The following is a 233,936-nucleotide window of genomic DNA, read 5'->3' as shown; positions in this document are numbered from 1 at the left end:
AAGGATAGGGCTTTGTGTGGGGAGGGAGTAGGCGGATTACAGACTGTGCCTTTGGTACAAAATGTTTGTGAGGGTATAGGCTGGTTAGAGGTTATGCATAAGGATTCTGGATGTGTGCATTTGGGGGAAGTTATTGGAAGTTTCTAGGGTGTACCTGGTTTACAGATTGCATGTAGCAGAAATGTTAGAGGGACCAGTAGCTAAATTACAGGGTAGATGGGTTCTCAGTAGATGGATTACAGGGTGCATGGTTGGGAATGTGTGTAGGGAGTACCTGGGTTACAGGGCACAGGAGTTGTGTGCATAGGATTGTAGGTAGGTTACAGGAAGAGTAAGGGATGTAGGTGGGTTACAGGATGTTTGTGTGTGGGAACAGGATGCATTTGGGCTGTCGGTGAGTTACAAGGGGTGTGTACAGAGGGGTTGTAGGTGAGTTGCAAGGAGTGTGGAAGGCAGATGATATAGGTGTTGAACAGATGGCTACAAGGTATGATATAGGTAGGGGCTGCAGAGATGTAGACAGGCCACAGAATGGGTGTGTTGGGGTAGGTGCCATAAAGGACAAGGATAGGGTGGGGTTTGTGGGTTGCAGGATGGGAGGGCCTGGGGTGTAGGTACATTGAAGCGCTGCTGTAGGGGTGAGGTGTGTGTGTGTGTGGGGGGGCACTAGCAGGGCTGAAGGATGGTGTAGGGTCAGGGATGGGTACATTGGGATTCAGGTGGGAGTGGGGTAAGGGATGTGTATGTTGATTGCAGGACAAGAGCAGAGGTGGGGGATCTGCGTGTGCAGGTGAGTTGTAGGGCAGGGCTGGCAATGAATATGTGGATTGCAGGCTGGTGTATGTGGGTTGCCAGAGATAGGTGTGGAGAGTTGGGATGGGTGTACCACAGTCAGTGTAGAGTGACGAGGGTGTGTGTGGTGTGGGCAAGCGGCAGGGCGGGGTGAGGGCAGGATGGCTACGGGTGGGTTCCAGAGTTCGCGTGGGGGTGAGAGGCGCGCGCAAGCGAGAAGCGCGCGTAGGCAGGCTGCACAGTGGATACAAGGGCTGTGTGTGGTCGGGGGTGCCGGCAGGTACCAGGGTCGGTGTATGCGGGGTAAGGAAAGTGGAGGGCCGTGCACCCGGGGATTGGCTAGTCACAGGCTTTGCGCGCGCGGCGGCGGCGGCTAGAAGACGCTGAGTGCGGAGGAACTGCCGTCCTCTGTCCCCCCTCTAAGATGGCGCCTCCAAGCCGCCGTTTTCATGGCGCTGGGGGAAATCGGGCGCGAGGCGGGACTTCCTCCGTGCCCCGCAACTCCAACTGCTTCCTCAGGGCGCGCCCGGCTAGGGGGCCCTGAGCGACTGGCAGAGAACGTCTCTCGCCGGCCCACATCCGGGACTTTCCTCCTCCCCCTCCTCTCTCCCACGGCCGGAAGTGACGGCAGAGCCGGTCGCCGCGTTGTTGGTGCACGCGGGCGCCAGGTGTGACCACGCCCCCTAGTCACGCACGGCGGGAATCGGCGCTCGGTAGTTGCGCCTGTTGAGCGGAGTAACTGTCCTCGGTAACCGCCCCCTCGCGGACACCACATTGTGCTCAGCAACACCCGCCTTTGCGGGAAGGGAGGGACGCGACTCGCACGCGCCCCAAGGGGAGGAGCGCTCAGCCCGACCCCACCCCGCGTTCAGTGAGAGACAGGTGCGCTCCCCTCCTTCCTGTGAGGGAACCGAGTCTCCTCCCACCGGCGCCGGGACGGGGTGTCAGTCATGCGGTGGCCCCGCCTCTTCCGGGCCTCTCAGGCTGGGCCGCCGCCTCCTCCTCTCTCGCTCGCTCTCTCCCTTTTGTGAGTTATAGCAACCGTTGCCTTGTGAATCAAGCGCCATAGTCACCGTAGTCCTGGCGACTGTTACCCATCAACAACAACCGCTCCTCTCCTCCTCCTCCTCCTCCTCCTGCTGCTGCTCCTCACCCCCATCCTCACCCCCTTCCTCATCATCACCCACAACAACAACAGCCACCAGCAAGAGCAACAACAACAGCAACACCACAGCCCTGCACAGCCCAGGTGACTATGATTGTTCCGTGCATTCCGGGTCCCCGGGCTGCGCTGCCTCATTGATTGAGATGTAGCCAGAGGGTGAGGCTGTAACGCGTGTCTCCCTGCTGGCTGGTTGTCCCACCCCCCTTGGTTGTACTTTGATGGTGGATGGGGAATGTGGTGTTGGCTGAGGGAAGGAGGAAGGAAGCGCGCGGGGGGGGGGGGAAGAGTCACGCTTCTGGTCTGCGGGACGGTTGTGGAGGGGGTGGACAGGTATCTCCTTGGTCTCCGTGTACAATAGAGGGGAATTGTTAGAGGAGAGGAGATGAGGTGTTGATGAGCCCTGTCTGAGAGTACCTGCTTTAGCGAACACCCAGGCATGGATTCTGCAGCATACCAACAACCAGGGAATGTTTCTCCTCTTCCCTCTTAGGGGCCTTGTTCTGGGGTTGTGAGACTGTTCAGATTTAGATGTTTGTGAACTTTTTATCTCCTCTGGTGATACTCACACATTCCCTCGCCCTCTTCTGTGCAGCCCTAATTCTGTGGCCAGATTATTTCCTCCTTTAATCATCATTAGTTTAATTGTTTGTTTTTGGGAAAACTGTATTTTCTTTGTACTGTAAGTTTTTTTTCTATTCACCCAGTAGTCCCTCCAACCACCACCACAGACAGAAGCAGTTTTGCTTTGCGGTCCAGCTGCTGGGAAAAAAATATATATATTAATGCTGTTTTTGTACTTGTGATTTAATCTGGATACAGTGCCTGTGTGCTAGTTGGGTTTGTAGTTTATCCACAGTATGTTATCTTCCATGTAGTGATGTTTGGGATAGAGGATCCATTTCAGTTTCCTTAAGTTTCCCACAGTGAAGGGAATCTTAGTTATTTTCATTATGAATGTGAGACTTTGTGTACATCAGATAAATGAAAGAGAGAGGAAAACATTAAGAAAACTTGCTTTGCAATTGTATTTGTCAAAGCTACTGTAGTTTTAGAGGATTTTTCTTGGTAGGTCTTTTTCTGCAGAGAGCTGAAATTTAAGTCAAGTTGTTCATAAAGAATGTATGAATCTTCTGAACTTGAAATGCATGTCTATTTCATCTTCTTTTTGGTTGTTAAGATCTAGGGATTTGCCTTCTGAGCATATACCATCAATGTATTCACTTGTTTTTCTGGACATAAGGTGTGTATTAGATACCTCCGTGGGGTATCATGGGGAATTTCTTTAACATCTTTATATCCAGTTCTCTTCCCCCCTCCCAACCACCCCATGATGTCAAATCAACTCCCAGTTAATAAAATGGTCTCTAGAATTTACAAGTTTTTTTAAAATACAGATGATTTTAAAAGTGTTATTTCCTCATTCCTGTATTTAATGTAATTCATAGGAAAATGGTAGTGTTTTACAACAAGATATTTTTGTTGATTTTAATTTTGAAGATACTTTTTTCCACCTTTACATTTAAGCCCTGCATTGACTACAATCTTGTTCCTCGTAACAACGCCAACAGAAAGATATTGATTTATTTGACAGAGCAACCTCTGAAGAATGTGACAGTGTCAATTATTCTGGGGATTGTCAAGTGCAGAGGAGGTTAGATAATTAATGCATTAGTGATACTTATATTATTTTTTGAACTAAGGCTTATTATGTCTCTTGCAGTTTTACTTTCTAAGTATGTTTTCGTATGCAGTCCGTGTAACTGAAATGATACATTTCAATGAACCACCAAAGGTCTCAAAATTCTCATTTGTGGTCTTGTCAAAGTTTTCATCCTGAACAATAAAACAATCATCAGTAATACAAATGTTATTTTCTTTTAACTTAATATACTTTATATTGAAAAGGAAGAATGACTTATTTTCCTTTCTCCTAGCATAAGTACTGTGATCAGATGAGTTCCAAATACATTAAAAATTACTGATATCAAAGAAGTCAGTTCATCACTGTGTGTTCAGTATGTTATCTAGTAGAGTTGTTACATGTAAATCTTAGTAAATTAATTTCTAGAATATAACAATTATTAGTTTTTGTTAGGGAGTTTACTTTGTGATTCATTATTTGTTAATTCATTCCACGTGTCTAATGTTGCTTGTAAGGTAATGCCCCAATTCTGCAAGCTGCACAGTGTGGGTTGGACTCCCTACACCAGCAAAGAGCCCCACTGATGATGGAGTTCTGGATGGGTCTAGAGATCTGCATGGGTAGAGCAGCTTTCAGGATCAAAGCCTAAATTAGCAAAGAAAAGTGAGCTGGCTGTGGAAGCAGAAAGCTTTATCTTTTGATGGCGGGGAAAGGGGTACAGTAGGTTCTTTTTTAAAAGACTGTATTTTAAAAAGTGTGTTGTGTTGTACCACAAAAAGTTTTTAGTATTACTCATCACATTTACTTTAAAGGAGCTGCTGCATGAGGTAATTAAAAATAGTGCCATGTCACATCAGCTAGCATCATAGACTTTTACAAAGAAAAGCAGAATTAACAATTTGTTCCCACCTTAACGTTTTAATGTTTCATAGATGGGATCTTCATTATGCATTTTGATTCCCCAGTGCCCTCAACTATCAGAATACCAGATGTTTGCGATGTCAGACAGCCTTTTGATAATAAAATGGTTTGTGATTTTTATTCACGTGTTTGTGGTTTAGAGTACATAGCTGAACAAGTGTGATTAAAAATGCATTTTAATGCACTTGCACATGGCTTCATTGAGTCTTTGTGAGTTCTGTGCTCTGGTGTGTTAGCTAACTTGCATTGGGCTGGAGAAGACAGATTTTTTTTGGCGATATATTCAAAAGAAATAAAATGGGAATCCATGACCTGCCATTTTTATGTAATTTAAAATCATTTGTTTTCTTCATCTCCTAGGATAACTGGGCCTTGTTTCGTTACTACTGTATATTTTCTTCTCTTCCTAAATTTAGCAGTTTGTTAGTATAACAATACAGTTCTTAAAAATAAAAATGTTACTATTTCTTTTAACTTAATAAACTTCACACTGAAAGGGAAGGATGACATATTTTTCTTTGTCCTTACCTGGAACAGAACCAGGTATGCTTAATATGGTTAAGGAATCTAAAATGTTGTACAGTTTAATCATAGTGGTTGCTTTGTGGCCTAGTGAGTGTTACTGATTTTCAGGTTTTTTTCCCACCTCTTCTGTCATTAAATTACTGTATTGCCTTTTCATAGTCAAAATTGAGTGATGTTTCTTATGCAAACCACAAAGGAGGCCGACCAGCAGCAAACATTGACATGTGTGATATTAACAAGGGAACAGGCTTTTTCAACATATAAAATATATTCTGTTTATTTTTTTAAAATTTGTTTTGAATTGAGATTACAGGTTGTGAATGCAACACAAATATACAGAAAATAAAAGCAAACTTTCAAAGTTATTATAGAGCTAGAGAGCTTGTAGTTCCATGTCAGATGAATATAGACTCTAATTAGAATGCCAAGAAGTGTGTTTTTAAATAATGAATTAAACTATTAATTTTTCAGCTTCTTCTTAGTAAATAGACTTTCAAAAATCTGCATGTTTAAAAGGGCATATTTTTCCCACCAATTCTAAGTTTGGCATTATTTATATGTCTTTAATAAAGGTGGTGTTAACAGTGGTTGTAGTTTTTCTGTGCTTGCAAGTTCAATGTACACACACATTTTGGAAATGTAAGATTAAGTGGATGGACTGATTTGACTAAATTTAGCTTGTTAGGGACAGATGGCTGCTTTAAACAGGTGTCACTTTCATTTCTAGTGCATTGTGCTGGGACTTCCAGTGGCTCACAAAGTCCTGTCTAAAGCAGGTGGCATCTTCTGCTTTTGTCATTAGCAAAATCTACTCTTTTATAGGTAATTATTTTCCCAGTGACTGGGTACATTATAATATGTGGTATAGTTTATCAGAGTCTTAAATGGCTCCTCATAACACATTCATATATTACATTTTTGGATAATCCGCTTATCAAACTTTTAAAGGGGGGAAAGGAAAGCATTATTAAGCAATATAAGTTAGCAGCTTTTGAATACAAGTAGGTGGAATAATCCTAATAGCTGGCTTGCAAGACAAGTAGCAAATTGCAGCTTGAAGTAAAAACTTGTTTTGCTAGATAACTGACCTGTAGCTTTTTAAAATCTGAATTGTTATGACTTAATTTTTATACCAGTGAACTATAAGTAGGAACATTAAATACATTTTAAGCTTCCATCTTTTATTTACAGTTTCTCTTGATCTGTGGGACATCTTTATTCTTTTCATTGTATTTAATATTAACTGTTACAAGTTAAAATATTCTTAACTTTAAACATTTGGAAAAAGAAAGAATTGGGGTATGAGAACTAGAGCTTTTTAGTTTTTTACTTTCTGCACCAGTGTTGAGAACAATGACTGGTGCCCATTCTTAATCTGTTACATTTCCTCTATCAGATGCACCAGAGGGTGCTATGCTATTTCAAACACAATAAGAAAAAAAGCTAAAAAGCACCGATTTATTCAAATACATAGATTAACTATAACATTTATATTTTTCAATTCTTATTGTAAGATCAAGATTTTTCTGTCTTTATTCTATGCGTCTCCATATAGCAAGATGTTTTTTCTCTAAATACTTATAGTAAAGATTTTAAAATAATAGACTGTTCCATACAAATATGTAATTTACATGGTATACAGTCACAGTTTACTTAAAATTTAAAACATAAGTATATATTTATTAGCGGTGCTTGTATAGCAGATGTAGTTTCCACTTTTATGTATTTGCTTTATATCTTTACATTTACTCTTATTTAGGTATATCACTGCTAATCTCAATAGCTGAATTAATGATTTGGCTTAGGAAATTTTTAGTGTGCTTTAATGTACTGCCATTTCAGTTTTAACTATTACTCATATTTCATTTGGGTTGTTAATTATTTTACAGCTGAGTTTTGTTTTGTAACATATATTACCTTGCGTTTTTGTTGGTCGGTTGTTTTATTCCTTGCTGCAAGTCTTGCTGGAAGAAACTGGGGGTCAAAGCAGATAGAACTAATTATTCTCTCATAAGTAGCAAAGAGAGTACAAGAATCTAGTGGACTGGAACGCTTTTATGTACTTTATCCCCCTAATTACTGGGACTGATGGGGTAATAGAGAGGCAGTAGCCTCTTCATATTAAAGATAACAGCCAGGTTCTTTTATAAATACACTATTGTGGGTATGTGTGACTGACAAATTAGGATTTCTTTTTTTACCAGTTTCATAGCAAAACACAGAGTTTTTGCATGACTAAAATTAAGTATACAGTTATGGTAAAAATGGCAAAATACCTTTTAAAATTTTTTTACAGTATCTTTGCTTTTCATACCAATAGCAAAATTGTGGAATGCAGTTTTTTTACCACTTGTGTAGCTTAATAAGGTCTTAGGAATTTTTTTTGGATATATGATCTAATAATGTACTGTTTGCAGCACATATTGAGCCTTCTTGAGGAGATGTGTAAAGTGGTGAAACTTTAACTCTGCTAAACTTACACTCACACACACCAGTAGATGGGTGAAAGTAAGGGTGTCTAATTCAGTGGAATTGCCATGCTGAGGAGCCACAAAAAGATGTATTCTGCTTTAACTCACATGTTCTTACTCCTTTCTGTTAGTTGCTTTTTTTTGCTCTTCTCCTGTCTTCTGGCCACTCTGTGTGAATTACACCATGCTAAGAATCAGTGAGCCAAATTCAGAAATGAAGTATTAGATGTGTTTGTAAGTTGCATGTTGGTAAGGGGGTCTAAACTTGTGCAACGTGGATGTGAGGGAGCCAGAAAAGTGTACGTTATACCAATTTAGACATTCTTAAACTTATAGTAGTTTACATAGAATCTTTATCTAGCTAGATTCTTATATGGTATCCATCACTGTTCTAAGCCAGTGCTGAACATTATACACTAATCTCTGAATTTGACCCACTATATTCACTTATATTTTGGTAACTTCTGCCTCACTTGTTAATGATTGGGAAAAACCTGTTTAGCAGTATTTTTAAAGCTTGCTTCCTATTATTAATAAACCCAATACATTGGAGGGTGGGTGCTTCCTTAGTTCCACTGTCTTTGAATGTACATGTAAGGCAATCATCACATTGTACACAACGCTACCATGTGTAACTATGTAATCTACTATCATTCTCTTGTACCCTCTTATTGTTACTGTCACTTGTGCCTTGTCTCAAATTAGATTGTAAACTCTTCAGGATAGGCCATGTCTTCCTGTGTTTATAGTGCCTGATTGGGCTTTTGGGCACTACCCCAATACAAATAAATAACAACAGTGGGTCTTGCTTGCTATGTACCCGCGAAGCAAGTGGCTTCCCTCTTCTGCTTTGTTACCTCAATGTAACAAAGTTAGCTGCATTTCTCCTTATTTATCATGTCAAAGGCAATTTCTAAACAATGAAACACACACTATTCAAGGCAACAGTATAGAAGTGCAAAATATAGGGTACCAATTAGTACTTCTCTAAAAGGTGCCATTTGCCCAATTCACTGTACTTAAGCTAAAGCCCTACTGTTCGTTTATCTGATTTCTGAGTTGTATTTTTTATAAATAATGAATAATGCAATAATTCGGGCCAGGCTGGGGGATTGGCTTTTTTAACTTTTAGAATTTAAAATTAATATGTAGAAATTTCAGTGGAAGTAAATTTTTTAAAATATGTTTTTAGTTTGAACAAGTTAATTCACTTCATAAGCTGAATCTTCAGTTCGTGTTCTGGAATGTTCCTTCAGTTAAGTCAGTACTGATTTTTTAAGAATATTTACCTGAGATTTTATTTTTCTTTGTTGTGATTGTGTTGAATGCTCAGTGGCCAATTGAAGATATTTTACTTACAAGTGGGTTGATAACCAGCATTGAAAATTTGATATACTGGCCTTCAGCATGGCCAGTGACATATCATTAGCAAACACCCTAGGTAAAATGGAGGATGGCCACATGAGCACAGTTAGAAATGTTGGGTTTAATTTTATTTGTCATAATTTACAATATTATCTGGGTTACTTCCTGCTCGGTTCACATTCTGCATCACTAAGAGTTGAAGACCAAAATAATACAAGATGAAAGTGCAAGTCTTAGATGAACAGGTCTTGAAAATTTTATCAGTCACCTGCTAACCAAAGGACTAAATCTACTAGCTAGAGGTAAATGAGGGTGAGACAAGATTAGCAAGATCCCTGGGCAATACCCTAGCACGAAATTCATCTGCTGGGAAGGGGGTAGATGCTGGGATTGCTATATGGGTGTGCTTTCATATCAGCCTCTGACAAGGAGGTGTCATATAAACTTAAAGCTCCACCTCTCCTTTAACAACTGGAATGATAAAGGAGCTTTTTGTGTGTTCTCCCTCTTCTTGAGCCTCCTGGCTGATTTGTCATAGTAGGGTCTCTGCAAAATTCTGAATGACAGGTGTAAATCTGACCAGTCCTGTTAATTTCACTCTGTTGCTGCTTTGCAAACCTGTGGTATGGGCAGAAGCAGAGATATTGTAGAAAGGGAGCAGTACATTGATTTACACTAGGTTCACATTTGCAAGGGCCAGAAACTTCATGAACGTTTAAATTCTGCAGAAATCGATGATATAATGCCTTCCAGCCCCCCATTCCAACTACCACTACCACCATGCTCCTAAGTGAAAGTTTCCCACTTCCCCCTGGCAAGTGTATATTTCAAGCCCTCTTAGACAGAATATAATGCCACATATGAAATTCATCGAAACATCATGTAAGGTCACAGAGATTGGGTCAGTTCATACATTTGACCAGTGACTGTCAGGGCCCAGTTAAAAACACTTGAAAGCATCCAACAATAACAATGCAAGCAAGATGTGGGGGGTGAGTGGGGAAACACAGGTTGGAGGAGTGTCATCTGGGGTTAGCTAATACCTCACATATGGTATTAGATAATGGTTAACAGACCACTTTCTTCTCCTGGCTCGTAAACAAGGTGTGCAGTTTCCAGGGTTAAGGCCATTTACATTTGTTTTGTGTTTTGTTGAGTGTCTTCCTGTCACCAGAGGAATTGATGAATATATTGGTAAAATGAAGCAAAGAGAACACAGTAGGTACATTTCCTTTTGTTTTGGATGAAACTTAAGAAGTGAAATTCTGCCCCCATTGAAGTCAATGGGAGATTTATTCTTTTATGTTCACCTGCACATCTACCAATGTGATATATGCCATCATATGCCAGCAATGCCCTTCTGCCATGTACATTGGTCAAACTGGACCAACTGGTCAAAATTCTTTTCTACGTAAAAGAATAAATGGACACAAATCAGACGTCAAGAATTATAACATTCAAAAACCAGTTGGAGAACACTTCAATCTCTTTGGTCACTCGATTACAGACCTAAAAGTTGCAATTTTTCAACAAAAAAACTTCAAAAATAGACTCCAACGAGAGACTGTTGAATTGGAATTAATTTGCAAACTGGATACAATTAACTTAGGCTTGAATAGAGACTGGGAGTGGATGGGTCATTACACAAAGTAAAACTATTTCCCCATGTTTATTCCCCCCCCCACCCCCCCACCGTTCCTCAGACGTTCTTGTCAACTGCTGGAAATGGCCCACCTTGATTATCACTACAAAAGGTTCTCCTCTCCTCTCCTCCCCCCCCTCCCCCCCCGCTCTCCTGCTGGTAGTAGCTCACCTGAAGTGATCACTCTCTTGTTACAGTGTGTATGGTAACACCCATTGTTTCATGTTCTCTATGTACATAAATCTCCCCTCTGTATTTTCCACTGAATGCATCCGATGAAGTGAGCTGTAGCTCACGAAAGCTTATGCTCAAATCAATTTGTTAGTCTCTAAGGTGCCACAAGTACTCCTTTTCTTTTTGCGAATACAGACTAACACGGCTGCTACTCTGAAACCAAAAGAATTCTATTATGCATCTCTTGTAATATGAGCCATGCACATTAGTGACATATAGATCAAAAGGGAAAAGTTTGTGTCATCCTTCAATCAAATCTCCATAGTCCCGGAAAGCATATTACACCTGTTTACAAAATTAAATGAACACTTCCATGTGTTCAGATTATTCCTGTCAGAAGTCATGATTGTATTCAGGTTTGTTTTAGTGATGGTTAATGAGAGTCAATTTGACCACCTACATAATAGCTGGTTTACCATATTAAATGTTATATAGAAGATCAAGTTGGCATACATTAGCTAACCAGGCACTAGGCACTTTAAGGTCACACTACCAATTCAACCATTACTGAAAGGGAATGCTTTTTGCTTTTTATTTAGTAACTTGTTTCAGTCCAACCTGAACTGGTTCACTTTACATCAAACCATTTCAGTTGAGCTACAAGTTGTGTGCTAACTGGTTAAATAATTTTATAGATTCACTTTATTGCAATATACTAAGTTCAGTTATATGAAGAAAATGCAAAATCATCTGACAGTTAAATTTTAGACTTGGTTTATAAGTAAAATTAATAGTGTGGTAACTTTTCCTTCTGCTTAAGGATGATTCTTTAAAAACTTTCTGTTTATATGTTCTTTGGGTCAAGGGAATGGATCTTATCCCTTGACCCAAAACATCCCTTCTGCTTTTTGGATGGAGGGGTTAAAATCTTGTTGGATTAAAAATAGCGGAGGGGGCATGCAGCTGAGGAATGTCTCCTTCACAATGTCAATTCCTGATTCTGTAGAAATCCTGCTGTGTGTGCTTTGTGGTTTCAGGATCAGTCAGGTGTGAAGGGGTTGAGGCAGACATTCTCCATGGCATTGTCTCCTCTCAACCTCTTGGTCGTTCCCTACTGGAGTGAATACAGACTATATCAGAATAATGTATGCTGTTGTTTCTCTCTAAATGCTCTGAACCCTCTTTCCCCAACAGGAAGGTTCTAGGAGTCAAAACCACCTGGCAAACTCATGGTAGCTTTGCTGTGTTAGAGCCATGTTAATATGGAGGTGAGAGCTGGGAGGCATTAGGCCTCAGCGTAGTTAGTATAGGGCAAACCACAGGTTTTAGGACTGCAACCTCAATCCGCTTCCCCCTACTCTCCGTACCCCACATATTTGTTACTTCTCATAAAAAATGGTGTAGCAAATTAGAACCTTTTTAGTTTCTGGAAGAGTGTAAACTTCACATCTCCTGGGACGAATGTAACATTGGGTCATCGCTTGAATGCAGAGAGTTAGTTTAGTCTAGCCAGATGAAGTCATAAATAATATTTGTTTTATGGTGTTCATATTATGATTTTAAAAATCTGGTTTTATAATATTGTCACAGGGAGGGGGATAAGCACAAGAGGGTTTTGACAACTAGGCCGTTGCTTTGTGGTTGTCTATCATAGAGCGAAGGATACCCAAAAGCCAATTGTGATCTGAGGAGCTGCAGGATTTGCAGTGTCTCTATGTGCATGACATAAGTACCTTGTACATCAGTAAGGAGGCCAGCAGGTTATATAAGCTGGCCAAGGACATTAGCAGCTGGGAACAGAATTCCTTTAATGTAGACTTGAAGGCACATTGGACAATTGTAGGAAGAAAGGAAAAGGTTGAGGGGCTAGTTGATTATATGTAAAACCTTCAGTTTAATCGGCTGTGTCAACTCTATAGAGTGAACAATCTGGACCAGATGTGACTTAATTTTATGTATAACCTTGCTTTCCACTTTCCAGCTTCCTACTCTTTGTAAACTAATATTTTCATTTTTATTTGTACATTTGCTCTACATGGATTAGTCATTGTATCATATATTTCTTATGCACTGATACAAAAGCTGCCTACATTCTCCTACTATACTGCATTTGTAAGATTTAACCTGATAGAATAGTAAGTAATAGACCTGCAACAAACCCAAAGTAACTGTTCAGTTTGAGAGTACACAGAACTGTGTATCGAGTTGTAAAGATCACCAAGGTGCATAAATTTCCTGAAAAATATAAGAAACATATAACAAATATTTCCATGGGGCTAACAACCATCTATCAGGGTACAAACAGCACTTGATTATTAAATAATAAAAATATTGTATTAATTGCTTCCATGTAATTGACTGTCAACTTCTAAATCAGATGGATTCCCCAGGGTTTCTCAAACTTTTTCATATTGGAAACCATAGTTTAATACAAACGTTATGTTGCGGACTGCCTCACCTCCTATTAACAAGTGTAAAGAATACTTTCCCTCCCATTTATGATCATATAACATTACTGTGGCACATAGTTTTCACATACACAATTGCACTAATTACAATAGAACCTCAATTTTATGAACACCAGTCTTATAAACAACCAGTTATACGAACCATTTTTCTTAAAGTGAGGGGGAAAAACCCATGTAACGAAAATTATGTTGATGAACAACAAGTAAATGTCCCTTCACATTCGCATGCCTTCAGTGCATTAGAAATCTCTGCAGTGGTTTGAGGGACAAGAAGGAAGGGATGCAGTGCATCGTACTGCAATTTACGCATTGTACCTACTGTAATTTTGAGGTGTTGAATTTTATGAACCTCTCAATTCCTAATTAGTTTGTACAATGGGGTTCTGCATTAGAAACAGATTTACTGTGTTTTTAACTTGTTTTAATGAAATTTAGCAGCTAGAAACAAGAAGAAGTAGAAGTAGTGTCATGTGACTAACCAGGTCTCCATGGACCCTCAGACAGTAATCTGTTGACCACCAGTGCTCAGTTTTACAGCAAGTTTTTTCCTGTTGCTGGCCAAGGCTTCTGTTTTAATTCCTTATTACTACATTTAAAACTTGACCTATCAGTGTAAGTGAATAAGAGAGGGGACAGCAGCTGGAGTTTGCCACACAGAACAGGTGTTTTGTGTTACAAAGAAGCGGGATGGCTGTGCAATACATAATCTCTCCTTGAGAATAGAAAAATACTGTTTAAATGTCTCCCCCCCTCCCCCCATGCAGTGTATTACTAGTTATTTTTATTCAGATATTTTATACTTTGAACTTTGTAATCCTTTGACCACAGACTGGAAACTGTATGTGTGTTTATTTGTAAAATATTTTACTAGGAGACCCCTCGAGGTACGGGATTTTATTTTCAGTGGAGTCCGGAGATGACAAAAATAGCAGCAATATGAAAAAGCATACACTAGGGAGAGAGAGAGGATTCTTTAGGGCTCTTCAAGGGGGGTATAAGTAGGAGGAAAAAAATGCTTGGTCTGAATATCCTGGGAAAGAAAAACTTAGCTTCCCAATGATGCGGTATTCTAGGTAGTCTTGCTTTCCAGATCCGTAATTCAGAGTACTACATTTTCACTGCAATAGCTGAAGGGACACAGCCAAGACAAACCTAAGGTCAACATAAGATTTTCCATTAAACTTCTTAAAATACTAAAAGAAACAGCAACCCAGAAACTGAATGTGAAATTGAGTAGAAGCTTACTATAAACCAGAGTGAAGCTAACCAGTAGTGTTGGCTTAGTGATTAGGGTATGAAAGTTAGGTAACTTTGACTGCCAATACTTCATTGTGCCTCAATTTTCCTCATTTGTAAAACAGCGAGAGTAATACTTGCATTTCTAACAAAGAATTTTAGGATGAAAAGCAGTAAATGCAAAGTACTTTTTTGTGTTTTTATAACTTCTTCAACTTTAATGATAATGGGTTGGATTTTCAAAAGTGCTTTAGCAGCATAAATCCCATTGACTTCCAGTGGAATGTGTGCTCCTAAGTCATTTAGAAGCTGGTTTGAAAATTCTAAACCAAAGGCTTTTCAAATAACAGATAAAGAAATTTTAGTTTTTACAATACAATTTTGAACAAGATAGTGTCCCTTTAATGAAAAACATAGCCAACGCAAGTTACACTTTTTTCTTCTCGGCATTTAAAATTAATGTCTCAGGGACAGTGATCCCCTTGTATGTAGAATCTTGTTTGGGAGAGGTTGATTGAAGCTGAGCAAAATTCCATATTTAGCTAGTTGCCCCATGACTTGTACATAAAATCTTAACAAGTAGAGAACAATAAAATCTTAACAAGTAGGGGGGAGGGATAGCTCAGTGGTTTGAGCTTTGGCCTGCTAAACCCAGGGTTGTGAGTTCAATCCCTGAAGGGACCATTTAGGGATATGGGGCAAAAATTGGGGATTGGTCCTGCTTTGAGCAGGGGATTGGACTAGATGACCTCATGAGGTCCCTTCCAACCCTGATATTCTGTGATTCTATGAGAAGGTGCCTAACTGAGAACTTGAAGATTTGTGACTTTTTTGTCATGGGGATAATTGTGAAAATATTTTTCCTTGTGTGGGTTAGACTTTCATTAACTTCACTAAGAGTTGGATTGTGTGGCAAAAGGGAGAACGGTGTAAATGACATATTTCTTGAGGACATGCAAATAGCTGCTTTAAAGTGGAGTTTCCAACTTTAGAAAAATTGTGTGGGCTATAGGCTTGTGAACATTTATACTGCATAGTTCTGATTGATTGCCATTGAACTTGCTTGAATATGAGTAATTTTACCTGGTGTCCCATATTCAGCACAGGGAAATATGGTCACCCTAACTTTAGAAAAACTCTGTGGGCTATAGGCTGTAGGGTTGTGCATTGTACTGCACTTTATACAGTTGCAAATACAAGGCAAAGGGGGAATGATGTGGAATTTTATCAAGGGAAAAAAATAGCCTCTGAGGAAGTGTTTGTGTGGTGACTCTACATCATCGCTGAGACCAGCTTCATATTATGCGATTAATTGCCTCCAGGGATTGAAGACATTTTCATGGCCTATTCCTTTGGCTGGGTCAAATCAATGTAGGGGAAGCCCATTCTCAGAAGCCTGAAGTCCTCAGCAAAATTAATGTTGCTCTTTTACTCATAATCAGAACTGCTCGAGGGATGCACAGACTCATGTTGTACATATCACCAATTGTGATAAATAGTGTTTTAATAATCAAGACTATATTAGGAGCTAATCTATTGTATTCAAAGGCAGATGTTTCTTTGTTGCTTGAATCTAATTAAATGATCAAGGCATGAACAAGTAAATACATTATACAGAACCTACATTTTAGTTACATTCAAAACTGACTTCAACTTGCCTCCATCAAATCCTGGTAGTTCAGTAGAAAGGCACATATGACTTACTAAGGTGCTTTGCAGTAATGCTTTTTATATAGTTTTACCAGTCCGACTGAACAACAAAATGCACAGTAAAACTTGTCCTAAATGATCGAGTACTGTAACAACATGACTGTCTCTTTTCTCAAAGTCCCATTATTCTCTGTTTCTAGCTTTAGGAACATCTTAGCCCAGTGATGCTGTATGTCTGATTTTTTTTTCTTTTAATGCACATTAGGGTTTATACATGTTAGAAACAGATTAAAATGTATGTCAGAATTGGAATGTTATAAAGCTTATTGAACCAGACAAAACATTTGAACAAAATAACTGAAAGACAAGTAAAATATCACTGTGTGAAAGTATATAGCAGTATTCATAATATTTAAGGTAGTTGTATATTTACTGTAATTTAGAGGGACACTGTCAGGTTAAAAAAATCATGGGCAGTGTAATAACATTACTTTTAAAGTAGACCAGTTATTTGAATGATTTCCTATTTTAAAAAGTTATCTTTGTTACTAATAACTTCTTAGATAGTTAAAATGTAAAATATCTTATTTTACTAGTTTCCAGTTTTAAAAATCTAGTTTACTTTTTCGATGGTTTACTCTTTATATATCTTATTGGAGAATATAATTAGACTGGTCAGTTTACATTCAGTTTTGTTTTCTGGTACTTTTACAATTACAAGTTGAAGAGATTGTAGGGGAATCTCAAATACAGTTTTCAGTAAATGAGAAGACTTGAGCTAATATTACGTTTTGTTAAGCCCTCATTTAAAAAAATTGTCTAAATTACCTGGCAGTGTCCATTTAACAATAATTTCAAGATTTGTCAGATTATGTGAAAAATTCAGTTAAAAATGTTCCACATTCGTTGATATTAATAGGCTTACATACCTTCCACATGCCACTTTTTAACTGATTAAAAGATACAGAATCATATCTGTGACATAATTGAGATGATACATTTCCTGACATTCAATCTCTGTCGTAATTAATACCCAGTACTACTACTATAATAATAGAATCACATATAACATAAATTTCAATCTCATTCAGTTTTAGTTGAATCCTGCAAATTCTGTTCATTTTTATGTGGCTCTTCTGTTTTAAGACAATGGACGTTCCATCCATGGTGCCCTTTAAGTTTACATCATGGTGTCTTATTGTGTATTCATTACTTTATTTGTGTTTATGTTTGATCTGAATCACCTTTGTGATATTACATTAGTATAAAAATCATAGCAGAGGATCTCCAGGATTAAGTGGGCTAACCTGTTTTATGCAAACTATGGTGTGTGCGGTCTAAATAGAATGCATATTCTGATGTTTCAGTTATAGAAGTTGCATTTATTTTTTTTCTTGATTTTATATTTTCGTATGCTTTTAGTGGAGCTGAGGTATGTCATAGTCAGTAAGGTGAGTGAAAAGAATCCACAGGCTTCTGTATGTATCCACAAGCCTCTGCTTTTCTGGGGAAGGGTATGGTTAGATACAGAAGATTTAATAACATAGAAGACTTTATAAATCGTATGTCATTAAGAAATACAAATGGAAACTGTTGTTCCTGTAGGTCACGCTTGTGGAACAAAAACACAATATTGACATCTGTACAAGTTGAGGCTTGCCCAGGCCAGTATCTTTTAAGTTGTTGCAGCACAGTTAACTGAAAAAAGTCAACCAGGAGAATGCATCCTCTATGAACTGAATACACTTCACTGCATAGCAACTAAAAGCAATGTAGGCAGTTACGCACTAATATGTTTAGTATTTATCTTAAAGTGGTGGTAGTGGTGGGGGGAGGTTTGAGTAGGGTGATAGAGTCAAGATGTGACTAAAGTTATGTTTCTTTTTGTGTATAATCATTTTCTGTATATTTTTAATTTAAATTATTTTAGAAAATGCTGTGAGGCCAGTGTTGATTTTTGTTTTCTTCAACCTAACTGGAAATAAGGGAATTCTGAGCACAAATGTGTCTAAAAAGAAGCTTAATTAATTGAAGCAATCATTTCTTTAAAAAAAGATATAAAAGATTGGAAGCTCAAAGGTATCTTGATGTTATGGTAGTCTAGGTTGTGTTAGTGAATATGAAATGACATTTGTAATAATTTTCCTATGGGAGTATGCTTTTGTCACTTGTTCTTAACCAGATAAATCCCCTATGGATAAATCTTTCTTGAAAACTACTCCCATTGGATTTGGCCTTAACTTGAATATTAAAAAAAGCAGTATGATAAACAATGGCATGATGAAACGTTAGTTATCCCTTGCACCTTTGCTAAGAAGTTCCTTGTCCGGTGTTATCAATCTTAATCCTTCAGTGGTTCTAATTTTCTCTGCTTTATTAGTGCTGTTCCATTTGAATTAAAGCAGTTTTTCAACTAGAAATTATATTAATTGATTTCATTTTGAGATAACTGTAAAATAGTCCATGATTATTTACTTTTAGAATTATTATACTTTTGAACTTGTGTGGCTTCTAATCCATGAAATGGAAGAGGAAGTGCTAAATTTTTTAAAGGAGATTTGGCAGTCAGCTGAAAGGACAAAGTATTAATGACACCTTCAAGACTTTAAATGAGCATACGGTAACTCTTTCAAGATGCTTTTGCCAAAGTAACCAGATACCAGATTACTAATTTTGTAGGCTATAAAAAGGAAAAATCTAATGGAATGTGGTCTTAAATATCTAATTACTAATTTTATTTTAATTGTTACTAAACAAGGATTAAAATTGAACATCTATTCTTAAACCTTTTTTATTTTAACATCTTCTGTACTTACCCAGTTAATATTTTAGTGTTGCTCTGGTTTCCGATTATGTTATCACCACTGGCAGCAATGTATTTTCATACACTCTTTGTGATTATTGTTCTGTTTCTGATATTTGCTGAAACCTGATTCTTGTCAGCCTCTATTTTGGGGCCTACTTTTTCTCATTTATTTTTACCACCTCTTCCCCATTCATACATATTTCTCTGCTGCCTGAATTCCATATGTTTTAGTAGTTCACAGTTTACCTGAGAAGATCGGATGTGGCAGGGTTTCTAAATGTCACACATCCGGCAGTCCTGACACACATCCGGCTTCGCTGCCAGGATAGCCTGCAACTACTTTTGCCAGACTCCAGGGTCTGCAATGGCATGTTGTTGCAGGCAGCCATGCAGTCACTTTGCCTTCGTTTGCTGCTCCTCAGCTTTCTTTTGAGGGGGAAACCTTTTCTGTTTTTTCTCAACCCCCCAAATGATTGGTTGTTGGTTTTTTTGTTTAAATATTTGAGAGAATTTTCCTCCATCAATTTTAAATTAGTGCAAGATGGAGCAAAGAGACACTCAGAGTATGTCTACAGTATCGGGTGTGAAAAAACACACCCATGGCCGACATAAGTTACACTGACAGAGGCGCTGGTGTGGACACTGCTATGTCAGCTGGAGATGCTCTCCTGCTGACATAGCTACCGCCACTCGTTGGGAACGGTTTAATTATGCTGACGGGAGAGCCCTCTCCTCTCGGCGTAGAGCAGCTACATGGGAGACCTTACAGCAGTGCAGCTACCTCGTTACAGCTATGTCGCTGTAAGGTTTCTATGTAGAGATAGCCTTAGGCCTGGTTTACACCTAAATCTTAAGGCATGGCTACACTTGCAAATATAGAGCGCTTTGCATTAAACCAGCCTTCATAGAGCGCAGTAGGGAAAGTGCTGCAGTCTGTCCATACTGTCAGCTGCAAGCGCACTGGTGTGTCCACATTTGCGGCACTTGCAGCGGCGTTGGGAGCGGTGCATTGTGGGCAGCTATCCCACAGAGCACCTCTTCCCATTCTGGCGCTGTGGCTTGTGGAAAGGGGGCGAGGGGTTGGGGTATTCTGGGTCCTGTCCCAACGCCCGTGATGCATCGGTTCGCATCCCAGCAATTCCTCTGTTTCTGTCCACAATTGGTGCCATCTTTCAACGTTTTTTGTACTGCGTCTTCCCTTTTGGTCTGCGGGAATGGAGCCTGAACTGCTGAGGAATGTGCTGATGAGTCTCGCCAGCACATCACGTTAGGCAGTCGAGTTACTCCTTAAGATCCAGAGTGACAGTGAGGACTCTGACGATGATATCGACTCGCATAACGCATACAACACGAAATTGCTTGTGGCATTCACAGACATGCTCACCTCAGTGGAATGCCGCTTTTGGACTCGGGAAACAAGCACTGAGTGGTGGGATCACATCGTCATGCAAATCTGGGATGACGAGCACTGGCTGCAGAACTTTCAGATGAGAAAAGCCACTTTCATGGGATTGTGTGCTGAGCTCGCCCCCACTTTGTGGCGCAAGAACACGAGATTGAGAGCTGCCCTGCCGGTGGAGAAGCAGGTGGCTATGGCAATCTGGACGCTGGCAATTCCAGACAGTTACCGATCAGTCGCTAACCAGTTTGAAGTGGGAAAGTCGACCGTTGGAATCATGCTGATGCAAGTTTGTAGGGCCATTAATCGCATCAGGCTCAGAAAAACTGTGACTCTGGGTAACGTGCATGACATTGTGGCTGGCTTTGCACAAATGGGTTTTCCTAACTGCAGAGGGGCGATAGATGGGACGCATATTCCAATTCTGGCACCAGCCCACCTAGCCTCCAAGTATGTTAATTGGAATGGGTATTTCTCTATGGTTCTCCAGGCACTTGTGGATCACCGTGGGCATTTCACTGACATTAACTCAGGCTGGTCCAGAAAGGTGCACGACGCACCCATCTTTCAGAACACAGGCCTGTTCAGGAAGCTGCAAGCCGGGACTTTCTTCCCAGACCAGAAGATCACTGTAGGGGAAGTCAAAATGCCCATTGTGATCCTTGGAGACCCCGCTTACCCTTTAATGCCGTGGCTCATGAACCCCTACACAGGGAGCCTTGACAGCAGCAAGGAGCGGTTCAATAACCGGCAGAGTCAGTGCAGAATGACTGTGGAGTGTGCTTTTGGCTGCTTAAAGAGCCGCTGGCGCTCTCTGTATGGGAAGCTGGACCTGGCCGATGGCAACATCCCCACGGTTATATCCGCGTGCTGTACCCTCCATAACATTTGTGAAGGGAAGGGTGAATGATTCACTCAGGCATGGAACTCGGCGGTTCAACACCTGGAGGCTGAATTTGAACAGCCAGAGAATAGGTCTATTAGAGGGGCCCAGCGCAGGGCTGCAAGGATTAGGGATGCTTTGAGGGAGCAATTTGAGGCTGAAAGCCATCAGTCATGTTTGCTGCCCTGCACGGGAGTGAAGTGCAGTGGTTCCAGTGTTAGTAGGAATCTGTGTTTGCTACACTGATATGCTGTGCCTGTTTCTTTCCTGTGCTAAGGTATCTTTTACTTTATGCAATAATAAAGAATGTTTTCACCGCCAAAAAATCCATTTATTGAAAAGAAACACAACTGCTTGGGAAACGGAAAGGACAAGGGTGTGGGGTGGAGAACTGTACAATCACAAATTTGCGTATGTCCTGTTATCATACTCAGCCTTCCTGTCTGGAGTGCTGCACAATGAGTGCTGCACTTCTGGCTGGCTATACTGCATGGTGATGGAGGTTGAGTGCAGTGGGTAAGGGTCGTAGCTTTCAGGGCTGGAGGGTGAAGCTACAGGTGTTGGAGGCAGCTGGTGACGATAAGAACCCGGATGTTGGGGAGTGGCTTGGAGGTGACATGGGGGCACAAGGGAAAGAGTTTTGGGACAAGGGCTGCGGGGTGGTGGGGGGGGGCAGGCGTGGAAGTGCTCCGCCTGCATTGGTACAAGCGCCTGTATTGAGTCCGCTTGGCACTCCATAATACTTAGCAGCTGCTCTGTGCTTTGGTGCTGGCAATCCTCATTCTGCTGGCGGACCCTCCTTTCACTGTCCCGCCACTCCTGCACTTTTTGATTTTCATTAAGGGACTGCTGCATTACTTCATGTAGCATGTCCTCTTTGCTTCTACATGGCCGCTTCCTAATTTTTTGGCGTTTTCCGCTGATAATAACAAGGATGACTGAGATCTCAAGGTTGCATCTGTAAAGTCAAAATGCGACACTTAACAGAGGCAGCATTGTTCACACCAGACAGAGCAATGATTCGGCCATACTTAAAGTAGACAAGCACAGTCTACACAATAGCAGAAATTGCCCGTCCAAAAGCGAGCACACACAACCCACAGGAGCCCCAAAATGGTGAGTAAGCACGGGGCAAGGGGGGGAGCCGTACTGTCTTCTGGGGTTCTGTGCCTTGGGGAGAGCCAACAGCTGCAGGGGGCCCCTAAACTGAACACTGTCCCCACATTTTCCACAGGAGTTTGTCCTGGAAGATATCTCGCTGTTGAGTGTGACCTGGGAAGCAAGGGAGGGTCTTCTACTACAATGCGGCTTCCGCCGTGGCCCATGTGCAGCTTGCCTGTGTCCGCCCGCCCCTCACGGCACAGTGGCGCAGACATGTTAGCCTTACTGGGACAAGGAGCACAGTAGCTTTGCTAAGGAACCTGCGCAAGCGGATTGCACAGCTTCTGCATGAGACCTTTGAAAAGATCACTGAGGCCGACTACTGCAATGTGAGAGAGCACATCAACGCCCTGTTCCACATATAGGCATGCATGCAGCTCTAACCCTCCTCGCCCCAAGAGCCCGCACTGAACAACTTCCTTCCGAAAATAAAAGCTGCTTACCAGGCATCTTCTCTGGTGTTTGTTCTTCCCCAAGCACCAGCCGCCGCGACTGGCTACCTTCCTCCTGGCTTGAGAACAGCTCCTGGCTGCATGGATCTAGGGATGCTGGGCTGTCCCCCTCCTCCTCAGCACCCTCGCTCCCACTTTCCTCCTCCTCCTTCTCCTCCTCCTCCTCCTGCCTTGTTGAACTGAGCTCTGAAGCGTCCATGGTGGTCTTCGGAGTGGATGTGGGGTCGCCCCCAAGTATTGCTTCCAGCTCTTCATAGAAACGGCAGGTCGCGGGGGCAGCACTGGAGCAGCTGTTTGCCTCGCGGGCTTTGTGGTAGGTGTTCCGCAGCTCCTTCACTTTAACCCTGTACTGCAGTGCATCCCGGTCATGGCCCATTTCCATCATGTCCCTTGATATCTGCCCGAAGGTATTGTAATTCCGACAGCTGAAGCGCAGCTGGGACTGGACAGCTTCCTCTCCCCAAATACTGATGAGGTCCAGCACCTCGCCATTGCTCCATACTGAGTATCGCCTGGCACATGGAGGCATGGTCACTTGGAAAGATTCGCTGAGAGCACTCCACGCCTTGCTGAGCAAAGTGATGACCAGAGTGACTAGAATAGGAGTTGTGGGACACTTCTGGAGGCCAATCAGAGTGCATTAGTAGACCAGGGTATCCACACTGGCGCTCAGCGCTCCAGCAGGGGCACATCAAGCGCTATGCTTCTCGTCGAGGTGGATTACCAGGAGCGCTCCAGCTGTGGAGTCCGAGCGCTCTACATGCTGTACCAGTGTGGACGCATCATGAGTTAGGGCGCCCGGAGCTGCTCTAATGCTCTCCAGCTTGCAAGTGTAGCCAAGCCCTAAGTGAATTGTCCCAGGACAACTCACCTGCTTAAAGTTAAGCACATAAACGTTTGCAGGATCAGGTCTTAAATATAAAGTCGGTGGTTATGAAGGCAAAAGTTAAAGTTCTTATATTAATATTAACTTGTTAATGCTGTATGTAATATGGTAAGTGTCTGGTGATAATGATATAGGCATTAGCACTTTCATACAACCCCATTATCATATGCTTCTCACTTGCTAAAATAAATACTTTCCAGTTGCAAGTTTTCATGTTTGGCTTCAGCCATGATGTGACTTTTTGTTTAAAGTTTGAGCAATATTCTTTCAGAAGTTTTTCAGTTGTTATTTAAAGGTTTTTTTTTTTTAAATAGTAGTTTAATTTTAATATGCTAGTTTTCTCAAGATAGTTAAGTTCAAAGGGGCCCCACTAAACTGGATGACTGTCAAGAAAATGTCAGATGAAATTCAGTGTTAAGTGCAAAGTAATGCACACTGGAAAACATCCCAACTATACATACAAAATAAGCTGTTACCACTCAAGAAAGAGATCTTTGGAAACATCTGCTCAATGTGCAGCAGCAGTCAAAAAAGCTAACAGAATTTTAGGAACCATTAGGAAATGAATAGGCAGCAGGTTTAAAACAAACATAACAAAGTGATTGTGCATTGTGTAAATAAATAATCTGTGGAACTCATTGTCAGTAGATGTGAAGGCCAAAACTATAACTGGGTTCAAAAAAGAATTAGATAAATTCATGGAGGATAGGTCCATCAGTGGTTATTAGCTAAGGTGGTCAGAGATGCAATCCCATTCTCCAGATGTCTCTAAACCTCCAGCTGCCAGAAGCTGCGACTGGACGACAGGGATGGATCGCTCAAAATTGCCCTGTTCTGTTCATTCCCTCTGAAGCATCTGGCATGGTCCTTTCGGAAGACAGGTGCTAGGCTAGATGGACCATTGGTCTGACCCAGTATGGCCGCTTTTATGTTCTTATGCTTTCCCCTACCTCAGGAAAGACTGAACTTTATATTTTGAAATTTTCAGATTGACTAGTCCCCAGTTAATATTAGGCCCTTTTATACTCGGAAAAATAAATTAGTTGTAAGTGTATTAAAGGCCAGTTTTGTATATGAGCGTGGCTGTGCTGGTTCAGGCCCTTAATCTTGATATTAATTGTATACCATAAATACACTGGAAGTGTATTGTGACAGAATGAGTTAGTATAAGAAGTTAATATTTTTGATTTTCTGAATTCTGAGCATTTAAATTCCTATCTGTAATATTATATGAAGGTATATTTTTTATTTTAATATATCATCCACAAATACAGAGAAGATATGTGAAAGGCTTATTTAGATAAATAAAAGTCATATTTATGGAGGTAAATTGCCTCATTCTGCTATTTTGACAAATAGATTGTCATGCTGATATTTTTAGAATGGGACTTTCACTGTTCTAATGTCAAAATCATATTTTCCATTTCACTACAGTGTCAAACAGTCAGCTTTCTTTGCCAGTCATCCATTATAAACTGATGTTATTTGAGACTGTTTTACTGTATTGGAACATGTGAAAGAGATACAAAATCTTTTTATATAATTCAATACATATTGATAAAAACCTTTTAAATAGCCTTTTTAATTTTGCAGAAAATATTGTTTAGTAGCAACTTACATATAGTTTCTCAAGGCACATTTATGCTGATGTATTCTGCCTCTCTCTTTTTTTCTTTTTAAAGCCATTCCCCCCCACCCCCCCGCGCTTTGGTCAGTGTTTCACAGCACTTTGCCTCGTGTCCACCTAAAATCTCTTATTTCTGAATATTAAAATTGTAGTTTTTATCTTGAAAATGTAATACTTACTGCAAATATAAATGCCACAGTTGGACACATTAATGCATTTCTTCACCTATTAAAATTTTATTAGGTATTGGGAAGGTACCACATTTCAATAAGAATAGTAAATCAGCAGCAATTTATCCAATGTTACCAAGTCCTTCATTTTGAGTGGAGTACAGTTTGAACATATATGTTTATATATACAGTTTGAACATATGAATTAGCGTCTAGGATTAAATACGATCTTAGTTCTGCATGTATGTCATATTCTCTGCATAAGAGTTACACCAATGACACCCACAAAGTGCCTATTTTGTTTCTGTAAAGTTAGTGCATTTACACAGAATTGTGAAGAAATATACAGGTCAATGATTTTAAAACAAAAACATGGAAAAGGGAATCTTTTAGAAAGGCAAGAACCACTCCTCCGTCTACCACTGCTCTATGTATCCTCAGTTAAGCAGGGTATATTATCTGTCTGCTGTGTCCCTCCCACCCCTCTACTTCTATCTTCACTCATCCCTGGCTCCTGTCACTCTGCATAAGCCACTCTTCCACCTGCTCCTCCCCGCTTTTTCTGCGCCTCTTTCACTGGCTTCACTGGCTCATACCCCTGTTCCCTTTCTCACTCCTCATTAATCTGTATTCAAATTAGGCCACTTTCTTCTTTTCCTCTGCTGCCTGGACACTAGCAGGGACCATTGAGAGCACAGGAGAGACAGTTTCCCAGCTCTCCGTTCTTGTACTCTACACCTCTGTGGCTCCCAGGAGGAGCAATTGTAGGAAAAGTCTTGCTCAGCCCTGGCTTGTTGTATGCTTACTTGTTCTATGGTTTGGGCCGTGTGCCATCTGGTCAGTCTGTAGAAGCTATGAGGGGATGGTGCATATTCAGTGCAGACAATCTTCAGAGATTTTAGCCAGTTTAACAAGTCTCTACAAGGGATGTGTAAAATGAGATTTTTCAGGGTTTATAATTTGGCTAAATTTGGGCAGATTTTCATTGGGCTGACAAAAAGCACATCCCTGACACGAGGATGGACCTCCTTCTGCCAAATTTCAAGTCCCTGCTTCAAAGCATGGAGGTTTTAGAGCTTCTCAACAAAAAAATCGTAAGGTTGTTTTTTTTTTTTTTTTTTTTTTTAACATGGGCAATGAACATATTTTTCTCTAACCCCATTCTTGGGAATGGCTGAACCATTTTAGCTAAATTTTCAAAAAAAATTCAGCCTGAGGCATACACTTGGCATGAAAAATTTCAGCCTAAATGGTTTACATTTGGTAAAGTCATAAGCAACAGAAAATAGTGTTGGGATTCCCTCTGAGACCTCTTTCCACTTGGCTTCTCAAAAATTCAGTTCAACTCCAGATTTCTTCACTTAGTTATCTTTATTTGACATACAGAAAAACTACGCTGATTTGATCAGAGTCAGGCTCAGGGGATGGGTATAGGGCATATCCTATATCCAAAATTACACAGAAAACCTCTTCCTTTGTATACATTTACACATTACATTGCATTTACTATACATTGCGTCACACGTTTTGGGATAAGCTTGGTTACTTTGTAGGAACAAATCCCTATATAGCATGCTTTGCTCATGCTCTGTTCATGTATAATGCTGATCTTTACATTCAAGCTTGCTAGTGGTAGGTGGCTAATCAGTTTGGAATTGGAAAATCCACTGTGGGGGACCACTGTCTTCCAACTATGCAAGGCCTTGAAGAGTATCTTGCTGCACAGGATTGTGACTCTTGGCAGCATGAAGGAAATAGTGGATGGATTTGCAGCAATGGGGTACCTGAACTGCTGTGGGACAATAGACGTCACTCATATCCTTATTCTGGCGTCATCCCACCTTGCCTATGAGTACATAAACAGAAAGGGATACTTCACCATGGATTCACAAGTGCTGGTAGATCACTGGGAACACTTCACTGATATCAATGTGGGCTGGTCAGGGAAAGTATATGGTGTTTGCATCTTTAAGAATACAGGCCTTTTCCAAAAGCTGTAGCAGGGATACTCTTTCCCAAATGGCACATTCCTACTGGTGATATTGAAATACCAATTGTGATTTTGGGGGACCCAGCCTACCCCTTGCTCACCTCGATCATGGAGCTGTGTGCTGGCTACCTTCACACCACCGAAGGGAGATTCAGCTGTCAGTTCAGAAGGTGCAGGATAACTTTTGAATGTGCGTTTGGTAAATTAAAGGGTCACGGGCACTGTTTACTGATTGGATCTCAGCAAGACAAATATCCCCATTATTATAGCTGCATAATATCTGTGAGACGAAGGGGGAAAAGGCTACCGCCAGGGTGGAGGGGCAAGGTACACCATCTGTCTGCTGAATTTGAGCAGCCAGACACCAGGGCTATGAGGAGAGCCAACCGCAGAGCTATACTGTTGTGGGAGGCCTTTAGTATTTTAACAGTCAGCCACAGTAGTATGTGGTGTTTTTATGAAATACTATTGGCTCCCCTTATGAATTTTGTAATACACTTGAGTTTCCAAAAACAGAACTTTATTGCGTGCCAAGAAACAGAAAGCAAAATTAAAGTGCAAGTACACAAGGTTCAAACATTGCATTAGCCCTGTGAAAGGCTGTACTTTAAAACAATAAATATTTATATTTATGTATTAATAAAATACTACAATCTTTCAGTCTTGTTACAAAATGTGTCGTGCATTGTGGCTGGTCCTGTAGTTTTCACAGGTCAGTATATATGTAGTTGTGGTTCTCCGTATTTTCCCCTTGTGTGGAGTTAAAGGGGTAAGAGTTCATATTATGCTGCCACCTGTTACACTGTGGGGGGGTATAGGGAGCAGTGACTATGGAGTTTTCCATGGATTGGAAATTGTGCTGTGTCCAGAATCTTTGGGCATGTATCTCGAAAATGCTCTTCAACATCTGTGTTTGTTGCCTGAGTAAACCTGTGATGTCCTGGCAATCCCTTTGTCACTCTTGTAGCAACCACTTTCGCCATTCTTGGTCTTTATTCCTGGTCTTGGACATGTAGCCCTTCCAAGTCCTGTGTTCATGGTCAGCATTGGTGGAGGATTGGAGGATCTCGCAGAACATATCCTCCCTGGATCACTTCTTTCTTTACTGGATCAGAGTCAGGTATTCAGCAGTCATAGAATGGAACATTTCAAGTGTACCATGCCAGAGGCTGCTGATTAAAACAGATACACCATTAGATTTACAGTTTCAAAGGAAACAGAAAGATTAAGTCTCAAAACTCCCTTACATTATTTCCATAAATACCTTTAATAAGAAATGCCTATTGTAGCACCTTATTACCGCACCACTAGGCAGCTCAAGCTATGGTGAGTCCTACCCAGTGGGGTGAGTCTGTGTTGGTTAAATGGAAGATTTATACATTGGGTGCCCTTGGGTATGAGTATAGGGAAAGTACATTGAATATTGCTTCTGTTTTAACAGGCAGTAGTGAGTTTGGCTGGTATCTCACTCCTAAGGGCGATAAAGGCAGAGCTGCTAATGGCATCCCAAAGCTGCCCAGGTGCTAGCCGATTTACTGAAATGATACCAACAGAAGTGGTTGCAGACTAACGTGGAAAAGTCTCTTCTGTTACAAAGGAAGAAACAAGGCCGCCATTCCTAGAAATACTTGGGAGAGGATGGCAGAGTATCTCCATGAAAGTTTTATTGATATTGTTCAAGAGGATAAAAAGGTCATCCCTGTTCAGAAAAACAAGTACTCCACATCAGATGTATTGTTGTCCCTGCTGCCTGGCCCAACTAGGCAAACAATGGAATAGTGGGCACTGCCTTTGCTGCTGCTGCTTCTTTTTTTTTTTTAAATCTCTGAGTACAGGACATTGATATGATGTGGACTATGTAAATCAGACTGCCATACTAATTTTTTAAAATTTATTTTCTAACATATTACAAGTAAAGTGAGCAATCAGACATCAATGCTTTTGTTCTGTAAATGCACAGACGTGGTGGGTGCCATTTTAATGGGGAAGAGAGGGAGAGGAAGTTTCGGTAACAAAAAGGTAAAAAATTCTTACAGGGAATAATATGTGTACATGCTTAGCTGATCTCAGTTTCCCTCAGTTTCACGCAAGTGGCAGGATTGTCTTGACTCCAGTGGAGTTTCAAACAGCACCTAGGTCATTGCATGGTCTGCATTCCCCTCCTTGTCACTGTCTCCTGCCCACTTCCTCACTTACACTGCAGCAATGTCTACATGAGGCTTCCGCAGAGTGTCCACAGTTGTATGCGGGGTGCTAGTTGGGTCCATGCCAAGTGTGGCTTGCAGTTCGTTGTAGAAGTGGCAGGTCTGCCAGGTTGCCCCAGATTTGTTGTTGCTCTCCCTTGCCTTCTGATATGCCCACTGAAAGTTCCTTCACTTTCACATAGCACTGCTGCTCATCCATGTTGTGCCCCAGTTTCAACATCCCCTGTGCACTCTGCACATAAATGTCTATATTACTTCGGCTGTTCCTTCACTGTGCTCGCCCAGTTTCTTCTTCCCACAGGCTGAGGAGATACATGACTTTCCTGCTCCAGGCAGGAATACGTCAAGTAGCTCTCTGCATGCATGGAATGGGCATGATCGGATACTCACAACAAAGGTGGGTCAATAGGTGTGCTTGCCAAGGTGAGCAGTTAGGAAAAAGCATTTTAAAAAGATGCTGGAGATTTATAAGGGGGTGGAGGGTGCTTCTGGTGGTTGTGACCCTTGGGTAATGGAGTTCAGAATTGTGATAGGAGGACCACTGTCACAGGGACCCAAGGGCATTATGGGACAGCTACTGGAGGATTGTTAGGGTTGATAGAAGTAATGCAGTGTCTACACTCAGGCTGCATTGACACAAGAAGGTTGACCGTACCTGTGCGTCGTTCAGGGAGGTGGCGTAATTGTGTCGCTTAAGTCATAAGGTGACAAATTCAGGTGTAGATACACACAGAACTAGGTTGAAATCAGTCAACTTAGATTGATCTAACTTTATAGTGAAAACCAGGTGAGGCCATCAACTCTCACTGAAGTCAGTATGAATTAAGGGTGTTCAGCAGCTTGCAGGAGACATATATCTCATTAGGATTGGGCTCTAGGCCTATGGTTTTGTATTTTAAAAGCGTGCTCTTTTGCTGAAGGTAAAAAAAAGTCAGTTTTGCTTTCACTACTTTAACATATTTCAGAGTAACAGCCGTGTTAGTCTGTATTCGCAAAAAGAAAAGGAGTACTTGTGGCACCTTAGAGACTAACCAATTTATTTGAGCATAAGCTTTCGTGAGCTATCCGATGAAGTGAGCTGTAGCTCACGAAAGCTTATGCTCAAATAAATTCGTTAGTCTCTAAGGTGCCACAAGTTCTCCTTTACTTTAACATAAAAACACTCCAAGGCTTTAAATTCAGGAGAGGAAAAAAGGATCTACTGCAAAAGAGTCCCCTTTCCTTGGGGCCCTACCAGCATCTCCACAAGAAGAGGATTTGTTCTTTCAGATTTCAGAGCTTTTTACCTCCACAAGTCTTTATAAACCTGCTACTCTGAAACCTTTACAAGCCTCACTATTTCTAGAGGTCCTTGGAAAATCTTAACCAAGCAATCAACACAGAGTATGTTAGCAGAGACACAAACTCTTTTCTTCCAATCCTTTTGCCAATTTTTAGAATCCATTCCTAGGCAATGGTTGTTTTGGTTATCCTAGACTACGCTATGACATACCTACCTTAAACTTTCCCATCCCTTTTTGGGATTGTCTTTCTCTTTTTCTGTTGGTGGGATTGATTACATTGGGGGCTGTTAGTATTAGAGATAGTGGAGAATGGCTATACTACCCAGTTCTACTCCTTGCCACCTTTGAGTTCTTCTCTAATCAATTTGCAACGGTATAACTGAAGACATAATGTGAAGGCACTGGGATTGCATAATTGTCACTAGGTCTAATTTGGCCAATAGAACCTTCATTACTGGTGATGATACACAATGAGGAAAGAACTCAGTTTGACACACACATCTTAGATTGAGTTCACAGGGCTGTTAGACAAATTTGGCATAGAAATCATTGGGAGACAGTAAACTTGAAACATGTGCCTCTTAAGTCATTTTTTCAGAATTGACTTATTGCCTTAAGGTTCCAAGAGCAATATTCATTCAATTGCCTTACATATATATAGGATTTTCTATTCTTTTTTTTCTTCTTAAACACATAGCTTAATAAATTGCTCTATGTTGGTAAATGCATAGAATGAAACGTGCTTTCTGTGCAATTGTATTAACTTTGCTGTTGAAACTTTAACTTTGGCATTTCCTGCCTTTTTGAGAGTTTTTAACTATACAACTTTAATGTTGGATTGAGGTATAGGAGTTTGCATTCAGTTAGAATGCTGTGGGGTTAATATGGACAGGTTTTGAATAGTTTTCCTGTTTTTAAATTTATTTGCATTGTTAGAATCTGTCATTGTTACTTCTTTATAATAAGATATGTCCTAAATTGAGTGCTGACTATTTAAGAGTTTTAAGCTCTTTAACCAAGCAGGTTGGAACTGTAGAAGGAGGCCTACAGGTTTATTAACGCTGCTTATCCTGAAAGCACAGCATACCTTTTCAGGTTGCACAGCAACAGACTCCTAGCAACGATAATAGATTGAATTTCCAAGAGTGACCATGCCGGATGTAATAATAAAGCAAGAGTACAAACAGTTGTCATGGTTTTCTTTTCACAATAAACTAGTCTTCATTTAGGGAGCTTTAGTCTTTCAAAAATGGTCAACTCCTTGTAAAACTAAGGATATTTAAGAATAGTTCTGGTACCAAAACAAGTCTGCTTAGAAAGAGTGACTCTCATGTTTTTAAAAAGTGAAGTAGTATTAAACATACAGAAAACAAAGAAACATTACATGGATTATCAAGTAAGGAGGACACTTAATACCTACATAAAAAGGTTTGTCATTCATAACTTGTTCTATAAGTTGATCCATACTAGGACTTTATTAAACGTGGTGTTGAACAAGTAAAACAAGAATTTTGGAAGAGATAGAAATAGTCATGTTTCAGGGCATAAGGCACCCTTTAACTAATACAGGTTAGGAACAGACTTTTCCTGTGAATTATCCCATAACTGCCTACTGTAGGACTTGTTGCACCTTCCTATGAGACAGATGGTGTTAGAGACAGGATACTGGTGTGATCTATTCTGACAATTCTTATGTTCTTATGCATGATCAGTGTTTTGTTGCCTTTATTTGTTCAGTTATCTCCTCTTGGTTCAGCTAGCATGAATCCTGGGCCAGTTCATTCTAATTTATTTTTTTTCTTTTTGGAGACACATGTATGTTCATGTAAAAATCAGACCATATTAAAAAGGTTTATTTCTTCGAAAAAGCACAAGAAAACTGGATCATTTGATTCCCTAGAAGTCTTTTTTTTTTTTTTAAAGTTTGTAAGCTAAGTGTTGTAAAGACATTTGTAGGCAGTGACAATAAATAAAATTGCCAGTAGCTGCTGGACAAATTTATTTCAGTGTCATAATAGTCTGTCAGAATTTTCTCTTGTCAAGTCTTATATGTGTGAAAGGTGAGTATGTGTGGGTAGGCAGGCGGGTGGTAAGTAGGGTAAGAGAGAGGAATCCTTCTACAAAACTAAAATACAGAAATCTGGATGCACCTGTCCATACTGTAGTTACAAATTCTGACCTGGCTAATTAAGTTGAGATTTGAACTGCAGCTTTTGACAGCAGTAAGATGTAAATGTCAGGGTGGATTGATCTTTAAATCACTGATTTTAGTCATAATTTAAATCAGCAAGCAGGAAACCTTGACTTAAATCATCAATTTTAAGTGTTTTACATTTGTACTTTTCAGTTATTTTCCTAAAGAAACGTTTATTCTCATTGGTTGGTAATCATTAAACCATGATGATTTGCAAGTAAATACAGCCTTCACACTCAATTTGGTGCTTCTTTTTGATAACTAGGAGGATACCTATATCTCTATTCATTTATTTAAGCAATTATGTAGCTTAACTAACATTTATTTAGTCTTAATTTTTACATTTGTATTATGTTAAGAAATTCATCATTTACCATTTTATTTACTAGATTAATTTTTTACTTGCAACATGTGTCAATCTCTATTTGGTGGAAATTCAGATTCAATTTAAAATGCACAAAAACGGCATTTTAATTTTTTTAGTGAATAAACTACCTTGAAGCTGGATACATAAACTTCTTTTCCTCATCAAAATATTTTGCATTTAAAACTACCTTGTTAAACAAAGGAAGTTAATGAATTGAACTGATTGCTTCTGTTCAACGTGTGTTTAAAGATTTTAGAACTAGAAGATCTCATTCTCACACCTAATTTTTATTCATATATTGGAAGAGGAAAACATGCTTTTCTACTTTTTCAGCTACCATCTGGTTTCTTAACTTTGAATGAACTAGCCATTGAACTGCACTAGTGGAATAAACTGCAATGAAGAAAGTTATTCTCTCTGCACTTGCAAAAGAAGGTATTGCTGTCAAAAGCTGGTTTAGCACTTCAACAAACTCTGGTGCAAAGCACTTAACCAGGGACTTCCACCAATTCAGTGGTTTGACATTTTAGAAAACTTGACAGCAAACATGTACTGTTCATTATCATTTTTGTATTTAACTTCAATGTTTTTAATAGATTATAGTAAGTTTTTATTCCTTAACATGGGTTGTCAATTTCAAATTTAATCTTAAATAGGTTTATTTTTAAAAAATATACCTATATTTAATTTAAATTAAAAATTTGATTTAAATTTTAAAAATCCGGTTTTAAATTTTTTAAAATACATTTTCATCTATTCTGGCAAATATAAACATGCCAATACACGTGCTAATATACATATGTTCAGTTTGTGTAAGTGTTTGGAAAAGCTTGTTAGAATGGTAGCTTATACTAAAGACCACCAAATACAGTAAAAAGAAATTATGTATCATTGTTACATTTTTTTAAAAGGATTTACATTGGAAAATGGCACCATTCTGATTAATTGACAACTGTCCTAACATGGTATAAAACACACAGCTTCCGTTCATGGTAAAAACAACCACTCCATAGAACTGAGCAAGGAAATGATATAAAAATATAAACAATTATAAAAAATAAATGTGACTTTTAAGTTGGGATGTTTTACTGGATTCATATGTTACGCCATCATTCTGCAATGACTTTTCCCAAGCATAGGAGTTTGTCTGGGAAGAACTCATTGTGGGACTGTGTCCTTTTTTTGCATTCCTAAAAGAACTTTGTTAAAATGACATTTTAGGCCAGGCTGTGATATTCTTACTCTTGTTGGATAATACGTTATACTGTGAGTTGTTCTATTTAACTCAATGAAATTCTTTTTGACTGAAGTACTAGCTGAGATGAGTAAGGATATTGCAGTCTGTCCCTCTGTCTTTGACATTTTTAATTCACCTACTAAGCATCTTGGGGTGTCTACACTGTAGTTAAACATCTGCAGCTGGCCACTGTCTGCTGACTTGGGCTTTGGCTGCCTGACCTGTAAAATTGCAGTGTAGATGTTTGGGCTTGGGCTGGAACCTGGGCCCTGGGATCCTTCCCCACTCCAGTTTGAGCCCAAACATCTATACTGCAGTTTTACAGCCCTGCAGCCAGAGTCCCATAAGCCCAAGTCAGCTGACATGGACCAGCCACAGGTGTTAATTGCAGTGTAGACATGCCCTTAATTTTCACTGCTGTGGATTGGTATTCTAAGATTTATCAAAGACTTTTGTAATAGAAGCAGTAGAGTACCAATCTAAATGATTAACTTATGTTTGCAAATTATGTAAATACTTTTTACACAACAATGCAGTGCTTTAGATAAAGCCATAATATTATGTTAATTTACCTTAACGTTTTTAACCGTAAACTAGAACAAAAATGAAACAAAGGGACATTCAAATAGAGGGTCTGAAGCTGATCTCACATAACACTTGTTTTATACTGATACAGTAACTTTGACTTAAGTGATTTTATGGTATTGTTCCACGATCTGAGAGAGAAGGTAGGTGAGGTAATATGTTTTATTTGACCAATTTCTGTTGGTGGAAGGGAAAAGCTTTTGAATTTCACAGAGCTCTTCTTCAGTTCTGGAGAAAGTAACCAGAGTGTCTCATCTGAATACAAGAGGGGAGAAATTGGTAAGCATAAGGGATTCATGCATGCTGTAGGAGAATACTTAAAATGACATAGGTAATTGAGGGTTACCAGGCAGTAGTGTGTGTTTTGTTGTAATGAGCCACAAAACCAGTCTCTGTAAATTCCGTATTTTTTAGTGTCCAGCAGTTATGAATTTGTTTCCAGGCTCATCTTTTAAAGATGTTGTGCATGTTTATTTTGAGGATGAAGACAAAGAGGTTAGATATGGAATGATCGCTTTGTGAAAAGTGTTTGCCCATGAGTGATATGGTGTTTGTGACTCTTATTATTTTTCTGTGTGAGTTCATTAGAGAGTTCAGTGATTGTGTGGTTTCACCCACACAGTTGTTGTTGGGGTATTTGTTACATTGGATGAGGTGCACCATATATTGTAATAAGCATGTCTAGGACACATGGATCTTGAAAGGTATGTTGTGGGGGATATTGATCATTATAGTAGTGGAGATTGACTGCAGGTTTTATATCTGTTTTTTTGGCAGGCCCTGGGTGCCGCTTTGAGTTGGTGTGTCCTGGTGTGTGGGGAGCTTGATTCTGATGTTGAGTGTGGTGAGGCTGGGTGGTTGTTTGAAGTCCAGAAGATGGGGTTCAGGAAATGTTTCTTTCTTGATGCGGTCCCTATCAACTCCGAGTTGTAGTTGTTTAATGATACCGTGTATAGGTTCTAGTGTGGGGTGACAAGCAGGGATGTTTAAGCACCTTTCCTGATTAGGGGTGCTTTCCTTGAATCTGGACTTACGTTTATTTAAAATAATAGTTCAGTATCTCAATATTTATTACTGTACTAAGAAGGGACAAATGTGTTATAGTATTGCACTCTCAATGTGGTGAGCCAACAACTACTAAAGAAACTGGATGGCTTAAAAGAAAAATTATGGAGCAAAGAAGAGATGGATTTCAAAAATATATTTACAGGGGACTTGAGATAGAGAAAGGAAGGGTTATAATTTAGATAGAGGGATGAAGATGTGAAGATATAATTTTTTTTAAGTGATGGAAAATGTATAAGGAAACGGAATATGAAAATGGGGAAAACTGCAAAGAATAAAATTGTTTGAATTTGTAATTTAGTTAACATTTCTTAAAATAGCTCCTGTAAAGATTTTAAGTAAAATTGTTTGTTAGTGGCAAAGTACAGCATTTGAAATTTTCAAAGCAGTGAAGGGGACTTAGACACATCTTCCATTATAAGATTAATTATAAGAATGTGTCTAAATCACCTAGACTGCTTTCCAAATCTCAACAAGTATGCTGTTGTCCAGAATCATCTTAATTATCTTTAATAAACACACTCTTTGTTTTTACCAAGTACCAGGATCTCTCGCCACATTTGGTATCAGTATATATTTTTTCATTTTAATAAAAGCTTTTTATATATTTACAAAGAACAGGATGCTGCACAATGTAGTTACTCTTCCATTCTTTCCTTACTGAGACAAACCTGTATAGTTAGGAATGCAGCATCCAAGCCTGACTACCTGCACTGATGGCTCTATGAACGTGGGGGAAATTGGAACACAGGTAGTGCAGTATGCCAGACATTATAGCAATGGAGGGTAAGTATCACAGCTTTAATCATTTGGATAGTATCATTGGAGAGGAATTCAAATGATTATATCTGAAAGAGCACCTTGCATGTCTTTAAATTATTTATGAATAAATATTTTAAAGAGGAGTAATGGTCTCAAGTTGCAGTGGGGGAGGTTTAGGTTGGATATTAGGAAAAACTTTTTCACTAGGAGGGTGGTGAAACACTGGAATGCATTACCTAGGGAATCTCCTTCCTTAGACGTTTTTAAGGTCGGGCTTGACAAAGCTCTGGCTGGGATGATTTAGTTGGGGATAGGTCCTGCTTTGAGCAGGGGGTTGGACTAGGTGACCTCTTGAGGTCCCTTCCAACCCTGATGTTCTATGATTCTATGACTGATTCTATGATTTGTTTTTATAAAGAGGAGAATAGAGAGGGGACAGGGTAGCTGTATAAAAGAATGAATAGAAACCAGAATGATAGAACAAAACTCTTTGTAAAGAAATGTCATATCCTAATAAAAGAAAAATGTTGAGCGAGGAAAAGGTAAATAAGTTAAAAAGAAAATAGAACATAAGTAATATATGTTCTTAAAAGAATTGTGGATTTATTTAAAGCAAATTAAGAGAATTTCCAAAGTGTTTCTAAGTATAGAAAAATACTATAGAGAGAGCAGACTAAAGAAGTAAGAGAGAAGATAGTAGAAGAGAAGAACACAGTGAAAAAAAGATTGGTAACAAATAAGAAAGGTGTGGCTGAAACGGCATGCGATATAATGTGTTATGAGGTCATATTGAGTGTTTGTCAAAATCAGTCTTTGAGGGTTTTTAAATTACTGATGTTGGTGTGTAAGGCCTGTGTCAAATTTACTTCTAAAATTCTGTTTGCAGACAGATATTTCCAGGGAGATGCTTAGCCCAGACCATTATTCACTTTTTTTTTAATTTAAATGTATGTGTTTAAAATGTAGAGATGAAAATGCTATTCCACTCATCTGTTCTAAAAAAACTTCTCATGTGTCTTACTCTTCCATGCTTACCTTAAACCAGTTCTTTCATAGCAATGCTTTCCATTTGATTCTTTTGCAGATCAGGGCAAAAAATAATTAACGTTATACTATTTTAGTACTTTTTAACATCGTTTAAATGGAAAGTAGACTCATTAGCTGTTTTTAAAGTTACTGTATTGACTCATTTTAAGAAAAGACTTTTAAATACTAAATGTTCCAAGTAAAAATCTATATGATGAGCAACATAGTTGTCCTCTGAGTGAATATAAGACAGAATTAATTTTCCTGTGGCTCAGCTGCTATAATATAATACCCTGCTAGAGCATATATGATATCCTTCTTGAATGAATTCACCCAATATTCAATATACAATATTCACTCTGGAATCATATACTGTATTTATGGCACAATCTGCCAATATAACGAGGAAAATAAATGAGCCATTTTGATGCTTAATTAAATACTGAGGGTCCAATTCAATGGGTGTACATCATATTTATGTACACCCATTGCATTTAATCAGAAATAAATGCAGAATGATGTTTTCCTAGTAAATAGAAAATATCGTTGAATGTGTCTTTCTCTTTTCATAACATCCTACAGGGGATTAATATTAAAATAGCTTATATGGAAATACTAAAAGCACTGATGTAGAGGATGAAACACAGCATTCCTATGACTCAATCCTTTTAAAAATCCATTGGATGAGAGAGTAGGAAAATAATCTTTATGGCCCTTTTAAGAAGAGGGTGCAATATTGAGATCCATACATTAGTCCGCGTCAGTTCCAAAGTCATTGGTGATCATAGGGTTAGAAGGGGGCCACAAGGGTCATCTAGTCTAACCCCCCACCAAGATGATGAGAGAGGGAAGAGGGAGGGGCACCGCAAAATGGAATGATGGTAACTTGCATATGATCCAGACCTTCATGGGAGCATCTGAAGAGGATGCAAATTCCAGCATGCTTTCAAAATTCATCTTGATAACCAGGAAATGTTAGAAGTTTACTTCTAAAATGAGATATTTCATAAAATCATTGTTAAGGGAAACTGTTTCCTCAACCCTCAAAGTTAAGAGATGTGCAGCACAATCATAAACAATCTCTTGGAAAGTGTGTTCTGTGTGATGGTGGGTGAATCCATAATAATCTGTAAATCCAAGTTGCATTTTCTGTTCACATTCATAATTTTTGTTTAATTACAGAGATGCACAAGGTTTTTGTCTTCCAGTGGATTTGAACTCAACATTGTTAATTGTTTTGTAGCCCTCAGCCTGTTCTTTGCAGAGAATTGACTTCATGCTAGAAAAATCCAGTTGAAGCCAAGTAGTTAGTATTGGATTATAATCTTGAAGAACCATATCTCATGAAATAAAAAGTTTTAAACTTTTATATTTGATGAATTATCACACCAAAATTATGAAAGAGCAAAAAATGATTGTGAATGTCAGATATGTATTATTTGGAGAAGAGAGAATACTGCATATACTCTGATTTCAACAATATGCTGATGACAACATGTTTATCTCACTTTCCAAACTAGTGCCATCACAAGGACTTCACAAGGTGTACAAGGGATCAGCACCTGAATGAAGAGCAGTACTTCAAAGTTCATTTAGGCAAGACTAAAATGATGCTGGTTAGATGGAATTAACTGTGACACTGAATTCTCCTTTCATACAGGGCATCTCCACCCTATTTATTAAAGTGTTAAAAAGCAGCATGATCATCTTACATGATTCATTAATCCTAACTAGGGTTGCCAGGTGTCCAGTTGTCAACTGGAACGCCCAGTTGAAAAGGGACCCTGGTGGTTCTGGTCAGCGCTGCTCACCGGGCCATTAAAAGTCTGGTCGGCAGGGCTAAGGCAGGTTCCCTGCCTATCATGGCTCTGCACAGCTCCCAGAAGCAGTGGCATGTCCCATCTCCAGATCCTAGGCATAGGGGCAGCCAGGGGGCTCCATGCGCTGCCCCCGCCCCAAGCGCCGGCTCTGCAGGTCCCATTGGCCAGGAACCGCAGCCAATGGGAGCTGCGGGGGCGGTACTGTTGAACAGGGCAGCGTGCAGAGCTGTCTGGCTATGCCTCCACGTAGGAGCTGGAGGGGGGACATGCTGCTGCTTCCAAGAGCTGCTTGAGGTAAGCACTGCCTGAAGCCTGCACCCGTGACTCGTCCCGCACCCCAATCCCCTGCCCCAGCCCTGATACCCTCATGCCCTCTGAACCCCTCGGTCCCAGTCCAGAGCCCCATCTTGCACTCCAAATCCCTCATCCCCAGCCCCACACCAGACCCCGCACTCCCAGCCGGAGCCCTCAATCCCCTGTGCCCAACCCCCCTGCTCCAGCCCAGAGCCCCCTCCCACACCCTGAACCCCTCATTTCTGGCCCCACCCGCAGCCTCAGCCCGGAGCCTCCTCCCATACTCTGAACCTCTAAGCCCGCCTCCCCAGCCAGAGCCCTCACCCCCTGGGCCAGTCTGGTGAAAATGAGCGAGTGAGGGTGGGGAGAACGAATGATGGAGGGAGGAGGGATGGAGTGAGCTGGGGCAGGGCCTTCGAGGAGGGGTGAGGAAGGGGAGAGGCCTCAGAGGAGGGGCGGGGCAAGGGTGTTTAGTTTTGTGCAAGTAGAAACCGTAATCCTAAAAGATAGATAGCATTGATGGACCCCCTGCCCAAAAGCCTTCTACCTTTAGCTTGTTATGAAACTCTGCTGCTTCCTTCCTGATAAGGATTTTAGCACAGTGACCTTTGTTTTTGTTACCACCACACTGGAATACTGTGATTTGCTTCCACAATCAGCCCCAATTATAGTAATGCAGAGATTGTAGTTATTTTAGAATGTCTCTGATTGCCACCTCCATAGTTCAAGCCACTGTGAGCATATGACCGCTGTCCTCTATTCCCTTCACTGGCTCCCAGGCTGATTCTGGTGTTGTGTTAGGCCTTAGTTTTGATTTTCAAGGCTGCTAGTGGATTAGAACCCAACTACATCCGTGATTAGATCTCCATTCCAAGACAGCTGTACTCCTCTGGTACAGTGCAGCTCACACTTGGGCAGAATGTATGAGAGACAGAGAAAGTGGGGGGTTTTGAACTAGCTGTGGAATGAGCTTTCACAGGAACTTGGACTAATCTGAATTTTAACTACCTTTAGGGTATGCTGTATGATCCTCCTCTTTGGGAGAGCTTTGCCACCATAACAAGGTAGATAACATAAAACCCAAGCAAACAAACAAACAAACCAATCCACTAGCAATATTCAACCCAAGCAGAGTCTCCTCTATCCAGGAAAGAAAAAGGAGCAGAAGGCTCCATGAAATCCACTAGGGATCTCACTATGAGGCTACTACAGGGATTGATACTATTTAAAACCCTAAATTAGATAGAAGGTTGGTACCCAAACACAAAAATAGAAGGAGATTTTCAAAAACACCTGAGAGAGAGGTGCCTGACTCCAACTGACTTTCACCTGACTCCCATTAGTGCCTTTGAAAATCTCCCCCATAAACTATTGAAAATTTTACCCTATGTCTCCATTTTTTAACTTCTTAAAGTGCCCAACTGACTTTGAGCACAAGTTCCATTTTCAAAAATTTGTCTGGCAGTTTGTGAATCACTGTCTCTTAACATCTTGTTCTTCTTCAAGTGATGGTCCCTATGTGTATTCCTCATGTGGGATATCCATTCACACCATACGCCTGAGTCCGGAAATTCTTCAAAGCAGTGTCTGTTGGCTTGCACCTGCACAGTAGCTCTCCTCATGCTCCTATCCATGACGCAGTGTGTGTAGAAGCCTCTTCAGTTCCTTCTTACTGCCGCATGCCTGAGTTGGAATTGTCCTCCTTCACGTAGTTGCATGACCTGTAATGAAACCATTTATAAATAGTTATAGTCTTAGATTAGTAGTTAATAATTACATTTTAAAGTATAGTATAGAATATTTCTTTTCCCCAGGTTGGGGAACCCCTCCCCGGTTCCAGGACTATGCATAGAATACTGGGATTCAAGAATTGTGTTTCCTGACCTCAGTCCTTCTCCATCAGTGATGAACATCAACATTGCCTGTATTGCCTGGGTGAAGTGCATATCTTTGTGAAATGCAGTATCTGTCACTCTTTCCCACCCAGAACTCGAGAAGTCCAGGGGTTTCGCCTATGGATGCACCTGTTAGGGTGTTATACCAATAAAATAAAAACGAGCAGGATCTTATTAAAGGGGAAAGGGCAAAATGCCACATTTATTGTGAATACAGAAAGAATCATAGTAAACAGTTAGTCATAGCTATAACATTCCATTCAATTTCATATTTATTCACACATTCATTCATATACACACACACACACAGGTTCTGCAAGGTTGTTATCATAGTTACCAGCCTTAGAGTTGCTCATGCCAAGCCACTGGCCAGGTGGCCTGGACATGAGGAGGGAGCAGGGCCTTGTCAGATGCTCATCTGATTCTCCTGGAAGTTGGTTTGCAGAATCAGACCCCAAAGTTCTCACTTTCTAGAGTCCATTTTTATAGGAATTTCTTCCTATGCCAGTCTGTGGGAATTGCTTCATCATGCTGTTGCTGAATCAGTCAGCAGATGGCATATTCCTGACGACTCCGTGCTGCCAGATGTTATCTTGTTCTTTGGTTCTCCCATTCTTGAGGCTGTTGGGTGGATTCCAGTCTGCCCTCCGGGGGTCCTCTGGTTATGTCCACTTGACGCCTTCTTCAGCCGATGGACACTGGATTCTTAGGCTGGCACCTCCCTGATCATTCAGTTATTATCCACACCAAGCATCCATCCACATACATCCTCTATCTCTATTTTAATCACAAGTGTTAACAAAGCGAGATGGATACAACAAAAGGGTGGGGAGTCTCTGTGTGCTGTTTCTGTTATTAGAGTATTGCTTTGAGTCTCTCTCTGTGTGAGTAGTTGTTGTTACAAAGAATTGCTTTGCAACAGACTCTGTCTTAGAATGTACTAACACAATTAGCAGCTTGCAAGTTTCACACAAAGAGGGAGAGAAACAGTACCAAAAACCAAGAGACCTCTTAATTAGTAATACTCTGGAATTTAAACTATGGGGAATCAAACTCATTTGTGATTTTAATACAGAACTTCTTTAATATGATCCAACATGGGAAGGCTATGAGGTCCTTCTCTAATCCAGGCCAGGGAGAACTCCCCTGTAAATCGGCCTCAGCTGACCAATCAAACGTGTGCCTTGGAGTGGAACCCTCAACATCTAAGCCCACGGGCTCTTCTTTCAGGGCTCCACATGAGAGTAAAGGGGACTCGCATGGGTGCAAGGATAGATCCACCATTGAGGACTCTCCATAAGAAACGCACTTCTTCCCCAAGCTTGTCCAGGTCGGGCAAGATGTTGCATATGGAACCTAAGGAACTGTTTCCAATGAAGACACCCTCTCTCCCCCCCCCCCCCCCCCCGATCGGAGGGCAAAATGTAAAAAGAAGGATCTGCTGGTTTCGTCGGTCACCTTGGCACCGAAGCGCAAAGATATATGTTCCTCAGTTTCGTCTATGAGTGCTGGTAGGTAGAAGGGCCTTTTCCTTCTGAAGACCATCCAGTCACTGCAGGAGCACTGGATGCGTCAGACTTAACTGGGGAAACCCCTCAGGGACCAAGGTATACTGAGACTTATATAACACAGGAGGGTATATTCCTCTCTTATCCCCAGTCTTCATTTCTTTCTGGCCCAGCTCTCCAGAAGGATGTCCTTACTCTGGAGGAGAGTCTACATCACTGTCCCAGGAGGCATCTCATCTCCAGCCATGTGGCAGGAGTGCCGTGGTACTGATGGCACCGCTCCTAGTGGTGGAGCAGTTCTCAGATGAATCAGAGGAGATGGCTGCACCAATATCTCCGTGGAGACAGTTGAGCTGCGATAGACAGTAAAGGGGATTATGCTCACCATTCTGCTGGGTATGACCCCCTCCCCAAGAAAGCTGGTACTGATTTTCTTGGGGTCCCTTGCAACTGATCAGTCCTTCTTTTTGGCTTGATTGGGTTCTGTGGGATCCGATGGCAGGTGTCCAGGCGCCCTCAAGAGTCGTACTGCTCTTCTTTCTCTTGTCAGTGAGTTCTGTCTGTGTAGAAACATGTGGAACTGAATCTACAGGTACTGATGATTCTGATGGCTATCTCTTTATCATCCCTGGATGAGGTGGTCGCTCCTTCTTCACTTTCTCCACCGCATGACCGCCGCCATACCACGAGCTGTTACAAGGAGTTGCCAGTGACCTGCATCTCCCATTTGGACATCTTGTAGCTGCAGGGACCGAATAAGTTAGCCCTACCCATCAGTGAGGCCATACTAGAACTGGCTAAAGTGGTATGGCACACTCCAACATCCTATGCCCCTACACCAGAAAGGGCCGAGAGACAGCATTTTGTTCCTGCTAAAGGGGCTGAATTCTTATTCTCCCATCTTTCCTCCAACTTGCTAGCAGTTCAGGTGACTGCTGAAAGGGTTCGGTCGCACTGTTGATGGGCCTGTCTGACAGATAAAGCCTCTAAGAGATTGGACCTCCTGGGGAGAAAAGTCTTCTTCACAGGCCTGCAAATTTGTGTCACTAACTACCAAGCATAAGCAAAATATTATTTTAATACCTATCCCACGCTTGTAGACTTCACAGACAAGCGTCCTACAGAAGACAGGACCCAATTTCAATCTCTTTTAGATGAGAGGAAGCTAGTGGCAAAAGCAGCCCTCCAGGCTGCAGTGGATGTGGTGGATATGGCTTCCAGAAGTTTACCCACTGGTCTAGTCATGAGGAAGGATTCCCAGCTGCAGTCATCTAGGTTTCCTAGGGAGGTCCAAAACATCCAGGCTATCCCTTTTGACAAGTCGAATCTCTTCAATGAGAAAATGGATGAGCTCCTGCACTCATTAAAAGTCTCGAGATCTCAACTCTGCATTCCCTGGGAACTTATACTCCAACCCTCTGGAGGAAACAGTGGAGGCAATCCATGATCGAGGCCATCCCCTCCCCATGCACCTTATTACCAGCGCATGGCTGAGCCTCCGCACAAACACCAAAAGATTCAGAGGCCTCACTTCTTGGCTCCCTCTTCTGCTACAGCCTCTAAGCGCTCTCAACCTCCAGTCAAGAGCCACTTATGGCATATTGGTAGAGACCTGTGTACCGCCACTGATGCCAACTGCCCCATCCCCTATCATCTTTGGGGACTGTCTTACACTCTTTGCCCACAACTGGAACAAGAGCGCTACAGACAGCTAGATTCTGGAGATTCTCTTTCCCACCTCATAAACCCCCTTCCCAATACCCCTTTGGGGACCACTCTCACGAAGTTATTCTTTAAGGGAAAGCAGAATCCCTTTTACACCGAGAGGCAATAGAGTGTGCCCTGTCTCATTACTGTGGGAGAGGGTTCTATTCCCCATATTTTCTAATCCTCAAAAGAGACAGAGGGTAGAGGCCCATCCTGGATCTTCTGCAACTCACCATCTTCATTTGAAAGCTGACGTTTCGAATGATTACATTGGCATCTGTAAAACCCTCCCTTCAGGAAGGGATGTGGTTTGTGGCTCTCAACATGAAGGATGTGTAGTTCCATGTGGATATTCACTCATCACACAGGAGTTTCCTGCGTTTTATGGCAGGCCTGGAACACTTCCAGTTTCAAGTCCTCCGCTTTGGGCTGGCTGTGGCACCGAGAAGATTTACAAAGGTTTTATCTCTGGTCGCAGCCCCAGTGAGATGATAGGACCATACGGTATTCCCATACCGTGACAGTTGGCTCCTGGTAGGCCACTCTTGTCAGGAGGTCATATCAGCAACAGCGTTTCTCATACAACTTTTAACAGCCCTAGACATTTGCATAAATGAAGAAAAGTCTGTTTTTGTTACCTACAAGATCAGTGAACTTTATAAGGGCAAAGTTGGACTTGGTTTCCGTGAGAGCATACCTCCCCTCAGAAAGGTTTTGTGCAGTTGGCAACCTGATTTCACACATCACCCACAGTGCACAAGTACTTTTCACTGTTAGGCCACATGGCCACATGCACCTATGCTAGACTTCACTTGCAGTGCCCGCAGGCTTGGCTTAATTTGATTTATTGACTAAGCAAGGACCACATCAACTCCAGGGTGGTCGTTCCCAGCAGAGTTCTCACCTCCCTAACTTGGTGGTTGAACCCAGAAAAGGTCATGGTAGGAGTTCCCTTCAGCTCTCCCACCCCAGGGCCACCATTGTGACAGATGCCTCCTTTTTGGAGTGGGATGCTCACCTGGAAAACCACGCTATTCAGGGAACCTGGATCCCATGAAATATAAATTTACTGGAACTGAGGGTGGTCTGCCAAAGGCCTTCCTTCCTTTTACATGCTCAGTCCATGTACAAATAATGTCAGACAATATCACCATGGAGGTCTATGTAAATAAACAGGGAGGAGTGTGATCTCATCCCCTCTGCCATGAAGCCATCAGGCTTTGGAACTGGTATATCAGAAACAGTATCATGATACAGGCATCGTACCTTCCTGGTATTCACAACTCCCTGGAAGAGAAATTAAGCAGAAGTTTCTTGATAGATTTGGAGTGGGAGGTTCGTAACACATCGTAAGTGAGATATTTACACAGTGGGGTGCACCACTATGGGACCTCTTTGTGTCCCAAATGAACAGAAGTCTCTCCCTATATTGCTCTAGGGGAGCCATAGTTGTGACTCCCAAGGCAATGATCTGCTGATGTTCTGTATTAATGGCCTCAATATGCCTTTCCTCTCATTTCCCTGCTTCCTCAGATTGTAGGGAAGATGCATCACAACAAAGCCAGCATCATTCTCCTATCACCCTACTAGCCAAAACAGTTCTGGTTCATGAACTTGGAACAATGTCTGCATGCCTACCAATCAGGATCTTCCCATTCCTGGGTCTCCTAACCCAGGGTGGGGTGTGGGGGGAGAGACCAAGCATCCCAGTCTGGTCTCTCTCCATGTCAGGGCCTGGTTTTTGGATGGGCGTCAGAGATAGAATGTCCATGTTCATCCCCTGTTCAGGTGATCCTTAACCAAGGTAGAGAAGAGTCTACTAGAACTTGCTATCTTGCCAACTGGAGACACTTTTCAGCCTGGCACGATTACACCAACATTCTCCAGATACTTTAGGCATCCCAGTTGTTCTAGGCTATCTCCAGTCCCTGAAGACTTCAGGTCTCTCTTAGTTTGCTAAGAGTACACCAAGCAGCAATTAGCGTCTTCTTCCCTCTGGTAGAAGGATATGCTGTCTTTAGTTAGCCAGCTACAGTATGATTCATGAAAGGCCTGATCAGGACCTTTCCACCAGTGCTTAAACCTACCCATCAACGGGACCTTAATCTTGTCCTGTCCAAACTCACTAGTTTGCCTTTCGAACCCACAGCAACTTGTGCCATGGCCCACCTGTCCACAAAGTGGCATTCTTAGTAGCTCTCACCTCAGATAGGAGGGTCAGCAAGCTCAGCGCCATCATGGAGGACTCTCCTTCTACCGTGTTTCAAAAGGAAAAGGTTTCTTTTCAACACCAACCCAAGTTTCTCTCCAAGATTGTTTCAGAGTTCCACATCAATCAAATTAATACTTCCTGTATTTTTCCTGAAACCCCATGCTTCCCCTGAAGACAAGAGATTTCACTCCCTCAGTGTCAGGCATGTATTCACCTTCTACCTGAAAAGCCCATTAGGAAATCATCGAGACTCTTTATCACCATAGCAGAGAGATCATGTGGACAAGCCATATCCTCCGAGAGGATTTCTAATTGGGCCTTGTGATGAATCTTATGCTATGTCTACACTTTGCAGCTTACAGTGGCACAGCTGTGCCACTAATGCCTTGCTGCTGCTCTTTGTCAGCAAGAAAGAGCTCTCTTGCTGACAAAATAAAACCACCCCCAATGAGGGGCGGTAGCTTTGTTGGCAGGAGAGCCTCTCTCGCGGACAAAGCACTGTCCACACCAGTGCTTTTTGTCATTAAAGTTTTTGTTGGTCAGGCATGTGTGTTTTTCACACCTGACCGACAAAAGTGCGGTGTATACATAGCCTTAGAGTGCTACAAGGTAGCAGACATCCCCTGTGGGTGTCACATCTCACTCCATGTGAGCACAAGCTGCTTCCATGGCATCCCTGTCAGATATTCCTCTGCAGCACATCTGCAGAGTGGCCACCTGAAGTTTGATCCACACGTTCAAGATGCTCTACATTGTAGTACACGCCTAGGCTAAGGATGCAGCAATGGTATTGGCAGTATTGGAAATATCTTTACTACCAGCTTTCTCGCACCTGCCTCCAGTCTGAACACTGTTTGCCAATCATCTACGTATGGAATATGCATATATACCATCACTCTAAGTAGTGGACGTTGCTTACTGTAACTGGAGGTTCTTTGAGATGTGTGGTCCCTATCTGGATTCTACTACCTGCCCTCCATTCCCTCTGCTTTGGATCCTATTGGATTTGCAGTAAGAAAAGGAACCGGAGAAGCGTCAACCAGAACTTCCTCTTATATTCTCGGTTGGGAGTACAAGGAGAGCTACTATGTGTGCACGAGCCAACGGATGCTGCTTTGAAGAATTCCCGGACTCACATGCATGCGTACCCAATGTGTGGAGTACAGATAGGGACCACACATCTCAAAGAACTGCCAGTTACAGTAAGCAATGTCCACTATTTTGAGTGATGGTACGTACGTTTATGTAACCTCCACATTTTGAAGCATTCTAGAACAAGAGGGTCTTCTGGATTAGAACTCAATATGAATGCATATCTGTTTGGATTATATTGTGAATATCTTTGAGAAAGAGAACTTTTGCTGAGGTTACTGAACTTAAAGCATTGGGACTCAAACCCCATAGTGTTGTATGCAGGCAGACATTTTGTAGAATGGAATGGACATTGATACATATTTAGAAATGCATAGGGTGTGACCAGATTTATTTTAACCAAGAATTAGAATCATGATTGGTAAGGAATATAATGATTAAAGGGAATATCTGCTTATCTTAATTGAAATTCCATTTTTGAGATGATTTTTTTTCTTGATATTTTGATACTTTATATAGTTACATTAAACTTTGGAGGAACGGTTTTATATATTTTGCTTCTAAAAGAAGCTTCCCTGAAAAGATTGTCCAGTCAGAAGGACTGTTGAACAATTCAGCCTTAAAATCTGGTTTTACAAGTTCTTTTTTGAGCAATTGCACATGTCTGTTCCACTGTAGGAATGTGTGCGCCCAATGCACAGTTGTTGGAGAGTTTCCCCTCAAGTGACTTGAGTGCCCCCTGCTGCCTCGTGCTACTATGGAAAGGTATAAAGGGTGGAGCTGCCCCTGACCCCACTCGGTTCTTCTCTACCCTGGTTGTTGGAGGTGCTGTTCTTGATTTTGAAAGTCCTTTGTTTCTTCTTGTATATAGTACCTGTTGGTTAGTTTATAGTCTGGTTTTAAGGCTGTTTTTTTTTTTCTGGCATAGTTTAGATTTAGTATTAGAATTAGGTTAGTAGTTGATAGTTTGGATTGGATGGTCCCCTCTTCCTGGATACTACTGCTGGTATCAGAGTCATGCCTCTGTGTCTGGGCTTCATGTTCTGTCACTCTTGTAGCAAATGAATGCCTGTCACTGACCCCACCACAGCTGTCTTAAATGCTTGGGGGAGGCCGATGTCAGTGACAAATGTAACGTTTGCAAGGGGTTTAAGCCCTGTTCTGAAAAAAGGGCAGCCAAACTCAAGTATTTGATGTTGGAGTCAATGCCCCATCCGCTGTTGGAACCTTCTCACTCAGCAGGTGCCGAATTCATCCATATCAGTTAGCAGTGCTCCTTCTGGTTTGGCTGAGCCATGAGACAGGTCTGCATAGCCAGTGCTGAAGAAAAAGCACCATAAGTCTGATAAGAACTTGGTACCAGAGACTTCAAGATCCTCAGCACAGTAGTTGAATGCACATAAGAGGCATTCCCTGATGCAGTTCTCAAATCATAAGAGGTAATTGACTCTGGAGTCTAAGTTGGCGCTGTTGAGACAGACTCCTGAGTTATCAGCCTTGATGTCTTTAGCACAGCTATCGATACTGCAGGATCAAGAGTCTTTCCCAGTGCTGTCTATGCCCAAAGCTTAAGTGGCAGCTCGTGAGTTGTTATTAACCCTGTCAGCACCTGTTTTCCTGGCTAGCCAGGACTTTCATCTGGCATCCGCGTCTGAGGTGTCAATGTCAACTGTTCCTGCTCCAGCTCTGACTGGCTGTATAGTAGCGTCGGACCCAACAGTTAAAGTGACTCTCAGCTCAGTACCAACTGGAGGGAAATCAGCCATGATTTCACCAGTACCTTCATCCCAGCCTCTAAGCCTGTCTCTGCTGGGGTCAGCTCTCTTCTGGATGGAGGAAGCAGATTCATCATTGGATTCTGAGGTCGTTTCTTATGTGTCATAGCCTGGACATGTACAGCAACCCTGTGGAGTACCGGCCACTGTCGCAACATGACCCATCTCTCAAGGACTAATGGCCCAGATGTATCAGTGACCTTTCTGGAACCCTTGGGGTTTCTCTCTTCAATCTAGGGCCTCACTGCACTCTTTACCTCACACTTCTTCAATTGGGGCATTGTGAGCTACTGCATCAAACTGAGCATCTACCCACCCTTGGTACAGGGCCTGGTACTGTACATAAGAACGGCCATACTGGCCATACAGACCAAAGATCCATGTAGCCTAGTATCCTGTATTCTGACAGATGCTTCGGGGAAATGAACAGGAACAGGTAATCATCAAGTGATCCATCATCCCCTGTCACTGATTCCCAGACTCTGGTAAACAGAGGCTAGGGACACCATCCTTGGTCACCCTGGCTAATAGTAATTGATGGACCTATCCTCCATGAGTACATGCAGAGATTCACTCTCAAGAGTTGCCCTTGTAGGAATCAGAGGAGGCTCCACCTCCTTCTTCATCCTTTGACAAGGCAGTGGTAGCAGATTCTGTTTCTCCCCCACCTGATGGCTGTATAGTTGTTGAGAAGGATGGCTACAGCTCTGGATATTCAGCCAGAGAAGGTCAAGGAAAAGTCACACAGGCTGTGAACATTTTAGTCTCAGTGGGACCCTTCTAAACTAACTCTCCCTATTAATGAGGCTGTCCTTGCGTTTGTTAGATTGTTATAACAGACCCCATCTTCTCTGCCCCCTAATGCAAAAGGAGCAGAGAGAGGAGATACTATATTTCTTTGCATGGGTTTGAACATTTCTATAACCATCACCCTCTGGGCTCCCTGGTAGTCTCTGCTGCTAATGAAAGAGAGAGATGGGGTCACGAGGCATCAACAATGAAAAGTTAAGAAACTGGTCTTATTTGTAAGGAAGCTTTATTCTACAGGAGGTTTGCAGCTTAGAATTGAGAACCAGCAAGCTCTGCTGGGTTACTACGATTTTAGCCTGCAGGATAATATTTTAAAATTTAAGGACAGGCTTCCAGATGATGTGAAACAGGAATTTTGCTGCGATAGTGGATGAGGGCAAATTAGTTGCCAGATTGGCTCTGCAGGCTGGTCTAGATGCAGAGCAGTGTCCTTAACCATCACTATGAGGCAGTGTTAATGGCTGCAGTCATTTTGTCTCCCTCCCTCTGTGGTTCAACAGACCATTCAAGACCTCCCATTTGAGGGTCCTTTGCTCTTTCTGGAAAGACTGATAAGAGGCTGCATAGTCTCAAGGATTCAAGAGTGACCCTTAAGTTTCTAGGTATTTATGTGTTGACATCAAAAAGAAAGCCCTTTTGTCCGCAGCAGTCCCAATGTTATCAGAGTTTCAGACCTAGAACCTGTCCGGGAAAAAGGGCAGAAGTTACAGGAGAAGTCCGCCACCTGCCTCTTCTTCTGTAGTTCATCTAGGCAAGCTGGATTCTTGAAACAAACATTTTGATATTTTGGTCAAGGGCAGACTGCCTGTCCCCAGAGTGCCATCTTTTTTTCACACAGCCCCCCCCCCCCATTTACTAATCACCTATCCCACTTCTTAATTGCTTGGTGTCATGTCAACACGCATGGATAGATCTTTAGCACAGTGGAACTGGGATACACCCTTCAGTTTATTTCTATCCCCACTTCTAGCCTTCCTTTCCGATCTCTCTTCAGGGACCTCTCTCCCAAGGTCCAATCTCTTCTTCTCTGTTGTTCAGGGGAAAGGGGATTTATTCCTGCTACTTCCTAATTCCGAAAGCAAAAGTGGGTCTTAGGCCAATTTTAGATCTAAGAGATCTTAACAAGTTCCTGAAGAAAATGAAATTGCGGATGGCCAATCTGGATTCATTTATTCCTTCTTTGAATCCTGGGGACTGGTATGCCACTCTCAACTTAAAAGGTGTATTTTCACGTAGGAATTTTCTGTGGCTCTGGTGAATTGCCAAGTTTCATGATCAACAGATCCTACTATCAATTTGCACTGCTAGTCTTTGTCCTGTCAGCAATGCCTCTTGTGTTCACGAAGTGCCTGGTGGTGGTAGCAGTGTTCTTGCAGAGGTTATGTGTCCACGTTTCCTTACCTAGACAACTGGCTGGTGAGAGGCCAGTCCATGTCTTAAGTACTGTCCAGCGTGGCCATTATCCAGTCCACTTTTGATGCATTGAGACTGCTAATCAACACAGAGATGTCGATCTTGACTCACATACAGAAAACAGTATTCATTGGAGTGGTCCTGGACCTTCCTGCCATGGTTGAGATTCCAAACAATGTGAGCCATTGCTCTTAGACTTAAAGGCACATCCTGTCACTACAGTACAAAACTGCGTCCAGCTTCTAGGGCATATGGCACAATACACTTATGTAATGCAGTATGCTCTTCAGAAAGCTACACGGTTGATTAGCCTTGGTGTATTTACCAGTCCATCATCAGATGGTGGTTCAGGTACCAAATCATGTCCCTGGACTGGTAGACAGAACCCTTGAATATTTGCACAGGAATTTCCTTTATTCCTCTGCAACAGATGCTCACCCTAGTCACAGATGCATCAGATCTATGTTGGGGGGCTCGCTTGGGTCTCCTGCAAACACAGCGATCACTTAGGTCTCCTTCAGACACAAGGTCTGTGGTCTGCCCAGGATCTACAGCTACATATAAATGTAAGAGCGTTATGAACCATGTATTTGGCTTGCATGACATTCCTTGTAGATATCTAGGGAAATAATTTGTTGGTGCTAACAGACCAGCCAGGTTTTACATGAACAAGCATTACATTACAGCAGCCATATTTTACATGAACAAGCAAGGGGTAGCCTGATGGATGCAACTGTGCCAAGAGGCAATTCTGCTTTCGGATTTCTGAATCTCCAACTCTGTCCACCTGAAATCTGGCTACCTTCCAGGGATATAGAATGCTCTGGCAGACTACCTAAGTAGGTTGTTCACCAATCACCATGAGTGGTCTCTTCATCCAGATGTAGCCAGATCCATTTTCCATTTGTGGGAAACTCCTTAAGTGGACCTGTTTGCAACAGGGACGAAAGAAAATGTCATCAGTTTTATTCCTGAGCGGGTCACAGCGCAGGTTCTTTGACAGATGCCTCCCTGCTAACATTGTCAAATGCCCTGCTGCATGCCTTCCCTCTGGTTCTGCTCCTGCCCAGAGTTTTGTCCAAAATCAAACAAGACCAGGCTTATCTTATCCTAATAGGCCCAGAGTGGCCTTGTCAGCACTGGTTTACAGCTTTATGAACCCTATTGGTCAGACCGCCACTATCACTACCACTAGAAGTAGACATGATCTCCCAGGACTGCAGCTGCCTTCTCCATCCCAATCTGCAGGCCATCCACCTGTTAGCCTGGGTGTTTCATGGCTGACATGTTTGATGGGGGTTTGTTTTAAGGAAGTACAGGAAGTGCTTCTAAATAGTGGAAAGTCCTTTGCCTAGGAGTACTTACCTGACTAAATGGAAAAGATTCCCTGTCTGGTCCCGACAGAAAGATGTTTCCCTGGCCTGGGCTCATATCCAGTATGTATTGCACTGTCTCCTGTTCCTGAAATAATAAAAGTTAGCCATTAGTTCCATCAGAGTACACATAGCAGCTATTTTGGCTTCCCCCCTCCTGTTGGTAATCACTCACTGTTTTCCAATCCTATGTTTATCAGATTTTTGAAAGGTCTGGACAGGCTATAACCATAAGTTCAGGAGGCTGTCCCTCCATAGAACTTGAATCTAGTTTTAGCAAAGTTGATATGTTCCCCACTTTGAGCCACTGGCAACCTGTTGCCTGCTATACTTTTCAGTGAAAGTGGCTTTTATGGTTGCTATTACCTTGGCCAGGAGAGTGGGGGAATTGCAACCTCAAGTGTCAGAATTCCTGTATACAGTCTTCTATAGAGACAAATTTTACTTTCACCCTCACCTGAAGTTTTACTAAAATAGTTTTTTCTGTTTTCATATTAACCAAGCAATCTATTTACTGACCTACTTTCCAAAGCGTTATACTCATAATGAGGAAACGCTCCGTACTCTAGACATTAGAAGAGGTTTGGCTTTTTACCAGCATCAGATTAAACCATGTAGGTCTTTGATGCAACTGTTCAAAGCATCACAGAAACGTATGACTTGCTGGGTCCTCGATAGGTCACCTAGTCCAGTCCCTTGCACGGAGGGAGGACTAAGTGTTATGTAGACCGTCCCTGACAGATGTTCGTCTAACCTGTTCTTAACCTCCAATGATATATATTCCACAACTTTCCTAGATTATTTGTTGCAGTGCTTAACTACCCTTACAGTTGGGAAGTTTTTCCTAAGGTTTAACCTAAATTTCCCTTGCTGCAGTTTAATCTCATTACTTTTTGTCCTGTTCTCAGTGGAGAAGAACAATTTATCATCCTCCTCTTTTTATAACAACCTTTTAGATATTTGAAGACTCTTTTCATGTTCCCCGTCAGTCTTCTCTTTTCCAGACTAAACAAACCCAGTTTTTTTCAGTCTTTCCTCATAGATCATGTTTTCTAGATCTTTAATCATTTTTGCATTTGTCCTTATTGAATTTTATCCTGTTCATTTCAGTCCATTTCTCCAGTTTGTCAAAATAATTTTGAATTCTAGTCCTGCCCTCCAAAGTGCATGCAATCCCTCCCAGCTTGGTATCATCCTCAAACTTTAGAAGTGTACTCTGTGCTATTATCCATTATTCACCACTTTTCATCAGGACTGCAAAGAGAATGAAAGGCTATCCAGTGTCTTCCCAAAGGATCTCCTCTTGGATATCCAGTTGTATTTGATTATACATACATACATGATTGGCTAACATAATGTCCCGAAGTAGAGTGGTGGCCTATTCAACCAGGTCTCAAGAAACTTCTGGCTCATGAGTTCAACTTGAATATTTATAAGGCAGCAACCTGGTCATTGTTTCATATGGTTGCGTCTCACTATGCAATCTCTCTGTAATTCAGAGGCTATGCAAGGTTTGGATGAGTAGTCCACCAGTTCCCTTTTCAAATAGACTCTGAGCCCACCTCCAGTTCGATCTGCTTGTGAGTCACCTACAGTGGCATGGACGTGTGCAATCACTTGAAGAAACAATTACTAACCTTTTTCTGTAACTTGTTCTTTGAGATGTGTTGTGCATATCCATTTCACAACTCTTCCTCCTCCTTTGCCTTTCAATCTGGTAAGAAGGAACTGAGCAGGGATTAGATGTGGTTTCACCCTTTATATCTGGGCACAGTAGTGTGAGGCAGCAGAAGGCTCTCTAGTAGCCCTGACAGGTATTGTAGAGGGAAAAATCTCCAACTGTGCACAGGGTCTGCATGCACCTACAGTGGACTGGACATGTACAACACGTCTTTAAGAACAACAGGAAAAAAGTTAGTAATGGAAACTTCTCACTGAATCACTGGGAGAATTTTTACTCTAAAAATGGCTTTTCTGTTAGCAGTCATTTCATGTAGAAAAGTCAGCGAGCCAGGGCCATTATTAATTTAAAAAGCCATCTTACAGGGTTTTTTGGGTTTTTTTGTTGTTGTTGTTTTTTTTACACACTATTATTCAAGCTGGATCCTGAATGTTTTCCAAAGAGAAATAGTCTTCCACTTAAATCAGCCTATTTCTTACATTCCTTCTTTCCTCAGCATTCCTATAGCTTGGAGAAATAGTTACATACACAGAGTATAATCTTTGCAATGAAGAAAACCTCAGAGGAAATCTGTCCTATGGGAACCAAACAAGGGATGCAAAGCATCTCAGTCAACTCTTTTTAGGTTGACAAGTCAACTCTTTTTTAGGCCTACAGTTGATCAGTAAAGAACTCACTGTAGGAGTAAGGACACACTCTACCAAACTAGAAGGCTGCCTATTGGGCAGAATAGCAAAGATACAACAGATCTCATCATGAGATATATCATCTTGGTGTATCTTTTGTAGTGCTTAGCAAAATAGAAGTTTTTGTTTCATTCACTTTTGGATGAAAAGTCCTCCAGTCTTCTCTTGGTATCTTTCATCAGACACTTATTAATTTTTGAAGGAGAAAAAAGGGTTGAGAGCTTTATTTGGTTTTGGAATAGTTTTCCCCCTTCTCCCCTTTGTTGGAGGATATTTGCTGCTTTTTTTTCCTCCCCATCAATTCAAGGTCTCTGGAGCAGCAGGTACTCATGTGGATAGAAAGGGAAAGTAAGTTTCCCTTATCTTTAATCTTATCTTTTCCAAAGTGTGCTTCATCAGAACCTACTTTGTGCATTTTATTCTCTGTTGTATTTCATTGATTGGACATGCATAGGGGTATTCTTCCTAGTATAAACATTTGATCTGAAGAGTGAGGGAGAGAAAAAAATGGAAGGACTCTTAGTTTCAAATAAAAATCTTTCTGCCTGGGTAATGTTTGAGTAATGATTTTTCTAAAATAGACCTTAGTTCTTTGTATTTCCTCAGCTATGGTAAGATGCCTAATGTCTGAATATGGCTGTATTTCTTTAAGCAGGCTAGCAGGGGAATTTAAGAGAGATTGTCAAATTAAAAGTCACACTTCTATCAATTATTTTTTAGTTCAAGCTTTCTCAATCACAAGAGGAATCTCATATATTACCTCTGGTCCTTGAGGAATAAAGGTAGAAGACCAGTATGAGACTGACAACAATGGGTACACACTTCAGAGAAGGTGAAATTATGGATAAGGAAAACTAATTTCACCTTTTTTCCCCTCTAATCTCTTTCAGTTATATAATCTTAAATGCTTCTTGTAATAATGATAGATTAAAAAATTCACAAAAACGTAGTATTTTAAGTCGGTGTTCCTTTTTAACTATTTTGTTTGCTTAGTATCCTTAATGATTACTAAAACTGTACTTACTGATTTGTATAAACTGAAGATTTCTTCAGTTGAAGTAATCTAGCAAATGAAATTCAAATAATCTTACAAAAACCATTACTCATTATAGGTCCAGTAGCCAATCAGGTACTATCCATGCTTCAAATTTTCAACTATATTAAGAAAAATAATAGTTTAAAAGTGGTCAACATAGTTCATGTTACAACTTAAAAATAACATTTTACAGATGTGTTAAAGTCCTACAAATATAATTTTGAACACAATTCTATTGTACACAGTTTAGTTGTACTATGAATAGGTCTTGCAGAAAAATTGTATTAGTTTCCCGTAATGCACATCATTATTCTGATAAAATAAGCACTTGCAACATGGTTCAAAGCAGGAAGTAAATGCTCTGTTTGTTTGCACAAGCAAATACATTCAGATATGTATACAGTTTTGTATTTATGTTACCACAAGTATGTTCACCTATGATATTTGAACTGCAGTCATGTAGGGCTTGTCTTCACTGCAACAGTTAGCTAGAGTTAGTACACTCAATTACTGCACTGGAGTTAGCTTAGCTTGAGTGAGAGCGACCACGCAGCAAAACCACACTAGAGTTACACAGTGATTTGATTAGCAACACAGAATGATTGGATTAGTTTCTGATGTAAAGGGTGGCAGCTCAGGCTAGCTGCTTTAGTACAAACCTGCCTGGATCCTCGGGTACATATTCAGGTGGCTAACCTAAGCCACCACCTGCACTATTGTTCTAGATCAAGCAGAGCTAATGCGTGTCTGTTTATTCGCTCTGGGAAGCATGCTTACAGCTACAGTGTAAATGTATTTTTAGTTTATACTTTGTTTTACTACTCTGTGAAGACAGAGGAAAAAAAGACTTCCAATAATGAGTGCACTTCAATATAAGCAGGACAATGGATACTTTATTGCGTCCTACGATTCCCTGCATTAAAAAGCATATCCAAACTTGTTTCTGAAGGGTCGTGAGGGTGTTCTGTCACAGTTGTAAAAATGGAGTAACTTAACGTGATTGTGCAGGTTAAGCCATATTAGCATATTTTGAAAACAATTTAACTTTGTGTTGTTATGAACACAACCTTAGAGTTAAAAAAAATTTTTTTTTATTCCTATAGCCCAATGTTTGAGGACTCCCAAAATTGTAATTTTTTAAATCATGTCTTTATTTTCTAAGGCAATATCCTGGTTCTGAAGTGCTTTCTTATCTTTATTCAGGGCAGCAAACATTATTATGTGCTGATGCTCAGTTTTCAAGATCTATGGTCACCTTTTCATTGCTTTCAGTTTCTCAGATCACAACAGGGGCCATAATGGGGGCTGTCGGACCTAGTGGTTGATGCCAGGAGTAGAGTTGGGTTGGGGTCACGCCAATGGTCAAAGCCAAAGTCAGCAACTGAGGTCAGGGCAAGGAAGCAAGAACCAGGAAAAAGTTGTGCTGAGAGGGACAGGGACGAGGCATGGTAGTAGGAACAAAAAACATGAAATAGCAAGAACAAGGAGCCACAACTAGTTGAGGAATCAAGGACTTGGTCTCAGAGGTCTAGGCAGTAACAGGCCTAGTGATTAGATGCTCAGACAGGGTGTGGGACAGGAACAGGAAGCTTTATACCCAGTGGTGTCCAATCAGCATCTGCTGTCAGTCATCTGACACAGCTGAATAAGCAGGTGTTGCTTCTGGTAGTTGAATATTAGTAGCAGTTCCCTTGTCAGTGCTTGCAGGTGGTGAGTATAAGACTCCTGCTTGGCAGCCTCACGGGCCTAGGTTTTAGACTGATGGTGCCTGACAGATCAGTTCTCTACTTACTAATTTTTTTTAAAGATTCTTGCATAAACATTTGGTTATTTTAATTGAAGCCTCTTCTGGATGTTGGTTATACTCCCATACTTACAAAATTTAACAAGAAAAGAAGCTTTACTGAGGTCTGTGGTTTCTCAGACACTTGTGGTTTAAAAATGTTCTTTGTGGTGGATGTTGTTTCCTTTTGCAATCTTCACCTCTTATCTGGGTGGATTATATTAACAACTGAATATCTTCCATCAAAAGTGATATCAAAGTCTGAGAGAGGAAATAACCAACAAAATTACAAACAAGCCTCTTGCAAGAGGATATCCACTCTGCAGCTCAGTTGTGCACACTTCTATGAATTTTTTATTTATTTTAGATTATTTTAGAATTACATCTCTTTTAATGCCAAAAGTGGTATGAAGTTGAGAGCAAATATGAGATTTAGTGTTGGGGATTCTAATGGCTTTTCTACTTCATTATGAAAAGCCTTGTTTTTCTTCTCTTCTGTATGTTTGGCTTGATCATTAAAGGAAAGAGTATGGTTATTAATCTTGGCTACAGTATATGCATAAAAGGAAACAAATAACAGCTATCCACAATATTATATGGTTGTTGGTCAAATGACCCACTGCTTCAAAAAGCCCACAGCTTTCTGGCTCATAAGCACTTACCTGCTCCCCTCTCCCCCTCCCCCCCAACCTTTCAAGAATTAAAAGCAAAGGCCATCATACTGAGTTCACTAAAGAGCATTTGCAAAAAGCACAAAAGAGAAAGGTGGATACTTGAGGAGAAAAATTGCTTTAAAAAGGAGAGCAGTGGAAAGAGGAAGAGGGATTTGTTACCCTTTAAAAATATCATTTTAAAAAAATTGTCCCCATCACCTTTTAAAACAAAACACCGAGGAAATGTGTAGCAGACGCTCTGTCTGTAGAAAGGCAGGTTGATTTCTTGTGCACGTGGTTTCTGGTTTAATTAGCATTTATCAAAACTGCTTTGGCTCAGTTTTATATAAAAACATCAACTTCTAATTAACTTATACTTTTAAAATGGAAGTAGCCTTAAGTAAGAGCTATTGAAACATTTAATAATAAGGCCAGATTTTCTTGAGTTGAAAATGAGATTGGAGTGTTATTTCCTGACATTAACATCTAGGTATGGACATTCTTTGATCCTAGTTGAGTTAGCAGGCATCTCTTTCTTTCTCTTTTATGCCTCTCTATTCCATGTCAAACATAGGGCCTTCACTACTGCCTTCCATCTTTGCCAGCCTCCTGCTGCAGTCTTAGCTTCTTCCCATGTCACTGTGAGCTTTCAGTTCTACTTTATTGTGTGTTTCCCTGTTATCCTTGGTCTACCTCTGCCCAGTGCTTGTCTTATGATATTCAGTTCTTTACTCCATGTATGTCGTAGCCAGCTCTGGTTTCCTGTCCAAGGTCTAGAAGCATTTCTGGTGAAATCTTGTCAAGGCCACTTGCTTTTCCTGTGGCTCAGTGCTGTCTCTGCTTCCTCAGTGGCAAAAGGCTGTAAGATGTCTTCCTCAGTCTGAGGTGGGGCCAGTCTGTATCTGCACCATTTCCTCTTTACTGACTCCTCAAAGGGCTTGTTCCTGCCAATCCCTGCTGGCTTTTGTTATTTTACTTAGGTGTGTGGTGATGCTGTTCAGGGACGTTTTACAGTGACATATAGGTGGTGGTTTCTGTGCTGCTCCATACTTCCTTATGAGTAACCATGCTTTCCTGCTAGACCTTGCCATATTTATATCAGATGCAACTTCTCCCAGCGTTCCATGCGACAAGCATTGAGACTGACACTGAGGTGTTTTGCTAGGACAGGAGTGATGATCCCCATAACAAACACTATCCCAGTGGAATTATAGAAAATCAGACTGGAAAAAATACTCAGAGCTGACCTATGAGTATATATTGTGCATACTGCTTAATACCTCTGTAGAATGGGTAACATAGTTATCTCTGTCTTGTATACTTTGTGGGACTATATAACCATGTATGGGCTGTTATCATTCCTAAGTGTCGTCCAAAGACAATGTTGTCCAAACTGTTGGGACTCAGTGTGTTCCAGAATGAGGCTGAAAAGCCAATGATTGGGAGGTCCAAAAATCTTTGATATCAAATCTCTATTTATTTTAGATACTTACTACATCACTGTAGTACCTGAGCGCCTCACAATCTTCAGTGTGTTTATCCTCACAATCCCCTTGTGAGGTAGGGAAGTGCTATTATCTGCACTTTACAGATGGAAAACTGCGGTGCAGAGGCTAAGGGCTTGGTTACACTTGCGTGTTAGAGTGCATTAAAGGAGCCCCGGGCGCACTAGCTCACTACCCGTCCACACTGGCAAGGCACGTAGAGTGCTCTGACTCTGCCACTAGAGCGCTCCTGGTACTCCACCTCGGCGAGTGGAATAACGTTTAGTGTGCCCCCGCTGGAGCGCCACGGCACCAGTGTGGACGCCCTGTTCTGTTAGTGCGCTCTGATCAGTCTCCAGAAGTGTCCCACAATGCCTATTCTAGCCACTGGTCAGCACTTTGAACTCTACTGCCAGACCCGCCCTTTAAATCTCTGGGAATTTTCAAAATCCCCTTCCTGTTTGCTCAGCCAGGCGTGGAGTGCTCTCAGCGAATCTTTCCAGGTGACCATGCTGCCACATGCCAGGTGATCCCCAGTAAGGAGTGCTGGCAAGTGCTGGACCTAATCAGTGTGTAGGGGGAGGAAGCTGTCCAGTCCCAGCTGCACTCCAGCCGTAGGAATTACGACACCTTCGGGCGGATATCAAGGGACATGATGGAAAGAGGCCATGAACGGGACGTATTGTAGTGCAGGGTTACAGTGAAGGAGCTGCGGAACGCCTACCGCAAAGCCCGCGAAGCAAACAGCCGCTCCGGTGCTGCCCCTGCGACCTGCCATTTCTACAAAGAGCTGGACGCGATACTTGGGGGCGACCCCACCTCCACTCCGAGTACCACCATGGAGACTTCAGATCCCAGTTCAACAAGGCAGGAGGAGGAGGAGCAAAGCGGGAGTGAGGGTGCTGAGGCAGAGGAGGACACCACGGAATCCCTAGATGCATGCAGCCAGGAGCTGTTCTCGAGCCAGGAGGAAGGTAGCCAGTCACGGCGGCCGGTGTTTGGGAAAGTGCAAACACCAGAGGAGGTTCCCGGTAAGCGGCTTTTATTTTGGGAAGGAAGTTATTTGGTGTGGGCTCTTGGGGCGAGGAGGGTTAGGGCTGCATGCATGCCTAGATGTGGAATAGGGCATTGATGTGCTCTCTCACATTGCGGCTTCAGTGATCTCTTCAAAGGTCTCATCCAGAACTTGGGCAATGCGCTTGCGCAGGTTTTTCGTGAGAGCCACTGTGGTCCTTGTCCCAATAAGGCTAACTTGTCCGCGCCACTGTGCCGTGAGAGGCAGGGAGACCATCGCTGCACGCAGACAAGCTGCACCAGGGCCAGGGTGGAAGCCGCATTGTAGTAGAAGACCCTCCCTTGCTTCCCAGGTCACACTCAACAGTGAGATATCTTCCAGGACAAACTCCTGTGGAAAATGTGGGGACAGTGTTCAGTATAGGGGCTCCCTGCCACTGTTGGCTCTCCCCAAGGCACAGAAACCCAGAGGACAGTACAGCTGTGAAACAATCAGTCATGCTTGACCCTGTGCTTACCCACCATTTTGGGGCTCCCGTGCCTTAAGTGCGCTCGCTTTGGGATGGGCAAATTATGCTATTGAGTAGAGTGTGCTTGTCCTTAAGTACGGAGGAACCATTGCTCTGTCTGGTGTGAACAATGCTGCCTCTGTTAAGTGTTGCATTTTGCATTTACAGATGCAACCTTGAGATCTCAGCCGTCTGTGTTATCACCAGCTGAAAGACTCCAAAGAATCAGAAAGAGGCCACGTAGAAGCAAGGAAGACATGTTGCATGAAGTAATGCAGCATTCAAGTAGTGAAAATCAAAAAGTGCAGGAGTGGCGGGACAGTGAAAGGAGGATCCGCCAGCAGAATGAGGAGCGCCAGCACAAAAGCGCGGTGCTCCGGCAGCAAAGCACGAATCGCTGATAAGCATAATGGAGTACCAAGCGGACTCTATCCAGGCACTCGTAGCCATGCAGGCGGAGCACTACCGCGCCTGCCCCCCCACCCCTGCAGCCCTTGTCTCAAAGGTCTTTCCCTTGTGCCCCCATGTCACCTCCAACCTGCTTTCCGTTTCCCAAGCAGTTGTGTTTCTTTTCAATAAATGGATTTTCTTTTCAATAAATAGATTTTTTGGCTTTGAAAACATTCTTTATTATTGCATAAAGTAAAAGATACCTTAGCCCAGGAAAGAAACAGGCACTGCATATCAGCGTAGCAAACACGGGTTCCTACTAACATTGGAACCACTGCACTTCACTTCCGTGCAGGGCACCAGACATGACTGGTGGCTTTCAGCCTCAAATTACTCCCTCAAGGCATGCCTAATCCTTGCAGCCGTGCTCTGGGCCCCTCTAATAGACCTACTCTCTGGCTGTTCAAATTCAGCCTCCAGGTGTTGAACCTCCGAGTTCCAGGCCTGAGTGAATCATTCATCCTTCCCTTCACAAATGTTATGGAGGGTACAGCACGCGGATATAACCGTGGGGATGCTGTCATCGGCCAGGTCCAGCTTCCCATACAGAGAGCACCAGCAGCCCTTTTAAACGGCCAAAAGCACACTCCACAGTCATTCTGCACTGGCTCCGCCTGTTACTCTGCACTGGCTCCTTGCTGCTGTCAAGGCTCCCTGTGTAGGGTTTCTATGAGCCATGGCATTAAAGGGTGAGCGAGGTCTCCAAGGATCACAATGGGCATTTCGACTTCCCCTACAGTGTTCTTCTGGTCTGGGAAAAAAGTCCTGGCTTGCAGCTTCCTGAACAGGCCAGTGTTCCGAAAGATGCGTGTGTCATGCACCTTTCTGGGCCAGCCTGCGCTAATGTCAATGAAACACCCACGGTGAACCACAAGCGCCTGGAGGATCATAGAGATATACCCCTTCCGATTAACATACTCGGAGACTAGGAGGGCTGGTGCCAGAATTGGAATGTGTGTGCTATCTATCGCCCCTCTGCAGTTAGGAAAACCCATTTGTGCAAAGCCATCCACAATGTCATGCCCGGTATGCAGAGTCACGGTTCTTCTGAGCAGGATGCAATTAATGGCCCTGCAAACTTGCATCAACACGATTCCAATGGTTGACTTTCCCACTCCAAACTGGTTAGCGACCGATCGGTAGCTGTCTGGAATTGCCAGCGTCCAGATTGCCATAGCCATCTGCTTCTCCACCGTCAGGGCAGCTCTCAATCTCGTGTCCTTGCACCGCAGGGTGGGGGCGAGCTCAGCACAGAGTCCCATGAAAGTGGCTTTTCTCATCTGAAAGTTCTGCAGCCACTGCTCGTCATCCCAGACTTGCATGACGATGTGATCCCCCCACTCAGTGCTTGTTTCCCGAGCCCAAAAGTGGCAGCTCACTGTGGTGAGCATGTCCGTGAATGCCACAAGCAAACTTGTGTCATATGCATTACTTGAGTCGATATCGTCGTTGGAGCCCTCACTGTCACTTTGGATCATAAGGAATAACTCGACTGCCAAACATGACGCGCTGCTGAGACTCGTCAGCATACTCCTCAGCAGTTCAGGCTCTATTCCTGCAGACTGAAAGGGAAGACAGAGTGCGCAGTACAAAAAACGTTGAAAGATGGCGCCAGTTGTGGACAGAAGCACAGGGATTGCTGGGATGCGAACCGATCCATAACGGGGCGTTGGGACAGGACCCAGAATGCCCCGTGCTGCCCACCCCCTTCCCACAATCATCAGAATGGGAAGAGGTGCTCTGTGGGATAGCTGCCCGTAATGCACGCTCCCAATACCTCTACAAGTGCCGCAAACGTGGCCACGCCACAGTGCACTTGCAGCTGTCAGTGTGGACAGACTGCAGTGCTTTCCCTACTGCGCTCTCTGAAGGCAGGTTTAACTCAAAGCACTCTACATCTGCAAGTGTAGCTATGCCCTAAGTGATTTTTACTCATAGTCACATGCAACGTCTGTGATGGAGCAGAGAATTGAACCTGGCTAGGTCTCCCAGGCCTAAACTAGTGCCCTAACCACTGCACCTCTCTAAATTAAGGGTCTGGCCTGTCTCGCACTATTCAGCTGTGACCTAAAAAAGAATCCAGTCAAATGATATCTTCAAAGATACATAATTACCAATGAGTAATTTAATTGCTGCTTTATGGTCATCTCTTGAAATTGATAAGATTAAGTGAACTATTTTCTTGCTCTTACAAATTAGTCTACTTTTATATTTTCACTGTAGTTGTCCAGCATGAAATTGTAGTCATTAGACATGAAAAAGCCACTGTGTCCATTCTACTGGAATTTTACAATTTGCCTTTCTAATAGAAGATGTATGATATGATATCTAAATCTTTCTCATATAAAGTGATGGAAAAATGCAGGTGTATTGATAGGTCAATCAGATTTTAAATTAACTGGTTAAAGTAGTGTCAGCCTGAGCAGTCTGAATCTTTACAAGTCCAATAAATATCTCCTTCAGTAATGTTCATTTTGTGGCTGGGTGGGTGGCTGTGGTTTTTGGGATCTTGTTGCATGGCATTTTTGTAACTTGTGTTTTGTCCCTCTCCAACCTCCCTGAAAAATATGTAGAGCTCTAGATCTATGTTTCTAATCCCCAAAGATACTGTTGGAGTTGACTGATAAATTTAAAATTTAGTTGGCAGGTTAGTTAATAATCAAGAAGTTTCCCAGGACAAAGGGACAACCACAGAAGGACATGCTCTCTAGCCAGCTGTCTCTGTATTCAGGAAACTATTTTTGCTGTTCTTATCTGGTTTGAATTAGTGAGGTGTAATTCAAAACATTTCTTCTTTTTTTCTGGTTGATGTGCACCTATCAAAAAGCATTTTATCAATGATTTGTTTGTAATAATAAAAAACCCTAATATTTCTGTGGCATGTTAACCAAGGGGATTGTAATGTGTAAATCCTAATGTGAGCTGTGCTGTATGATTGACTAAGTAATTTCTGATGTCACAATTGCATCACCCAACAATGAGCTAAGCACCAGCACAAAATCAGGATTCTAATCCAAATGAGGCATTTGTTGAATGGCCCAAAATTCTGTGTAAGTAATGCTCTCTATCAATAGTTGTAAGAAAGTGGCCAAGGAATGAGACTTGCAACTAATTTCATAGAGGTATGCGCTCAGAATTGTAAACTGCTAGATGTGAATATTGCTCCTAACAGAAGATACAGTAGATCATCAGCTGGCACTAAGGAAAGGGGTGTTTGATGTAGCATCTTTTCTTTAGAGTCCTGTGTTAAAAGGGGCACAGTTTTGAGGAGTGGGGTATTTCACTATTAGTATATTACACCTGTTCTCAGGATCTGCACTTGCTACCTATGGGTTCCTAAGAATTTGAACTCTGGTTTTTGACCCCGTAAGCCCTACATGATTAAAGCCTGCTTGTTTGGAAGACTCTCTCCATGTGCTATTGCCAGGTTATAGCACTTAGCTACTACAGTGCTTAGCACTTTAGATCAGTGGTTCTCAAACTTTATTTTTCGCAGATCACTTGAAAATTGCTGAGGGTCTCGGCGGACCACTTAATGATCTTTCCAAATGATGTTTGTACTGTTAGCTGACTATTGTAAAGCGCTTTGGATAAAAGCGCTATGTAAAAAAACCCATAATACTTAACGTTTTTTTTGTTCTATAAATAAAAGCACACAACTCATATTTTAATATCACTAGTCTTACCTTTCTAATGCGATGGATGTGCCCTCTCTCCCCCACTGTGGCAGCCCCCGAGCTGAGGCTGGGAAGGAAGGAGGGTCTCTACCCCGCCACAGCAGCCACAGAGCTGAGGCTGGGAAGGAGAGCCATCTCTCCCTGGCAGCTGCAACCCTGGAGCTGGGGAAAGTCGCCTCTTTCTCTGGCTGCCGCAGCCCTGCACATCCCAAATTCCCCCCCCCCCCTTCTCACCCCATTGCCCCTTCCACCTGTCCCCTATTCCTCCCAAGGACACCACCTCCCCTTACATGTCCGTCTTCTCCAGGGTCCAGGTACCTAATTAGTGGAGCCATGCCTCTGGCTCCACTAATTAGGTGGGTGGCCCTTCATTCTCTCGTGTGGGCCACCCAGGTGCACACCTTAGAGGGAACTATCCGTGGAACCTCTGCTTTAGATAATGTAAAAAGTAAATTACAATCAGTGGAGGTGCTAGCTCAGGAACTCCCTCAGTTTAAAAGGGAGGAGCAGCTGGCAAGGAGTTGTTCGTGTTGGGGCCTGACTCTCTGAAATTCACTCCCTCACCTCTTTACCCTGAAATAGCCCAAATCTGTTGATGAGGGCATGCTGCATAATCCAATTTTGCTCAGTTTTCTAAGGAGGAGGAAGCTGGAGGAGAGCTGCTCTTTCTAGGAGAGGGTAAGGTTAAGATTAATCTCTTTGGTTGATTATTTTTGACTTGAAAGTGAAGAAATGCAAAGTCTACTCACCTGTATAATAGGACAACTATGTAGCGAGTACGGGAAAGATTAGGGAATTACCAAGGTTTTTATGTTTTAAAATTGTACTTGTTTCGTGTCTGCCTGTTGGTGCTGGTCTGTATTGTCTGTTTAGATTGTAACTACGTCTGGTCAGGGACCATTTTGTGTTTGTGCAGTGCCTGGCACAATGGTATCCTGATTGTAGCATTTAGACACTAGTGAAATACAAACAATAATTAAATGGCAAAAAACTTTGTTCATGTGGCATTAAGGTTGCCTGGTGATAATTTGTTCCATTCCAGGACATTGAGTTCAGGAAAACTCAGGCTTCTGAAAACCAGAAAATACAGAGTTGAGGGAAACACCCATGCAACCTTAACTTTGCCCCCAGAAGCTGGCAATAGTCACTAGGAATGATCTACCTGCACTTCAGCTGCATTGACTATGTTAGTTGTAGCTGTATTGAATGGTGGAGGAATATTTTGGAGCAGCTTGGAAGAGCTGTGATTGTGATATAAAAACATCTGGGGATTAGTTTGAGGAGCATCATAGAACTTTGACTGTGATATGAGGAGATCTGGGCCTGAGTCCCTCCTCATGTGCTGTCAAAAGAAGGAGATGGATGTGTACTTTGAGGTTCTACTCTGCATCATTTCAGTACAAAATTGCGTAGGTTGTGTCAGTGGCAGGACACTAGGGCTTCTTGCAATGAGTATGGTCAGTAGTGAGATGAGATATGAAAGTAGTCTCTGGATTAAAAAGTGTGGTATTCTGTCAGAGGAGTAGGCTCAGTGTTTTAGTGAAGGGCAAGTAGCACCTATCCATCATAATGAAAAGACAAAGTGTATGTGTGTTGTGGGCTCCCAAAGAGGGCAGAGTTAATGCTGTGTGGACATTAACCTTAACTCTGGATTTCTTAGTTTTCAGATATTTGAATTTTGCTGAATTGGATGTTCTGGAAGAGCATGCACTATTACTGGCCATGTTAACTTTGCATTAATGAACTTTTTTGCCATTTAATTTATTAGGTTTTCAAACAGAAGGAAAAATGCTTGTTGGTCATTTAGAAAGTTATAATTCTCATCCAGGTTTGTAGCTGATATGCTACTGTGGCTAGGTAAAAAGAAAAGGAGGACTTGTGGCACCTTAGAGACTAACCAATTTATTTGAGCATGAGCTTTCGTGAGCTACAGCTCACTTTTATATAACTTTTTCAGCAGTAGATCTCAAAGAACTTTACATTATTATCTGCATTTTAGAGATGGGAAACTGAGGCGCAGAGAGCTGAAGTTATTTGCCCATAGTCACCCAGCAGGCCAGTGGCAGAACTAAGAATAGCTCCGGGCCAAAAGCGTTTCCACTTCTAAGCCACTCAATTACTATGTGTTTTCTCTGTGCTCCGTGCACCTCCTGTACATTTTATTATACTGGAATGAGGATAATGGCCATGCTTTGCAATGTATAGTTCCTAACAGGGTGGGAGAAATCTCATCCATGGTCTATGTCCAAAAACCTTGTCCGTTTTATTACATGATTGTTGCAGTAACTATAAGCATATGAGAGAAGACTGGTGTGTCTCTCTCCTTCTCCATTCCCTACCCCACCATTCCCTACAATATGTAGCCTGCCCTCCAAAATGTCCAGCTCCCCTACTCCTTCCTGCCCCATAAAGCCATGAATTAGGGTTATAGAAGCCATTAACCTGTAAGACATTTCTCTTTGCTGTCTCCTGCGGCTGCCCTATCTTGCTATTGCATTAACCATAGCCCAAGCCGAACACTGAGCTGGCCTCTCACTCCAGATGTGATTCCTGACCCTGATTCAGCCAGGCATGCCCAGGTCCAGTCCACCCCTCCTCCAATCCAGGCTCTTCCCCCGCACACTCTGTGAGCCCCATCATCTCACACCAGGGTGATGTGTATGTTAACAACTTACTCTCTGGATTTCAGATGTTTAAATTTCTGTTACTTTCATTAGCTCCATGCCAGATCTCAGCTTGGAGGGAGATGGGCTAGGACACCCAAAGAGGAGCAAGTGTTTCCCAGATCCTACAAAAGACAGCATGCAGGGAGAGGGGCTCAGACCCCTGCAGAGGGTGAGGACTCCCCCAGGTCCTAGTATGTACACACATGGAAGTGGAGATTTTAGTGACAGCCCATGACACTCATAAACCCCTAATTTCTGCTACCGCTCTATTCTTCAACCCCTCCTGTCTTCTCCTCTCCTAGTTCCTCCCCTCTCTGCCTTACCTGAACTCTCACAACTCCCTCTTCCCTCCCTTACCATAATTTATCCCCCCTCTAGATCCCTCATTGGAGACGCAAACCCCTCTGCCTTTTGCCACCTACTTTTGTACTCCAATCACCCCTTCTCTCCTAGTGAGCATTTGCATGTATAATTTATTTTCTTAACAAAACAAAACAACCCCCCCCCCCAATAAAATCTTGATGGAGACAGATTTTTGCAAATGTTAACAGTTCATTCTCAGATTTCTGCTCAGGGTGTGTTTCTGAATTTACTAGAATCTGTGAAGACAGAGACCCCAATGAGGGATCTAGAGGGGGGATCTCTGTCTCAGTAATCTGGGGTCTCTGTCTTGGGAACCCCTGACTCAAATGCTTCCACCTTTGGCCAATTAACCCTATCCTGTGCTGCCATGAGGTTTGGCAAATGACAAGACAATTTCTATAAGCATATGGATTTTACAGCACTTAGAAGAGTTGTCCTTTAAATACCACTTAAAGGCTTCTCAACCTTAGCTAGAGCAGAGCATTATAATATTACTCCTGAGGGAATTCTGCACCAAAAAATTAAAAATTATATGCACAGTATTTTAAAATTCTGCAAATGTTATTTGTCAATATATAAATGTGGCTCCAGCATGGTAGTGGGGAGCACAGGCCACTGGCTGCATTGAGGTGGGAGATCACCCTGAGGCCCCCACTTTCCCTGGTACAGAGACTTGGCAGTGAGGCTGCACCTGAGTCTGACCCAGTGCAAGGGCTGGGCTTGCCCCAGAAACAGCCTGGGGCCCTGCCCCTTTGCTCCAGGTGCACGAGGTGTGGGTGGGCAGGCTCAGCCAAGCAGGATCCAAGTGTGGAGGGAAGAGGTTTCCGTGGGGGGCAATCTGGGTGAGGGCGGCTCAGTGGGAGATCTGGATGCCCAGAGGATCGTTGGGGGGGTTCCAGGGCAATGGGATTCTGCAGGGTCTCAGTGGAGGGTCCAGGTGCTGGGGGAGTGGGGTTTGATCTGGTGGGGTTCCAGGTGCAGGTGGTTGGGGATCAGTGTGGTGGAAGTCTGGGTGTGGGGGGCTTGTTGGAAGGGTCCAGGTGTAGGGGGGTAGGGCTTGTCAGGGTGAGGGCCTGCTTAATGATGGGGAACCCCAGCTGCTGCTGAGGGGATGCTGCAATCTGGGCTCCCGCCTCCCCCCATGATTCCCCGATCCCCTTTTCTTCTCCATCCCACTCCCCTCAGTCCCACATTCCCCTCCCCATGCCCTATTCCATCTCCCCTTTCTCCTCACTGCCTCTTCCCCCCACCTCATCACCCCCCCCCTTCCCTCATTTTCCTCACCTCCCCGCCCTTACCCAGCCCGACCGCGGGCACTCACTGTTGCACGGAATAGAAAACAGGAAGGTTCCCAGCACACAGAAGGGGGTAGCATGACTGGCACTAGGACCCAGGAAGCGGCGTTCAGCTGCAGAGTCAGCAGAGTCCAGACACAGCCTCCTTCAGCTGGGCAGCTCTGCGCTTGCCAAATGAGGGGGGGCAGTGGCATGTAACCCCATGTGCCCCCCCATTCCTTGCCTCTGTTTGTAGGGGGGCAGCCCCCCCCCAAAGTTTGCCCATGATCACCTCCCTCCCTCCCTCCCCATGCAGCTTCCCTGCCATTTTCTGCAGGGAAACACAGGAAATCTTCAGGGGAGGGGGCATTTTCTGCGGGCGCGCAGTCACGTAGAATCCCCCCAGGAGTATAATATTGTCTGAAATAAGAGAGAGAGAACGGAGGGGAGGGTTTCCATACATCCATCAGCAGCATAACATTCAGAGAAGTGTTAAATGACCCATTCATCTCAATGAGATGGTCTCAGCTGAAAGAGTTGGGACTTAAATACAGCCTGAAACAATAGTCTAAGACGTGAACTGCTCCATTCATGTCAGTGGGTGTTCCCTTCCCAACTCCCCAGTGGTGGAGAGTTTTTGATATATGTCAAGCATACCCCTTCTCAGCTCCTCACCCCTTCTCATTGTGTTCTTGCCTTGGTCCATGCTTTGAACTTGCCAGTTCTAAGGTCCTCACTCAGGGCGTGTCTGCACTGGCATTTTACGGCGCTGCAACTTTCTCGCTCAGGGGTGTGGAAAACCACACCCTGAGTGCTGCAAAGTGGCAGTGTAGACAGTGCACCAGTGCTGGGAGCTACTCCCCTCGTGGAGGTGGGGTTTTTTTATAGTGCTGGGAGACCTCTCTCCCAGCTTTGGTGCCACAACTACACAGCCACGTTAAAGCACTGCCGTGGCAGTGCTTTAATGTTGCTAGTGAAGACATACCCTCAGAGTGGCAAGGCTTCCCCAATCCTGTCCCACATGGTGGGGGAAGACTGGAGGGAGAGGGGCTCAGACATTCCCAGAAAGGCAAGACCCCCAGAACCTGGCTTACATGAGAGAGGCAGGGCGGGCAGGGTCCTGTAGATCCTTGTGGGCACACTGGGGGGCTCAGATGCTCCCAGAAGGCCAGTGACCTCCCCTCCCCAGATCACATGAAGCAATTAGGGAGTGGGGGGCTCAGACCACCCCCAGAAAGGTAAGGACCCTTCAGAATATACAGGATGAAAATGCTTTCTGCCTTTTAGACTTTTACATAAGCAACAAATTTTAGAAGTGAACAGTGCACTACCCAATCAGAAATTTAGTGTATCTGACCACTTTCTGCCCCATGGCTGCATGAAGAAATAGTAAAGAAAGAGACTCACCTGTGACTATGACAGACTCAGGTGTGACTTTTTTTGTTTTATTTTTGCTGTCTCTTCTCTGCCACCTTGTGGGCTGATTTATTTTAATTCCAGAATGGAATCTTGCTGCTTTTAATGAAGATGACTTTTTCTTTGTATTCTCATTATCCTTTATCCTGATTTGATATATTCTGCTGCTGTTTTATGTTAATTTTTATTTTCAATTTTGGAGTATAATGAAATTAGTGCTAGCATTTTAAATGCTATAGTAACATTAACAGAAAGCTGATCAGTCAAATGTATGCAGGCATTTCTGTAATAGACCTAGGCTCTAACTTACTGAATCGGTCATGCTGATAGCTATAAAAAAGTACAAGAATGGCTGTTGATGATTGGATCTTTGCTTCTTACTGATCTGCATGTGATGATTTGAAACAATCTTAATTACACTTGAACTTTTTGTAAGCACATATTTCTTTACTCTCCCATTGTGTACTCTCTTGGGTCCTCCCTATAAAAAGAATCAATAGCAGTCTTTGAACAAGTATACAAGTTTCATCAGTTCATTTGTCAAGATAATTTAAGAATTAAGTTCAAAATGTGAACAAAGCAAATATTCTGCAGACATTAAAGCTTGGAGTAAGAAATCAAAGCTTTTGTTCACCCGTTCAACCCTTCCCTCCAGAAATCAAATTTATCGGTATATAATAATACCTCTCCTGACTCCCATGTAAAGTAATCAGTCCCACAGGAGTTGAGTCCATTCTGTTGAAACATGTAATCTGGGAAAAGTGTTTTGATAGGAGTCAAAATGTGGTAAAATTTCTTTAGAGCATTATGTCCCAGTCTACTTCTTGGGTCATTGAAGGAAGCCTAAGGGCAGTTTATATCCTCAGCTGGTTCAAAGATCAAGATAATGATTTGCATACATATCAAAGTTCAGTCTCAACTTTTATGTTCCATTTATGCCCCTAACCCTGTGTTTCATTATCCATCACCATCTGGTGGACCTACTACTTGGGCTATTGATACGGACTTATATAATACAAGTTTTAAAAATTCCTGCTGCTAATTTTGGGATTTTCATTTTATCTGTTATAGTTTAAGATTTTAATTGCCTTTCTGTGCATTTTTGGAATTCCATGTACCAGTACAAAAAATACGTAGATTTTTTTTTTATGCACGTGAGATGGAAAATGCCTTTGAAGTTTGACACATTTATGTGCATCACATGATAGAAAGACAACACCAATGCACTGAACCAGGTCCAGAAATCCTTCAGCTAACTTTTGGCAAAGTCTGCTTAATGTGCATTGTCAAAATGAGAAGTATCATTTTAAATTAGCCAAATGAATGAAGATTCATATTCAAATCCAAAGTAATTGACAAATTGATTAATTGTCCTGAGTTAAGAATTGCATCTTTGCCTTCCACAGCCTTTCTTGGCTTAATGAAGGGGAGAGGGAGTTGAAGAGGGAAGATATCTGAAGGGGAAGTGGACAGTTTAAGGGGAGCTGTCGGGAGTGGGGAGAAGAAAGCAGACAACAGGGAGAAATAAGGGAGTGGGAGCAGACTCTTGGTATGCTGCACTGTACAACTGCACTTACACTGGAAGTGGGATCCGTGGAGCAGGAAGGAAACTGGGAAGCAGGGAGTGTTAAAGGGTAAGGTGATTCTCTGCTCCCCTCTAGTAAAATTATTTCTCATTTCCAGAGAAATGGTTAGAGTCAGAGAAGCACAACAGCATCAGCTTTCTTGAGCTACGAGTGGATATGTTGGCTTTGATAGTTTTCCAGAAATCTATATATGAAGGTGCACAAAAATTTAACATCAGTAGTCTACCTACATAAATAAGAAAAACAAAAAGCTCCTTCACTGGAGGTTTTCAGAAGGAGGCTGGATAGCCATCTGTCTTGAACAGTTTAGACACAACAAATCCTGCATCTTGGCAGGGGGTTAGACTAGATGACCTTGGCAGTCCCTTCTAACCCTACGATCTAAGAAGTTTCAGCCTTCCGAAAGGCAATAATAAAGACTCAAATAGGCAGTCTGCTACAACAGAGTTGATACAGGCAAAAAGCAGTTGTCTGTCCATCAGATCTATGCACATAAGTGGTATCCACAATTAAAAATAATAATAATTTTTAAAAAGGATTGGCTGTAGGAGCAACACAAAATAGGAAATATTAATGGAATTATTACTCTGAGTGCTAACAGTTTTCATCTGTAAAGCAGATGTGGACGGAACACTAAAATAAAGCTTTTGTTTTTAAGGGGCAAGGAACCCAAAGTCAAGGGAGAGAATAAGCTGTAGGAAGCATGGCCAAAAGATATTTTGTGTCTATTTCCACTAATACTATTTGTAGGTCAGCTAATACATAAATGCAGCAGAAGCATATATAATAACCAATCCAATATGACCTTGATTTTTCTAATATATAGATTTAGAAAGTTTTTTCATCATGAGTGATCTCTCTACCAAGCGCAATAGGTCTCAGTCAGGGCACCCTGGCACAGATTCATTGAAGGAGCTTTCCCCCTATTAGATTTGTTTTGTTTTAGAAAGAAAATTCATATTTAAAGCTAAACATGTATCTTTAATTTTTATTGAAAATATATGACACAATAACCTGAACTTTAAATGTGAGCTGTAAGTACAAACTGTTATTACATCCTGAAATATGCTGAATGTCCTCATTAAACAACCAATAAAAAAACATTCAGCCTAGAAGCTTACCCCTTCTGTGAAATCTTCTGGCTGTTTGTTGCTGGGAAATGGATGAATAGTATAAGTGCAGTTACAGAGTTTTTGCATATTCTGGTTTGGGTTTAACAAACAAGGTGATGTTACTGGATTTCATGGAACAGGAAAAAATGTTTTAAAGAGGGTACAGTAAAAGTTATTTCTTTACTCAATGCCTCTGCAGTTTAGTGAATGAAAGTATTCAGTGTACATGTCAGAGCTTAAGAAGACTTTCATTTTATCATTGCAGTTTGAATTTTCAGTTTTACTTTTCCCAATGCATATCGCAACCTTTGCTTTGTTAATTTAATAATTGAACAGAGCTGCTTCTTCTAATCATCCATAAAGTATATTTTTGCAACCAACAGTTTATATGAATTTAGATTATTTTTGCACATTACTTTGCATTGAAAGGCTTTACATCTATCTATATTTTGCTTATTCTAATTACAGAATTAATATTATGTGTATTTTTGGCAGCAACGTCTTTGAAATATTACAATTAATTGTTTTTTAAAAAGGATACAAATCTGCATTTTTATGTCTCAAGTATTTCTGCTTCACTGTTCTACAGGATGATTAATATTTTCTAATGAAATTCTGTTTTCCAAGAAGAAAAAACAGTCAGGGTAAAATATGAAAAATGTTTTAGTTTGTCCAAGGCTAATGTTGACTTAAATAGGTCTAGGTCTTCATGGTTGACAGCTGCAGATAATTAGCTTTTTCTTCCTTAACAAAGAAAGCAAATGGAGCCGCAAGACATTCATTGCCTTTTCTGTCATCATAATAATAATGTATGTATTTAACTTCTGCATTTCTTTAAATTGATTTAGTGCTAAGCTGCCTACATTACATATAATGGGAGTGACAAGTGAAAGCTGCAAAGTATATTTGTGCTGCAAGAGGGAGAATGATTGACACCTAGGTTCTTCTTTATAAGAAACAGCAATGTTTCAGTGCTTTATTTATTTATTTTTTTAAAATCCTAAATATATCATTCTTAACACTGTGGAGTTTAGAAATAAATGTTGAAAAAGGGTTGCCATTTGCACTTCTCTTAGTGTGGAAACAACAAAGGTAAAATATTCTAAAAGATCTTTTTCAGTTGTGTTAGATGTTCTAGCTCTATGCCAGCACTGCAAATTACAGAGAAAAGAATATGGATTTTAGATTGCTAAAATAACATTTTTTTTCTCATTCCTAATTGATTGAAAATCTGTCTGCTTGAAAGAAAGCAAGTAATAATGACAAAACCAATGCAAATACATACACATGAAAAGCATAGGGACATAATAGTTTGATTTATGTTAAAGCCATACCATTTTGATACAAAGCTTGCAAGACCTTTGGTTTCTTTTCTGAGAAAGAGATATGGGGTCCATTTATGTATTTTATAAGTCACCAGTATAAAATGTATGCTTGCTCTTAGTTTTACTTACTTTATTCAGAGAGGAAGGATAATTGAGTGGTTAGAATGTTAGACTGGAACTTCGGAGATCAGCATTCAATTCCTTGCTTTGCTACAGACTCTCTGTATATGACCTTGGACAAGTCTCTGATACCTCAGTTGTATAAAATGGGGATAATAGTACTTCTTTGAGTGGCCTCTATGCGTTCTCACTCTTGGGGTGTGCCAGAGGTGCAGCTTGGACAATAAAATGCTTTGTAGCCCATTGGAGCGCTCTCTTGCCGCCTCCTGCCTGTCCCTTCACTTTTCTTGAACATTCTGAGAGTGAACCTATAAAAGGGAATGTGGTCCTCTGGCTGCCTTAGTTCCCTTCCAACTGCAGTGCCAGACTGACTGGAGCCTCTCCAGATGTGACTCAGATCCACCTCTTCAAACAACACCATGCCTTTAGTTAGTTTTTAGTCATAGTTAATTAGGATTAATATAATTGTTTTGTTTAACTGCAAAGTATTTTTATTTAAATTTGTAAAGATCCATTTGGTTCTGCCCCTGGGTGCAGTCTCCCAGATTCCATGGCGGATATGAAGGGAAAATAGCTAGAATTTAAGAGATGTGCCTCTTGCCCTGCCATATTTCCTCTGATGCCCATACTAGGTGTTTTGGGGGAAGAAATTAGGGGGAAAGCCAAATTAGGAAAAGAACAAATTAAATAAATATTTAGATAAGTTTGAGTTCAAGTCAGCGGGCTCTGGTAAAATTCATCCTAGGGAACTTTAAGGAAATAGCTGAAACAATCTTGGAACCGTTAGCAGTTATCTTCAAAGACTCACAGAGGGACAGGGGAGAGCAAACATAGTACCTACCTTTTAAAAAGGGGAACACAGAGGATCCAGGGAATTATAGACCAGACAGCCTAACTTTGGTATCTGGAAAGATGCTGAAACAAATTGTTAAACAATCATAGATCAGCCTATAACACCAGGATATAGGCATCCCTATGGTGATGCCAAATATGTTTTCAGAAGAAGATCCTATGGGAGAAGTAGAATTCCAGGACATTGACTTAGAACCTGGTTACCAAATGACAACATAGGGGTTGCTGCACCATCTTCTCTTTCTGAAGTTGCCATACAATTTCATGAGCTTGTCTCTATAACATCTTTTACTTTGGAGATACTAGATAGAAGAGACCTCATCCTGTTTTTGATATTCTGGGCGTCCGTAATTCCAAGATAACAAAACCAGTATTGGAAGGGCTCTTACGAAAAGGATCTCGTTGAATCATGTGTCTAAGAAGGCTGATCATGTTTACCAGCTGTACTACAAAAGTTTCTTTCTATTTCACACACATCCTACTTCCAACTCTGTGGTGGCAGCTGTAGCTGTCCAATGGGTAAAAGGAGGCAAGATGTATTGTACCCAATCTGACAAGAAAGGCAAGAAGCTGGATACTTTGGGCAGGAAGATCTTCTCCTCACCCAGTGTAGGCATCAGAGTCTCAAATCAAGCTGTGATATCTAAGTATCAGTTCCATCTCTGGGAGAAGATGGCTATCTTTAAGGACCTGCCTGAATATCAGTCATCGGGATATTTGTCGGTGCCAGTTTGAGTCTTGGAACAGATGCCACGGCTCTAAAGGCACCGGGGATGGAAAAGACTGTTAGCCTGTCAAGGAGCTTAAAGCCATGTCAGTTCCAGCTATACTGGTTTTGAAGAAGAAGTGGTTGAGGGAAAAGACTGCCACTGTTAGCTGTGCCAGATGGCATTCATTAGACTTACCAGATCTGTCTGATACTGATGTACCCTCTATGGTTCTAACTTTGAGATTCAAGTCAGTTCCGGGTTCCACTTCAAAGCCCAGTGTTGTGTGGCTGAGTATTTCTCCAGATCTGGTATTTTCCAGGCCTGTGATGCTAGATCTGTCCCCTGCTCCAGTTCTGGCACAGTCATTGGATCCGAAGAGAACATGAATAGTAGTGGCTGATATCCATCTTCCTCCTCTCTGAGTGGTCCTCAGATTCGTCAGACAGAAACTTGGTGATGGAGAAGAGACAGTCTTCTTCAGTTCTGCTATCTGTTTTAAGGGAGATGGGTTGTTCAATACTAGAAACTGATGACATCCTCAAAGATGAAAGATACTAAATTGACATCTAGATACTATGTGAACAAGTAGAGAAGAGCTTATTCCTTACACCTGTGTAGGGACTGGTGCATCCATCATACCTAGGACCCTACCAAGTTCGCTGTCCATTTTGGTCAATTTCATAGTCATAGGATTTTTAAAATAGTCAGTTTCATGGTTTCAGATGTTTACATCTGAAATTTCATGGTACTGACTGTGGGGGTCCCAACCCAAAAGAGAGTCATGGGGTGTGGGGTCACAAGGCTATTGTAGGGGGCCGTGGGATTGCCACTCTTACTTCTGTGCTGCTGCTGTCCGGGTCACTGCCTTCAGAGCTGCACAGCCAGAGAACAGCAGTTACTGGCAGGGCGCCCAACTCTAAAGCCATTGCCATCGCCAGTAGCAGCGCAGAAGTGAGGGTCGCAGGGTATGGGTGGGATGGGTTTCCATACGTCCAGGTGTTGCCAGAAGCCTCCTCCCACAGTTGGGGGCTGACAGCTGGTGCTGTGGCCTCTCTGTCCGGTTCGGGGGTTGACAGCCACCCCTCACTTCTGCACTGCCTTCAGAGCTGGACTCTCAGCCAGCAGCCACAGACCTTCCTGCAGCTGGGAGATGTTCCTGGAGGTGAGTCTAACCTGGCTCTGGGAGCGGCCCCTGCAGGGGAAGAGGAAGTCCCATCCCTCCGCAGCCTGGGCTGAGACTAGCAGCTGGAACCCGGAGCATGTTAGGAGCCCCCAGTTGGGGCATCCCCAGCCCTTCCCCTCTCCTACAATAGGTTGATTTCATGGGGGAGATCAGATTTCATGGTCTGTGACACGTTTTTCGCAGATGTGAATTTGCTAGGGCCCTAATCATAACATTTAATTTATAGTACTTCACCTAGTAGCAGAAGACAACACACTGGTGGATCAACTCAGCAGGACCAGAAACAGCTACCCAGCTAAAGTACCTCTGACAGAAAAAGTCTTTGCCTTTAAGGGTCATCTGGATATTGATCTGTTTGCAGTTACAATGCCAAATGCCTCAGAGCAGGAGCACACAGCCTGTCCATTTCAGATGTGTTCCTACTTGACTGGGGAATTTTTCTATTCTGCATCTTTTCTCCATTTCCTCTAATCCATAGAGTGATACAGAAGATAAAGCAAGACAATTCCAGAATAATTCTGATTGCTCCAGCATGGGCAAAACAGTAATGACTTCCGGATCTCCTTCACGTCTCTAAAGAAGTGTATCATTGTTTCCTTGTGACTACAGATATGTTATCTCAGTAGGACAACTGGATCTTTCACCTAGACCCTCAGTCTCTATGCTTGACAGCATGAGCTGTAGGTCTCTAGCTGGTCTAAAGAACCTATGAGGTCCCCCTCCCCCTTTGAGCCTCTGAATGATTTACTGATGTTTTACGTGTCAATCAAGACTTACATGTACTATACGAATTATATCTACCAGAAGACCAAGTGAAATACAAGTCTTGATGGTGTATCCACTCTTCAGTTTCCCCAAAGACAGTGGTCCTCCATCTTCATCCTAAATTCCTCCACAAGGTGGTTGCTAACTTCCATCTTAATCAGGCAGTTCGTCTACTGATATTTTTCCCCAGACCTCATGCGCCTTCAGGTGAGTCAAAACTCTACACATTAGTTGCTGAAAGGACATTAGCTTTTTATTTAAATAGGACTAAAGACTTTAGAAAGTCCTCTAATCTCTTTATAACATTCAAAGAAAATAGTGTCAGGCTGTTTTACTTCATTTTTCATTCAGATGGGTTGGGCTATGTCTTGAAGAGAGCTACAAACTAGGCTCTGGCCCCCTTTCCATAAAGATTAGGATTAATTCTACAACAGCTAAGGCAGCTTCTCTATGCCTTAGCCATATTTCCATTATTAAAATCAGCAGGGCTGCAACATGGAGCTCCATCTACACATGTACTGAACATTACTCTTGATTTAGCATGTAGATCTGATGCCCAATACTGTTGAAGAAGGTGGGATGCTGAGTCCTAATAAAATCTTCCTCAGTTAACAGTATTGCTTATCAAACTATCCCAGGAGTTGGAATGTATAGAGGCCACTCAAAGAAGAAATTTATTGTTACTCACTTGGAATCAGAGTTCTTTGAGATGGATTATATTCATTCATACTCCCTGCCCGCCTTACTCTCTTCTTTTGAGTCCTGATTGCAGTCTAGGACCTGAAGAGACAGTGGAAGGAACTAAGGTGGCTGCAGTACCATACCACTTTTTAGAGCCTTGCCTTCAGAATGGTCAGGAACTGTGAGGGGAAGAGTACGAGAGTGCTCTACTGGAGAGTGCTATGAAATATTCCACTAGCACACCCTAAGATTCTGAATGCATAGAGTTCATCTCAAAGAACTTCAATTACAGGTGAGTAACCTTCATTTGTCTTTGTTGCAGAGGTATTCTGAGTATAAATACAGGAAAATTTATGAGGCATGGTCTGCATTGTTTTGGAAAAATGGCAGTCACTGTAAAGCAAATGTAAGACTGGAAGTTGATTTTTCACTGTTGACAGAAGCCGGGACCTAATGTGTATACTAACTTCAAGAAAAGGAAAATATATATATATATTTTTAAAATCAAAAGAAATTTTCAAGTGTCTCTCAAAATTTACTTTAGATTTATTTAGTTTTTTCTTATTTGTTGATGTAGTTGATGAAGAACTGGATCACATAGTATTAGTTGATGTAAAAGGATCACATAGTATTAGTTGAACCTAACTGAAATTTTGAAGGGTGATTTACAAGAAGGAACACAAAAGAAGGGCTATCGATGTGTTATTTACATTGAATATAGCTTATGTTTGTGTTTCAGGTTACACAACTTGCTGGCTTCTGCTGTGTGTAATTTTTAATCATGCATTATGGTGGTAACTTCACATCCATCATGGAACTTCACAGGAGCATGGAGCTAATCATGGGTGTGGCAAGTGTTGGGGGTGGGAGACTTAGGATATTTTTTGAATTTCAAAGTGTTATATTTTTAAATAACTTTGATTATATACCTTCTGAGGTATAAAGTAAGGATATTTCTCCCAGATCAAAACAGTATACTAAAAAAACCTGTCACTTACCATACCACTGCCCAACTGTTGATTTGTTCTGTGTACCAGTATAGTTCTGGGGGGTGTATGTTGAGACGTCCCACAAAACAGAGCTGGGTACCTATGATTCTGAGACACCTGAAAAGCAAAACCACCCCCCTCCCCAATAAAATAAATGTGTTGAAAGACCTTGATCCTTGCTGTTAGGAGCATGCAAAATGTTGAGAGTTGTTGTAAAAAGATTCTGATTATATTTTGAGAAATTATGGTGGGGCACTCTATCCTGGGAAGCAGTGACTCTGAAAAAGATTTGGGAGTCATGACAGATAATTGTCTGAACATGAATTCCCAGTGCAATGCTGTGGCTAACGAGATCCTTGGATGCATAAACAGGGGACTCTCGAACAGAAATGGAAATGTATTTTTTTTACCCCGTTTTTGGTATTGGTGCGACCTCTGCTGGAATACTGTGTCCAGTTCTGGCATGTACAATTAAAGAAGGATATAGATAAATTGGAGAGGTTTCTGAGAAGAGCCAGGCGACGATTCAAGGAGTAGAAAACTTTCCTTAGATAGACTCGAGGTGATCGACTCAAGGAGCTTAATTTATTTAGTTTAACGAAGAGAAGGGTTACCGGGTGACTTAATTACAGCTTGTAAGTACCTACAAAGGGAATAAATATTTAATAATGAGCTCTTCAGTCTAATGGAGAAAGGTACAACACAATCCAATGGGTGGAAGGTGAAGCTAGACAAATTCAGACTGGAAATAAGGTGTACATTTTTCACAGCGTAATTAACCATTGGAACAACTTATCCAAGGGTCATGGCAGATTTTGACAATTTTTAAATCTTCATTGACAATTTTAAAATCAAGATTGGTTGTTTTTCTAAAAGATATGCTTTGGGAATTATTTTTGAGGAAATTCTGGGAGCTCTCTTATGCAGGAGGTCAGATTAAATGATCACAATAGTCCCTTCTAGCCTTAGAATCTAAAAATTTATGTGTTGGGAAAATATTCAGGAAGCTGTAATACATGACTGTATGCATCAGATGATATTCTGCATCCCCCATATAAGTGATGGTGCATGTTTCTGCCATTGTCTTGATGTTTCCTGCTGACTGTTCTGTAGAGTGATTTTGTTACATTTGTATTGTATTCTGATTAGATCAATTATGTTTGTTTATAAAGTGTGCAATTCATTAAGATGAGGATGGACTGCACAAGGCCCTCAAAACCAGCTGCAGAGGGACACTGGTGTGGCAGCTACTTAGTGGAGCCTCCAGATCACCTCCTTGACAGTGTGGGTGATACTGGGGTCATCTAAGGTAAGGGCCAAGGTATCCATGGTTATGCAGAACCAGTGGCCCCAGCACTCACTGGGAGTGGTGCAAATGGAGCTGCCGCTACTCTGGTTGAGAGCCTGAAGTAACTGCCATACCATGTCCTACCGTGGGCTGTGGTGATGGATTTTGCCTCCCATCCCAATACACTTCAGATTAGTAAAGCTCAAATACTTTATTACTTACCTTCCTTTGTAAGGTGCTTTGAGATTTATACGTGACAAACTCTGAGAGCTAATTATCATCATCATTTGGGCTTTAAGTGTAGGAAAGGAATCATCTGATTTGCAAAGGTTCTGATTGTGCTGGGGTCTGGTCTAACAAAGATTAACTGATTTTACTTTCTTGAAGTGAATCAAATCTTTGTGATGAAAATGGGGAAAATATTGCTTTGGAAATAGTTTACCCACTTTAATCATGCTTGATGTAATTACCTTGGTGCCTGCTCATAGCTACTTACAAAATTGGGGCCTTAGACTTCAGGGAATCTCATTTGATCTTCAAGACTGTAGATTTTGTTTCAGAAATGTCACTTGCTGAGGACAACTGCAGCCATGGCTGAAATCTGTGAGATTTCTTTACAACTCAGCTGCCCGCTCCTGTTGCCATAGAAATGGATGTCAGATTGGAGAGGGTTGGGGAAAAAGCGGGGTAAGTGCTTTAAAATAATCACTGGTTCCGTTTTGAAAGCATGATTATTGTAAAGTACTTACTTTTTTGTTGCTCTGACATCAGCTTCTATAAGTGGAAACAGCAGTGAGCCACTGACTTGTTAGAACTCCTTCTAGTATATTTCAGTTGTTGTATTTGGTTAAAATTCTCAAAATCTTTTTATTTTAAATTCAACTAACAAACCAAAGGCCTGATTCCACAAACACATACGAAGAACTTTACTCCCATGAGTGAAGTTTGTTCATGTGCAAGTAGGTGTTGGCAAGATCGAGCCTATGGGCTTGTCTACATTACCCGCTGGATCAACGGGTAGCGATTGATCCAGCAGGGGTCAATTTATCACGTCTAGTCTAGACACGCTAAATCGACCACTGAGCACTCTCCCGTTGACTCCGGTACTCCTCCAGGGTGAGAGGTGCAGGTGGAGTCGACGGGAGAGCGTCAGCCATGGACTTACCGCAGTGAAGACACCAGGGTAAGTAGATCTGAGTACGTGTCCTCCCCCCTCCCCCCCCCCCCCCAGTGTAGACCAGGCCTATGTTTTGGAAGATACGTTTTTTGTATGTGGTGTTCTTCAGTAGTTTAAGTTTATGGCCATGATCCTAAAATGGAATGCCTGCCAATGAATCCTTGCATAACATATGCAACCTTATTGACTGCTGCGTGCCTTTGTGCTATCTCAGGCATGTGTGTATGAACAGCAGATTGCCAGATCACAGCCCCATTTAAAGCTCTAGTTTTTAAGGTAGCACTAAATATTGTAAAACTGAACTGAATCTACCAAACTCATGTCACATAGATGACCGAACAGCCAGCAGATGACAACTTTTGGTCCTTACCGACTTGTCTAGATGTTTGGAATAGCAACCTTGAGATGAAAAATTTTTTTTATCCAATTACCAGTGCCCTAAGCCATCCAGTCCCTCCTATTTTTTTTCTATTCTTAATACTGTGGTGTTTGTCATGCAGGTATTCAAAACAGAAGTTATCACTTTACATAGTAAATACATGTACATTGTACAGCGTTCATGGTGTGAGATACTTATTTCATAAAACAAGAAACGGTACAGTGTTTACAACACAGTGATTTCAGCATAATGTATTAATTCTTGTATCTTTAAATGTTATGTAGTTGCCATTTGTAGTAATTGCAACCATTTCAAGTTGTTACAGCTGCATGAAGGATGAAAAGGGAGAATTTTTTATTTGCCTTTCTCCATGTTGTGGTTAACGTCTACTCTTACTTGTCATATGTTTAGCTATGAACATTCTGTTTAAAATTTACATTGCTTCTCATCAGTTTTTCTCTTTTTTCCCTTACCTGTAAAGTATATTGGATTTTAATTATGTTTCGGTTTATGACAAATTGACAACGGAACTTGCACACCTTTTGAATTATGGAATTGGTTTACATATGGTAACTCATTACTTCATAGAAGGGAAAACTCATTTTAAAAAGAGACTTTTACATATTTATTTATTTATTTTATTTATTGTTTTGTTTAAAAGAGATTCAATCATTTAGGGTGACATTCATCTCCAGGCCAAGGTCCTGCATGAAACCCTGTTCATCACACAAGCCTCACTTTAGTTCTTAACTAAAAAGGGTTTGTATGGTATACAATGCCTTGAGGATGGCCCAGATGCACTGGGGTGAATTTTACTTTAATTATACATCTAGGCTGAGATTTTCAAAGGAGCTTAAAGAAATTGAGCACTCAACTCCCACTGAATTTCAGTAGGAGTTGGGCATCTAACTCTACATTCCTTTGAAAATGCCAGACCTAGTGTATAAAGCAACAAAACAAAACACACACATACAGAACTTTGCACATAGAGGAGTAATACTGAGAAATTTGATATGAGAGAATCTCTGTGGAACTACTCCCCAGGGAGCCAAAAATTGGTGGGTCTAACTGAAATAAACTACTCTAGCTAAAATAAAAAAGATACTCAGCAGTAATGAACTCAAGATATGGCAAAGTTGGACCTCAGACTGTTGCTCAGAAAAAGAGAAAATCATGCTTAGGGTAAATAGTGTGTCCTAGATTCCTAGGGAAAAGGAGAAGGAATTATCAGGACTAAAATCTCTGAACATGAGGAATGGATTTATTGCTTGAAGTCAAGTTTCCCTCTTTCTGGAGAACTAACTCAAGAGAAGGTTTCCTGAAAAGGGAAAGAATGAGAGAAGTGGGATTGTGCAAAGGTGAAGAACATTACTACTATTCGCAAAAAGAAAAGGAGTACTTGTGGCACCTGAGAGACTAACCAATTTATTTGAGCATAAACTTTCATGAGCTACAGCTCACTTCATCAGATAGCTCCATCCGATGAAGTGAGCTGTAGCTCACAAAAGCTTATGCTCAAATAAATTGGTTAGTCGCTCAGGTGCCACAAGTACTCCTTTTCTTTTTGTGAATACAGACTAACACGGCTGTTACTCTGAAACCTGTCATTACTACTGTTGATTCCTGTTAAAGGTTCTGGTGCCCATTGGCGGGTCATTGTTAGAGTATGTCTGCACAGCAATTAAACACCCATGGTTAGCCCAGGTCAGCTGGCATGGGTTCATGGGGCTGTAAAATTGCAGTGTAGATGTTTGGGCTTGGGATGGAGCCCAAGCTCTGGGACCCTGTGAAAGGTAGGGTCCCAGAGCCCAGTCTCCAGCCTGAGCCCAAATGTCTACATTGAAGTTTTACAGTTCTGCAAACCTGAGTCAGCTGACATGAGTCAGCCACCGGTGTTTAATTGCTATGTAGGCATACCTTCAGAGTCCTCAGTCCACCTTTTGAACCTTCTGTTGTAGAGTATTGTAGAGTGGCATGATAGGAAATATATTTTAATCCAGGTTTGTTTGTGTAGGTAGTTTCTGGTTTGGTATTGTCAAAATATTTAATTCATTTATATTTATTATTTAAATACCTATAATGCACTTGGCAATGTACAAGACAAAACAGAGAGTCAGTATCCCAGACATCTCACATCTACACATGATTTTGATACTAAATTGGGAAATTAATAAAAATATTATGCTAGTAGAAATCTGGGTAGGTATACTTAGGAAAAATTATTGTAAACAAGTTTACATCAGTGCAAACATATTTTAAAATTAATATATTGTTTTAAATGTTGAAATCAAGAATACTAATCAGTAAATTTTTTAGAAATTAACTTTTCCACTGTTGGTTTATTTTACTTTTGGATTCCCCCTTCATAGAAGCCAAAATGTTTGGTTTCAAGGTGTGCTCTGAAATAAGGCATGAATCCCCTGCTGAATGGGTGCAAGGGTTCACTCATGTAATAAATTGATGGATTGGGGACCAGGATAGAAAGTATGTTAGCTTTTCCTTTCTGTATGTCCTTGTCCACCCTCTGTCACACTCTTTAGAAGTGCTGCTATGCATACATCTAAGGTAGCAAGTTGTACAGTATAGAAGGCATACTGAAAACTGCATTCTTGTATGTTGGTAGGCAGTAAAGGGATTTTTTTAAAAAAATATGATTTATAGCAGTGTATGTTTATTCCAGAGCTAAAAACAGGAGAATAAGTGAATTTTAAGGTTTTTCCCCTGCTTAGGTGGAATAAATTTCATTTTAACATATTATGTATTTATATATCAGATGTCTGTTACTAGAAAAATTTTAAATTTAGATTTTTTTAAAATATGTTTTTAGGAATTTATGTATATATTTACTTTTCCTGGTATTTCAAGAGCAAAAATATTGATTTATCGTAAAAATAGAAATAAATTTGGTTGGTTGGTTATTTTATTGATCAGCTGGGAGAAAGTGGAGATAGCTTGAGCTGTTTTATTGATATGTGATGTCTTATTTGTGGGGTTTTGTCATAGAGCTCAGTACAGCCCGTGTGCTTGTTTATCTGTCTGATTACGTAGAGATATCTGTGCAGATATCTATAAATATAAGCATACAAATTTATGTTTTATAAAAGACAGGGTACCATTTAAAATCTGGACTTTAATATCTACAGTGGATAATTTAACAATCAGATTTACAACCATTTTTATTCTAAGAATATGGAATACCTCAGTAAAGGAAATATTACTGAACAGTAGTGTGCAGTGTTGTAGCTCTCTTGGTCCTAGGACATTAGAGACACAAGGATAAGGCAATATCTTTCATTGAACCAACTTCTGAATGGTAATGTCTGTTTTTAAAATGGAGTCAACTGTACCTTTGATAAAAAATTTCAAACTACTGTATGATTGTGTATAGCCATAATTTGTATCCTTTACGTGCCACATTCTAGATTTATGTTTTAACATTTATCACTGACATTCTGAGGGGAAAAGTTTTGACAAGCAGGTTGGCCTTTCACAGTCCATGGAGCAACCAGGGCAATCTAATCATTGTATACGGTAGGCTGAAGGCTGCAAAATGTTTATTGATTCAAAAGTAATTTATTGTACATTTTGCAAGTATGAGGCAAATGTGTTTCATAGGTCTCTGTATTCTCTAATATAATAGGTATATCACATTTTAATTTCCCATTTCTTGTTTTAGTTGTCAGATATACTTTATGAAGACACAAAGAGAAAAATAAATAATTGAATTACAGGGTTATCAATACAGGGTATTAAATCCATTAATATAGTAATGCCATATGAGCAAACAAAACTTGCATTATAGATTCTCCTCTCCATGATTAGCTTCCCTAGAAGGTACAAAATTACACTGTGTTCTGTAATTTTCTGTAAAAAATTTCCCATCTGGCCTGGGGAGCAACAGTCTAATGCAGATGTCACTCTAACTTGTATCCTCCTACATATAAGTACTAACACTAATCCACTATCCCTTTGGGATGATTTAGGAAAATATAAAATTTGATTTTTAAATTAATTTAGCTTAGATTTTCGTCTTTGGGAAATTATAACTCTAATACATGTACTGTACAGATAGTTTTGGATATGTTTAAGTGGTGTCATTTCCAGGATTTAATAGAATTTTAATAATACATTTTACACATCTTATGAGAATAAATTAGCAAAAAAGCCTTGTTGTTTAGATGTCTATTCATTAACTGAAAAGTTATTTTGAAAGAAGAGGAAACTAATGTATGCATTATGGGACCCAAAGAATTATACTATTTTTTGAGAAGTTAAGCACAAATGCCATGTATCTGTCACATAACAATAAAACAGGAATGCCATTTTGTTCGAGAGGGTTGACCTATACTTGTGCACCAATTTTGTCCTGTACCCATCCCAGGACATTTTCACAGGCAGACACATTCAGTCATATCTAGGTTTTAGGTGGGAGATTTCCTGTATTTGAGGTAAGATTGAAAAAGGTCCAACTGCATCTTCTCCTTATGCTTCCTCATTACTCCTGAGACAATTCTGCACCAAAAAAATAAAAATTCTGCTAAATGCTGCATATTTTATTTGTCAAAATAACACAATATAATCATGCCGGTTTCAATTATTTTGGTAATTACTTCAACTACAATACAGAAAAAAGTCACAATAACTATGTAGCATTTCCTAAAGAAATGAAAGTTAAGTTACAAATACTTGGTAACCAATACCCTGCATTCCAGTTATAACCTTGCTAGCTACTTTGGGAAATGCTTGGTTCTGACTCTCCTGACATTTTGTTGACTGCTTGATAAATGTTTTATTTGTCCTCAGGGTCTTTATTTATTTATTTTTTTAATGGGTAAGTAAAATAGATCCTGAGCTGTAATCTAACCCCATTGTGACCCTCTGGCACAGGAAAAAAGCAAGAAAGCACACACATTTTCCTAGCTGAGGATTCCCTTACTGTCGTTTACAATAAGGCTCCTTCACACCACTGTGGCAATATAAAGGAGCCTTAAAACTTTTACACCTGTTTTATGCTCATGGGGGAATACACTAAGAATGGGAACGATTAACTAACAATAATAGGAACAACTATGCAGGCAGGCTACTACATTTTCTGCTCTGTCTGAGGGGACAGAGCCTACCTCATGCCTACCTCCAAACAGCCCGAAGCCCTATTCCTGCACTCTGGGTGCACCACAGTAGTTAGCGAGAGAGACAGAGTTTCACTCACACGCATGCCCAGACCTCCTCCCCTCGCTGATTTATGTCTCCACCAGCTTCTCCAGGTGCTCAAACAGACTCATCTGGGCTGCTTGGGAAATGTTAAATTGTGTGTGGGTGGGTGGGTGCGTGGGTGTCCGTCCCAAATTTCTTTGCTTTCCCATTTTTTTGTGACAAAGTAAAGAAATCTGCGGGGGACATTAATTCTGCGCACACGCAGTGGTGCAGAATTCTTCTAGGATTACCTCATGTAATGTGGAACATATATCCATCTGGAAAACACAATGTCAACAGCAGTCCTGCAGTATTTACAACCAGGTCTTGGTTATGCATGTTAAGCTGGGGTACATCTACACAACAGAGAAAACTCCGCAACAGTGAGTCTCAGAACCTAGGTCAGCTGAATCAGCCTCTTGCTGTGGGGCTAAATGTAGCAGTGTAGATGCTTGGGCTGGAGTGAGGGCTCCAAGACCCTCTGTCCTTGCTGGTTTTTAAAGCCTGGGCTCTAGCCTAAGCCCAAATGTCTACATGACTATTTTTAGACCCACAAGCCTAAGTCAGTTGACCTGGTCTCTGAGCCTTGTTGCCATGGGGTTTGGGGTTTTTTTGGATTGTTTGCACTGTAGTCATACTCTGAGACCTCATTCTTGATCAAATCATAGATGTATTAGCTTTCTTTGCTGATCACTTTGCATTCAACAGCATGATGCAAAAAGCCAGATCTGTGTTCACTGACATACTAATATCTTGAGAATTATTAAGGGTTAACCAAGGGAAATGAGAATTAAATCTTGCTTTAGAATATTTTTCATGTGATAAAAATAGTTTTCCATTAGCAAGGAGTGGCTCCTAACGCACACTTTCTCTTTTCTAAAGCCATGTGAGTTGACTCTTGTGTCTATTGACAGAGCATGGTCTGGCATGTTTCCAACAGTAGAATCTACCAGGAAATTTCTTGGTCTCCATGTGTTGTGTGGATTAGGGGAGAAGTTAGTTTCATATTTTCATTGAGGACTCTGCCTTGCCTTTATTGGATTGGGGAGGAAAGGGGAGAGGAGGCTCTTTCTAAACATATATCCTGGAAGGTATACTATTCTAATATTGTAGCTATAGACAGTTTACACATTGTTATTAATATTACAGAGAAAACTGAATAAGGATCTGTTACGGGTGGTCTGTTCAGTGTCTTAAGATTAATTATATGCTTTTATTACTGAGTTTTAAAAGTCTAGCTGCTTGGGTAGTTGTTATATCAAGTAAAATGACTCTCATATTACAATATGTTATTATTTTATTAGTATGAACTAGGCCAATTTCTTCCCATGTATTCTTTGGCACTTTTTGTTGTTCAATTATGAACAGGTCACGAGTATTACTGTGACTATCAAGATATTCAGGCATGTTCACGGCCACATCATCCCTTTGAAATTTCACTTCCCTTGAAATGCATTTGCACCCTAGCCCCAAAGTGGAGTTTCAATATATGAGGACTTTAGTTGTGATTTTTGGTTAGGCTGACAAATAGTGAAAAAAACAAAGTAGTATGTCTTGAGTATAGTGAAGCTTGTATTCCAGTCCCAAGGATAATTAAGGCAGCATGCCAACTAAGCCGGATCAAATCTGCAAGTTGGGAGCCTTGGAAAAGGTTAATGGTACTTAACCAATTCAGAGTGCAATATTGCTGTTTCGTTAATTTGTCACCAAACAACTAAATATTTATAGTTGAAATTTTAAATTGCTTCCTGTGAAATAATGGTTGCTTTATGTGTGATTTTTATTAAAGAAAACATGATGGAGTTCTCATGCACCTTCCTACATCTGTGATCTGTATCTTACTTGACCTAATTTGCCATGTAACCATCCTCTCTGCCAAAGTTCGTCTTTAAAACTCCTTGGGGCCTATAAAGCCTAGTTCTCTCCTTAGAGAAGTGTTAACAAATAGTGACATAGACAAGAACAAATAAAAAGTCTATTTAAAAAAAAGTGGAACAAACAAGTCTTACGCTTAATGCCACCAATCCTTTGTGTTTTTGTTTCTTCCATCCATCCATCCTTGATATGTTGTCTATTTTGGGCCAGATCCTCAAATACTAATGACCATATTGCTTACTGCTATGAAAAAAGTTTGTGATCATGTAATTAAAGACTGTCATAATGCATATGGCATGCAAAAAGGCCAAAATTAGAAAATGCCAGAAATAAGGTTGCCTGTGCACCTCTAATTTTTGAGTTCTTGACTTTGCAACCTTAATATCATCCTCCATTATTATTTTATTTTATTTTATTTCATTTATTTTAGTGATAGATTTGTCACCTTTGGTTTAGAGTAATGAGCATATAAAAATTGGATTTAACCATACCGTATTTTATGGATAAAAAGTTCCAATTGGAATTCCTGAATTATCTTAATGTTTGCTACAGCATAGCTGATAGGAAACAATTTATAATTGCTATGTAATAACTGAGTAATGATTATATCTGTTTTTGTTTTTTAGCATTAGGTATATACTCTAAGGCAGGGGTGGCCAACTTGAGCCTGAGAAGGAGCCAGAATTTACCTATGTACATTGTCAAAGAGCCACAGTAATATGTCAGCAGCCCCCCATCAGCTCCCCCCTCCGCCCCCAGCTCCCAGCCCTTCCCGCCCACCGGCAGCCCCGCCAATCAGCACCTCCTCCTCCCTCCCAATCAGCTGTTTCATGGCGTGGAGGAGGCTCGGAGGGGGAGGAGCAAGGGCATAGCAGGTTCTGGGGAGGGGGCGGGAAGGGGTGGAGTGGGGGCCGGGCTTGTGGCAGAGCCAGGGGTTGAGCAGTGAGCATCCCTCGGCAGATTGTAAAGTTGGCGTCTGTAGCTCCAGCCCCGGAGTCGGTGCCTATACAAGGAGTTGCATATTAACTTCTGAAGAGCCGCACGTGGCTCCGGCGCCACAGGTTGACCACCCCTGGTCTAAGGTTTTAGAAGGGATATAACTAGTGCTGTTTAGTTTTAGTCTACATCTACACTTAAATGTTGTGTTTCAGTGTAGCCACTCGCTACAGCCATGGGCGGGGTTTTACCATCACTGTAGTTAATCCACCTACCTGAGACGTGTTAGCTAGGTTGACAGAAGAATTCTTCCATTGACCTAGCGCTGTCTACGTTGGAAGTTAGCTGAATTTAACTGTGTCACTTAGGAGTGTGGATTTTTCACACCCCTGAGCCACATAACTGGGTTGACTTAACTTTTTAGTGAAGATCTGGCCTAAATGTCTTATAATTCAATAACATGTTTTTATTATACTTGCATATTTATGAAAAATATGCTGCAGGAGGATGTGACAAAATGGGGAATATCTATTATTTTGTATAAATAGTGTGCATACCTCTGTGTGTTTGTTTATGATGGGTTCCTGGCTATGGAGTTACAGAGACCAAGCAGAAAATGCAAAACAATGGCAAAGATAAGGTACTATCTTGGAGAATACCATGGCTTCTTAAGAGAACAACTGGGGGAGCTGTTAATTGGGGAATGCCCCTACTTGGCTGCCTTCAGTCTGGCAAACCAGGATACATCTAAGATTCAAGTGGCTACTAAAACATTATATATGCTAACGTGCTGAAAGGGAGGGGAAAGATGTCAGCTGCTGCAGGCTGACATAGACTGACTGGGAGTCAGTGTCTGAAGCGTATGTTGGTTTTTAAGAGAATGGGGGGCAGCAAGGCTAAGTCATGTCTACCTGCATGCTTGAGAGGAATTCTAGGTGTTGGTGAGGCAATCTGCATACTAGTCTTTTTGTTTTAAATTCATTTCTCTCAGCACTCTGTACCTTTTGGCAAATAAATCATACGTCGTTTTGAAGAAGCTGAATCTGGGTCATGCATACTATTAATGTCTATAAATTCCTAATGGGAAACCCTTGCAGTTGCCAAACTCACTGGGTCTGCTAGGCATCATTGCTGCCAAATGGGATGGAGCAGGTGTAACTCCGAGACCCAGTTGGTGTGATTGGATCATGCGATCTCACTTCAAACAGATGTGGAGGCATGGTCCTGACACTTGAAAGAGGTTTACTTGTGGGACTAGAAAAGTCTCAGAAGAGGCAATTTACCCGGGGATCATGACAGAAGACATTTGCCCTTTAAATAAAAATGGTTAATACTTGTTTGAATTATCAATTTTTATAGTCTTATAACATTGGTAATAAATTGCTAATATTTATAATAGCTGAAGTGAAAGGTGTATAAAATAGATTAATTTGCTTTCTGCTTTTTAGAGTCACATTTGGTCCCATAAGCAAAACCTGAGTAAAAGGGCATTGCCTGTGGGTTATACATAAAAAATGAAGAGGGTGTGCCTCTATCCTCTGGGATTCTTTTGCGCAAGTGGGGTGTGAATCTGTATGGTGGAGTCTGGCGTGATCGGAAGCTCTGTGTGGAATTACGGAACGGTTAAAGGGGCTGGGACAGAGGATTCACTGCTGTGCAAATCCTCTTGTCTTTTATCCATCCCTACTCCCCACATTCAGAAAGAGCACATAAAGCTCTGCATACTACTCCAGTCATTGGGTTGGAGTAGCTTCTGCATCTTGGAGACAGGTTTTCTTCCCTCATATACATCTGCCATCAACCCACACTGACTAATTAGGCTAGATGCTGACCTGTAGATTTTGAGTGTTGTTTAATAACTTTTGACTCAAGCTTATGATCTAGAAGGGCATCTAGCCTTGATTTGAAGACATTGAGACATTATGGGTGGAGGTGGGATCTGGGAGTTACTGCAGGGAAGGACATACAGACAGAAGAACTGAGGAGATACAAAGGCTAGATAAGAGGGAGGGAAATGGAGAAAAGAATGTGTGAAAGGAAGCATGGGAAATTAAGGGCAGAAATAGTGGTTGTACTAAAGGGGAACATAATTTCTGTCTGTGCGATACTGAATGTGCCTATATGGTACTGAATAAATAACTTAAGGTTTTATTACTACATAAAGGACCTATTTTACCCTTGGTCTTCATGCAGACCTCCCATTGACATCAGTGGGGGATCCACTATGGATTGCAGGGAGGACAATTCTCAGTATATACTCCCAATCTAAAGACTATAAATTAAAATAAAAATTGCTCCTTTCCACTAAAAGAGTTTTGGCACCCCTGTTTAGAAGCTGTAAAGATAGCATCATATGGCGTATGCTGTAACTTGGTGAGTGGAAGAGTGTCTAGAAAAAGCTGAGATGGCCTGAATGGTCTTTAAGAAGATTGGATTAATATACTGGAACATCTCCATTCTAATAGTACCATAGAGAAAATTTGAATTAGCATTAGGTGGCCTGGGCAGTTGTGTGTTGGTAAAACAGAGAGATTTCAGCAAAGATCAGGATTTTTTTTTGTTTGTTTAATGTGATTTTATTTTTAAATGTTTTTACATTAAAATGTGTTTTATAATTTTGTTTTGTTCTTTAGAGCTAAGAATATATTTCTTTTTAATTTCCATTTCCTTGAGAGTTGGTGCTTATATCGCAAAAACAGCAAAATAAAACTGAGGAGGGAAGAGCCTTAAATGACTTCAACTTGATATATGCGACAATACAGTTGTTTAGTGGAATCAGGAAGATTCCCTAGTGCATAAATTTCACTTGAGTAAGCTAATGTCACATAGTGTTAAATCTATCATCAGAAATACAGGAAATAAGAATTTTTCTAGCATCTCCATTAGAATAGATTAGACTCCATATAATATGCCTATATTTGAACCTTTTAAAATTTCTCCTTACAGGATTTCACAGATGTATTGAATATCCATTCCATTACCAATCTCCTAAGTCATCCAGTCCCTGCAAAAAAGCATTTGCAATACAAAATAAGCCTTTAAAGTATCTGCAGAGACAAAAGTTACAGTATGACAAACACTATAAAGAATAAAGGCAAGTGATGTCTTATGTGGAAGGGAGGAGGAAGCTGTCCATTAATGATATTTAACATACATCAGACAATGGCTTGAAAAATCTGCAGTTACTTTGCTTGGTGTATAAGGGTGCCTAAACCACCAATTTCTGCAGAATGTAAGTCTTTATTTAAAATAAAATTGGTTTTAAAGACACGATTGGTGCAGGATTTCCACTTTGGGGTCCAGACCTCCAATGTGAGACACGTGGCCAGCTCCCTAGCTCACAAAATTTTTGACCCTCTGATGCCTAAGTAGGCCGCCTCAAGGGCTTCATACTACTGTGTGCTCTAGTCTTGAGTACTTTTGGAGCTCCAGAACCTTCCAACCAGTTCCTTTCTGACTTGGGTCAGTAAAGGAGCTTTCCATGGGAACTGAGCAACAGTTCTAACCAGCACAGCTCTTGCTCATGCTGAAGCTCGTTTAAGTTTATTTCTGCCCTATTTCTGTTGTTTCTTCTGTTTTCAGTCAGTGCTCCCGAGCCCCGGAAATCTCTTCCTTTTGACTCTTCGCATCTTTCAAAGATTTATATATTTAGGCTTGTTCTCTTATCTTCCTCATGTTTTTTTCAGAAAGACATATGCAATACCAGCTATCTGTCTGTCTATCTTAAATGTAGGTGTTGAGGCTGTCTGTGGTTGCCTAATACTTTCCATTATCAGTGTTGTCAACTCTCCAAATTTTTCACAAGTCAAGTGATTTCAGCCAGGGCTGGAGCAAGTCTTGTGATGTCATGAGATTCTCCAGTCCCTTTGTGAATGTCAGCCCTACCTTGGGGATGACCCTGTCTGATTGGCTCTTGGGGAAGAGAAGCCAAACAGGGATGCTGCAGGAGGCAGAAAGAGCTCTTTCTCCCCATCCCCTCATGAGCTGGCACCATTCTCACAGGAGGGGAGCAGGAAGTAGAGTCTGGCAGTTTGCTCCCTCCTCCCCCTTCCCTGAGCAAGGGGGAAGATCCTTCCCTCTGAGGGACCGTCTACCTACCTGTAGCACCAGGCCTTGCAAGGAGAAGAGGGACCTGCTACAGCTGCTCGCCCCTGGGCCTGTTAAAAGGGGCAGAAGACCCAATCAGGCTGTAGGAGGAGCAGAGGTCAAGCTGTGTGGCAAAACTGATGTGGGGGAAAGAATTGATTTAGAGTTGGGGGCAGAATTAATTGCTAAGTGAGGGAAGGTGGGAGTCAGAGTTCCTGCAATGGGAGCCTGAATCACTGTACTCAGTACATTTGGGAGTTTTGGCAACACTAGTTGACACATACACTCTGGGGGTAAAGAGGGGGAGTTCAAAAATCAAAACTTTTTCTTTAAAAAAATCTCATGATTTCTTGGGGTCTAATTCATGATTCTTGAACCTTTGGAGCTAGCAGTACTGCACTGTCAAGACCCAGTTTTCAGTTGTTTGTAACTGTACCAAACTCTAACCATTTGTGCTGGAATTTTATATGCCAGGTCTCTGCCTCAGGCTGATTTGTTTTTTTTTAATTCTGAAAACATGGTTCAACTGTTTTAACAACATAAGAATAAATATTGTTCCAATATTTAAAAAAAAACAAATTTTATTAAGAAGTCTTAGTGCCTCAGTGCTTTGGTGCAGACACTTGAAATTTGACAAGAGTGGGTTGGTCGGGGTAGAGCTTTTGTTTTCCCCATGAAAATCCACCCAGATTTGGCTGAGTTCTAAGCCTCTGAAAATCACCATCAGCATATGCTCAGTAGACATTTGTTAGAGGCAGGATGGCAGACAAATTCTCCAGAGGTTCTATTTGCACCAGATATGTTACAGTCAAGGCTCCAAGGGCTGAGCAGCACTTTCACTGCAATAGTTCCTCCTTGCTTCCAGGGGCTGCTGAGCATCAGGTGCTAGAAGTGAGAGCTGCAATGCTTGCCTGTGCTCTCAGTGATTCCTTTGCTGGTGCCAAGGTAGCATGGAAGAGAAGGAGGAACCAGCCTAACTTGAATGTAGAGAGTTAAGAATCAGAGTGGAAAAAGAGGCATGGAGACAGGGATGATGACAGGGTCAGTCTGGGATGGGGAGTAGGAGCGGAGGAGCAAAAGGTTAGGATGGGAAGGAAAGGAACAGAGGGGAGCCAGGGACAGATGGGGGTTTTGAAACAAAGGGGACAGGACAGGAGTGACAGACATAGGTAGGGAATATTAGGAGCCAACACCAGGAGAGAGTAGGCCACGGGGATCCTGTGCACCAAGTGAAAATAATCCTTTAGGGAAAAAGTATGTGATCATGTGATTAAAGACTATCTTAGTGCATACACAAAAAGGAACCAAATTAAAGTTGCATGGACATCTTTCATTCTGGCATTTCCTAACTTTTGTGTGCTTGACTTGGCAACTAACGTTCTTTTAACATTGTTTTCTTATGTAATTATGGCAGTACAACTCTCAGTTACATACTTAAGGAGAGCTAGTTTTGCATTTAAAGGAGGATTCAGCCACTTTCCCATGTACCAAGGGTACAGCATGTCTTTCCCAAAATTAGATCACTTACTCTTTGCGGATAGATAGATTTTCTTGGAGCTTACAGATAATTTTGGTACTTAGTCAAAATTTATTAAAATGCATCTTTAAAAAATTTAACTTCCAGACTTTTTTCTGTGTCTCAAATGATCTTAACAAACTAAATAAAAACACAGGTTTCGTGATTTCCTGGTCGCTAAAAGTCCCTGAATCTTGTGCATATCTGCATTTGAAGATACTTTTAGGAGCCATTTTTCCCATTATTCTTCGTAATTAAGTTCCCATTCATCCGAGGCAGATGAAAAATATTCTAATTCAGACAATTCCATATATAACGGCCTCCTTCCAAAATGGATGTCATCTCCCTTTGTTCTCAATGGGGCTGAAGCCACAGATTGCTCTTAACAAAGATGGCTGCTCATTAGAAATTAGAGGTGGCCATTTTGAAAGGCCGATTCTGGGAAAGAGCAACCACTGAGTTATTGACACCATTCCCTGCAACATAGCACCCCCCAGCAACACTTTGGCTCAGCAGGCTCAACACTGATCTAAAGGGGAGAGCACCCTTTACTGGGTCAGCCCCATTGGTAGGGTGCGCTGTGTTGCAGGAAGCAATGAGCTGAGGCTTTCAAAGAATATCAGGGTTGGAAGGGACTCAGGAGGTCATCTAGTCCAACACCCTGCTCAAAGCAGGACCAATCCCCAACTAAATCATCCCAGCCAGGGCTTTGTCAAGCCTGACCTTAAAAACCTCTAAGGAAGGAGATTCCACACCTCCCTAGGTAACCCATTCCAGTGCTTCTCCACCCTCCTAGTGAAAAAGGTTTTCCTAATATCCAACCTAAACCTCCCCCACTGCAACTTGAGACCATTACTCCTTGTTCTGTCATCTGGTACCACTGAGAACAGTTTAGATTCATCCTCTTTGGAAGCAGCTATCAAATCCCCCCTCATTCTTCTTTTCTGCAGACTAAATAATCCCAGTTCCCTCAGCCTCTCTTCATAAATCATGTGTTCCAGCCCCCTAAGCATTTTTGTTGCCCTCCGCTGGACTCTTTCCAATTTTTCCACATCCTTCTTGTAGTGTGGGGCCCAAAACTTTGACTCAAGCTAGGAGAGAGTTCACTTCTAAAGTTAACCATTGAATTTGCATTATGATTATTCTTTTTGGCGGGGGGGCTGGAATGCTGACACAGACATTCCCTGGCTCAATAGAAACTGTATAATGCACTGTTGCAGCTGATGAAGTGTGATAATAATACTTCTAAGTCCTGCTGCTGCTCTTAGAGCTGTTTGCTGTGGAGCTGCACACTGTATTTGTTGGCTGGGGAGCTGCCAGATGCAGTCAGATTGGAGAGAGAGGTGAATAGTGTAAAGATGTGGCTGGACACAGCAAGCTGATCCTGGTTTCTGCCTGAGGAAACTTTAATAAGCCTAGGTTTACATCTTGGTTTAAGTAAAATAGACTTCAGTTACATTGCAGCACAGTTGCATCATTCAGTCCCAGCATCCCAAGTGCTCATAGTGCAGTCCATTGGTTTGGGACTTAGCTGGTGTCCTTTGCCCTGCCACCATCAGGAGAGAGAGAGTAAATAAGCTGTAGTAACGGATGCAGCCAGTACCTACCTGTCAACAGGAGAATGAGGTTCTGTAACCACTAACTTTCAGCCAGATTTGTGTGATACACACTTCCCTCTCAACTTGTGACATCCCTGCCTGACAAGGGACCAAGACCCAGAATAAGGGATACATGAATGATGGACACTGATTACATCCCCCAGTCCATCCCGAATGGATTGTTCCTGGTAGATATTTCCAGTAAGGTATTAAGTGTCCCCTAACACAGTGGTTCTTAAGTTCTTACTAAGGTGACCCACCAAATGCATTTTGCGTTTTTTTGTGACCCACCCAAGGTTCAAATTGGGGGAGGGGCAAAATCATAGGCATGTCCTTCTCATCCTTGGAGTTTGGACCCTGAATGGGTCACAAGAAAAGACAAAATGCAGTTGGTGGGTTGTCTTAGTAAAAAGTTTAAGAATCACTGCCCTAAAATAAGGCTTCCACCACTTCCTGTGCAAGTCTCTTTCACAGTCTAATAGGGAAAGTTTCTTGTGTTCAGCCTATATTTCCCTTTGCTGATTGTTGGATCATATTAAAGAAGTTCTGTGTTAAAATCACAAATGAGTTTGATTCCCCATAGTTTAAATTCCAGGATATTACTAATTAAGAGGACTCTTGGTTTTTGGTACTGTTTCTCTCCCTCTCTGTGTGAAACTTGCAAGCTGCTAATTGTGTTAGTACATTCTAAGACAGAGTCTGTTCTCAAAGCAATTCTTTGTAACAACAACTACTCACACAGAGAGAGACTCAAAGCAAGACTCTGTAACCACAGAAACAGCACCCAGAGACTCCCCGCCCTTTTGTTGTATTCATCTCGCTTTGTTAACAATTGTGATTAAAATAGAGATAGAGGATGTATGTGGATGGATGTTTGGTGTGGATAATAACTGAATGATCAGGGAGGTGCCAGCCTAAGAATCCAGTGTCCATCGACTGAAGAAGGCGTCAATTGGAAATAACCAGAGGACTCCCAGCCTCAAGGATGGGAGAACCAAAGAATAAGATAACATCTGGCAGCACGGAGCCATCAGGAATGTGCCATCTGCTGATTGATTCAGCAACAGCATGATGAAGCAATTCCCATAGGCTGGCATAGGAAGAATTTCCTATAAAAATGAACTCTAGAAAGTGACAACTTTGGGGTCTGATTCTGTAAACCAACTTCCAGGAGAATCAGATGAGCATCTGACAAGGCCTTGCTCCCTCCTCATGTCCAGGCCACCTGGGCAGTGGCTTGGCATGAGCAACTCTAAGGCTGGTAACTATGATAACAACCTTGCAGAACCTGTGAGTGTGTGTATGAATGAATGTGTGAATAAATATGAAATTGAATGGAATGTTATAGCTATAACTAACCGCTTACTATGATTCTTTCTGTATTCACAATAAATGTGGCATTTTGCCTTTTCCCCTTTAATAAGATCCTGCTGTTTTTTTATTTTATTGGTATAACATGATTTCCATCTTATTATTAGGGCCCTATCAAATTCACGGCCATGAAAAACGTGTCATGTACTGTGAAATCTGGTCTGCCCCCATGAAATCTGGTCTTTTGTGTGATTTTACCCTGTACCATAATCTTGCTACTCTCCACCACTCACAACTCCTTTTTGGGTCAGAATCCCTACAATTACACCACCGTGATATTTCAGATTTAAATAGCTGAAATCAGGAAATGTACAATTTTAAAAATCCTATGACTGTGAAATTGACCTAAGTGGACAGTGAGTTTGGTAGGGCCCTACTTATTATTTCACCCTGCTGAAATCCTCTCCCTCCTTGGGCTTTATACTCATCAAGAACAGTTATATACCTCTGTCATTGACTGGCTAGGTTTTCCAAATATCAAGATCTTTCCTTGTCATTCTATCTTATCCAGACCTTTACACATTTCAGTTACTCTTCTCTAAATACCCTCCAGTTTGTCAACACAGTTTTGGTGCTGAGATTATCAGATTTTAGCGCAATACTGTACAGCCAGGAAGAGGAAAATGAAATAGTGGAAATAAGAGGCAGTGAAGAAGTTCTGGACTAAGCGGGTTCCTCACAATGGGTGTTACTCATCTCTGTGCGTCCCCCCCACCCTATTATTTATCAGGATGTAAATAGTCTGCTGGCCTTCTGAATGTTGCTGAATTTCACCCAGTATGTTAGGAGAGGTAATGGGATGATGCAGAGGGCTGCAGACCTTCTGATAATTACAGATAGACTGAATAATGCTGGGAGATGCCCTGAGCGAGGGCTAGTCTACAGTAGAAGCGATGAATCGGCGCAGCTGCATCAGAGCATCTGCGCCACTGTAGCACATCTGGTGAAGATGCTCTATGCCAACAGGAGAGAGCTCTCCTGATGGCATAATTACTCCATCTTCACGAGAGGCGGTAGCTACATTGGCGGGAGAGCGTCTCCCACCGAGAACAGCACTTAGGTCGCTGTAATTTGCATCGCTCAGGGAGGTGGCTTTTTCATACCCCTGAGCGATGTACGTTATATCGACATAAGCAGTAGTGTAGACCTGCCCTTTTTCTGTGCAGGAGAATTGTATGGCAGGGGCATTGGAGAGATGTTGGGTTTCTGAGGTGGTGAACAAGATTAGTTTGTGGGGCTCTGTCAGAAGGGACTTAGGTTTGGGTTATTTCCCTTTTATCTTCCTAGTCAAAGTCCTGTGAATTGTTTTTGATTTGCCATTCTTACTCCAAGGCTATCTTTGCATGACAGCCCATTGGAATGTGATGAACATATGGCGACAGGAATAGTTTCAGTAACTACTTCCCTAGAGCTGAAAGGCTCCATCTCCAATACCAACCTCCTGAGCTGTCCTGTCCCTGCAAAATGAATTTTCAGCATGAACTGAAGCATTAAAAAATGTTCACTGTCTTATTTCTCAAAAGAAATTAATCCAAGATGGAAAGTATGATTTTTGTGACTCCAGGTGCACTATGGTGTAATTCAGTCCCACAGAGCAGCAACATTTGACAACCCATAGTGCTGTATTTAACCTGGAGAGTATCTACAACTAAGGCTATGTCGAAACTGCACTTTCATCTGTAAAACTTTTGTCTGTCATGGGGTGTGAAAGAACACACCCCTGACTGACAAAAGTTTGACTGATGAAAACCGCTGGTGTGGACAGTGCTTTGTCAGTAGGAGACACTCTCCCGCCAACAAAGCTATAGCCCCTCATTGGGGGTGGTTTTATTTTGTCGGCAGAAGAACTCTCTCCTGCTGACAAAGAGCGGCTACACTGCATATCTTACACTGGCACAGTTGTGCCACTGTAAGGTGTGCCGTGTACACCTAGCCTAAAAGACTGTGAGAGGAATAAATTAACAGGACTGTGGTGGGGCTACAGTGAGTAGAAAGCTCCTTTTTGTTCTGTGTTTGTACAGCGTCTAGCATAGTGGGGTCCTAGTCCATGACTAGGGCTCCTATGCGCTACAATAACAAAAATAAATAATAATAGCAAATCTCAGTTCTTCACACAAAGGAATGGCTCCTTTTGATAGGATTTTTGTTTTGTGTTAGCGGCAGAAAATAATTCTAACTGCTGACTTACTGTTTGGTAATGGATAGTAAAAGCTCATTTTAAGGGGTACCTAAACTTTCCAAATTGCTTTAACTCACTTCTAGTAGCACAGAGAGCAACATGGAATGTAATACTCTGCATTATTTTGAAAGTGCTCCTGTACAATAAGTGACCCATAGAGATACCCAGTGAAGCATAATGTGTTGAGTTGTTATTAAACTTTGTACTCACTAGTAATGTGAGAATTCTTGTAATATCAATACTTTTTTTTATCCTGGAAGGTATTTGACTTTTTTTAAGACCCTCTTACACCAGTCCCAGTGTTTTTAAATCACTGCTTCTCCCTCATACAATTGCTTCCATAGAATTCTAGTTTTGGAAAGTGACTGATACACCATGTGGATCTCTGCTCATCCGACATTAGTTAGGCATAGGAGGGTTCTTCCTGAGCTTGTTATCATTTCCTCTTCCCCCACCAGACACTTGTTTATGTATCCCAAAACTTTTGTTCTATAACTTTTGTTCTTTATTCCTATAATTTGTGCCTTTTACTAGTTAGTCATTTTTGTACTTTCTGTAGTCTCTAGAAAAAATTCCCTTAAAATCAGGCCAACTTCTAACTTTCTAGGAGCTCTAGAATTCTTGTAATAGCAATACTTACTTGTAGCCCAGAAGGCATTTTTGATCTTTTCTAAATCTTTTCTTTTTCAATCCTAGCTTACTGCTAAATATTATTCAGTAGAACCTCACTCATCCTCATTAATGAGGATGATCTCCAGTCCAGTATAGTGGGGTCTGTACTGTAGTGAGATTTTTGCTGAATGGAACCAGTGTATTTACATCATGTTCCTCTCAGGGCTGTGGGATATGACCACATCTCCCTCTACCCTCTCCAGTTCCCTTTTCTCTACCTGATCCACCTTCACTGCACAAGATTATTTATCCTGTTTCTCCTCCTTCCTGGTACTAAGATAATGGGTGTTGGAATCAATAATTTAACTTGTCCATTGTGCTGAGGAAGGATAGTCCAAGTGCCAGTGCTATCCCCTTTTATTTGTGATTGGAAAGGAAATAGTTGGGAGTAGTGCTTAGGGGAGATCGTATTTTGCTATCAGACACTGTAATATTATAACTATCACATTGTGGTTTCAGTGGCTGTAAGCGCTTTGGGGCAGGAAGTGTGACTTATTACATGTTATATGGAACCTAATACAATGGGACCCAAACTGCTTTATCTAAATAAATTACTGCATGAATCATGTGTAAGTGGGTCATATTATGAATTAGGCCAGCGGTACTCAAACTGGTTTGGGACCCCAAAGTGGATCGCGATCCCATTTTAATGTGGTCATCAGTGCTGGCGTTACACCTGCTGGGGCCCGGGGCCGGCGCCAAAGCCCAAGCCCCATCACCCAAGGCCAAAGCTGAAACCCGAGGCCTTCAGCCCTGGGTGGTGGGGCTCAGGTTACAGCTCCCCTGCTTGGGGCTTAAGCCCTGGGCTTTGGCCTCCCCAGCCCTGGATGGTGGGGCTCGGGCTTTGGCCTCCCTGCCCGGGGTAGCAGGGTCTCAGGTGGGCTCAGGCTTTGGTCACCCCTCCTGGGGTCATGTAGTAATTTTTGTTGTCAGAAGGGGTCGTGGTGCAATGAAGTTTGAGAACCCCTGAATTAGGCCTTCAACTTGAAAGATATTAATAATTTTGATTCAGATGATGTATGAAAAAAGCATCAGTTTGAATCTGATTTGAAATAAGAAAAAAAATGATTACAACTCTTTTTTGTTTGAAAAAGTAAAAAAGGTACTTAAGCAACTTGTGTATGTCATCTGTGTACAGAAAAATCATTGCCAGCATTAATCATTGTCATTAGTTATCTACACAAGTGGTTTTCAAACTTTTATTCTGGGGACCCAATTGAAGAAAATTGTTGATGCCCGTGACCCAACGGAGCTGGGGATGAGGGGTTTGGGGTGTGGGAGGGGTTCAGGGCTGGGGCAAAGGGTTAGGGTGTGGGGTTGAGGGCTGCGGGGTGGGGCCAGGAATGAGGGGTTCAGGGTGTGGGAGGAGGCTCTGGGCTGGGGTTGGAGGTTGGGGTGCAGGAAGGGGTTCTGAGTTTGGGGGGCTCAGGGCTGGGGCAGGGGATTGGGCCGCAGACTTACCTCTGGCAGCTCCTGGTCAGCGGTGCAGCTGGGATGCAGAGGCAGGCTTCCCACCTGTCCTGGCACCGCAGACTGCACTGCGCCCCGGAAGCAGCCAGGAGCAGGTCTGGCTTCTAGGCGGAGGCGCACGACTCTCATCCGCAGGCACTGCCCCTCCCTCCCCCACAATGCAGAGCCAGTGCTTGGGGCGGGGCAGCACACGGAGCCCCGTGGCCCCCCTGCCTAGAAGCTGGACTCTCTGCTGGCCACTTCCAGGGCGCAGCGCGGTGTCAGAACAGGTAGGCACCTTAGCTGGGTAGCACCGCTTACGGGACTTTTAATGTCCTGGTTGGCGGCGCTGACCAGAGTGACCCAGTGCCTCGCAACCCAAACTTTTGAAAAACGCTGATCTACACTGTATCATTGTCATCTTCTCTTCAAATCAGTTTAGTGTAAACTTTTTTTTATAATACAGTCATGGGAATTGCATCAAATCTAAATATAATAGGCAAAAAAATAGAAATGTTATTTGAAACCTTTCATTTAAGAGTCTTCAGTGATTCATAGAGAAGAAAATTATTTTCTTATAATGGACATTATAAACATTTTTCTTGTATTAGAGACAAAAAATAGCTAGTGTAATACTTTTTTCTGTTTGTAAGTAAGCACAAGTGTTTGACTTCAAACTGAGATTTTTGTTCATGATCAAAAGGAAGATCATTCATTACTTCCTAATACTCTTCATTATTTTGTTGTATGAACGCTTATTTCACTATTTTTAATGCTGTTGTAGGAATACATAGTTTATATTTATTACATATATCTCAGGTATTGTCAATAAGGGATTTTCTGTCTGTATACTTCCTTAGTTAATGATGGGTATGTTGTTTATATGTGTCACATTCCGGGGTGTAGTCCAGACCAGTGAGGGGTTCTGTCATCACACCTCTAGCCAGGTGTTAACAAAGTTAATTGGCAATCACCTGTCAAGTGGCCATTCTTTAGCAGCAAAGGGGAGCAGAAACAGATCAATCTGCATTTTAGCAAACAAACAACATGGAACCTCTTTCATCATGAGACTCCATGTCTCCTTCCTCACAGTTGGAAAGAATTTTATTTAAGGGGTAACCCTCTGGAAAATGCATTTCGAAAGGGTGACTGGGCTCTAAAAGTGAGAGGCAAAACACTCCTGGTTCTCTCTCTCTTTCATCTGAGAAGACAAAGGAACCAGCCCTTTGGGGAGGAAATCCTGACCTGAGACTTTTGGTCAGCGCAGTTGCTGGGAACCACATATGTGGTAAGGATTTACCTTGAGCCAAGTCTAGCTTGTTAAGTTTTAGCTACTAGGAAGCGTTTTATCTTGATTTCTCTTATAATCATTTCTGACTTTAATACATTATATTTGTACTCACTTAAAACCTATCTCTTTGTAGTTAAATAAACTTGTTTTATTTTTAGTCTGAACTAATCCAGTGTTATGTTTAAATTGAACTGTTTGGTAACTCCAGTTAAAGTAGAAAATCCTTGAATATTGACCTTTACAGGGGCAATGAACCTTTAGTATCTGAAATGTCCAGGAAATGGCTGGACAGTGCAGAACACACGTTTTTGGGAAAATTCGGGTCTGGGAGTTTGTTGGGATCACCCTGCAAGTATTAACCAAGACTGATGGAAGCTAGAATGTGACTGGAGTGTTGCTGATAGGCTGCTGGGGTCAGAGCTGCTGGACCAGGGCTACAGCTATACTCAGACACGCAGGGTGTGACTAGCATGCTGATAGGTTGTTTGTGAGTGGACCTCGTTGCGAGCTACAACAGCAAAGCATTTTGAGGTTACCTAAGGTGGTGGGACAGGTGATGACAAAGACCCTCACTGGTCTGTATTGCACCCCAGAATGTGACAGTGTGTAAACCTTTTAATTCTGAAATCCAATTCTTCATCTTTGGACACCAGCTTATGAAGAAAGGATGGATGCCTCTTCACCTTCAGTTTACTTACAGGCAGCAGAACCAGCCATGTGTTAGACATTTTGGAGCTCTGGCTAGTTTTCTACTTCTTTCGTTATCTTCCTTCCTTCATTTTTCTCTCTGCCTCAGTCAGAGGCAGTTGCAGTAGATCAACTAGGTTGAGGAAGTAGGAAATTCTGATACATGATCAAACTTGTGGAACTATACATAACAAAGATTAACACAGATATGAGTTTAACAATTTGGGAGCTTGCTTATCAAGGGAATGGATCAGAAGACTAGAGGAGCCTGAATTGGTTAGAAATTAGAGCAGTCTATCTGACCATGAAACACCTGCTATCTTCATCATGATTGAGAATGACAGCTATGTCTTATGTAAACCAATGTAGTGTATAAGAGTACCCCTCTCTTCTGAAGAAGGCTATATAATACTTATACACAGCCTGGCCCAGTCCCTATCTGGTTGGACACCAACTGCCCCTTTGTGTTGTGAGTGGACCTAGCCACTGTTTCCCATATGTTTCTAAGCAAACTGGGTCTATGGAGAGCCTGGTCACTGTTCTTAGGTGTGGGTCTGTAAGGCATGCTCCCAGGCTCAGACTTCTTGTCAGAACCTTTCCTTGGGACATGAGAGACTGTTGTCCTGCGATCCCCAGACCCTGGAACCTTCCAGACACCCCTACTTGCTTACACAGACTCTCTCAGAATTCCACTTAGGCTGTGGTCACTCTGATATTCTAGTTTAATCCTTTAGAGGACTAAGTAGCAGGTAAGCAAGAAATACAAATTTAACACAGGAATTTCTTAATCACAGCTTAAAAAGCACTAGATTGCTACAGATCTAGGCAAAATTACTGAAGTCTTGGGACAGACTCTCTGAAGGGGAGAGATCAGACTGGTAGTCGTGAGAGGGGAGTGTGAGTTATCAGCATTTCAGGCTAGGTAGAGTCCGTCCAGCCAGTTCTTCCGGCATGTAGCGATGACCGACTCCCTCAGTTAAAAAGCACCTCTTTAATAAAGTTTCTATCCTTTTTTGCCTGGGTTGAGAAACTCCAGGCTCTTATTCAACTCAGATTTCATTGCAGAGAATTCCTTATGCCATGGTGTTGGGACCGCTTTTGAGAGGCAATTAAAGCTAATGGCACTAGATTGCTATGTGATCGTTTCTCAGTCATAGTCATTCAGCTCAGTCATTCAAGCACCTTTCCTGGGCTGGGCACCTGTCTGTAATGCATTACAATAACTTATATTGTCAAGGTTAGACCTGTACAGCAGCTAACACAAAACAGATATCTGAATCCGAAATGGAGGTTACAATCCAGAATAGAGTTCACAGTTTGACCTAGACATTTCCCACTTTCTTATATTGCTAATATAAATAAAAGGGGATCTACAATAGCTGTGAATATAAGGGAAATCGGATTGTTGGGCCAGCTAACCAATTTGATTAGTAAAGGACCATGGAGGATGGACTCTACATCCAGGAGTGTTCACACAGATCACCAGGATATTGGGTACTGCAGTGGTTTAGAACTGTTTGTCTCAGCAAAGAATTGCAAATCTCTTCCCCCCCCCCCCAAATAAAAGGATCTAGCAGGAAGGTACAGATGCTCCCTCACAGAATTGGAGCTTTGATCTTATGTAAACATCCTCCTCCCAATTTTGCTCATTCCAAAGAACCATCAGAAAAATAAAAACACAGTTGTAGTGCACTTAATAAATAGTACTTTATTGGCCCAAGAGACTCGTTCCCAGACCTACTGGACATAGTATCAATGGTTGATTAATGACTAACTCTGAGGACAATGTATTTAGTCAAGGATGCACACTTCACTCAGATTCAGGATCCTAAAATTTCTAGCCTCAAAGCTGTGTGTCAGATGCTTATAAGAGAATTACTTCTCACAAATTATTTTCATAAAGCTTGATTTAGGACAAAAAGCTATGAAGTTTGCATATTCCAAAGTATGGGAAATATTGACTTGAGGAAAGGAATTTTAGGCCCTAGCCAGCCCAAATCCTTATCATCCTGGACTATTTGCAAAGCTAGGTGATTATCATTAAAATAAACCTCAATGAAGGTGCATGTTGCTGCAATAATAAACATTCTAAGTTTCAAGAATCCTAGTATTGGTGCTAGAAACACAGTTGTAAAAAGGTTGCTAAATCAGAAGAGAATATCAGTGTGACTACAGTGCCAAGTTTCAGAGTAACAGCCGTGTTAGTCTGTATTCGCAAAAAGAAAAGGAGTACTTGTGGCACCTTAGAGACTAACCAATTTATTTGAGCATAAGCTTTCATGAGCTACAGCTCACTTCATCGGATGCATACTGTGGAAAGTGTAGAAGATCTTTTTATACACACAAAGCATGAAAAAATACCTCCCCCCACCCCACTCTCCTGCTGGTAATAGCTTATTTAAAGTGATCACTCTCCTTACAATGTGCATGATAATCAAGTTGGGCCATTTCCAGCACAAATCCAGGTCCTCCCCTCCCCCCACAAACCCACAGTATGCATCCGATGAAGTGAGCTGTAGCTCACGAAAGCTTATGCTCAAATAAATTGGTTAGTTTCTAAGGTGCCACAAGTACTCCTTTTCTTTTTACAATGCCATGATCAATACTATGGAAAACTTAATCTAATCCTTCAAGCACTGACAAAACCATCATTTGAATCTAAGTGTGTGCGCGCCCACGTGCACAGTTGTTGGAGACTTCTGCCTTAGCGACCGTAGAGCGTTAATGGTTCTTCACAAACCTTTGTTCTACCTAATCTGCATCCAAACCTGACGGTTTGGCTGCTGCATAGTTGAATGAGCAGGAGCAGCAGTGCTCGGCCAATGTCCAGCAGATCCTGTTGGGAAGTAGAAAGCCCGCTACCAGAGCCACCTACGCAGCCAAGTGGAAACGATTCACCTGTTGGACCTCAGATAAAGGCTTCCAGCCAGAGTGAGCCTTGTCGCAGCTGATTTTAGACTACCTTCTGCATCTCAAGCTCCAGGGCTTGTTCCTTTCATTGACCAAATTCCACTTTGCAGCCATCTCAGCCTTCCATATGCCGCTCGAGGGCAGATCGGTTTCCGCCCAAAAAATGATGGACGGATTTCCCAAGGGCCTTGAACTCCTCTACCTGCATGTCAAGGACCCTGTTCCCCCATGGGACTTGAACCTGGTGCTGTCGCAGCTCACGGGTCCTCCTTTTGAGCCTTTGGCTTCCTGTTCTCTCCTCCTGTCCTGGAAGGTTGCGTTTCTTGTCACAATCCGGTGACTTCGGCCCGTCAAGTCTCTGAGATTTGGGCGCTCACCTTGGAACCACATTATGCGGCCTTCTACAAGGATAAGATCCAGCTGAGACCGCACCTGGCTTTCCTGCCCAAGGTGGTCTCTCTGTTTCATTCAAGCCACGACATTTACTTACCAGTCTTCTTTCCAAAGCCACATAAATTGGAAGAGGATCATAGACTGCGTGCCTTGCGCGTTAGGAGGGCTCTGGCCTTCTACATTTACAGGAGGGCCAAACCATTCTGTAAGTTGACTCAATTGTTCATCGTAGTGGCTGACAGGATGAAAGGTCACTCTGTATCCGTTCAAAGAATTTCTTCTTGGATCACCGCCTGCATTCTCTTCTGCTATGATCAAGTGAAGTTGCCACCCCTAGCAATTGTCACTGCGCACTCGACCAGGGCGCAGGCCTCTTCAGCCGCTTTTCTGGCACAGGAGCCTATCCAGGACATCTGTAGGGCAGCCACCTGATCGGCTGTCCATACGATTACGTCCCACTATGCACTTACCCAGCAGGCCTGGGATGATGCCGGCTTTAGCATGGCAGTACTGCAAGCCAGGAGGCTGTGAACTCTGAGCCCACCTCCATATATACTCGTTGTGAGTTACCTAGAATGGAATCGACATGAACAAGTACTCAAAGAGAAAACAATTACCTACCTTTCATAACTGTTGTTCTTCGAGATGGGTTGCTCATGTCCATTCCATTACCCTCCCTCCTTCCCCTTTGTCGGAGTTGCCATCAAGAAGGAACTGAGAGGGCGTAGGGTTGGCAGCGCCTAATATACCGACACATGAGCATGGCTCTCAAGGGGGCACCACAGCCCACCCTCCGGATACCGCTAAGGCAAAAGTCTCCAACAACTGTGCACGTGGGCGCGCACACACCTAGAATGGAATGGATGTGAGCAACCTATCTCAAAAAACAACAGTTACGAAAGGTAGGTAACCATTTTTTCTGTCGTTTTCATAATGACGAGGCATTACTGAGAATAGGCTCTGACTTAGCACTAAAAGTGAGTTCTGTCTTCTACTGATCTTAAGGTTTGTACTGTAGTCCTTTTGTCCAAAGCATGGATGTGAAAAAGAGAAGAACTGACGCAAGCTAGACACGAGTAGGGAAATAAAAATTTATAAGAAATCAAAGACACTTATCATTCAGTGAAAGGAATAAAAACTCCAAAAAGATCTGTCACCAAATAGCTGCAGCGGCAAAGAGTCCTGTGGCACCTTATAGACTAACAGACGTATTGGAGCATAAGCTTTCGTGGGTGAATACCCACTTCGTTGGATGCATGTCGTGGAAATTTCCAGAGGCAGGTATAAATATGCAAACAAGAATCAGGCTAGGGATAACGAGGTTAGTTCAATCAGGGATGATGAGGCCCTCTTCTAGCAGTTGAGGTGTGAACACCAAGGGAGGAGAAACTGTTTTTGTAGTTGGCTAGCCATTCACGGTCTTTGGTTAATCCTGAGCTGATGGTGTCAGATTTGCAAATGAACTGAAGCTCAGCAGTTTCTCTTTGAAGTCTGGTTCTGAAGTTTTTTTGCTGCAGGATGGCTACCTTTAAATCTGCTGTTGTGTGTCCAGGGAGGTTGAAGTGTTCTCCTACAGGTTTTTGTATATTGCCATTCCTAGTATCTGATTCGTGTCCATTTATCCTTTTACATAGGGACTGTCCAGTTTGGCTGATGTACATAGCAGAGGGGCATTGCTGGTACATGATGGCGTATATTACACTGGTGGATGTGCAAGTGAATGAACCGGTGATGGTGTGGCTGATCTGGTTAGGTGCTGTGATGGTGTCGCTGGTGTAGATACGTGGGCAGAGTTGGCATTGAGGTTTGTTGCATGGATTGGTTCCTGAGTTAGAGTTATTATGGTGCGGTGTGTAGTTGCTGGTGAGAATATGCTTCAGGTTGGCGGGTTGTCTGTGGGTGAGACTGGCCTGCCTCCCAAGGCCTGTGAAAGTGTGGGATCGTTGTCCAGGATGGGTTGTAGATCACTGATGATGCGTTGAAGAAGTTTTAGCTGAGGGTTGTATGTGATGGCCAGTGGAATTCTGTTGGTTTCTTTCTTGGGCTTCTCTCACAGCAGGAGGCTTCTGGGTACACGTCTGGCTCTGTTGATCTGTTTCCTTATTTCCACATGTGGGTATCGCAATTTTGAGAATGCTTGGTGAAGATCTTGTAGGTGTTGGTCTCTGTCTGAGGTGTTGGAGCAAATGCGGTTGTACCTCAGCACTTGTCTGGGATGGAAGCTGGAGGCATGAAGGTAGGCATAGCGGTCAGTGGGTTTTTGGTATAGGGTGGTGTTAACGTGACTGTCACTTATTTGCACTATGGTGTCTAGGAAGTGGACCTCCCGTGTAGATTGGTCGAGGCTGAGGTTGATGGTGGGGTGGAAGCCGTTAAAATCGTGGTGGAATTCTTCCAGGGTTTCCTTCCCATGGGTCCAGATGATGAAGATGTCATCAGTGTAGTGTAGGTAGAGAAGGGGCGTGAGTGGACGAGAGCTGAGGAAGTGTTGTTCCAGGTCAGCCATAAAAATGTTGGCATATTGTGGGACCATGTGGGTGCCCATAGCGGTGCCACTGGTCTGGAGGTATATATTGTCACCAAATTTGAAATAATTGTGCATGAGGATAAAGTCACAGAGCTCAGCAACCAGTTGTGCTGTGGCATCATCAGGGATACTGTTCCTGACAGCTTGTATTCCATCTGTGTGTGGAATGTTTGTGTAGAGAGCCTCTACATCCATGGTGGCTAGGATGGTGTTTTCTGGAAGATCACCAATGCATTGTCGTTTTCTCAGGAAATCAGTGGTGTCACGGAGATAGCTGGGAGTGCTGGTAGATAGGGTCTGAGTAGAGAGTCCACATATCCGGACAGTCCTTCAGTGCCAATGCCCGAGATGATGGGGCGTCCAGGATTTCCGGGTTTGTGACCAGGCATTCTAAAGAAGGTCTGTAATCTATTCTGTGAGAAAGATAGATAGTTCATGGATGAAATGAGCACAAGCTTTATACAAGAAGGTATGTAAAATGGCTACTGTACTGTGTTCAGTGTCTAGATATTGGAGACTATAAGTGCAGGTATTTTCAGATATCACTTTTGGCCGACTAATCCTGCCATCAGTAGTGTTTTGTTGATTTATCACTCTTACTTAACCTTCTCTATTCATAGTTTATTCTTTTCTGTGATTCTCCCTCCTTTGTTTTCTTCCACTTGGCTGTCACCAAAACCTCTAGTGAACAAAATAATATCTGAGAATAGAAAAATGTAATAGTTGACTGAAATGTTTATTTCCTTTCTTCTAACTTTCCTACTTATGAATCTGATCCTGCCTTAGGAGACCTTATGAGCGAATGTTAAAGAATTATTTTTTAGAATTAGTTTTCCTAAGACGACATATTTGTAATATCTAGCAGGATTAAATATAATTTTGATGCTCTAACAGGTTTTATTAGTATGTTGCTATAGCTTTGGAAGCACCTTTTGGTAGGTCACAGCAAGAGGTCTATGCCACATCCTTTCGGCCAAAAGATCTGTGCTTCACTGGAGATGGGGAACCCTATTATGATGACTAGTGAATACACGTATGGGAAATTAGAAGTAAACCAGTAAACAAAATTTCCAGTCAGCGTGCCTTTTGTGACTCTTCCATTGGGAATTATCAGAAAGGGTCCATGCTAATTTGTAGCTGTCTATGCTTCTTCCTCTTGGGTCCAGGTACCATAGTTAGGTGTGCATTAGTGGTGATATATGGAGCTACAGAATCAAGTTTACAGACTTTCCCTAATTTCACAGCTATTCCTTCTCTCCTCCCTAGAACTCTCCAGATGGTGAACAAGCTATTTTGCTGAATAAAATATGTCAGATCAATCCATATCTCAGAAATATCCAGCTGTCTACTCCTGTCTATTTTGTTATCCCTAAGTGAGTCAGAGGGGACAGACAATCCAGAACTAATTTTCTCCAAATTAGTTTCCTTAAAATTAAAAAAAAAATGTTTAAAACTTTCTTCTTTACCCACTCAGAATAGTGCATCGAAGTTGTCTTCTACCTTAGAAATAGATTAACAGATTCCACGGGCAGAAGGGATCATTGTGATCTTCTACTCGACTTCCTGCATAACATAAGCCATGGAACTTCCCCACAATAATTCCTAGATTATAGAAATAGGTGTATGCAGCCCACCAAACGTTAATGATGATCGTAAGAACTCTTATTTGAAATAATCATTTATTTGATTTATTTATTTAAATTTATACAAAAGATAAAAAGAATCCATAGTATTTATTAAGATCTGTTCACATTTGTAGTATGGTTCAAGAACTAAGCACAGTGTATTAATTTATTTGTTGATACTTAGATGTTCTAAGAATTTTACTTTGTTGTATAAGTCATTATGTTGCCTAAAATTCTTAACGAGTGTGTTGGTCATTCACTACTATGAGTAGGTAAGATCAAAGATTATGTTTTCATTCTGACCATTAAAAGCCAGTCATCATTGCGTGTGATTAGAAGATTTAGTTTACTTTGGCTTCTAAGATGTTTTATTTACCCTTCTAAAGGAGAAAAAAGAAATTTCCTGCTGCACTTGAAAGTAAAATGTACAGGCTTTTAGTTTCAGCGTTGAATTAAAACCTGGTACGTTATTTGGTATAGACAATAACGTGTATGTAGTGGAACAAAACTTTACAAACTAGTATTTAGAAAAGTAAATTAGTTCAGGATGAAGGAGCCCAATAAAAAAATAAATAGTTACTATTAAGCTGACACATTTATACAATACTATTTGATAGACAGTAGATAAGGTCAGGCTCTTAAACCATTCAGTCTGGTATGTAAAGTGTTGAAAACAGAAGGATCCCTACTGTGAAACTGAGTGTATTAAATAATCTTTAGGAAGCTTAACAAACAACATTAGAGTACACAAAATTTGCAGTAAAACATGTATTCTTAACACAGTTACTTTGCCTGGGTTTTGCCTATTAGGCTGAAGATATGCTAATCTTGTCACGTGCAGCAGCTGGGTTTGTGCAATATTCTTTTCCTTCTCCTACGGGTTAATTAGCCTTCTTTCAAAATGTGGCCTATTTAGCTGTAGATTCTCATGATTCAGCCAATACTGCCGGTACAAAGCAGAACTGTTAACAGGCGGGTGTGTCCTACTGCTTAATTAGCCAGAATAAAAAGGTCCTTTGTCAAACAAGCATCTGTTGCTTGTGATCCACCTGACAGTCCCATTAGGCAAAGATGACTAGACTGAAATTGGGCATCTCTCTCCTTCAACAATATACAGCTCATTTACATATGTGGAGCATCCCTGAAAAACTGCAGGGGTTTATTTAGTTTATCAGAATGAATTAGAGTAACTGATAAACATCACTTGAAGAAGCCCTGTAAAATAATTTTACTAACTAAACTGCTCCAGGACATGGCATTAGCAACAACTGCCACTGAACAGGGACACTATACATGTTGGATGTAAAGCAGAGCATATTTCACGTTTAAGGAAAATCCTGTGATGTGTGAGGAAATCATGTTAAAGAATTGTCCTCATGGGGTGAGCCTGGACAGTGTAGAAATAGAGGAGACAAACCAAAATACTTCTGAATAGATAGGAATTAAGGTGTTACCTTTAAAATATCTGTTCAGCGAAAATTGGCAACTGCATTTATGTTCCCCAAACATGCTTTAGCATTCTAATTGATCTACTGTTAAATCAACCTACAGAACTAATCAATTCAAGTGCCTCTGGCAAAATACTAGTTAGAATGTATTGTAGTTCCACTGGGGAGAGAGAGACAGCAAGTTACATCCTTAAATCTAGAGGGATTATTTTTGTTTTTGTTCTTTTCATTTACTAGATTCTTAAATTTGCAGACTTAAGGCCCTTCCCCATGAGGGCATCTGCATTAGGCATTTTTCTTACTGTTGCTACCATTGGTAGCCACTGGTGGGAGCAATGGTGGGAGCACTTGTGTAAATAGGGCTCCAGGCTGCTGCAGGTGAGTTAATCATTGTTTCTTCTTTGAGTGGGGTCCCTGTGGGTGCTCCACTTTAGGCTAGCTAGATTTCTTTATAAAAAATTTTTGTTTTAGTAAAATAGAGATTTTTTTTTTTTCATGGCCAGATTTTCCTCTTTTCCCCGTTGGGGAAATCTTTATCAGACACAATGCTTAGCTCACCCAGATTTAAAAAATGTGACTCTTGCCATGAGGCAATGCCCATCTCAGATGGTCATTCATTGTGTGTCCGTTGTTTGGGAGAGACCCATATCCCCCCAAAATGTTCATGTTGCAGTAACCTGAAAGCCAGGGCAAGGCGTGACAGAGAACTCTGCCTCAGATCATTTAGATGGAGAAGTCCCTTCAGCCTACTCCTCCAGGAACAAAATCTACATCAGCAGATGGTTCCCCAAACAAACCTTTGCTAATGGGAGTGCTCAGCCTTCCCAATCGTCCAGGAAGCAAGCCGCGACCTCCCCCAATAGGGACACTCAAAGAAAAAAGAGCTCCCTGGCAAGGGCGCCTTCTTCGGTGCCGAGTTCAAGTAGAGTGAGCACCTTTGAGGCTCCAGGCGGCTCCAGGCACCTCCGGCACCGTCCTTCAGCGGACCTCTACCAAGCCCCGCCATTCTGGAATGTAGTTGAGATGTTCCTCCTCCATGGCACCGACCACCCCGGTGTAGGAATCAGCACCAAAATCGACTCAACAGGCAATACCGCCCCCACTGGCATGGATTCAGTCATCAGCACCATCAGACAGGCCAACCATGGCACCAACCATTTCGAGAAAGGCACCGACTATATCCACATCAGCAGCACCGCTGCCACAGAAACGTACTGCTCCACAGCAGTTTCTACAACACAAGGATATAGCGATCTCCTCAGTGCCACAATCACCCTTGCTCGGTACCGAGGGGATCTCCGGGCCAACTAACCGAACAATTGCCCACTTCTCTGGCTCCACATCCCTTCTCCAATGATGAAGAGGAGGAAGTACATGGGAACTGTTTCTCCTCCCAGCACTCTTCTCCGATGGGACGAAGACCAATATGTGAAGCAGCTGAGACCAAATCTCACCATCCTTGTGAGGTACAGCAATGGTATGGGCAACCCTGGCTGGGTCCACCGTGATCTTTGTCATGCCTTGCCCTGACTTTCAGGTTACTGCAATGTGAGCATTTTGGGGAGATATGGGTCTCCCCCAACAACGGACACACAATGAATGACCGTCTGAGACAAGCATCACCTCACGGCACGAGTCACATTTTTTAAATCCAGGCGAGCCAGGGATTGTGTCTGATAAAGGTTTCCCCAATGGTGAAAGGGAAAAATCTGGCAATTAAAGAAAAATATCTCTATCTTACAAAAAACAATTTTTTTAAAATAAAGGAATATAGCTAACCTAAAGTGGAGCAGCCACAGCGACACACATCTTGAAGAACCATTGTTACTGCACAAGGTGAATAACTTCTTCATCTAACCCTGCTCACAGCATGACTACATGATGCGAAGATTAAAGTTAAAACATTATCATCTGCCAGTGCCTTTCTCATGCTGATGCTCTGATTGTTGATTCATAGATTCATAGATACTAAGGTCAAAAGGGACCATTATGATCATCTAGTCTGACCTCCTGCACAATGCAGGCCACAGAATCTCACCCACCCACTCCTGCGAAAAACCTCTCATCTATGTCTGAGCTATTGAAGTCCTCAAATCGTGGTTTAAAGACTTCAAGGAGCAGAGAATCCTCCAGCAAGTGACCCATGCCCCATGCTATAGAGGAAGGCGAAAAACCTCCAGGGCCTCTTCCAATCTGCCCTGGAGGAAAATTCCTTCCCGACCCCAAGTATGACGATCAGCTAAACCCTGAGCATATGGGCAAGATTCACCAGCCAGATACCCAGGAAAGACTTTTCTGTAGTAACTCAGATCCCACCCCATCTAACACCCCATCACAGGCCATTGGGTCTATTTACCAGGAATATTTAAAGATCAGTTAATTACCAAAATCATGTTACCCCATCATACCATCTCCTCCATAAACGTATCGAGTTTAATCTTAAAGCCAGATAGGTCTTTTGCCCCCACTGCTTCCCTTGGAAGGCTATTCCAAAACTTCACTCCTCTGATGGTTTGAAACCTTTGTCTAATTTCAAGTCTAAACTTCCCGATGACCAGTTTATATCCGTTTGTTCTTGTGTCCACATTGGTACTGAGCTGAAATAATTCCTCTCCCTCTCCGGTATTTATCCCTCTGATATATTTATAGAGAGCAATCATATCTCCCCTCAACCTTCTTTTAGTTAGGCAAAACAAGCCAAGCTCCTTGAATCTCTTTTCATAAAACAGGTTTTCCATTCCTCGGATCATCCTAGTAGCCCTTCTCTGTACCTGTTCCAGTCTGAATTCATCCTTCTTAAACATAGGAGACCAGAACTGCACACAGTATTCCAGGTGAGGTCTCACCAGTGCCTTGTATAACGGTACTAAAACCTCCTTATCTCTACTGGAAATACCTCGCCTGATGCATCCCAAGACCGCATTAGCTTTTTTCACAGCCACATCACATTGGCAGCTCATAGTCATCCTGTGATCAACCAGTACTACAAGGTCCTTGTCCTCCTCCTCCATTACTTCTAATTGATGCATCCCTAGCTTATAACTAAAATTCTTGTTATGAATCCCTAAATGCATAACCTTACACTTCTCACTATTAAATTTCATCTTATTATTATTACTCCAGTTTACAAGGTCATCCAAATCTTCCTGTATGATTTCCTGGTCCTTCTCTAAATTGGCAATACCTCCCAGCTTTGTATCATCCGCAAACTTTATTAGCGCACACCCACTTTTTGTGCTGAGGTCAGTAATAAAAAGATTAAATAAGATTGGTCCCAAAACTGATCCCTGAGGAACTCCACTGGTAACCTCCCTCCATCCTGACAGTTCACCTTTCAGTAGGACCTGCTGTAGTCTCCCCTTTAACCAATTTCTTATCCACCTTTCAATTTTCATATTGATCCCCATCTTTTCCAATTTAACTAATAATTCCTACTGTGGCACGGTATCAAACGCCTTACTGAAATCTAGGTAAATTAGATCCACTGTGTTTCCTTTGTCTAAAAAATCTGTTACTTTCTCAAAGAAGGAGATCAGGTTGGTTTGGCACAATCCACCTTTTGTAAAACCATGTTGTATTTTTTCCCATTTACCATTGACCTCAATGTCCTTAAGTACTTTCTCCTTCAAAATTTTTTCCAAGATGTTGCATACTACATATGTCAAACTAACAGGCCTATATTTACCCGGATCACTTTTTTTTCCTTTCTTAAAAATAGGAACTATGTCAGCAGTTCTCCAATCATACAGTACAACCCCTGAGTTTACAGATTCATTAAAAATTCTTGCTAATGGGCTTGCAATTTCATGTGCCAATTCCTTTAACATTCTTGGATGAAGATTATTTGGGCCTCCCGATTTAGTCCCATTAAGCTGTTCGAGTTTCGCTTCTACCTCAGATATGGTAATATCTACGTCCATATCCTCGTTGCCATTTGTCATGCTACCATTATCCCTAAGATCTTCTTTAGCCTTATTAAAGACTGAGGCAAAGTATTTGTTTAGACATTGGGCCATGCCTAGATTATCCTTAACCTCCACTCCATCCTCAGTGTTCAACGGTCCCACTTCTTCTTTCTTTGTTTTCTTCTTATTTATATGGCTATAGGACCTTTTACTGTTGGTTTTAATTCGCTTTTCAAGGTCCAACTCTACTTGACTTTTAGCCTTTCTCACTTTATCCCTACATGTTCTGACCTCAATAAGGTAGCTTTCCTTGCTGATCCCTCCCATCTTCCATTTCCTGTATGCTTTCTGCTTTTTCTTAATCACCTCTCTGAGATGCTTGCTTATCCAGCTTGGTTTACAACTCCTGCCTATGAATTTTTTCCCCTTTCTTGGGATGCAGGTTTCCGATAGCTTCTGTAGCTTTGATTTAAAGTAATCCCAGGCCTCCTCTGCCTTTAGAGCCATAAGTTCTTCAGTCCAATCCACTTCCCTAACTAATTTCCTTAATTTTTGAAAGTCAGCCCTTTTGAAATCAAAAACCCTAGTTGCAGATTTATTTTTGTTAATCCTTCCATTCAGTTTGAACTGAATTAGCTCATGATCACTTGAACCAAGATTGTCCCCTACAACCATTTCTTCTGTGGGGTCCTCACTACTCACCAAAACCAAATCTAAAATGGCATCCCCTCTAGTCGCTTCAGCAACTACTTGATGAAGGAATCCATCAGCTATTGCATCTATGAAAATCTGAGCCCTATTGTTATTACTAGCACTCGTCCTCCAGTCTATCTCTGGGAAGTTAAAGTCTCCCATGATCACGCAGTTTCCATTAGTATTTACTTCATTAAAAACATTAAAGAGGGCTCTATCCATATCCAAATTAGATCCCGGCAGTCTATAGCACACCCCGAGCACTATCCCAGGGGAGGCTCTAGTAGTTTTCTTCCCCAGTGTAATTTTTACCCAGACGGACTCTGACGTCTCCATTCCATTGCTTCTTATTTCTTTACGTTCTACCTCATCATTGATATACACTGTTACTCCACCACCTTTACCTTTATTTCTGTCTTTCGTAAACAGCACATACTCTTCAAAACCTGTAGTCCAGTCATGACTACTATGTCACCATGTTTCTGTTATCCCTGTAATATCTGGTTTCACTTCCTGCACCAGTAGCTCTAGTTCCTCCATTTTGTTACCTAGGCTCCTCGCATTAGTGTACAAACATCTTAATTTTTGCTCTTTGACCTCGCTCACATTCTGTAGCCGATTAGGCATGGTCATTCTACAGCCAGTATAACCTATTAGACTGGTATCCACACTGCTCTTCCTCCTTATATACATTCTCCTACCCACGGCTGTATCCTTTCTTACTTGGTTTTCTTCCCTCACGATGCTAAAATCCGGCGTGGAGATTACCTGGACATCTCCCAACCATCTCCCCCAAATTCCTAGTTTAAAGCTCTCTTAATCAGTTGTGCCATCCTCCATCCTAGAAGTCTATTTCCTTCCCTACTCAGATGAAGTCCATCCCGAGAGAACTGTCGTCTGTCTATGAATGCCTCCCTGTGGCCATACATCCCAAAGCCCTCCTTATAGCACCACTGCCTGAGCTATCTGTTGATAGTCATAATCTTGTCACACCTTTGTTGCCCTTCTCTAGGAACAGGCAGAATCCCACTAAAGATCACCTGAGCCTCGATTTCCTTAAGCATCTTCCCCAGCCTAGCATAGTCTCCCTTAATACTTTCCAGCGAGAATCTAGCCGTATCATTTGTTCCCACATGAAGGATAATTAGGGGGTTCTTTCCTCCTCCCTTTAGGATCCTTTTCAACCTCAGGTCTACATCCCGTATCTTAGCACCTGGAAGACAGCACACCCTTCTATTCTCTGGATCAGCTCTGGTTACAAGCCTGTCTATTCTTCTCAATAAAGAGTCCCCAATCACATAGAATCACCTGCCTTTTCCTGGTGACGGTGCTATTCTCCAGTCTATCCCCTGTTCCCTCTGGCTGCATGTTCTTTCCATTCCTATTCTCCCTTTTAATCCTCTTCTACCCATCCCGTATCCTCCTAATGCTGTAGCTTTTATTTGTTTATTATTATTTATTATACTGGCTTAAAGCCTCACTTCAAATAGTTATTTTGTCTGATCTCACTGTTCTCGTTCAGAAAAATCTAGGTGCTGTAGGTAGTAGAGCAGGTAATTCAGTAGGTGGCACCCTTTGCTGAGTAATTAAGGAACAAATGCCCAACATAATTTTAAGGACCATTTTGCTAGTAGAATTATTGGCTTTCAGACAAATTGTAAAATAAAGGACATGACCACTTATGGATATTAATGATTGCGCATAACTTGTTGTATCAATAGTGGGGTTAATTTGTATGGTCTCTCCAAATTCCCATTACATCTGCCTACCTAAATTCCACTCTAAATTTCAGATTCCAAGGTTTCAGCTTCCAAGCAGCTGTATGTGTGCTATTTTATGTAAATTATTTAATGAGATAATTTGCTTGATTCAGACATGTGGAAAATAATCCATTATGTGGTCCTTATGAGGTGGGGTGGAAAAGTAAGTGCCCCAAACTGGTTTGGGAGAAGAAAATGATATAAAGTGTAATCTCATTCCTCTGTACCAGCCAGGAAAGAGGTGATTCCTGGCTAGAGGACAAAGAAATAAGGTTATTGTTAGGTGGTGTACACACATTAGCTTGCAGTTATGATTGTTCTACATTCCTCTGTCCTCAGTTCCTCTCTGCCAGCAACACTGGGTTAAAGAAATAGTCTTCCCGTTGTCTTTGATGCTTTTTGTCATTTTTTAAATAATATTTCTTAAAACTTCTTATGTTTGGTATTAGTGTTTTTACCAGATTTTTGCAGTTGAGAACTTTGTCTGCTCAGTGAGCGATACGAAATTGTAAATCTGTAAAAATCCCTCTATTTTAAGAGTTGAATGTCACATGACAAGATTTCTGTCACTTGAAGACAGTCATTCTTCCCAGAAAATTTGAAGTGATGGACGTTTTGTAGAAAAGCAAGAAGGGATTGGGATCTGTATCAAATGCATTTCTGTCATGTTGGGATAAAGGTTTCCTGTATGCTGTTTCTCTTTCGCCTTGTGTAATAAAGGAAATGAGATAAAAGGCTAGCCATATGATCTCTGTAGGTATGAAGGGGTTGACTCACCACTAGTGCCTCTTTGTGGTCAGGTGTTGCTTAGTAGCTCTCTCCCTATCCGGTACCTCCTGTTGATGGTCGCTCTGGGGCTGTGGTGGTCTCCCTCTTCCTGTGTCGTGGCCCTCTGGCCAGGTCATGTTAAAGGGCAGTTAATGAAGAGAAATAAGAGGAATTAACACAAATGAATTATCCTTAATTGGGTTAAGGCTCTCTTCTTTCAGAGGGCACTCATCTGTCTGTGGCCCTAAACTGAGTTCACATGTAGTAGAGGTGACTAGTTCTCTCTCTAGGAGAGTCAGCCTCTGGCCCTCCTTTCCTTCAGGCAGGGGCTGTTGGGCAGCAGTCCTCTGAGAAGTTCTTGCTTGCAGTTTGCCCTCCTTCCAGGAGCTGAGGACTGAAGGTCAGCTCTGCTCCCTGGTCTGCCATCAATTGACATGAGTGTCTCCTTCTTAAGCTCCTCCCTCCAATCCTAACATCTCTCATGGGTGCAATGGGGTGGAGCCACCCGGGCCCACATTAAGTCTTGAGAGAAGTGCTAGATCCTTGCTTCAGGAGGGCAGTCTGTCTCTACACTGGGCCCTTAGCCATGTTGAGTGGTGCTCACTTAATCTAATGAGTCACTTACGTAACCTTCCTTTCTCCTTCACAAAGTTGTTTCTTCAGCACCCAATGTAGGCAATTAGTAAGCAGTAGCAATACCCAACTAATGTCCAGATTCTTCAGCCCTTCTTCAGACTGAGCAATACTTACATGAGTAATCCCAGTTTTGGAGGAAGATAATTGAGAAGATTGTAGACTTTTCCAATTGTACTGCTTCTGCCTTCCCTTGTTCCCCACTTCATCATGTCCATATGATTTTGTGCAGGCAGAAGAAAACAGAGGAAGCAGGCCCATTGCAATCTTCTCTAGAACATTTGGCCATGGCAGGTCAGTGTGTGTGTGCCGTTAAATGATACTGCTTGAAGTGGTTCCAGTGCTTGAAGTCATATGTGAAGATCCTATAGTCTGGATTTGTGAAGGAAGTATTTTATTAATAGATGATGATGATACTAGTATTCTTTTTCTCAGTCAGAGAACTTCAGTTATAGATTTCTAGAGTTTATGGCCAGAGGAGACTGTTAGATGTTCTAGTCTGACCTTTGGTATATCACAGGTCATTAAATTTCACCAAGTTATCCTATATTGAGCCCAGTAACTTGTGTTCTGACTCAAGTATGTCTTCCAGAGAGACGTCCTGTCTGGATTTGAAGATGTCAAGACATGGAGAATCCGCCACTTCCCTTGGTAGTTTGTTCCAGTGGTTAATCCCACTCACTATTAAAAAAATTTTTTTTTAAAAAGTGCCTTATTTTTAATCTGAATTTTTCTAGCTTCAGCTTTTAGCCATTGGTTCTTGTTATGACTTTATCCACTAGATTAAAGAGCCCTTTAGTATCTGGTATTTTCTCCCCGTGAAGGTACCTATATGCTGTAATGAAGTCATCTCTCAGTCTTCTTTCTGATCAGCTAAACAGATTGAGCTCTTAAGTTTTGCTCTGTAAAGCAATTTCTTCAGCCCCTGAATCATTTCTGTAGCTTTTTTCTGCAATCTCTCAAATTTTTCAAAATCCTTTTTAAAATGTGGACACTAGAACTGTATGCAGTATTTCAGTATTGGTCTCACTGATGCTATCTGCAGAAGTAAAATCACTTCCTACTGCTACCTACTACTCCCCTGTTTACACATCCAAGGATCACATTAGCTCTTTTTTCTACAGTACTGCTCATGTGGAGTTGCTTGTCCACTCCGACCCATAAATTCTTTATTGGAGTCAATACTTTCCTGGATAGAGACCTCCATTTGGGAGGTATGTCCTGCATTTCTTGTTCCTAGATGTATCATTTTGCATTTGCCTATAGACTGTTTATACTGTAACTTATCTGAAGCAAGAAATAGCTGGCTTTAAGAAATTACCTGAATCAGCTACAGACTAAGGACAGACTCATTTCTAAGTCTCCAGATTTATTCTTTCATCATTGATTTCCTGCCTTAGTCGTAGACTACAAATAAGTCAGATACATCTCTGTTCATTAAGATTATTAAATAATAGAGATATTTGGGGCTTAAGTGAGAGCAGAAGATGCCCCTAAATATTTAAATATATGAATGTTTGAGCCTGCATTCTTTGGGAGAAAAAATGCCTTCCATATGGTGATTCTTCAGAAAGAAAAAAATAAAGAAAAAAGTATTTCTGGTATTACATATTTTACTCATTGAACTTTTTCAATATACTTTGCTCATTCTGTGTCAGTACTTTCTGAAAACTGAGTATATGGGATACACCATAATTTAAAAATGCCTTTTTGTAGAAATGACTTATAGTTCTCTAGAATTAAGGACAGTCAGTATGAATTGTGTTTTGAAGTATTCAGTTCAATACAGCGGTTATTGGAGACTTTATAAGAAGGCGTGTTTAGTGCTGGCTCAATAAAAATGAAATACTTATAAGTGCAGTTTCTAAGACTAATTATATTGTTCGCAGTATAGATAGCTTCAAGTGTCCAGATTTAACTACGATGCAAAGATATAGGGGTTCATTGTCCTCTCAAATGAGTTTTACCGTAACGTAACTTCCAAGGACTTTCATGGAGTTGAAGCTAATTTATCCCATGACAAGTGGAGAAGAATCAGGTTAATTTCTCTAAAAGTTCTTTACTTCACAGCAATAAATAGGTTCAAAAGCACCTTGCTACTGAACTAACATACACTGTTATAAAGCAGGCTGGTAGGTAAACTAGGAAAAATTACTTATTGTTAGCATCTAAAGCTTGAAGTATTCTGTTCTCCGTTTTCTTTCTGTGCAGCAGCCATAAGTAAATAGAGCAATAACCTGTATAATGCTACATAAAGATTTTCTTATATTTTAGGATACAGCAGCTGAGGGGCGGGGGGAAGAAATGTGCACATAGCCATGTGATGGTAGGGGGGAAAATCTTTTAGCTAATCCCCAGATTAGAATTTGGGCAAATGTTACTCTTTTAAGATTTACATAAAGATAAGTGACAACAAGCAAAAAAGTTCATGTGGTAAACTGGATTTTACATTTTAATTTTATTCAGAGACCACGATGCAGACATCAGAGACTGTGTCGGACACAGGTTCAACAGTGACTTTACAGACATCTGTGGCTGGCCAGGCAGCAGTGCCCACACAGGTAGTACAGCAAGTACCAGTACAGCAGCAGGTAGGTGGCTGTTAGTCTTGGAAAAAACATGAAAAGTCAAGTCACAGTTGTGCCTTTCCTCAAATATAATGAAGGACTGATTTTGTATAGGTCTGCTAAATGAACTCTTCTGCCTGTTTTTATCCATTTTATTTTGCTAAAACCAAAAGAGCTACATAAAAAGACACACTGCTTCTAGGATTTATTCCTTGAATAAGATCATCAAGACATTTATCAGAGGTGTATAACCACCATATATACATATATATGTGGTAGTAATAATAGATAATATAATAATAATAATGTAACATCATAATTTAACATTAATGTAAATGATTAAATATTCAAATTAATTTATTTGAAAGGTTAATAAGGAAAATATTCCTAATATTAATGGCCAGATTCTTTTCCCTTTTTGTTTTGCCCCCTTGAATCAGTCTAAAATAAATGCAAAACGAGTATTACTTTGCACCTCTAAAGTTGTATGCTAAACACTGATGACACCATTGACCTGAAAGCCCCACCCTAGAATTCATTTCAGCAGCTGAACCTGTGCAAGATCTACAGTGTAAATTGAACTGATTTGGGGGAATAGGTAATTGGGTGCAAGAGTTGTGCCTTATATTTAAAATAGTGTTCAAGGGTTTTTTTTTCTCATACATGTAAATAAATCAGAATTTAGTCATGAGCGTTTTGGGGATTATGGATGACAGTGATGTTATCTTGCACTGAGAACTGGCTTTAAATAATTATAGAATCATAGACATTAGAAATGGAAAGGACCTTTTAGATCATGCAGTCTGATTTCTTGCCAATGCAGTTTTGTTCCCAGGAGTAAACAGTTTCTAGTATTTTGTCAAATTTAGTTTTAAAATCCCAGGTGTTGACTTGCCTCGTATTTTTCATTGTTGATCAATTTTTCTTGATAGTAAGACCAAACTTTCTCTCTTCTAATTTCATGCTATTACTTCTGCTTATATTTCTATGTATAACATGGAATAATTCTGTTCCGTTCTAGGGTATTAATTCAGCAAAACTGCTTAGGCACACAATTAACTTTAGGCACATGCTTAAAATCATCTCTATTCAGCAAAGCACTTAAGCACATACTTAAGTCCTATTGAAGTTGATAGGACGTCAGTGTGTACTTACATGCTTTGTTAAATAGGGATGGTCTTAAGCATGTGCTTTAAAGTTAAGAACGTCTCAAAGTGGTTTTGCTGAGTTGGGATCTTAGTGTTTAGATCTTTCATTATTTGTGGATAGTTATGTTTTTCTGTCTCCTTCCTCCTCGTAGTTATTGCTTAGCCAATCTATAGTATGTATTTGGTTCTTTTAATTTTTCCTCATAAATTAATCCCTCTAGCTCTATCATCAGTTGTGTAGATCAATTGTGTAGCTTTCTTATACTTATTCCAATTTTTTTTCTATTAATGTGGTGTCCAGAACAGAACACAATAATCTAGATGTGGTTGCAGTGGACTCTTATCTGCCTGCTCTGGTGTGATGCCTTAGTGTATGCAGGCATCTGAAAATCACATTGGTCTATTTTTTTGCAGCCATGTAGCAATACGTGCAGCAATTATACCACCTCTAGATTCAGGGGATTACTTTGTGGCCCTTAACCTCCAGGATGTGTGTTTTCATGTAGCAATGCATCCAGCTCACAATTGCTTCCTGTGGTTCACAGTCAGTCACAAACATTATCAATAATAGATACTTCTTTTTAAGCTCTCTACTGCCCCAAGAGTCTTCATGAAGGCTCTGTCATTAGTGGCTGTCCAGCTGAATAGTTAGGAGTGATCGTCTTTGCCTACTAGATTACTGATTCCTCGAACAACGAGGTACAATCAGCAGTTGGAAAGGCTCTACCTCTTTTCAACACACTGGGGCTAACATTCAACAGAGAAAAGTCCACTTTGATACCTACCCAATGTATCAAGTTCATTGGGGCCACCCTGAACTCCTAGACCACCAGAACACACGTACTGTCAGACAGATTTGTCACAATGTCCAACCTCATCTCCCAGCTTCAGTTAAGTCCTCAAACAACAGTGAGAACTTGTGTGCAGCTGTTGGATCACATGGCAGACTGCACATTCGTGACACTTTACACCAGATTACATTCCCGATGCCTTCAGGATGGGCTCAGAACCATCTATGCCTGACAAATATTACCTAAACAAACTGGTATCTATTCTACAAAAAGTCCTTGAGTCCTCGAGTCCTCATCTGCTTTTTCTCCCCAAGATCTCCTCGGACTTCCACACTCACCAGGACATTCAGTAACTCATCTTCTACTCTCAACTGCACAACTGTACGAAAGAAACCAGTGTACACATCCTGGATGTTAGGAGGGCACTAGTTTTCTGCCTAGAAAGAACATGCTTTTTGTGTCCTTCACAGACTTAATGACTAGAACCCCAGTTTCTGCCCAAAGACAATCCAGGAGGGCACTAGCATTCTACCTAGAAAGAACTAGACCCTTCAGAGTTTCTCCTAGGCTCTTTGTATCTTTCACAGACAAAATTAGTGGAACCTTATTTCTACCCAAAGACCATCAAAATGGGCTTTGGGATGCATTTTGGCCTGTAGCAAACTCTCAAGAGTGCATCCTCCCTCTAGGGTGACAGCCCATTTCACTAGAGCACTGTCCACCTCAGTTGCTTTTGGCAAGAATGTCCCCATCAAATCTGTAAATCTGTCACCTACTCATCTGTTCATACCTTTTCCCAGCAGTACCCCATGGTGTATATTTGCAGCTCTGATGCAGCCTTTTGGATGACTGTTCTCCAATATATATTAGGCAGGATTCCTCAGCACCTGCCCCCTTAATGTGGGTACTGCTTGGGAGTCACCTGAAGTGGAGCGCACATAGGGACACTTACTTGAAGGAGAAGGGGAGGTTACTTACTTGTACAGTAGCTAGGCCTTCAAGATGTTTTGTCACTATGAGTGCTCTATTACTTACCCTCCTTCCCCTGCTAACAAAGACCTGTGATCAGAGGAGTAGTGATCCATGAAACTCTCTGTCAACTGGCAAGGGGGTTGTAAGAACATCCTGATTCTGGTATGTACATTCTGGCTCATCAAAGAATGTCATGTGTGGTCTTAAATGAAAGCCAGAGTCACACTGGTCATTAATATCATTCTGAAATATAGGTACAGATACTATATAAGGAATTGTGTATGTATACTGAAAATATGATCTTAGATTCTGTATCGCAGCAGAAGTCGAAAAATAGGTTTCTTGTCAGACAAAAGATGTTTATTTGCCTCTGTGTCAGCATGTAGATTTAGCATTGTAAGCAAACACAATGGAGGCACATTTACATATGAAATCAATGGAGAGCTATGAAGTCAACAAGGAAGAGCACATGGCAGAGGAAGAGAACCTTACCTGGAGATACATTTCAGAGGTTTACTATTCTATATTTGTAGAACAGAGAAAACACCCTGTCATGCTGTACCTAGGAAGTAAATGGGAATGCATTTACATTCATGAAAATGTGATCTCAGCCAGCCTTGTTTGAAAAGGCTGAACAAGACATTAGGGGTGAGATAAACTTCTTTAGACAGGAGGTTAGCCTGTTAAGTTTAGTGTCAAGAAAGCATATTATGATTTTGTTTTATATATAACCCTTTTGTTTCCATTATTATCACTTACTTTCTCTCAGTACAGTGGTATTAAACAAGGACCTGATAGTACAAACTGAATCATACAAGTTGGTGTGTACACTCTTCCCCTGGGGACAGCAGACCTGAAATTTTTTAGAGTGTTCTGTGGAGAAGGGGCTGGACGCTACAGAGGAATGCTTTGAAAGGGCTTAATGACTGGAGTACACCTGTTGTTAACCTAGCAGGCAAAGGCAGGGCTAATATAGCTCAGAGGATAGAGCTTGGGTAGCTAACAGTCTGGTGATATCAGGGAACTGATGCCCAGTTAAACACAAACAAGTCTTCCTCATGCTGGAGGCAGGGGGGTAACAAGGTGACTCATAGCCTTGGGTATCCTGAGAGCCAGCACAATATGGATACGCACACATCTAAAATGGAGTACCCACAGGGACAAAACACTAGTTACTGTACAAGTAAGTAACCTTTCTTCTTTGCATGATTGTCCATATACATATTGCACTGTTGCCAGAGTCTTTTTTAGTCAGTGGTACCTGTTGGAGTGGCACATGTGCCCTGCCCGCCCTTGTGCCTGCAGCCACGGGCATAAAAGGTGGGGCTGCACCAACCAACTCCAGTTACTTCTTGCTGCCCATGGTTAAGAGGCAGAGTTTATCACTTCTTTTGGCATACTACCCATTGTCTTCTAATATTAGCGTAAATAGATAGTTTTTAGTTAGCGGTAAGAGCTTTGGTTTAGGTTTTTTGATAGTGTCTGTTTAAAATTCCATTCAGGAGCTTATTTTTGTTTTTTTTTCTTTATGGGAGGTACTTGCTAGCAGTCTGTGCACCATGACTGACCACAAATCCATGTGATTCAAACATCACCTGTCTTGAGAAGCAGTCATGCTGCTGAATGAAGGCCAGACAGAATGTTTCTCCTTTACTGGTGTGACATTTAGAGACCATTCTCAAGGATACCTCAGAGCTAGAGAATCTCACCTCACAGAATTTCTTTGAGCAGTCGATATGTCCACATTTGGACTCTGGCCTTTCAACTTTGGAGGCTAAAAAGGTTGAATGGTCTTCCAGGACTGCTCCTGCCTCTTTATCTTCTAAGACCATTGAACTAGCCATCAAGTCTTCTGCCTTGAGAAAGTTATCAGGAGACAGAGGTAATAGGAAGGAGAAGAGGCACAGATCACGCTCTCCAAGTGTGGTATCTAGGCCTCAGAAAACGTTGAGGCTTTTTGATGTAAACAGTGCTTCTAAACTTAAAAAAAAAAAAAGGGGGGGGGGGAGGGCCTTGAGCACCCATCAAGTTCCTGCTTGGGCTGATTTGGACTTGGACTTATCTCGTATTTTACTCAGTGCCATATCGGCCATTTTGGGATCCTATGACCAATCCTCCAGCACTGACTACCCTGGTACTGGCAACACTGGTACTGATGACTGGTGTATCTTAATGCTGTCAAGATTATATATTGTGGCCCCACCTGCTCTCCTGCCTGTTCCCTTTGTATTGCTTCCATCTTAAACTGTTTTGGCACCAAGACCATATCTTGCTACCAGAGAACTTATCATTTCATCAGTACCAGACTCTCTGCTTCTTGCTTCCACAAAACTATTCCCGTTGGCACCACCTTTAGTTCTAGGTCTAGTACTATCTAGTACTAACTAAAGTATATCCCATACAAATTCCCACTACACCAGTGGGAACAGCACTGCCATTCAGTGAGGAGGTATTCATTTACCTCATAAGCTTTGGGGGAGAGTGGAGAGCCTTCTACAAGATCCTAGTTGTCTGGGCTTTCTGGAAAGCATCTAAGAGAGGCTCCCATTATTATTATTTATTTATTATTATGGAAGGAGCTCATAAAGACACCCTGGCCATTGGTACCCACTTCCTTGGCCTTTAGCATCTTATACATTCTAGTATACCTGGAATTTCTGGATGCTTTGGGGATATTCTCAGCATTGAAGACCTGTCTCAACTACCTGTACAAGACTCAGATCTCTGTCTCCTGAACAACTGAGAATGGAGTTATATCCCCCACAACAGCCAGAACCATCTCAGGAGGTTTCTCCTCTGGACGAGACTTGCAGGAGACAGAACTGTCCATCCCTGCGCAATGTCTTCATCCCGAGATGAAGCAGTGGTTCCAGAAACTTAAACATCTACTCCTGATGATTACAAGGTTTTTCAGGAGTTAATGAGGAGAATAGCCTTGACACTCGGAATCCCAATGGTTGAAGTTCAGGACAGGCCACATAGATTATTGGACATCTTGCACACTTGGTACTAGGATGTACCTCTCTTTTAGATTCTGCTAAAATATTGTGGCAGATACCAGCTTCACTGGGTTGCACTTTGAAATGTGCAGACAGACATTACCGGGTACTATCCACTGGCTCTGTGTAACCTTATACTTAGTACTGGGATCTCTTGTAGCTACAGCTGCAAATGAGATCTTGCCAGACTCAGCTAGGATCTACTCTAAGCATAAGGAACCTAAAAGATTAGACCTTTTTGGCAGAAAATGTTATTCCATCTCTAGGCTGCAGATGTGGATTTCTAATTACTGAGAGGTATTAGCCAAGTATGATTTCATAAACTGTAATACAATGCAAAAATTTATTTATTAACTCTAAAGAGGAGTTCAGGTCCATCTTAAAAGGCAGCTGGAAGTGAAAACATAATTGCAAACTGCTCTGTAAGCAGTTGATACGGCATGTAAATCAATGGGAACAGCTATACTAATGCACAGATCCTCTTGGTTCTCCTTCTGTGATATCCCTAGAGAATTACAAATGACTACTGAGGACTTGCCCGTTGAGGGTTGTAATTTATTCCATGACCACCTAGGGCAGGGGTTGGCAACCTGCGGCACGCGTGCCGATTTTTGGCCGCACTCTGCTGCCAGCTGGGGTCCCGTCCGCTGGCCCCACTCAGCTCGCTGCATGCCTGGATGATCAGAACCCCAGACAGACAGTGGGCTGAGTGGGGCCAGCGGCTGGGACCTGTTACGAATTACACCTGATAGGACACGCACACATGTGCTACGAATTACACCTGGTAGGACACGCACACATGTGCTACGAATTACACCTGATAGGACATGCACACAAGTGCTACGGATTACACCTTGTTAGGACACGCACACAAGTGCTGCGAATTATACCTGATAGGACACGCACAGTTCGAATCTAGGCTGAGGCACAGAAATAAAGTCCACAACTGCAGAGTTCCCAAAAGGCACTAAGTTTATTACGCTCGAGCGTGGTGCCCCCCTGCTAGCCAGGAGGGGACCCTGAATACAGATTATACAAAGGTTATATACTTTTTAGCAAAGCATGTTGCCCTCGTGCATCGGAAACCTTAGCCAATAAACAAACCCTTGTCTTATCTACCACCTATCCCTGCTTGGTGCATTCCTCGTGCTATACCAGTATGTTAATTACACAGCATGGTTCTAAAGCCATGCATCAGTAACTTTTATTATCAGGATGGGAGGCCTCACATCAAGGCCAAGAGACAGGGAGTTAGAGACTAACAAAAACCAGATACTGGGAGTCAAGGCAGGCTGGAGACAAGGAGGAGGATTTTCACAGGGATTCAGTATCTAAGGATCACTCCTCCTGGTGTATGCTGTGCTGGCATTTAAACAATGGTGGGCCCCAAACCAAAATGAAGTCACATGTGCTAACTTTTCCTTAACAGACCCCAGGCCGGCAGTGGGCTGAGAGGCTCAGCCCACTGCCGGTCTGGGGTTTCGGCCGCTGGCTTCTGCCAGCTGCGGTCCCGACCGCTGGCCCCGCTCAGCCCGCTGCCTGTCTGGGGTTCCATCCGCTGGCCCCTGTAAATGTAAAATGTATTACTGGCACATCAAACCTTAAATTACTGAAGACTTGGCATGCCATTTGTCAAATGTTGCTGACCCCTGTTCTAGGGCAATGCTCGTTGAGAGTATACACACGAACCCAAAATGCAAACACTTTGGACTTCAAATGTACCAAAAACAGCCTGTGTGTCATCAGTCCAGGTTCACACAGCTTCTCAGGGAGCTGCAAAAATTCTCTGGAAGAAGACCATCATCAACTGACATATTATTGCCTCTGCTTCCCTCATTTTCCAGGCAACAAAATTGACTCAATGCATGGAAGCAGTTTACGCATTACTTCGGATATTTCTAACCTATCTCCTCCTGTTGAGGATGGACTGTCTGACTTCCACCACTTCTGGATTACAATAACAGACCAAAGAAACAAGAGTTTGTGTAGTGGGTTATACAGTCCAATATCACTCCCTGTTCCACGCTCTGTCTTCTTCCCCATCCCTATTCAGGAGCCTCTTTCACAACAGCAGGTTAGAACAGGGAATAAAATCGCTTCTTGCTCTCAGTGCAATAGTGGAGGAACCACACCACCTGAAAAGGAAAAGATTTTACTTGAAGTATTTCCTTATCCCCAACTAAAAGGGAGGACTTTAGCCTATCCTCGATCTCAGGGCACTGACCATTTACATCAAAAGCGGCAAGTTCAGAATGGAATTTAGCAATAATCATCCCGACCCCACACCTGAAAGACTGGTACACTGCTCTAGATCTCAGAATGTGTATTTTCATATTTCAATCCATCGGACATACAAACAGGGCTTTGCAAATTAACCCAGGGAGGTCATACCAAACATAGGGGTTGTGTGAAAGAAGGTACAGAGGTGATTGTGTAAAATGTGACAAATAACCAGACATAGGTGGGAGCTGTGACAGAGCCCCCAGGACACAGGCAATACAAACCTTGACAAGGGAGTATAACCAATGAGAGATAGAGTTATGACGAGTTTTGAAGGTGATAGCAGGAAGCTTAAATTTGATACGCTATCATATGGGAAGCCAATGGAGGAATTAAAAAAGGGGAGTTACATGATTCACTTGATTGGCAGGGAAGTTGCGTTTAGTGGCAGCATTTTGTGTAGACTGAAGGGAGGCAATGTGTGTGTTCGGGAGGCCAGAGCCTGGGAAGTTGCAGTAATTCAGACAGGATGTAAAGACAGTGCGAATAAAAGATTTTGCGGTGTTGGGAAACAGAAAAGAACAGATTCTGGAGCTGTTGAGAAAGAAGTGGCACAATTTAGAAATGATGTGGATGCGTGAGCAGAGGAGGAGGAGTCAAAATGTGAATGTAAATGTGGACAGGAGACTGTGAAGGATCATGGACAAAGAGTCTAAGTGGGGCAGCTGCATATCCAATGTAGATAGGAGGGATAGAACAGCCACTTCCCGCATACTATGAATTGAGAGGGTAAGTGGAGTCCTCTCTGAACAGTGAATCAAGAGGCCTGTGTGTGAGAGAGAGCGAGAGTGTGGCTAAGGTTGAAATTTGACCTCACGCACTTTGGGAGCTGGCATCTTCTTCCTAAAGATGAAAATAATGAGAAGACAGGCAAAAAGAAATGTAATTTTAAATATCTCATGATTTTAAGCTATTCTTGTGATTTTTGGAGGTGTGTGTGTCATGGGGTGTATAGCCCCCATGTTGGCCTGGCAAACAAATGGTTAAGGGGAGGAACTACCGGCCAGTACTGATTGGCAGCCTCACAACAGCTGGGAGAATAAAAGAGCTGAGAAGCAGAGGGGCAGGGTGGCTGCCAGAGGAGCAAGCAGGCTGGAAAAGGAAACTCATGCCAGCAAGCTGCTGAGTAGCTGACCAGAGACATTACCGAGAGAAGGCATAATCAGATCTACAGGCTGGAGAAGCCTACAGAAATTTGAGTTCCCCTACAGGCCACTCACAGACTTAAAAACTGAAGGTGTTTCCAGATCCTCTGACTACCAGGACCAGCTGACTTTGCCAAGTATAAGAGGAAAATCCACACACCCCAGTGGGACTGAAACTAGCACCCTTCATAGCCCAGAATGGGAATGTCATAGAGACTCAGGCAAGAGGAGCTGACTGACCACCCTGCCAGATCAAGCAAACTCAGTGAAATACTCCATCTGACCAAACGGGGTGCTGTTGCACCAGCACATCAGCTCACAGGGTGGTCTTATTAATTTTGAAGGTCTGGCATTGGCAGTACTGGCTACAGGAGGGAAAAGATGGAGATTAACAGTGTGGGCTGTCATGGGCATATCCATGAACACAGATATCCCTCTATGCACAGACACAGGGAGATGATGTACCCTATGGAGTTATCCTAGATGCTCTTTACTGAGAGTTTGCTGCACATAGTTTTATTTCAAATATAAATTCAAATATACAAGGATTTTTTTTCTGTGTTGATAAATGGAAACAATTTTCAGAAATCCTGGATATATACAAATTAATCAGAATATTCACTTTGTGGCAATTAGGCTAAAGATACATCAGTGAATCTATATTTGCTTCATTAAGTATGTATATGATATGGTGATTTTTAAAGAGAATTGCTATTTTCTAATAAAACTAATGCATCTTTGAATTTTATTAGAAAATAAAGTAATACATCTCATGTGTGCTATGTTTGAGTAAACAAACTTCTGTATATTTACATTTATGGTGATATAAATAATTGTTCTTTTGTAGTGAATGATACTGTTTTAGATTAGGGTTTTTTAAATTAAAACTGATTACAGTATTTCATTTGTCTAGCAAACTATTCTCTTCCTACATTTCTTTAGTATTTACATCATTCTTAAATGACAGCTCATGCTTGTGTTGCTCAGTGTTTGTTTCTATAGTGTAGTGATAGCTGTCCTTGGAAAAACGTAGAATACATTTTGCTGAAGAAATACTATTTCTCTGAAGGAGAGGGAGATAGTTAAATAAAAAGGTGAAACTGACAGCCCTTTTCCTGGAGCTGTATTTGTGTTAAACTGTCCTTTATATTGAGCAGATAGCAAATTAGTATCTGTCATTTTCTCAGATATTATATATCCTTTCTTTGCACGGAGCCAAAATAAACATGACTCTTTTAAATGTCCTATTCAGGGCTCCTGAGTCAGACAAAACTCCCGTTGTCACCAATAGAAATATAGGATACCCTCATGGCAGCCAGGAGAGGTGGTGTAGGCAGCCAAACTGCATGCATTATGGAGGAGGGGGAAGCCTGCCCAGGATTCAGCATAGTAGATGGGAGTTGGAAGGCACCTACTATACCCTGCATTAATGAGGAGGCAGGATAGGAAACAGCAATGTCTTTCGTGTCAGCTTTCCTTCCACCCCACCACCCTTTTCATCTATGAGAGAATAAACATCTGTTCCTGGAAAGCCAGGCTAAGAAGCCAGAACACTTCTACCTATCTTTTTTTTTTTTTTTTTTTTTTTTAAGTCTGCTGTGGGGTAGAATTGTCCCAAGACACTTATGCCCCCCATCTCTCAAAAAAGTTAGGACTGGGAGGTTGACAGGGAATTGGGGGAAGAATGGCCACAGCAGCGTTTTAATATCACTGCTCCTTTCCCCTCCCCTCCCCTCCCCCCATCAGCGGCCCTGCTGGTAGGGTCCCTACCAGCAGGGCCGCAAACGGGGCAGGGACAAAAGGGGCAGCGACATTAAAGTGCTGTCATGGAGGGTCCTTAAAGCGCTTTAATTTAATGTATGGGCCGGTACCGGCAGCCACTTCTTACCAGTACACCGTACCGGCCTACTTTCACCCCTGAAAATATCCCATGCTATCCTGATACAAGGGGTATTGTTCAGCCAGCAAGTTCTCTATCATCCTTCTTAAAGGAATATCAAAGACACAGTCAAAATTGGATGGCTCCAAAGTACTAGTTGATGGTTTCTGAAGCATATGTAAGCGGGGGAATAGTCCCGCTCTTGTGGGGAACTTTCCTGGCTTCTGCATTACCCCGGTGAAGTGGGCTAGTGAAAGGATCTGAGTCCTTGCTCCCACTTCCTTTACCCAGTGGCCTCCCTGCCCTTGAGGACTCCCCTTCCACTCTCCTGTCTGGCAGAGTCCTCGTAACCCCAACAAGGCTGGGCCCAGGATTCCTGGGGGGCTTGACCCCCAACCCTGATGTGGTCACCTAGGACAGGGGCTAGGGTGTCCCCACTCTGGGGTACTCTCTCTGCACTGGGCACTTCTCTGACCCACTGACCATTACATACAAGTTAAAGCAAATGCAAGTTATTTAATCAACAATTAATTTTAAAAAGAATAAGGGAGAATGAGAAAGGTTAAAGGAAACACATCAACCCGCTCTGTGGCAGGGAACATCACAAAGAGTGTCTCTGGAAATTTCAGGGCAGTTCACAGTCTGTTCCTTGTAAGTCCCAGGCCTTCTTCTCAGGCCCTGGCTGTGCTGCAGGGATGCTGTGGGTTGGACACTTGCTCTGGTGGTGGCCTCATGCTCTCAGGCTCTAAGTGGTAGGACCCTTCTTCCCAGTGTCGCCCCCGCCCTATCGGGGTTACAATCCAAGCCTGGCCTGCAGAGCCTCTTGGCTGAGGTGTCTCCCTGTGCTGGGCCCGCTGCCCAGGGTCCCCCTCGCTCTCTCCAGCTGCTCACCACACCCAGCTCCGGACTGCTCCAGCCCCAGCTCCACCACTCTGTCCCAGCATTGCTGCTTCTGCTATGCCTCCAGCTCCCTGGGCTGCTTCTTTGGCCCCTCTGCCTCTGGTTGCTACAGCTCTGCTCCCAGGACAAGTCTGCTCTGCAGGCTGCTTCTGTAACTCTGCTCCCAGCACTGACCTGCTTTGTGGGCTGCTTTTCTGGCCCCTCTGGCTCTGGTTGCTGCAGCTTTCTTCCCAGGGCGAGTCTGCTCTCTCTGCGCTGTGCCTCTGGCTTTGGGGCTGTAGCTCTGCTCCCAGGACAGGGTCTGCTCTCTCTGGATCTGGCACAGCTCTGCTCCCCAGCTCAGCTTGGGCCCTTGCTTTCTCCTTAGCTCGGCCCCATGCTGTCTGACTCAGGCAATTCCAGCTCACATGGAGGACGGGACCTCCCTGGCCTCCTGACTCCCTGATTAGCCTGCCCACCCTGTCATTCAGGCTCACCTGGAGCATTGGCCTCTCCCCATTGTTCCTGGGGACTATCAGTTTCAGGGTCCTGATTTCCCATCGACCCTTCCCCTTTTTAGTACTGGGAGCTAGCCAACCAAAACACCACCACTGACTGTTAGTAAGGGGGCAACAGTCCCCTTACACATAGGTTAAATTCTGACATATTTCAGCTGGGGTAGCACTCTGCCCTAACTGAAGGGGTAATTGACAGTAGATTCTAACTTTTGAGCTTTCATAGATACTAGAAAGTCACCCATTTTGGTGCTTGTGGCTGAGCTGGCAGAAGAGGCGGGAATGCAGTCTCTATTGCTATACCTTTACCAGTTTTACAGCATAGTGCTGTCATCATTCACTTCCTCCAATAACCCTAACCTTAAACCTTAAGCCTACTTCTATCTCTCCCCTTGCCAGTGCACCAAATTGGCACTGTTTAGATGAACTAAAACAGTTTTGACTTAAGTATGCAAATAAACTTGAGGGGGAGGGAGTTATAACTTGGCTGAGTTACCTCTGATGTTAGAATGCGTCTCTGCCTGCAGCACTAAGTATGCATATTAGACTTTTCCATTGTTCCTTTTCAGTTGTCACCAAAATCAATAGGGTTCTTCCCACTGATGCCTACCATATTCCCGGAAATCATGGAATTGATTGGACCCAGTCTTCAAAAGTTACCTCATTAGAGACAAGTGCCATCGAGAATGTTCAAGTTTTACTGAAACAGCACAGCTATTGTAACAGTTCTTTTTAGTAGGACAGCATATTTAAACTCTGAAATATAAAATGTGTCTTCCAGTAAGATATTTATGCACAAGACCTTTTCTAATGTATTTCTCAGACATTCCCACTAGAATTCTTAGCAATCCAATTTAGCACCTTCTCCTTTGCAAAGGAAAAACAAGAATAAGCAAAGGTTTAAAAAATTGTAATTTAAAATGTGAAATTCCATTATTATTTAGCTATTTCTTTTCACTCTAGATAAATGTGCCTTATCTAAAATGTTAATATAGAAAATAAGTGATAAAAGAAATCCCAAATCACTGGTCTGTTTTCTGATAATTCTTTGTTGTTATTTTATATAGTTTCAACAGTGGGCTAGTGATGGACAAGAAGACAAAGTTCATTGCACTAAAGTTATTGTGAATATATTTTCCAAAAAGATTTAATGTTGTTGAAATCAGATAACATTTCAATTCACTACAAAAAGCACTTGAAGAGCAGTTCTTCTCTGAAAAGTAACCTGTAAAAATGGCATTGTGGGAGTCCCATGTTTGTCTCTCAATAACTTCATATTAAATTTCTGCCATTTTAACACAATTTTTTCTCCTAACTGCCAGCCCTGCAAGTTCAGCCTGGGCTCTAAAAGTCCGTCTGCACTTTTTCTGAGTTGCACATCTTTATCAGTGATAAGATTCTGCAACTGGGTCTTAATCATGACGTTAAAAACATGGCCGGACGGCTGCTAAAATTCATATAATACATAAAAGCAAAGTGTGAGTTCTAAAGTTCTGTATAAGCCTACAAAGTGGGGTGGACTAGCTTTCCCAAAATTGGCTTATTACCATGCGTCACAATTAAAAGATGTGATCAACTGGGTTAACAATAGACCATCCAAACACTAGGTAAAACTTGAACAAGACTGGAACCCCAGATGTTCATAGCTATTCATAGTAATTGTTGGTTTAAGATGAAATTTAGGTCACCAGAAATAATAATAAAAAAAATCACCTATTCATCCAGATTACCTTAACAGCTTTGAACAAATTTTCTAAACTCCTGTTGGTGAGGCCCTTTCCCTTAGCTACTTTCATTAATAATCAGGAATTTATCCCTTGTAACGATCAAAGTGACTATTTGTTGTGGGTAAGAACTGAGATTACTCAATTGGGAGAGCTGTTCCTAATTTGAAATCATAGTGTAATAGGGCTTCCACTTACTGAGTGCTACCTCATGGTCAGAGCTCCCCCTGCAGTGCCTTCCCTCAGCTTTCTCACTCCTGGGCCCTTTATGAGCTTTACACAGCCCCTTTTGTGCATAGAACTATTCTCCACTTGTGGCTGGTTTAATGACCACAAACAGTTCCACATAGTACTTAATGTCTCAAAAATAAAGTTCAGCAATGCAACCCAAGAGTTCACAGTTATTTCTGTCTCTTCTGCCACCCACACAGAGCTCTTCTCCTTCCAGTATCTGTTCTTCACAGGGTTACCACTGCAAGCTATTTCTTTCTGGAGCTCAGCCTTCAGGCTCTAGCTTCCTTCTACTATCTTCTCCCTTCTTCTGGTGAGAAGGCTATCTATATGCTTCCCTCTTCTCGAGAGCTTTTCTAAATTGGCTGGAAGAGAAGAGAGCCTTTCCCCACCCTACAGTACAGTGCTCCTGGTCCTAGTCTCCTGAAGGTATGGTGTCCTGTCCTCTGCCACCCAATGAATCTACTAATTCCCCAGGACTGCTTCTTCTCTTCAAGGCTATTTCCTGGGTCTTTCTTTCAGCTTCCTGGAAATGGGGTCTTCTGGCCCCATCTACTCTTAAAGGGCCAGTCTATCCCAGTACATGTACCAAGAGATATGTAATAATATAAAAATCCGGTGTTTTTAATATTTACAAGTGAAACAGTTTATTGTGAAATTTGGATACGAGTCGGCCCTATCTAGGTCTTTAACTGCATTTGAGGAGTTTACAACAATTTTTGACTGTGTCAAAAGCCTTTCTAACATACAGATATATCACAGCTATTGCTTCTCCCCTATTCACAAGACTTCTTACCCTGTCAAAGAAGGATATTAGGTTGGTTTGACATGATTTGTTCTTGACAAATCCATGTTGATTATTACTTATCACCTTATCTTTCTTACAAATCAATTTTTTTATTTGCTCCATTATCTTTCTGGGTATCAAAGTTCAGCTGACTGGTCTATAATTCCCTGGGTTGTTCTTATTCCCCTTTTTGTAGAGAGGTACTATATTTTCCCTTTTCCAGTCCTCTGCGGTCTCTCCCATCCTCCAGGTTTCTGAGATAATTGCTAATCACTCAGACCTCTTCTCAGCCAGTTCCTTAAGTATTCTAGGATGTATTTCATCAGGGCTTGCTGACTTGAAGACATTTAATTTGTCTAAGTAATTCTCAACTTGTTCTTTACCTATTTTAGCCTCAGAGCCTACCCCATTTATACTGATGTTCACTATGTTAGTCATCTAACGTTTTTGGTGAAAGCTGAAACAAAAAAAGCATTTAACACTTTGGCCATGGCTGCCTTTTCATAGAATCAAAGAGATGTAGGGATGGAAGGGACCTTGAGAAGTCATCAAGTCCAGCCCCCTGCTCTGTGGGAGGACCAAGTAAAGCTAGACCATCCCTGACTGGTGTTTGTCCAAATTGTTTCTAAAACATCCCATGATGGGGACTCCACAATCTCCCTTGGAAGCCTATTATAGAGTTTAACTACCTTTATAGTTAGATTTTCCTAATATCTAACCTAAATCTCCCTTGCTGCAGATTAAGCCCATTACTTCTTGTCCTACCTTCAGTGGACATGGAGAACAACTGATCACTGTCCTCTTTATAACAACACTTAACATAGTTGAAGGTTGTTATCAGGTCCCACATCAATCTTCTTTTCTCAAGATTAAACATGCCCTTAAAGTTTTTTTTAACCTTTCCACATAGGTCAGGCTTTCTAAACCTTTTATCATTTTTGTTGCTCTCCTCTGGACTCTTTCCAATTTGTCCACATCTTTCCTAAATTGTGGTGCCCAGAATTAGACATAGCACTCTAGCAGGGGCCTCACCGATGCTGAGTAAAGTGGGACAATTACTTCCTGTGTCTTACATACAATACTGTTAATACACCTCAGAATCTTATTACCCTTTTTTGCAATTGCATCACATTTACGATGCATATTCCATTTGTCATCCACTTCAAGAGCCAGATCCTTTTCAGCAGTACTACCACCTAGACAGTTCTTTTCCCATTTTGTAGTTGTGCATTTGATTTTTCCTTCCTAAGCGAAGTACTTTTCATTTTTCTTTATTGAATTCCATCTTGTTCAATTCAGACCAATTCTCTAATTTGTCAAGCTCATTTTGAATTTTAAACCTATCCTCCAAAGTGCGTGCAGCCCTCCCAGTTTGGTGTCATCAGCAGATTTTTTAGCATACTCTCTACTCCATTATTTCAGTTATTAATGAAAATATTGAATAGTACTGGACCCAGGACTGATCCCTTTGTGGTCCCACTAGATATGCCCTCCCAATTTGACAACAAACCATTGATAACTACTCTTTGAGTACGGTCTTTTAACCAATTGTGCACCCATCTTATAGTAATTTCATCTAGACCACATGACCCTAGTTTGCTTATGGCAATGTCATGAGGAACTGTTTCTGTTTTCTGCTATTTTCTTTCCCTCCTCATTGAGTAGTGGTCCTACTCTGTCTTTGGACTTCCTTTTGCTTCTAAAGTATTTTTAAAATGTTTTCTTATTACCCTTCATGTCCCTAGCTAGCTTAATGACATGTGCCTTGGCCTTTCTAATTTTGCCCCTACATGCTTGTGTTGTTCCTTTATATTCATCCTTCTTAATTTGACCTAGTTTCCTCTTTTTGTATGACTCTATTTTGAGTTTCAGGTCATTGAAGATCACCTGGGCAAGCCAGGGTGGTCTCTTACCATTCTTCCTATCTTTTCTCTGCATTGATATACTTTGCTCTTGTGCCCCTAATAATGTCTCTCTAAAAAGTTGCCAACTCTCCTGAACTTTTTTCCCTTAAATGTGCTTCCCAGGGGATCTTATCTACCAGTTCTCTGAGTTTGGTAGTTTCTCTGAATATAGGACAGCCTTAACTTATACACAACTTAGTGTTTTTGTTTATTAACATACCTGTAAATGTTGAGTTTTCTTAGTAATTTATGGGGTTTTTTTTTCAAGTCTGGATTCTGTCTTCTTTTTCTATTTTTCTCCTGTTTGTATATAACCCTTTCCTAGTGTTAAGACTCCAATAAATTTTAACTGTTAGTTTCTGTTTTCCAATATGTAATGGAGACTTTTTATTTGAACAACAGTAGTACTATAGAGAAGGATAAAATAAAGTATAAGGTGGTCTTTGAAGGACACCTCTCAATAGTAATGAGGGATCCAGAGAGATGCCTTTAGAACTAGTAAACATAAACACTACAAATGAAGGTTAATAATAATTTAAATAAATTAAAAAAAATTTTTTTTAAATAATTTATTTGGTTCTCCTTTGAAAAGATTCACAAAATTGAATTATGCAGTTGATGACACATGGAATAAAAGTCATTAAATGTCTATTTAGAGAGAGAGAAGGAGCTTGTTCCTGCACAGTAGAGATGTGAAGTTTTGTGTATATATAAGTGCAAGATAAAAATGATGAATAGAACAGGGAGCACATTGGACTCAATCCGGCAACAATGTGTGCTGCAGTGGGCTGCCAAATTATTCTTGCCTAATAGCAGAAATAAGGCTAAAAAGGAGAGGATGTAGCTAAGTGCTACAGAAGTATGTTAAGGAATTTGCTTAAGTCCACGTTTCCTCAAACATGTCCATTTTCCACTCATATCCCTCCCTTATTTTATTTTGCACTGTTAAGCATAAGGGAGCAAATATAGAAGGGATTGGCACTAGCCCCCACTTAATTTACGCTTAATGCCTCATACTGCACAAGCAATTAGAGGAGCTGAGTTAAAATAGATCATGTAATCTGTCCAGAGAGAAACATCCATCCACCAAAATTTGAACAAATCTTCATATTCATCTCAGAGCACAGCCATAGCATGCAAAAAGGATTGTGAGGATGTATCATTGAGACAGAGATGCACACTTCTATTAATCAAAATTGGAACCTAGCTTAAAACCATGTTTAGCATGTGCAAAATGTAATCATGAACTGATATGGACAAAGAATATTGATTGCAGTGTGTGCTGTTTCTGTGATGCCTACCAAAAGCAATCCAGACTAATGAAGATACTAAGAATGAATCTGAAATCTGAGAAGGGGAAAAAATATATATCCAGCATTATTTATAGGCATGGCAGTTGATATTTTTTAAACTGTTTATAAATAAGAACATAAAAGCAGCCATACCGAGTCAGACCAAAGATCCACATAGCCCGGTATCTTGTCTTCCGATAGTGCCAATGCCAGGTGCCCCAGAGGGAATGAACAGAACAGGTAATCATCAAGTGATCCATCCCCTGTCGCCCATTCCCAGCTTCTGGCAAACAGAGGCTAGGGGCACTGTCCCTGCCCTTCCTGGCTAATAGCCACTGATGAATCTATCCTCCATGAACTTATCTAGTTCTTTTTTGAAACCTGTTATAGCCTTGGTCTTCACAACTTCCTCTGTCAAAGAGTTCCACGTTGTGTGAAAAAATACTTCCTTTTGTTTGTTTTAAACCTGCTGCCTGTTAATTTCATTAGGTGACCCCTAGTTCTTGAGTTAGGAAAAGGAGTAAATAACACTTCCTTATTTACTTTCTCCACACCAGTCATGATTTTATGGATCCCAATCATATCCCCCCTTAGTCGTCTCTTTTCCAAGCTGAAAAGTCCCAGTTTTATTAATTTCTCCTCAGCCGGCAGCCGTTCCATACCCCTAATAATTTTGTTGCCCTTTTCTCAACCTTTCCCAATTCCAATATATCTTTTCTGAGATGGGACGACCACATCTGCATGCAGAATTCAAGATGTGGGCGTACCATGGATTTCTATAGAGGCAATATATTTTCTGTCTTATTATCTATCCCTTTCTTAATGATTCCCAACATTGTTAGTTTTTTTGACTGCCACTGCACATTGAGTGGATGTTTTCAGACTCAGTGGCTGCAAGATCTCTTTCTTGAGTGGTAACAGCTAATTTAGACCCCATCATTTCATATGGATTGTGTTTCCCAATGTGCATTATTTTGCATTTATCAGCCTGGAATTTCATCTGCCATTTTGTTGCCCAGTCACCCAGTTTATTTTACCCTATTTATTTTTCTAATGTTTCCTTCTTAGTGGTTTTAATACAAATACATTTAATTTGAAATTTAAAGTTCCCTGTTGTGCAACATTTCACTTTTGTGGTTCAAGATAGTTTCTGTTTTTGAATTGAATATTTTTATTTGCTTTATTTTTGTTGACAAATATTTGCATCCACATTCTGTATAAATTAGTGCTCCATTTGTTCCTCTCGGGCAGCATATTTTACTCAAGCATGTAATTTGTTTTGGTATTGTTTTCTTCTACAAATAATAATAAAAATAATCACTAAAAAGCTACATCAAAATAAGCATTCATTCTGCCTCTCATTCTATTGGGGACACGCTGATTGCTTACTCCTTCTCCTCTTCCAGTTACTCCAGGTTGGAAACAACCAAACAAGAAGAGTCAAAGAAATCTACTAGTAGGTCCTTGTTAACCCCATTTGCTTCCTGTGCCAGTCAGTTTATTTCCTGTCTTCTGGCAAGACAGTTCCAACAGTTCCCCTGACTATGCTTCCCCCATCCCTAATAATACCAGTTTTAGAGCTTGAACACCATCAGAATGTCATAAATGTTTCAGTATCTTGTGTAACTTACGCCTTAATAGCTGGTTGCTCTTACGCTGTCACACAGGCAGGGAGACCAATCAGACAGTTTGAGATTTAAAGGGCCTCTGGTGGACACTCTCTCTGAGCCTCCCAATCACTGTTCTACTTCACAAGCAAACAGACCACACTGTAAATTTTTTGTTAAACATTTAAATAAAAGTTGTCAGGCAAAAATGACATATAAAACAGAAGAAGGGACAGAAAAAAAAATTTCTATAGTGCTACAGTCTTACACTGAAAATGGTGATGAGTTTTTCCTCAGGCCAAATTCTCCTAAATGTATTGGGCCCCTATATCTTTAAGGAGATATCTGTTCTCCTTCACCTCCCATCCCTAAATAGAGAGATATGCCCTACTCAGTCTAAGGCTATGTCTGCACTACACCTCACTGGTGGCGGTGTGTAGGATATATGTAGCTACAGGCCACAATGAAAATCCTACTGTGCCCACACTGTAACTACATCATGTGTTGGTGAAAGGCTCTGGCAGAGGGGAAAAGCTTCAGTAGCTCCCTACTGCTGGAGCCTTTCACTATGGTGAGGAAAGCCTCTGACTGCGGGGAGGAGGGGAGGTTCCTTAGAGGGGGAAGGTTCCAACAGTAGGGAGCTGCCAGAGCTTTTCCTTGTTGGGAAAGTCTTTTCCTGTAGAGGGGCAAGGTTCCAGCAGCAGGGAGGCAGCAGCACACTACACTACAAAATATAGCTGTGTAGACAGGCTTGGGCAAGTAGTGAGTATATAGGATATGTACTTGCATATATACTCGCACCCTTCAGGAGTGTCTTTACTCCACCCATCTAATAGGTGTCTCACTGGCTACACTGCTGTTTATACCCACACAAGGGGGCTAGATAGGTATGCATTCTACACACAGCTGAAAGAAGCGTGCAGTGAAAATGAACCTTAAGAAGATGTGCCCTTTCTCAAGAGGTTTAACACAGATTTGGCTTTGGTAGTGAATGAACTTTTTCTAACTTAAAAAGTCAGATACTTCCTTATAAATATAATTTAAAATAGGATCTAGCTTAGTTATTTAACAAGTTTTAACACTTCTTTAAAGTGGTTTTCTTCAAGACAAAATTTTCCTAAACATAGGCCATCACAAGGGCTTTTTAGCTATATTATTTCTCACTCGTCACCATAAAGAGACCATTTTAGTATCTGGGTTATAGGGAGTCGTGGTTTTTCCCTAAAAATATATTGGACCCAGCTCTAAATTCAGTTTTGAAGGAAGTTTTTCTTAAACTTCATAACCAAAAGCTGTTTGTGAGTTACCTGATCTTTTAAATTTTCTTCTCAAAGAATTATACAGAATATATGCAGTTCTACCAGGGGGTGTGTGTATGTGTTTCTATAGTAGCATCAAGTCTCTAATGTTGACCGTGTGTGTTTGTTTTTCTACAGTAGCATCAAGTCTCTAATATTGACCTAGCAAGTAACCTTTTATTTTCTGAAGGCTTCATTGTGAGCTTATAACTCTGAAAAACTGATTTTCAGACTCAGGATGTCACTCAACTGTCATTTCCAACTGCCATGGAACCTTCTAGTTACAACATTTTTAACTCCTAACAGGGTTTCATTGTGTTTTTTTTTAAATAAGTCAACATACATCCTCCCACCTTTACTCTGAAGCATGGTCTCTGGCAAGGTGGCAGAGTGGATGGAGCATTATCAGTTGCTTTTTATTTGTACTGCTGCAAGGATTTTTATGCATCAGCATATTGAATTAATAAAGACGCTGTAGGAGTTCAAGAATGTATAATTTTTTTTAAAAAGTCCTGACTATTTATCCTGCTATCATTTTTTTAATTTAAAATATGGATGAAACTATGGAACTTGTGTTTCTCTTCTTAAATCTCAGATTGCAGAACTTGTTTATATGATACAGGAGAAAAAAATCCTTAAAAACAGACTTTATTCTTGAAAACTATTATAATCTTCTGTCACTTATCATGTGAAACACAACAAAACACACATTTGAAGGTGGAAAAGTGTGCTTTCAGGACTGACCCAAAGCTTGTTGAAATTACTCTCATAGACTTCAGTGGGCTTTGGATCAGATTCCACCAGTGCTTGTAGAGCAATTATGATTTGGGCTTACAATTTAGGATAAGATAGAGGGCACAGGAATTCAAGGAGGATGAAAACATCACTAGGTTTGATTACTCTTGAACAAAGATTTTTGTGTGATGCAATAATTTATATGACCTCTTTTCATGCACAAAATCTGCTTTGAAGTCAAGTAATAAGAAGAGCTTCTGGATTAAATAGTGGTCTCATGATTTCACTTCTTTACTGAGTCTCCCTTTTATAAGGCCAAAGATTAGTTGGAGAGGAAACGTATGCAGCCGTTTCCTGTCGTACTGTTAAGAAATCATCTTTACCACTTGATTAAGATTTTTTGAAAAATAACAGGTCAGGTACACTTTCCAAAAGAACAGGCTGTGCAAGAGCAGTATTGTCTTTGTATAAATAGTTCACAATGGAAATATTTCACAAAACTTCTGGTGGTAAACACTAATTAATCTAACCTTCAAAAAGGATCATTTCAAAAACCTCCATTTTTCTATCGAACTTTAGCAGCAGTATTAAAGTGTGGGATTGTTCTCAGAATCTAAGCTTTATAGTCAATATAGGAAAGAGTTTCTATAAGTCTGTCACAAAATCTCTTTTCTAAATGAATGAGTCAGTACCAGAAAAGAGAGAGTAGAAAAAAAATCTGTTATAGTCAGAATTTTGCAGAGGTAGTCAGGATGATAGAGATGTTCTAATTGAGAAGTTCTCAAAGAGTCATTCCTGATGAGCCACAGAATGAAATGAGAACCATGCTAGAGGGGTATTGGAGTGCTGGGAGGCCTTAAGGCATATTCTACCAGGTCCAAGGCTGCCTGACAACAGCATGTCTAAGAAATATTTCTGTCACTGAGATAGGGAAGGTTGCTATCTGAAGTTCAATTCATAAATTTATGCAACATTACTTTTTTGACTTGGCTTCCAGAAATAGGGTGGAATTGTGTTCTGTGCCTACTGAAGTAGGTGATACCTGGGGCAGCAGAGTGCAAAGGTGGGTTTAAGTGGGGAAACTCTGCTTTCAATACTCAGAGAAAGGCTTTATCTATACTGAGGGTTTTGATATAGTTACACCAGTTTCACAGCACTCACTTAAAAAGTGATGCAGCTTACCCCAATTAGAAACTCCGGTATATCACACTAATGCAAGCCCAGTTTTTACACCAGTGCATCACATCTATACTAGGGATTTATACCAGCTCAGCTACATCAGTATAGCTGCACTGGAGCAAAAATCCAGGGTAGACAAGGCTAAAGGAAACTTACTTACCTAGAAAATGTAATTCTTAGAATAGATGAACAGCATCGATCCACACTTCTCATCCACCTTCCCCAGTTCTTTTTAGGGTAGATTATGATTTAAATAGAAAGGAACTGGAGTGAGTTCCAGGAGGCTTCTGTTGTGAAGGAGTAAATATGTAGTCGAGTGTTTTCCAGGTGGTTCTGACTTTGTCACTGAGAGTACATGCACTCCCAAGAGTATGGCTCTGAGATGTCAGTACTGTAATGTGGTAATTGCAGTCTTATCCCACAGCTGTCGCATTCTCTATTGTTTAATAACTGTTAGAACATTCATGTGCCCCAACTATTTCATATTGCTTAGTAACCATTAGAACCACTTTAGCACTGGACATTCTTTTTGCAAAATACCATGTCCCATAAAGTGCCTGGTGGTTTTTTGTTTTTGTTTGTTTTTACAGGTACAGCAGGTGCAGACCGTGCAGCAGGTACAGCATGTCTACCCAGCACAGGTGCAGTATGTGGAGGGAAGTGACACGGTCTACACAAATGGAGCTATGTAAGTTTTATTAATTGGAATTTCCATACCTGGCAGGATGTGTGGTTAAATACACATCTCTAATGACACCTTACTGGCTTCAGTTTTGTAAGTGGATGAAAGAAATTGTCAGTGGTTAAAAGCTTGTTCCTTGTAGTGTCATTTGAAATAATTCTTGGGAGAAAATAGGAGATGAATTCACATAGTTTAAATATTTTCAGATAGAACTTTTGCCTTGAAATTAATACAGGTGTATTTCTGTAACTGTTTTAATTGGACCTACATAACAATTACATCTACAGTATTCTGTCATATTTTTTAACCTGTAGTTTTATGGGTAAGTTTAAATCCTAGCCATAGAAAGAGTTATCTAACTTTCCAATAAAGTTTTTTCATAAAAAAAGACTCATGTTATTGGCCACGTCCCCTTCCAATTATAATCCTACTTGCAATAGCACTACCTGTGGCAACTACAACAATTACTTGTGGAAAAGAAGTGATGTGTTTTTACTGTGTTTAATGAGATGTGTTCTTTCCCTTTCAGGAGGGAAATAAGAGTAACCTTGTCTCAGTTAGTGCTACATGGTCCCCTTCTCCAGATATCTTCCTCTTCCATCTGTGTTGTGTTGTGTTGTGTTGTGAGTGCATTTAGGAGCAAGGAGCACACAGAAGCATGTGTGGTATCAGCAAAGATTTATTTATTGATAATTCAAAAGCGGCACAGCAGAATCAACTTTATTTCCAGGTGTAGCAACTCTTCAAAGTTAACTCTTTCAGTGCCTTCCAGCACAACATGGTTTTCCTCTCTTCCTACGCCTTCTCCCAGTGACCCACTGCACATACTGCCTTGCTGCTTGTTTTCCTTCTCTCTTGCACATACTACTCAACTATCCTATTCTAGGCAGGGCTGGTAGCACTGTCTCTTATTAAGATTGCCCAACTCTTCCAATTATAAGACCCTGTTTTCAGTTTCTTATCACTTTGCCAAACTTTAACCATTTGGGCTGAAATTTTGTGTGTTGGGTGTCTGCCTTGGGCTAAATTAGTCTGAAAAGTTTCAAGTAGAACAGTTCAGTTATTATACACTGTTTTGTCCATCTGAAAAAATTCTGGCTATCTTTCTGGCGAAATGCCCTAGTGCCCCCATTCTTTGGAGCACAGACTTGAAATTTCGCAGAGGTAGCCTTTGTCTCAGGGATATGCCTTTTGCCATTCCAGTGAACATCTGCCAAAATTTGGCCAAGTTATACTCCTTTGAAAAATTGCATTTCACACATGCTCAGTAGAGACATCTTAGATTTTAGTAGCTACATTTTCCAAAGATTCTGTCTGCAGTGGGCATGCTGCAACCCAGGGCTGAACAGAACTCCCCCTGCAATTGCTGTTCTGGCCTACTACAGGGTATGCTGTGTGTGGGACCAGAACTGAGAGCAAGGAGTCTCTTTCTCCTCCGCTCTCAGTGACTGTCTTGCTGGGCTCAAGCAGCATGGATGAAGAAGCTGCCTGATTTGAATGCAGAGGGAAGAAAAGCCAGCCCTGAGAAGGGGTGGCAGTGAGAGTAGATTGGGAAAAGGAGCATGTGGGGTGGAAACTGGGACCGCAAGCTGGTTGTGGGAGAGAGCGAAACTGGGACTGGCTGAGCAAGGAGGCTGGGACTGGGGTCCAGGGGAGACTGGGACAGAATGAGCCAGAGACTGGGACTAGCTGGGCAAGACTACTGGAGCTGGAGGAGCGAGTGTCTGGGAGCCAGTAGACAGCCAGGAGAAAGAGATTGGATGAAGAGCCAGGGAACCTGACTGGGATTGACTGGGCAGTAAGACTGAGACAAGAGACTTGGGGGGGAGGCACCAAAGTTAGATGAGCAGCCTGGGGAGAGAGAGTGCCGTTTGGAGCCAGTGGGCACAGGGAGCATGGATGGACCACTAGAGACCAGGATGGAGGCAGTTCAGATGAGGAGCCATGGGGGACAGGCGGGTCTGGGCCTGGATGGACAAAGAGACTGGGGACAAGGAGTTGGGGGTAGGGAGGAACTGGAAATGGATGGGCAAGGAGACTGGGACTGGAATGAGAAGCCTGAGCAGTGGAGACTGGGACTGGCTAAGTAAGGATAGTGGGACTGGATAAGGAGCCAGAGGTTGGGAAGAGACAGGACTGGGACAGGGACAGATTGCAGGGGATGGGTCAGAAGGGATCGTGCTTGGGGAAATGGGCAGAAGAGTCTGCCTGTTACAGCACATTCTCCTCTGGAGCTTGGAATGGAACCCAAGATTCTACTTTATGTCAGTGTAAATCCCAGTGTAGTTGTGCATGCATCCCATGCTCATGAGATTGTCGTCTTTTGAATAGCAGCGTCTCTTGGGACCGTTCATGCAGCCTGTGCCTCCTTGTGCTCCCATGTGAGGGCATAAAAGCTGGACCAGCCGCGTCCTTTCCATAGTTCCCTCTTACCATCTGTGGCAGCGAAATGGAATCCAGCTATGTCCAACCTGCTATTCCCTTTTCGCAGATATAGTGCCAATTAAATCTTCTCCCGTTGTCTTCCACATTTCCAGAGAACTTCAAATCTGGTGGGGCTTTTGTGTAAGGGGCTAGCCAAGACAGCAAATTCTGCTACGGATCTTTTGTAGTAGGAGGCCAGACGTAGGAAACTGTGCACCTTGGTTACATACCAAGGTACAGGCCATGCTCTGACATATCCACCTTCTCTGGATCTGGGCCTGCTCCCTCCATAGAGATCATGTGCCCCAGTATGTCACATCGCTAAAGAAAAAGCTGACACTTAGTGTCGTTAACTTTCAGATTGGCACCTTTCAACTTCTTGAGTACTGATTTCAGTTTCTGCAGATGTTCTTCCAAAATTCAGCCTATCACAATGATCTCATCCTGGTAGACTAGGTAGGATGTTTTCTGCAAGTCTGCTGACACAATATCCATGAGCCTCTGGAATGTACCTAGCACATTACACAGACCACATGGCAGCATGTTGAGCTCAAAAAGTCCCTGCTTGGTGCACAATGCTGTTTTAGCGTTATCTTCTGGATACACCTACATTGGCCAATCCCCACTTGCCAGGTCAAGGGTGGAGAACCATCAGTCTTTAACCAGGCCATCTAATGTGTTGTCAGTGTGGCGTGAGGGATAGTCATTATTAACAGTTGCATAATTCAGTCTATGATAATCCCTGCAGTCCCACACACGTCCATGTTTCTTCCACACCAAAATCACTGGAGCAGCCTACAAGCTCACAGAGGGCCTAATGAGCCCACTCTCCTCCATTTCTTGCGAGCCATTGCTTGAACTCCTGCTGAAAATGAATGGGGATCCTTCCAAGTCTTTGATTGATACGTCTGGCATTCTCAGAACTGATCCAATACTTTATTAACACAGTGCATCCCAGATGATGGATCACCATGACTAAATATATTTGCATATTCTAACAAAACTTCCTGTACTGTTCACATCTGTTCAAGCTTCAGACTGTATTGTTTAAACTTGAACTCAAGTCCTGCATCTCTCTGAGCCTTTCTTCCCAGCCCTTTGTTGCCTTGACCCTGGTCTGGTTTCAACTTCCTCACATCAACTGGGTTCTTGGTTTTGTGATCTTCCTGCAGGACCAGCACACCCCTTTCAAGTGTGCCAGTCACCATATGCTGATACACGACCAATGGCTTTGTTGACATGTTGGCTATCCATACCAGGATTTGCCACATCAGCTCCTACCAATCGAGTGTCCAGTGAGGAGCTCCAGCCTATTTGAAGGTTAGGGCTCAATCAGACCACCTTCATCATCTTGGCACCCACCTTTGATCTGCCTGGGATAATCATCTCAATTTTAGAGGCTCCATCAGATTTTTTTCTACCACCTGTCCATGCACTTCCACATGGCCGTCTGTAGTGAACAGGGGAAATCACCTTCCCAACAGAGAACAGGAACAGTTGGTGAAATTCACAGCAACATGGTATTTCTTCAGGAAGTCCGTCCCAATCAGGCATACTGAGAGCCATCTTTTACCAAGAGGAATTCACAGGTTAGTTGTAAAGCCTGGAGGTTGATGACTGTGTGCCACATTCCCAGAACTTGAAGCATCATTCTGTTATCCACCCTGACAGCTAATTTATAGGGTTGATGACTCCTCTCAGTCTCAGTGGTATGTATAATGGATACCTGGGCATTGGAGTCTGGAGAAATACAGTGCCAATCTCTCCTAATCTCCCCTTCCAGATAGTATCCAGCCCTTCTGCACCAGCAATCTCCACCTTCTTCTTTGGAATTTTTTTCAGTAGCAATGTCCATTGGGGCTGCACATGTGTCCTGTGCTTCCTTGTGCTCCTGTACAAGAACATAAAGGGCACAGCAGCCACAACCCTCCCATAATTCCCTCTTACCAAGTGTGGCAGCAAGATGGAACTTAGACTGAGTCTGATCTGTGCTGCCAGCTGTCAAATATACCTCCCCCACTATCAAGGCTTACTCTGTCAGAGGTCAAGCAACATCCTTGGCCTGTTTCAGAAATGTTCCAGTATCTGAACTCTGCTAGGTGGAGCAGTCTGCTCACATTTGTAGAGCGCTGTGCACTGCACTTGGCTAGTAGATCCAATACCAGGTTCAGAAGAGCAGTACTCCCATCATTGTTTGACTAATGTATCTGGTGCTCTTCATGCCTGCCATCCTGAAGACGATGCTCTGTGCCAGCCATCTACAGTGGAATCCACGATGACACATACACAAAGAAAGAATGGTTAGTTAATCTCTAGAAACTGTGTTTCTTTGAGATATTATAGTCAGTGTGGATCCCCCAACCCATCCTTCTTCCCTTCCTTAAGAGTCTTCAGAGAACATAGGCTTCAAAGTACAGGGGAACTTTTTTTTATTTCCTCAATTTTCATGAGTCCAAACTTTTCTTAAATGCTATGTGTCCAGTGGACTTTAAAACATTTTCTATTTCCATGAGCAAGAAATACTGGATTGAATACTGGATTCTGCAGTGTTTGTCTCCTTGTACAAAAACTGTCTTGCTGTTTATGCTTACATATTTATTTTCACTTCTTAACACATTTTGGAAGTGTCTGTATAATCAATAATATGTAGGCTGTATGGTTTGTCAACATTATTCATTTAATGTCACAATGGAATTTCTACATGTTGTATTATCATGCAACCCTGTTTTAGTGTAAGTTTTCTCCCATACAGTTATTCTTGTTGCAGATATATTTTATGTAATTATTCTATATATAGAATATACATAGAGTAGATTTACTATAATTAACTACTGGAGAAAAGCAAATTACTTACCTGTAATTTTTGTTCTCTGATAAACGTAGACCCACCCGTCCCGTCCTTCTACCTTTCTTTAGACTTTATGCGTTTTCTTTAGTTAAACAGAAATTTGATCGTTGGAAGCAATGACATTCTATTAGTCCATCCAGCCTCAAGCCATGTGATCTGTTTCTCTTCCAATGGTTTAGAGAGTCTGTGCTGGAGAAATCGCCACCCCTTGTGTGTTTGAGAATGTTGCTGTCTACCAGCAAGAATGGGGGACCTCTGACTGTATGGATCTGCTGGCTATACTTTCCTATGGTGGGGCTATGGAGGCTATTGCAGCCCACAAACTTCAATATTTCCTTTCCATATCTTGGGAATAAAGGATTCTGTTCAGTGTAGCTCCCAAGGAGCACCCTGCATAAAACCTGTTTATTCAGTCATTATGCTGGGACATGGGATTCAAGCCAAAATGTGAAAGAAAGTTATGATACAGTTGCTGTGGGAGCCATAACTTTGAATTTCTTGACTCTTTTGCAGGTGAATTACCATCTGTGCACATTAATATAACATTTATATTAGACACATTAGAGAGTGTCTATGGTAATTGTAGAAAATTAGCGTACCCCAATATACAGCTAGAACATCTTAAATGTAAATTTATATATGTCTTCTTTATCTCTATATACTCTCATACCCTCAGGAGCAAAGAGCACCCACTAGTTTCTGCCATTTATTTCGGTCTTGTGCTGGTCTATTCAGGCTTCTGGGGGCTTGTCTACACTACTCGCTGGATTGGGGGGTAGCAATCAATCCAGTGGGGGTTGATTTATTGTATCTAGTATAGATGCGATAAATCGACCTCTGAGCACTCTCTCATAGACTCCGGTACTCCACCAGAATGAGGAGCGCAAGCGGAGTCGATGGGAGAGCGTCAGCTGTCAACTTACTGCAGTGAAGACACCGCGGTAGATTTAAGTACACAGTAGTGTAGCCTTGGGTGTCATGTTAATAGATTTGGCTTCTTGCTCTGTTATTATGCATAATGTTTCTCTCGGCCACCCTCTTTTTCTCTATTCATGTTGTCTCCATATTATCATCTGATTGGAAATCGTGTTGGTGGCATCCTTAAAGTGTGTCCTGAAAATGTCCATCTTCCTCTTCATACCATGTTTAATGCTTCAGATTGGTCTGCTCTTCTTAGAATTTCTGATGTTGCAAGAAACTCTTTCCAGTGAATTCTGAAAATCTTTTGTAGTTGTTAACTTTGGAATGGGTTGATCTTCTTCTTATCAATTTCTGTTGTAGATTTCCGTGACTCTGGTTCAGGAAAGAGGACAGACATGATGCCAGTGTTAAAAATTCATAGTTTTGTGTTAGTGCCAATCATGCTACTTTTCCAAATCTTTTCAAATTTATGTAAGTCGTGCTGCTTTTGATATTTGTTGTTTGATATTAGCATAGTGTCACCATCATTTCACATCTCAACCCCCAGGTAAAATGACTTACTTCTTCTGGTGTTTCTTCGTTGTTTTCTCCATCTACTTTGATGGTTGCTTTTGGGGTGTTGGATGGCCATATATTTTTGTCGTTCTCTTGCTGATGAACAAGCTAACTTGTTTTGCTGTGTCTGCCAAAAGCTGGGTCTTTTCTTCCATTAAATTATATGTTGATTAATCAGGACAATGTCATTGACAAAAACAAAGTCATCAAATTGTGCTTTATAATTTATCCATAAAATTCACTACTTATCTTTTGTGGTTACTTTCCTCATGACATAGTCAGTGATGAATGCAAACAATAGTGGGGACATAATACAGCTTTGCCTTACTCCAGTTGTTGTCACTGCAGAGCATTGATTGATTTTGTCACCATCTTTGACTGCACATTCAACATTATGATATAGATCTGCTATTTAATCATTTTTGCTTGTATTCCCTAGTATGCCATAATTTTCCAAGGACTGTTTCTGTGTATACTGTCAGAAGCCTTCTGGAAATTTATAAAATTTATCACAAGAGGGGCTTTCCATTCTACACTTCGTTCTGTAATATGTCTGAGAACAACAATATGGTCTGCACATTATCTCAGTGGTCTAAAACCAGCTTGTTCTTCTCCAAGTTGGAGATCTATACGTTTCTTAAAATGTTCCAGGATGATGTTGCACGTGATTTTCCCAGCCACTGAGAGTAATATAATTTCTCTCCAGTTATTGTAGTTGGTAAAGTCGTATTTCTTTGGCAATTTTACAATAAGGCCCCTCTTCCATTGGGATGAGTTCTTTTCTTCATTCCATATTCTATCCAAAAACCCAAGGAAAGTCATAGAGGGCTCTTTCATAACTTTCTTTAAGCATCTCGTTGGTAATGTTATTTTCTCCAGCTACTTTCCCATTTTTAAGTTTACTGATGGCTTTTCTAACTTATTCCATTGTAATGTCTTCTAAATCAATATCAAGCTCTGGTGGTAGGTCTTCATCATGTATTTCTAATAGTTCACTTGGACTTGGTCTATTTAAAACAGCCTGAAAATGTTCTGCTCATCTTTTCCTTTGTTCTTGTTCTGTACTTAGTCTCTTTCCATTTGCATCTTTAATAGGGCCTCCAATACTGCTAGAGTTTCCTATTAGCTGTTTGGTTGTCTTACAAAGTAGTAAATTCACCTCTTTGGCTGGCATCTTCAGCCTCTTCATAGATTCTATCAATAAATGCCTTTTTATCTTTTCTAGCACTCCTTTTTATCTTTCTGTCTAGAGCTCTGTATTCTTCTTGCTACTTGCTTGTCTCTTCTTGTCTTAGCATTCGTAAGTTTTTGCTTTACACTTTTTTTCCACTGCTTCCCAAGTGCATCACTAGACCATCCATACCTTTTAAATTTCATTGCTGTTAAGACTGTCTTTGCACTTTCTAGATAGCACTCTCTGATATCTTCCCACATAGTATCAGTGTCTTTGTTTCCTTCAGTTTGACTCCATGAGAACACTGAACTTGTTCTTCAGTTCAAACTGAAAAGCACATTTTGTGTCTGGGTCTTCTAATTTTGCACACTTGCTTCATGGCCTTTTTTTAACCACATTCTTCTTCTTTAACTTGATCTTCAATTTAGTGATACAAAGATTATGGTCACTTCCCATATCTGTTCCCCTGTATGCACATACATCTGCCAGCAAGCTGCAAAACTTCCTTGAAATGCAGAAGCAATGTATCTGGTTCTTTGCAGTACCATCTGGGGAGTTCAGTGTCACTTTATGGATTTCATTATGCGGGAAGGGAGTGTTGCTCCACTTATCACTAGGTCATTCACACTGCAACTTTCTGTTTGTTGTTCACCATTTTGATTCATGTCCAAATCCTTGCCGCATTTGCCCATAATATATCCAACCAATCATTATTACTTTATTACATTATTATTATTACTTCCAACCTTTACATTAAAATCATGCATAGTCATTGTGATATCATATTTGAGAACTTTGGTTAACACATCCTATAACAAATCATAAAAAGCAATTTTTTTCTTTTCCAGGCTTTTCCTGGTTTGGTGCATAGCATTGTATGACTGTTAGTTTGAAGAATCTAGTCTGAAAACAAGTTCCAATAATTCCTTAATTTAACTATTCCCACTTGCTTAGTGCCTGCTCAGCTTCTTTCAACTTTAGAATTTCTGTGCCAGCTTCATGGCTATCATCTACTTTCCTACAGTAGATTATGATCTTATTTGTTTCTCTGAAATGTAGTTTATTTGAACCTGTCCACCTACACTCACTGATAACAAGGACATCAAGATGATAGCTGTCCTTTTTCTCTCTTTCTTTTTTTAGCAGTTTTAGTAGTTTCATATATTATTCTCACATTCCAAAATCTGATTTTCATCACTGATCTGATCTTGACCAACGTACTTTTCAGGACATAGGCTTCCTTCTGGGTTTGGCTAATGCCTATCATATTCTTCCCATGAAGCTGATGTCTTTTTGGAGCCTGTGGCACACCAATATGGCTGCCGGCATTCATTCCTGTACTATATTTGTTTTATGTGATGGGGTTACCAGCTCCATGCACAATCCTAGGTCCACAGCTCCTTATTCATTATATGGAACTATCCATATTTTTATTTACATCCACCATACTCTATAGCTCAATGAATAGTCCCTTCAGAAATGGTTATATCCTGTGTAAGGCTAATCTACATTTCAAAACTATAAGTATAACTTCTGACAAACATTTCTACCAGCTCAGACTGGCTAGTCCACAAAAAAGTCTGATGAGTAATTCTGAGTTTTATAATTATGCCCCTTTATTTCTTATGTGGACCAGAACTACAGAAAAATTAATAGGATTGCAAAGAAAGTCATTTCCCTCATTTTAAACACAGAAGTGTTGTGTACTACCCCTTTACAGTCACTGTAATATGTGCCAATACTTCTAACATTAGATATCTGTGTGTGTGTGTTTTTTATATATATATAAATTTATAATATTATATATAATTATAATATTGTATCTATAATTTTGATTATTTCATGTATTTTCCAAGAACTGTATTTGGAAGAGAGTGCTTATAATTAGCAATGTGAATTAATAATTCAATCTTTACAGTTTACAATTGGGGAATAATGATTCTGAAAATAAAGTAAAAGATGATTAACACTCAAAAATTATAGGCTCAACTTGAGTGCACATTCCTGAGTTCAGCTTCTTAACCAGCTTCAAAATTGTATAATTAGATGGCTGCTTTTTTTTTTTAAAGTAAAACATGACACTACAGGAAGAAAATTAATTGCGAGGAAAAAATATTTTTGAAGAAAACAATATAAGTAAAAGTGGTTCTAAAACTAAAAACAACCCCTACATACAAACATAAATACAGAGATGGTGATCACCTAGTGAATTAATAGTTCAAAGAAAATTCAGGGTCATGGAGAGTTAAGGTACTGGCTAAGGCATGATGGGATGGCTGGAAGGAGCACTAATTTATAGAAGTGAACAGATCAGAGTCTTGACGTTTAGATAAAACCTAATAATAGAGTCAGCTGGGAATACATCACTCTCTGTGTGTGTGCATACACACAGTCTAAACTTAAGGGAGAACAATAACAAGATTTATCCTTTCTGTATCAGTGCATTTATTCATGATTATTATATACGTTTTCCCCAAAAAGTATGACAGTAGAAACTGAAGAATTTAAAAAACAAACATACATAGTAACAGTATTTAGGTGCCCATAGTCAGTTGTTAAAAATTCAGCTGTGCAACTTCAAATTTATTTTAGTAGTAGCATTACAGTAATGCCTAGATTTACTGAATTCACAATTGGATAGCTGGTTTCTGTTCTGATGTGCTACAAACTACTCATTCTGTAAAACAACTTTTTTGTCCCTGAAATTTTATTTCTAGTAGTATTAATTTTTTTTGAAAATTTCTAGAGGAAAATGGTACGTAAACAATAAAATATAACAGGGCATGCACAGAACTTTAGTAACTGGCATGCCTGGTGGTGTATTATGATGCACAAGATTGAATGCTTCCAGTTCTCAGGAAGAGATGTTACTAAAGAGTAGAACGCACATCCAGGAACTCCCTCCTCACCAAATATTTTTTCACAGGTTTTTTTTGTTTGTTTTATTCTGTATGATGCTGCAGTCTTCTTAGATTGGTGGTGAATTCTCACGGCTGTTTTTATACTTTTGAAATAATAATAATAATAATTAATAATAAAAATCCTAGCTCTTATATAGTGCTTTTCATGTATAGATCTCAATAGACTTTACAAAGGAGGTTGGAATCATTTTAAAAAAAAAACTTTAAAAGCTACTTTAGAAGCTCCACCCTCTCATGACAATAATAGTATAGCACAAGGATTTAAAAGCATTACAATTTTTTAAAGTGAAGCTTCATAGCTTCTAAAGTGGCTCTGAACAACAAGGGAGAATCCCGAGGGAGTTCATGATGGCCAGAGTGTAAAGGTAATTTAAGCTATCAAGTTCTGGTCTGTGCTATTATCATGGCCCCATGTATTCTGTGATTCTGCCATTGTTTAAAAGCTAATAGATTGCAGAATCTAGAGAAGGATAAATTACCACTGAGCCCTTGCTCTGCTGATTTGTTAATAAATCAAGTGTAAGTCTTTGTTCTTTTAAAAGAACAATGTATTGTCATGGCCAGTAGGGCACTGCTTAGCAGCTGACCTGGTATCTATTTCCTGTTCCAGTCTCTTAGACTCTTTTGTTAAGGCAGAATGCTCAACCCCTTGTGAGGAAAGGGGAGTGGTCTGCCTTATGCACATGGACTCTTCTGAATAACTATAGAGTAGTGTTGACAAAGTGCATAGAAAGTCTTGCCCATGCCTTGTTGTCCAGAAGGATAGTAATTTTGGGTGCCCTCACCCTGTGCTGTCTGGTTTCATGGTTTACTGTAGGCAGCATACACTGCCATCCAATTAACTCACCCTTCTGGAGGGCAGGAGGCAGCAGCCAGATTCTGGCACAGCTGGGACCAGAATTGCCAACTTTCTAATCGCACAAAACAGAACAGCCCCACCCCCTTCCCCCGCTCCTTCTCCGGGGCCCCGCCCCCCACTCGCTCCATCTCCCCTCCCTCCTTTGCTCACTCTCTCCCACCCTCACTCACTTTCACTGGCCTGGGGTTGGGGTTTGGGGTGCAAAAGGGGGGTGAGGGCTCGGGGTGGGGCAGAGATGAGGGGTTTGGGGTGTGGGAGAGGGCTTTGGGCTGGGGCAGGGGGTTGGGATGCGGGGGGGCATGGGCTCTGGATTGGGGGTATGGACTCCGGATGGGGCCTGAAATGAGGGGTTAAGGATACGGGACAGAGCTTCGGGCTGGGGCAAGGGTTGCGGTGCGGGAGAGGTGCGGGCTCTGGGGTGGGGTTGGGGATGAGGTGTTTGGTGTGCAGGAGGGGGCTCCAGGCTGGGGCCGAGGGGTTTTGAATGTGGAAGGGAATGTGGGCTCTGGCTGCGGGTGTGGGCTCTGAGGTCGGGCCAGGGATGAGGGGTTTCAGGTGCAGGATGGGGCTCAGGGCTGGGACAGGGGGTTGGGGTGGGGGAGGGGCTGCGGGGTTCCAGCGGCACTTACCTCGGCTCCCAGGAAGTGGTCGCCAGCCCCCTGCAGGCACCACCCCCGCAGCTCCCATTGGTCGCAGTTCCCGACCAATGGGAGCCGATGCTCAGGGCAGCGTGCGGAGCTCTCCTGGCCACCCATGCGCCATGGTGCTGCAGGAACCTGGAGGCTGCTTCTGGGCAGCGGAGCTAGGGCAGGTAGGGAGCCTGCATTAACCCCAGGCCCCACTGCGCCACCGACTGGACTTTTAACGGCCTGGTCAGCAGTGCCAACCGAAGCCGCCAGGGTCCCTTTTCAACCAGGCATTCCAGTCAAAAACTGGATGCCTGGCAACCCTAGTAGGGACACAGACAGGAAGTAAAATATCAGGTGCACAGTTGCAGGGATATGGTGAATTCTGTGACAAAAAAGTTGAATTCCATGGCAACTTGGGAAAGTGCCAAATTGCTCAGCCACAGAATTTCAAAGTGCCTCTGATTAAGATGATTGGGGCAGGTCACAATTCCCAGAGCTATTGCTTCATGTTCTCTGCAGATGCAGACAGATGACACTGGATTGGGTCTAAACTCGGTTCACATTTTTGAGATTTTTTCTGCAATAATAATGTCTAGAAACGCAACTGAAAATCAATCAGATTCTGGGACGCAATCCTGCAACAAGGGGGTGAATTCTGCAGCAAATTCTATGGACAAAAATTAAAATTGCCAAATACACAGGACCCTGGTTTTGCTGAGGATCTGAAAGGTCGGAGTTCAAGCCCACCTGATGATCCATATTGGGGGAAAATACTTATTTCAATACTTAGTCATGGAAGTCAATTACTCAATGCTTAGACATTGCAAAATGCTATTGTCAGTGGGGACATGGGTTGTGCACCAGTCTTATTTAATTTGATTGCAACTATTGTATACTCATTTCCACAGTGTTAACATTGCACTCACCCAATAAAGAAGACAAATAAATACCTTTTTTTTTTTCTTTTCCTAAAGCCGAACAACAACTTACCCTTATACAGAAACCCAGATGTATAGCCAAAACACCGGGGGGAATTACTTTGATACTCAAGGAGGTTCTGCACAAGTGACAACAGTGGTCTCATCTCATAGTATGGTGGGCTCTGGAGGGATTCAAATGGGTGTCACAGGAGGACAACTCATTAGCAGCTCTGGAGGGACCTATCTGATTGGCAATTCAATGGAAAATTCTGCTCATTCAGTGACTCATACAATGCGGGCCTCCCCAGCGACAGTAAGTATTCACAACTACATAAATTTTTAGAGCAAGTTTCCTGGTCCCTGTTGTGCTCTTTTATGACTATGTATGTTTCCTGTAACCGAAATAATGTGTTTGAAAAAATAAGTAATTTTGATCCCCATCCTGCAAACACTTATAAAGGTGCTTAACTTTGTGCATATGAAGAACTCCACTTAGTTCATTGTGCTGTTCATGTGGATAAAGTTGTGTGCATGCTTGAGTATTTGCAGGATCAGGGCCTTAAATTGTTGGACATATGTTTTTCTGCTTTCTGAAAAAGAAACAAAATATTACCTTGCAAGGAACACTTTGTTTATATAATTGAATTTTATAACTAATATCTTAACCCTACAGATATATGTAACTTCTTTGCATTCATTGCATTTTCTAAATCCAGTTTTGGTATTTATTTTGTATCATATCTCAAAATAGTCACCACTAATTCTGAATAGTTCCACTATATTAACTTTTAGTATTGTTCTGCTTGTGGTTAATTATTATTTATTATTTCTGGTCATTCCCAATTATTATTTAATATTTCTGGTAACTCCCAAAGACCCCAATCTTCTGAGGATCAGAGCCTCATTGTACTAGGTGTATTAAATATAGATACCAAGAAGCATTCTGTTACCACAGTGATGGGTGACCTTAACCTATAGAGACAAACAAGGCAAACATAGTCCTTTCCCTTAAGAACTTAGTCAGTCCTGATTCTAATTAAGAAAAATTGGTTTATATTTACTGTATCCTTGCTGAATAGCTCTAGTGTACATTTTTTACCTACTCCTTGAGGAGATTCTGCCCCGATTATGGACATTAGAAATTAAAGGACAAGTGAAATTATGGAAAGTGAAGTAGAAAGAGCAAACTGAAAAATGTCCTCAGGAGAAGAATAGCAAGATGGAGCATGACTAAATAGTATTTATATATTAGTGCAAAAAGTTACTAAAAAACTAAGGGATTTTAGTTTTGGAGACAGCTGAAATCTGTAAAAATCAACTAATAATATGTCAACATTTGAAGCTGCATGCATTTGAAATGATGAGCCCATTACTGTGGCATCAGATAATGCAAATGATCTTGTAAAATAACAATTAATTGCATTAATATAATCAAGGACTAAATGCAATCTGGGTTATTAAAAGTAAAAGGTGATATTTCCCGCTAACATTGAAACTGCCATCACTATATGGTATTGTAAATTCTTTTATTGAGGACTGTTATGAATGAAAAGAAAAAACGTAAAGAACTCTGAATCATAGCTTAAGTCATGTTATATTGGAAAATTAAGAGAACAGAGATTCAGCCTGCAGCAGCAGTTTTTATATGCATGTTTTTTGATCACTAAAGGAAAGGGATTATATGTTGCAGCATTTACAGTATTTTAATTTTAAAAGGTGGTTCTTAAAGGAGTATCACTGATAAATCAGATTTATTTAATTAAAAAATCTCTGATCATATATTTTTCCTTTTCATGGCTTTTATATAGAACATTTTGCATTAGTTCCTTCTATAGCCCAATTCAATGAAATTGAAGAAATTCTGCAGTTTTGGTCTTACAGCCAGTTTAGTATGCGTCCTAGGATTACAAAATAGGTGCAGAACTAGAGTAGTTTCCTATAGGCAAACGTGAAGAGAAGGGTCATCTCCACAACAGATGTTCCTAGAAAAAAAAATTAAATGGCAAATATTTTCTTGTGTTCTCTTAGCTATTATTAATGGCTTTACGTTTGAATAATAACGTCCCCTCTTTATAACCCAGTAGCAAGAAAGCTACCTGATCCTACCAGTACAGATAAAATCTTGTGTTTAATAGGATGATGCCATTCTGATGCTGTTCTGTTACCATATAAAATAATATGTCATAAGTTCAGCAGTCTGAAGTGACAGCAGAATAAAATAAGTGGAAAAGATGAGCTCAGCGGGGGCAAACTGTTGATTAAATGTAAACAGCAAACATAATTGAAAAAAATATTTCAGAAAAGTGAAGAATACTGGACTTGCATTGAAATCTGATATACTTGAAAATTTTTACTAGTCTGAAAGTCCCATGTTAAATTTTGCAACTGAAAACCAAATTAGAATTTTTTCCCAAATATGGAGAAGCATGTCTCTATATTTACAAAGGATTTTATAATATAATCTACAATTCAACAATTGTATTTGCCAGGTTAATTTTTGCTTTACATAAGACACATTGCCTTTGAAACAATGCGTCTTTTAAGAGCATAGACAGTTTAAAATGTGGTTTTTCCAGCAATTATAATTTTAACACATTAAGACAAGCAATATTTTTTCTATGTTTTGTGATCATTTTGAACAGAAACAATTGGCTTGCAAAATAAAATATATTTTTAAGGTAAATATCTATCTCAATTCCCCTGCTCTTGCTGTTTGTGTTTAAAAAAGTTGTCTTAAGCATATAGTGTGTTCCTGTGTACATTACCGTAGCAGGTTTGTTTTAGGAGTGCAGAAAAAATACTTTGTATTTGTAAAATTGCTCTTTTATCACTACAATAATATTTCTCCTCTTCCCCCATGTTCAGAAGGTACCTTGTATTTGTTTGAGTGTCTGGTTAAGGAAACTGAATAAATTGCAGATTCATTTCTTGCTGCTAAAATGTTAAGCAGGAAATTGCTAAATGGTGTATGAATTTTTTTTTATTACATTGGGCACTTGGTATATATGGGTTCAACTGATTACATACAAGCGTTTGACTGAAATGTAAAAGGTTCAGCTCAAACTGTTAATTGATCTGAAATACCTACTGAGTTTTAATTTTACTTGGAAGTTAATAATATACCAGCCAATCTTTAGCAATAAAGTACAGTGTTTTTATATGCATTGCCGACTCAAGCTCAGATAGCTAGAACTCATTTCACTTGTGACCCTCATCTTAATTGCATCATCATAACGCTTTTCTATACTTGTCTAAAGAATTCTTTTGAGTGATCTAAATAACGTGTATCAAAGCTGTTGGTCATTGTGATAAATATGCAGCAAAGTTTTTCAAGCCTTTTGAATGAATTTATATAATTTTCACAAGGAGACAAAGGAAATGTAAGCAACTAAAATTTTGCTTACTGCCATTTGTGTGCGCACATCATAACCGCTATCACTTTTGTCATATCTGTATCTAATTCTGTTTTGTCACTTGCACTAAGCAACTTTATTTGCTGTCATTCATCCCCATTAATCAAATCACAAAGCTTCTGTAGAAATTAACAGTTTAGTTTTATTAATAAAATTTTAGCTAGTCCTGATTTTTAAAAAAAGATTAGATAGATTGGTTTTGGTGTCAAAATATGACATTAAAGGGATGCTGTCAAGTTAAAAGTCAATTTTTAAAAAAAATAACCTGTGTTACTCACAGTACCTTAGATTATTAAAAGTGGGGGGGAAAATCTAAAAAAATCCAGTTTATTTTTCTTCAGATTTGCTATCTGTTTACTTATTGCGCTCTTCAACAAAAATAGACTATCATTGACAGTTTTTCTTTTATTTTTGTTCACATTCACTTTATGCTTCTTCTCATGTATCAGCATAATCTTGAGATGTATCATAATCATCATCCATCATGGCAAATCCCAAAGGATGTAGCCTTCTTGCAGATCTAGCTAAATCATTAAGGTGATCTGGCTGGATGTTCAGTTTATGTTCATATCATATCACACCATCAAAGCTTTTGGCAACCATGTGATCACCAGCTGTCTAGTGGCATTCCTTGGTACACACTTTGTTGGTTTTCTCCTGTAATGTTTGAGGACTGTTTAAATAAAATAAAATCATATTTTGTTTTGGATCATGAAAATATATTCATATTTGCTTTTGTAAAACTTTTACAAAACAAATATTGAGTCCACAATTCTTGACAGTGCCCTTCTCAGGTTACAGCAGGAATTCCGTTAATTACCAATTGTGAACTTTTCAGAATCTCTCTTTCATAAACATACTTGAGGGATACATTGGCATGCATGAGGAAAGTTTGTTAGAATTCATGTTACTCATTACATTTCCTCCATTGGCATTGCTTATTTCCATCAAACACTTAGCTATTCTGTTTAGCTGTAATAATTTGCATTTTCCTAGTTATTAAGAATAGTTTATTGTACTAAAAAACTTACGGCAGCCAGACCAGAGATGCAGCAGTAGTGTGTGATGCTGATATGAGGGTAGGCCAAGTTCAGTTGAGATTAATAACATAGTAAAATTGGTACATTTGGTTTGAGTGTTTGGACAGGTCAAGAAAAGACTCCAGTTGCATTGTTGCAGAACTCTCTTCCTGTTACTGGTTGATTGTTATGCTGGTATTTACAATGATATTGAAGAAGGCTGCATGTTCCATCCAAGGTGGTGGATGAATGAGGTAGGAGTTGCTGAGGGCTGCAGAGGTTCAGTAAAGACAAGAAAGTAATAGGAATATCAACAGCCTCTAAATTATAGAACCTGAATCTCCAGACAGTCTCCCCATACTCAAATACATATGCACTGTCCCCGTGATAAAAGAGAATTATTTTACAAATATTTTTCTGATGTCAAAACTTAAAAAACAATTTATTTAACTACTTAACAGTAAGTGTGTTGCAATGCCTGTTAGCCAATGAGAGGCTCCCGTTTGTCAGTCCTGCTGCTTCTAACAAGTTTTGGGATTGATCAGCAAGTAATGTGGTGCCATGCATAAAAGGCATCACCAAGCGCAAGCAGTCTTCCACTCACACTGCTGGAACGTTTTTTGTAGTGTAGATCCTTTAGTTCAATCAGAAAGTACATAAAATTAAAACAAAGCAAATAACTAAAAATATTTTGAATCCCCATACTTATTATTTATTGTTTCTGGAATCACAGTGTGCTAGGCACTCTCCAAACATAAAAGGAGGCATGGTTCATATCTGAAAGAGCTTATGCTCCTTATTTAAAAAACAAAACAACAAAACCACACCAGCTAGGCATCTGAGGGTAGGAGAAAGGGTATTAACAAACAAAGAAGGTGGCCCAATGGTAGTAATACACCATGTTAATGGCACAATTAGAATTATTTAAAAAAAATATAAACTTATAAAGTGTCATAGTTTTATTTTATTCTGGGATGGTTGTGTTTTGGGTGATGGTTTGGGATCAGTTTTAATGTATCCAAACAATTCAGCCATTCCTAGGTGAAATAACTTTTTTTTTTTTTTAAGTTGGCAGTTTATAGCTGTACAGACTAGGGGAAGGCAAACTGATTCAGATAAAATATTTTGTCACAGCTTTTTTGGAGTGTTTTTATAGCCTGAACTGAACTTATTTCCTTTCTCGCTTCTGATTTCTCTATGGGACTGAACCCAGCAGGGCTTAAATTCTGGGAGATAATGACATTTCCCTTTGGGATTGAGGCATACACAAAGCCAGATCTACAAGTCCCTATGTGAGAGCTTGAAGATTTGTGTTTCTGAGTGTAGTGTACTCTTGGATATATTAGCCACAAACTGTGAAAAAGCCAACAGCAGTGAAACCCAATGGAGAGTTTAGGGTCTTTCTGCAGAAGAAGGGAGAGAAAGAACTGGCACACTCAATAGATTGCTTAATGGAGGATTTGGGGGGAGTGATGAGCTGGCCACCCTTTTAGGATGCCAGTAAAGGAGAGTAGATAGCCACTAGTCCTCTTCCCAGAAGACTGGATTATGTCAGGTGGGAAGCTTAGGCCTATTGGGGAATGTTGTCTGGTTGGAGAGGAGAAGCTAAACGTTTGAATGAGTTTTCGAAAAAAAACTTAACTTTTTAGATGCTTATCTAAACCCCAAACATTCTGGATATTCACTCATGCCTAATATGTTAAGTATGTACATGCCTTATATAAAAAATGATAATATAACAAAGTTTATATTAATCGGTCAATATGTATATTCTTTTGTGGTTTCAGACATATTAAGGATGTGCAGTTGCACCAGGTTTTCTGTCCAGTAGCAATTATAAACTTTTGATTGTGATTGATCCTGCTTATTTTTTTGAATTGAATTGATCAATTTTAAGAAAAATCATAGGTTTTTAAGGCTTATTTATATTTTATTTTAAAGTAGACACTCAGCGAAGACTCCAGAGACAATCTTCTTCAGAGAAGATTTTTTAATTTATTTTTATAATTTGTATTTCTTTTGAGGGTATATTTAAAAAGCTTTTGGTATACCATGCTTAGAATAATTCCTTCTCTCCAGCTTCCATTTCTTTTTTGTCTGCTTAGCAAAATTCATTATAATCTGTTAAAGGCTCCACTACTGCTGTGGAGAATCCTGACAGAATTTCTCAAGTTTAATTTTTCTGTCTGTTCAAGTCTGGGCTGTTCTCTCTTGAGATGATCACTGCTGCTTCAGGCCTCTTTGATCCCAGGTCAGCCTGTCAGCCTAACTCACCTCACTAGCACCACTTCCTTTTCAAAGAACAGTTGATGTATATTTTGTGCTTTAAAGGAGACAATTTCACAAAGATAAAAAAAATTGAGCCAGATTAGCTGGGAGGAATAATGTAATCAGGAAACTGTGAATGATGATTGGTAATTCTTTAAGAACACTTTACTACATACCCCAAAAGCCAGAATCAAGGAAGAAGGCCATATTGACTTACAAAAACCTAGCCTGGTTTAGAAGGGGTGTGAAAACAGCTATATTTTTTTTTTTAATATATAACCAATGGACGAAAGGGGAAGTTCTTAGTAATGAATATAAATCAGAAGCTAGGAATTATAGAAAATTGATAAGGGAAGCAAAGGGACAGAAGGAGGAATTTATGGACAGCAGCATTAAGGACAGTAAGAAGGAATTTTTAAAAAGTATATTAGGAACAAAAAGAATCCTAACAATGGTATTGGTCTAGTGGAAATGGTAGAATTACCAAATATCAATAATGATGCAGAAAAGGCAAAAGTGTTCAATAAACATTTGTTCTGTATTTGGGGGAAAAAACAGATGATGTAGTCAAATTCATTCCACTAGTATCTCAAGAGGCTGTTAAACAGCAGCTACTGAAGTTAGACATTTTAAACTCAGCAGATTCAGATAACTTGCATCCAAGAGTTTTAAAAGAGCTAGCTGAAGAGCTTGCTGGATCGTTAATATTGATTTTCAATATGTCGTGGAACACCGGGGAAGTATTAGAAGAAAGCTAATGCTGTGCTAACTGATAGGTCTGACAATGTAATCATCGAATGGGTGTGTTTCTGGTGGCATCTTGCAGGGATCGATTCTTGGCCCTACGCTGTTTTACACTTTTATTAATGACCTGGAAGAAAACATAAAATCATCATTGATAAAGTTTGCAGATTACACAAAAATAGTGGGAGTGATAAATAATTAAGAGGATACAGAAAAATCTGGATGGCTTGGTACATTGCGCACAAGCAAACTGTGCATTTTAATATGGGTAAATGTATACATCTAGGAACAAAGAATATAGGCCATACTTACAGGATGGGGGACTTATTCCTGGGAAGCAGTGACTCTGAAAAAGATTTAGGGGTCATGCTGTAAAATGAGCTGAACATGAGCTCCCAGTGCGATGCTGTGACCAAAAGGGCTAATACGCTCCTTAGCCGAATAAACAAAGGGCATCTTGAGTAGGAGTAACAAGATTATTTTACCTCTGTAATTTGGCACTGGTGCAACTGCTGCTGGAAAACTGTGTCTAGTTCTGGTGTCCACAATTCAAGAAGTATGTTGATAAAGGAGAGGGTTCAGAGAAGAGTTACGAGAATGATTAAAAGATTAGAAAATATGCTTTATAATAATAGGTTCAAGGAACTCAATCTGTTTATTTTAACACGGAGAAGGTTAAGGAGTGACTTGATTACAATCTATGATTACCTACATTGGGAATAAATATTTAATAATGGGCTCTTCAGTCTATCAGAGAAAAGTTTAACAAGAGCCAATGACTGGAAGTTAAAACTAGACAAATTCAGCCTGGAAATAAGATGTACATGTTTAACAATGAGAGCAAATCATCATTTAACCAAGTGTCATGATGGATTCTCCATGACAGATCATTTTTAAATCAAGAGTGGATGTTTTTCTAAAAGATCTGCTCTAGGAATTATTTTAGGGAAGCTCCGTGGCCTCTGTTATACAGGAGGTCAGACTAGATGATTACAATGGTTCCCTTCTGGCGTTGGAATCTACGTATCTATGAAATACTCTAACTCAACCAGAAGTCACAGGCTTGATGCAGGAATTATGTGGTGAAACTCTATGACCTGTGTTATGTAGGAGGTCAGACTAGATTATCATAATTTAGCAAAAAAAAATTGTTCTTTAGCCTTGTCAAAATTATGTCATTTATTTTGTAATCAGACATTCTTTTCAACACTTTACCTGAATAAAAAGGGCTTGCATTTCTAAAACAAAAACAACTGTCCGAAAGAGAAATGTAATGTTCAAGATTAAGAAAAGTACCTTTTTAATTAATGTTGCAATAAAATTATTACTGTAACAAGGGAGAAGTTAAATTTGCATGTGTGCTAGTAAAGTCTAATACATGACATCTGAAATCTTTTTTATTTCAGTTCATATGTGTATTGATGAACCCTACTGATGCTTGTAAATTAGACTGGAAAATCTGTGGGTAGTATGGTAATAAGGCAATGTGCGGGGGGGGAGAGGACTCAATAAAAATTGTCTATCGGGAAAAAGATAAGTGTCTTTAAACTTACAGTTAGTTTTGAATATGCCATGTTTTTGTTTTTTCCATTTTACAAGACTAATTCATTTCTTGCTATTTTTACTGCACACTGAGTGAACATGATTATCTGTCCTCTTACTGAACTCTAAAAAAGGGTGTGGGTGTGGGAAGGTGTTTCCATGAAAGCTTTTCTATTTTACATCTCATTGCCTCTGTCATTTCCAATGTTTTTTCTCTGCCGTAGCCACAGTTACACTTAATACAGAACTACAATTACCCTGTAATTTTACTCAATAACACTACTACAGAAGCAGCCAAAAGTGACATTAAGATCCAAAGTTATGAAAAAAAGACTGGGTGGGGGTCTTTACACATATGCATTAGGAATAATACTGCTGTATGTTTAAGGGGTGATATATAATGATAATTTTCATCTTAAAAGGTAAAATTATTCTGAATAAATTAGAATATTTTCTCAGAGCTGAAACCTGCACTATGTGCACACCCAAAACTTCCATCAACTTTCCTGAGATCTTTGGATGTGTAAAAAATGCTATGTCAGGGAAGAAGGCTAAAATCCAGCCACCACTGAATCTAATGGCTAAACTCCCATTGAATTCAGAGCATGTAGGAGTTCACTCTAGGTGTTTGGGAGCACAAAGAGAAAAAATGTTGCCTTGAGTTCATATCTCTGTCTTCAAACTATGCAAGGGGTTTTCTCATATCCTTGGGAAAAACTCTTCAGGACCCTGGGTGTGGGTTGTATTTCCCCACCCCACCCTCTGCGTTTGGTTAAAGATACTGAATGTTCAGAAGGTTTTTATATTTGCATTGTGACTTAGAAATAAATTTTGTGCTTGTTTTATTTCTTGAGCAGAGAGGAGGGTGAATTGAATTTTCTGAGGGCCTGATCCTTCAGTGTGTATAAAAGCAAAATGCCTCCCAAAGTTACTGGGAGTTTTGCTTTCACAGGGACTCCAGAATCAGGCAGTTAATAGAATTTGTTCAATAACCTGGACTGAAGTTTAAGCAATTCCTGTTGAACTTTAAGCAATCTATCAAAGTTTCTCTTGTCAGCCTTTTATTACTATCTTGTCTTGAGCCCTTTTTTTAATGACATCTATTATCAGATTGAAATGGCGATTGAGACACTGCAAAAGTCTGATGGTCTGTCCACTCACAGAAGCTCTCTTCTCAACAGCCATGTAAGTTGCCTCTTCTTCATGTAAACTAATCTCCTGCTTTGTCTGCATGCTTAATCTATCTCTAAATGCCTGTTTGGTTTTATTGCTATTTTATTTTATTTTGTTTTTTTGGCCTCTTAATCTTCCTTTCTCAGGCACTTGTAATCTTATACAGCATCTCCCATGGCTATGTTTTGTCAGGTGAAATGTCACTAAATACATATATATTATTGAGTTAGTTTCTTAGGTTCTGCATTATGTCCACAGGTGTTACCACATTCTGAGTTTCACAATAATGTAATTGTGAAAATAATCATTGAAAAATTCTTAATTATCTAGGGGGTTGGTATTTGAGATAAAATTAGCCTCTAAAAAGAATCTGGGCACTGTATAATAATTTTTTGGGGGTGGAGCATGCAGCATGAGTATGTAATATCTTTTGGATTATTTTAGAGAATGGCATTACTTTATTCTGAATAATGAATTTATTGAAAATGACAAAAGAATGCTGAAGGTCCATAAAGTGGTGTTGGTATTTCTGTTAAATGACTTATACAAGATGTTGCCTCCATGGGCTGAAAAAATGAAAACAATTGATTACTCTGAAAGCTGGAGATATGTTTTGCTCTTTGTGCCTCTTTATTTGGTCTGAATTTACAAATCCTAAAAAAAAAGAATCTTCAGTAAGAATAACTTTTGCCTAAGGTGGGTGTTCGTATAAAAACAGCATTTTAAAATATAGTGGTAAAGATATTAAATGTAACTTTTGTATAGAGAGGGAAAAGGGCCCAAAGCTTAATCTCCAATTTACTGTATAAATTATAAAATGAATTGCCAGCCCAAGTTTTTCCAGAAATATCTTTCCAGCTGGTAAAAGTTGCTTTATTTAAATTATATTATTTGGCATTTGTATATGTTCCCTCCTTATCACATATTAAGGCTACTAATCAAAACTGATTCTTATTCTCTGATCACACTTTTTTATTCTTCTACCAAAAAAATGGAGAATAGGAAACTAAATCTCAATTTCAAAAGTTTATTTTTGTACTATCAATTGGTTTCATGACAGTAGACACAATAATTTAGAAATCAAACCAAAGCAATTATACATTTTGTTCTGAAAATGTCCCATATTCGGAACCTGAAAAACCAATAACTTTGTGTGAAAGTTTCCCATCATGATGGCAAGAAACAATAAGGGATTGATTCTAAAACACGTGAAAGAGAAAATAACTTTAGAAACTGCTAAAATTGTGGGAAGAGAGATTGAATAGCATCAATGTGATTAAGACTTTTAAATTCTATCTTGGATGTTAAAAAGAAATGTTGTTTTGAAGATAGAAGGCTGCCTAGAAATTGCATTATCAGGGTTAATTAGATACCATTCTGAAGAGATCATAACCTTGGCAAAGGGCCAAAGCATGTTAAAACTGGAGATACAGAGAGCTGTTACTTTGTCTTGAATCCCATATGGAAGCACACAATCGTTAACATCATATCTAAGAAGAGCTAGATGATAGGCTGTTTACCTTGGGTAACTTTATTCCATTATTTACATATAGACGTATATAGTTATATGCACTATTTACAAATACCTTTCTGCTAATAATATTTACATGTACCCATTATACTATGTCACAACTTTTCTCTTTTGTTCCTTTAATTTGGGCTTTATTTCAAATTTTAATAAAAGATCAGTATGTAATCAGGATAGGGCTCTGTCTTTGATTCTGTATAGGACACACAAACATATTTCTTTGACATGATAGTCTTGACAGCCCCAATCACCCATATAAGAAGTTGACAGAAAATGGTTGAATTTATTTTATAGTTTGCCTATTTTTCAAACTGTATTTATTTTGACTTCTGACTCAAATTGGTGTAACATGGAAGAAATATAATATGTTTTTTTGTTTTCTCCCTATTTCTCAAACTACCCTTCATTTTGATTTCCAGAGGTCTGAACCAAAGCGCATTAAGTCAAAGTAGAGACACTTCTGATATAAATGGGCTTTAGATCAGGCCTGAAAAGCTGTGTATTTCATTAGAATTACCTTTTACATTACAAATGTTCTATTCATCCATGACAAAAATTTAAACTCTCAAAAATAATAGTCTGCTGACTTGGCTTTCTATGGTACTATACCTCCATTGTTAGCCGTCCTGGAGTGTGGTTGCCTTTATTGATGCTTGCTCATTTTTCATTTCTCCTCTACTTTTTTCTTTTTCTGATTTCTTTGTGCATGAGGTTGACTTGACTAATCAATTTATAATTGAATGTTGTATAAACATCGGAGTTTTAGTGAAGCCGGAGTCAATTTGCCAGTTTTTACCGTGTAAACACTTCATACTTATCCATCCTTAAATGCTACTAATACTGTTAGTCAACAAGCTAGTATTCAAATCCTGAACAGCTCAGATGTAGAATTCTTATTCTGCATTGAAGAAATATGTTTACAATAGCTGTATAATGTTTGTAGATTATTTTCCTTTTAAAATTACATACAGCCTTGGGCACTCTTCTTTCCAGCAATCTAGCAAATAATCACTTGATGCCTTTTGCCACTGAAATACATCCACCCTAGAGCAAAAATCCTTGTTCTATGCTTATCTTGGATTATGCTGTGCCAACATTGGCTAATGTAAGTTATAGTTGAAGTAATATCTGTCAAGAATTCAGATCATTAGTAAAGTGCACTTAAAATGAATCCTAATAGGTTATAATCCATCTGGAAAAAAAACCCCAACTGTTACATTTAGAAGTTAATTGGGAAATGCATTTTTTGTTTGTTTGTCAATCAGTATTTCCCTTTGGGAAAAATAAGAATAGTTCACCCTTCTTAATCTATCCTGATTAACGGAGATTAAATGCAAAGGTTGAAAGATGTAATTATCTTGGTTTCTAGCCTCAGATATGCTTATGTCAGTTCATTAGTGAAATAAGTTGTGTTTTTTTAAATAAACCAAGGTAAAGGTTAAAGTTTCTAGTGATATTTTTTTTCATAGGCTTTATATCAGAATGGTAAACAACCAATTTAAAAGACATTTGTGAACACTATGACTCAGTATTTTTTTAAATAATGATTTTAGATCTACCAGCTGAAATAAGGATGATAAACTGCTCTGTTTTATTAGATTCTATTTAAAGTGCAAAATTGTCTAAAAGTCTGGCTAACAGCTCTACATCGTGGAACCATTTAAGTACGTCAAACACAGAGACATTTCTTCTTGTGGGTATTTGCCTACCTGTCATTCGTATTACCTGCTAGCAAGTTAAAACAATAGAAGCCATCTCAGCTCATATTTTAGAACATAAACTAAAGAATTACAATTTTGTTTTCTATTTTGTTCTCCATGGAAAAGGAGAACATGAAGATAGCCTCTAAAAGGTCTTGGGTGAATTGTTGTTCTCGTTGCACTTGGCAAAGTGCACATGACTCTGATTGAAATGGAGGTGAGAGTCCAGTACATTAATTATACCTCTAGATTTTAGTGAGTACTAATGTAAGAGTGACTGTAGAGTGGGGGCAGGATCTAAGAATGTTCTATTTTAGGAGTACAGAATTAAATTTTTTCACATTAAAATATTTAAGATCTGTGTCTTAAGTGATTATGTTCAACATTAGCAAAAGTTTTCTCTTCCTTATCATTGAAAAGTTTGTGTTACCACTCTTTATTAGTAAATGAATGCGACAGACTACAGTATTATCAAGTAAACTGATCTTTTTGCTGCTGTTAAGAACATATATTTTACTCATGTTTTGCCTTGATACTTTACATTAAAATTTGTTACACATTTCTGTTGAGAACTAATGCATCAGAACAAAATTTTGTTGCATTGGTTGAAATCATTTTAAACATACCTGGTTTGGAGTTTCATTGGAAACTCAAAACTGAGCCCAGATTTTTTGTAAAATCCATTAACCTGACTGATTTAAAGATTCACACTGAAATCATGCTCTTGGCTTTGACATCAAAACTGGTGAAACTTGGCAATTTCAGCTGCTTTCCTGTTTACATTTTTGGGCTCATTCAAACCCAAAACTCAAAGGAAAATTCTGGGGGATACAAATCTGTGGTATGGTAAGCCAAATGAAAGATTATCAGAACCCTAGAAAACTGAAACCACAGACTTTCACACAATTTAAGTATAACCATCATAGCACAAAATAGGAGTATTTTGTGCTATCATTTTTCTACTCAGTTAAAGCTGGTGGGAAGATTGGAGTGAAACTGACACAGGCAGTCGACCTTGTTAAAGTGCTTTTTCTTAGTTTGTTTTCTCATCTGTTAGTGGCAGTTTATATTATATATGTTGTAAGTATTCCCAAAAAGATACCATTTGTGCCTCTTACTATAGAGCCACTGAAGTACTCAGCATGTAAGTGTTTTTCTGCCAGCTTCCAAAATTACCCACCAAAGTTCTAAATTAAATGACCTGGAGAGAGAGTTTTTATAGGACTCAGTCCTGTTCCCACTTAAGTTAATGACAAAATTCCATTTGGCTTCAGTGGAAGCAGAATTGGGCCCATAATCTGTAATAGTTGTATTAGTTCATTTCAGCACCACCTAGATTGCTCCTTGCCTTGTGTTTGTTTTTTGGTTCTTTATTTATGGTTAAAAAATAAAAGAATAAATCTTGTTCAATTAAATAGTGTAACTGATCTGAGTGCCTGGGGAAGCGAAACAACTCTCTGCAATACATTAGTCTAATAATGCAGATGGATTAAATGACTCTCCATGAGTCCAACAAGCAGTTTCCTTTCTGTGGTTGTTTAAATACATTTATGATTGGTTAAATTCCCTAAAGTACTAACAATTTGTCTCCAAAGCCTAGATCAATGTACAGAAAATTAATGTGTGGTACTGGACTCTTGAATACTTTAAGAAATGGGAACTATCTGAGGTCACAAGTGTTATGAGTTCTGCTATTTCCATGTATTTCTGAAAGACTCAAAGACACCATCGTATATCTAACACCTCTAAAGAGGACTGCCTTCACTTGAAGAAAAAAGTCACCATTGAATAGACATTAAAAGCAATCTCAAAATGTACTAAGAAGCTTTGTATTGTACAGCTATGTTAATAATAGCCTAAAACGTTTATTGTGAAATTATCTGAATTTACTTTTCTTCACTGTCTCCTATTTGAAATAGCTCCAGTGGCTTTTAGACAACTATGAAACAGCAGAAGGAGTCAGTCTCCCCAGAAGTACGCTTTACAATCATTACTTACGACACTGTCAGGAGCACAAGTTGGACCCAGTCAATGCTGCCTCCTTTGGAAAACTCATAAGGTCAATTTTCATGGGGCTACGGACCAGGAGACTAGGAACCAGGTCTGTGTAAAACAATCAGATCTTAGATTATAGCATAGAGAGAGTGTAGGAATCATTGTGATCATGAACCTTGTACATGATACACTAAACAAGCTGAAAGAAAACATTTCTTAAATGTTAAAATGTTTGTCTATAAATTTCTCATGTAATGTCAAACTGTGTCAAGTTGTTACAGAAATCCATTACATTTCTCCTTGTCCTGAAATCACTTATTAATTTTGAAACATACACAACAGATTTGTAGCAATACAAATATAATATAGGCTGTTGGTTGTAAACTATGCATCAGATGGAGAATAATTACTATATTTCTTATGAGTTAAAAACCTGGTTATATTTGTTTTTTATTTTTCATCCACTACTTAATTTAAGTATATGCTGAGCACAAAGTGGTGGTTGATCATTACATATAAGACAATAGGGGTGTTCTGCCTTTCCATATAAGAATAAATTAATGATCTTAATGTAGATCAGAATTTTTATCAACTGATTTTTTTGTTTGTGTTATAAGGGACTGTTATTTAATGCTGCCATGATTCTACAGCTTAATTACAAAATAGCTTCAATTCCTTATTTATAAATTGTCATTACTGTTTTTATTTCATGCAGTGATATTTCAGTGTGGTATGATAAGTAAATATGAGGGACACTAAGTGTAAAAATAGAGGAGTTTTTTCTTGTATGTTTACCCAGTGTAGTGGGCTATGCTTAAAGCCTTATAGCAGATTCCATTCACTCATTCACAGCTTTTCCAAACACTTACCTCTTAGACGGAAATGTTCCATGCTTGTTCTGTCTGAAGGAAAAGTAATTATTATTAATGTTTTGTAAATGTGAGCCTTTAGGGGCCCTTTAGCCATGTTTGCTTTAAAGGAGAGTAAGGGAACAAAGATTTCTAATCACAGTTTTTTTTTAAACAGGGAGCTAACAAAATTGGTGAGTTTTGAAATTTGAAACTTGTCCGTTATTTGCTTTGAAAAAAGAAATAATTTTGATTCAACCAATAAATGAGAATTTGAAAATAGTGTATAGAGCAAGACCGATAGAAAATGTGTTTAAATCTTTTAAGTGTATAAAGATGCACACTTACACATGTTGCTGGCAAGTTCCACAGAGCTGAATAGTTCAAGATCTTTTCCATTTCTTGTTTCCTTGTCCAGTCCTTCCAGATACCAGGACAGCAGCAGCATGTTGTCAGTGGTATCAAAGGCTGCTGACAGAACTAATAAAACTTACACGTACATCTGACCTTTTTTCCCCTATTACCAAAAGGAATTTGTCAATCAAGTATTTTTCTACACCATATCCAGGCCTAAAAGAAAATTGAAAATAAATTGGGAAATTAAAAAAAGATCCATATATCACTACAATCTTCTAATAATCTTCAATCTTCTCCACTATTAAAAGGGTTCAAGATAAGGTAGTAATTGGCACTGTTGTCAGGTGGCAGTTTCTTGAGCAAAGACATAATCACAACTTATTTAAGGATGGCATGAGGAGCCTGGTCCATTTTGTCCGTTGCACTCTATACCTTCCCAGCACATCCATTTGTCTCATTTATATTTTGCTACTGATCCAGTGGATGCCTCTGATTGGTGCACTATTGTCACTTTTGTCTGTAAAATACAAGTGGCAAACTCCTTGTGTCAAGCTATGCTCAAAATGTTTCCTGAGAGGGACCATTTGCATTATTGCTGCACAGAACAGTTTGTCTGGTCATATCTATGTTGGTCCAGTAACTGATGAGAGTTTCTTAGCTTTAGCCACAGTTACAACAGAGATGTCTACTATTAGCTGTATCAGAAAGAGCTCTCCACCTCTATGCTCTAGTGTCTACCATTGTTGTTTTGTAGGTCACAGGTGGCAGTTGGACAGAGTGAAAGAAGGGAATATGTAGGGGCAGTTGTGTTGGTCATTTATGGTAGAAGATTATCATCATGTCATGCTAAGATATTGACAGTGTCCAGCCGTTGATCATTATTTTCTTAAGCGTTCTGAAATCTTACTTCATCCATCAGTTTGTATCCAGTCTAATAAACCTCAATATGGGCCAAAAGATGTTATCCTTTTTTTTAAATAAGGAGAAAAAAACTAGTTCCATAGGTTTAAAAACACATTAAAATGTTGTTTATACTTAAAATGTTTTTCTACAAAGGCCCCAGTCCTGCATTTGACTATACACAGGCAGACCACTGCCCCTGTGCTCAGCCCCACTGAAGGCAATAGGGCTCCATACAGGTGCAGGGGTCCATGTGTGCTTAAAAAGTTTGAAGTCTGGGACCAAAATTATTACAGACTGGAAAGCCTGAAGTCTCTAGGAGCATTGGTGTCTTTAATATTGTTGGCCTTGCTCAACCTAAGCCACTGAACGCTGCAAAAATTCTAACAACGTTTGATTAAGGGTTGCTCCTGTTTGTGCTACTATATATCAGTTAATTTTAAACACATATGTGTGTGTACATGTGCGCTGGTGTGTGTGTGTGCATGGGTATATTCAAGTACATTGAGCTTACACATGCCCAGGGAGAGATTATGACACACTTATTCACCCTGAGTAATACGTTACTTCACAAATAGTCCCATTGAAGTCAGTTGGACTACACATGGTATAAGGTACTATTCGTCATAAGTACAGGTATCACAGCCTGGTCCATGATGATTTATTGATTATTTTAAAGCCCCTTTTTGCCTGTCTGTAATCTGTTCCCATAGAAACAGGGACAGCATCTTGCAGCCTTCATCAGGATTGTTAGAAAACTTGTAACTTTCAGTAGCTCCAGGTAAGCCCTGCCAGTTCAGTTTTAACAGCACACAGCATTTAGGATATTGTAGAATCCATACACATACTCTTTTTTCCATTGTATATAGTTCAATAGATACTGCTATAAAGCCATCACTGAAATAGTTGGTAAATTCTTATAAATTTCAGGAATTGCCACTGTAGGCACAGCAAAGTGTCTCTTTGTGATTTCATAGATCTTATATAAAACTAAACTAAAGAGCCATATAAACCAAGCAGCAGAGAGCTAATACTTCTTAGCTCTGGCAGTATTAGATACGCAATGCCATCACTTCAGAAGGGTGGTGAGGTCATAGATCCTGCCCACCACTGTTCATTAGCTGCTATTTCATATCCTCCATGAGAAGAAGACCCCCCCCCCGGCAATCACTTTAAAAACATTAAAAGCTTCAGTTTACTTCTTAAATTCTTTAAAACAAGGCTTCTAATGTAGCACTTATGTTTCCTTCTTCAAGTGGAGGGAGGTCATCCAGTATATGGAGTCTTGCTCAGGACACTAAATTCTTGTAGTATTTTCCTAGGAGATGACCAAAGTTTTCAGCCAACAAAAGTGCATATAACCCTAACTAATCTAATGGCAGGGTAACAGAAACTTGGTTATAGTGGTGCAAACCCAGAAAAGGAATGCATATGCCACACCAGCTCTTTATTACTGGCATAGCAGGAATGAGAGGGTATGACTGCAGAAAAGCAGATGTGACTGGGACATTTCCTACACAACAATTATCCTCAGATATTTTTTTCATCCATAGTTGCCATTGAAAGCCAACAAAAGTTAGAAGACACCTAAGGCTGAAACAGCCATCTATAAAGCAACACCAAGATCAGGGCAGTACAAAGGGGAGTTCTAACTTATCTTAGCACACCATCTGCTGCCTTGCACTCTTTGTATTATGGCTGCACTCAAAGCCATATCAAATGGCCCTATATAGTAACGGTCTACAAAAACTTTAAAAAGTCCTTGCTTTTGTCTCTGGAAGGAAGAAAACTGAAAGAACACTGATACTGAACTTATTATATTTAGTGCTATGCAAAAGTACAAGTACTGATATTCTCTCTAATGTTTGCATATGGAACAACTGATATTTTCCTCAGTATTTACAAACTAATAATAACTAAATAATTGTTCTGTTGCTGTCCAAAATTGTGAATTTGCCTCAGGTAGAAATTCCCATTTCCACAACATTTTTTTTCTCTTCCTGTCATCGATGGCAGTTTTTTGCAGAGTTCTGATTTATAACTCAAGCCTTACCATCTGAAAAATATATTGTTGAAGAATGCTTACAAAATATTTTTCAAAATCAGTAATGACAGGATTTCACTGTTGTTTTATTCACATGAACAATATGTTTTCCTATTTTTGTTCTGTTTCAGAAATTGTGTGATTTCAAGTCTCTATATTAAAAATATCATGCTATGCTTAAAAGTTTTACTATATATATAGTATAACTTTTAAGCGTAGCATAATATTTTTTATATATATATATACACACACACACACACACACACACACACACACACACACACACACACACACACACACACACACACACACACACACACACACACACACACATATAGTGACAAAGTTCCTGCTCTACCTTGGTGGGTCTTGTGCTTATTGGCGGATTTGCTCGCCTTAGAGAGCTTCACAGCAGCCCTCAGCTTGGCCATTTTTCTGAATTCACAGTCCAGGTCGACTCCTCCTGTGTCTGACCAGGAGTTGGGAGGATTTGGGGGGAACCTGGGCCTGCCCTCTACTCCGGGTTCCAGCCCAGGGCCCTCTGGAATGCAGCTGTCTAGAGTGCCTCCTGGAACAGCTGTGCGACACCTACAATTCCCTGGGCTACTTCCCCATGGCCTCCTCCCAACACCTTCTTTATCCTCACCATAGGACCTTCCTCCTGGTGTCTGATAATGCTTGTACACCTCAGTCCTCCAACAGTCCGCGTTCTCACTCTCAGCTCCTAGTGCCTCTTGCTCCCAGCTCCTCACACGCACACCACAAACTGAAGTGAGCTCCTTTTTAAAACCCAGGTGCCCTGATTAGCCTGCCTTAACTGATTCTAGCAGCTTCTTGATTGGCTGCAGGTGTTCTAATCAGCCTGTCTTAATTGTCTCCAGAAGGTTCCTGATTGTTCTGGAACCTTCCCTGTTGCCTTATCCAGGGAAAAGGGACCTACTTAGCCTGGGGCTAATATATCTGCCTTCTATTACTCTCCTATAGCCATCTGGTCCGACCCTGTCACTATATATATATATGAATAAGATTAAAACAAAGACCATTATAACAAGTTTCTTGAGATCACTGACGCTGAAGTTTAGTTGAAACTTTAGATTACCAAATTTAGTTTGTCAGGGTTTTTTTCCACAGATTTATTATGGATCTTTTGGATCTGGATAGTATGGATTATTGTCTCTGCATATGAGTCAATTTAAGGGGCATTTACTGGGCCTGATGCTCCTGGTTTACACTGATGTAAGGGAGAGGAGTTGATCTTATGAACCCAATGGTATTATAGAAGTATAAAATTGATGAATCAGGAGGAGAAATTGGAGAGGAGAATTTGGTCCAATTTCTGTACTCTATTTTCCAGTAGAGGTAAATTGTAAGACTTTAAAGGGAAAAAAAAACAGTCTGACAAATTATTTCTGTTTTATCAACTTTTTTTCCCCTAATTCTTATTCTTTCGTAAAGGGGGAACTCCAAATATCATTACTATGGGATTCGTGTCAAGCCAGATTCTCCTCTTAATCGGCTACAAGAGGACATGCAATATATGGCTATGAGACAACAACCCATGCAGCAGAAACAGAGGTACAGTGTGGAAATTGTAACTATATTAAATATTTTTTCATATTTCTAGCACTTGAAACCTGGGAGGATTGCTTTAGTGTGATACCAAACTCCTTTCAGCATTTTTGGAAATTACTCGTCTATATGAAGTAGTTAATAAACCTCTCTAGTATGCATAAATTTTGCAGCAAAAGGGAGTAAAGTTGTCTTTTGTATTTTTAAAGGAGTGTGGGATGCTTTTATTTGTGCTTCTTAGTATTAAAGACTTATTTTCCATTCTGACCCACTAAATAGATACTGTTATTCTTGCATGGAGATGATATGTGTTGCAAATGGGTTTTTTTTCTCCCCCATTGGTATTTTAAAAAGGTATTGTAAGGAAGAAGCTGTGTGATGTAGTGTACTGGGCATCAGGAGACTTTTGTTCTATTCCCGTCATTGGGGACAAATCAGGCTAGATTTACACCATTCTTTGTTAGAAAAAGGTTTGGGTGTGAGTTCTTTTCCACAATGTGTTAAGTACTATGCTAAAAAAAATTATAGAAGTATTAGGATTGTTTCTTGATTCAGAGATAATTTCATTACACTTTGAATTTCCTCAAAAAAAGAAAAAAGGTTTAAAAGACTGCAAGAGATGGTCCTGATATATTTCTTAAAACACTGTATTCTTGTTTACTAGTCTCTAAAATTCCACTTCTAAGGAGATCAGAATTGAAATTCTGTTAAGTTTGTTCTGAAGTTTCCAGATATCAGTTAACCAAAATGTTCCACAAGACAATGGTAAAGTTGCAAATATTGATACTAAAAGCAAAGTATAATATAGTTGTCTTGAAATTTATCATCTGGACAATCTTTTGGATTATTTTCTCCCAAATTGATTGAATCTGATAAGATACTTTGAATTTCAAACTCCATTGTTCATATTTTACTATTACATCTTGTATGTGGCCTTATAAGACAGTGGATCAGATTTAGCCTGGGATTGACTTCCCTTTTGCAACAGGAAACATAGTGTATCATCCCTACCCAAAAAGAGGGGAGGTCCTGACCAGGAACCAATATGACCAATGTCATCTAGATATGCTTTGATTAAATGTTTTCTCTCAGCAGCTGCCACTAGTAGTGCTTCTGTGGAATCCCAGCTGTAATTTAAAGCAGCTCCATTCACTGGAAAATTCCAAGGAAGGGAGGCGGCAGTAAAACCATCTGTCTTCCCTTGGCATATGTAACCACTAGGAACCAAGATGGCAGAGGGAGACTGCAGAGATTTGCATATGTTTGAAAAAGACTGTCTTAGACGCGTGGGTTCTAGGGACAATTCAGGACAGATCCATATATATTTGATAGACTGACATGATACCACAAAAGGAAATATTTGATATCTTTGAAATCAAGGAATCCAGAAAAACTCAGGAAGTCAACGAAGACATCTCACAAGCACTACAGAAAGAGGGCCATAGAAACAGTTCTATTGAAGAAGCAGTCCCATACAGTGTACTCAGCATTCTTTGTTGTCTTAAAAACAATCAGGACCTAAAAGCCATCTTCAGTCTCAGAGCACTTGATAGGTTCACTTGAAAATCAAAGCTCATCATTTCCATGAGTAGTAGCAGTGGCAGTTGTAAATATTTATATTATGATAGCATGCAGCTGCTTAGGGCCCCATTGTGATAGGCACTGTACAGACACAAAAAAGAGAGAGTCCCAATTCTGAACGGCTTAGAGTCTAAAGACACAGGCTGAACAGTCAGAGATGTAGCTATAACATACAAGCAAATGAGTATGGTGAAGAATTGGCATTTTTTTTAAGTTACATGTATTGTATTTTGTTTGTTTGCCTGCTTTTGTTGTTGTTGGTGGTGTTTTTAATGGGGGTTAAAGATATGGAGGAAGGGAATAAGAAAAGGAAAGAAATGGAAGCATTAATTTCCAGTATCATCTGCAGAAAAGACCCAGGTTGATTGCAATATATTATCATGTCACTAGAGTCCTAAGAGCAGGAAAACTGACCAGTGATTTACAGATTCCCACTATGGAGCTTAAATTGTGTGCTTCAGGCCCTTACAATACCTCTCCTTTTACCTCTGAGGTCAGTATTCCTTTACTTTGCTCACTCTTGTGGTATTTTCTCTAATTGCTATAATGTCAGTTCAGATAGCATTGTAAACAAGATCATTGCCCATTGAGCTACAATACTTACTCCTGAGGGCATTCTGTGCCAAAAAATTCAGCGTTTATTTTAAAATTCTGCAAAATTCTGCAAATTTTATTTGTCAGATAAATGTGGAGGCTCTAGCATGGCATTGGGGAGCACAGGCCACTGGCTGCACCGAGGTGGGAGATCACTCTGTATCCATCCATCCCCCCCCCCCCCCCGCCCCAGGACATGGATTCAGCAGTGAGGCTGCACCCAACTCGGACACAACGCAAGGACAGGGCCTGCCCCAGAAACAGCCCAGGGCCCTGCCCCTCTGTGCCAGGTGCACTAGGTGTGGGCAAGCAGGGTCAGCCTGGCAGGATCCAAGAATGGAGGGGCTTAGTGTGGGGGGATCCAGGTGTGGGTAGAGAGGGTTCTGTGTGGGGCAATCTGGTTGCGGGCGGCTCAGTGGGGATCTGGGTGCAGGGGGAATCTGTATACACAAGTGCTTGTTGGGGGGTTCTGGGTGCAATGCTAATGGGACCCTGCGGGGGGGGACTAGGTGAAGGTGGTTGGGGCTCACCGGGGGGGTCTGGGTGTGGGGGTGATAGAGCTCCGCAGGGGGATCTGGGTTTAGGGTGTCCAGTGCGGGGGGCCCAGATGCTAGGGAAGTGGGACTCAGTGGGGTGGGGATCTGGTGCAGGTGGCTCGTTGGGGTGGTCCAGGTGCAGGGGAAGTGGGGCTTGGCAAAGGGGATTCTGGGTGTGGGGGGGATGAGGCTTGGTGGCAGGGTCTGGATGCACGGGGGTTAGGTGGATGGGGGAGCAGCTCCCAGTACAGTGATCCCTCTCTCTGCAGCTGAAGAGTGATGAGCGCAGGAAGCGGAAGGGGGGAGTTTGCAGAGCTTCCTGCAGCCTGGGGTGAAATCTCGGGGTGGGTCTGACCCAGCTCCGGATGTCGTGCAGGGGAAGAGGAAGTCCCGTCCTCCCCAGCCCAGCTGGGACTAGCAGCTGAGCATGGCACAGGGTAAGAGCTATGAGCCAGGTCTTCCCCAGTCCTGCCTCCTGCCCTACAGTGATTTACCTCTCTGCCAGCTGCCCTGGGCACCCAAAACATACTGCTGGGAAGAGTTGCATGACTGCTCTTCTTGCTTCCCCATCAGAAAGTAATTTGTTGGTGGAGAAGCAAAGAAATCTGTAGGGGACATGAATTCTGCGCATCCGCAAGGGTGCAGAATTCCCCCAGGAGTAAATACTTCATTTTCCATCATGATAAAGTAGTTCTGAAGACCAGTTTTGCTTTCATCTCAGAAATCAAATACGTCTTTCTCAGATCACAATAAATACCTGCCTGAATCCGAAGCATCTTCTACTTCTGGGGGAATTCTGCCCCTCTGCGCACATGCAGAATTCATGTCCAGCGCAGAATTTTTTTTCTGCAGAAAATACATTCTGCCCAAGAAGTGCTGCAGTTCCACCTTTCACCCAGCAGAGGCTGCTGTGGCACCAGAACAGCCGGCTGACTGGCAGTAACAGCTAGCAGCCAGCTGCGCTCATCACAGCAGCCTGCCCAAGGAGGCAGAATGGGGCACACGGGGCTGCTGCGGGGTCACAGACTGGGGTTCAGAAGGGCTAGTGCGGGGGACAGACTGGGGAGCAGCTTAGGAGCTAATGGGTTGACAGCATCGAGCCATGGGCTGAATGGGAGGGGTGCTCCAGGACCACAAGGGGATGAGGGCAGAGGGGGGCAGGGCCATGTTGGGGACAGCAGGTAGGGGGGCTCCAGGCGCACATGGGGACAGGGGATGGGGGGTTCCTGGGCCACATTTGGTGCAGAATTGGTGCATAGAAAGACTAGTAGGATGATTAGAGGAATGGAAAACCTACCTTAGGAGAGGAGACTCATGGCTTGTTTAACTTAACCAAATGAAGGCTGAGGGTAGATATGATTGCTCTCTGTCAATACATCAGAGGAGACATACTAAAAGTATGCTAACCATCAAGATAGCCTGTTTTGCAGCTCATACTGCCATGGCGAAGCTGCCCCGAGTATGTGCTTATCTGAGACTGTAGGCACCTACCCAGGGTGGCTAGTCCCTCCTGCCACACACTGCCACAGCTACATTCTGTTTTTCATATGCTAGCTTGATGAGATCTAGCAAAAGTATGTCTCTTTGAGTGAGGGATCACACTCCCAGCTTGAAGTGTAGACATAGCCCTACTGTCAAGTTCCTCCTTAGCTCTGCTTGGCTTATCATATAGCTTGTTGAAACCTTTTAATTTAATGTACAATAATATATTCTGTTTTGAGTCATCGGTTTGTCTCACTGTAGGGAAAATTAATATTTAAGCAGGTGTCCTTTCTGGATGGGGGTGAGGAGGCATTCTTCCTTAGTACAATAACCATTGCACGTTTCCAGTTTGATTCAATATGGTATGGACTCCATTTCCACAAGTAAAATAGCTGTTGTCCATCTTCTGTACCTTCCCAGGATAATTTCAAACACTTTTTTGAACTTTTGGAGGTATCCACTAATTATGCCTGCTCTGTGTTTTCTATCCCTGTCTCAGTGTAGAGAAAACTTCTTTTTGTTTTGTTTTTGTCTGATCCAAAGATAACGTATTTTCCATCACCTCTCTCCTTGTATTTTCTGATTACTTAACTCAAAGTGTTTGCTACTTGTAGAAATTCATTCATATCATTCTCTGGGACATAAATGTAAAGAGACCATTCTTGACTCTTCTATCTTATCCATATTCTTTTTAATTCCTATACAAATAGTATCCATTCTATTACACTGCCTAATTGCTAACACAACTACTTTTATCAGTCTGTATCTTCTCTTCTTGTAACTTTATGGACCCTTTTAAAACAGTTTGGCCTTATAAGCTACACTAAAAAGTATGGAAGTGTAATATTATTCTTTTCTCAAAAAAAACAGTATAATGCAATCTATAGAACTATGTTATAGTCTGGTTATAATACAATATCTAGAGCAATGTTAAAGAAATTCTGGTATTATAATACTAATCAGCTTCCCAATTTAGTGTTTAAGAAAAGAGCCTTCAGTTTCTTTTTGAACAGCCAAGGTGTTTGGACTGTGCAGTTGTAGAGCTGATGTAACATCATGATCTAAAAATGATTTAATTCTGCTTTGGCTTCCAGCCAGATAGATATGGCTCAACACTGGTTGTTGCTTTGCTAGATGTTGGAACCCTCATTTGTTCATTGTTGTCTTCTGATTCTCATTTTCATCTTAGCTATAATTAACTTTTCCATTCTTGGCATTGAACTAATGAGAGATTTTAAAAGTTGTTTTTCATCAAAGAAAGTTCACATTCTTTAGACTGTCTAATGTTTTCTTGCCTTTGGTTGCAAATAGATGCATTTCTAATAAGGTCACCGGGTCACTTGTTCGAGGTTCATTGTAGATGTGCAACAGTGCACTTGCAGGACAGTTCTGGCTCTTCAGATACTATTTAACAGCTAGCATAACCTCTGAACCAATCCACACACCAAAGAGTACTAAAAATATCTAAATATTTTTCAGATATCTGTACATTATCTACAGATTTTTGTGTATACAGTAAGTTATTAAAGCATTTGGGTTTCTTTGATTTCCTAATCATTAACAGCTTTAGCTTTTGGTTGCTTGTGGCGCTGCAAGCTGTTAAAATTACCATTTGCTTTTTGCTAATTTTAAAACCAGGGGCTGCTTTTTTTCCATTAGCATCAAGAGCAAGGTCTTCTATGGAACAAAACACTAAAATAAGATTACATAGCTTGGTATGTTACACGCAGCTCTCACATACTGGATCAGTATGCCACATTCCTCTATTAAAAAATCATGAGTCAGAACTGCAAGTCATGAGATTGGCTTAAAGGGTTTTTTTAAATAATACATTCTGAAGTCTTTCAATTTGCTTTTTGTTTGTTGAGCCTTCAGGGTTCACGTTTTCCAGCTTTTGTGAGCAAACCCATGAGGGATACAAACTTTTTTTTCTTCTTCTTCAATGAAAGCTCAGAATCTCACTTAATAGTATGACTCCAGGTCCTGGATCTTTCAGAAAAACACCAAATAGTGTGAGACGCACAATAAAATCATGAATGTTGGCAACATTGCCACAGCAAAATCTTTAAGCCTTAAGAACTTATCCAGAAGGGGTGTTGCCTGTTTATATAACTTTTTATCACTTAGTCAGTCCACTGTGAATTCTGTTCCTTCAGAGTCGTACGACAGTTTTCAGTTCAGTTTTCTTTCTTACCAGTTTGCTTGTGTGTGTCCATGTAACATCAAAGAGGCATCTTGCCATGCATTTCTATTCTTTAGTTTCTGCTCCATTCCCTTAGTAAATGTATGTGGTTTGTTGCAGAGAATTTGAGTCAATGGTTATTTATATAGTGCCATTGTAACTTTACCTGCAATATGTTCAGTAGGATGGACTGGGGGGAAATGAGAGAAAGGGAGGCCGGAGAGAAGTTTATGGAAGTCCAGATATAACAGAGTTTACTCATCCTTTTTGGGAGGTTATAGACCCAGCACAGCCAGTTCCAAGTTTCAGCCCTAGAACAAGAGTGTTCTGGGAGATATAGTTCCACAAGGGATGCTAGAAATCACAGGCTGGGCAGCAATGCATGTGAGGAGAGGAGGCAGAGTTATAAAAGAGATTATTTTCCTGGGATGCCAGTTTTCAGAAGTAATGAGTCAGACTCCCCAAAATCATGAGATTGGCATAAAATCATAAAATTTTTTTAAAATATGTTTTTGCTTGCCTTCTGATTTTGTAATCTTTTGGGGGTAAACCTCCCATCCCCAATTTCTATGTCATCGTTTCAGCTTCAAAATTTACCCTTAAATACATGCACGAAAAGGCAGGCTTTTTCTTCTAGCTGCTGTGCATGTGAATTCTACTCATGGGTGAGCTGGCACCCCTGCATAAAAGATTGGGCTTTTTTTTTTCTAGTAGCGCCCTTTAAGTGTTGTGCAAGCATTTGTCATACTCCCCCTCCCAAGAGTGTAAGGGGCAGCATGACCCAATCACCAGCCAATTCTTTCTGACCTCCTGGGGAGTGGAACCCCACTGAGAGGAAATTCTGTGAACTTTGTTATAGTGCCTATGGTTGATAGGGTTGTGGGGACTGGTAACCAGGGCCGGCTCTACAGTTTTTGCCGCCCCAAGCAGTGAAGAAAACTGCTGCCACGGACGGCAAAAGGAAGAAGTTGCCGCCGATTTGCCACCGCAGCCAGCAAAGGGGAGAAGCTGCTGCCGAATTGCCGCCACGGCGGGCGGAACAAAGAAGCTGCCGCAGAACTGGTGCCGCGGCCGGAGGAACTGCCTCCCCTTTCTAACTGCCGTCCCAAGCACCTGCTTGGGACACTGGTGCCTGGAGCCGGCCCTGCTGGTAACAAAGGATTATGAAGTACCTAAAGAACAGTGACGTTAGGCTAAAGAGCCAAAAGTAGCCAATGCCAGGAGGGAAGTTAAAAAACTATCAAAGTGAAGGAAGAAGCTATGATATAGCTATGTCCTATGGCCAGGATTCCCAAGAGATGGTGGAAGAAAGCCCCCTTTCATTCACTCTCTATCAATAAGGGAAATTTGCTGGATAGATAGGAAGTACTGTATCTTAGAGATGTTATGCAGAAAAAATCTGCAAGATTTAGACATAGCCTGGATGTGAAGACCTAGAGAGAGACCGGAGTCAAAGATGACACCCAGGTTATGGGCCCGAGTGATAGGATAATGGTGGTGTCCACAGTAATCAAGAAAGGAAGGAGCAGGGAGGGTTCGTGGGGTGGGCGGGAGCTTGAGCTTTGTTCTAACAATGTTGAGGTTAATGAGCTTGAACTGATGGCTAGACATCCAGAAGGAGATATCTGATAGACAGGCCAAGATTTTAGTTGGCCCTGCCCTCTGGATGGTCATAGAAACTCCTCACAAATGTAGAAAATTGACACTATTATCTGAAGACTTTCCATACTTTTACTGTACTTGTAGTTAGCCATGTAAAATTCCTCTGAGATCCAAATACCCTTTTCTCTGAATCAAATCTTTTGAAATATGTAATATCCATAATGTGTCTGTATCCTTTATAGCTCTTCTTTCACTACTAATAAAGAGGCCTGGGAAAATGAAAGAAGTCTGAGTAAAATAAACAGTAGGCGAATTTTAGAAAAGAATGATTAGACCTGGAAGGGAGATTGTATACACTAGTGACTGGTAAGTATTTTCCATGTCCATAATTAAAGCTTAAAAGGTAACCAAGACTGGCTATACACTTCAGAAGGAAATGGGGAAGTCTCTCATCACCCATATTGGTGAGGCTTTATTTTTTACTACTCATAAAAGACAGTACGTCCAAGATTGCCTACCATACTCAGCGCCGGGCTTTACTGAACCTCTGGGGAAAAAAATCTTCTCTCTTTCCATTTCTCAGCTGGATCCTGCAAGTTGTTTCTCAGTGCTACTGACACTGGTCAACTCATGAGATAAGTCACTCTGTCACCATGCCAAAATTCAGAATTTTCCCCAACATATTTCACATAAAGCACATTGGAGCAAATGCTAAAATAATCCTGACTTCAAGCACTAGAGGATTAAATTGGCTTTTATATTTTTAATTAAGTTCTTACTAAATCCTAGAAATTCTTAAAGGATTGTTTTTTTTATGCCCTTTAGGCATTTTGGATTGTATTCCAAAAGCTGAAAAGTTTGTGAAATGACACATTCTGTAGCAACTAGCTACGCTGTGTTGCAGTATCCGTTTTGATTAACAGGAATTTTCAGATAAAACCTGATGTTCTCTCCAGTATTTATAATGGCCATTTATAATTAGAAAAGAATTTCCAAATGCCTCCACTCCAAATTGTAGCAATTGCAGGTGCATCCACCCTAGAATCAGGAACCCATGCGGAAAAGTTCTGTAACCGTGACACATAGGGTGAAATCCTGGCTCCATTAAAGTCAATGAGAGTTTTGTTATAGACTTTAATGGGGCCAGAATTTCACCCTTGGCCTCTATGTGAAGCCAAACTTCAGATAAATGTCCTGGGATAGGGTGGCCATGTATGTACTTTCGGAGACCTGATATCCTAAAGGTGATCATGCTTTAAGTGAACAATCAGGCCACTCTGATCTACATCAACAAAAATGGAGGTAAACCTTCTCCTGTGAAAGTGGAACTGCGCAACACAGAAATGCTGCTGCTTTGGACAATTTATGTTTTGTATATCCTATGCTATGTAATTGTGCATTTAAATATATTTCTAGTGTCCCCAGAGCTTTGTATAGGCACCCTTTGGTGTGGAGTTTTCTTTTAGAACAAAATCTAAGTAAATAAATAAGACTCTCCAGGTTGCCATTTAATTGGATCAGAATGAGAACATGATTACAGTCAGCCATTTAATAACAGACTCTCACAGATTGTGCAGTAACTCCTCACTTAACGTTATAGTTACGTTCTTGAAAAATGCGACTTTAAGTGAAACGATGTTAAGTGAATCCAATTTCCCCATAAGAATTAATGTAAATAGGAGGGGTTAGGTTCCAGGGAAGTATTTTTCGCCAGACAAAAGACATTATATACATATACAGAAAAAGTTTTAAACAAGTTCTAATCAGGTGATTGTCTGGGGACCTGCTTATGAGCTCCCTGAGCTTCTCCTAAGCGTTGCTATCAGGTGGGATATTTCCCAGGGAATGCTAAATGATGAACTAGCACTTGGCTGAGCCCTCAAGGGTTAACACGTTGTTGTTAATGTAGCCTCACACTCTACAAGACAGCACCAAGGGAGACAGGAGGGAGGAGAGGCAATAGATGCACACAGTGACTGCAAACACTTCCCTGGGGAAACTGAACACGATGATGAACCCACGCTATCCCGCTGGAGCACACCACTCCCTTCTCCGGATGGCTCATGTACGGCTGCACAAGCGCCGACTTTCCAAAGTGCCAGATGGGTGCTCAACCCCTGGCTCTGCCCCAGACCTGCCCCCAGTCCATCCCTTCCCCCAAAACCCCCCCTGCCTCTTCCCCCCCCCCCCGCTCCCCTAAGCATGCTGTGTCCTCACTCCTCCCCAGCCTCCTGAATGCCATGAAACAGCTGATTGCGGTGGGCGGGAGGCACAAAGAGGGAGAGGGGAGGCGCTGATCTGCGGGGCCTGCCAGCAGGTGGAAGGCACTGGGGGTGGTGGAGAGGAGCTGATGGGGGGCTGCTGGCCCACCCTGATTCCAAGCCCCCACCCATTAGTTTTGACGGGTTGCTCTTCCAGAGAATCCCTCAAGTAGTGGTCAAAGTACTGTACTAGCAGGAGCTGGCCAAATTATGTTATAACCGAACTTTGCACAACTTTAAACAAGTATGTTCTCTAATAGATCAGTGATGTAACAACAAAACACCGTTAACCAGGACAAGGTTAAGTGAGGAGTTAACTATACCTGGATCAGAGGGGGGTGGAACAAATCTTCTTCTTCAAGTGCTTGTTCATGTCGATTCCATTCTAGGTGTGTGCACGCCCACGCGTGCGGTCGTCGCAGATTTTTGCCTTGGGGTATCCGTAGGATCAGCAGAGGTGCCCCCTTGAGTCCCACACCAATACATCAGTATATCAGGCGCCACCGACCATACGGCCTCTCAGTTCCTTCTTACCACCTGTGGTGGTTGGTAGGAGCGCCTGTCCTTGCATAGCAAGGTCTAACGATTTTTTGTCTTTACTGACTTCAAGCCTTAGGGCCTTGTAAATAGTTTGTTAAAAGTAGTTAGGGTTAAGTAGTTGTTAAGTGTATATGCTGTAGGAATCAGCAAAGGCTCCCCATGAGGGCAAGCCAGCTGCTCAGACCCCTCGGGGCAGTGGAGCGCCACCAGTCCCCAGAGACAAAGAAGTGCTCTCCACCTCCACGCCGCAGATCGCTGGAGTCACAGCCCAGATCCTCTGGGGATCGCCTTTGTCATCGGCACTGCGATTGCAGTTCCTGCTGTCTCGATGCAGATTGCCTAGAAGGAGATGCTGGTCTCCGTACGACTGGTACTGTTCGCCCACCCGCTTTTCATCTTGTAGGTGCAGGTCCCAGTCACCTGCCCTGTGGGAGTGCTCTCTGTCATATCTTCAGTCTCCCTGGCACCAGCACCGGCACTGATCCACTCGCTCTGGGCACTGGTCTCTAATGGCAACAGTCAGCAAACAGACTAAAGTGTTGACTTTCCACCATGGTCACCAGAAGGGGATTCCTCTGTCACGGAAGGGCAGTTAAGCCCCTCGCCTAGACTTCATTGGCATGAGTGGGCACCCGACGCCATGTTGACGTCAATGGCACGCCTTGGCAGCACGGCCAGTGGCCAGCACAGTGGCCTTATTGGAGCAGGTGGGGAGTGCCAGTCATAGCGATGCTCCCTTCACACCGCTCATTGGCCACCACCTCGGAGCAACAGCTGGCAGCACGAACAGCACCAGGCTCGGTGCACGAGGCATGCTTGGAGGTCAAGCCAGAGGAGACTGCATCCACCCCTAAGTCTCCCTCCCCCAAGGGGGAAGATGCCTCCCCCGGCAGTACAGTCACCATCTTCGTCCCCAGATGAGGCGGTTGCAGGACCCTTGAGGGCCAGCCCACCAGATGATTTTAAAGAACACTAGGCCCTGCTTCAAAGGGCCTAGAGGTGGAGGAAATGACTGAGCAGGTGGACACCTTGTTTAATGTCCTGTAAGCGTCTACCCCAGCCCGTATCGCACTACCAGTTTATAACATTGTCCTCAAGATTGCCACAGCCCTCTGGCAAACTCCCTCATCCATCCCTCCCACCTCGAAAAGGGCTGAAAAGGAATACTTTGTCCCAGCCAAAGGGTTTGAGTACCTTTACACCCACCCTGCCCCTGGCTCACTGGTGGTCTCTGCAGCCAATGAAAAGGATAAGCAAGAACATACCAGCTCGACCCCCAAAAATAAAGAGGCCAAAAGATTGGATCTGTTTGGGAGGAAAACTTATTCAGCTGCCAGCCCTCCTAAGAAGAGAAAAATTTAACTTATGGGACGCTCTCTGTAAGTTCAAGGAGTCTCTCCTGCAGGACTTGGCCCAGGAATTCAGCACCCTGGTGGAAGAGGGCACCATGGCGGCTCAGTGCTCCCTCCAAATGGCATGGGACGTGGCTGACTCAGTGGCTAGGGTGGTCGAATTGGCAGTGGTTATGAGGCACAGCTCTTGGCTTCAGACTGCTGGCCTCTCCCAAGAGATGCAGACCTTGATCCGAGATGCAGACCTCCCATTCGATGGGATCGGTCTTTTTTCAGAGCAAACGGATGCGAGGCTGCATGGGTTGAAAGACACTTGGGCTACCCTTCGCTCATTGGGCATGCATACGCTGCAGTCTGCAAGAAAGCAGTTCCGACTGCTCCTGCCACCTAGGCCTTAGCAATCTTGTCCTGGGTCTACAAGAAGAAGGGACAGAGATGTTAGTTTCAGCCGCCGCCCTCCTTCTGCTCACCTGCGCAGTCCAGCCTGGCAAAGCACCTCAGGGGCCAGAAGTGTTCATTTTGAGGGTGCGGTCGAGAGCAACGCCCCACTCACCTCTAAGGATCCACCCCGTTCTTTCCTCAACTGTCTTCGTCCCTACTGTTTGGCCTGGTCATGGGTCACCTTGGACCATTGTGTGCTGGAGATAGTGTCTCAAGGCTAAACCCTGCAGTTTTCGGCCACACCACACTCCTACCACCTCTCTTTCTTGTCCCTCTTCAGGGACCCTTCTCATGAGCAACTCCTCATTCAAGAGGTCGAGAACCTCCTGCACATGGAGGTGGTGGAGGAGGTCCCTCTGGACATGACAGGAAAGGGATTCTACTCCAATTATTTCCTAATCCCAAAAGCAAAAGGGAGCCTCAGACCCATTTTGGACCTGTGATGCTCTCTCAAGAAGTTGAAGTTTCCCATGATCTCCCTGGCCTCCATCATCACTTCCCTGGATCTAGGAGACTGGTATGCCACCCTCGACTTAAAGGATGCTTATTTCCATATTCCAAGGTCACAGATGTTTCCTCCGTTTCCAATTTATGGTGCTGCTCTTTGGCCTCTCATCAGCTCCAAGGGTTTTCAAAAAGTGAATGGCGCCAGTGGCTGCTTACCTGAGACGTCAAGGGGTCCAGGTCTTCATGTATCTCAATGACTGGCTCATCAAGTGCAGGTCTCGGGAACAAGTACAGAGGAGCCTCAGTCTGGTGTGTTCCAACTGCCACGATCTGAGCCTGTTAATAAATTATCAAAAATCCATCTTAAGCCAGTCCAACAAATAGAGTTAATCAGGGCAGTTCTCAACTCCACACGAGCCAGAACCTTCCTTCCAAAGGTTCGTTTTCAGGCCATGTCGGACCTGATCTGCCATGTGAAGAGCCACCCACACATCACGGCTCACACCTGCCTGCAGTTGGAGGGAGTTCCCTTCATGGCCCTTCATATAATGTCAGGGAGCTAAAAGTGATTCACCTGGCCTGTCAGGCTTTCTTGCCCCACCTGAGCGGCAAGGTGCTACAGGTCCGCATGGACAATACCGCCGCGATGTATTACATCAACAGGCAGGGCGGTGCCAGGTCGTCGGCCCTTTGCCAAGAAGCTCTTAGCCTTTGGGTCTTACGTATGCGGCATGTCATTCATCTGGTAGCCGCGCACCTGCCCGAGACCAGAAATGTGCTAGCAGATTGCCTCAGCAAGATCTTCGTGTCTCGCCATGAGTGGTCACTCCATATGGAGGTGGCCAGTATGATCTTCCAAAAGTGGGGAACTCTCCAGGTGGACTTGTTTACGTCCCATCAGAACAGGAAGTGCCACATGTTCTGTTCACTTCAGGTGATGGACAGGGGTTCCCTGTCAGATGCTTTCCTGCTCCCATGGTTGGGGGCCCAGATGTATGCCTTCCCGCCAGTGCCATTGATCCAGAGATTCCTCGTGAAGATCAAACAGGACAGGGTGAAGGTTATCTTGATAGCCCCCGAGTAGCCTCATCAGCACTGGTTCGGCACGCTGATGGACCTTTCGGTAGCCGCCCTGCTGTGGCTCCCTCTTTGGCCAGACCTGCTGTCCCAGGACCATGGCAGGCTTCTGCACCCGAACCTGGATGCGTTGCACTTATCGGCATGGCTACTGCAAGAATGAATGCAGAAGAGCGGGAATGCTCGGTCCAGGTGCAACAGGTCTTGCTAGGTAGCAGAAAGCCCTCCACCAGAGCGACTTACCTGGCCAAGTGGAAAAGATTCACGTGCTGGGATTTGGAACGATGCATCCGGGCTGAGCGGGCCTCGCTGCAGGTGATCCTGGATTATGTCCTGCACCTCAAACTTCAGGGCTTATTCCTGTCATCAGTCAGGGTCCACCTGTCCGCTATTTTGGCCTTCCACCCTCTGTTCCAAGGCAGGTCGGTCTTCGCTCATGACATGACAGCCCAGTTCTTGAAAGACCTGGAGACCTGTCTATACCTTCATATCCAGGACTCTGTCCCTCCCTGCAATTTGAATCTTGTGCTGTTGAGGTTCATGAGGCCTCTCTTCAAACCTCTGGCTTCCTGCTCTCTTCTCCTTCTCCCCTAGAAGCTTTTGTTCCTGGTGGTGGTTATGTCTGCCCGCAGGGTGTCTGAGATCAAGGCACTTTCTTCAGAACTGCCCTATACCGTATTCTACAAAGATAAGGTGCAGTTGTGGCCACACCCAGTGTTCCTGCCCAAGGTAGTTTCCCAGTTTCATACCGGCCAGGACATAGACTTACTGGTCTTCTTTCCAAAGCCCCATAAATCCGAAGAACACAGGTTACACACCCTGGATGTCAGGAGGATGCTGGCCTTCTATATTGACAGGACAAGGCTGTTTCGCAAGTCAGCACAGCTGTTCGTTGCTGTGGCAGACAGGATGAAAAGTTGCGTAGTGTCTGCTCAAAGTATTTCATCCTGGATGACAGCCTGCATCCAATACTGCTACAAGCTGGCAAGTGTGCCTCCAATGGCGATAGTCAAGGTGCACTCATGGCTCAGGTGCCGATCCAAGAGATTTGTAGAGCTGATACCTGGTCGTCTGTCCACACGTTCATGTCCCACTATGCGCTTACGCAGCAGGCCCAGGACGATGCTGGCTTCGGCAGAGCAGTGCTGCAAGACTGTGAACTCCAAGCCCATCTCCATTGGCACTGCTTGTGAGACACCTAGAATGGAATCGACATGAGCAAGCACTCGAAGAAGAAAAAACTGTTACCTATCTTTTCGTAACTGTTGTTCTTTGAGATGTTTTCCTCATGTCCATTCCATTACCCGCCCTCTTGCCCTTTTGTCAGAGTTGCCAGCAAGAAGGAACTGAGAGAGCGTAGGGTCAGCAGCATCTGATATACTGACACATAGGTGTGGCACTCAAGGGGGTGCCACTGCTGACCCTCTGGATACCACTACAGCAAAAATCTCCGACGACCGCACACATGGGCATGTGCACACCTACAATGGAATAGACATAAGCAACACATCTCAAAGAACAACAGTTACCAAAAGGTAGGATAACCGTTTTTAACTCAAATGAAGCAAACCCAGGCTGGAATTCTGCCACTCTTCTGAAACCTACACAGTTTCTGTTGTTCTGCAGAGGAAAAATTCAGACCTCAGCGGAGGTTAACACCTTTCCCCTTCCGTGGAGGATATTCAGGTTTACCTTGTTTCCGTTTCCCTCTAGTTGCAAAACTTCCAGCTAAGCTCCACAAAGACAAAGTGTCCATATAAATCCAAACATATTTGGTTGAGTTACGAATTTTTCAAAATCACCATTTTCCATCTGTGTTTTTCTCACAACAGCTTGTTCCTGGCTTGGAGTAAAAATCCTGAACGTCCCCAACACTGTATGCACTGCCTTACTTCATTATGCCACAAATAGTGCACTTCTTGACAGGACACAGTCGACACAGATCCTCCCTCTGCGAACCAGGAGACCCTGAATTGAAGTCTCACTTCTTTTACTGACTAGTAGTTAATAGTTCTGTGTCCTTTGCCACCCTTATTCTTGAGCAAGGCCTTCTACCCCAGTGAGGAGTTATATAAGCTGGAAATACAACCCAACTCTCAGCCATTTAGCCAGGCTGCTTTAGAAGGAATCAGTCAAATCTAAGCACTCAACTATACAGTGTTTCAAATGGACCGACTCATGAATTTTGTTACCCATCATCTAGTGGCTGGTGCACAATGGAGAACAATCTATTTCTGCTGCCAGCTATTATAGTTAATCCTTTCACTTTAGTGGTATAGGTGCCATAGTGTTGAATATCCAGAAGTCAAATCCTGCTGATAACAGGGAGGTCATAACATTTGCACATAACAGAATTAATTTTCTTTTAAAAAAAATCCTAGCAAATTACCTACAAAAAAACTACATTGAAAGAATGGTATGATTGCAAAGGCCTGAACATTAGGAAATGCAAAAATTAAGATTGTCCATGCAATATTAATTCTACCTCCTTGTTTATGTACATTATTTATATAGGCTTTAATTACAAGATCACATACTATTTTTTTTCCACAGACTCTCTGTCTCATTCAATGCACAAGATGTTTGGTGTTCAGAGAATGAATCCAGGGTGTGCAACGAGTGAGGCTGTTGTTTGTAGGATCCCTGCTTTATTTGTTGCAGAAGTTGGAAGGTGTGTGGTGAATGAGACAGGGGATTGCAGGAAGAAAAAGGATTGTATCATAGCTAAAGGAGTTAAATGCCATCCTGGAGAATTGGATTCTATCCCAGACTCTGCCATAGACTTCCGATGTGATGCAGGGCAACTAACTTAAACCATACTTTTCACAGGTGACCATTAATTGTGTGTTCCTCGTATTCTGGGTGCTCAGTTTTAGACACCTGGAGCCTGTTTTCAGAAGAGCTGAGTGCTCACAATTGCAGTTGAATTCACTCAGAGCATTTGAGGCTCAATCTCTTTTGCAGAAAAGTTGTATGGTCAGAAGGAATGAGCTGAGCATAGGGTTGGGCATCAGGAAATTCCTGAGTTTGATTTACTGTGTTTCTGTTTCTCTATCTGTAAGATGCTTCAGATGATTGATTAGTTAATATCTGCACAGTCCTTTAAATATAAAATTGCTAAGGACTCTAAAAAATCAGGCCTAAGGTGTCTCAGTGTAGGCAGCCGATCATTAAGGTACCCAGAATTAGTTGATATTTTTGTATGTAGTGTAATTGTAGCCATGTCAGTCCCAAGATATTAATTCAGTTCAGAATATACCTGAAGAAGAGCTTTGTGTAGCTCAAAAACTTGTCTCTCTCACCAGCAGATATTACCTCGCCCAATAAAAGAGATTACCTTACCCACCTTGATATTTTTGCACATTTTGGCCTTAATCTCCCTTCCTCGGTCTCTGTCTGAGAAAGCCCTCACTACCACATGGGGTATTGAGGAAATAAATTATTTAATGTATGTTAGGCCCAAATAGTACAGTGATGAGCCATAGAAAAGCTTATGAGGCAAGTATTAATTCCATATTCATTGCAGGGTTTGGATATGGTACAGTAAATAAGGTAAGAGAGCCACATATTGAATTATAAGTATTAAGAGAAATATTGAACAACTTCCTTGTTCAGTGAACACAGTTCAGCTAGACCAACCAGCTGGCCAATCGGAACATAATTTTAGTGAATCAGTGTCCCCAGCCAAATTTAAATTTGAATTAATTCCTGAGAGGAAGAGAGCAACCACAGAATCTAGTTGAAAAGAACTTTTATATATTGAGATTTTTGCGAGATGGAGAAATCCTATTTAAGGACAGAGCAACTGAAGTGGACAGAATCATACTGTGTAACAGTGGACTTTTGAGGAGTTGAATAAAAGGATAATTTTGTCTAATTTTGTGTCCAATATTTTTTAGGTACAAGCCTATGCAGAAAGTGGATGGCGTTGCAGATGGTTTCACAGGAAGTGGTCAGCAGACAGGCACATCTGTTGAGCAAACTGTAATTGCCCAAAGTCAACATCATCAACAGTTTTTGGGTATGTGAGGGCACATTATACTGGTGTACAAATAAAAATAAACATCTGGCATCACCATAATTCTCTCTAGACTTAGTGTCCCATTAAAGCTTTCATTCATATTGGGGCACCCAGAAGCTAAATTCCCTCTAAGCTGCGCAGCTGCCTATTAAGCCCCGTGCAGGGGCTTAGGGCTGCGGTGGGGAGAGGTGCCTCTCCCCCAACACGGACCTGCCCCGGACTTGCCGTGGCTGGGGGAGAGGCGCCCTGGCCCCAACCAAGCCCCGGCACAGACCTGCCATGGTTGGGGGAGAGGTGCCTCCCCTCCCACCCCCAGCTCAGGTGCTGCTGCAGGGAGAGAGAGCTGGGGGGAGTCCTCTCTCCCCGCCGCAGCCCCCAGGCAGCCTGCACCCCAAACCCCTCATCCCCAGCCCCACCCCAGAGCCCGCACCCCCAGCCGGAGGCCTCCCACCTTCCCCCTCCTCACCCCAACGCTCTGCCCCAGCCCTGAGCCCCTTAGCCCCAGCCCCACCCTGGAGCCCCCACCCCCTGCACTGCAATCCTCTGTCCCAGCACTGAGCCCCCATCCCACACTCCAAACCCCTCGGCCCCACCCCCACCACATGAATTTTGTTATGTGCACTAATATGGAGGTGATGTGTCACACATCACCTCCATATTGTTGCAAATAACAAAAATTCATTCTGCATATGCGTGGGAAAAATTAGAGGGAACACTGCCCAGAAGTTATATACAGAAACTATATGCGCTACATCATGAAGCTTATGCAATATTTCACATACCTCATGTATGTATAGAAGAAAAGTTGTGCAAAATCTATATTTGCACTATACTTGTAAACATATACTGCAACACAATTTACTGTATATATTGTGTGTCAAATTTACAGTCAGACTTAAAACTGATGCCTTAATATTTGTGCTCACATCCATTGTATGCTTCGCTCCTGAATGTGTGTGTAAAATGGGGTTACATTCAAGCTTTGCAATTGCAATGTATTCATTACCATTTGGAAATATGGCCATGCATGCTATATTTTTAAATGATATAATCTATACTACTGTAGACCGAAGGGACCAAAATTTGAAAACTTTTGGTCCAAGGTCTACATGCACAAAAATGTGCAATTTGTGCATACATCAGTTCATGAGGCATTTACCACAGGTGAACATATAAATCATATATGTGCACACAGCAGTGGTAATTTAATAACTATTTGCATATATAACCACCTGATTTGAACATGCCATTACATAATTGCACACTTAGCGTTAGGTTCATAAACTGGGATTTTAAAAGCACTCACCATTGGCCTAACTTGGCTCCCATTGACTTCAGTGGGAGTATATTTAGGCCAGTGGTAAGTGTTTTTGAAACACACATAACTGGTCACACACTTTTTTTTTTTATGCAGCATACTCAAAGTATGCATTAGGTATGCATTAAAGTCCATTAAATTCCAAATGTAAACGCTGAATACTCTGACAAATATACTACTGAATGTACTAAAGCTGTTCAATAGTGCAAAATAAAACCTAGTCAATGTGAATATGCTATAAACTCACATATTGTACTTTATTCTGTGATTTACTGAAAATATCTTGTAGACTGAAATACCTTAGTGCTTGCCTTTGATGTACAGACATGTAGGATATACATAACTTCATTTTAGCATGTTATATATCCTGCCGTATAGTATATCTTGTACTTAAAAAAATAGTTTGTTTAAAATTTTGTGTTGATAATTTTTTATTGCTATTTATAAAAATAAGGACGTGTTTGTTCTTTGGGTACTATACCTTTTAGAATTTATTTCTTTGTATCATTCTTAAAGGTTTTCCTAATTAAACTGTAATTGGTACTATTTACAATAGCTTTCTTCCATTATGTTGTCATGGAAACAGATGCATCTCGAGTACTTCCAGAGTTTGGAGAAGTTGAAATATCTTCTTTGCCAGATGGTACTACGTTTGAGGATATCAAATCACTGCAGAGTCTTTATAGAGAGCACTGTGAGGTAAGAAGGATGTATTTCATATACACTGTTTTACCTTTGATTATTTCATGAGAAGTCAAACACTCTCAATGCAATATGACTATACAAAACATATTACAGCCTGAGAGAGTCTAACTTGTCTAAAAAGCAGTTTGCTTATTCAGTTCTAAGGGAAATTTTACAATAAGATTTTTCTGGAGTCTCTCGTTTTGTAAGAATAGCCAATATTAGTATATTTTATACAATTTTGAGAATGAAAATTAGTTTGTTTTTAAAAAGTTTGTTCTTGATCTTGATAGTTCTGTCAGATTTGAGAAATTAAGATTTCAGATTTTGCATACAATATTTTGGTTTTGCTGTGGGAGTATAAATCTAATTCAATTAATCATTTCTATTTTTTACATTAAGAAACAAATATTTTTTTTCAAGTATTACAAAAACAAGTTTCCTGAGATGAGAGCTTTAAGCCACATTTCATCTGGAATATTTCTGTGGCTATTACAACTATTTCAAATGATGTGAAATGGAAAAGATATATGAACCTTCAGTGCAGAAGTAGTCATGGCAAATTTACTTTGTCTCCCTTGATTTTTTAGCTATTTTAGAAGTTTTGCTTATGTGAATTCATCAAATATGTTTGTTTAGGGCAGACCTTCTCTTTTTTGCCTCACATCCACTTATACTTCTATTAGTGTATCTCTCTGCACATATCGGATATATACTCTGATCACTGGTTAAATTAGAAATATACATTTCACCACTGTTCCTCCTAATTATGCAAAATATAGCCAGTATATAAATGTTGTCATAACATACCCTGCTAACGAAAATTTAGGTAGAAGACCACCTGCACTTGCCTCTTTTTTTTTTCCCCCCCCAGGCAATATTGGATGTTGTAGTGAACCTTCAGTTTAGCCTGATAGAAAAATTGTGGCAAACTTTCTGGCGCTATTCTCCTTCCACTCAAGCTGATGGCACTGCTATTAGTGAACCGAGGTCAGTAAATGTCTCTTTTACTGGTTATTATCATCATTTAACTGCAGATGTAAAATCAAATAGAAGTATAGTTTTACTACTAACTGGAAACCTAACTTGCTATCATTAATTTACGAGGTTAAATTAATGCTGTCTAAAATGTTTGTCCACTCTAACTAGTGTTTACCACAAATTGCTTTTTTGAAATGATTGTATATGTATATTTACCATTTTATTTGGTTTGGATCACTACAGTAGAGGTATCTTTTCATAACATTGTATTCAATCTTTTTTGAGATAAAAGGACCATTCTTATCATACCTCTGCATAAGTTATGTGCTGTAGCAGAAATTTGAAGACCATTTTTCAATCTCATCTGACACAAGGTGCAGCAGTGCTGTTGGGTGTGGTTCAGACATGTATAATGTTTTATTAAATAAAATATTTTAAAGTCCATTGTTTTCCTATCTGCATGTATATGCATTTTCATTTATTCATTTGATACATTTGTTCACACCAGCAATCTGAGTGAAATAGAAAGTCGACTTCCGAAAGCAAAGCTGATTACTCTGTGCAAAAATGAGACTATTCTGAAATGGATGTGTAACTGTGACCATGTGATGTACCAGGCTTTGGTGGAGATTCTCATTCCTGACGTCCTTAGACCTATTCCTAGTAAGTTGAACACAGATGACGTCTTGTAAGGATTTTTTTTTTTTTTTGGTCTGGTGATCTTATGCCTACAATACCTCCCAGGAAACCTTTGGGAGTGATTTTGAAGGCTACAGGAGCAGTATATGTGGTCACTCTTAGCTTTATAGTGTAGAAAGGTAGCAATAGGTGTATGCATTGTATTTAAAGAAAAAGGGATTGATGATTTCACCACATTTATAAGAGGATAAAAAAACAGGCTTCCAGAAGTTTTCAGGATATATTTTCCTAAAAAAAAAAAAGATGCTTTTGTCATTGTATATTATTTATTTTATTATACTTTAGTATCAAAAACGTTGTTCCTTTGTACTCTGACTCTAGTCTACATGATAGACTCCAACACACTATGGGTCTGAGCCAAAGTCCACTGATATCATTCAGAGTCTTTCCAGTTATTTTAGTGGGCTTTGGGTTAGGTTTTACATTAGCTTCTAAATAGCTAATAAAAATTATGTATATGCTGTATGCTTTCGTTTCTGGACAACTAAACAGTTGTTGTTGATCAGGGGGTTACTAAAGTCAGTAGGTTATGAATTTTAATGTTACACTTTACTATTAAAATGGTGTAGTGCAAAGTCAAACATTTTTAGCCTTATTCGTTTTTCCAGGCTATCACATTTTTTGTTCTATGTCCGACCTGATAGACTCAGTGACTTATTGTAGTATAATACCTTGGCCAGCCAACCATTATCAAATTGTTTTACTCAGGAGTACAGTTTTCTTTTCAAAGCTAAAATTATTGGAATCCGTAATTGCTCAGGCAGTGAATTTTAAGACTGCTTTTGACAGAAAACTAATTCACCTTGGTTTCCAGCAAAGTTGAATTCCTTTATAAAGTATTTATTATGTCATGTATGTCATGCTAAATATTATGAATATATCTTCCATTAACAATAATAATTAATGATATTGTACAGGTAAAATCCATATAACTACATATGCATTGTGTTCGCTTCATGAACCAAACAATAGTCATTTCATAGTTAAATTGGATTAATATTTAAAGGAGATGGTGCCTCAGATAGCCTTGTAACTAACAAAGCTATTTTCTGTTGGTGTCAATACAACTGCTACTAATGATTCCAGTTACAGACAGGTCAGAAAAAAATTACACCTACACCTTTGTAAGAACATGCTACTGACCTTCACTTATTAATGAAACAGAGTGGAACGTCACTATACACAGTACAGTACAGTACTTGTGGTACAAGAAATTTTAGCTTTGTGAATCTAAAAGTCCAAATGCCAACCATATATTAAGACAATTTTTTAATTAAATTTTATAGTTAAAAAGGCAAAGATTAAGATATTGGTGGATTGCAGTTGTATTTGACCCTTTTATTAATGAAATAGAAAAGAGAAGAAGAAATGCTGAATGATTATCCTTTTTAAATACAGAGATTAAATAAGCAACCTTCGTCTACATACTTAAACTAATTGGCTTTGACCTATGTTTATGGTGGAGTTTATTTTTCTGTTTAATGTAAATAGGTAGAATCTTATTTTCAAGTGAATTCAGTCCAGCTCAAACAAATATTCAAAAAAATTTCAATTAAAGTTCACAAATTGAATTGAGGTTTGAATGAAGGAGAAATGAGCTATTAAAATAGTCTTCCATTCCATCCACACAAAGTAGTTTCTGATTTTAAAAAATGTATTGCGTAAGTGAAGTTATCATGGAATATTTTAATGTGTGTATATATGCTTACTGATTTATGTACCAGATCCTGCTTTTTCCCTTGCCTTTCACTTGCTTCCTCTGCATTGACTGGTAGTCCCCAGAGAAGTTTTGTAAATTAGCTTATTAGCTATGACATCTTCCTGCCTACTCTCAATTTACTTCATGAGCTAGATGGAGCAGTGTCTGTACAGGATTTCAAAAAATTCTTCATTGATGAAGCATATATGTCCAGTGCTGATAAGTCCATGTATGTTTGGGTCCTCTTCATTCTGTTTGTCATTACTGACAAAGGATTTCCATTAGGAATGAAATGCAGTAATGGATGAACATACCATTAGTTAGATTTGGATGATTATGTATGCTGTATGTGGGATTCCTGTTGTTTGGGTGATGCTTGATAGAAATATCTTTTAATCCAAGGACCACTTCCTACCAACAAGCCTCTTCCTATCTTTTATGGTATCCTGGTGGGTTCCCATCCATACCCTCATCTCTTCAAATATCTTTAGAGGGCAGATGTTTGATCCACTTTCTTTTTTGGATCTTCAGGAGTAGTTACCTAGCCTGTTTCTCCCATACTGATCTTTTGCAGGAGTGACGGCACATAAGTAGGCCCACTTCCCCAAATTCCCCATCCTCCACCCCTGCCATTCTGCATTAGTGAGAGTTAAAATCCCCCTCGCCCTTTTACAGTGACCCTTTAATTCAGCAACTAAAAGGTACCGTTCTGTCACAAAGTCCATTTAGCTCAATAAAAATCCCTAAATTTAGTCCAGATTTAGTTCTTTAGCACAGTGTACTCTGGAATGAGTCTCAGTACAAGATACAAAATGCCAATGCAAAAACAGCAGTAGTGGGAGCAGCAGTAGTTTATTACCTGCTTCAGAGGTTGAGGAAATGTCTTCCACTCACCACAGTAGGCTAAATACAGGATTCAGGGAAATTTGGGTTTATGTGGCTGGCCCCATAAGAACAGAGATGGGTGAAGCTGACTTGCTAATGGCTTTCTGGAAAAAGCATCATTCAAGAGTAAGAGTGGAAGCTGAGAGCAAAAAGGGGTAGTGATTTTCTCAACAAGTACAAGTTCTTCTTTGAGTGGTGGTCCCTATATGGATTCCAAACATGGGTGCGCATCCGTGACATGCGCCAAAGCTGGAACAGTTTTGCAGTAGTAGCGTCCATTGACCTGCATGTGTGTTGTGCATTGTCCGCGAGCTCGCATCCAGGGTTATCAGAGGCCATGCAGGTCAACACTGCTCCAGTTCCCTCTTATCGCCACATGGCTAGAGTCAGAACCCATGTTCCTCAGTGCTCTTAGCCTTGCTAAGAGAACTGCTTGTCCATTTTTTCAGTGTATATAGTTGTTTATAATTGTATATAGTAGCTTGTAAGACTCATAATTAGTTAGGATCCCTGTTGGATTTCTTCCCCCGTCGGACAGATCCCTCCCACCCCGCGCTTCCGGGGATTGTGCCCTGGCAAGGCAGCTTTGAAACCCACGCTCCTTTGCTGTGAGCGACGAGCACCAACTGTGCCTTTACTGCCTTGGCGAAGCCCATGTCGTCACCGGCTGTTCCTTCTGCCGATCGTTCCCGCTCCGAAATTGAGAAGCTAAAGAACTTTGCCTCTATACATTTCTAATGGAGGAGGCTATGCGCCCATGTGTGCAGTCTGATCCGAAACTGGCAGATCCATCGGAATGGCATCTGTCACCACTAGTAAGTGCCCCTCTGTCTTGCTCCTATGCAACAGAGCCATAAGTACTGCCACAGAAGCCACACCATGAACATAAGAAGCATGGACATGGGCATAAGGGCAGCTCCCCGATGGGCACTGCCCTGAAACACAGCATTGCCTCCCTGAGCCAGATCAGGTGAAGAGTTGTGCGTCGACCCGGCTGCCCCAGCTCCCAAGAAGCCCCAGAAGGAGCATAAGGCAAAGCACCATCCACTTTTGAGGACCTCTCCTTTGACAACCAAAAGCTTTAGTGACAAGACGGATAAATCCCTCCGCGCTCTCAGTGATTCCCACCCCGCTCTGTGGTCACTCACCATATACACCTAGGCCCCGACCTGCAGGCAGCAGAAGTCGTCCTTTTGCCCTGCCCCAACACCTCCTTCTACCCCTACTTCCAACAACAACAGGCATCGTCCCGACATCACCAGCGCTCTCAACAACTGCATTACTCCGCTGCTACCACTTCTGCCCCCTCAACCTTCCCACAACATCAGTCAAAACACCCATTTTGACTCCCCCATCTGAACCTCCTCCTATCCCTCTCATGCTGCCCCATGTCACCCTTGGGGGCCGTCTTGCCTGTTTGCCCACAACTGGGACAAGATCACCACAGACCGCTCGATGCTTGACATCATTCACCAGGGGTACTCTATAGAAGTCCTCTGATTCCCCCCTCATCGCACTCTCCTGGAGATCCTTCCCACTCAGATCTCCTCTGAGAGGAAGCAGGCACTCTTCTCCGAAAGGGTGCCAGAGAGCGCAACCCCCTCCATTACTAGGGCTGCAGCTTTAATTCCCTGTATTTCCTTATTCTGAAAAAAAGAGGCAGCTGCTGCCCCATTCTGGACCTCCAATTACTCAACAGGTTCATACGAAAATTCAAGTTCTGGATGGTCACATTTTCCCTCCTTATCCCTTCCCTCCCTCACGGAGCCTGGTTTGCAGCTCTCAATATGAAAAACGCATATTTCCACATCGACATTCACCTGGCTCATTGGAAATTTCTCCATTTTACGGGTTGCTCATTCCCATTCTCAGTTTTGTGTCCTCCCCTTTGGCATTGCCACTGCTCCTTGTGTATTCACAAAAGTCTTTGCCATCATCACAGCCCACATGCGACGCCTTGGCCACTCCGTGTTTCCCTATCTTGATGACTGTTCCTCATTGTGATGTCACGCAACCACCTCCCTTCCGGTATACAGACCCTTTGCAATCTCCTCGCCAACCTGGGCATTTGTATCAGCAGGGAAAAGCCAGTCCTCGTCCCTACCCAATGGATCACCTTTATTGGGGCATTCGTGGACGCTCTTGTGAGCCGAGCTTTCCTCCCGGCAGACCCGTTTGCCATCCTCACCTCTCTCATCGCAACATTATGCCACAAACCGCACACCTGTATCCACCAATGTCTTTCCCTCCTTGGCCACATGGCGGCCTGCATCTCCATAACACCCCATGCCTGCCTCCATATATGCTGCCTTCAGCTGTGGCTCAGGTTGATCTACAAACCACAGACTGCTTGAACAAGTCTGTCCTGCTCCACTGGTTCGTCCTCGAGTCCTTCATGTGGTGGACCGACCTGTCCAAAGTCTTGGTCGGCACCCTGTTTACACCTCCCACTCTCTGCACCACTCTCACCAGAGAGGCCTCCCTCACTGGTTGGGGCGTCCACCTGTCTAGTCACATGGCCCACGGCCTCTGGATACCGAGAGAGGCCAAGATGCACATCAACATTCTGGAATTGAGAGTTGCCCGTCTTACCTGTCAGGCATTCCTCCCTCTCATAAGATCATATCACATTCAACTGCTGTCCCACAACATGGCAACAGTTGTATATATCAACAAGCAAGGCAGTGACAAGTCACTCTCTCTATGTGCAGAGGCCTCCAACTCTGAAAAGGGTGCATCAAGCACGAAGTGATACTACAAGCCTTGTATCTTCTGGGTGCCAGCAACTCCCTAGCGAACACACTCAGCAGGTTTTTCTATGCGACTCATGAGTAGGAACTACATGATCCCACATGATGCTCTGTCTTCCGCTGGTGGGGCACCCTGTGCTGGGAACTCTTTGTGACCAGTGAGAACTGCAAACTCCCCCTCTTCTGCTCCAGATGGGCATTGGGGCCAGACTCACAGGGCAATGCCCTTCTCCTGCCCTAGACAATGAAGTCCACTATGACTTTCCGCTCATTCCCCTACTCCCGCAAGTCCTGCACAAGATTCAGTGGGATCAAGCGAAGGTCATATTGATAGTCCCCTTTTGGCCTTGCTAATACTGGTTCATGGACCTCCTCCATCTCCCTGCTCATCCTTCGCCTCCCCCAATCTGCCTCCACACCCACCCAGGTCTCCTCACACAGGTGCAGGGATGACTCTGAAACCCCAACACATGCCTGCTGCGCCTCACAGCGTGGTATTTGGATCGGGCTCGCAAGTAGACAGAGCCATGCTCCACCCTAGCGCATGACATCCTCACGCACAGCAGGAGGCCATCTTCTAGAACCTGCTATCAGACAAAATGGAAGCATTTCACCACTTGGACACACCACCACCATTACCCACTAGACTCCATATCCATTCCTATCCTCCTGGGCTACTTCCTCCAACTTAAACTGTAGGCCCTCGCCCACTCCTCCCTCAGAGTCCACCTGGTGGCTCTCAGAGCCTTCCTCCCTCTATTAGACAGTTCCTCCATCTTCACTCACCCAACCACCATTTGCTTCCTCAATGCCTTTCAACCTGTACAAAAACCTACCCCTTCTTGGGACCTGAATATCTCTCTCTCTCTGTTCTCACTAAACGACCATTCGAAGCCCTCGCAACCTGCTCTATTGCCCACCCTCTCCATGAAGATGATCTTCTCGGTGGCTGTCCCCTCAGCGATTCTGGTACTCTTATAGAAGATGAACACTTTTAGTTCTGAAGCCAGCATTAGCTGGCATGACTCTAATGAAACAAACAGCACTACTCCCAATGCCATTTCCTGCAAAACCTTTTATTACTGACAGCAGCACTTCACAGGCTGTAACAAATCAAAAGCAGCTCAGGTCACTTTTATTGTTAACTGCATGCAAGATCACCTTGTCACTCTCTAAATTAGTTTTCTTGTGTGATAGCCAAATCAGTACCAAGAATGTCTAAAGAAATGCCGTTTTAAGATCTTTTGTAGTTACCAGGCACATAAACAATTACTGCTTCAAAGAAAAATAAGAGATTTTAATTTCCTCTCTAGAATAGGGCTTAAAGAAGTAAAGGCCAGCACACATTTAGGTAGCATGCTTTCACTTGATTGAAACAAAGAGGGCACAGAATTTGTTTTGGGTTTAAAATGACACTTCTCCCTCTGAGGTCTTCAGAAATTCATGGTTATTCTATACAATTTTTATGTTAAATAATCTATTTTATATACATAAAAGAAACTTCCTGCTGTGGAAGTTAGTATGCCTCTTACTATCATCTATTCCTCTTTTTCATCACAACAAAAGACAACATTTACTTCATCAGTTGTTGTTCGTTTCTTTTTTTATCACACTTATTTTGAAAGTAGAATAGAGATACTTTGCTCTGAAAGATGAGTATATGAAAGAGATGTTTTACTATATCTGTTGTTCAGTGTTTGTCCATGAAAAAACTAATTTTGCCTTAGATAACTAGTATCATTAACTTAGTGGTTACAGCTCAAGGAACACTGTATTGAAGAAATTCTCTAAAACCATTGGTCACATGAATTAATGCACAGCTAATTAATAAGTGTACAGAAATAAATTTGCATAGCACCAAAAGTATGCTAGGTATTTGACAGACCAGAAAAAAGAAGTCTCTTTTTGTCCTAGAAGACTCATGAAAAAGCCTGTTCTCATAAGACTTCCAGCCCAGTTTTGCAACATCACAAGGCTCAGACCTTACCAGGTTCACCCATCACTAGTTCCCACTGCATAGTTGAAAACAAAATAATATGCTCGGAAGACAAATAACTTTTTTATCTTTTTTGATAGATCTAAATAACTTTGATTCCTTTAAAAAACACACACTTTAAAAAAGGGAATCATTAATTATTTTAGCTGTAGGTGGATATTTCTCAAAGAATATAACTTTTCTTTACAACTAATTCTTACTCTACTGGAGAGAGATGATTTTATAAATGGATCCAATCAATACTCAGTTGTAGACATTTTCATTGTTTCCTTTTACATGTCATTCAAAATCTTTTAAAGACAATTGAGTTTCCCCCTTTCAAGGTTTTTTTACACCATTATTACAACTGCGTTATTCATCATGAGTCTACTGAAACTTATAGTTTTCCTTTCTCTTTTATGTGACACTGTTTTGGTAGATCTATGTATTATACTTGAGAGAGCAAGTGAGAGGTAAGGAAAAGTGAGGTTTTATTTACTGTGGAGGAGTTCCTGTTTTTTCTTTTCCAAGTGTAGCTCCCTCAGCACATATTTCCCTTCCATCCCCCTTCATGAACTAGAACTTTTTCTCACTTGAGAAATGCAGGTTAGTGTCCATCTCTTCCTTTATAGAAGGGAATATGATGTCACAGGCTCATCGACAGGTCTATAAAATTTCTCTCGAACCACCTGTGTGGACCACTCATCAGTGCTGAGGGAGCTGTACTGGGAAAGGGAAACAGAGGCTTCTCCACGGTAAGAATAACCCTACTTTTTATCACTTATGTATATTTTTATATTTTGCTGATTGATACTGCCTTTGAGCACTGCACTATCATGTGTTTTATTCTTTAAAACTGGAATAAGCATCATGTTGGTGATGGTGCAGCACAATTTGGGCTAACTTGAGGAAATTGTACTTTTGTAATAATCACAATTTTTTTGTGCCTCTCTGTACCTGAGAAGAAAAAGCACTTAGGTGCAGTGGAAGGTTGAAAATTAATGATGTAAAGAGAATCCTGCTTGTTTCAGTAGATACAAAACAGTTGTTACAGTTATTGATGTTCCTCTACAGAAATACCTGAAACAGTACTAACCACTGGTGTTTTGTTGCTTTGGCCATAGACCTTTGAAAGCTTCTTAGATAAGGAGGTCAGTTCTGCTTGGAAAAGCTGAAAATAAAATAATTCTTGCATATTATATATGTGAATGAAGAATTTTGAACCTAGACTGCATACGCCTCTGAGTATGTAAAAACAGCAGATCTCATCAATATAGAATATTAAAATATAAAGGACATGAAGGTTTCAGTACAGGCACTTCTTTTTCATTTGGTTTTTATTCTTTAATGTTTAGGTGCCTTGACCCAAGCCATTCGCAATTTTGCAAAAAGCCTTGAAGGTTGGCTTTCCAATGCCATGAACAATATTCCACAGAGAATGATACAAACCAAGGTAAAATTAAGTAACTGTTTAGTTTGGAATGAAAGTTGCATTATTCAACAGTGAGCCTGAATGACATTAATGACTATAGTAAAAATATTTGCATTTTGATAGCTACAACAAATGCTGTTATGTTTATGTTTTGTTTGCTGAAAATCTTTAAAACATATGAGGAAACATTATTTGATCTGTAATTTTAAATGCTGTGATTCACACGTAAGATGGCTCGCACAAAATGAATATATAATTAAAATGTAATATAAAAGAATCATCAAGGGACAAGTTGATCTAAAAATAATGTAAGTACAATATGATTTGAGAAAATGGATTTCTTCATAGGTTGCCGCTGTAAGTGCCTTTGCCCAGACTCTGCGAAGATACACATCTCTTAATCACCTGGCTCAGGCAGCTCGTGCTGTGCTTCAGAACACTTCTCAAATCAACCAGATGCTCAATGACCTCAACCGTGTTGATTTTGCCAATGTCCAGGTAAACTGTAGCTTTACAAAACAGAGTTTATCAAGTGTTCTCTTTTGTTTTCCCCATAACTCTGATCATTAGTATTAACTCACATATTTCCACCCAGAAAATGCAACAGGTACATTTTGCTGAGGTGTATGCTGAGTGTGTCTAGCCAAATCTAACAGTTTACACAACTGTCCCCAGGAAGGAAAGATATCGGAGCTTTTTCCTCTCTATTTCCTCTGTTCCAACCCAAAGTGTTCTGCTGACTTTCATTTAGTGGAGATGCAATTGAGGAGTCCACTTATTTTTAGAACTAATGCTTCTTTCCTGTGATGAGGTCTAAGGCAATAGGTGTGGTCTTCTGGGCATATCTAATAGTAGCTAACTATACTGCAATATTTCTAGCGAGGGTGTCCTACTCACATTTTTTAAACATTTAAAAGTAATACACTTACCTGCTATGGTCACAGTGTGTTTCAAATTATTTATTCTATTTAAAATGTGATTCCAGTGTCTCTGTAAATATAGTATAAATCGCATAATTAATTTGGATTAATTTTGTTTGCCTGCAGGCAAACAAAACGGCCTTGATCTCACCCACTGCTTACTACTCTCTGCACTAGTACTTCTCTGCTCACCCAACATGCTGCCATTACACTCCCTACAACCCATCAACTCCCAAAATTTTCATGATCAATGTTAGAAAGGACTAGAGTTAAAGAAGTTTCATATGAAAATATTTGAGTATTGCTCTCTATTCATTTCTGTTTTTTCTACAGTATTTTTAGTTTAGATATTTTATTTAAAGCCCATTTTCATATTTTGTTTATTTTTTGCCCACCTTTTTGTAAGAATGAGATTATGGGGGATTTAAAAATAAAAATGGCTTCATTAGTTTGCCTGGAAAGAGTAGTTCATCCTCTTCATTCAGCTGATTATTTAATCTTTCATAATAATTTTCCTTTTATGCATAAGCTTCACATACTGATGTTAATTGAAGATATGTTATGTACTGTAATAGGAGCAGGCTTCCTGGGTATGCCAGTGTGATGACAACATGGTTCAGAGACTAGAAACCGACTTCAAGATGACTCTTCAGCAGCAGAGCACTCTGGAGCAGTGGGCTGCCTGGCTCGATAATGTAATGATGCAAGCATTGAAACCATATGAAGGAAGACCCAGCTTTCCTAAAGCAGCACGGCAATTTCTGCTAAAATGGTCTTTCTACAGGTAGTACTTAAAATTCTTTTAAAATGTTTTCAGTGTATTTCATACTTTGCTGTTGAAATGTGCGCACACACAGAGATTTTGATAACATGGAAGAAAAATAAGATCAGACCACAGAGCACTCACTATTAAAGATCCCATAGTGTTTTTCAAAAGGGTAGGGTTATATTAACCTCAAATTCAAGGCCAGAATGCAACTCAGTGGTTGAGGAGCGATCCTTGTGAACTGTTTCAGAAGCATTGTACAAATGCAATGAGAGCCAAATTTGGTCCTAAATTTGTGACATGTTCAGGAAATCTTTGGGATGAAACACTATAAAACTGTAAAATTATTTTTATTAATATTCATTTATTAAAATACCATGTCTTCTATTTTTATTTCGTTTTGAAGACAGTCTTTTTTAATATGTGGAAGAACATCAAGCAAAAAGTACATATTCTGTGTTACTTCTGTTACCAAAGAAGAGCTGGTAAATAAAGTATATTCTTTGTGTGTCATGTTTGTATATAAATACATGGTAACATTATGTAACTTTTTTTCTGTCTGTATAAAGTACATTGACAGAACATTTCTTAATTTTTTAAAGATGATCCATTATAGTATCTGTTTCATGAGTCTTTAATATTGTGGAGTTTTTCAAACAAAACCTGCATTTGTACATACAACAGGTATACCTGCTAACTTATTGGCACAACTTACGTGACCAGCTTTAAAAATTGTATCAATCAGAAATCCGTACCATTGTGTTGCAGTTTTGGCACCAATGATGGTATAGCTGAAAGGCATATTTTCTTTTGTACTTTCAGATCTTTGTTTAAACTAGAATAATTATAATCCAATGTTTTTTATTTAAGATTCAAGTGGAAGACTCTTTCTTGTATTTTAATGCCAGTTTTTCAAAGGACTGATTTTTGCATGTGCCTAACTGATGTGCATGTAACCTTTAATGTGTGCCCCCAAATTAGGATGATTCAAAACCAATGCATCGAAAGGTGTGCATGCATAAAGAAATACACTTTTGAAAATCTGGCTCCTAGATTCTAGGAGTGTGGTCTCAAAGATGATAATTTCAGAGAAAGAGGAAGGTTGTTTACCTGTAAAGTGACTTCTCTGAAAATAGTATAATATAAAAATGCAAATTCACCTACTCTATTTAACTTTTGAGAAATGTTTGGGATGGGTCTGTGCCAAAATAATCCATATTTGCAGAGCAAGGTATGGTATATAGATTCTGGAGTATTCAGGCAAATAATCGTTTCTAATATCTTTCCTGCATTGGTTTCCTTGACATTGCACCCCAAAAACCCCATAACTCAGGAGTTTTGTGTCTGTGGATAATGTTAACTGCAGAAGATTCTTCTCTGAGTTAATTCTCCATATGGATAAGTCATGTAATTGTAAATATGGGGTAATTTTAATATTTATTTTATGTATATATCTTTTTCATTTTTAAACAGCTCAATGGTTATTCGAGACTTAACTTTGCGCAGTGCTGCTAGTTTTGGCTCTTTTCATCTGATCCGCCTGCTTTATGATGAGTACATGTTTTACTTAGTAGAACATCGTGTTGCTCAGGCAACAGGAGAAACACCTATAGCAGTTATGGGAGAGGTAAGATAATATGCAAGAGACTTGACTGGTTGATTTAGAGATGAATTTGGAATATACCTTTACAAAGTGTCTGTAATTTCTAATTAAATGTGGGAAGAGTTTAATAAAACTGCTGTAGGCATAAGGTTTGGACTGGGTTTGAAATAGAGCAACATTTTCAAACTTGGGTGCCCAAAGTTAGGTAATCTTAATCCACGTTTAGGCAACTAAATAAAGTTGCCTGATTTGCAGAGTTATTGAGCACTCATAACTCAGGACTCTATAAAAATTGCAAAAGAAACCTGTAGTTGGAAACTCTTCTTTTCAGTGAACTATCCGCAGAAAGTAAGAATTAATTTCCTTAAACATTTGCATAATATACTGAAAATCTGAAATAAATAATTTGGATTAGATATAAATGTCTCAGATTCCATTGTGCAAACACTTACATTTCCTTGATTTTACACACAACTAGTCCTTTTGGCTTCACTGGTACTATTCATGTACATAAAGTAAAGCCCATACATAGGTGGTTGCTGGATTGGGACCCATATAGTTAGCAGGTGGCTAATCTAACTGAAATGTGGTGGTTTTTATACCATGGAATCATCACATTATGTCTATTGCATTGTTAAGTCAACTCACAACTTAAGTTGACATCATATAGCATTCTTTCTTCAAGACTTATTTAATATTATCCATAAATGTTTTACTTTAATAGAGGTTAGGGAAGTGCCATATACTGTTAGCTTAATTTGTGGTGTCTTAATACAACATAATACGGCATCACACAATTTAGAAAAATAAATCATTCTGAGTAGTCACCTGCTAACCATTCAGATATTTATATCCAATACTGACTTTTTTAAAAAATTGCAGTGTTTCCCCATTATAATGTATGTATAGTAAGGAATATGTCAAAATGTAGAGTTGCTATATTTCTGTCTTTTTAATTGAAATAGAATTTGCTAACTGTGAGGTGTTTAGCATGAGGGTTTCAATAATGGTCTGGTATAAATTGAGGACTGGCAAACTTCTATAGCTCAAATAAGAACCAGCCCAAAACTGTTTTGAGTTTTGGGGGTAAAGTGGTTAACTATTTTTTTATTTATGCCATTTATGTATCTGTGCAATTCCTGGTTTTGGATGATATAGCAAAAGGAAGGCTAATTCTTTCTGTATTTTTGACCGAATGAAGCCAAGTAATGTTAGAAATATATTAAATAAATATATGTTGTTCTTACCTGAGAATTATAGGTCAGATTTTGTTCTGCAGTTTCTCATTCAAAAAAGGGATGGAACTGGAGGATTGTTTTCCAGGTGGTGTGGGTGGCTGGTAGACAACATTGCATTTAGTTAGTTTGCATAAATCAGATAATTACCAGAATAAGATACACCTGATGTAAACCCCGACTATTTGGCCACACTGGAAGAAAACGAGACAATTGATATTATTTAGACTGCAACTCTGTCATCTCAAATATCTGGGAATATCCAGCAATAAAATTGTACAGTGCAGGTCATCATCATTTGCCAGATAATCTCCAACCTGGTCCTGGCCATCCCGTTGCTGAAATCCAGCCACCCTCCCCTTGCATGAGGTAAAAAGGGCTAGAAAAGGAGGGGGACTCAGCACCCTCCTGTACCAGATGTAGGAGCCCCCAGTTCTTTTCCTCAGCTCATTTAAGGAATGCTTTCCTTCAAATCCTTTCCCAGTCCATTTCATCTGATAACTGTATCCCCTCTGTAACAAGTACCTGCGCTGGCCATCTGCCACAAGGAGGCACAGGCAATTAAGCTTGTCTGCCTCCCACACATCCCACTCCGGGTTCCCAGATATTTACTGATTCCTTCCTAAATACTGGACAAAAATAGTCTGCTCCCCTGTTAGATAGTGTACCTCATCCTTCCCAAATAACTTGGGTACCCAGTAAGGTACCTGTTCTGTTCATTCCCTCTGCGGAACCTGGCATTGGCCACTGTTGGAAGACAGGATACTGAGGTAGATGGACCTTTGGTCTGACCCAGTGTGGCCGTTCTTATGCTTGTATATGTTCTGATGTGCCACCCACCCCCAACCTGGTATAGCTGCTTTCTGCTCTTCCCTGCTCTATCTGTGTAAACTTTCCCCCTCTACTGTCCACTGTAGGAGGGGGAACCCCTTTTCTTCAAGCCAGATGGACAAGGATTCACCACATACAGCTGTGGTGAGCACACTTGCACTGGTTCAATGCATTTACATTAGGTGTGTGCACTAGTGTCATTGATGTAGTGACATGGGTGCAAATTTCTCTATTACAAACAAGGTCTTAAGGGTAAATTTTGTGGAAGCTTTTTGTTTAAATATTGGCAGCACATCATAGGCACCAAAAATATTTTCTAAACTGTACGATGCAGGAATATCTTACTCAAAGAGCTTACACTCAGAACAGGCAAGGATCCTGACAAAGATGTCAGATAATTATTTTAATCAGGATTTTAACTTCAGTTTTTAATTAGTTTCACCATTTTCATTGCCGGGGCTTTTTATTTTAGCTTTGATGTTATTTCCTTATTGTAAACCATGGTAAAATGTATCTTAGTGGGAATGGAAAATGAACTACTGTACTCAGTGAAAGTCTCTCTGATTTTCTGCACCCTGTCATTCCCCACCTCTACATATTCTTCCTTTTTGGTCAGTAGAAAGACTGTATTTAAAAATCACCAAAAAGAAAAACCAGTCTTATGTCAAGGTCATTCATCTACCAATTGTGGCAACTATTTTTTTTTTCACAACTGGTACATGTCTAGCCTCACTGTGTCTTTTCTAAAATACGCTGTCACACATCTTAATTTTGATAACTTGGTTTAAAAGTTTCCTGGTCGCTGCAATATAGAATCAGAATTGTTCAGATTAAGGTGGACCAGTCAAAAAACAAAGGTTTTTCTTGCTGTTTTTGCACCACGGCAGCAAAGCAGGTATTTGACTGTAACTGTTTTAAAAAATTGGTGAATTAAATTGCAAATAATTTTCTAACTGCATGATAAAAAGGATGGACTACATCACCATTTTATTTGATATTTAAATAGGATGTGCAGTATGGATTTTAAGACTAGCCAAGAATATTTATTATTTTGCAGTTTGGCGACTTAAATGCTGCTTCCCCTGGAAATATGGATAAAGGTAAGTACTTAATCTCTTGAACATATAATTCTTTATAAAACTAGTATTATCTGGAGCAAGACAAATCTTAATATTATGGAAATATAGTAGGGCTGTCACGTGATTAAAAAAATTAATCACCATTAATTACGCGATTAAAAAAATTAATCACCATTAATCACACTTAAACAATAATAGAATAGTACCATTTATTTAAATACTTTTGGATGTTTTCTACATTTTCAGATATATTGATTTCAATTACAACACAGAATAAAAAGTGTACAGTGCTCACTTTATATTTTTTTTATTACAAGTATTTGCACTGTAAAAAAACAAAAGAAATAGTATTTTTCAATTCTCCCAATACAAATACTATAGTGCAATCTCTTTATCATGAAAGTTGAACTTACAAATGTAGAATTATGTACAAAAAACTGCATTCAGAAATAAAACAATGTAAAATTTTAGAGCCTGCAAGTCCACTCAGTACTACTTCAGCCAATCTCAGACAAACAAGTTTAGTTACAATTTGCAGGAGATACTGCTGTCCACTTCTTGTTTACAATGTCACCTGAAAGTGAGAACAGGCATTCACATGGCATTGTTGTAGCCAGCACTGCAAGATAGTTACGTGCCAGATGCCCTAAAATTCATATGTCCCTTCATGCTTCAACCACCATTCCAGAGGACATGCGTCCATGCTGATGACTGGTTCTGCTCGATCCAAAGCAGTGTGGAATGATGCATGTTCATTTTCATCCTCTGAGTCAGATGCCACCAGCAGAAGGTTGATTTTCTTTTTTGGTGTTCAGGTTCTGTAGTTTCCGTATCTGAGTGTTGCTCTTTTAAGACTTCTGAAAGCATGCTCTACACCTCATCCCTCTCAGGTTTTGGACGACACTTCAGATTCTTAAACCTTGGGTCGAGTGCTGTAGCTATTTTTAGAAATCTCACATTGGTACCTTCTTTGCGTTTTGTCAAATCTGCTGTGAAAGTGTTTCTTAAAATGAACATGAGCTGGGTCATCATCTGAGACTGCTATGACATGAAATATATAGCAGAATGCAGGAAAAACAGAACAGGATATATACAATTCTCCCCCAAGGAGTTTAGTCACAAGTGTAATTAACACATTATTTTTTAATGAGCATCATCAGCGTGGAAGCATGTCCTCTGGAATGGTGGCCAGAGAATGAAGGGGCATACAAATGTTTAGCATATCTGACACGTAAATACCTTGCAACGCCGACTACAAAAGTGCCATGTGAACGCTTGTTCTCATTTTCAAGTGACATTGAAAACAAGAAGCAGGCAGCATTATCTCCTGCAAATTTTAACCAAACTTGTTTGTCTGAGCGATTGGCTGAAGTAGGACAGAGTGGACTTGTAGGCTCTAAAGTTTTACACTGATTTATTTTTAATGCAGTTATTTTTTTGTACATAATTCTACATTTGTAAGTTCGACTTTCATGATAAAGAGATTGTACTTCAGTACTTGTATTAGGTGAATTTGAAAAATACTATTTCTTTTGTTTTTTTACAGTGCAAATATTTGTAATAAAAAATAAATATAAAGTGAGCACTGTACACTTTGTATTCTGTGTTGTAATTAAAGTCAATATATTTGAAAATGTAGAAAACATCCAAAAATATTTAATACATTTCAATTGGTATTCTATTGTTTAACAGTACGATTAATCACAATTAATTTTGAGTTAATCATGTGAGTTAACTGCAATTAATTGACAGCCCTAAAATATAGTAGCACAGAACCTAAAACTAGATTCTGATAGTCTTCTGAATGAGTGGTCTATAATATCTACAGTATGTTTCAGTATCAAATGATTACAGGATGCTGTAGATATGGCCTCTAATAAGAAAATCTTTTAAAAGGGCTGATTGTTTATACATTAGTAGGTATTCAAAATCCCACCCCAAAACTGGCTACATGCTGGTGTGTGAATCTATACACATTTGTGTGTAGATAGTCTGTAAGAGTTTTCTCTGAGTAAGGACTGCAAAATTGGGTCCATTGTTTGTCAAGCACTTTGCCAAATAACTAGCTTTTTAAATAGTTAGAAGTATAATAGAGAGTAGGTAAATTTCTAGGTCCTCTAAGTAGAGCCTTGGAATCAGCAAATTTGGCCTCTGTTCTCTTCTTTCCCACTGGCTTGCTCTGTGATCTTGGGCAAGTCACTTAGCTTCTCTTCATCTCTGTTCGTGTTAAATTCTGCAGACGAAAGACATTATATAAGTACAAAGTTATTGTTATTTTAGTGACACTATTATATTTGTTTGAGCTGGCTTGAAGTGGCAAAAAGCAATTGCAATATTAAGAATGTGTACTATAATATTTGAAGCTGAGAGTTCATTGAACACATGAATCTCACATTATGCACTGACAATTTCCCAGTAAAATCTCAATTTTCAGTTTATACCTTCTCAGGTAGCTAGATTTCTGTTTTTCATATCTTATGTGTTATTTGCAAAATAAAAGCCTTAGTAATTCACAGTATTTAGATTTTTTTTCACTGTGTGCTAGTTTCATGGTTGTTTGTTTGTGCAGATGAGGGCAGTGAAGTTGAAAGCGAAATAGATGAAGAGCTAGAGGAATCTGGAGAGCCACAAGCCAAGAGAGAGAAAACTGAGCTAACCCAGGCATTTCAGGTGGGCTGCATGCAGCCAGTACTAGAGAGTGGAGTACAGCAGAACCTCCTGACCCCACTTCACAATGAGCACATTGTCACAAGTACTCAGACTATCAGACAATGCAGTGCTACTGGAAATACATATACTGCAGTCTAACAAATATTAAAGCTTTTTTCCCCCCAGATTACATTAGCCCTGTTGATGTTGGGCTTAATATGAAAAAACGAGAATAAGTCTGAAGGCGACTGTTGTCAAATTTTAGCTTTGTTGAACGTTACCTTTGTTGGAGTTGTGAAATGGAATGGGTGTATGTATTTTGCCAGATCTGTTTAAAAAAAAATTTTTTGTAAACAAAGTCATTTTACATTGGTCACTCAATATTAAGAGTTTTCTTAGTTTCACATGTCAAGAAGGATTTTGCAAAGCTTACTATTAATGTTTTTGTCATCTTATAATTAAAGTAATTTAATTTTTTCATAGTTTTTTAAAATATGTTAATGTTAATTGTTAGTTATGGTGATGATTTAATATACATAGTTTTTTAATTAGATGCACTTCTGTGAAATATCAAAAGAAATATTTTCTTTGATTTACACTGGAGGCATATTCATTTGACAGCAGATGCATCAAATTTGTCATAAAAAGGTGCTTTTCATTGGACAGAACTAGAAGACACTACTATTTTGATCACATTTCTGAGCATTCAGTGGGAAAGTTTTAGGAATTTTTATTATAATGCTGGAAGGTTGAGAAGATCTATTGTTTTCTTTATCTAAGGAAGAGTTGTGTTTTCTGCATTCATGAATGCAGACTAAATGAGAGAATGGTAATGTGTGCATAATAAATGTACATAATTATCAGACCATCATGTAAACAATGCAAGCTTCCATTGAAACCATCAGTTTTACATTTTGTTTGCATACCAGTTCCTCTGTTTGAAGACTACTGATTCTATATTTGAGACCACTGCACAGATGCTTTCAGCTGTTAAGTGGGACTGTAGTAGATAGATACTGAAGTTGAAAAAGAAGTGACTTGATTTTTTTAAGTGTATGTGCTACTTATGCTGAACTGGACATACAGGAAACCATTCCATCTGGATGACTTTCTTCTATTCCAGGTCTTTTTCCTACTAGTAGTTCAATCTGCTGCTCTTATAAAAGATAACTTATAGAATGCAAGGAATGTAGCAACCTGCATCATATTTACTTCAAAAATATTTCCTAGTTCTTAAAGTAAGTGGATTTAAATTTTTACAAAAATTAAATAAGGCAGTGTAACTGGCACACCTCATTTGTACTTATTCCCAATTGTGTAGAATTTGAATAGGTGGCTAGATGGACCATTGCCATTTAAGAATGTACATCAGGGATCATTGTACCTCGGCTATTACATGGTGCCTTAAACAGAACTGAAGCTAAGATTTAGTACTTTTTGTTATTAATAACTCTTAAATTCATTCAGCAAGGTGTGCCTGTCATTTTCAAATTCCCTAAGAAGTAAGGGCAGGTTACATATTCTTCAAAGAAATAAAGGAAATTTTTTATTACTAAATGGTGTTAATATCCCTCTTAGAGTGACAATAAACCTATTTTTTCTTGTTTCTAGCTGAATTTCACTTTATTACAAATGAGATATGCTTGGGGATCTGGAAAGCAAAACTAGCTTTAATGCCAACTTCAAATGTTAACAAAGTAGGTTACCCCAGCCCCAAGCATGGTTATATATTTTCTAAACCCTTGTCTACTTTTAATTTTAGAAAGTAAACAAAATGAGCAGGTACTTAATGCAGAGCATGTTTTCAATTTGTATGTGTGGTGGGGTGTCAGTCTGCAATTATGTTTAATGGCTAAATCATAGAGAATGTGTGTACATCCCATTTTAATTGACATGAAACATCTCACAGGCATGTGTGATTATTTTATACATTTCATTATTTTTAAAACAGGCACACAAATCTACTCAGTTCTAATAGTGGAAATAAACAAGCAAGCAAAAAAGCCAAAAATGAAGGAAAGTACACACACAAACATTTCAGTTTTATTGAGAGGGCCGGTTGGAAAAAAACCTAACGAGTTATTTAGTCTGGTTTATTTAGTGTGTCTTTGGACTGATCTTTTTTACCTGTACCAAATGGCTGAACAGCATGTGAGATGAACAGTATATTTATAGTATACATCTTTCTTGCTAGAGTTTTCATATGCTCCAAGAACTGATACAGATCAAGTAAATTTTCTTAATACACTAGTAAACATTTTTAATGTATAAAATAAGTATAAATTGTTTAGAGTTGTACTTTTCAGAATTTGGGGCCCGATTTTACATGCTCTACAGCTCGCACCAGTCAATGGGTGTTTTCCCTGAGTAGAGAGTGCAAGATAGGGTTTATGTCATTTACAGTATTTGAAATTTATGCAAGCTCTAAGTTTCATAGATTTTGTTCACCCAGATATTATTTGCGTGTCCTGATTTTTTTTCCATCCAAAAGAGCATGTCTGCACCCCTCATTAAAAAAAAAACTAAGCTGTGATAAATATTTATTCCCCTTCATTGTGCATTATGAACTGTTTACAGGTTAAATTAAATATAAAAATAACAAAATATTTTCCATTTTCAACATCGTTTCTTTTAATGCTTTAATACTGACGTTCTGAATTGGACCAGATATATTTACTGGTTTCATCTTTTGTGTTGGCAAACTTTAAATGTTTTCTTTTCCTTGTCCTGTATTGTTTTAATGTTGGATTTGCTCATGCTGAGAGAAAAGTGTGATTGTAACATGCAAATTTGGATTGCTATCAGAGGTGGAGCCTGTAAGCCCTCCATGATTCATCTTCTCCCCCCAGTTGTTCACTGTTCCCACAGTGCAAAAAATAAGAGTAAATACAAAAATGGAATGTATTTCACAGTTTGAACCAACAATAATTTTTATGCCTTAGATGAAAACTAGAACGTTAGATGAATCTGAGAATCTAACATGCCAGAAATCTTAATTAACTAGAGGTGATCTACTCCTTTTCTTTCTGAAAAAGAGTGTTTTTTATCAAAATTAATTGGAATCATGGCATGTTCAGTTAATTGAATGAAATAGTTTGTATTCCCATGTTTATAATTCGATTATAGTGTCAATTTTAAATAACATTTCCATCACTTTCTTACAAGATCTCTCCTTTAATGAAGTAAAATACTGTGTATATTTACACGTTTGGGTGGTGTTTGTGGGTTTGGTTTTGGTTTTTTACATTTAATGGAGTTGTAATAAATCAAACACTATATATATAATCAATCAATTTGCACACTTTTGCTATTTATTAATATATGGGAAGGGTTAATGATTTTTGGTAAAAACAGAGATTTAAAACCGTGTTCCCAGTTCTGCATCATGTAGTATGTGGCTAGACTTAAGTGCCAACCCTTAAGCCCACTAATTTCATTGGTGCTCTGTGGGGCTGCAGCAGTTTGCCGACATGCTACAAATTGCAGGGTCAGTGCCTATGTGATTTGTGGATTTTATCTGATCCAGACACTGATTTCAGAATAATTATTTTTAAAATATCCCCCTCCCCCTTTAGCACAAATAATGCAGTGAGCAATGTGGGGGGTATTGTTGATCCACTTTCTCAAAACATGGGGCCCAATTTTCACAAGTTTTTATATGTATGCAAAATTGTTGGTACTTTTTCATGTCTCTCATTGTACACTAGATTTAAAATTACTTTTTGTCTCTCCAACTTGCTATTCTTTTTGTGCTTACTCTTGTACTGTAGCATGTTTAATGCATCTTTGTTTAGATAATATTCCTTACACAACATCTGGAGAATAGTTTTAAAATTGTTTACCTACAAAATAAGCGATGTGCAACATTACTGCCTTGAGTTTCACAAATGGGTAAAATCAATAAAATGCTGGTGTATTGTCATTCAGGAATGTATAGGTCTATATACAAATTTGTTTAATTTAAAACGAGGTATTTTTAAATGTCTGAAACACTGCTATGTTCAAATTATTTTCATTTGAAGACCGTATCTGATATCTTTGTGGTTCTTACCAGATGTCATCTGCACTGTTTAGGAAAACACGTATATTAGTTTAAAATGGATTGCAGTTGTTTCATTTAGAGAAGTGGTTTCACAGAACAAAAAAATCATTTATAGCCATAAAAAGAAATCAATAAACTCTGTAATATTAGAACTCATTTTTGACAGTAATTTTAGAATTTGAAATATTAATTTGGGAAAGCAGTACTAATTCCGGAAAATTGGGCCCTTGTCTCTGTGGAACAGGACAACCTCTGTGTACATGGTTAAGATAAGTCAATGAATGGAATTATAGTATCTCTGATACTTTATTTGGTGATTTTAAAAAACTGGAATAGAAGCATAAACACAGTGCTTATTTCTAGTATTAGAAAATTAATTTGATGTAATGCCTTGCATTAACCCTTTGAGCATTGTAAGTCACATGATAAGGGGAAAATCTTTTCAGGTAATTTAATTATTAGTCTACTGAAGATATTGTATACATCTAAGTGTCTGGTTATGTTGCAACAAATGTTTTTTTCTAAAGTAAATGCTTGCATACTATGTAGACTTTTCAATTGTTGTAGAAGGCTTGATTGATTTAGGCTAAAATATATACTGCCATCTATGTGTACTGTCTACAGCAAAACAGTACTTCAGCTCCTTTAGTTTCATAATTCCATAAATATTTAATGAAGGAGTCAAATATATGGTCCTATAGATACAAGTTGTGAAGTACTTAAAATGCCTTTAAAAGGTGGGAATTTAGCAAAAAGGGTTATTTTTAGACTATTTTGAAAATCTCATTAGGGTAGCATTGGAAAGCACCAGTACTGTAAATGGAAATCTTTAGGAATAAAAACAGAACAAAACTGTCATAATAAGTAAGGATGAATTTTGCAGGACATTTGAGATGTTTGCAGTTAAATTTTCTGCACAATCTTTTGCATAAACAATTGCAAAAAGAACATAATTTTATTTATACCACTTCAACATTTTGTCACTGTGAAATGGCATATGGATAACAAAGAAGATAGAGGCACTTGGTTCAAGTTCATCTGTGAAAGCACTTTTGGATGGCCCTTACTGAGTGTCAGAATTAAAAAAAAAAAAAAAAAAACCTATAAATTTGCATCTGCATTTTGGCATCTGAAAAAACACCTTTTTTCTCACAAATAAATTGTGCATACAAAAATAAGGGCACAAATTTAGAAGTGGGTGGAGACTCTGAAAAAAATAGTTCTAAATGTCACCTTACTATATGAGAATATTGTAGATATTGTACTGGTTCCCTGCAGTATCAACCAGTGATCACCATTATCTGCAGCTGTGCTTGCTTTAGTCTAGCTGAGTGCAAAAAAGTCTCATATTAAGATGTTTAGTGGAATTACATCAGTAGTGTAGTGCAGATATGTTGTAAACTTTTTTTTAGTCAGATAAACAATGCAAATTCATGCATAATTAATTAAAACAAATGCAATACTCAAAGGGTTTTAATTTAACAATTTTTTATTCATAATTTACTGTAAATGCTTCTCAGTTTGCATGCCTTGATCATTGCTGCTAGTGATTTTATGTGCCAGTAGACCTGAGTTTAATTTACCAATTTTACTTAAAAAATAGTAAAAGCCACTTACAAAGTGACTGCCTATTTTTTGTTTGAAGTCAGATATGCCTTATTTTCAAACATTTGTTTTAACTCTTTTGTTTTGTTTGAATTTTTTTAAAAAAATTATGATGATGGGATTGGAAGCCCTGAGTAATGAAATATTTGGTAAGAATTGTTAATTTACATCGATTGTTAAGGGTGAAATTCATCCCAGAGAAGAAGGCCCAGCACAAGATGGTGAGCCTCATTTAAGTCACAATTGGGCATGTGCTTGATTGCTTTCCTGAATCAGGGCCTTGTTTAACATGGGGCTCAGGTGGTGCAGATGATCTTGCCGGGGCTGTTGTACTGGGCTGAATTTCACTCTAAAACAATAAAAGACATTTTCAGAAGAATATAGGAATTGGGAGGAATAACCTCCTTTGACTCATGATTATCAGTGACCCGATTCAGTACTCCAGGCTCAAGAAAATTAACTACTGAAGTTAGCAGGAGATTTTTTTTCATAAGGAGTGCTAAAGGGATCCCATTTTCTTTGGCTGTCCCTCAATGCGAGGATGATGTCTGCCAAGGGGTTCATTGGTGAGTTTTTAAGTGGCTGAGGAGCCCAAGTAAATTTTCCTTGAATAAAATATTACGGTGATTTGGCTTATTTTTATACATTACATATAAAATTAAAATAACCCAGTATATAGATTTTAAATATTTGTTGGTCAAAAAAGGTATCATTTTGTACCAAAGCAAGTTCCCTATCCCTGTCCCATCCCCACTTGTTGCCATCAAAAATTTGGATTTACAGTAGTAACCAGCGAGACTGTTACAGAAACTTTAAGTGAGTGCCTTTAGAAAACTTGGAAATTTGTGCCTGAGATGGTAAACTTTTAATTAGGTTAATTGTAGTGCTTACCAATCAGTAAATTCTACTATCACTCAGGGCTTTCTTACCTTCTAGGTAACTTCCTTTGTTGTGTTTATTTTTATTTTTTTTTAAAGTGCCATCATTTAAATTTCACTTAGTAAGTGGCAGATTACATTATTCAGTCCCACAAGCACAGAAACATTGTAACACTAGGAGATATTTGAACTTTTATTTTCCAATTGACTGAATATGTTATGTAAATGAGGTAAGCAACTTTTTTGTAGATTGTATGTGTGAGATAATGTAATGTTCTTTTCCAGTTTTTGGATTACAGTTAAATATACTTTTTAATTATTTAAAGAAAACATCTTTACAGAATAACGTGATGAGTTTTTTGTATAATGTATTTGATTTTGTAAATATGTATTTCCTGATGTGATTTTTGTGAGAAATGCTAAATCTTTTAGTATATCATGTCCTCTCAAAATTGGCAGGAGCTAAATAATAGTTTGTGGGCAATTTGTATTGTGTACTGTACAATAACTGGGGAACTTTTATAATTATAAAAATATATATTAACTTTTAGTGTGTTGTTTAAACAAATGACTGGAACATACTAAAGATAGTAGGATTTTTCTGAATATTTCAGACTTGAACTCAGGCTAGCTTTCTTGTGTTTTTCAAAACAAAATTGTGTCTTGTCTTTTAAAAATCAATAAATTTGTTTTCTTGTTACAAACAAATTTTAAATGTTTCTGTTTTTATTAATTTTCTTGTATAGCCAAATATTTCACAGTACTGTTGATTTGGGAGAAAAATTAAATAACATCACCTTTCTGGCTTCATAATAAATCAAGAAATATTTATATTTAGAAATACTGAAAATAAAATCTAAAAACTACTGTGAAGACCATAGAAGAAAAATATAATTGAGTAATCAAGTGCTGCTTCTGCTAATGAGCTGTCCATGATCCCAGTATTAACAGGTTATAACGGGTTTATTACTCCTCTGGTTTGATTCATTTCACACTGATATCGCTTACCATTTCTCAACCCAGATTAAAATTTTATTTTACAAATTATTATTTAAATTTAGAATACAAATATCTTATAATTTAGGACCTCAGCTCATAATAATGTAGCCTAGATTTTTTTAAAAAAAATTATTTTGACCCTTTTTATTCCTGCTCCCCAGTTTAATATATATGGCTGAGTTCTCCTCAAAGAGAAAAATTTTGCACTTTAATTTGCATTGCAGATCTCTATGCTAGTTCTGTGCTCAGAATCCCATGCTATCTATAGAAAGTTTCCTGTCTGGAACATACCCAGAGTACACAGTGAAGATCTTCACTGCAAATAAGAAGTCCAGTATACATCGTTGTTATTAATATTTACTTTTATTACAGTATAATCTGGTGCCTCCAACTGGGATTTGGATCCCATTGTAACAGGTATGGTACAAACATATAGCTACTGTTGCTGTCTTTAAGAGTTTTTACAATCTAAATAAGCAAGACTGACAAAAGGATGGAGGAATGAAGTAGAATTAACTCTATTTATTGGTGGAGATTTGAAAGATCAGAAGGGAAAATTTTGCATAAGGCAAATAACAATGTTTTGACAACTGTTTAAACTTGGTATAAAAATGGTTGAGGCTGAACCAGACTATACAACAGCTTGGCTTGCCAGCATGGGTGGGTCTAACTACATTTTAACCGGGTTGAAAAAATGCACTGTAGCCCTCATAAGGTATGTCTACACGGCAACTTGGAGCAAGCTTCCCAGCCTGGGTAGACTCATGTGAGCAGGGCTCGAGCTACACACTAAAAATAGCAGGTACGGACATTGCAGGTTGGACTGGACCTTGGGCTGTCAAGCCCACCTGACCCCCTAGGCTTCAGAGCATGAGCTCCAGCCCAAGCCACAATGTCCACACTGCTGTATTTAGTGTGTTAGCTTGAGCCCCATTCATGTAAGTCTGTCTACCCCGGGGTGCAAGGCTCACTCCTAGCTGCAGTGTAGACATAACCATAATGATCTACGCTGCTAAAACTTAAGGAAGTTGGTTAAACATGAAAGTTCGCCCTGTGTTGATTTAACCTACGTTTTCTGCATGGATTTGCATGTGAAAATGCAGTCAGAGTATTTTGATGTGCAACCCCTTACATAAGTCCAGAAAGATGCATGGAACTAAAGCCCTATTTCCAGAGATGCTGAGCACCCTCACCTTCGCTACCTTCAGTGCCAGTTATAGATGCGCAGCATCTCTGGAAATCCAAAGACAATTCTATTTACCTACCTGCTAACCTATACTCAGAGACCACTGATTAATTGTAATTTTTACTTATTTATTTGTATACTTCCAACAGCATGTTTTGCATCTTACAGACAGGATTGAAGACAAAGTGCTTACAATTTAGATACATCATGGAAAACAT

The 233,936-nt window shown here is 40.7% G+C and overlaps 1 protein-coding gene across 3 annotated transcripts; it reads left to right on the top strand.

The window, feature by feature from the left end:
- Nucleotides 1–1,587: 1,587 nt before the first annotated feature.
- RFX3 (regulatory factor X3) lies at nt 1,588–230,176 on the top strand. 3 transcript variants are annotated; one of them, XM_074953305.1, is made up of 17 exons: nt 1,589–2,041; nt 126,888–127,012; nt 150,944–151,041; nt 164,341–164,599; nt 174,383–174,457; nt 179,593–179,774; nt 185,273–185,392; nt 203,381–203,502; nt 205,407–205,519; nt 206,379–206,494; nt 206,994–207,148; nt 215,849–215,946; nt 216,274–216,423; nt 217,421–217,629; nt 219,085–219,238; nt 222,338–222,380; nt 224,929–230,176. In XM_074953305.1, the coding sequence occupies exons 2-17, from the start codon at nt 126,896–126,898 to the stop codon at nt 225,165–225,167; spliced, it is 2,250 nt and encodes a 749-aa protein (XP_074809406.1). In that variant the 5' UTR covers nt 1,589–2,041; nt 126,888–126,895; the 3' UTR covers nt 225,168–230,176. The 3 variants fall into 3 exon arrangements, with proteins under 3 accessions (XP_074809408.1, XP_074809406.1, XP_074809407.1); XM_074953306.1 differs by lacking the exon at nt 1,589–2,041 and adding an exon at nt 75,583–75,597; XM_074953307.1 differs by lacking the exon at nt 174,383–174,457 and having other exon boundaries at nt 1,588–2,041.
- Nucleotides 230,177–233,936: the final 3,760 nt, after the last annotated feature.

Source organism: Natator depressus, chromosome 5 (assembly GCF_965152275.1).
Source record: "Natator depressus isolate rNatDep1 chromosome 5, rNatDep2.hap1, whole genome shotgun sequence".
NCBI lineage: Eukaryota > Metazoa > Chordata > Testudines > Cheloniidae > Natator > Natator depressus.
The sequence above is the reverse complement of the archived record's forward strand: the minus strand, read 5'-3'. Positions and strand labels throughout refer to the sequence as shown.

Bases quoted from the DNA above. Each gene is read 5' to 3' on its own strand.
- RFX3 (XM_074953305.1), top strand. From the start codon at position 126,896: ATGCAGACATCAGAGACTGTGTCGGACACAGGTTCAACAGTGACTTTA. The intron at 206,495-206,993 runs GTCAGTAAATGT...TGTTCACACCAG, and splicing joins ACTGCTATTAGTGAACCGAG to CAATCTGAGTGAAATAGAAA. The intron at 222,381-224,928 runs GTAAGTACTTAA...TTGTTTGTGCAG, and splicing joins CCCTGGAAATATGGATAAAG to ATGAGGGCAGTGAAGTTGAA.